At 32.0% G+C, this 218,946-nt stretch overlaps 5 protein-coding genes and 1 long non-coding RNA gene across 7 annotated transcripts; 4 read left to right on the top strand and 2 right to left on the bottom strand.

Moving 5' to 3' along the window:
• Positions 1–2,075: 2,075 nt before the first annotated feature.
• On the bottom strand, positions 2,076–24,748 carry LOC131851219 (invertebrate-type lysozyme 3-like). Its single transcript, XM_059201675.1, has 4 exons — positions 24,589–24,748; positions 6,336–6,536; positions 3,872–3,945; positions 2,076–2,323 (listed from the first exon to the last, which is right to left on the bottom strand). Exons 1-4 carry the CDS (start codon positions 24,653–24,655, stop codon positions 2,171–2,173), a joined length of 495 nt encoding a protein of 164 aa, XP_059057658.1. The 5' UTR covers positions 24,656–24,748; the 3' UTR covers positions 2,076–2,170.
• Positions 24,749–30,813: 6,065 nt separating this feature from the next.
• On the top strand, positions 30,814–37,788 carry LOC131851236 (PAT complex subunit CCDC47). Its single transcript, XM_059201702.1, has 11 exons — positions 30,814–30,943; positions 31,563–31,708; positions 32,277–32,368; positions 32,901–33,005; positions 33,517–33,691; positions 34,169–34,299; positions 34,869–35,027; positions 35,576–35,766; positions 36,170–36,323; positions 36,796–36,930; positions 37,656–37,788. Exons 2-11 carry the CDS (start codon positions 31,570–31,572, stop codon positions 37,758–37,760), a joined length of 1,386 nt encoding a protein of 461 aa, XP_059057685.1. The 5' UTR covers positions 30,814–30,943; positions 31,563–31,569; the 3' UTR covers positions 37,761–37,788.
• Positions 37,789–38,634: 846 nt separating this feature from the next.
• Positions 38,635–41,070, bottom strand: LOC131851277 (uncharacterized). The gene is made up of 2 exons (XM_059201755.1): positions 40,947–41,070; positions 38,635–40,862 (listed from the first exon to the last, which is right to left on the bottom strand). The coding sequence occupies exons 1-2, from the start codon at positions 40,971–40,973 to the stop codon at positions 40,389–40,391; spliced, it is 501 nt and encodes a 166-aa protein (XP_059057738.1). The 5' UTR covers positions 40,974–41,070; the 3' UTR covers positions 38,635–40,388.
• Positions 41,071–41,531: 461 nt separating this feature from the next.
• Positions 41,532–47,127, top strand: LOC131851217 (sperm flagellar protein 2-like). The gene is made up of 2 exons (XM_059201673.1): positions 41,532–44,836; positions 45,044–47,127. Exons 1-2 carry the CDS (start codon positions 41,532–41,534, stop codon positions 47,085–47,087), a joined length of 5,349 nt encoding a protein of 1,782 aa, XP_059057656.1. The 3' UTR covers positions 47,088–47,127.
• An 8,211-nt stretch (positions 47,128–55,338) lies between these two features.
• Positions 55,339–61,032, top strand: LOC131851321 (beta-1,4-N-acetylgalactosaminyltransferase bre-4-like). The gene is made up of 8 exons (XM_059201810.1): positions 55,339–55,359; positions 57,206–57,287; positions 58,269–58,395; positions 58,831–58,928; positions 59,361–59,544; positions 60,119–60,241; positions 60,449–60,544; positions 60,846–61,032. The coding sequence occupies exons 1-8, from the start codon at positions 55,339–55,341 to the stop codon at positions 61,030–61,032; spliced, it is 918 nt and encodes a 305-aa protein (XP_059057793.1).
• A 427-nt stretch (positions 61,033–61,459) lies between these two features.
• Positions 61,460–187,990, top strand: LOC131851301 (uncharacterized). Of its 2 annotated transcripts, XR_009357870.1 has the most exons (5): positions 61,460–61,747; positions 82,312–82,349; positions 103,481–103,547; positions 150,879–150,902; positions 187,926–187,990. It is a non-coding gene; the product is annotated as an uncharacterized LOC131851301 (long non-coding RNA). The 2 variants fall into 2 exon arrangements; XR_009357871.1 differs by lacking the exons at positions 82,312–82,349; positions 103,481–103,547.
• The last annotated feature ends 30,956 nt before the right edge of the window (positions 187,991–218,946 follow it).

The following is a 218,946-nucleotide window of genomic DNA, read 5'->3' as shown; positions in this document are numbered from 1 at the left end:
AATGACAATATACATAACTAAATGATGTACCAAGCAGATATCAAACCAAATGTTTATAGATAAATATTAACTATACGCACATGTAATTAAATCCACTAGTACTATACTCGTATAAGCAAGCTTCTAAAACGGAATGGAACAGATACATAATTTGTTTTTGTGTCTATAGAAAGTAGGTAGATTAATTAACCTATGACACTGATATTAGGTTTACAAAGATATTAATAAACAACTTCATAAATCTGTTTCAAGTCCACAGATCAGGAAAATACATAATTAGCATGATAAGGACTAGTGATACAATGACTATAACCGCATATGGTTTAATTTTTTAACATAATTAAGTTACGAGAAGTCAATGATACGACATGGTTTGGAACTGCAATTAAATAACATATGCAAAAATAAATTCAATTATTATTGACATTACTCGTATTATGACGATGATAACCCATGTGTTGCCATACCTAAGGACTAAGATGTCATGCTTCTTATGCTATATATATGTGTAGTTGCTGGACTCTACATCTATAGAGTGGGCAAATGAAGCGGGAGTCGCAATGCAATGATCTCCAATTCTGGCAATGACGCTCGTTGTACACCGTGTGGATTATTCAGAGGAAAAGAATACACAATACAAAATACACACCCTCGTCACCCCTCTCCATCTCCCCAGATGGTCTTTTGAAGATATTTCGACACGAGAAAAAGGAAAGACCGTTTTCTGCGTCGTTTATCTAATGTAAAAATAAACACGCACATATATATATATAAATGACAAGCAATGATGGTAAGTGGCAACTTTTGACTATTCGTTCGAACAGCATTATGGACATCACGCCATAATGTGATACTTCAGGCGTTGCCATCCTGAATATTTAAGGTGTCATGCCTCTTCCTTAATAGCTTACTTAATCCTGACTGCTGAGTGACATAGGCTTATATATATTATGTTATGTATACAAATATTTACAATACTCACAATGTTATGAGCACCCGGGGATACTGGAGTTAGTCACTGTGTGTGTACTTATAAGTTTTAAGTTTTTTAAGGGAGAAATCATTAACAAAATCTAAAATAATTTTATGAAGAATAACATTTAATTAAAAGCAACAAGCGAATTTCTACCTTGTTCATCTTTTAATGAGTCTTCTCTCAGAATAAGTTGTGGAATAAAAAAATAAAGTATTAAAATGTGCGAAGTTTAATAATTCTTGTATCAATATGTTTTACTTACCACACCTAAATCTGTAGCTAAAATAAAATATCATAAGTTTTTATATTTTGAAATAACTTATAACAAAATGAAGTACGAAGTCCAATTCAAAATAACCAGAAATTAATAATCTATTACTAATCAACCTTTAGATGTCTCTAAGTAGGATAGTCTAAAATTTAAACTAAGACGTTGCTTAACTAACGATGAGTACGGCGTTAGTGTCGTTTTTAATTAAACTTAACAGACTAGTTAGTACTTTCTTATAATTATTGTATATTAAGACAGCCTATGCCACACTGTATTAGGTTGACTGGAAAAGATTTCTTTTAGAGATAAGTCCTCATTTGTTAACTTTATTTCTAATTAACATGTCTAAAAATGTATTTAAGTGTAATAAAGAATATATAGTTAATATGAAGTATGGATGGTGGATGAGTATTATGAGTGATACCACCAGAAACAATATTCTCATTATCGTAATTAGATCGATAGAAGTTGTCGGATTGGGATTGCGATTTGCTATTGGAAGTAGTTATGTACATGGTAGTATATAGTATGATCCAGAACCCCTTTTATATTTTTTATAGGTTTGAAGACCTTTGCAACCAGTGGTATGCTAATTAGGCCTAAAAAAGTATTTATCAGGTATCGTAATATAAAACGTCTACACACGTCATTAAAATCACTAGGCAATATCGAAACAACGGTGAGGAACGCTAGAGATAGCTTCTTAAATTGCCGCGTGTGTAGAGAATTTGTAATAGTTTGCCTGCACGACTGATTGTACAGAACTGCTTCAATATTGCCTCTGATTTTAGTGTCGTGTGTAGATCATTTTAATAAATTAATCAACCGTAAAGTGTCGTGTAAAGACTTTATTTTCCTTAGTAGGTAAGTATTGCTTGTTGAAACTTAAATTATTGTCATTATTCTAATAGATTCCAGTCTTCTTAACCCTGCTGCTGTTGGGAAGCAACGATTGCCACGCACTGGTTGAAAGTGTTGACGTAATTGAAGGGTAGCTCTCCGCTGCACCCGTATCCTCCCTTTTTGTGTATAGCCATGTAATCGTAGCAGTTGATTTGACCGTCACCATTGCAGTCCTAGAAGAGAAATAACAATATTTATTTGCAATGTATTAAATAAATTGTAGTGACTTTACAGCTCCTCCCATATTATAAAGCTAAAGCTCAAGAGGTCAAGCTCTATCTTATAAAAGGTCTTCCTCTACTCAAGAAGAAGAGGTTTGTATCGAGCATTCATCGCGATTAATTCGAGTTAAATTTGCTACGATAAGCTAGTTAGCCTATCTTACCCTTGACCTGACTTAATGCTCATCTTACCAGTGTCTACTGACGTGAACATATACCGCCTCTTCAGACGGGTGCACCATTTCAAATTAATTAATTAAAAACCCGCGATTCATAAAAATAGAATAAATTCGTGGTTATTTTTACAGAGAAAGATTTCAGATAGCTATGACTTTACCTTAACTGGTCATCTGCTCGAGAACAATTTTGAAATCGTTTTTTTTCTGACTTAGTCTGTGTACTTTTTATCTATTTAATTCTTAATATTTACACCATTATTTTATTAATATATTGATATATAAAGATAATTTATTCAAGTTCATGTCGTTAAGGTCAAATTACGATATAGTCGGAATTTTAATGTTAAAATTATAGAAGAACAAAAACAATACAGATGAAATATTGCATATATGAATAATATAATAAACAAACTTGTATAATGATACATAGGTATGAGTATATTTAATGATTTCATTGCGAATGAAGTCAAACAGGAAGAGTGTTTGAATGGAACATTCTTAATCCGTGTTATTGCTTTACTATTGTAAAATAAAAATATTATAGACATATTTTTCTTAATTTACAAGTATTAGGTATTCATTCACAAGTATATGGTATAGCGGGACGAATATGAAGGTGATACCTTAAGTATGATACTTTAAGAAAATTCTACAGATACATATATATTTGACATAAAAATAATAATAACTGCCAATTAATACTAAATACAGGACATATTTATTATGTACATAATGTGGTACTGTAATTATTAGGCATCAGAATAAACTGAAATATAATACAATTAGAGATCAATTGAATGATGAGAGTTATTTTGACCTTGTGATTCTATGCTAATCTAGAGAATTCGTGAATGAGGTAGGCAATTAATGAAAAATATTTTGGTACAAAAAATGTAGGAAGCTATAGTAGGAAATATGATGAGTTATATAAGTATTTTTAATAAGCAACATTTGCCTTATCTATGTTACTTTTATCACAGATAATATAATATTACATACTTATATACACAGGACTAATCGTAATTGTCCCGGCGTCGGTTTCGTTGGTAGTAAATAGTCCCTATACCTTGTTATATCGTTTTCGAATAATCCTGAACAAAAGCCATGTAGAATACTCATGATACCGACTAGTCTCATGAAGAAATTAAATAAATAAATTTTAAAATTTCATTACAAATTGACCACGTGATCAGTTTGTAATAATGTTTTAAAAATTCTTTTCAATTTTATGTTTGACACTTCATAGGGAACTTTGTTTAGTTGATGAATATGATGTCCGGTTTTCGGCCGTGTATTATACAAAGTAGATATTTTTATTTACCTGTGCATATCTCTTCATGTAACCTTGCACCGTCTGTGCGGCGCAGTACGGGTCATTGGCGCAACTGGGGTACGCTGCAAACGAAGGTATTAAGTTCATTTATAGGTAACTCGATAATAATAAATAAAACAAGATAGGATCAACTGACTTTTCAATGTATTTAATATATTATTTACATTTGTTTGAGGCTTACATTGTATAAAGCTGTCTGCATTGATACCTGTGCCTAAACATTTATTTTTGGCGCCAAGCAGTTTTAAAAAACTGTATCTAATGTAAGCAAGCTTATATAATATTTGTCGCCATGTAAACATATATTTTTTCGAAATGGAGGAGATAAAGTCTTAGACATATTAACTGTAATGGATAATAAAAGCGATATTGTTCCCTAGACCAATAATCGTTCTTAGATTGTAGATATTCACCTGATTTTAGCGACAGGGGCAGCAATAATGATTACGATTTCACTACACATGGATGAACTAGGAAGCGATCTGGGCACTCCAAAATCGTCCCTGAACTATGACAATGTACAGGCTAAACTGACGGCCTACCTGGTGGTACTTATACATAAACAGCAATACAGACATCAAGTATTTATTCAATGTATACAACATTGCTTGATGTTGGATTGATAGGTATTGGCAATGATTGAATAATACCTTGAAAAGATGATATCATAATTAAAAAGATATTTGATATGTAATTTTATTGATATTAATATCTACAAATCCGGCTGAAGACCGGATTTAATAAACATGAATAAAACAATAATAGTGCGTAGTTTGGTAGTTTGGTTAATGTAGAGATTTATTTGCCGACATCAAAAACGGAGATTTTTGTTATTTTTAAATTTTCAGTTATGTATAGCATTAATTTGGTTACTTAATTGCAAACGCTTTTCATTTTATTGTTATAATCTTTACATAGTTTAAAACAAAGTTGCCGCCACTATCTGCACATTTCGATACGGATTTTAACGCGGTTTGCAGCAGTAGATATAGTGATTCAAGAGGAAGGTTTATATGCTATATTATATTATTATATCTATATTTATGTAGTATAAACCGACAAATTAAAATATTTGTAAAACAATAAGCGATCTCAATCTTACTACTTCTAACCTAGACCTATCGTGGTTTAATACACTGCTCTAAGTAACAGTTGTGCATGAGTGTGTGTTTTTGTGTGTATGTTTTGAATGCTTCTCAATAATATAATAATCAAAGGTATAATTAAATTAGTAGACGGTGAGGAAATCTCCCAGGGTCTTGAAGTTTAAAATGGAAATTATTTAAAATAATGAAAAGCTAAAGGAAGTAATTCTAATCTAGGTATAAGTTAATCAGGAAAGCGGCACCATACAAATATTGGGTCATATTGACTCATCTCAGATTAGTATCTTATACAACAGTCTCATGTAGGACGAAGCCGTTGACTGAACTAGTGTTATATGTATTTAGCTCTCTATTCAACTCTTGTTATTATTTGCTTGCCATTTGTCTTTCAACCTGAGGTCCGCCCAATGAATTATATAACAAGGAAATACAGAAGTTAATTATCTTTAAGGAAAATATAATTACTGGTTACTACATCGCTTTTATACAAATAGGTTAAATCATTTTATCTTAGTCGGCAAAGTTATCAATCATTTAATCCAATGAAATGCAAGTTATTTTTATATTTGCATAATTTTATACTTATTTGCATACTGTGGAGTTTATATGAGTAGATGCACGACAAGATTGCAGTCACGAACTTGTTTCCTTAAGTACTCAGGTCTTTCTATTAATGGGATCTAATATTTTTTTACACATTATATATTTTTTGTGACTGGAATAGCTAACAAGATTTATGTTTTAAAAGAAATTGGACGATTTACTTATTGAATTTAGGTTCATTTCTTTAATTCCGCTACAATCTTAAATATTCAGTGCGGAAACCTGATCACCACTACTGGAAGAGTTACGACCTTCTCTATTCATGATCAAATTTCGACTGTTATTGAAACTACACGCATATTGCGATTCGTGTTTCGCCTTTGAATGAGGTATCATTAGGCAATGAGAGTTCGGATATACCTTGGAAGCTTAGTGTTGACCAAACTGCTACTTTAACTAAATTCATGAATTTTATACCTTTTACACCTTGCTGTATCTAGGGACTACAGCTTACCTATAATAATACCCTGTACTTTTAATGATTCATAAATCCTTTTATTTTTATCTTTACAAGAAAAGTATGGATCTAAAAGGATATGACCCATTTTTTTATAGAGACATAGTTCACAGAGTATTAACAAAAAATTAAGAACGTTTTTATTTCTTAAAATACAAAGGGACCTTAGAGATTTCGTGATAAAATTACTAATGTCAGTGCAAACAAAATATCACATTTGAAGGAACTGAACTCCTTTTAATAACATAATAGTTTTTTAGTTAAGAATAACCAGTTGTAAACTAACCATTAGGATCATCAGGTGAGAGTCCATGGATTGTGGGCTTTCCAGCATCAGCCCAGTATGGCCACGTGATGTGGAACAGTCCGCAGTGATCACCCTCACATTGTGTCCCCTGCTGACACCCAGACACCGCCTGGCAGATACAGCCAAGACAAACTTCAGTCACTGGAGGAGCCAACGCAGCTTTGGCTTCGGGTAGTTCAGCTGGAAATTTAAATTAAAAATTGAATTTAAATTACAGAAGCACCGTCTAGACATTTCGTTTGCTCTATGTACGAGCAACTGTGCATTTATTAATAAATGATAATGGAATGGTGCTTACGATTTATGCTGGGGAGGTACCAGTGGAGGATGATAAGATGAGCATAAGGTCAGGTCTGCCTAGCCTAGCCTATCGTGGCAAATTTACCAGGAATTTATCACGATGGTTTCCAGGGGGAACCGTGTGGAGGTCAACCTGACATGGTACATCGCTAGCAATGAGATCATTAGTCCACATTCCTAATTATCTTCCCTCCTGAGCGACAGTGTATCCATAGAGTATATCCACAAATTAAGTCAAAGGAATTTCCTAATTTTTACAACAGGTAAGTTTCTTGTTCATTCTTAATCGCTAAATCTGAACACTGAATATTGTCGTAGAATACAAAAAATACGGTTTTAAAGTCATACTATTAATTTTAGTCGAACGATACGAATCAAAATAAATAAATTGCAACAAAGGAACTACACACTAATAAACCGTCATCTCATAATTTTGTATTCAAGGCTCATTGTGTCTAAATATTTATGTAAATGCCGCTAAATTGAGTATAATGCAATAAAAATCCCAAAGGGTCAAGGTACTTACTTACTTGCTATAGCTATTTAGTATAGTTTTTTTATAAATATGTATGTGTATGTGTAATATTATTTTCATAATATATACCTATAAATTATTGTATAATATAATAAATAACATACTATGTTGGTAGTATATGCAGTACATGCATTATTTAAATCGATAGAAATTGTAATATTTTGTCATAGCCAAGTCAACATAAGATATATTTTTAAATAATACGTTTGGAACCTTTGTATCAAAATTAATTTATACCAACTAAAAAACCAAGAACTATTTAAATTTGTCATATTATCCTATATTTATAGTTAGATACATGATTTTAAATGCCGACCGTCATATTGATCATTATTCGAATAGAGCATAAACGGTTTTTATTGTTTTCCAAATTTAAAATTAAAACATATCTATTAAACGGTTTTTTTTATGTAAATTAGAATGTCAAACAAGGCGACGATGACAGTACTGCGGGCTGTTGATGTACATATATAGGCGAAGGTCCGCTTACCATCAGGTGGAACTTCATGTTATCATGTGAAACTCGTTTTTATAATGTTAGGTAACTAATTAGTCACTTCGATATTCTATAACGGCAACATTATATTTATTGCAATATCCATCGATTAAGATATTAATGTGATAGGAAATCCCAGATCGTGATCTTCGACGTTCGGTCAGGGTTAAAAAACAAATGTCTAAGAAAAATTATTTAAACAATAAAGACCAGGCTAAAATAGCAACTAAGCTCTATATATTTATCACACTTCGACTCATGAAGTTACAAATAAGTTAAAAAAGAAAGCATATACGAATGTCAATTCTAAATTTAATGTTTTAATTGCACTTTTACAGTAAATTTAATAATGACGCCACGGATTGTTCGAGAGGAAGTGCAAAATTTATATAAAGTAAAATAAAATCGGTGTTTCATGCGTGACGTTCCAAATTTGAATTTTATAATTTTATTTTTAACTAGCTGTGTGTAGTTCACTGTAAAAGACATAGATGATCTATCCGTACTAATTAGGGCCTTGTTGCTTTTTAGTTAGGTTTCTATAGCTTTAATTATTATCCTGAGATACGACATGACTTTGTGCAGTGTGCAACAGAGTAAAAAGACCAATCTGAAGAGTATGTCGTCGAACAAGTCAGCTCCTTATAATGCGGAGTCTACTTATAGAGAGACTGGTTATGAACCGGATTTAAGTCTGAACTCTTGTATGTCAAAGACATGAATTGCTTGTGAATGCGTCAGTTATTACTAACTAAGCAATTTTATAGCGTCATGACTGTCATTCAGTATAGGAATACTCAAGCTTTTTTAATACTATCTTTATCTCCTAAAAGCATCGTGGCTTTATGTAGTTTTTAACCTTAACCTTAAAAGGTCTGGTCATCTGACCGTCACAAATAATGTTTACATTTCTAGGCAATTTATATTATTGACTGACTCTAAGGAAATACTAGTAACAAACAACAATGAATTTCAGAGACTTCGGTAAGTTCGTCTCCTGCTATTTTGGTTGGTAATATATCCAGTGAAATGTGCATATGAAATGGTGGATTCAGCACGACCTCTATAATTGATAATGCCTCTGATTACGTCATCAATCAGAGGTAACAGTAATAAAGATATTATTTTTAAAATTTTATTTATTTATCGTTTTCAAATCAAATAAAAATCATTTATTCATGTAGGACGTATCTATATTATTACAAAATATTAGCCGCTTATGGACATTTTTTTTTGTATTAATATTTTTTCCCTACCGTATAGTTGGGTATACAGATTACATTGTGTGTATTTACATTGTGCATTTATGTAGGTGTCTATGTCTAGCATTAAATGAAAATCCCGTGCATGAACTACTATGCATGCACATTTGTCATTCCAGTAATCGTTTTAATATCTAAGAAGATACAAGTAAATAATTTCTTTTAAATCTTCGAGCAAAGTCACTTAATAGACGCATTTTGCAATGTAGATGACAGATTTTGTTGGTAAAAAAGATGCAATATGTCCAATATCAAACAACTGCCATGAGGTAATGTAGTGTGGGCACACACTCACTTGCATAACTCCTTGAATTGTCAATGTGAGTCAGTGCTGAGTAAACATCGCATCTTGGACTTGACATATATTATCAAAGCAACGTAACATTCACTATACTTTGCATACACAACAAAGAAAAACTGCATAATGCTCAGTGCAATGAGTTCTGTCTGAAGTATTCTTAAGTAAACATATAATAATAAATACCAAAAATCTTATAAAGTTACTAGTATTAAAAAATTAAAAAAAACGCTTATAATGTTATTTATTTGTACCTATCCTGTGACGTCACCCGTATTTAATGCCTATGTATGTTACTCGTTAATAATACTTAGACATTCCAAACTTTAAAAAACAGTACAATAGATTAGTATCTATGACCCCGACCCACACTAGGCCTGGTTGTATGACGATCGTAGATAGCAAAGCAAAGAAAATGAAAAAATACGGTAAGGATTAATAATTTAATAAATTTAATGTAATAAAATATAATGTGTGAAATTTTCAAAATAATATCACAGACTGTGGCGTTCTCCACGTCTATGATACTCGCTTTTAAAGATTTTCCAAATCTTAAAAAATGTACAATAGACTAGTACCTATCTATGATCTCGATCCTACACTAGGCCTGGCTGGATGACAGGACGGTAGAAGTCGAAGTAAGAAGGATGCTGAGGCGATTAAAGAAGTGTTAGGTATATGTTTAACAGTATATAATAACAAATAAATATATAATAACAAATTATATTATTACTTATACTTATAGTATTACTTGAATTGAAACGAATGAAGCGGATTATTAATTTGAAAACAAGAAAATGTTTCATTAAATTAATTAAATATAGAAATAAGTACTTACAAGAATTTAGATATCTGGTAATAATTAAAATCATATTAATATTGTTATTAGTTATTTGTAAAAAAAATAGGTTAATTGCGTAAAAACTACGAAGCGACTATGAATCGAAAATTATATCCGTAGGTAGACTACGGAATGTATCAAATTTTATGGATTCGAGGTATTACCTAGTTGTTTTTTCTTTATTTTTTGTCGAGGTTGTTTATTGGAAGAACATTTAAACTTTAAATAAATATACCTGTTCACTATTCACAATAATACGCACGGCAACATTATCGCGATATCCAATGCCGTAAATAATAAAAAAAAAAAAAAAATAAAAAGATATTACGAGGGTGGGAGTTTTTTCGCCTTTGTCGTTGTCGAAAAAAGTGTTCTGATGATCGCTGTCGTAATTGTCGTAATTGTCGATATTTTATATAGATTTCTTAACTAAATTATTTTATATAGATTTCTTAACTAAATATTCTTAACGAAATAATAAAGGAACGCAAGTTGATACTGGAAAGCACCTATTGTCGGTTTTGGCGGTAAACAGGTAACCCGTTCAAAAGGTAAGTTCGGACAAGCCCGGAGTTCTGGGAAGCCTTGCTGAAACCGAACCGGCAATCCTCGCAGTACAAGGTGAGTGCCTTCCAAATTATCAATCTTGCTCAAATCCAATTGTCGTAAATACAGTCCACTAAAGACAGCTGAATTCAAAATTTTACGTTAGCTGTTTTCATAACATTTTTTGGTCCTTCGAGCCGGATAGTTTTGATAGGCGACATAATAATTATTGTTGTTAATTTGTTTTACACATTTTGTCGAGTAAAATAAATTATTATTGCGTTCGTTTTAATATAATTCAATAAAAGTCATTGTAATTGAAGGTAGATAATTTATTATAGTGTAACTTAACTTTTTTAATAATTTGAATTTTCGTGAGGCATAGACCAGCCACATACAGCCATATCGATTATATTAAATTTAAATCGATCGATTTTGTTTTCGTTGCGTATTATTGGGTAAAAATATCTAATTGTAAATTATTTCACGTAATTATCGTTTTATTGATTTTAATTAATTTTTTTATTAATTTGGAGTATTTATACCATGGCAACTAATAAAGACATTGAATCTGATACTGGTGATATAAACCGAATTTCTCGTGATTATGCGGTAATGAGATTGGAAATTATGGAGCAATCTGATTTGTTAGGGCTCTCTGAAGTAGATTTTAGGGATTTATCTAACGAATTTCACTCGTCGCAGCGAAAATTGTTGTTATCGTTGAACCGTTTAGAGCGTACCAATGAACTTGAAATTACAGTTAAGTTTGATACAAAGATGAAACAAATTAAACAAAGATTTGTAGAAATGAATTCTATAGATAAAAAATCTATTTCTAATATAAATGTTAATAACAATGAACCACAAGTTTCCGTAAAATTACCCAAAATCAATATAAAACCGTTTGATAGTAATTTGGATAATTGGATTTCCTTTATTCAATTATATAATTCGCTTATTCATAATAGGACGAATATATCAAATGTGGAGAAGTTACATTATTTATTGTCAAGTGTACAGGGTAAAGCTTACGATTTGATTAAGAATTATCCTCTCACTAATGAAAATTATCTAAATGCTTATGAAACTCTTTTGAAATATTATAACAGACAGCGACAAATAGCTACAGCTTATTATGAGAAGTTGCTACATTGTGAACCCATTAAATTTAAGACCAGTTCAGAACTTGAACGCATTTATCGTACATTTTCAGAAAATTTGGCTATTCTAGATAAATATAAATTGCCGGATAAGAATTTTATGTTGTTTCATTTGTTGTGGTCAAAATTGGATAAATCTACAAGGGAAGCATTCCAACTTGAACAGAATACAGAAGATGTTCACAGTATACCTAAGTTTGAACATCTACAAAATTTTATTGAAAAACACTATAGGGCTTTAGAGTTAAGTAGTGTTAATTCGTTGTCATTGGGTTCAAAGTTTAATCCGAATTTATACAAAGTTGGTAATCAATTAAAATTTAAGGCAAAATCATCTCTTTTAGTGTCTAATACAGCTTGTGTATTTTGTAAAGGACAGCATGTTCTGGCTAAATGTGAAAATTTTATAAGCTTGAGTGTTAAATCACGTTTCGATTTTGTTAAAGAAAATCGTTTATGTTTATTGTGTTTCTCGAATAATCACACCCTAAAACAGTGTCGTGCTACTTATCGTTGTGAAGCCTGTAATTATTCTCACCATACATTGTTGCATTTTGATAAACCTAAGCCTGAAGCTCCTGTTGTCGATGAAAAAGCCTCAAGTAGTACTGTTTTGACTTCAATAGCAAATATTAGTCATAGCAAAACAGTTTTATTCTCTACAGCTAAAGTTTTAATAAAGGATGGACAGGGTAATTATCAAACCGTTCGTGTGTTATTAGACTGCGCAAGTGCTTGTAATTTTATTTCGGAGTCCTGTGCCAAGAGGTTACAATTGCCTATAACTAAAACAAATCAGTCAATCAATGGTATTGGTCATTCTTTAGCAAAACCACTTGGATTATCTGTTTGTGAAATAAAGCCGACGAATTCCTTCTCATCAAGTGAACTTAAATTCAAAGCTTTGGTGTTGTCGTCAATTTGTGCCGATCAACCAAGTCAGCATATTAATGCCTCAAATTGGTACCATATAAAAAAATTGCCACTTGCTGACCCTGATTTCGATTGCCCAGGACCAATTGATATTTTATTGAACGCTAGTATTTTTGTATCATCTTTACTACCTGGTTTGAAAAGAGGTGTCGCAGGGCAGCCGTGTGCATTGCAGACGGTCTTCGGCTGGATTTTAATGGGTGAATGTAACGGCACTGATAGTTTTCACCATACACGTGGGGATTGTTTCCTTATAACAGATACTTCCCAATGTAATATATCGAATTTGTCATTAGATAATTGTATTAGAAGGTTTTGGGAGATGGAAAGTATCGCATCGTTACCAAAGATTTTATCTAGGGAAGACAATCGATGCGAGAAATATTTTGTTGAAAAGTCTTGTCGTAATCGGGAAGGTAGGTTTGTTGTTCCATTACCTTTTATCGATCCTAATAGCAAACCTATATTTTCTAATTCTCGAGATATAGCCCTGAAAAGGTTTTTGTCGTTGGAAAATAAATTAAAGAGAAATTGTGAGTTTCGCCAGCAATATAGTTCTTTCATGCAAGATTATAAAGATTGTGGGCATCTCTTGGAAGTGAAACCTCCATCTGAAAATCTTGGTAAGTTTTACTATATTCCCCACCATGGTATATTGCGGCCTGAATCCGTGACTACTCCTCTTCGTGTTGTATTTGACGCCAGCGCTAAGGATACTAATGGTATCTCCTTAAATGACACTCTTTTATCTGGTCCTAAGCTTCAGTTAAATATTACTGATTTATTGTTGCGTTTCCGTTGTCACGCTGTAGTGTTTACAGGTGACATTAAACAAATGTATCGTCAAATTTTGATTTCTGATGAGGATTCGGAGTATCAACGTGTGTTGTGGCGATCGTCTCCTGATGAGCCTATTCGTGACTATAAACTCCTTACAGTCACATATGGCGTATCTTCTGCTCCTTATCAAGCACTCCGCACTATTGCTCAAATCGCTGAGGATGCCGCTGCTGAGTTTCCAACGGGATCAGCTGTGCTTAGCCGTGATATTTATGTTGACGATGTTGTGTCAGGAGCTGATTCCATCGAAAAGTGTTTAGTCATAAGATCAGAACTAACTAAAATATTGTCGTTGAATGGGTTCCATTTACGAAAATGGACTTCTAACCACAAAGCTTTCTTGAATGATCTCGATTCATCTGATTTGTATTCAGAGGAATTTAAGAGCTTCGAAGAGACTTCGGATATCACACTTAAAATTTTAGGGCTTTTGTGGATACCAAATTTAGATTGTTTTACTTTTAGGGTTGCTGAATTTGAAGAAAGGCGGCTCACGAAACGTGTCATACTATCAGATATTGCGCGTATTTATGATCCGTTGGGTTTTCTCGGTCCTGTAACATTTTATGCTAAGTTTCTTATGCAATTACTCTGGACTTCAGGTGTTTCTTGGGACAGCGATGTACCCCTGGAAATAGCTAAGCAGTGGTCGAAATTTAAATCACAACTTTCGTCTTTGTCGTCTATTTCAATTACCCGTCGTATGATAGGTTCTTTCGTCTCCGTACAACTCCATGGATTCTGTGATGCTTCAGAACGTGGATATTGTGCTGTTATTTACTGTCGGTCTGTCGATACAAATGGTCATTATTCTGTTGAATTTTGTTGTGCAAAAACTAAGGTTGCACCACTTCGTAAATTATCGTTACCTCGACTGGAATTGCAAGCTGCAGTTTTGTTAGCAGATTTAATGAGTTCGGTGTTAAGTGCTTTAAAACCTCTGTGTGAAATAAAAGATATCGTTGCTTGGTCTGACTCTAGTGTTGCTTTGTCGTGGATAAAATCCTGCCCGTCCAGATGGCATACATTTGTTGCTAATAGAGTTAGTCACATTCAGGAACTTATCTCTCCTGATTGTTGGCGACATGTCAGTACCTATTTTAATCCTGCGGATGTCGGATCACGTGGCATTTATCCAGCTGAGCTAGCTAAGAATGGGAATTGGTGGAATGGACCTAAATGGCTTTCGGAACCAGACGAAAACTGGCCGGAGTCTACATTAATTCCATCTTCTGCTGATGTGCAAGCAGAGCAGAAGATTATGTGTCTTCATACTTCTTCTGAAGTCCATTTTATTGACTACTTAATAAATAAATTCTCGTCGTTATCAAAGTTGAAACGTGTATTGTCGTTTACTTTTCGATTCATTCATAATTCTCGTAAAAACAATTTTGATAAAATTTTTGTTGGTCCTTTATTGTCGTTAGAAATAAACAAATCTTTAATGTTTTTGATTAAACACGTGCAGTTACATACATTTTCTAAGGAAATTGATATGATTAGGAATGGTCGGTTAAATTCTCTTCCCAAAAACTTTCGTAAGTTGTCGCCATTTCTGGATGATGCTGGTTTCGTCAGGGTGGGCGGACGCTTGGCAAATGCTAAAGTAGATTATAGTATCAAACATCCCCTTCTATTACCTCGCAATCATCGTCTCACACAACTTATAATTGAAGATTGTCACCAGAGATTTATGCACCCTGGTGCACAGACTCTCCTTAATATTCTCGCGCAAAGTTTTTGGATTTTGTCGCCGAAGAGAGCGATTCGTTCTGTGATCGCTAATTGTGTAAATTGTTTTCGTGTTAAACCTCAACCAGCTCCAACTCCTCTTATGGGAAATCTGCCTACATATCGTGTTAATCAGATAAAACCCTTTTCGAACGTTGTGGTTGATTACGGGGGTCCTTTTGATATTGCATTAGGTCGGGGTCGTGGCGTAAAAACGTATAAAGGTTACATTTGTATTTTTATTTGTGCTGCCACAAAAGCTATCCACATCGAGTTGGCGTCGGAACTTTCTACTGAAGCCTTTTTAGCTGTGTTGAAGCGGTTTATCGCGCGAAGAGGTCGTTGTAGCCATATTGTGTCGGATCAGGGGAGAAATTTCGTTGGGGCTAGCAATTATCTTGACTCGGTTATGAAAAAGGTAACAGAAACTCAGGAAATTAAATTCTCGTTAAGCCCTCCTGGTAGTCCACACTTTAATGGGTTAGCAGAAGCGGGTATAAAATCGGTGAAAACTCATCTAGCTCGAGTTATTGGTCTTCAAAGATTAACCTTTGAAGTGTTCTATACAGTTTTAACACAAATAGAATCTATGTTGAATTCTCGACCTCTATCGCCTATTAGCTGTGACGCTAATGATCTGTCGGTTTTGACACCAGGTCACTTTCTGACATTAGAACCCTTGTCGTCCCTTCCAGAAGAGAATATTACTAATCAATCTATTAGCGTTCTCCAACGATGGAAGTTAGTTCAGAAAATGCATCAGGACTTTTGGCGCCGTTATCAACGTGAATATATTCATACGCTTAATCAAAGAGCTAAATGGAACAAAAATTACACTAATATAACTATTGGCACATTAGTACTAATCATAAATGAACAATCGAGTCCTTTAAAATGGACTATGGGTCGCATTGTCGCTCTACACCCAGGAATTGATGGTGTTTGTAGGGTAGTGACAGTTAAAACTGCGACTGGTCAATACAAACGACCAGTTGTTAAAATTTGTCCTTTACCTATGGCTAATTAAAATGTGTAATTCTTTTTTTTTGTTTGTTATTATTGTTTTTCTTTTCCCGCACTAGTTAGTTAAAATTAGTTTAAAAATATGTCAATCAATATTAGGATCCATAGTTTTTATTTTGTTGTCACATTTAATTTTTGTTTATGTCGCTTTAAATACGTTGCATTTAGGTGGGCGGAATGTTCACTATTCACAATAATACGCACGGCAACATTATCGCGATATCCAATGCCGTAAATAATAAAAAAAAAAAAAAAAAAAAAGAGATTACGAGGGTGTGGGAGTTTTTTCGCCTTTGTCGTTGTCGAAAAAAGTGTTCTGATGATCGCTGTCGTAATTGTCGTAATTGTCGATATTTTATATAGATTTCTTAACTAAATTATTTTATATAGATTTCTTAACTAAATATTCTTAACGAAATAATAAAGGAACGCAAGTTGATACTGGAAAGCACCTATTGTCGGTTTTGGCGGTAAACAGGTAACCCGTTCAAAAGGTAAGTTCGGACAAGCCCGGAGTTCTGGGAAGCCTTGCTGAAACCGAACCGGCAATCCTCGCAGTACAAGGTGAGTGCCTTCCAAATTATCAATCTTGCTCAAATCCAATTGTCGTAAATACAGTCCACTAAAGACAGCTGAATTCAAAATTTTACGTTAGCTGTTTTCATAACATTTTTTGGTCCTTCGAGCCGGATAGTTTTGATAGGCGACATAATAATTATTGTTGTTAATTTGTTTTACACATTTTGTCGAGTAAAATAAATTATTATTGCGTTCGTTTTAATATAATTCAATAAAAGTCATTGTAATTGAAGGTAGATAATTTATTATAGTGTAACTTAACTTTTTTTAATAATTTGAATTTTCGTGAGGCATAGACCAGCCACATACAGCCATATCGATTATATTAAATTTAAATCGATCGATTTTGTTTTCGTTGCGTATTATTGGGTAAAAATATCTAATTGTAAATTATTTCACGTAATTATCGTTTTATTGATTTTAATTAATTTTTTTATTAATTTGGAGTATTTATACCATGGCAACTAATAAAGACATTGAATCTGATACTGGTGATATAAACCGAATTTCTCGTGATTATGCGGTAATGAGATTGGAAATTATGGAGCAATCTGATTTGTTAGGGCTCTCTGAAGTAGATTTTAGGGATTTATCTAACGAATTTCACTCGTCGCAGCGAAAATTGTTGTTATCGTTGAACCGTTTAGAGCGTACCAATGAACTTGAAATTACAGTTAAGTTTGATACAAAGATGAAACAAATTAAACAAAGATTTGTAGAAATGAATTCTATAGATAAAAAATCTATTTCTAATATAAATGTTAATAACAATGAACCACAAGTTTCCGTAAAATTACCCAAAATCAATATAAAACCGTTTGATAGTAATTTGGATAATTGGATTTCCTTTATTCAATTATATAATTCGCTTATTCATAATAGGACGAATATATCAAATGTGGAGAAGTTACATTATTTATTGTCAAGTGTACAGGGTAAAGCTTACGATTTGATTAAGAATTATCCTCTCACTAATGAAAATTATCTAAATGCTTATGAAACTCTTTTGAAATATTATAACAGACAGCGACAAATAGCTACAGCTTATTATGAGAAGTTGCTACATTGTGAACCCATTAAATTTAAGACCAGTTCAGAACTTGAACGCATTTATCGTACATTTTCAGAAAATTTGGCTATTCTAGATAAATATAAATTGCCGGATAAGAATTTTATGTTGTTTCATTTGTTGTGGTCAAAATTGGATAAATCTACAAGGGAAGCATTCCAACTTGAACAGAATACAGAAGATGTTCACAGTATACCTAAGTTTGAACATCTACAAAATTTTATTGAAAAACACTATAGGGCTTTAGAGTTAAGTAGTGTTAATTCGTTGTCATTGGGTTCAAAGTTTAATCCGAATTTATACAAAGTTGGTAATCAATTAAAATTTAAGGCAAAATCATCTCTTTTAGTGTCTAATACAGCTTGTGTATTTTGTAAAGGACAGCATGTTCTGGCTAAATGTGAAAATTTTATAAGCTTGAGTGTTAAATCACGTTTCGATTTTGTTAAAGAAAATCGTTTATGTTTATTGTGTTTCTCGAATAATCACACCCTAAAACAGTGTCGTGCTACTTATCGTTGTGAAGCCTGTAATTATTCTCACCATACATTGTTGCATTTTGATAAACCTAAGCCTGAAGCTCCTGTTGTCGATGAAAAAGCCTCAAGTAGTACTGTTTTGACTTCAATAGCAAATATTAGTCATAGCAAAACAGTTTTATTCTCTACAGCTAAAGTTTTAATAAAGGATGGACAGGGTAATTATCAAACCGTTCGTGTGTTATTAGACTGCGCAAGTGCTTGTAATTTTATTTCGGAGTCCTGTGCCAAGAGGTTACAATTGCCTATAACTAAAACAAATCAGTCAATCAATGGTATTGGTCATTCTTTAGCAAAACCACTTGGATTATCTGTTTGTGAAATAAAGCCGACGAATTCCTTCTCATCAAGTGAACTTAAATTCAAAGCTTTGGTGTTGTCGTCAATTTGTGCCGATCAACCAAGTCAGCATATTAATGCCTCAAATTGGTACCATATAAAAAAATTGCCACTTGCTGACCCTGATTTCGATTGCCCAGGACCAATTGATATTTTATTGAACGCTAGTATTTTTGTATCATCTTTACTACCTGGTTTGAAAAGAGGTGTCGCAGGGCAGCCGTGTGCATTGCAGACGGTCTTCGGCTGGATTTTAATGGGTGAATGTAACGGCACTGATAGTTTTCACCATACACGTGGGGATTGTTTCCTTATAACAGATACTTCCCAATGTAATATATCGAATTTGTCATTAGATAATTGTATTAGAAGGTTTTGGGAGATGGAAAGTATCGCATCGTTACCAAAGATTTTATCTAGGGAAGACAATCGATGCGAGAAATATTTTGTTGAAAAGTCTTGTCGTAATCGGGAAGGTAGGTTTGTTGTTCCATTACCTTTTATCGATCCTAATAGCAAACCTATATTTTCTAATTCTCGAGATATAGCCCTGAAAAGGTTTTTGTCGTTGGAAAATAAATTAAAGAGAAATTGTGAGTTTCGCCAGCAATATAGTTCTTTCATGCAAGATTATAAAGATTGTGGGCATCTCTTGGAAGTGAAACCTCCATCTGAAAATCTTGGTAAGTTTTACTATATTCCCCACCATGGTATATTGCGGCCTGAATCCGTGACTACTCCTCTTCGTGTTGTATTTGACGCCAGCGCTAAGGATACTAATGGTATCTCCTTAAATGACACTCTTTTATCTGGTCCTAAGCTTCAGTTAAATATTACTGATTTATTGTTGCGTTTCCGTTGTCACGCTGTAGTGTTTACAGGTGACATTAAACAAATGTATCGTCAAATTTTGATTTCTGATGAGGATTCGGAGTATCAACGTGTGTTGTGGCGATCGTCTCCTGATGAGCCTATTCGTGACTATAAACTCCTTACAGTCACATATGGCGTATCTTCTGCTCCTTATCAAGCACTCCGCACTATTGCTCAAATCGCTGAGGATGCCGCTGCTGAGTTTCCAACGGGATCAGCTGTGCTTAGCCGTGATATTTATGTTGACGATGTTGTGTCAGGAGCTGATTCCATCGAAAAGTGTTTAGTCATAAGATCAGAACTAACTAAAATATTGTCGTTGAATGGGTTCCATTTACGAAAATGGACTTCTAACCACAAAGCTTTCTTGAATGATCTCGATTCATCTGATTTGTATTCAGAGGAATTTAAGAGCTTCGAAGAGACTTCGGATATCACACTTAAAATTTTAGGGCTTTTGTGGATACCAAATTTAGATTGTTTTACTTTTAGGGTTGCTGAATTTGAAGAAAGGCGGCTCACGAAACGTGTCATACTATCAGATATTGCGCGTATTTATGATCCGTTGGGTTTTCTCGGTCCTGTAACATTTTATGCTAAGTTTCTTATGCAATTACTCTGGACTTCAGGTGTTTCTTGGGACAGCGATGTACCCCTGGAAATAGCTAAGCAGTGGTCGAAATTTAAATCACAACTTTCGTCTTTGTCGTCTATTTCAATTACCCGTCGTATGATAGGTTCTTTCGTCTCCGTACAACTCCATGGATTCTGTGATGCTTCAGAACGTGGATATTGTGCTGTTATTTACTGTCGGTCTGTCGATACAAATGGTCATTATTCTGTTGAATTTTGTTGTGCAAAAACTAAGGTTGCACCACTTCGTAAATTATCGTTACCTCGACTGGAATTGCAAGCTGCAGTTTTGTTAGCAGATTTAATGAGTTCGGTGTTAAGTGCTTTAAAACCTCTGTGTGAAATAAAAGATATCGTTGCTTGGTCTGACTCTAGTGTTGCTTTGTCGTGGATAAAATCCTGCCCGTCCAGATGGCATACATTTGTTGCTAATAGAGTTAGTCACATTCAGGAACTTATCTCTCCTGATTGTTGGCGACATGTCAGTACCTATTTTAATCCTGCGGATGTCGGATCACGTGGCATTTATCCAGCTGAGCTAGCTAAGAATGGGAATTGGTGGAATGGACCTAAATGGCTTTCGGAACCAGACGAAAACTGGCCGGAGTCTACATTAATTCCATCTTCTGCTGATGTGCAAGCAGAGCAGAAGATTATGTGTCTTCATACTTCTTCTGAAGTCCATTTTATTGACTACTTAATAAATAAATTCTCGTCGTTATCAAAGTTGAAACGTGTATTGTCGTTTACTTTTCGATTCATTCATAATTCTCGTAAAAACAATTTTGATAAAATTTTTGTTGGTCCTTTATTGTCGTTAGAAATAAACAAATCTTTAATGTTTTTGATTAAACACGTGCAGTTACATACATTTTCTAAGGAAATTGATATGATTAGGAATGGTCGGTTAAATTCTCTTCCCAAAAACTTTCGTAAGTTGTCGCCATTTCTGGATGATGCTGGTTTCGTCAGGGTGGGCGGACGCTTGGCAAATGCTAAAGTAGATTATAGTATCAAACATCCCCTTCTATTACCTCGCAATCATCGTCTCACACAACTTATAATTGAAGATTGTCACCAGAGATTTATGCACCCTGGTGCACAGACTCTCCTTAATATTCTCGCGCAAAGTTTTTGGATTTTGTCGCCGAAGAGAGCGATTCGTTCTGTGATCGCTAATTGTGTAAATTGTTTTCGTGTTAAACCTCAACCAGCTCCAACTCCTCTTATGGGAAATCTGCCTACATATCGTGTTAATCAGATAAAACCCTTTTCGAACGTTGTGGTTGATTACGGGGGTCCTTTTGATATTGCATTAGGTCGGGGTCGTGGCGTAAAAACGTATAAAGGTTACATTTGTATTTTTATTTGTGCTGCCACAAAAGCTATCCACATCGAGTTGGCGTCGGAACTTTCTACTGAAGCCTTTTTAGCTGTGTTGAAGCGGTTTATCGCGCGAAGAGGTCGTTGTAGCCATATTGTGTCGGATCAGGGGAGAAATTTCGTTGGGGCTAGCAATTATCTTGACTCGGTTATGAAAAAGGTAACAGAAACTCAGGAAATTAAATTCTCGTTAAGCCCTCCTGGTAGTCCACACTTTAATGGGTTAGCAGAAGCGGGTATAAAATCGGTGAAAACTCATCTAGCTCGAGTTATTGGTCTTCAAAGATTAACCTTTGAAGTGTTCTATACAGTTTTAACACAAATAGAATCTATGTTGAATTCTCGACCTCTATCGCCTATTAGCTGTGACGCTAATGATCTGTCGGTTTTGACACCAGGTCACTTTCTGACATTAGAACCCTTGTCGTCCCTTCCAGAAGAGAATATTACTAATCAATCTATTAGCGTTCTCCAACGATGGAAGTTAGTTCAGAAAATGCATCAGGACTTTTGGCGCCGTTATCAACGTGAATATATTCATACGCTTAATCAAAGAGCTAAATGGAACAAAAATTACACTAATATAACTATTGGCACATTAGTACTAATCATAAATGAACAATCGAGTCCTTTAAAATGGACTATGGGTCGCATTGTCGCTCTACACCCAGGAATTGATGGTGTTTGTAGGGTAGTGACAGTTAAAACTGCGACTGGTCAATACAAACGACCAGTTGTTAAAATTTGTCCTTTACCTATGGCTAATTAAAATGTGTAATTCTTTTTTTTTTTGTTTATTATTATTGTTTTTCTTTTCCCGCACTATTTAGTTAAAATTAGTTTAAAAATATGTCAATCAATATTAGGATCCATAGTTTTTATTTTGTTGTCACATTTAATTTTTGTTTATGTCGCTTTAAATACGTTGCATTTAGGTGGGCGGAATGTTCACTATTCACAATAATACGCACGGCAACATTATCGCGATATCCAATGCCGTAAATAATAAAAAAAAAAAAAAAATAAAAAGAGATTACGAGGGTGGGAGTTTTTTCGCCTTTGTCGTTGTCGAAAAAAGTGTTCTGATGATCGCTGTCGTAATTGTCGTAATTGTCGATATTTTATATAGATTTCTTAACTAAATTATTTTATATAGATTTCTTAACTAAATATTCTTAACGAAATAATAAAGGAACGCAAGTTGATACTGGAAAGCACCTATTGTCGGTTTTGGCGGTAAACAGGTAACCCGTTCAAAAGGTAAGTTCGGACAAGCCCGGAGTTCTGGGAAGCCTTGCTGAAACCGAACCGGCAATCCTCGCAGTACAAGGTGAGTGCCTTCCAAATTATCAATCTTGCTCAAATCCAATTGTCGTAAATACAGTCCACTAAAGACAGCTGAATTCAAAATTTTACGTTAGCTGTTTTCATAACAATACCAATAAACAAAAATAATAATATTCATCGTGACTTCTTGATCAACCTATACCTAATTCTTTAGAAATTTAAGGAGAAAATAGAATAATTTGTAGATTGTTTAGGTAAAATAAAAAGAAGATGAAATAACAACAAAGAAATTATTTAAAATATATGTTAGGAGCGAGGTTCATTGATATAAGTACATAACAGTCTCTAACAATATCTTCTTGGAATCGTTTATTTCTCTGTTACGGAACATAGCAAAATATAAGGAAAAATATATAATTATCTAAAATGACATATAAAAAATTTAATGTTCAAAGAGTATCACCGAAGACAATGGCTGTAAAGGGCTAGAATCTTTGCCTATTTCAAAGAAGGGAAAATCCAAACTTAAAAAAAATATATACAAAAAGTACGAGATATTAAGTGACCAAACTGCCAGTAATAATATTAATTAGGCCAGTTTTACGCAATTATATGAGTAATTACTATCAACATGGAATTGAATTTTTAGCTAATTGAAAAACCGGCAGTAGTTTATGTTTCTGGTTATTAAATTCGCTTATGTATTTATTATTTTGTTACTTTTGTTGTTTTGATTATACCGCAAAGATTTTAGTTTGGATTGGTTAAAAAAACATGTAGTGTCTTATTATACGGTATATAGATACTTATAAAATGGAAAGGTATTCTTGAAATTCCTGATTTAACTATTGTTTTTTAAAGTGTAGAAAACATTTTGGCATTAAATTTATATTATTTAATAATAATAATAATAATCTCAGGACAATTCACACAGCGCCATCTAGACCCAAGTTAAGCTAGCTAAAGCTTGTGTTATGGGTCCTAGACAACTGATACAAATACATAGATATTTTTTTTTCCTAAATACATACATATTATACATAGAAAATACCCAGACCGATACAAACAATCATACTCATGAATACAAATGTTTGTGCCGTGCGAGGAATCGAACCCGCGACCATCGGTCGTAAAGCGGTATGCTAGACCGCTAGACCACCGAGGTCGTCAAATATTTAACAAACTACCTGCTTTAATCAATTAAATCCATGTAGGTTAAAAAATTAAAATTAACGTTTTTCAAATGTACATTTTTTATAGTAATTATTGTATGGTATCATTTTATAATGCCATTCTTTCCTATATTTGTTAGAACAAATATAGGAAAGAATAGATATCTAGAACTAATTTTAAATTTAATATCTAGAACTGTGATTGTTTGATTTATGTTGGTTTAGTATGGGATAAGCAAAGGGAACTGTTTATATACAATCAGGTGTAATAGTCACTCATATTTTTTAAAGAAATATTAATGATCACAAATTATTATTATAGGTATCTTTAAAAAATAAGTGTGAACATTAATTTTTAGAAAGACGAACTAATAAGAAAACAATACTAACAGACATCAGCTGCACAAACGCCGATTAGCATCATTATGGCACTAAACTTAATCACGGCTGACGCCATCGTGGCGGAAATTTAAAAATATAAATAAAAAAAAAAACTAATTTAAATGGACGACGTATGTTCGCGCGCAACCACAACCGACTGGCAATGAACATGGCCTTTGGAGACTTTATATGGACCAGATTGGACTGATTCACCATGTTCCGTGAAATTTTATCAGCTTTATTTTAGAGGTCCGATTACAATAATACAATATATAAATCTGAATTTTGGTATTTTTTCCTCATAAATAATTTTACTATGTAGGTATAATATACAAGGTTGTTAGATATAGTTCATACATGATGATGTTACAGCATCTTACAGCATAATAATGTTCATTTGAAAACATGTATACGTTATCTTAAGGCTGACCAGGTATATTAAGTATATTAACTGGCCAAGATAATGTATCTACGACTTTTTTTTCTTTCAAATACTTTTCCAAAGATTTTTGAAGATTTTAGACAATTTTGATAAATATGTACTATAGCTATGTATATATTTTTAATATCCCTATAATCTTCAAGCCGATTGCAATCATGTCAAACTCAGAATAACATATTTTAAAAGAATTAAATATAATTTTGTTGAATAGGTATATAATTTTGTTTTATACAAAACTAATTATGTTTGAAATAAAAATATTCAAAACTTTCAAACTCTCTACATTTGTCGGTAGACTACTATTTTCTTATAATTTAAAATGTTCTTTTATAAAAATCTAATTTATTTTTTCTATTTATTTATAACTGCGTTCTTCTAGATTTATTTTAATACATAGAAACATATTATTGCGGTTTAGCGCACTCAAGTAATTATCCTTACAATTTTTTCTGATCCGCTGTTAAAGTAATTAGTGTGCTATCCTTCCGTTTCTAATTTGCCGATTTCAGAAACAATAATCAGTACATAGAACGGATAATAAAATATTAGGCTCTAGTACCTATGTATATAAATTACATTATAAAATAAATTTAAAATAAAATTATATTATATTATAATTGTATAACAAAATAAGGATTTCGTTCATTTATCTATGTAGACGGTATGTAGCCGTGGCATGGCGAAGCCAGATAAAATATCTAATAATTTGGGGTATTAATAATTATTGACGAATTATATTAGTTTGTAATTTTGTTAAGTTATAATCAAATTTTTATGTTTACTTTGTTAGTAGAAGACAGTTTGGAACTTAAGTGCTATCGTAGTCTTCGATCTTTTATTCGATTGTCGATTTTATATTGAGTAGATTATATAATATGTTATGTTATATATCCTTTATTAATTTACTAATTGAGGCTCTAAGAAAGTAACAGAGAGGGTGGACTCACTGCCCCTTCTGCGTTATTTACCGTTTTGTCTCGATTATTGCTTCAAAATGTTATTATAAGCAGCAATTGTAATCGTTTATTATTTGAGATAAATAAAGATTATTATTATTTTTATGTTTCTTTTCTTTACTCTTTTTTATCTTAAGGTCAACCACACGGGCCTTAGCCAAATATGAGAGAGGTGGCGCAGGTGTATGTGAAGATGTTATTTTTGCGGAAGTCAGAAAATTTTTAGTAAGGCGGCAGGTATATTCAATATTGTATTATAATTATATAAATTAAATAAATATGCCATAATATCTAGACATCATCACATAGTAACTCGATAAGTTACGTAACCTAATACGTCAATAAATATTCAAACATTTTATATTGAATAAGTTTTATAAACAGCGTCGTTTGTAATGTTTAGTTTTTGCAATATTTATAATATAAGCTTTATTCATTAAGCGTGAATATAAAATGCCTCCGCCAAGTTCAAGATCTGTGGAACGGGTTTTGCAATTGTGTATTTATATTGAACTGAACCTATCAAGACCGGTGTATCTACGCCCACATGTAATACTCAGCCAGTTTTACAGTACTAACATGAGAAAATAGCACTTTACTATGTATATAGTAATACATATACAGCGCCTTAGTGGTAGCGGTTTAGAACACCGCCTTACCTCCGACAGTTTCGAGTTTGATTCCTCGCATGGTACAAACATTTGTATTCATGAGTATAATTGTTTGTATCGGTCTGGGTGTATGAATGAATTGTACGATTTGTATTGATATGTATAAAAGCGTGTAGGGATCACTGGAAGAGGATGTTACACCTACTGCGCCGACACTAAATAATGGGATAAAGGCCAGGCAATGTATCTATGTGTAACATGGCCCCGGTGGATAAGCGGTTTAGCACACCGCTTTACTTCCGATGGTCACTGGTTCACTTATATTCATGCGCTTGACTATAGGCACCTGATGTAAATACTTTTTTTTTATTGTAAATACATACATAATATTATATTGTTGTTTTTATAATATAGTATAGTCTACACTATTACTTTTGGCTAGATGGCGCTGTGTGAATTATTCACGGTTATTATTACATCATTAAAAAAATAATTAAGGGTAATACAATATCAAACTGTATAATAAAGATCTATTTGTATACTTTCTTGTTTTGTGACCACATCCGTACGATGGCGACTAGAAATTCATATTATGCAAGTTACCAAATTCTGTTGCACATCCGTAATATTAAATGGACCACCTACTAAATTAATTAATATAGTCATTAAATGTATTTAATAATAAAGAAACTAATTACGTAAACCATAGGTAGCTACGTATTGGGTAAATGGCCAAGCAAAGTAGGATAATGTATCTACTTATTTAATCACTTAATTTAGTTTCAATGATGAATAAAGCGATTAACAGCATCAAAGTAATTTGTGCTTCATTTGGTAATTTTATTAAATTGGAATGCCAATTGTTCTATACTATAACATCCATGTATTATATATAAAACTTATATTAGTTGTGTTCTCATTTACACAACCTACTCTTTTTCTTATATCTTCACCGTCTACCTAAAGGTTGCCTATTAGAGATTGCTTAGCGATAAGACCGCCTTTTGTACTCATCATTGTATATACTTATTTTTATATTAATTAATATTTTTCTGTAACTGGTCCAAAAAAGTATATAAGTAAAAAATAAAATATAATAAAAAAACTTCCTCTTGAATCACTTTATCGATTACTGAAAACTGCATTAAAACTGCGTAATTTAAAAGATATATAGAGAACAGACAGCGGCGGCGAAATTGTTTTATATTAATATAAAGATACTAGATCTATAACAAAGCAATATTTATATATATAAATTTACACGTTTTCAAAAATAAAAGTATCTACTATTCTACTACTGTAACACCAAATAGCATCTATTCATAACACAAAATGATCAAATAAACAGTTCCTTGGTTAAAAAAATAAATCAGTTAGAGTGATCAGAGACGGCCAGTCGCGACAGACTTTATTAATAAAAGATAGGTATCATAAATATTGAATAGCATACCAAATATTCTCGCGAGCTGAATTGAAAATTTATGACATATACCTACGCTGTGTAATCATTGTGTAATGTAATCATTTAAAATAATAATAATATTCTAGTTTACTTTACTGAAGGTTCTTCTCAACTATTGCAGTTTTTGTGCAAGTAGGTAATAAGATCCAGCATGAATAAATGCTTATTTTATTTATTTCATTACTAACTGTAAGTCATATCTAGTCCCAAATTAGGCAGAATTTTTACTGATTGTGTCATTATGACTAAACTACTGATACAATTATTTATATACTTTTTTTTTATATATTAGTTTACTATAAATGGTAAAAAAGGTGGACTTAATGTCATAAAATTCTCTCCTAGTCAACTTTAGCGTAGTGCAGAGATGTTCGATTGCGGCTTAGCAATTAAGATATTATTAACAAAAATACAGAATTATATACAATTGTATTATGTTATTACATATAGAAAACATCCAGTAATCATTGCCTTAAATGCAAAGGTTTGTATTGTGGGATCTAATCCGCGACAACCGTTTTGAATATAACTTAAAAAAAAAACTAATCATATTTACATGTTTACAATTTATTAAGTCCATTGTCATGAAATGAAGGTCTTTGATCGACAGTAACATAATGGGATTTAAATCCGATCTACAAAATGTCAGTGTCCTTATTATTCAGAACCCGACTCTACCGCTATATCTGAGGGTATGTGACATTTTACAACTGAATAATTTAGCGCTCAATATAAAACTTATAAAAAAACTTGTTACATATATAAGGTAGGTATACACTACTATAACCTGTTTCCAAAAAAGTTCATCAAAGTTGCCTACAACGATATAACGGAAATAATTAAGATAAATGAGAAAAGAACATACTTGTATTTGCAATTACAAAATATTTTATCTTCCACTTACATATGGGGATGATGGTTTAAAAAAGGTTACATTAATTCAAGTTAAACAATAGTTAGTACGATAATTTACACTAAAACTGACTCTATATACTATATTATACATATATTTTAGATCATACTTAAGTTTTCACCAACGTCTACCTAAGTTACCTACCTTTAGGAGTCCGGTAGTATGAAATTGGTTTTCACCATCCTCCTAAATCCTTAGGGGTATATTTTAGGAGTTCGATTTTTCACTCCTTAACTCTTAGGTGACAGTTATTTCGTGATTTCTAACCAAATCTTGCGTGTTAATAATTATTTCACGAAATGCAGAGTTCTGTGTGGGAATATTTAGAGTTTGGAAACAATGAAACGGCAGGCAGATTTGCTATTTTACCACAGATTGTTTAGAAGAGCACGAGTTTACCGTCCACGACAAAATAACTTTAATAAATAGGATGATATAGATTTCTTCATGAAGATGTTAGTGAGTAAACTGAATATTATTTAATGAAACTTTCTTAAAGAACATGCTTTATTCAATAAAATCTCCACATAATGTACCTACTATATGTTATGTCAAAACTAACTATATTATCGTTTCAGAAATAGCCAATAAATCAAGTTTTGTGCACATTGAGATTCTTTGCAACTGGCAATTTTTTATTAACTGTGGGTGATCTAGGTGTAATTAGCGTTGCTACAAGTCGCATTATAAAACGTGTTGCAAATGCAATAGTATCTCTCCAAACCGAAATCATACGTTTTCCAGAGTGTGAAGAAGATGATATCTACTGTAAAAGGACAGTTTTATAAATTAGCATGAGAAACAATTGGGAAACCAACGTAGTAGGTTGTGCATATGTACTCACATAAAAAAATAATCACCGGGTATCTACAGAAAACTTGTTTTAACATTGTACCTATGTGATGTTTCTTTACCTATGTTAATTGATTTTATTACTAAAACTAGGTGAAGATGTAAAGCTATTTCGAAATCGAAAATCGTACTTGTCAATAAATGAGCAAAGAATCAGCGATGCCAATTTATTGATACTGGATATAGTTGTCCGATGGCCAGGATCAACACACGATTCCACTATACGTGGATATCTATATCAGAATAGCGGACGGTATTGTCAATTTGAGAATGGTAAATATGGAGCGGCTTATCTATTGGTAGACAGTGATCATCCTTTGAAGGTAACGTAAAACACTATTGGCAATTTGGTAAATGTGTGGTGCTTATTTAAATATAAAAAAAGAGAAATTATAAATCGAATCTTTTTATTTACAATATTTAATGCTGCTTTGGTAACCTATAACGTTTCTGCAAATTTGAGGGGTCACCTGAAAAATCTAAATAAAATCAATTTCAGGTACCTATATTCTTGTGTAAATATGTCATGTCTTTTGAACCATAAAGGTATTATTATATTAAGGGTGTACTTGGAACATTCTTCTGAAAGTACAAGTTAATGTTTTTTTTAAGGCAAAAGGATTTGGCTTCTGTAGCCATCGTTTTCAGTAGTATTCTGGTATTATATTTCCTTCACATTATTATCTTTATACAATTCATATTTGTAGAAATATTAATTATAATGATAATATTTTCCTTATTGTTCAAGAAATTATGGATGAAGCGTGGGATATCCATGATAAGTTGTCAATAGTTGTCAAAGCACGAGAACTGTCAAATTATGTGTCATCTTAGAATTTGTCTTGTGACGCGTGTTGAAATGAAATCAAGAGAAATCAAGTTTTCATTTACAAATCATGGTTCCGAACAATTTGATTGGTTTAAGTAGAACTGTCAACCTTTTTGCCCAATCATAACCTTGTACGCATATTACAAAATTCCGTTCCCGTAAACAATTTACAATTCTGTCATTCTATGGATATGATGACTCGAAAGTCAGCAAATTGTTTTTAATAAAAGGAAAGATATTGTAATTAATAAGTGAATGAAGCAATTATTTATAGTTAATTATTTGTAAAATAAAACCAGGTAATGGGTTGTAATAAAATTTAAAGAACGTATAAACATTTGTGTGAAATCATTCTAAATTTAGTTCAATATTTTTCAGTGTCACATAATCTTCTTTGCTGTGAAAATAGGTCTACTTCAATATATTACAGAAAAATGTATTTAAGATACTGTAAATAAATATCAGTTAAACGTAATATCGGATACTATTATCATCACTATGTCGAGAAAAACCATAAGAATACTATATATTTTTCTATATCTAATATTTTCAATAAATACTTTGTAATTATTATAATTGACATAAATTTCATTAGTGATCATCAATATATTATTTTCTGTCTCTTGTTGTCTCTTGGTATACTTGAGGGAAATCATTGAAGCCATGTAAAATCCTTAAAATAACCTTGTAGGTATGATAAGATTACCTACTTAACTATTGTTTGCAGTAAAACTTTCAGTCTTCATTATTGTCAGTAATATATAATGAATTATGTATTTGCTTAACCTACTTATAGTTGAATGTTGTGTTTTATTATTAGTTACTATGTTGTGTTTTACTAGTTAGTATTAAACATAGTTTGGTGATTTACACAGTTTTCTTTATAATTCTGGTACTTATATATTAATATGTTTATAGAGCCAGCATGCGTCTTGTGCTGTTACCAGTGGCACTGCTTCTGTGTGGTGCATACACAATAAAAGCATATGAGGACAGTACATTGGAGGATGATGATTTCGCAGAATTTGAACAGTTTGATCCTGATGAAGACGGTCCATTGATAGGTAGAATATGTGACTCAATATATCTACTAATATTTTCTATAGAACAGTTCTAAAGATCTGTATTTAGGCTGTATATGTCAAGTGATCTATTTAACACAAAATATATATAACTTCCATGCTTGTGTTAGTAAAGTACAAATGGTTTTAATATACCTTAGACATATTTCATATTCTAACTACACCATCATATATTATTTAATTTGTGTTACTCATAGAGATACCTATTTTCTGTATATGTCAGTCCTACAATGTTATAACATTAACTCTTGACAGAGTCTTGAGAGACAGGTATGAAAGGATGTAGGTATGAAGGAATGACCCTTCATACCTACACCCTTTCATATCTGTCTCTGATTACAGTCCATTCCCCTCTTTTATTGTATTATTTATATAAATATATTGATACTGTAAAAGGTATATTGACATAAGGTGCCTCACCTTATGTCAATATGGTTTTCTAGTATATGTTAGTAGGATTCTCGACTATATCACAGATATAGTCAATGTGTGTTAGTCTATTGTAAGTGTAAGGTCAGTTGTATGTTACATTATTACTTATTTATAACAGATTTCCATGAAGTAGCCAAAGATGATATACTGCGTACACCCAAAGATAATTTTGTGCCAGATACTGATATAGAGGATGAAATACTGGTTGAGGTTTGTAGTACACATTTCATTTTCATGAGTATGTTATATATTACTAGTTACTCGTCTCGGCTTCGCACGGGGGTACATGTATGTATTATATATATAAACCTTTCTCTATATTCACTCTATCTATTAAAACACTTAGAAATCTAAAAAAAGTTTTAAGCATACATAGGGACAGACCGCGATAGTGACTTCATTTTATATTTGTAATGATGATTTAGTATACTAGTTATTTCCATAAACATTGCCTGCTTCATTAAATTTAAAGAAAGGGGCTATTATTATAAATATAACATTTTACCCTTGTTGCTTGTTAGTAATTGAGTTTTCTGTGTGAAATAATTTCTAATATTGGTGAAGTATGTTTGTAATTTATTTATTACAAACAAAAAATTAAAATTTTTAGGATAATAGAGATAATTGTCATTTATTATACTGAGTTAACATAAGTTTATTTGCATTATTTTTATTTTCATTAGTCAACAATTTAATATTATTGTCAATTATTTAATATTATTGGACTATTAATGAAAAACAGGATGAAGATAATGAATTTGAGCACTTCCAAGATCCAGAGGAGTTTGAAGGATTCCAGGACAATGTGCCACGAGCAGCTGAAGCGCCAAAGATTACAATTTCGAAGGTAAACTATCTAGTGTCATAGTATATGTTATTAAAACCTACCAATTTAATGTAGATTCACCCACTGTCACATTTAATTCAACCATACCCAGTGAAAGGGGCATGTCAAGTGTTGCGTTCACCATGACATCAATAACAGATTCACCTATGTTTTTACATGTCTGTAAAGACTAAGAGTGAAAACTAAATAATTAAGTGGATCTTAGATTTCAGTGCACTATTTCCTATTTTTGATTGATCGAGACCAAAATTTAGTGGAAGATAGAGCCTCCTTCGTTTACCATTAAAAAAAATCTGACCTTGAAGGTCGAGTTTTGAAGAACATACGCGCTCCGCTCAACATCTTAGCTGGTGTCTAAACAAAACACCTGTAACAAACCAAGTTTAAATAAAATTACTATCTAATGCATGTATCACTTTTGGAACAAATAAATTTAATTTAATATTTTTATGATCATCAATATACTAAAAACTAGTGAACTGGTTTTTAAAACTCTTTTTTTTTGTTGTAGGTTCCTATAGTAATGCGACCGCAATGGGACGCATACTGGTTGGAGGGCATTCTGTGTTGTGCGCTGGCGGCGTACGCACTTGCGTATGCGTTCGGACGCGCCAAGAACACATCTATTGCAGTCAACTTCTTGAAGTTGCATAAACCATTATTAGATGATAATTTTACATTAGTTGGTATGTATTTTATTAATTTTTTTTTTTATGTTACTGGCTAGGTAAACTTGCGCTGTTTGTTTCGTAGGACTGAGGACTGACAGACTACTAAGATGTCATGAATAAAGAAGCGTGACTTCTGATACAGATATTTTTTATACCTACTTCAGAAGTCAGGGATTTCATAAATTATTTGTACAAAATTTGTGAAGAAAATTATTTTTATTATATATTTTTTTTATAAAAAGCTATGATTGTGAGGGTGACAATAAATATCAAGGACACACTTAATTATTGTTATACAACATATATATGCTGTTCATATATATGTTATATGGGTGAAGGTCACCATTTATCAGGTGGGTCGTCAGTTATCTCAATTAAACAAAAAGATCCAGTATAAAAAAAAAATGTCCGAAAATTCATGTTATTGTCACAGTTATAGCTTGACATTGTATAAGCGTCGTCCAAGAGCTTTTTATATTCAACTTTTTTTAGGGGAGTCTGGCGCGGATGTTGTATCAGCGGAAGGTAGTGGGTGGCGACGGGAGGCAGAGCACTGTTTCACCATGTGGTGCAGCGGCCGCCTCTGCTGCGAAGGCATGCTACTAACACTCAAACTCATCAAGGTATCAATGACATGTGTATTGCTAACAAGCAACTACAAATAGTCAAGTAATCAAATTTGTAGCTGCTTTTTTGCGTATTATTATTTATTAGCTTACCCCGACGTCTGCACTAAATTTCGTGCCCATTTTTTCACGTCTTTCCAGATTATATTTAAAGATATAAAAAATAGCCTTCCTATTAAATATCGTTAAGACATTTGTCCTGATATAAGGTAACAAACAGACAGATACATTTACAACTCATTAGTTATAAATGCAAAAACGTGTCTGTCGGTTTTTTGTTTATTAGATGTAGGGCCATTGCTTAACTTTATATACTCGTAAGTTGTGAGTTAAATTCCCAAAAACATTTTATTATTACCAATTTTTTGTTATTATATCTGACTGAATCTCCAGTGATAGGAAATTATTATAAACTCAGTTTTAGAAACCGGTGTAGAATCACTATATTAAATGTGGATTTACAATTTCTCTGGTCTTATATTTATATACCTAATGTAAAAATAATAAAAATCAGATTAATTTGAATGTGATATAATAACTACAGTTTTAAAACAATATTTTGCCAGCGTCAAGATCTGGTGCACGTGGCACTAGGTGTGGTGAGACCCACGACAGACACGCTCCTTGTGAAGGTGGAACTCGGTAAAGACGACAGCGATCCCTTCGTACTTTGCGTGGCGCAGAAGAAGATTGCCAGCAAACTCGCCAAGGAGATGCAGGATCTGGTATGGACATATTTACTAACTTGCTGACCCGCGCAACTTCGTCTGCATCACACTTGCTTAATATATGTTGCGGGATATTAACGTAAGGTGGGATCACAGTGCGTAGTAGACAATATTTAGTTTGTCTTACTAGCCTTAATTAATTGCAAGTGTTACATTCAAGTAACTGTATACCGGACATTTATCTATGCTATGCTAGGCTATGTGATGTTCTGATATATAAACTATATTACTGTAAAGTTTCATCAAAATCCCTGTAGTAGGATTAATAGCCGTCTCATGACACATTTTTTTGTTTCTCTATTGTGTTTATTATCAATTTTTTTTTTGATCATGATATTAACTACTTCAGCCGCTATTTGATACGGCCAAAATTTTAATTGTTTAATGTGTTCCTCTGGAGAGGATGCTAAATTACGAAATAAATACATATATATTATATTTTATATACTTTAGTTAGTAGGGGCACTGCGTCTAGGTCAACCTGGAATAGTACATTGTTAGCAATAAGATCATTTATCCATTACAATCCGCTTTCCCCCCGACAGAGCGTGTTCTGCCCGGAGCGGCGGGCGGGCGACAAGCACGGGCTGCCGCCGTCGCTGGCCGTGCTGTCGGAGTGCGCGGAGGCGACCGGTGCGGTGCTCGACGCGCGCGTCACTGCGGCGCTCACGCAGTACGCCCGACATCTGCAGTTTATACACGTGTCCGACCGGTACGCCGGGCCCAAGCAGATCGAGTGAGTCTACCTACCCTCATCTTTACATAGTCAACGAAGTCACCGCTGCTATCTGTACGATCTTACACAGCGCCATATAGGCCCAAGTTAAGCTAACAAAAGCTTGTTTTATGGGTACTAGATAACTGATACAAACACAGAAATTTTTTTAACGTAATTTTCTATGTTTAATGTACATTAGACATAGAATACTCATGAATACAAATGTTTGTGCCGTGCGAGAAATCGAACCCTTCTTTTAAATTACACAACAGATTTTTGCAGTCTTAAGCAACCTTTTAAGTGCGATGCCCCACCTTAGCCTTTGTAAAAATCTCGTATTTAAATATCGATAAACGTATATACAAAACTGCCAGTGATTCTCACTGTAGGTCTAACAATTTTAAATGTGATTGTTATTCAGAGAGACGGCTGTGACGAAGCCCCCCGAGACGGAGCGCGTGATACTGGTGAGCCTGGCGCTCGGACCCGACGGCGGCGGCGACGAAGTCCGCCCCTTGTTACTACTCGTCTTCCATTTACTTGAGAAGATCAAGCGTTTGCGGTTGAGTAAAGAGGTTAGTTCTTCTCATACCAGTAAACAAACATACACATATCGTTACAACTATACTTATTTAGCAACAGTAAATAGATTTATATTTATTTTATCTAATTAGGAATTTTCCGGAGGTCCATTTCACTACTTAATGAATTTACATTATTTTAATTCTGCTACAATTTTTTAAGAATTAGAATTACTACCGTTACTTCTACTTGACTACCGTTACGACCTTCTCCAATCAAAACCGACCCTTATTGAGTCTACACTCTTATTGCAATACGTGTTTCGCGTCTGAACGAGGCTAGTCATTGAATAAAGTAATCCTACTAAACTTGGGAATCTAGTGTTGGCTGTTCAGCGACCAAACCGCGTCTCGATCAAACCGCGACGCGGTCGATAAATTAAAACACTATTAATGATAATAAATAATATTAGCTACTTGATTATCCACCGAATACCTCGCATCACTGAATTAAATAATTCCTCAGGCGCTAGCGAAGTGTGAGAAGCGACGGCAAAAGGTGGCCGAGGCGTGGCTGCGTGGTGCTCACGCCGCTCGCCAGGAGCAAGCCGCACAGAGACGAGAGGAAAAGAGAAAGCAGGAGAAGGAACGCATCCTAGCGGTCAGTATTATTAGCTACACATATGATACTTTTATATAATGTTACTAATATTATAAACGTGGAAGTTTGTGAGTGTGGATCGATGGATGTTTGTTACTCTTTCACACATTAAGTACTGAACTAAACTTAATGGATTCGAATGAAACCATGCACACGTGACAGCGCCAGAATGTTCAACTAATGTTACTAATATATCTTAATTTAATCAAATAAAAAACAACATAAATAAAAAAATACATAACAGACAGACTTAATCGTGAATACTTAGGTATTAAGTTACTCCATGTTGACATACTACAATAAGACTGACATAATAACTAAGATAATATTTACATTAGATGTTAAACACGTTATCAGTTATCATGTAAAACTATATTAGCGAATTACTTAAAAGATGCAATTTTTAGAGCAAATTATGTGTTTTTAATGTAATACAACAAATAACAATAAATAAATAAAGAATACTAGCTGTCTCAACAAACGTCGTTTGGCTATATAAATTAATATTGTAAATAAAAATAGGGATTGATGGTGGAAGGGTAAAAATTTTATTTTAAAAATTTAAATCAAATAATGACAATATTTTTATATATTCATTTGATATATCCATATCACTTAGGGGTATAAGAAATAAGATAAAATAACAATTAATATATGAATTTATTAAACTAATTTAACCTTAATTGTAATTATTAATGCTATAATATGTATTTATTATTTAACAGGAGGACGACCCTGAAAAACAACGTCGCTGGGAACTCAAGGAACAAAAGCGCGAGAAAAAACGCAAAACTCCTAAAATGAAGCAACTCAAAGTGAAAGCAATGTGACCACCTAGAGATTACTTCAGACATCAAATGCAATATTATTTACAATTAAGAACTAAAGCATTGTTCTTAATTTAATGGTGGATTTTTTAATTTATAAGTGTTACTCAAATAATATCAATAAATGTTTTTAAGTTATCTTTACTTTATTTTAGGTAATGTTAATTTTGAATTATTTCATATAGAAAGATGGCGCATTTACCTCAATTTGTATGAAATGTAAACACCTCAACAATAAACGCATGTGATGTTATACAAGCTATTTATTTATTAATGTTACACTCCCATATGTAAATACGATTATAAATGGATAGAATTGTTTATTTGATGAAATATGGTCTATACATAGTTTGTGTTAAGAAGTATCCGCAGTAATACAAAAAGTTAGTAAGATCAGTATGGCAGATTGTTGAGAAGACATAACACTGATTTATAGGAGGGTATGTCTAAATAATAACAAAAAACGTTACAGACGTTACTTATTAATTTATTATATTAGTTTGAATTTTTTAAATGCTATTGAGATATTTTTACTGTAAGGACCAGGTTAAAATAAATTTCTAACAAATTAATCACAACAAACTCAATTTTTTAAGTATGTGAACATACTTATCACTTTATCTCCCCCAATTGTTTCACTTTTCAATATTAGTTCACATAAATTTAATAGTTATAAATGGGCTATAATGGACTGGGCAGTGGGCTATACTACTACCTACTGTTTTTCCACATATGTATGTAGCTTCAAAAACAAGCTACTTATATCTTAGAAATAATGTCGGTCACGTGTATCATATTTGGTTCAACTCTTTTTTAGGAGTCGTAGATTTGGGGAATGAAAACAATTATATAGTATAAATCAAAGCAATATTTATTTCAAATATTTGTTATTAAAAAAGAAAAAAAATAACAAAATATGTTAACAAACATATGTATCTATGGCTAAGTCACAAAAGCGAAAATTAGATTGTGGAACACATTGCCCTTTTTTGAACTAAAATATTTACATGCATTTATTTCCAATAATGAGAATGACATGAGATCCTTCTACAGTCTTATTAATGTGTAAATTTTAATTATACAGGCTTAGTTATTAATAATACTTTATTTGATATACTCGAAAAAATTTGAATAAACTATGTTGAATTTACAAATATATTTTGAAGTGGGATGATTTAATACTTTAGTGTGACTTTTCTTGTTTACAAATAGTTAAAAATAGGTATATTAATGATAAAGAATAAATATTTTACATCACATTTTTATGTTGTAAAGATATCTTAACTTGGTGACATATTCCGATTTATTTTATGAATTTAAACAAATTTTAGAATAGGGCATGTTATATGGGTTATTAAAACTATTGTTTTTTTATTACATAACATGACAATAATTTTGACATCCATACAAAAATAATAATGTGTGTACATACAAATTGTTATTGACCATTTTTTGTGATTATATAATAAACTATTCTATTTTCTTACCTATTTAATCTATTTAGTTTTTTAAATTAACATAATAGTTGCTTCTGTTATGGTTATATTATATTTTAATAATTAGCAATAATTATAAAGTACAGGTATTTTAACATTGTTAAAGTACTGATTTATAATTTGAAAGGAAATACTACTATGTTATGTTCTAATAGGCAAAAGTGAATGTTTATGTTCAGAGATTTTGTACTTAATCACACTTAAACAGATGAATAGGTTCAAATTAAATATGATATCTAGAAAGATTATAGATTAAAACATGAAATATTTTTATAGTAATTCATACAGACAACAATGCAAGATATACACTAGTATTTAAAATATTACAAGCATATTTAGTAGATAATTTATATACATGTAAATATAGACTTGTACTAAAGTGCATCTGTGACTTAGACAAAAAAATATTTGTTCTCAACAAACACTTAGGTGGTATTCAGTTTAGGTAACTATAAAATAATAAACTGCTGCTTCAACAAACCATGACAAATATTAACAGAGACACAAAATAATTGGTGTCATATCCACAATTTGTACCCATTAAGAATTTTGAGCAATTTAAATATACTTAAATCTTTAATGACAATAGCTACACATAGAATACTTACTGCTAATGGGTGTCATACATGCAATATTATTAAATCACACAAGGAACTAGGGACATTAACAATCTACACTCTCCCCCTTACTAATGCATTTTATATTGCACTGTTTGTAAAGCCAGCAGTAAATAAAAATAATCTATTTTTCAAACATAACACACCATAATATTCAATTTATATTGAAATTCCTTCAGCATGTTACTACATGTCACCACTAGGAAGCACTTGCACACACATAAATAATATTTTAAATAAAATATTGACAATTATTCAATAATAATTAGCATATTATGACAACATACCAGCACACAGTTAAGTAAATAAATTATTTTAAATAAGATTGTGGGCACTCCTGTTACTGTTTTCAAAACTTTGTAAGGGGGCCCTCATCCACATGTACATACACTGAAAAATATATCACCAACATCCATTAAATCACTTCAATGCTACATCTACATTCTAACAGTCCATCACTTGGTGACGGCATCATCCATTGGTGTCACAACACTAGACTGGGTTGTGATGTGGCTATGTCATTCATCGACTTGAAGTTTCTGGATGCGAGTTGACACACACTCCATTTCTGGTGATGTCTCTGGACCAGCTTGGGGTTCTACAGACAAGTTGAGATTTTCTAGCGACTGGCAGCGCTTCGCGGGACTTTTGACGCACTCGTGATTACCGTATCCACTCGTGGACGGCTCCAGCAAACTGTTTCTGTGTTCGCATCCTGAGTCGTTTCCGTCGTTAACTATTGCGTCCGAGTTCTCACTCTTCGTTCTATGTCTGACGGGCAAAACATACGGACACAGTCTGTTTTTGTTCGTCGCTCTTTTCATACAATATCCTACGGTGACGTTGGACACATAGCGCGTGTTGAATCGCATCACTCCAAAATTTGCTTTTGACTCTCGTAAATAGTCTCGACGAGCCTCAGTTATTGCGCTTAACATACCTAGATCGTGCAATGCTTTATCCAAGTTGTCCAAGTTCATGTGGCGAGATTTCTAGACAACGTAATACAGTGATTATTAAACAAATACCAGTCAAGGTTATGCGACAATATATTTAGAATCAACAAAATTACTTACACTTTTTTCGAATTCATTGCATTTCATCCTGAAATAGATTTACGCGGACCGTATTAATAAACATACAATAAAAAATTGTGAAAAATAAACATTACAAAAATGTCATAATACTAAATGACAGCAGGCAACAACAAACGCAGTAATTTTTTTAAAGTTCTAGTACAGTGATAGACTGAGACTAGCACAGATAAATAATGATGTAATGTACTGCTTTTAACGCTCCGAGCGATTCAAAATTTCAATATCGCTTAGGAGTGGGCCTGAATATGATTGATCTAGTAATTATAATATTTTATAAAATATTATCAAGCAGTCACTTGTTAGAAGTATTTTAAAATATATACTAAAAATAATACAGTATTTATTTATTGTATTTTCAATATTTAATATACTTTTCCTTTACATTTATTCGAGTTTTCTAACTTTTTAACTTATTTCTAACATAAGACAAACATAATTTTCTAAAGCATTTAATAAAAGTAGGTTTTAAAGATTTATTAATTATAATACTAAAAAAAATATTTGTAAAATTTGACACTTTAGTTTTTAAATTACACACATTTAAATACGTAAATTAATTTAATTATGGCAGAAATATTGAAAGAATGGCTTACGGAACGTCTACAGAGGCCAATAAAATGGGAAGCTGAAGAGTTTGGTGACATGATGAAAAACGGGAATATTATAGCCAATGTTCTTCTCAGTTATAATGTCATCAATGAAGAAAAGTACTATTTGATAAGATCCAGTAATGCTGCCGAAGATCTTAAAAATAATTGGAAATATTTGACGGTTTGGTTAAAAGATTTGCAAGTTCAATTGAATGATGTCGATTTGAGTAATATTATGGAAGGAAGAGGATCGACTTTACTTCGTTTATTTTATCAAATTTTCCTTCATCTAGATAAAAAAGATCGTACTGATTTTATCAAAAACGAGAGAAAAATGGTATCCAGTTTAGTTCAAAAAAAGGGGAACAGGTTTAAAGTGGACAAAGTTAATGAACAAGAGGAATCTATTGTTGACGATCTTTCTAAACCTTTACTAGATGAGAAACAATTTATTGAGTGGCAAAGAAAGAAAACAGAACAAGTTAAAGATACATATGATTTTATGAGACAGAAATATTCTAAAATATTAAATAAAATCGAAGAATCGAAAACACCTTTGAAACCAGTAACTCAGAAATCCCAGAAAATAAAAAATAAAGAAAGAATAGAGATGGAAAAGTTTGCTTTGAAACATCCTTGCAAATTTGAAAATTATACATATGGACAATTACTAGATTTGGAAAAAAAGGCAATAGAAAGAAAAAAATCTCTTATAGATTCAGAGTGGGCGAAAAATTATATGGATAATCTTTACACCAGGATACACAAAAAGTCGGATTCAGAGGAATTTCAGAAACAAATGTGTAATGTAATCAGTGGATCACTATGGGATCTTTCAGTTGCTGAAGAAGAAATGAAGCTTGATACAGAATTAGCCAAAAAAGTTATGAAACTTTCACAGTTCGAGAAGCAAATGTGTACACAGCTTATGGAAACTAAACAGCAGGCCCGGAACCTAGTACAGAATAGAGTACAAGCAGAAAAAGAATTTGCTGATCAAAGGGAGCAACAATTTAACCAATATCTCGATAACATAAAGGAACAAATTTATTTAGAAGTTGTTGAAATAGACTTTGAGAAAAAAAGACAAAACATGCTTCATAAAAAATTATATGCTGAAAAAATTAAAAGAAAACGACAATTTTATTATAAAATATGCTATGACACGCTTTTATCGATTATTGATTATGCTACAAAATATGCGTATTTTCGAAAATTAATAGGAGATGAAATTCCGGATCACTTTATTCATGAATGGAAGACGTTGTATCATAAACAACAACCAATATTTGATATTCTCGATCCAATGGAGAATATTTTAAAAGAACCAGGTATTGATGAAGAACCAGCGATTAATCAAGAAGAAATAATAAAACTAGAGTTAAATAGACAAGACATTTTAAACGAAAATGAATTTAAAGAATACCATAATTTTTCATACCCTTGGACATTACATCTTTTAATACCTAATTATGATCCAGAGTCAGAAGAACGAAAATATGAATATCTCGGAACAAAAATTTTAGGTCACGTTGTTTATACGTTGCTAGAAATAAAGTATCCATATCCTCCTCCAAAGCCACCAGCCAATTTGCCAAAGTTTTCTGTTAAGGCATTATTGCGTGGTCTTCCAGATAGGTCAATAACTATTGCCATGCAAATATTGCTTAACTTACGAAGAATTCATGTAGTTCGACTGGAGTCTGCTATAAATTTTTGCTTAAGAAGATTTAAGATTGAAATGATTGGATGTGTTGATATAGATTTATCTTTTGATAAATTTATTCTTGCAGCTCAAGAAGAAGAAAATAAAGAGCTTCTTAGAATGATGAAAGTAGACGAGGACGTTGCTAGTAAAACTATCGACACCAACGTTAATGCAATTTCAGGCCCTTTACCTTTAAATACAAAGCAAACGCAAACTCCTAAATCTATACCAGAAGAAGACATTATTTTGTCTACTGCCGCAGATCTAGGGAAATATGCTTATGAAACATTGAATTTTGGTAATTCTTTAACTGACCATTTGTTAGCTGCCATGATAGTTGAGTATATAAAAGATCAGGAAAATATTACTGGTTTTGTTATTGTGAATTATCCAAATTCTTATCGACAGGCGCAGATATTAGAAGAGACTTTTTCTGGATGTGCTCCTCCTGATATAGGTGAGTTAGATGACACAGACGATATTTATTTAGAGGAGAACATTATTAAACACCGTAAAAAAGAGATAGATCCTTATAAGGAATTTAGAGCGTCTAAACTCGTGAATGATCCTCATAAGAAGAAAACTGATGTACCTTTTGATAGCTATTTTACTTGTTACATTAAGCTCCAAGAAGTAGAAGACATCCTTCAGGAGTTTGTTATATGGAATTTAACGGAAGACAATTCGGAACTAATAGATAGATTTTACGCTACATTAGGAATTAATTATAGTATGTACTACGAAGTTATAGAAAAAGATTTGTTAGCTCAAATATGCAAATACATTATCGGTGATTATATCATGCCATTAAAATCTTGTGATAAACTATTTGGTGAAAATGTTCTGAGTAGTCTTGATTTTCCATCATCAGATGATAAAAGAACAAAATCTAAGACTGTTAAACCTGAAATATCGAATGGAAAATATAAAGAAAGGATACGACGAGGATCTAGAACCAGCAAGATGTCGTTCAATAATGAGCTGGAAGTTGTTAAGGCACCGGACTCAAATGAAGATATACCAGATAAAACTACTATTCTGTTGGAAACTGCATCGGGTGACAATGAAAGTAAATCAATAACAAGCAATGAAGATTTAAAAGTTTTAGCTGGTGAAGAAAATTGGGTTTATGGTGAAATACCTATTGCAGAAATTATTGGTATAGCATTGGCAACTTGTTGGGAAGAAATTGAAAAAACTTACATTCGTGACATGCAGCAATTGTTTTTGGCTAAACGTTTGCAAATGAATTGTTTGATACCATATACTAGATTTATTAAAGATAAGATGGAACAAATAATATCATTACCCTCTCATAAGCAAGACCTAGTGAGTGATTTTCAAAAAGATTATAATGAATTTGAATCTGATTGGCGTGATATCGACGTAACTAAAAATGAATGGCATTGTCGTGTAAAGGAATTGCAAAATAAGTTATATCACATTTGTGATGAAAGAAAATTATATGCTCAACAGCAAAGACAGGTGCTTATTTCTGAAAATTGGGCCATGGAGGAACTCACTACTATGGTGAACACATTCATATCATGTATACAGACGGAATTAAATCGGTAATAAAATTAGTAATCAGTTATATGTTATATATTAGACTTCTAAATTGACATAATCATCTAATAGAATTAATAGTAACGAATATTTTACTAATCTCTCTGATAGTCTAGTACCTACATAATATATGTAACTCTACATACATACATATGTTTACATACGTTTGTTTTTACCCTGTCTCGTTATCTTTTCTTCTCGTATTGTTACAGATCTATCTTAACATTTCAAATATTGCATGATTTTTATTTTGCAATGATTAAACATATGCCTTCAAATGACAGACTTTGTTCCAAAGATTTGACAAAAATATTAAAGGAATCTGAAGAAACCTCTGGTAGTAGGAAAGGTGGAGAAGATAAACTGTATCGACAGCTAAAAGCAGCATTTCAAGACCTACAGTTGAAAAATACTAAGGTAGATTACAGTAATAATCCATTTAATTTCGTTATAGAGAACAATGTTAAGTATGCTTTGAAAGTCATTAAAGATACAAACGATGCATACCGTTCGTTGATAAGTAGAGAATATAGTGAAATTGCAAAAAACTCACCTCCTATAAAGAAAAAAGATGAAAATACGTCTGAAGAGATAATAAATTATGAGGAGATTTTTAAACAAAATGCATTAAAGTGCATAGAAGAATGGACAGTGGCTATAAATGGCGAGATGTTTCGTGTTAATTTACGTTTATTAGCACTTCAATATAAGTGCTACCAGGATATGAAGTTATTTAATGATCACATTTACAGGACATTTATGGACGTACAGAATGATATTAATATATATTACATAAATGAGATTAAAGCAGTCGATCGTTTAAGCAAATATTTACAGATGGCCGTAGAAAGAGGAAGAAAAATAACAGAAACACTTATTCTTGAATATGATGGCCTCACCATAGATCCAAACTTATTACAATTTGCGCCACCTGAACCCCCTACTGATAAAGGACAAATTGCTCAAGTTGTTCAAGATACAGATTTTAAAGTAGGTCAATTGGCTAGACTGCGTACACAATTCAAAATCGTTGCCCCCACTGGTATTATATTACAGCAAGCTTTTATATATTTATTACAAGATTTCATCTTCTTTGGGAAAGAATCATGTGAAGGTCCTCTATTTCCAGAAGCATGGAAGCGTTTGGATCCAGAACATGTTCCTAAATTGGTATATCTATTGTTTGGGGATACGACTTATGTGGATTGGAGAGAATTTCTTATTTATTGTTTGAACATAAGATTTCCGGTTTTAGGTGAATTATTGGAAGTGCGTGGAAACTTTCGATGCACCGACCTCGACTCTACTGAGCTCATATCTAGAGATGATTTTCTCATTGAAGAGCTTTGGTTCGAACAAGATTTTGATCCGAATGACAAATGTAGCCAACTAAGAAAAAATTTAACGAAACATTTCTTGTTTGAATTATTTGAAACGGCTCAAAATAAAATGAATTATTCTGCGTTTCTCTTAGCGTTTTGTAAAAGTATTGACCCTATAGAAGGATTTTCTACAGCTTTATCAATGGCTGTTGGGAAAAAGATATGTTTTAGATTAGTTGAATGTCAAGAAGTTATGTGCAATATGATTAAACTAAAAAAATATAAAGCTGAATGTTTAGCATGTGCTCTTAAGTGTACTGGTCAATTTCTAGACAAATTAATAACTAATGTAGTAAATACTTGTGAAGGTACTACAATTATAGAATTAGCGTATACAGAACCTTTCTCAATGTCTGACAAAAAGGGCAAAAAAGGAAGGAGCACAATATCAAAGGCCAAAACAATTGAGAGTACTCAGAGTGCCCGATTGCCAAAAACACAGAATATTTCTGCAAGTAAAAGTAAAACCACACAATCTGCGACAGATGTTAAGACTACATTTATTTGCAAGCCATGTGAAGAAGAAACGGAAACAGTACACGTGAAACTTCCAGAAAAAGAGGATGTAGAAGAAGAACACAAAAGTGAGCCACAAGTAGATCCAAATTTAGTGTACGCTGTTAATCAAGATGTTATATGGAATGTATTACAAATATGTCTCCCCTGGAACTTTGTATTACTCCCTGAAGAAAAGGTAACTCCTTACGTTCAACAAGTAAAGGCTGTAATGAAGTGCTTAGAGGTAGATACCGATAATGGGGATATTTATGTTTGTAAATTTGTAACTGATTCAAATGTGTGCAAGTTATTGCACAAAGTAAAAAAGTTTACAGTTCTTAATTTAACCGAAATAATGTGTAACGTTTTTTTGTAAATAATATCAATCTTCTTGCACATTATAATTTATTTTTACTCAAAATAATACTTAAATTATGATCATAGTTTAATTAGATCCTGGTTGCATAATTCACACGGTCACTCTATAAATTTTCAAACTATTTAGAACGTACGCAATAATTAATTGGCACAAGCCCATAGCTAGAAACACTCCTAAGGGTTAACTCTTAATTTTTTTCTTAGCCTTTTGAGTATAATATTATATTACATATAGACAACGTGACAAACAACTTTGTATTGTAATAAAAATTGTTGTTATTTTAATAAAAGAATATTTTTCTTTGGTATCTTTTTTGTATGCAGATATTATTGGATAAGAACATTATTCTCTTGTATTTGTTTATATCGTAAGGAACCTAAGTATACATAAATAGTAGTAATTAATTCAATAATCGCATCAATTAAGTCGCTGCGTGACTTGAAAAATAACGAACTTCATGGCGTTAGGTTATTAATTATTATTATTAATGTCTCAATGTTTCTTCACATTTTATACTTTACTATACATCTTTGAAAATTTTTAAATAGTCTGTGACGTTTATTTCCATTTTTTTTTAAATAAATGAATAAAATACTGATTATCTCATCCCGGATAGCAATCGGGCTGTGACGCAAGTTTTAAACAATTACATTTAAAATCCTAGTCATTTATTTATAATTTAACATAATACTTACGTACAAAATAAGAAAAACGAAATACAAAAGGCAATATTAACTCACTCTCGTGTTCATTCTCTTTTATTATAAATTCGTATGTTGGTGATACTGTTGGATTTTTAAAAATAGTGTCACGTAGTTTTGCTCGCAACACAGAGCGCTCAATGTAGTTCACGTTCTTCTGCGAACTACTTCTAGTTAACTTTCGTTCTTACGATCAAGATTCAGGGTGAAGTAACGTTGTATGCCAGCGATCCTCTGGGCTTATAAGTGATTTTGTATTTCAGTTACAAATATTGTTCTGTTTTTGCTTTTTTAGGCTTAAAGTGTCTCACTTCCGTATTAATTTAACAAAAATGTGTTCTCTTTATTGCAAAAGAGCTCTATAACAATCAGAGATAAACTGTAAATATTCGTCTGCGTGAGTATCTCAGACTCATCTATTCTTACCGCCAACCAGCTTGCTTTGTAACCTGCATTTCGGTTGTAGGGTGCAGATACAGAAGAGAGAGAGAGAAGTAACTAACATCTCTGCTCTGTAGGAGCAGATTAAGCAGTGAAATTCAGAAATCAAAAAAAGAGAATCATAATTTCTTACTCGTCTCGAATGGGAACGTAATTTAATATATATAGGCGACATCATACTAATAACACTTTATTTGCATAAAATAAAATAATAAGTTTGATATTTAATATGTATACATATAATATAGTAATAACCCTAGACAATTCACACTACGACATCCAATTCCAAGGTAAGCAGAGCTTGTGTTATGGGTACTAGCTGATATCAATATTTCGATACATTGTTTCTTTTAGAGTTAGAGAATGACTTGTTTTAAACATGTTAAAAAATCAAACAGTTAATCAAAAAGTTTGACTTATAATCTATTGATTGATAATGAATTTAAAGTACGTAAATACGTACCTACACAATATACTAATATAATATAGAACACCCAGACTGATACAATTATACTCATGAATACGACGTTTGTACGTGTACAAACGTTGTATTAGTATATTGTGTAGGTACGTATATACGAAACAATGTATCGAAATATTGATATTAGCTAGCATATTGGTATCGAATCCGCGACCATCGTAATTAAGGCGATAATAATATAAATTTATTTACTGTATTTTATCAAACGAATTAAAGAGCAGAGCTAGAACTGGGTAGTTCGCGAACTATGCAAGTCTAGTCACATGTATGGTACTGGATACTGATATAGCAACTTTATGTGTCGAGAAGTTTCTCGTGTTTGGATGCAGAAACCTCCGGTAAAAAATATGTATATTCAGACTCTATTGGTTATATTTAGTTTAGGTATATCTATGTGTTAAATTTGAGTCTCATTCGTGTGAACTATCTCTATGTCTATCGAAGACAATGAAATTTTATATTTGGTGTCTTAAATTTTTTTTGTGTTGTTGGAGTTGTTTTCACGTATAGGTAATATTTAGAGAAAAATTAATAAATAAATTCTTTTTTGTTTTGATTCACTAATCATAACATTAAATTTACTGAATAATAATATCTACATTTTTAAAAAACATCGTTTTAATTCATGAATGAATATATTTTGTTCAATATTCCTATTCTACTCGACAAAAAACAGACTTAATTTTAAGTCTGTTGTTTTTTCGAGTATTCAGATTATGAGTGTCTTTAAATTTTGGGAATAAGTACCTAAACTATTTAGGTATATGGATGAAATTAAGTAATTAGACAAGTCTTGTACATTCAGTCTTGAAATCGGAACATTTTAAACTGATTTTAAAAAATTTACCTATATTTTACATTTGCTGGAGTTTGATACATTTTTTTAAAACGTAGGTACACTGACTATTGTTCCACGTCGTTATTTACTATCGACATCCAATTCCATTGATATAAACTGTAATTTATTGTACTTACGTAAAGTAACGTAATGCCCTACTCCATTCCAGTGTAGTGCAGTGTTCTCGTTTTAACTCGTGATAAATGAATTCGTTAGCAGCTTTGCGAAGCGATTTTCATTACTGTCTACGATGAATGTCCTGATGATGAATTTAAATAGAATTGTTCCTAAAAAGCAATTAGAGCAGACAAAATGTTCTTGGTAGATTTGATAAATATTATTTTGGATGGAAATGGTGTGATGTCGTAAACCATTCATATACCCTTGCGCTAAGGGTGGTCAGCGGTGGTCCCCTGATGGGGGACCAACGGGGATGATAGAATGATGGTCTCGTCGGTCTAACTGTCCAAATTTTATAATTTCACGTAAAGCTTTTCTTTATAGCGATTGTTTTAATAATACCATTATTATGTGTTTGAATTGAATGTTTTTATTATAATATTACCTATAAACGTAGTACGTTTATCTTCTTGAAACTTACCTGAACATGTATATACATTACCTACCATACCTTACCTAGGAACTCACTTATAACCACCTAAATCTTATATAGTCTTTTGCCAGGCTAATTAATATCTCTTTGTAAAAATGAATTTAATACTTTATTGACGATTTGTTATGCAACAATTTAATATACATCACATTCCGGTAGTTCCGGTTCCGGGTTGGGGTTGGAACGGGCAACTACTACTCGAATTCAAACTACTCGAAAATAGAATGCAAATATTTGTATTTGTATTTCTGGCTGTTATTATTCTATGTATTGTTGTATTGGTTTTTAGATATTTATTAAAGAAAGACTGTTAAATTTATATTAATAAACTTCGTCTGAGTCTCATTAGATATGCATACAAGACTGACGGTACTGTACTAAAAGTACTGAGGTTTTCTATTCGAAAGAGGTCCTGAATTCAACCAACTAAACACACAAACTCCCAATTTATAATCTAATAAGTATGTAACAATCTCATGTCATAGTATTATCGAACTCCTCTTAAACGGCTTGACCGATTTTTATAAAATATTTGGTGTATATTTAAAAGGTTTGAGAAATAAATTGTAGTCTATTTGCAATTCATAACTCATACCTTCCAAATTTGCACATAAGGTTGGCCCTATACCCAAATAATAATTTCTACGATAATATAACGTTTGCCGGGTCAACTATATAATATAGATTTCTCTAAATGTACCGTATTCAGGAATTCCATTTGCCAATATCAATTTTCATTAGAGCACGCTCAATCCCTGAATGCAGGGTGCATTGAGGGATTGAGCAAGTGTGCATTGTAGATTGTCAGTGGAAAACCTGCAAATAGAATCGTTATATTCTCTGATGACGTCGGCGGAGTGATTCATCGCAACACAATTATGTGATTGCATAGCATTCAAATTACTTTTTAATTAAATCTTGAAAGTGCTTCTCCCTCTCGTATTTGCAATATCCGTTTCGCGTAGTCGTAGACACGTAGTATGCCATTCCAAATCTGGCTTTTATTTCATACAAGGTATACCTCGTGGCGTTGTTCGCGTGAATGCGTGAAGTAGTTATAAAAATTAATCGGTCTTCATAGGTAAATTTTTTGTTCATAATATTTATTTATAAACATTAAATTTAAAAAACATAAATTTGAGTATGAAGGTACAAAAGATCTTCTATTAATAAAATGTGCATAAGATGTCTTCTAATAACAACCTTTCGGAGAAGGAGAGAAGGCATAAAGTATTAATAGTTTAAGTACCAGTACCTACGATTACGTACACGTGGAATTACACATATTTTTCATTAAAATAATTAATGGTTCAGAAATAAAAATAGCCTAAGTTACTCTTTATAACATTAGTTAACTGTGAGTGTAAGTCTCGTTCAAATCGATCCAGCCGTTTCAGTGATTATCAAGAATAAATACAAAGACAAAAAGGTTTTAAATTAAATTTGTTTATGTACCGAATATGTATAAGCAATTACTGAAAAACTCTTAATATGAAATTACAAATAGACACTACATTTTTTTTTATTCATATAATATATAAATCTATTATATTATTAAATTTTATATATTATGATGTACTAATTTTTTTTATTGTCGCCCCAAATACGGTCGCTACCGTCGTCGCTGTGGTTTGTTATGCATAGTTAGTCATAAAAATAAAGTGACACATTGATTTATAGCTTACCTAAAATACCTTCGAGTCCGAAAAAAAATTTTCGGAATATTCTAATGCTGTTGGCCGCAGCTGGCCTTTACAGTTTCACCGGACCAATGCAGATGGCACTCCAAACCCCTCGTTTGAATTGGACCGGGGCGGGGATCTATCGCAGGCGACCTTCGAGTCTATATTTCTATTATATATGGGGATTATATTCTTTTTCCCTTATCTTATTTTATCCTGATATGATGATAATAAAATGGTGCATCTGCCTGTGCTAGCGGTATACGAGCGCACCAGTGAGATAATAGAGACCACATAAAGTCAAATCTGTGAGCTCGTTTTAACAAATTTACTAGGAATTTATCTGTGGTCTTCCTCCACGTCAGGTCGACACGACGTGGTAGATAACTAGGAAAATCACTAATAGGATCAATAACTGACAAAGGTCTGTAATCCCCATTACTAATAATCCCCTAATTGATATTTCAAATAAAGAATGTTATAATAAGTTTTATATGTGCACTACTAAAATATAATTAATTTTTAATCGAAAAGGTGTAAAAGGATTATGTCTCCAGGAGTATAGGTTCAGACAGAATAAACGTAGCAAATGAACTAGAATCCGTCCATTTCCTGAAGTCTCCGGATCCAAGACGATGAGGCTAATCCAGTAAATTAATTCCCGACTCAATTGAACAAGCGTCTCTGCTTGCGATAACTCTGTGACAACTGAATTGGTATTGTCTTGTCTCTATACATATATCTATTTATATGTAGGTAATGACGACATCGGTCTAGCAGTTTAGCATGCCAGCGCCGATTAACTTCAAATGGACGTAGGCTATTCCTCACGTACGCACATTGTTCGTGTAGCATTTTAACAGAGTGTTTTATTTTGTGGTAGTCGCAGATTCGATCTAAATGTAGAATAATTCATTTTATACATTATATTTTTTTATTTGCATCTACAATAATTTTTATCTGACAGAAAAAACAAAAGAAGCTGATGTCTATAGATACAGGGACGGTTGTATATTTAATATATAAAATTCTCATCTCACAGGTTTCGTGTTATACTTCTTCGAAACGGCTTGACCGACTTTGATGAAACTTTATATGTAGGTATATTCAGTAGACCTGAGAATAGGTTTATAAATAATTTTTATATCCCTAAGTGTTAGGGGAGGCTCACCCCAAAAAGTTTTTTTTACATTTTCCGACAAAAAAATATTTTTATATTTTTATGTGGTATTAAAAGACACACACACACTCGTGACCCATCCCGGCTTCGAACGGATACATTACAAATCTTTGAATTTCTCGGCTTGTTCTGTACTATAACAAACATGTATTATACATATAAACCTTCCTTTTGAATCACTCTATTGCTGACTGCATTAAAATCCTTTGCGTAGTTTAAAAGATACATAAGCGAACAGATATCAGCGTTAACTTCAATTTATACTATGTAAAGATATAATGCTTGTATTAGCACAGACAAGATAATATTACATAAAGAGTCTGTTGCACATGTTTTGGATTAGAAGAGGGTCGAACTTGGGAGCGATTGCCTTTTAAGTTTGTTTAGTAAACCACTATTCCACGACGTTGTCCGAAAATGTTAGTGTTTACTGTTATTAATAACGTCGACTGTAACCAAGCCAACATCCGATGCTTGTTTGTGACTTAACACAAGCAAAACTACAATAAAGTTTAACCAGAGTCCAGAATGTGATCACGTGTTGCAGTAAGTTTAAGTAATGAATAAAATAATGTACGCAATGTGTTTATTCATGCTTTTAAGGAAATTTACTATGGTTTGTTGGGCGAGGTGCTGTAATAGTAAGTTCAGTATAATTTATCTAATATGATTAAAAAAAATAAGAGTTTAATATTATCACAGATAATATTACATAGTACTACTTAATATAGAGGTTTTATTTAATATTTGTTAAATATTAGATAAAGCGGTCGCTTTATTTAATATTAGAATTAGAAGAATTAGAAAAGTTCAGTGGAAATAGTCGGTAGACTAGAATTGTGATGGAAATAATTGTAGAGATAATTACAAATTAACAAGCAGTTAGTAATACTTACTATATATACCTTCAGAAAATAGACTAATTTATAGAAATCTAGTTTTCAATGTATTTTTTCTGTATGTGCGTGTGTACCTCTGCCTGACTTACCAAGATTTGTAAGGTATGTTTCGGTTGAAGGGTAAGATATGGTAGTGAAATTACAAGGTATGGAGGCATGACACTTAGTCTTCTGGATTGACAACGCATGAAGTGATATATATAGATGACGATCACCATTTACCATCGGATGGCGCGTTGGTTTGTTTATATTTCAATTTCATACAAAGAATTTGTTCCAGAGCGAGATCGGCCGTCATCTTTGAACGACTGTCTGGATAAACGGGTCGACCGCAAAGTATTATGGCGTCGGTGGTTGTTTGTGCTTACACTTGCTCCAATATTGTACTGTATGTTCTTCATTAGCGCTTCTAATCAAGTGTTGCTTATTAAAAGAGTTCGGTTAGCTATTTTTATTTATTTATTTATTTATTTAGGAAGATTAACGGAGTAATTTTACATGTTACTTGTCATATCAAATTGTCCTATGCCAATTAATAATCTTCGCCAATAGTATTTTTGTTTATGTTTACTATAGATACACCGTTATGTAGATTATAGTGTCTTAATATTGCGTTCAGGACCATTTTATAGTTGCATTCTCCCCTCGAATGGATAGAAATAGAAGTAGAAATAATCTTTATTAAAAAACTTAACACAAGCACTTTTGAATAATCATATTTTTTTATTTTATCACTCATTCGGAACGCAGACTCATCACAAAAAGAACGTGTAAGAAACTTATGTATTGCTCTTTTGAATAAAAGTTACTTTAAACAAATATATGCACATTGACAAGTAAGATAGTATATGACATCTACTTGGAGTACTGAGTACTCTGTGAAATGATTTTTTCTAAAAACTGCTGTAGGTATTATAGAATTATTTAAGAAAGTACGTGTGTAATGACTCTACTGTTATTGGGGACAATATACAATGACCGTTTATCATCAAGCGGATAAATTTTGCTTTTTTTATATTAATATTTCAAATGTAGCTTGTGGCAATCACTACAACAATGCCTCTACTGTAGGAACACGCCGACCAATCCGGGGCGGTTTTGAGTATTTTACAAAATACAACAGCTGTCCATAAGAGGGCTTTTAACTCACACCATATAAATCCTGAGATTTTCATGTCCATATCTGGCGCCCAACGTAAGACACCCATCAGCTGAAATTACTTATAAACGAAAACGCTTATAAACGTTAAATTTTTACATTATAATTTTAATTTTCTCACTACCGTCCAGTTATGTATATAGATCCAATTGAAAAGAACTGATAAGAAACTAAATTGGATATTTTTTTTAAAAACCAGTTTGATTACAATGTATATGTCTAAAATTAAATGGAAATCCCGTGCATGAACAACTATGGCCATGCACGCTTGCTCAGTAAATACACACAGGATAAGAAATATACACAAACAGGAAACATAGACAAATACATACAGAATAAGAGGCATGATATGTTAGTGTTCTGGAATGTTAAGGCATGCATGGCGGGCGTCATATGATAAAGTAATGTCTGTGTTGCTTTTTATGTACGTATAAAAGCACAGATATATTTATAGGCGACTGTTACCTCATATCTGCATGGATGCCATCCAATTATCCTTATCCATCCACCATCCAAATAACAAAAAAATACGGCCTGTAAAAATACTATATATTGCTTTTAATTTATAAATATTATATATTCTACAGTCTAGTAGAGCAACAAGTGACAATCTCTACAGAATATGCTCCAGTAAATACATGTATGACAACGAAGGAAGTAAAACATACTAAAATACATGATGTAATTAAAATATCAAGAATTAAACAAAGTAGGTATCTTGTTTTGCAACAGCTTTCTATGTTGTTCTTACCTACACTTGTAATATTTCTGTCAACACTCGAGACTCTTTCATTAGTACCTATCCAGATAACATAGATTTAAGTTGAGTGTAAAGTTAGTCCACGTTACGACTCTACGCTAACACGTATTAGGTACTAATAAGCCATATAGCACACCATATAATATATATATAAATATATATGCAAGCCATATAATACTATTTTATCACTTGTGTACTGACTACCTAGATAGTCTAATAAAAATATAAATTATGTAGCGACACCTCATCGCATCATACACATACACAACGGTGAAATGGTGAGGTGATATCAGCGCGCAACAAAGCTAATTTTGGGTGGAATGGTTAATAGTTATGGGATATAGTGTCCTAATTGCAAACAATGTATCCTATAAGACCTCTACGGGGTTGCCCCAAAAATCAAGGGTGGTTAATTCTTGGTGTATTTGCCATTATTAGCTGTCCTTTCTACTTCATCCTCGTCGTAAAAAGTGATGACTTTTTACCATATCATTATCATCCCATAAAGAAACGACACTTTAACTTATATCTTGTGTTCCTCATGCGACCGTAGGACCACATAAATGACTAGTTTGAGTGTTTAGATTAGAATAACAAAAATAGTATTTTAAATTTATTATATATGCGGATGTCTGTCTGTACACACTGTTCAGGGAGACTATTGATATATGAGGTTAGATAGATGTAAGTTATCTTTTATCTCAAAATATAATCTAGAAGAGGTGAAATAGGGGACGAGTGTGTGTGCAGACGAAGTCCCAGATCAGAGGTGTCTATCTATTTATATAAGTATTACAGGTGTAGACTTTCATTTTCAAACAGTGTGCTGAAATTGATTGTAGACTGAAATGATTCTATCCTTTTTGGTAGGCTCACACAACTACACATACAGTGAGTCCATGGAATCTACCTATGTATAGGGAAGGGAGGATTTGTATTTAATTATACTTTATTATATTTTAGTTTCTATTTTAGTAATGTTAGATAATAAATAAATTATTATTATTGACTGTCACAGATCCCAAGGTGTTGCCGAGTAAGGGTCAGTAAACAAATATATATATAATATACCTATTGATATTTAATTTTCAGAACCTGTTAATGTCCATAAATTACCTGTTTGCATATTAAACAGAAGTCGACTTGGTAAGCAAATAACTTGTATATCTGTGGTCAAGTGCTTACTATCTGTATTGTATCTGTATCTGTACACATTGTGGAAATGTTATGGAGTTAAAGTTTGAAACACAGTTTGTAAACACAGTTGTGAACATTAAAGCTTTTTAAGAAAACACAAATACCTACAGTCACAACTGTTATGCCAGATAGGGCAGTCAGCATATATCATATTTTATACATAGGTAGGGTTGCCATCTTTAAGATTTGGAAACCAGGACAAGATTCCTGAAAACCCCGGAATACAGAACCCGGACATGTCAACAGGTTTTTTTAAACACAGTGTTATAAAAAACAATTAAAATATCACAAATAACCTTTTTATTTATTTTCAGATCTTGAATTTAAATGTAGTAATTTTTTATCATAATTTTAAATGACCTTAACAAAACAAAATCTTATTACAGTTTGTTACAAATTGTTTTAATAATCAGTTGGATTGTTTGTTCTTAAAATAAAAAACTAATTATTCATATACTTTAATATTAAACCTAAAAAAACACATTACCCCGGACGCTCCCCGGATGCCCTCTAAACTAGGATAAATGCTGAGAAAGGAGGATGCTAACCCTACTATAACTATGTAGCTTGTATGTCATATGTCCTATTGTCATGTCTCGGATTATTTTTATGTAATTCAATCCAAATTGGTAACTTGTCATGCTTAAGAGGAAACGCCACTATATATTCTATGTGTTTGTAGCCCAAAAATATCCTTCAATTCTAGTCCTTGGCGGGTCGGGTAGCGTACTCTGAAAAAGGGCGAGCACTGTAGATCTATATAGGACGTAGTGCTACAGGTCTAAGCACCTGATAATAGCCGAAACCCCCCAATAAAATAAAAACTGTTATTCGAGGTATCAACAGCTTTGTTATTATTTCATTATTTCAAGTTTATTGTTTTCTAATGAATTGTAATCTGTTTTTATGTTATTGTAAAATAGACATAACAATTACTAAACTTATAAAGAGTGTGTTTTTTAAGTTGATCGCAATAAAATTATCAACTATCAGTTTAAATAAAAAAATCATTATTATGGTGGAAAGATCATCTATTGAGAAAGCCTATAATGTATATATAATGTACGCTCGTAATGCTGTTTATGTAGGTAGCTTTAGAGGTGATGATTGGATGGCCTCTTATCAACAGATGGGCCGCCAACTTCTAAGCCATTCTTGATAAAAAAATAAATGTAGCGGTATTTTGATTGATTATTTAATTTTTACAAGTAGTTAATTTTATTTTAGGTCCAATCAAAATAAATGATAACGTCGGTAAAGTATTAACAGATATCAATAATGTCCCAAAGGGCGGATATTACATTCCTAAAGATTGTTATTCACGACATAAAGTTTCGATACTGGTTCCGTATAGGTAAGTAGACGTCTGTTGAGTTTTCACTGTTATTTACTGGACCAAATTCCAAAACAGACAGACAGTCAGTGACAGTCTTGGTTAAGACTATAATAGTTCAACATTATTCTGCGTCCAACTCTCTTCCTTTCCCGCGCATTTACACTGCATATTTATTACGTTGTTTTTTATTTTAATAAAATACTTTGTACTTATAATTTGTAATTAAGAAACAACAATACAAGTCAATAAGTAACTTACTAACGTTACTTACCTATTCTCTAAATGTGTACCAAATAATTTTAATTTAACTACACATTTTTACTTAGTATCTTGTAGATATGTCAATGTCAATATTATATGTAATACTTTACCTTACTTTTACTGTATTTTAATTATCAAGATGACCAAATTAACTATATTATTAATTATGATTATTAAAAAACTTTGATGTAGAGACCGAGAGGAGAATTTGGCTGCGTTTCTGTACAATATACATCCATTTCTAATGAACCAGAAGCTGGAGTACAGGATATTTGTTCTCGAACAAAGTGGTAATTCTGCCTATAGATTATATTATTAAGAATTAGACTAATATCCAAGGACAATTCACTCAGTCCAAGCTTTTGTTATGTGACTAATGGGTGTAACAACTGACAGAAAAACTTAAATACCTACTGCGACCAATACAGACATACTAATGATTGATTTTTTTATACCACGTAGGTGGCAAACACACGGCCCAACTGATGGTAAACGGTTACCGTAGCCTCTGGACCTGACTGGTCTGAAAGCTCCTCTGAAACCGCACTGTCCGAATTGTATGAAAGTCTTACCTGAACTGATCTAATATAAAGCGCAGACGGGTGCACCATTCCATTATCATCTACAAAAAAAAACTATAATTTAGCTAAAAGCTATTATTTTAAATTACAAACAGACACCTTAATTCTATACATTTGTATAAATTAATATTGTTTCCCAAGGAGTCGAACCCATTAATAAAGGTCGGTTGTTCAACGCGGGATTCATCGAGATGCAAAAGTTCGGTACCTTCAACTGTGTGGTGTTTCACGACGTGGATTTGCTGCCAACTGACTCCAGGATCCTGTACACCTGCCCGACCTTTCCGAGGCACATGTGTGCAAACATCGTCAACAAAACTGATATGTAAGAACAGGCTTATATGTACTAGGTACCACATTCAGACCAGACGGCTCATGCCAACGACGACGTTCGATTGGCTCGTTTTCAAAGAATGTAGCAACAATTACGCCAGTAGAAAGGCGTCATAAAATGTTAGGATTTCATTACAATACCCACTAAACTACCCAGTTAACTTCTTACCATATACAAATAAATGAATAAAAAATATATTTTATTATTTTAGCGAGACCAATGAACAGCGATATTCATCCGGTGAAGCTGTAAAGGTTAACTACGGCCACAGATAGCATAATATTGTTCGAGAATAAATAAAAAATAGTAGTTGACAGATTCCTACTGATTTAGGTTTTACAAACCATTATTAATAGGTCCCAAATCTTTACCAAAAAAGTAAAAAAAATAAAAAAAAAAGACTCCAACACGCTGATAACGCATAATGAATGTTTTGAAGGGAACTTAATTTTGGCGGGAAAAATAAATGACCTCTTATCTCACTTCAAACTTTTACTCTTTTCTAGAAAAGTGGTGTTACTTACAGATACATATATAATATTGTTAACTGTTGTTGAATTTTCAGTGATTTTACAAAATTTACATTCGGCGGTGTGACCTCAATGACAGTGGAGCAGTACAAAAAAGCAAATGGTCACTCTAATGTATATTGGGGATGGGGAGGCGAAGATAACGATATGTTCTGGAGGTAAGAACGTTCTGATAAAGTGAGTCGTTCGTTTCTTTGCCCAACATGCTGTGCCCTAGTTTTTTAATGCCATTCTGTGTAGGGAACTAATAGAAAATCATTTACCGATTAGTTCTTCTTCAGTTGGCGAAATTAAGAATCAAATTAACTATTCCTATAAATAATAATAATAATAACAATTGTGTGTAACATGTTTGTTTATTCCAGAATGCGACGTGCTGGTTTCCCAGTAGTGAGATACAACAAAGAAATTGCAAAGTTTAAAATGTTGCCGCATCCAAAGCAAGATCAAAATAAATACAGGTGAATACAGGGAGGTAATTATAATAGTTAATTAGTTGCTTCAACGGCTAGATACATTTACCTGAGAGCACGAACGATCGTTGGAGTATTGAAGTGTATACCTGATATCTACTACAATTAATAGCACAGTTCTATACTAGGTTTATATTAAATAAATTCAGAATATGTATTTGAGATAATTTCTGTTGTTATATTTTTTCACACACATATTATGTAATGTTTTATACGTGTTTCACAACATGTTTAATATTTCGTTTAATTATTAATATGGCACCTTTTGCATTGACTTTTTTTATTTCAGGTACGAACTTTTAAAAACATCGTGGTCAAGGCAAAAAGGCGATGGTTTGTGCAATGTGGAATACAAACTGCTCTCAATTGCACTGCATAATTTATATACTCACCTATTAATTAATGTAAATCCGTACAAAGAAAATATTACTGAATTGAATATAAAATGGAGTAAAAAGAAAGTAGAGGTAGTATAGATTTGTCATTTTTTTGTATTCTTCTTTGCTGTAATAATTATATGCGTATAACGGAACACAAACGTGTTCCAGTGTTATCTGAACTCGCTGGGAATATTTTACCCAAAATAAGGGTACTGTAAATTTGCAATATAACTCTTGTTATACATAAATTGTTAAATTTTTATATTAATTAATGATGCTAAACTTATTTAATAAATGTTGCTATAGGTAACTTTTAAATCCAATTAAATTAATTAATATACATCTAATGAGTTTTCCAGTTGTACTATTTTTTTCTTGCCACCAGATAATAATAAACATTGTAGGTACATCTATTCAAGTCTAATAATAAAAAATGTTTAATTTTTAGCCCTGTATAAATATCTAAATGTATCTGTCAAGTAAAATAGAATTGTATTCTGGCAATGTTCTCTGCTTCGATGAAATGAAACGTCACTCAGTTGAATAATGCGGTTTGCGGTAGATGGTAATCGTTACGTCTCTGTTTACCGCATTTGCTATTAAATATCGCACTTTCACTGCATTATTATTTGGATGGTGTAAAAAATTACATTAGAATATCCTAAATTTGTTAGCACGTGAACGTTTGTGTTGTCGAGACGTGAATGTTATAAATAATAAGTGCGGTTTTTCTGTATAGACTTTTTTTGCAAGAATTTCGTCCTGATTTTGACGCAACTTGTCCAAAATTGCCTGGAACTAGATCGTAAAGGTAAGTGAATAGTTTAAAATAGTTGGTAATCGTACAACGCGTATATATGTTTGGTTCCAGGTGTTCTAATTTTAGACAGCATAAACTTGAACCTGTATTGAAATTCCGCATCTATAACTGTTTTGTGCAAAACTGAGCCTTCTAGACTAGGTTTTAATAGATATACATAAATACTTCATTAATTAATTTAAAACTTGCCTGTATATTTGATTTGCTGCTTTATTTATTCTCTTTAATGTTTTTACTGTATAAACTGTTGTTTTTTTTATTGTTTTTCTCAATATTAATTACATTTTCATGTTTATATAATCATATACCAATTTAAATTGGGTCATCCTTCCAGATCCTTCATCTATATGACTCAATTTTATAAAAAATAAATTATAATATTAGGTAAACATTGCAATTGTTGATTAAACAGGTAGCATTCTAGTATATATACTGTCCTACAAACAATAAAAACAGTATAAAGTTATATAGGCAATAATAATGTTTTGTTTCTTTTGTAATCTGTGAGTATTATTTTAATTAGGTTTATTGAAGTAAATATTGTTTATTTTATGGAATTTAAGTATTCCATTTTTAAATTCTATCATAAAATGAAATAATATTAGTGTTTAAAAAACAGTTGAATTAGTAAGAAGTTACATAATAAAGCTAAACAATACTATATTTTTACATAACAAATATTAATCTTTATTTAATATTTTTTTTTTTAATCTAATACCATCCTATTGTAAGCAGTAGGTATGTAATATGCCACAGGTAACTTTATTTATAATATAATGTTCATTAATTATATTAATATCTACCATTTTACGTTACAAATGGCATATTAGTTTAGTAAAAAATTATCATAGTATTCCCCTTATCATACATGTCACTGATATACTTAGCAGCATTGAGGTTTACATGTTCTTAAATTGTTAGTATATTTGTATAGTTATTTACGTTTGTTAAACATTGAATGTTTATATCAAGGCTATAATAATGGTAAATTATAATTTGTAAATATTTTAAAGTTTATTTTCCTTTGAAATTAAACAAGACAACTATTTTTAATTTAGTTATTTCAAATTTTTGTGTCAAGTTGTTAGTATGGTAAAGACAATTTTTATTATATTACGAGTTAAGGTATATACCAGTGTCTGTCGTACAAAGGGTTTCTCTATTAGTCCCTCTATTATCAGTGTTTAATATTGATAGACACTACCAGTGCCAAAATGAGGTTTCCTTTGAACTTTATTTTATTATAATTCTGTAAATAACATCTTCATTGTTTTTACTTTCTTGCCTCTAAAAATATATTCCTCTATACAACTTAATAGAGTGTCTTTCTTCTATATCATCTATGCATTATTTATAGTCTATAGATATTATCACATATAGACAATGTTATTATGTCTTAATAACTGTTTAGATAAATATTCATATAAATTGGGAATATTTTTTTCTAATAAATAATAGTAGCAAATAAGAATGTGTCGGAAATTTTTACTTAAGATTAAAGCTTTAAAGTAGATTTCCAATAATTTAATTAGAGTTAATACAGTATGTTATTGAGACATGTATGTTTTCTTTATTATTTAAATTTATAAGGATATTGAACCAAGAACATATATTTAATAATAGTCAAGAAGCTTCGGAGTGTTTAGAAACAATCTCCATTTGTTGGATGCTGGCATTGTTATTGGTATTATAGTCCATATTATATGTATAATCATTACATAAAATACACAGATATATATATATAATAATAATAATAATATTATAATAATCTTTATTTACTGCTCACAAGGAAACTTACAATATTAAACAAAGTAACAAAAGTATGTATTTAATCTTACAAGCTATTCCTTGTGAGAGTCTGGAGTCTGAACTAAGTAATATATATACACACACACAAACGTTATATATTTTTTGCTTGTTACAATAACCATTTTAGTTATATTAGTTCTTTGTTGTAATAATCACTAATCTGTCTGTGACAAAGATTTAAAAGTTTAACCTACATAATTGTTTATGCGTAATATGTATTAACAACTGGCTGGATAAATATACGTCATTTATGTATGATATATCCTAATCATAATAATATTATAAATGCGAAAGTTAGTGAGCATGGATGTTTGTTACTCTTTCACGCAAAAACTACTGAACGGATTTTAATGAAATTTTACAGTCTATATTTTTTATTGAAATTTAATGCGGGTGAAATCGCGGGCATAGCTAGTAAAAATATAGTGATAAAACAAAAGTGTATAGATACGTTCTGTGCTAAGTACTAATGAAATAGTTCCATTAATATATTTCATTCTCAAGGCAGGTATCCCCACTACTGCTGATTAATGATAATGATTCATGTAGTGTAGACATATTTAGTTGACCCTCAGGAACCTCTAGGTCTGATTCAGAGCTCTAGTGTGATTGATTACGAAATTCCTAAGTGGTTTTTTTTATTCTTGACCCTATTTTGTTGGGGTCGCAGACTCTGATATTAGGGTCGACGCTATTTGTCATTAGGTAAAAATAAGTAGCTATATAAAATGTAGTTATAGAAAGAGAGGATTCTTAATTGGGACTAATGACCTAGTTGTTAGCAATGTAACATGCAAGGTCAATTTCTGGTAAATTCGCCACTATGGGCTAACTGACCTGTCTTCTTCTACTGTTGGCGCAGGCGAGTTCACCATTACGTAGTTATTAATCTAATAAAAATATACAGTAACATTTTTATGTAATACTAGCTGTCCCGGCAAACGTTGTTTTGCCATATAAATTGATAACGCTATAAAAAAATAGGGGTTGGGGATTGAAGGGTGAAAATTTAGGGTTATATTTAATTTTGCCCAAAAAATAAAACAATAATGTTAGGGGTGGACAACTCTTATCACTTAGGGGTATGAAAAATAAATAGTAGCCGATTTTCAGACCTACTGAATATGCATATAAAATTTCGTAAAAATCGGCCAAGCTGTTTCAGAGGAGTATGGTAACTAACATTGTGACACGAGAATTTTATATATAGGATTCTTTTAGATATAAGATATTATTTAAAAGATTCTTCAGTGACAACCACGTAATCCACATGATATGACTGACCGTAAAATGACCTTTGATTATAATAATATCTCAGCCAGTCCCTAACAGCGCATTTATTATGGGTAATATAATGTATGTAAATATGTACATACATAATATAGACAGAAAACACCCAGACCGATACAAACAATCATACTCATGAATACAAACGTTTGTACCATGCAAGGAATCGAATTGGCGACCATCGGAAGTAAGGCGGTGTGCTAAATCGCTTGATCACCGAGGCCGTCAATTATATAGTGCGGATAACGGATTGTGAATGACTGAAATTCTGATGATGATGACCACAAAGTTGTTTTTTTAAATCGTTTACGTTAATGATATGCAGAAAGTGACAGCAACATAGCTGGATGTTGCTGTTACGTTCTATCACATGCGGTACCGATGGATTCTCTCTCTTTAGCTATAGTTATTACTTCTCTAAGCTTTCCTTGTAGCGCCAAAATGACTGATCTTAATAATAATAATAATCTCAGGACAATTCACACAGTGCCATCTAGTCCCAAGTTAAGCTAATTAAAGCTTCTGTTTTGGTACTAGATAATTGATACAAATACATAGAATAATATGATAATATGATATAAATACATACATATTTTACATAGAAAATACCCAGACCATTCATGAGTATGATTGTTTGTATACAATCATACTCATGAATGTTTGTGTAGTGCGAGGAATCGAATCCACGACCATTGGCAGCAAGGCAGTGTGCTAAACCGCTAGAGCAGCGTGGCCGATCTTTAATGTTATGAATTAAAATTTCCACAAGAAACCCAATCTTCGATCGTGACAAAATTGTAGAAATAGGCACGGAAATATTTTATCGATTTCAGAAAGAACTATCAAAATCGGTTCGGATTAGTAAAATTATTATATTAGTAATAAGATAGATACAGTCGAATTTAGAACTTTATGTTTCTGTTTACGGTTAAAGTGTGGTGTGTTTGCGTTTAGTATAGAACATTGAGGTACCTTAGAGTTTAATTATCATGCACCCCAATTTTGTTAATGTATTCACATATGTAGATACTTTTGCTAATGTATGCTATTGCGTGCTATGCCGTGTATGTTCTCGATACATATGTACGTTACGTAGAACGTGTTACCTTTTAAGCCTAATACCCGTGTATAATAATACGTCTGTGGGGAGAATGGGTTTGTTGATAATGGCAACCCCATTGCTAAATTGCTATTTGGCAAGATGGGCTAACTAACTTGACATCATGTTTATTTCATCATATTCCACTGGTGCCCCGCAAGCGTAAATCGTTTGAGCAGGCGGGAGCATCATTTCATCATATTAATCATTTTATACATAGAAAACACTCAGAATTACAAATACTTACACGGTTCGAACATTTGTATTCATGAGTATGAGTGCGAGGAATCGAACCCGCGAACATCAGTGCTAAATTGCTAGACCACCAAGGGCGTCAAATATTATAAATGTGAACTTTAAAATTTGCACCAGACGGAATCGCACCTTAAGTTCTTTATTTTTTTTAAAACCATCAAATTGTGGTTGCGTTGTCATTAATTATATTTTTTCCTTTTCCAGTGTACCAGTGAACCCCTGACCTATCCCAACCGCACTTCCCGAGTTATCCCCTGAAACATAACGCCATAGCGACTATGGCGGGGTACAAACGAAAATTATTATCCGTCCTAATTTTTGTAGTAGCGTGCTTAGTGACTTGCAGCATGTATTTATATGCGTTCAGAAAGTATTATAGCAAGAACCAACTGTATATGTTGGGTAGTATATTTACTTATTAAATGTTTTTTCAATAATTAAATTAATGACTGATTTTGTGTGACCATTCTTTGAACTCATAAATTATAGTTCATCTAGAATATTCTAGAACATATATTTAAACGAGAGAATGCTTTTATTAATGGTCACAATTACCAAAAAATTATTAGAAAAAGGACTTAAAGGCTATATCCTATGGTGCAGTGCACATCTTTTTAAAAATGGCAATAATTTTACACTACAAAATGAGGCATAGTTTCATTAAAAATATAATATAAAAAGATATATAAGGCAAGAATAATAAGTGTAATAAAAAATAGGAAATTTTGTGTACAAAATCACTAAAAAATAAATTAAAAAAAACGAAAGGCAAGGGATCTCCACGACATACATATGTTACTGTTTTGGTCTGAAGCCAGTGCAATCTCTCATCTCCTGAAAAGTGACAGGGGCGTACCAGTTATATACACAGTGTTATTCACGTCTGTGCTTTTTTCAAATCATTTGTTACAGTATGTACGCAGAGCAAAATTCTAAACGAAAAGTTTTTATTAATATAATAATTGTATCACGTTTTGGTACTCGTTATTTATTTTCAATATATACATATGTAATTATAACTGGCATTACAGTCATTAATGTTTGTACGAAAATAAAAAAAAGCTATTGCTAAAAAAGCTAGTGTAATATACCTGTACAAGGCAACAAACTTACACATTTGTAGGGGTAAAATTACTTTTTCAAAGGAGTTTAATTGCTTGTTTTAATATAGGGATAAAAGTGATATATTATTTGATTTATGGAATAAAATCATAACCAAAAAATCAGCAATTAATTATTTTAAGGTTTGGTAAAATGTGATGTTTTTTTGTTATCGTGTTTCTGTGCAACACATGTATCTTCCCAGAAGGCACACTGGCTACTCTGTCGTTCTAGATTTTCTATAATGAATAATATTTGTCTACATTTTCCTTCTATCTTGATGGCAGACATTCAAACCACAGATAATTTACCTTGCTCCGTAAAGAAGAAAGTATACAGTCTATAGCTAGACTAAATAAATAAAGACTTATGAGGACCTACTGTACTATGCTAGCTGACATACCGAGATTTAATATTTAAGTTGCTATTATGTTGTTGACAAAAATTTACTGTAATGTTGCAATTATATTATCCTACACAAATTGTATTGTTTTGGATGAATAAATAAAAATAAAAATAAATATTATTTAAATCGTGGATCATACTAATGTATACTGTAATTTTATGTTCATGATTTGCTACAGAGCAAACATTACAATCGCGGGCGCCTTCGTAATACTTGAGTAAATGTTTACATAAAGTAAAATAGCTACATTGCTGAAACTGTATGAATGAATCGTGTTAGTTTCATTAGATGTATTATAATCAGGGGCCCACAAGGACATACCTTTCATTATTATGGTAATATATGTCTCTCTAAACAATAATGACAATAATGTCTATTGTTTCCTGTTGTATATACCAATGTGGTATGTAGCGGCTGCGACTAACGTGTAATGCCGCGACAAATCGCACATTAGTCGACGTTGTAATACTTTGTAAATAATGTCATTTTTGAAAACTCAATGTCAAATTTTCAAAACACTTCTGATTCTATTGTTTTAGAAAATTTTGTGGTATTAGTTACAGTTGGTGTTTAAATTTCGAATGCTGTCAGTGTACATTTTATGGTTATAGAATTAAAGGAAACATTTTAAAGTGTTTTACTTTATACTATTATATTATTATATAAAATAATTATGGAAATTGTAGATATAAAATATATTGGCCAATTCCTAGCCCTGTTTTTGTGGAAAATATTATAAAATATACTGCGAAATTAATTACTGACAGTTTTGATGAAAAATAAAATATTTGACATTAAATTTATTTGACGAGTAGTTTTTCATGACACGTGTATATTCACACAGAGACATGAATTTAGAAAATGAAAATATTAAGTTTTTGGAGATTTGATACCTGGCATTTAAATTATATTTTTACGTATATATTATATTAGGATATTAGAAAAATCTACAAATATACTCTTTGGTAAATATGGTTTGAAGTACCATTAGTGAAAGCATTCTGTTAATCAAACTAATCCTTTTAAAAAATTACTGCATTGTACCGGTTCGTGTGTAATGAATAGCTAACCTTGTGGAATTTTTTGCCAGAAACTATTAAACCATAGCAATCTTTAACGTTGAAATTAGTTTTTTTTGTTCGTATATTCGAAGCAATTTGTTAGGAAGAATAGATATGGGGTTGAGCCACAAATGTTATTTTAGAAAATGACTGGTACATGTTTGGCGCATAAAGAACATGATTTATTTTAAACTGTTTACTTTGTGGTTTGTGATTCCAATGATCTTATTTCGGTCGCCTCGTCGTCTGGCAAGTGTAGTACTTCAGAAGTAATACATAACTCTTGAAATGGGTACGTTAGTACTTTCGCATTTTTTCCAATTGTATATATACATATATACCTTGATTAAAAAAATATTTAATGACCTAACCCAATAAAAGCCAAATAAAAAAAGTTTCATAGATCTGGCTTCAAAAATGACGAATTTACCCAAAATCATTCATCCCCTATTTTATTTTACTCCCTTAAGGGTAATTCTTTACAAATTTTGAATGTCATATTCATTTATATTTAATCAACAGCGTCAAAAATAAGTTTCAAGCTTCTAGCTTCAAAAATTACTTTCATCCCCTATTTTATTTTACCCCCTTAAGGGTAACATTTTTATAAAATTTATGGCCTATTTATTTATATTCATTCAACAGCCTCAAAAATCAGTATCTAGCTTCAAAAATGACGAATTTAAATAAAAACTTTCATCCCCTATTTTATTTTACCCCTTAAGGGTAAGATTTTTACAAACTTAGTATGTCATATTTATATTTAATCAACAGCCTCGAAAATAAGCTGCAATAATAACGAATTTACATAAAAAAAATTATTAATTTATTTAACCCCCTTAAAGGTAACATTTTTAAAAACTATGTATGTCATATTTATTTATATTTAATTAGCAGCTTCAAAAATAAAAATAAATTCGCATTTTTGAAGCTAGAAATAGAGCATCTATTTCTAGCTTCAAAAAAGCTATTGCTAAAATTCTTCCATACAATCTTTCATCCCCAATTTCGACCCTTTTTTCACATTAAAATATAGCCTATGTCCTATCTCAGGGTCTAGACTATCTGTGTACCAAATTTCATTTAAATCGATTCAGTAGTTTTGGCGTAAAAGCGAGACAGACAGACAGACAGAGTTACTTTCGCATTTATAATATTAGTAAGGATTAGAGGTTGCATGTGTGGACCTCGCGAGGCTCGCGGGTTATTGAAGCTATTTTTTTTATTGATTAATGATTGAAACAGCGCCCGATGCTCAATGCATTTTTTTAAATTTTCCGATGATGACCTCGCCGGTCTAGCGGTAGTAGCACATTGTTTCACTATCGATGTTCGAATATTTTTCCTAACGGTTCAGTTCAGTCTACACAAATATGAAGAGAACTCAAGAAGAAACTTGATGGAGTTCTTTATTTTTAAAGATGTTTCCTTTTGTAAGAAAATGATACAACACTCCAATAAAAATTGTAAAATTATAAACGTGGAGATATCTGATATGACTTTATGAGTATTTGCTGTCTGTTGTGTGTACATTAATTAAGCCATCTTCATTGTTAAAAGTCACGAGTGGTCGCGTGATTATACCATACTTACCTGTAATAATGTCTTGGAAATATCTAAGTATATATACCTAAGGGTATTTAATGTTTGTGTTGAGGTAGGTACAGATACATTGACCTACTTATTTTTAATAACAATAATGTAAAGTTTTGTACATTTTATATTATTGGAAAAAATTGCAAACAGGCTGCCGACAGGTTTTTTTTCGGACTACTATAATGCTGTTGGCTGCAGCTGGTATTTACAGCTTCACCACGATAGGGGGCGAGTGCAGATGGCACTCCAAACCGGCGGAAGGACTTATGGAGCGGCTGAAGGCCAACTCCCGCCTGACAGATACGACTTTAGTCTGAGGTCCGCTAGAGATTCAACCTCAGCTGCAGTAGGAAGTAGAAACCATCGTCTATATACTATATGAACAGTAACACGGTAATCACGTTATCCTGTTAGTATGATGTCATAATATGATAGAGAATATAAATTAAAATACCTATAATGTTTTTAAGGGTCGGCTAGAATCGAATGGACGACTAAGTCGGGAAGATAAACTATTTAGTCCACGATGCTTTCAGTTACGTGTTATGTAACCAGTACAGTTTTGACGCATCCCTCCTAATTTTATTCACAACATAGTAATTATGTTAGCATCGGCCGGATCGTTTGACTCTACATAACTATTCAACAAACATTGTTTATGTTGTAATATACACCATATTACAACATGTTGGCTATAGGTGTGTTACAAAATATATACATAATATATACGTTATGAATAAATTAAAAAAGCGTTTTATATACTCTATAAACCGCGATGCTATAAAGTAGATAATAATTACTAACTCAATGAATTGTACTGATTATTGTTAAAAGTTAATAAAATTATAATCGGATTACCTACTTAAGTAAGGCAAGTTGGTCCGATTATTTAATTTTTTTTTTAATTAGCTTTAATTATATATCAATATAGTGACTATATATAGTCACTATATTGATATATAATTACTGCTAATTTAAGAGAAATGTGGCTTCGTTGATCTAGCAGTAGCACACCGTCTTATTTACAACGGTCGCGGGTTCGATTCCTTGAACAATAAACATTTGTATTTATGAATAAGATTGTGTGTATTAGTCTGGGAGTTTTCTACGAATATTATGTATGTAATAAAATAAAAATAAGTATTTCTATCAGTTGTCTAGTGCCCATAGCACAAGCTCTGCTTAGCTTGGGACTAGATAGCGCTGTGTAAATTGTACAGGATAATTATGATATCGAATGAAATTGCAGTAATATATTATACATAGATCTAAGACTGGAGATAACGCTTTAAAAATCATCCAAACTCTTTGAGAACCGATATTGCTTAAGGCCGTGTATTGACAATCGATCATATTGGACACCGCCCAAAAGGATAAACAACCCAAATTCTTAAATTTTGTTGACTATTTTATGATTGAAGTTTTTAGTTAGTTTTATGATTGAAGAAAATACAAGTTGCAGCTTTCAGAAAAACAGAATTGTAATATCTTAATACTGTCTAATTAAGATTCATTTCATAACTATAATGATAATAATAACTCAGGAAAATTCATACTAGTAGTCATATTATTATTAAATGACCAATACTGTATTTAGCATCCATAGATAAAGCTAAACGTAGTATGTTACCTACCTACCCATATGTTTTAATTTATGTGCATAACATTATATAGCGTGCTTATAATACTAGCTAAATGCAGTATAAGGCAAGTTGCGAATTCAAGTCTGTATTTAATGTTAATTAAACGAAATATAGGTAGTATAGTAATAGAACACCTATCAGAGGTATATTATTAAGAATGCTTAAATCAAAATTATTAACTCGATTGTGATTGTTTTTTTTGAGGGTTGATAATGGAATGGTGTCTTCACCTGCGCTAATGGTATACACTGTACACACAACGGTCAGGTTAGTTAGCCCATCGTGACAAATTCACCAGAAATTTAACATGATGGTTTCCAGGGGGAACCGCGTGGAGCCCAACTTGACATGGTACATTGCTAGCAATGTGGCTATTAATCCACATTACTAACTAATCATAAATTAAAAATTATACTCTAGATTTACCTGTTACGGTAAAAGTAATTAAGGCTTGGAAATTTCGAGATAATCTAATAAATGTAATTGTTACTTCACTTGTGTCATGTCTAGTCCCAAGCTAAGCAAAGTTTACGCTAGATACCGATAGAGAGGGACGTGTAGACTTTCTGAAAGTCAAGCTCACTAAAATTATGCGGTAATATAACGATTTTAAGGCTAACAAACTGATTCTTCGAATGTGTTTATAGTAACAATACTAAGTTATTTTAACGAAATTTACAACGCCCAATATTTCCTTTAGAACCCAACATTTCAGCGCGAACAAGCGATATTGCCGACGGAAAAATTTCATAAATCTGCTTATTTGGGGGCGCGTTTCGTATTTCGTGACATTGAATAAACACAGTCGAAATAGAATGTCAATCTGCTGTGTCAATACTGTAAAATTACTCGGAGCTCAAGTATGTATGAATTCCAATCTCGACTTTAATCGATACGGACTTGTACTTGACATAATCTTCTTTAAATTTCAACCTATTTAAAAATAACGAGCTTCTCAATATATCTTGTATTTTTTGCGTGTTGCGTACCGTCTAAGCAAATTCGTGATAATTTTGAAGATTCAGCTTCCAATAAACAGCAGTTATGTGCGAATTGGTGGTAGGTAGGCTGATTAAACTTGTTTTAATTACGATAAAATATATATTTTTTAGGCTATTGTCACGTGCTAAGACGTGTAACACTGCGACCTGTATTGTGCTCGCCCTTGTTCAAAGTACGCTTCCTAGACCCGTGAGGACAAGAATTGAAGGATATTCTTAGGAGCGATGGTTTTTATCATCTCAGGATAGATTATTACATATGGTAAGTATTGTATTTCCGCAAGGAGCCCCTTAAAGCAACACCCGGATCACAAGTCCTGGCAACTGCTCGAAATTTCCTTCTCAAACACACGATGGACCGGACACCCGCACGGTAAATGCTTGGAATGCTAAGAAGTTTCATCTCGTCTTATTAGTAATTTCTAATTATTGCTACGAATTTTCGAAAGAAAATATAAATTGTACTCCTAATTGCTCTTTTTAGTAGTGAAAGATTGCTTTTGTAACATAACCATTTTGTAATTTTAAAACATATTCGTATTTAATTAAATTCTAAAATAAACATTATATTCCGTGTCACATGTCCAGGAAGTATGTTTGAATCACAATTCCAAAATAAACTTATTTTTAATGTAGGTCAATTTAGTCAAGTTTTTATTCAGAAATTAAGGTAATAACCAATTAATATTAAATATTGATATTCAGTTTTCGCGAAGGGATTGCGTAACATACATAAAAACCTTTGAAACCACTCCCATTGACAAAATATAGAGAATAAAGAAAGGAAAGTACTCCACCGGCAAGACCATAAATAATATAGATAACTCATTCCGGTTGAAAAATTACCGTCATTAAGTTGTACAACATTGCTGTCATATTTCGGCCGAATTACTGACTTACTACAACTGTCTTCACGTATATTCTTTCATAGATCATTGTAATGTTCCACTGCCTTATATTAATACATAGACAGGGTTGCCAAACTTAAAATAATTCGCGTTCTATGAAGAAATGAAACATTTGATAAATTCTCGTATATGAGCTCAATTTAGCCTCGTACATCATAGTACTTTAACCTATTTTCATTGGTCAAAATACTAACATGTACGTCGAAAATGTGCCCGTATCAAAGGCCAAAAATATTTGTACCCGAATCCCTGTGCAGTTGATAGCCCTCTAATAGGTATGCGAGGCTCGACACGAAATTGTGCCCCATTTCCGTCGGCTGAGGTCATGATAATTACTATGCAGATGGTGTCTGATTATTTTTCTATTGAATTATTGATAACAGTGTCCAAATTCTGGTGCGTATTACGATTCCAATTCGGTGATAACTAATCCAAATAAACCTTATCGTAATTGGTATAAGTTTCACTTTTAGTGGTTACAGAAATGAATCGTATATTAATGTAATTTACTGATTTCTGTCTGCAGCTTTGTTCTTTTTGGAGCAATAGCATCTTAAGTTCTGCATCCTAAATGCTAAATATATACCTAATACCTTTGATCGATTATAGATCCTATTAAGTAGTGAAATCGTAACTGACAAACAAGTACTCTTTTGTATATACAATATTATTTTCCGTGCTTTCATATGCTTTGTCTCTACCTTCAGCTCAAATTTTATTATTGTCATCTGTTCAGCTATTTAGTCATGAAAAAATAACAAACAAACACACTTTCATGCACGCACTTATAATATTATTAAAATGGATTAGATATGATATTAAACAATATCCATTAATAGGTTTTACAATTAATCTTTCTTTTAGTACAACACTATTGTATGATTATTGTACATGTGTATTTTCTTTGGTAAACTATTAGTTATTTAATTTTTCCCTTAATTATTATAGAGAATTTTTTTACAAAATATATTAACAAGTAATTTAAAAACAATTGGTTTACGTAGTGATTTATTAAGTAAATTTAAATAAATATTTATATAAAGTAACAGATAAGCTTTTATATTTGTTATTTAAAGACATTCTTTAGGTATTAATCGAGTAAATAATTGTGTTTCATTTTTGCTATTATTTATCCGTAAGTACATAATCCATACTATAATAGAGAGGTAAAGTTTGTAAGTTTGGATGTTCGGAGTAATCTCCGGTAGTACTGATCCGATTTAGAAAATTCTTTTAGTGTTCGATAGCTCATTTATCAGGGAAGGCTATAGGCTATATACATCACGCTACGGCCAATAGGAGCGGTATTGCAATGAAAAATGTTGAAAAACAAGGGTAACTGACACAAATGAAGTTGCATAGGTCAGCTTGTATTATATAGAACGAAATTATATAACTCGATAAATAAATACTATAACTGTCAATACTCTGTCATTTAATTTTGAACTTTGCATCTATAGATTAGGTGCAATATTCAAATGATACGCAATGTTAATATTGAGACTGAAGTTACGAACCGATCGATGGGAGTAGTCAGCTGTGATTGACTGTGTATAATTACAATGCGATGGCAGACATCCCAAGATCTCCCCTTCTGAATTATTAATATTCTTTTTTTGACCTCATTTCTGCGTTTGGTTACATCTTTATTCTTCTTATAGTCAATCATTACAGAATCTAAGAGGCAGGCTTATTTCAATAAGCTTTTTTCCCGCTGTATCACAATTAGCTTTAAAACGCGGCTTGGCCCACCTTAATATTTATTTTGTAAATTGTTGGTTGATGGTCTATAAACTGTACCTATTTATTATTTGTAATAATAACCCTGCTAAGTTCAAGGAAAATCGATTGACGCAGTAAATAAGTTTCATATAATCACCTTTTCTCGCACTGCATCCCCCTATAATATTTTCGCTAGAAACAGAAGCCCATAACAATATCCAGTTATTTCTATATATCAAGATTCGTAACATTCGATTCAACTGTTTAGATTTTAAAGGAAAACAGTTTCTTTTGCTTTTATACTATCAGCACAGATAAGAGAATGTGCGTATAATCAAAATTAGGATTGTGAAACTAAAACGTATACAATAAGTATACTAATCTGAAAATGTTAGAAACGTAATACAGACAAATTAAAGTTATTACCCTCTTTTATACTTCGTAGTCGGCTAAAAAGTGTATTATGAGTATTGAACATTACCTAAGATTGGAATGAGAGTGAATACATTACCAAGGTCATAAAACATTTCCATCCGTTGTGATGGAAATGTTTGACCTTGTCTCGGCTTGGCTTCATTATATAATGTATCCAGCACTTTATTCGTTACCTACAGTCTAAATCCTCTGACACTGAACAAGAATTGTTGCAAGATTGAACGTGTAAGTGGTCTTTTATATTAAACTATCTACACACGACACTAGAATCAGGGGAAATATCGGAGCAATAGTGGTGAGGGTTTTTTTTCTTATAGATGATAATAAAATGGTCCATCCGCCTGCGCTAATGGTTCACGCTAGCGGGACACCAGTGGAGGATGATGAATTTATCACGATGATTTCCGGGGGAAGTCAACCTGATATGGTACATTGCTAGCAATGGGGTTATTAGTCCACATTACTACAACCCCGTTCCCTTCTAGTTGTGAGGGGAAAATCTACTAGCAGGCACACTTAAACGGCCTACATTAACATCAGGTGTAACATTGGACTAGGAAAGGGATAAAATGGATTAGCTGCACAATATTTAAAGTCGACCCCAAATACGCTACACACCCGGCGATCTAGGAAATGATTCAAGACAATCCCTACCGCTCTTACGATATTGTCTATGATTTCTTGGGTCGTGTGTAGAATGTTTTATTAAATACTAAGAAATTTGCCGTATTCAGTTCTCGTGTTGCGAATCAACCGTTTATTTATATCTACACAAAGCTATCCCCAAATTGGCCGGATGGATCTTTGAACGGCCAATAAACGAAAATATAATGGAGCCTCGTCAACTTTGGAAATGGTCTAACATAACAATGTACATAACAACAAATACCAATATTTTGTTTTGCAGAGAAAATAAATTATTATACTATTTGTACCTTGCTTTGTTTCTTGTGTATGTTTTATATTAAGCGCAAATTAGTTTGTATGATTGTACCTTACTTTAAGGAGAACAATTATAAGTTTACATTTCTTTTCAATTCATAAATATTATTTTAATTAACTATGAATATATATGTTTGCTGCGCTTTTAGGCAATATACAGGAAAAATAAAAATATGTTAAAAATATATCTGATTTTGCATAGTGGTGGAAACGAATACGCTTCTATTATATGAATATAGATTGAAACACGGGTACCGGATATCTTATGAATAATTAAAGAATATAAGTATGTTCATTCATTTGTGTATATTCAATACAAATGCTGCATTTTGTTAGTTTATTGTCAATTGAATAGTTTATTGTCATTAGAAGTTATTGTCAATATATATATATATATGTATAATACGTTTCAGTTATATCATTTAAATAAAGACTAATACGCGGTTGTTATTATGGTGAATTCGCCTTGATGGGCTAATTGGCCTGGCTTCAGGCTCAACATATCATTCACAGGTGCTCTCTCAATCAAGGAATATTATAATTAGACACTTGATTGGAGAACATAATTGCAATATTCTAAATTTTCTTTGGATTCTTTGCGGATTTGCTAAAATTTTCATTCAAAGTTGTCAATAGACAAAATTTATTAAGAGGAAAACGCAGAATCTAATTGAAGGTATTGTTAGAGAGAATTTGAACAGGATATCTTCATATAAGTATATACTATTAGTAGTCTTACCTTATTAAAATAATAATTTTGAACAATAAAATATTTTTTACCATTTTCTCTCTTCGCTACGGTACTGTTCGATCTCCAATTCGATTTGAATCCCATTTTGGTGATAGATTAAATAAATTGGCTATGCAAAAATGCATAATAATATTAAGTTTATTTGAATATAGATTATTTTTATTTTGGTACTCTTTGTAACATCACATTTGTATACAATATTTGTGTTTATTGCTGAAAGTGATATTATCAGAGCAAGGGTGACAGACTTAGTTGTCACCACGGAAATAAATATATCAACAATAGTAAGGAAAATACAATATGCTGTAAAATAAAGGCCATGTAGACTCTACAGCAGGGATGTTAGGAAACTCCGTAACCGTAATCGATATCCGATATAAAAAATATTCGTAACCGTAAGCTAATCCGAAATAAAAGGTTCGGAAATTATCGGATAGGGGCGGAGCCTAATTGAGACGCGTTATGTAACCATTTTATTAGCTATATGTATTTTACTTTTGAAATTCCTTAAAAAATAAATATCTGAAACAATTTCATATCCGTATCCGGTATAATTATCATTCCTATATCCGAAACCTATGTGTATCCGAAATTTCATGTCCATAACATCCCTGCTCTACAGTATATTTCATTTTAATTATACCATGTTATTGTTTATCAAGGTCGAAAAGTATAACGTCGTATAATTAATATGAAATTGAGTACATATTTAGAACTAATAGAAAAGGAATTAACATTCTTCAATATCTGAGTAATTTGGGGTAATTTAAAAATTTATTAGTCATCATTTTAGTGGTAAATAAATTAGTTATATTTTTTTATTTGACCAATGTGCTAGGACTGCTGTTGTATTAATTATTATTATTAATAATTGAAACGGCCTTTGTCTATAATTTTAGTGTTCTAAAAAAACAATTAATAAAATGACCACTAAATTTGAATGCTAATTTGAAACAGATGAAAGTATTATGCTTTTTTTTTATTAGTCATCCTGGTGAATTTGTCACGACGAAGCTGACCTAATCTCATATTCATCTTTTCATTTTCTGTTTCTCCACCAAGGTAAACCGTAAACGCAGGCGGAGTGTACCATTCTATTATCATCAATTAAAAAAAATATGCGTTATCATTCCTGAGGGCTAATCCATATATAAGAGGCATTCCATCATGCCTCTTATCCTGTAATTTCACTGCGTAATAGCACCCTAGAACCGATATAAGCTTACAAAGTTAACTGCTAGTATCCTAAATATTGAGTATCCCCGCAGACAACTTTGTACAAAGTCTCTTTGTACCTTTAATTTCTTTGAGTCTGAAAGTCTTAATGTCCTCTGGGAATACATAAAAATTAGATTAACCCTTAGCTTAACAGCGTATACCTACAAAGGAGCGATTCATAATTTCTGGTTAACCACGCTAATCTTTAGATAATACCATTAGAAAGATAACCACCCAACCACAAAGACTGTTTTCCGCCGACGGCAATATTCGTCCAATCTAATTTTTAATCGTAAACAAAACATCGATCCTGCACTAATTACTTGGTCGCTGTTTTAGGATTTATTTGTAATCGTTTATACATAGAATATCTAACTCTAGTAATGCCTGTAAATCCTATAACCCTGGACGCGATAAGCAGAAGTTGTGTTATGGGTATTAGACAACTGATATAAATATTTAAATACTTTTTTTTGTAAATACATACATAATATATATAGAAAACACCCAGACCGATACAAACATACTCATGAATACAAATGTACAATCCATTGCGAGGAATCGAACCCGCGACCATCAGAAGTAAAGCAGTGTGGTAAATACGCTGAACCACCGAAGGCAAATGCCATCCAGGAAATAATTAATATAATTTCTTTTTGAACAACAAAATCAATGTCACATAAAGATGGTTGTTTGCAGCAATTGTTATAAAACAAAAATACTTAGCTATTTCATTTATTAAAAAAATAAGAAAATCATTTGATCAAATTAATTTTTATTAACAACATGTATGAATATTTATCTGCTAGTAGTTGGACAGCATAAAATAAAACGTGTATGTCTACATACAGTCGTATTTTTTTCTGTTATACAATTATTTATACTTGTAGGTACAGACCCCACTTCATCTGCTTTTTATGAGAAAAGCAGCCTATGTGTGTGTTAGTATTCGTGAAGTTCTGTGTGTGTGTAGCCTTCGAAATTTATTCTATCTTCAGGTCTTTATTTAAGATGCGTTCAGACGTTTAGTATTAAGAAGATTATCAATATTAGTAAGAATATTATGCATCATAATTCTACAAAAAAATACCTAGCTATTTTTAACTACCGTTAACCGCGTTATCCGCAACTTGGTCTTGTGTTTTTTTTAATTAAAACTTCATAAAATAAATAGAGCGTACGTTACTCGTTATAAAATTGGCTTTCTGCATGTGAAAGCCGGTCCTGCTGTCACAAAGATTAGCAAAAACAAACAGACAGTATTTTTTTTATGTAAGTACCGTATATTCTTTTACATGCACAGTGAAAAGTTGTTAATTTAAAATTACAACAGACACTTCAATTTTATTTATTTGTATATATTATCTTGTGGCAACAATATCAAGAACAGGTAAATATTTGACAGTTGCTTCTGTCTGTATGTGTGGTCAGCCCTGGGGCGCTTGGACCGGCCGCTATCACTGTATCGGATGACAGTGGTAAACAGCCCAACCCTGATAAGGGTAGGTTTACTCTACGAATTACGAAGGGTTGATGGGACCGGTTTCCAGTAAAGTATCCCCCGTGTCCTATATCCTTAGATTTAGATAATACTGTAGTAATATCTTCGTTATTTATCTTGATATGCAGTATCTTGCTTCTTTATTTATCTTGATACGACATATTTTCTGTATCATTAGTTATTTGTAAAGTATGAATTCATTCAGTAATTTATAAAACTAATAAGAATAATAACCCTGGATGATTGGAGGGAAGGGGATTCAGGTTGATTCAATCAGGTTGACCTCCACGCCGAAACCATCATGTTAAATTCCTGACTGGGCTGACTGGCCTGACCTCGTACTCATCTTGTCTTCCTACATTGGCTGGTCCCGCCAGCATATATCGCTAACCGCTACACCACTGAAGTCGTGATTAAAATATTATTATTTGTCGATTTGAAAAGTCATTTCATTATTAGTAGAGATTTTGCCGCCATTGTCGCTAGCAAAGCAATTGCTTAAGTACAGCGACGTGTACCAAAAACGGCACGGAACACTGACTTTAATAATGCTGCCACTGGTAACCGCGATAATAATGGCTTCATCGTGGTACAAAAGAAGAGACGCACAAAAAGGCCAATCGGAACCACTCCGGCATTGCATCCACTGGGCCTAATGTCTTGTCGCGTGCTGCTACACCGATCACGGCATTGTACCTGTCTCGCCTACGCTACACTACCAAGGTGCAGGACATTGCGACTATATACGGACCAAGAGTAACCTGATATTAAGGGGACGCAGCTGGAGTCGAGTCACAACGCGATAGTGGCCCGAGTCCCCACCAACATGCTGCCCACATTCATGGAGGACCAGTGACTGAAGGGTGGTATATCGGCGCTACCGTGGCAGATTGCCGTCGCCAGGGCCGTGACCACAGATACGGTTTATATTTTATTATTATTACATATGTATGTTAGTCTATAAGGTATTTATAACATGGGCCATTAATAACTTTAAATAAATAAATTATTATAAATTACTTGTGAAGATCGCACATGCATTACAACTTACAACGTGTCTGTTTCCACAATCAATGCAATATATTACACTTATCAATTATGATGAACGACAGCCAAGATCATTAATTGTATATATGGATAGATAACATAAAACCAGCTGGCCGTTTCATAGACTATTTGATATATTGAATATGTTTATCGAAGTGGGCGTGAAACATTGTTTGTGTAACTGTTATTTAATATGTGATTGATTTTTAATTTACTGCTCAATAGTGATAAGTATAACCATTTATATTGTTTTTATGTACTTAGTACTTTTAATTATAGCTATTTTTAGGTTCAATCACTCAGAACTGACGGTAGATTTGATTATGAATAAAAATATTTTGAATTTTGGATTCCGTAAACACAGAACCGTAAAAATGAATATAACTTCGCTATCTGGCTAAAAAGGAATCGTTATTAGTCGAAAATAAAATGTATATTTATATTTTCTGTACTCTACTTTGTAGAGTACACTTTACGCGCTAATTCTAAAAGAAAAAAAGTAAAGCTTTTGGCGATTGTAATATAATCGATAGGGTTTACTCCTTTATATAGATCTAATAAAAAATATAACCAAGTCGAAATAATTTATAACAATGCACTTGTTGATGATTTTTTAAAAATATAAAATGTTTATTGTCTGTTACTTTGGTACCATACTAATTTATCATAGTTCATGTTCAGTATGTACGTTAATGTTTATTGGATTAAAGTCATTATCACTGAGATATTTCGTGTATTAATAACAAAATACTAAAATGTCTATTTTATTTCAGGTATGGGGATTAGACTGCTGACATCACAGACGCTGCATGTACGTAATTTCAAATTCAAAATCATATTCAGAAATAATTTATTTATATAGCACATTTTAGCCGCTCATCAAGTTTTTTGTATTATTATTTTTCTAACTACCTTTTATTGATTGATTTATTTAGTCATAGAAATAGTCTTTATTATTTGTGACTGGCTCTTCCGTCATACTCGTAAACGGGTGCTTCTTGTAGGGACTGTTAGTTATAAATAATAAAGATAATTAATAAAATTTAAAAGCATAAATATGCTGATGATTACTATATTGATCCTAAACGTAAGTTTTAATAATTGTATATTATTATAATGATATACAATTTCATTTGATATTCTTAATAGTCTAAGAATAATAAAGCCTTTTTTTATATGTTTGTGTATATGATTCATACGTGAATCACATAGATTCACTTAATCATGAAGTTAAGTTTATTAACACAAATTATTGTATACGACTTTCCTCAAATTTGCTTTTGGAAAATACGTCCCGTTGCAATCTAAAATAGAAAAACAAAACACATCACTTGCGTCAGAGTTATGAGAATTAATCTATAAACCTACTTATAATGGTTCACAAAACATATTTATACAAACGTTATTTTGTTTTAAGTGACGAGTAATGTCATTTTATCAAAAGTATATAATATAATATTTTTCATTTAATACAAATGAAAAATAAAACAGATTCATGTAGAATTTCGAATATAAAATGTTCTTTATTTTATTTAAAACTAAACGAGACAGGTGCCTTCTTGGCCAGTGTGACTTTTTTATTATACTATGTAGGTGACAAACAAGCATATGGCCCATCTGATGGGAAACGGTTATCGTAGCTTGTGCTCGCCTGACTTACGTCGTGGTCACGCAGTTTTTATTATTATAACAAGATATAAATAATACAATTTTATTCAACTGAGCAAGTAATCACTACGGTTTTGTCTATTAACTGTTTAAATTCCGTACCATAAAATATGCTTTGTCTACTATTACTACTAATCTTTGCGTATTGACACAAACCTAAATAATTTAAGTATATCTTAGAACTATAACTATAGTGTTCTTAGAAGAACAAAAAAGTAAAAAACTTGCATGTTTCATGATTTAAAATCTGATTAAACTGAAATGCTGAGATTGGAATCCTTAAAATTAGCGTTTGGGGAGATTGTGGAGAACTGTCGTGGGAAATCATTTTAGATGGGTTGCTGAATACAAAAACTGTTCGAGGAATTATCCATGATTGCTGTTGCCGTTTTTATTAAATATTAGTGGCGTAGCGTGTATTAATGCAATTAAATTATAGTAGCAGTATTCTACACCGCTGACCACGTGTCATACATGGATGTTAATACATCCATGTATGACACATGTAATCATGTGGTCAGCAGGTCAAAAATATTTAAAGCTAATTTTACAATAATTAAAATATATAAAAAAAGTTGTATGTTATTTTTTTCACTCTTTTGACTTTGAAACACGAAAGAAATACCACCATTCACCATTCCATTCGAATAGATACAATAAACATATCTCGCCGTTCCTTTACTACTACTTGTAATTTAAAACCGATCTTCAGCCTAATAGTACGTTAATAAATATTATATATTAATGAAATAGTTATAATGAAGACATAGTAAATACAAATAAAATTATTTTTACTTTATACATTTTTCTTTGCAGTACTATTATTTTTGATCATTTTAGTTTTCTAGTAAAACGGAACGCAATTGTACGCTGACAGACGTGAGTGACTGATTTCTGTATATTGTCTGTGGGGAATGTAGAATGAACTATTTAATGTGAACTAAGTCCTCTGTTAGATTTGGATTCATAATAATGTTAGGTTTATTCCTAGTATTAAGTTTAGGAATAGTTTAAACCTCGATCATTTAGATCACGTTTCGCCCGAGTTTTAACAGATTTTTTGTAATAAGACCGTTTATGTTTTATTATGTAGATGTAGTAAATATTTCATATGAGAAGTTTTTGTTCAGAGATGAGAGATCCGATAGCAAGGCGTTATGTCTTCATATTATTAGTCTATATTAGAATTCGGTACAGTTTCCTATACATATGGTGGGCCTTCTCAGGGAATGCGGATTGCGACTAAATTGGAATCGTGTCCCTTGATGGTATGCGCTCATAGCTTTCAGCCTCCAGCAACATTTTCTAATTTCGACTTCGTTAAATTCCTTACTAAAGGGACCTCGAATGGATTTATATTGATTATAATCAATTTAAAAGAAGTTAGCGTGTAAGTTGATAGCACTGTAGTGTAAGGGTTTAGGGACTTGAAACCCGAAGGTCTTGAGTCGAAGTCCGATGCCAAAATACTTTCTGTAGTGTTGTTACTAGGTTGGAAATTTATAATTCTAACTTTCACTGTTCTGGTCATAGACATATGTACTGATAACAAAATGGCTGCTTGGAGTTCGTTGCCTATTGCATATTGGATTGAAATATAACCAAATGAAATGAAATGTCGTCATTTGTTATTGTAGAGAGACTCTTTTTACATTGATATATTGTTTTTTTTTGTATTCTATAATCAAAAACATAAAATAATTTCTTTTATATATCACCTTACTGTCTCTACATAGCATAACATATTTATACAACATGTATAATAATAATAATAATATCCCTGAAACAATTCACACAGCGCCATCTAGTCCCAGCAAACAGAGCTTGTGTTATATGTGTGTGTTAGTAATGAATAAAATGCTTAGATTTTTTTGTAAATACATACATAATATACATAGAAAGCACTCGCAAAGCAGACCAATGCAAACTATCATACTCATGAATAGAAAGGTATGTCCATTCGAGAGATATGATGGTCCATTCGAGAGACGATCTGGTCAAGATCGCGGGAAGGCATTGGATGCGACCTCGTCGTCGATGGTCTTAATGATGATGATGATTTACCAAACCATTAGAACACCGAGGCGTCATATGAATACGTGTATGTATGTCAATTTTAGTGTTTCTTTTTCTTTACCTAATAAAGTAATCTATCTAATATTACAAAACGTGTCAGTCTGTCTGATTTTTACCTGTGAAAAAAGGGAAAACGTTCAAAATCATACTGTAGAGAAACAAATTGCTCTTATTTTTGTCATTAGTACACTCTTGCGAAAGCCGGTGTTCAGAGCTACAGGGGGGGGGGGGGTATAGTAATAAAATAATAAGTTTTAAATTCAGAAAAGCGAACTGTGGAAATTTCCTGGTGAGCAATCACTCCCAGCTTATTATTCACCAACGTTCTCTCTCGGCCTGCAGTTAATTAGCTGATTTGAAATTGAATTTCTCTTTGTAATTTACTAGTCTTGAATGACGTACCTATTAATCGTTTTGGGGTTATGCATTAACTTGATGGCCTCGGTGAATTAGTGGTTTACACACTGGTTTATATCTGATGGTCGTAGGTTCAATTTTCGTATTGTGGTATTGTGCCTGTCGGGGTGTTATCTATGTATATATATTTTAAGTACTCTTAATATTTTACGATCTGTTTTGCACTTGATAAAGCTGCTTGTTTGTTTTTATTATGTTTTTATTTTATATATATAATTATAAAAAAATAATATGTATAATTTATAATTTTCTATGTAAACGTTGTATTTGCATTTTTATTGCGACAACAATTTTCTTATTTGTTATGATTGTCGTTAATAAAAATAAATGAGAAAAGTTGGATTAACTTGTAACGGAAAGTCAAAAGGGAGGGTAACAAATTTCGTTGGGCATTGTTGCCGAAACTTTGACTGAATACGCAATTTTACTATGAATTTATAATTAAAAATTCCCAAGTCACGCATTGTTACAGACACAGTACATAATTTATTATATGAAATACCATAGTCCCCTTTTGGTATCGAGAGTATCGGGTCCTTGATTTGTACCAATGGTCGTCAGTTCAAATCTAACCGGAAATAAAAAAAATTGTGTGTCAATTAATATTTTTGACTGACTCTCCGGTGATGGTACCAGCGATAGAAATAAAGATAACTAACGGTTTACGCTGGTGGGACTCACAATGGTTTTAGGCGTGGAAGTCTACCTGATATGGTGCCTTGCTAGCAATGGCCTCATTCGTTCACGTTACTCACACTCTCCTTAACTCCAGTCCAGATCACGGTGAACACAACATTTGACATAATACCTAGGAACTTATTTTCATCTAATTCAATATAAAATAATAATTAAATAACATTGGACAATTTGTGTTATAGATACAACTCATATAAATAATTATATTTTTGTAAATACGACATAATATACATAAAAAACAGGCCGCTACAAACAATTACACTCATGAATACAAATTTTGCACCGTGCAAGGAATCAAAGCCGCGAAGGAAGTAAAGCGGTCGTCAAATATTCCTTCTCAATTATGTAACATCACCATTTCTTAGTTCTATTAAGTGTGAATAATAATGATAATAATCATTTACCTGAATACAGTTTAAACGATTAAACACTTCAACTCTGTAGCAATGAACTCGAAGTTATTAAGCAGAATTCGTTTTGCAATAAAAAGCAACGATCATAATATAATCTTATTGGATTACCTGCGCTTCGGAGGGAAGAAAGTATATTAGAGGCGGACGCTTGATTCAGAACGCTAGTCGGCGTACCACGCTAATTACTTTGTACAATCTCGTAAAGCTACTGAATTATCTATGAATTATTTATTTAATAATATAAGTTATACTATACAATCTTAAGGTAAAAGTTGAAGATTGTATAGTATATACAATCTTTTATCTTTACATAGTGTAGCGCGGTGGTTATCACCTGATCACTGTGGCATTATATATGATGAGGTGTCGCTACATAATTTATTGTGTATTCTAATATCTAGGTATTACTCCTGTATAAGGAGTAATAATTATACTATTTACTGTATATCAGTATGTTTATCTGGTCGTTTGCTACGTGGATTATTATGATGATGGATGACTGACTTTACACTGAACTTAAATCTATGTTTTTTGGTGAGGTACTAATGGAAGGGTCTCGAGTGTTGACAGAAATATTATAAGTGTAGGCACAATAGTATAAAACAAAGTCACCGTCGCTGTCCGTCGCAACGGATCTTCATGTAGTTTTCAGCAATACATAATGTGGTTCAAGAGGAAGATTTATATATGTAATACATGTATATTCTAAATCTGAAAAAGCGATATTTATTAATTAATTTCAAACCGTGAATTATTACTATAAAGTTAACATAAGAATGTTATCTATGTTTCCTTATATCCATTTTTCCATACTTATAATATTACAAATGTGAATGTGTCTGTCTGGTTTACTGTTAGATTATTACTTTTCAGGATTAAACGACTGAACGTATCACAATGTTTGGTGTAAAGATCAATTGCATTACGAGGACATACACAGACTAGCTTTTATCTAAACAAAGCAGATGAAGTCGCTGGTAACAGTTCGTGTTATTTTCACGACTAAACTGGAGAAAGGATCTCAATGAGTTGTGAAGACAGATTGTTATTTATCGCACATGTTATCTCTAAAAAACAGACTATGTTTGCAATATCATAGCTTAACGTACCTACCTATCTATTGCATGTATTGTATTTAGACTCTCGTTTGGATCGTTGTGGATGTAGCGCCGACACTACTAGAGCAGCCAGCCAAGCACCTCACCTCTCCTTCACAGGCTTCACGGAGCGACATCACCGTCCCGAGGATTTGTGTAGTTGTGTGGTCACTGCTACGCATTCTAGGTTCACGTGGGCGGCCGTTTCTTCAGCTTTAAAACCCCGACAAAGAGAATACCGACCAATACAATCCGTTATAATTTCAATAATTGAAATGAGTAACGCGTAATACAAATATGACCACTGAAACAAGATAATCTGTGAATAGCTATCCAATTCTCACTTACAGGCATAACCTACACACACATTCAGATAGTATTTATTTGTGTAATTGCACGCCATTTTCTCTGGCGTTCTGAGATCTCATTACCATACCATTTAGTGTAACGTCTCATTATACAGCGTAAAGTATTTGTACGTGTTACCAGAGTGAAGACGATTCTACCTTCCTGTGTAATCTACATCCTTTATTAACAAAAACAATTACTTGTAAAGCTATTTTACATTGGTATTATATGTTTGTACGTATATATGTTACTAGGTGTTATTCGCGATTTCATCTGCATAAAGTTTCACCCCTTATTTTACCTCTTTCCAGTATATATTTTGTACAAAATTTATTATATGTTCGTCAACGTAGTATCTATATTCAAGTCAAATATTTACACTACGAATCGCGTTTACTGTGAAATACGTAATAGCATTTATGTGTTGCTATTCCAGAGGACAAGATGTCATGCCTCTAATCCTGTAATATCACTTCCTAATCTGCATCCTACAACAGAAACTTATAAAAAAATCTATGAATTGTTTTAAGTATGCGTTAAATAGATAGCTTTTTAAACATTCATATTACGTTCGTAATAAGATTCAGGGCGCAGCTCATCTCATTTTTCCGACATTTTTATGCAAATCCTATAGCTATGCGGCTAATAACGAACCGAGAAACCTTCAAATGAAAATTCCGTAGTGCCTTTGGGAGTCCGTAGAATTAGAACGTATAGAAATAATATTTTATCTTACTTTTTTATGTAACTGGAATAGCAAGCAAACATACGACCAATCTGATGGTAAGTGATACTGGCGCCTATATACAGAACAGCACCACTTTTTAACATGGTTACAGTTTTGAAGGACGTAGACTAGTCTCAGTGTCTTATGTCAACCGACGATAATATATCTTAATCTTAATAATAATATTATAAACGTGAAAGTTTGTGAGTATGTTTGTTACTCATTCACGCAAAAAGTACTGAACGGATTTTAATGGAACTTTACAGTAAAATAGTTTATGCATCAGAATAATACATACGCTACATTTTTTATTGAAATTTAACGCGGGTGAAATTAATATGTGTAATAGCTAGTATATTAATATGTGAAGCAAAAACAAAAACTCTTGCGAAAATTGCGTGAACGGAGTAGTATGAAATTCCACTCACTTATAGTTTATATAGTAGAAAAGGAGTGCGGAATATTAATATCTTTTTAATTATGCATAAAAATACTTTTAATAAAAAAACATTATACGCACTACCATGTACTTAACACATACAAACATATATACTTTTTTTTTATGGCCTGTGCGACTGCCAGTGCCTGTGGTTATAAAAGTAGGTATATATACTCTTTGACAATAGAGCCTTAATAATGTCCAAACTTATAATTGAAATTAATTATGGTCGAATATCGACTAATAGGCGAGCACTAGTAATAATTAATACGACCATTGTATCGGTTTATTTCCTTTTTTAGTCTGGTTTTCATTGGTTTAATTCGTCTGCTTTAGTTTATATTTTAAAAGCAATATTACTTTCTATTTTCTAAATATATACGATCTTGAATATACAAATTTGCAAATGTATTTATGTATTTAATTTACAAATTCAATTCAAAACATAAGAACTGGAGCTTATTTGCGTAAATTGTGTAGGTTGTGACACGCGAGGGCTGTACTGGTGGATTGACTTGGTGGAGTTGCGACGTGGGCTTAATATTATTCACTCATTTTTATTTCTTGCTTCCTACACAATTTTGATGTAAGTATATATAATACTAGCTGTCTCGGCAAAAGTTATCTTGCCATATAAATTAATATCGCTATTAAAAAATAGGGTTGGTGATAGAAGGGTGAAAATTTAAAGCCGAATTATAGAAATAAATGCCCAAAAAATTTAAAATCAATGTTAGGGGTGGACAATACTTGTCACTTAGGGGTATGAAAAATAGATAGTAGTCTATTTTCAGACCTATTGAATATGCATATAAAATTTCAGGTGCTAAGACCTGTAACACTGCGACCTGCTTAGATCTATTGTGCTTGATCTTTTTCAAAGTTCGCTACCTAGATCCGTTAGGGACAAGAATTGAAGGATATTCATAGGACCGATAGTTTTTATATCCTCAGGATAGAGTGTTTACTTTCCAAAGGAGATATTTTGTTCAAGCATGAGTGGACAACCACATATGATGTGTCGTGGCGTTTCCTGTTCTACTTGGCAAAGTCTGCAGACCTACATTAATAAACATATTTCGATTTTGAATCCCTCTGAAACTGATCAATTTTTATGAAACTTTTGGTCTACATTTAGTATGTCTGGAAATGGGTCATTTTTGTACCAATAGGTGATAAGGGAAATGATAATCTAGAAATTTTCTTTACTGGAAGAAATTATACGGCAAAAGGTTATTTACCGGGTAAACTAGTACTCTTATATAAACTCTACTTAAACTCGTTGTATTTGTCTGGGTACTTTATAATGTAATTTCTTAACAGTGAACAACGGTTTATTCCGAGCACTCTATCATTATTTGTTGTCAGGATGCTAACTTTATAAATAAACTAATTAATTCTTAGAAAATAATATTTATTTACACTTTAAACATTGATAAAATTATGAATACAATACAACCATAATAACTGCATGATAGAATATTAGCTTATGTACGTACTATTTACAGTCTGTAATTTACAGAAGGGCTAGCGTAGAGGTAATCCCATCAAAAACATAAATATGAAATGATAGCCGAGTTTAATATTATGATATATGCCTTGATTGTTGACTTCTACGACAAAAGAGATGAGATCTAAATGGGTGCCAAGTGCAATGGTCTGTCTTGAAATGTATTTATAACAATATAAAATATCATTTCTTCTTATAACTTAGGATAATATACTGTAGCCTAAGGTCTAACTTGGCATATGCCAATTATTACTTTCGATTGCTAGTTACTACTAATATTAAAATAGGAACCGACAAGTAACATGTTTAGAACTTGCGAAGGCTACAGTATATTTCGTATATGAAAACTAGCCAAGTTAGACCTTAGGCTACAGTATATTATCCTAAAAGTGATTTGTGATTCTAAATTATGCTTAGCTTGGGACTATGGTATGGTGGTATGGTATGGTATGGTGTATAAATATTTTTCTTTTTATTATATATATTACATATCTCTGTTTGATGGGGGTAATAGACTTATCATTGCGGGTAATACTCACCAAACAATGACAGTATAAATGATGAATGATGAGGTTGGAGATTTTTTAAGCGGAAGACGAAAATTTGTGGACTATTCTACAAGTGTTTAGTATTATTATATTTTAATAAGTTTGCTTTTATAGAGTTCTTTATTAATACAAAGATTGTGCTATCGATGTATTATGTGTTAGGAGGTATAAGAATTTATTATTATTAGGAGCCAAATAGGTTCTATTGGGTTATAGAATTTGTGCCATGTTTTACAATGTGTCGCCTGTAGGTCTGTCGCCTATGTTCCAATTATGTCGCCGACAACATAAATGGTTACATAGATATAACTAAGTCAATTTAAGGCCGCCTAGTAGATAATCCGTCATTCTATATTGAGCCTGACTGCAGGGACTGATCGAGACCTTCCTTCGCAATCGGTTATCGTTTTCTCCGGATATATCGATGGTCCGTTGTCACTTCAATTTACTGTTATTTCGGTCACTTTTCTTAATTTTTATTTATTGTATTACAATCAAACCTGTGAGCAAAGGCAGTGCAAATATTTATTTCACGGAAACAGACTTATTTAAATTTAGATATTTATAATATTCTAATATATTAAAATATATAAGTATAAATATATAAGAATAATAATTGTGCAAAAAAATTTAGTCTATTCAGACAGGAAACGTTCAGTGAATTGACTTGCACTAAACTATATTTAATATGTAACCGTATATATGTTTGCCTTTGTCTTTTAGAAACATTAAGAAAAATACATCGTAGAAGTTTGGTAACAAACACCGCGAGAATGTATTATATTAGAAACAATATAAGCATTATCCAATGTCTTCAAAAGCCACAGAGAATATAAAAAAATATTGTTCATTCTAATGTATTATTCAAAATTGGAATATGTGGTTTGTTAACTTAATGGTTTTCTTTGACTGAGGGTTCGTCCCCAGTGCTCAATAAATAAGAAAATTGTCATAGTTCTGGCTACTGTTAAAATATAGAGTACTGAATTTACTCTTTTGAGATAAATAACGTATTGTCTTAGTAACGATAATTTTGTATTGGAATTTTCTATCGCGAAGTGTTTTTTTTTTTAATAAGCTATTGATGCGGAATATCATTATGAAGTTTCAGCCTATGCGAGGCGCATATACCTACAATGCGGCAGCGTTCAATCTACCGTACTACATTGCGGCTAAACGTTGATCCGCCATTACATAAAATGGCTCTATTTTTTTATACGCCGCGCGCCGTTCTAATATGCGGCAAACTTTAAAAGTTCTCAATATCGTCATAATAAGAACCTATATACTTCCATAACTCGGCATTTATTGTAATTAACACGCTAACTAAGCGGCTTGAATATATTTCTAAAGATTTTTTCTAATCCCAACTGGTTTCAAAGCTTTCCATATTCAATGAAGCAAATCAAGCAGAGTTTTCTATTTTTGTATGACTTACTCATAAAGGACAATTTCTATTAAGGATATGAGGCTTTGGATAACTTACTTAATATTGTTCCTTAATTAAAACCTATCAGACAGGGGAGGAGGAGAATGATAGTAAAGGGAGATAGAGTAGAATAGAATAGAATATCATTTATTACAATAAACTTACATTGAGCACTTTTGAATAGTCATCATTTATTTTATTTATTTACTGCTAATTTGGACAGCTGTCTCTTCACAAGAGTGCCCAATAATGTACCAATCTCTGATCGATCTCAACGCCATCCCATCGACCATTTCCTGTTGAATTCACCATAAACATAGCTACCTAACTAGCCTAAGTTATACGTCTAGGTATATATGCGGCAGCGCTGAAAGATGATAGTCTTACACCGATGCCATATATATACCACTAGCTCGGCCTGGCTTCGCACGGGTGTACATGTATTATATATGTGAAACTTCTTTTGAATCCCTCTATCTATTAAAAAAAAATCGCTGCAAAATGCTTTGCGTAGTTTTAAAGATTTAACCATACCTAGGGACGGACAGACAGTGACAGTGACTTCGTTTTATACTATGTAATAATAATGATTCGCACAAGCTTGTGCAGTATGCAATTATCATCTATAAAAAAAACTTATAAGATATATATTAGTATAGATTGTACGTACGAATATATGTATAAATAAATAAAATAAAAAGCCTTTTATTTCCTAAAATGACAAGAATATTACATGCACTTACTAACTATTTATAAACATATCATGTTATTGATCTTTTTACATATTCTATTTGTTATTTATTATATTATATTATTATTTTTATTATATTATTTTATCTACATTCAATATATTATTATTAGCATGCAATAACAATAAACATTTCATTTCTTTTATATTATATTTTTTTATTTAGGTATCCATTTAAGGATATAGGCCTCTTCCAACCTTTTCCACTTTTCTCTGTCTTTAGCCAGTCTCGTCCAAGTGGGCCCCGCTATGTCAATAATGTCATCGCTCCAGCGCTTTTTAGGTCTTCCGCGTGGTCTTGTTGTGTTTCGTGGGTACCAATATAACATTTTTTCGCTCCATCTCCCATCCGTTGTCCTTGCCAAGTGGCCTGCCCACCTCCATTTCAATCTACAGGCCAGCTCCGCAGCATCAATGATATTTGTAATTTTTCGTATATCTTTATTTCTTTTTCTATCTATAAGTTTCAGTCCTATCATGCTTCTCTCTGCAGCTCGTTGAAACACTTGAATCTTATTTATGATATCCTTTGTTAGTGCCCAACTTTGACATCCATACAACAATGTCGGGAGAATTACTGTGTCCATTGCTTTCTTTTTTAGCCTAATAGGTAACGTTGATTTAAAAATTTCTTTCAAGGACCAGTATTTACACCAAGCTTTTTTTTTGCTGCATTGTACTTTTGTGTTGAGCGGTGTTGCAAAAAACATGTTAATTCCTAGGTATGTATATTCATCGACATAATCAATACTTTGTGTCTCAATACTTATAGGAATTTTTTCGCTATTTGTCATTGCAAACGTCTTTGAAAAGTTCATTTTCAAACCACATTTCTGGCTTTCTTTATCTAGCGTCGTGAGCATGTGTTCGACGTCTTTATGCTTTTCAGAAATTAATACAATATCATCGGCAAAACGCAAATGATTCAAGTACTCTCCGTTAATTTTAACTCCCAAATTATCCCAATTCAGTTGTTTAAATATATATTCTAGTAATGCAATGAAAAGTTTAGGAGAAATAGGATCTCCCTGACGTACTCCTCTTTTTATGTCGAATGGTTTTCCTTCACGTTCTAGTTTTACTACAGCTGTACAGTTTTTATATATTGTTTTCAGTATTTCTATATACTTTTCATCTATTTCTTGTTCTTGCAATGCTTTCCAAAGCGGTTCATGTAAAATTGAATCGAAAGCTTTTGCATAATCCACGAATACAACATATAAATCTTTTCCATATTCCACGTATTTTTCTATTAGTTGAGTCAATGTAAAATTATGATCTGTTGTGGAATAACCAGCTCTAAATCCAGCTTGTTCCCTTGGTTGGTTTCTTTCCAATGACTTTGTTATTCTGTTTAGCAACAAAGTTGTGAAAATTTTGTAAATTACTTGTTGTAAGTTAATCGGTCTATAATTTTCTATATTATACGAATATATGTGAATTACATATAAATGTTTACATTCCTCAAAGTTTAGTAGATTTGAAGTTAATGGATTCCGAATCTACTTGGAGTTTGTCAAATAGATTGTGCTCATCACATTTTAATGAAATCGCTCCCAGGTGCGTCTAACTTCTAAACTACCCAAGTTTCACGATCCGCTCGACTTAGGCAGATTAAATTCAACCGCGAACACATCGAAAAAAGCTATTTAAGTGACATTAAACTTCGACAGTGGAGATGACGGCTTTCTATACATTAGGGGAGTCCATTTGATTCTGTCTTGCTTTAGTTGTGTCATTCAGAGTGGACTTGTATTACAGGAAAATATGACACAGTTTATAATATAGAATAGGAAACTAGGTTTTAGGGCGAACAAATTACATAAAGACATTAAAATTTGTCTCGAATTTATTTATTTATTCTATCAAGTAACAATACCAATTTTTTTGTGAGTATACATTAATTAAAATAAAACTAAGTGAGTTAAAATTAAGTCTATTAAAATCAGACTCTCGAATACATAAAAAGTCGCAAAAAATACAAATATATATGGTGTGACTGGAGTGGGAACTGTTACGGAGTGGGTCTAAGGATAGTTTTTAAAAAAACAATTATTTATATTTTAAGAAGGAAAGCGCGTCTTGGGTGGTGATTAGTAACAGACTGATCATTTCAATCCTTGTCTCTTAGACGAAAACCGCGAGTAATACGAAAGGAATGTATCAAAAGGGTTTTGTTTTATTAATACAATATATTGATGTGGAAAGCTAACATGGATCTTTCGGAAGCATTGTATGTACAGTGATTGTGAAACTGTAATAGAACACAACTTTTATTTTAATTAAAAATCAAATAATAGTGAAAATGTGTATTTTTTCCCGCAAACGCTCACAGCGAAGAAAAAAGTAACAAGAATAAGTCAACCTAGTAGTAAGTGACATATAAAAAAATAGACATCAAAATATATAGAGTTTATAAAAAGAATGGTAGAACAATAAGACCAGCAATGATATGGTATATCTTAGTGATATTATAATCGCGAATACATTGTGAGTATCAATGGATAGATGAATGGATGTTTGTTAATTTTCACGCAAATACTACTATGATAAAGCTTTACAGTAATATACCATATACATTAGAATTACATATATATTATTCACGACTGCCTATATTTTAAATATATTGTAAATATTGTAAAATTCTTGTGCTAAATGATCGTTTAATAAAATGTTTACAGTCTTTACAGAAATAATTGAAAAATGAAAGAATCATTCTCAAAGTTGTATAAAATTTCAATACATACAATGATGCATCATATTGAACATAATTGTTAATGCTGAACTAAAATGCAATTTATTTTTAAACAAAAAATAGAACAGTCGGTAAAATTTAATGGAACTTAATGGAACGTTTAATCGAATTTAAGGCTAAAAATAGTTTGATTTTTTATGATTTATGTTTGATCACGTGGATATTCCACAACTATATATATATATATATATATATAGGTAGATTCAATGATAACAGAAACGCTAACGTTATGACGCATGTTACATAGGATGAATAGGATTGTTATACTCCAACGGGGGTAAATATTTGGCAACTCGCAAAATATTTGTTCTAACACGAAAACGACTATTTTTATCGCTTATCCAGTAGTAACGAGTTCGATCTTATTCTGTACCACGTTATGATAACAAATAACTCAATTTATGACTAACTACGGAGAGAAGGTAATCAATTCATTTGTTTTTTTTTGTTGTACGGATTTTTATGTTACTTATGTTGTTTATACGATCACAATGGCAAATATGATGCTTATCTTCATTACATAGTATAAAATAAAGTCGCTGTCGCTGTCTGTCCCTATGTATGCTTAAATTTTTAAAACTACGCAACGCATTTTGAAGCGTTTTTTTTAATAGATACAGTGATTCTAGAGGAAGGTTTATATACATGTACACTCGGGCGAACCCAGGGCGAGTAGCTAGTTAGATTATAATAGCGTCATGAATTTTACAAAATATACTATAAGCATGCCGCTTTACTTCCGATGGTTACAGGTTCGATTCCTCGCACGGAGCAAACACTAGTATTTTATGTTTTTTTTGTATTTTGGTTTGAGTGTTGTCTATTTTTTGTGTGCATTTACAGAAATGTATTTCAGTATTTATTAGTCATCTAGTACCCATAATACATGATCTGGATGGCGCTTTGTGAATTGGCCTTGGGCTATTATCATATATTCCAACTCTTGTTAAGAAATTTTGTATATCAATAAAAAAGATTTACTAACAAGGTACTGGTTAGTGTTGCACTATTGGGGTATTATTTTTTAAGAACGCTAGTACTAATAGGGATTCTGTTTTATACTGTACCGGCTAATCAGAAATGTATTTTTTATTCTAAATTTGTATTTAAATTCATAGTTCTGTTATCGTACATTTTGTTTATACTTCAAAGTATTGACAATCGTTCCTAATATAGGTATATCTCCGTATTCTAAATCTTTTTCTGTACTTTATTCGTTACATACTTACATATACAAAAAAAAAACTACGTATCACTTATTAGGTACATATACTTACTGGAATTTATCACTAATAACATTCTCCACATACTAATTAATTACATTTAGCTTTCAATTAGTTTAACCTCCAGTTATGCTGCCTGCAAATTCTTGTGCACAGAGTATTTGACATGTAACCACAATATTGGATAATTTCAATTAGATTCCGTTAACATGAATATGTAATTTCGTATATATATATATATAGGCATTTCAGAATTGTAGCATGTAGGTGTTGACGGTCTCAGTGGTCTAGCGGTATAGCACACCGCCTTACTTTCGGTGGTCACGGGTTCAATTCCTCGCACGGCACAAATATTTGTATTCATGATTATGATTTTTCGTATCAATCTGGGTATTTTCTATGTATAATATGTATGTATTTACAAAAAAAATATATCTAAGTATTTGTATCAGTTATCTAGTACCTATTACACAAGCTTTACCTAGCTTAACTTGGGCCTAGATTGCACTGTGTGAATTGTCCTGAGATTATTATTATTGATGCACATGATGATGTGATGACGGCGGCGCTCTTTGCATATGTATAGATACTAATATATGAAGAGATAAAGTTTGTGCCGTTGAAGGGGGTAATCTTAAGATTTATTTAACCTGTTTTGTTCATTCTTTTGCCAATAGAAAGACACGTTATTAATGAGTGTCTTAGGCTATATAACTCTATGACCAATAGGAGCGGAGTTGCAATGAAGAATGTTGCAAAAACGGGAAAACGAAGTTGTCGGGTCAGCTAGCCTTATATACAGATGACGGTTGCTATTTACCTGGTTGTCACGCTGTTTGCCATTCAAGCTACTTAAAAAAAATGGGTGATAGATAAACTATTTTAATTACCAGATACACACGTGTGTTAACAATGAACATGCATTGTATACCGTATCGGTAACTGTAACCAGGTTTTTTTATAAGTGTTAGAGTTCACATCAATATTTTAGAAAACATCCGATATTTTAAAAAGATATTAAAAGAAGGTAGTTTGTATTTAGTACTAATAAAGTATCCAATGTAAATATTATTACAAATATTGTAAATAGCGCCATCTAGTATTTGTAGACCGACCCACACAGTCTCCGGTCTATAATACGGAGGTCGGTAGTTGAATAATCCTCTTTCGTTGGATGAGCCGTGACATTCAGTCGACGAGAGCAGAGCGTACCAGTTGTGTTTTGGATATAAAAGTGAATTGTAATAGAAATGGGTTTATCCCGGTCTTAGTTGGGCCTGGGGGGAACTACAAGTAGTGAAGGTGAGTGTTAATACATTCTAAAAGAGCTCTTTAAACCTACACCCGTGTCACTAGTCACGGGCGCTACTTGGGGTTTCTCTTCCGCTAGCCAGCTTCAAAGCCTAAGTCGTCATCATTTTCAATTAGTACTTCTTACATAAGTGACGATGAATTCGATCTCCAGTCTACACTAACTATACAGTTAGGAACTAAAAGAAACCAAAAACAAGATTCTACACTCTCGATCCTTAAACGCATTAAAAAAAACACATATGAAATGGCTTAAAGTCAAGAGTAGGCCTACTAAGGTAATGTAACGGTCTCTGCTGAGTCTACCTGTAAATCGGCGATACAATTTTTTTTCTAGTTATCTAACTCATATTAATAACTATTAAAGTTTTTAATGACAAATTATATAATTAGTATGAGAACAACCCGTAACGGTTTAGTTGTTTTAAATATACGGGTAACTATTTTTTGTATACTACGAAGTTGGCAAAGAAGCATACGGCCCATTCTGATGATAAATGGTTACCGTAGCTTATGGACGCTTGAGACACTAGGGGTGTCTCGTGCGGGTTGCCTACCTTTAAGAAATCTTAATATACCATTCTTTAAAAACCCCCACTCTGTAGTCTCTTGAGAAAACCTCGGCAGGAAGTTCATTCTACAGTCTAAGGGTACGCGGGAGGAATCTCCTCTGAAACCGTACTGTCCGAGACCACTTAGGTTCTAGCGTGTGTCTATTGTATTGCTATTTGTATAGATATTGTACCAATATTTTACTCTTTACTAGGATTTTATTTTTTATAATAGAATTGTGCTGTCTCATCAATCATTCACCGCATCAGTATAGAGTTTGTCAAAGGGATGTAATGCCTCTGACAGACACCAGTTGATGATGATTATAACGAAGGCGTCAGGAATTTAGGGTGAAAAGAATTATTTAATTAAACTATGTGTTTAATTAAATAATTCGCATAGCTGTATGAGTAATATACCAATTTATTTAAATCAATAAAACAACAAAACGAATAGAAATTTGTATACCATCTGTATACTAAAGAAATTTCCTCGTTGTTTGTCTTCAAGCGCAATATCTTCCTTCGCATCGTCTTTTGAATTCGGTACTTGGCCTGCAAAATGCATACGTAGCATTCTACGAGCATGTACTGCAGTTCTCCGCAAACAATGGATGAGAGGGCCGAGCCGAGTGGATGCGGCTCAAAGGGAGTGAGGAGGGGGGGGGGGGCAGGGAGATTGGGGCCATTCATCAACTCACCCCATTGGTGCACCCGCGATTTACGGTCCGAAAATTTTACGCCAGGATATTTTGTGGTCAACATTTTCACATCATATATATGTTTGTTCGCTTAATATTTTGCAGAATAATCAGTTCCTATTTAGCTGTTATTATGTGCCATACATTCAATTTTTAATTGAGTTTTATATTATACTAGTGACTCGCCCCTGCTTCGTCACTGTGTTTATGATTTTGTGAGTTTTGTGTATATTAACATAATAAATTATGTAATATTTATTAAATAAATATAGCCCGTCTTTCTGTGATAATTAATGTAAAAATAGATTCTAATTAGGTCCATAGCCACAAAATTTGCTTTCTTCTTAAAAAAATTTCGCAGTTTCTATTACTGAATAAAGTACATAAGTAAAACACAGATTAAGTTGTACAAACAGGTGTCAACCAAATGTTCTAATATTTATATCATAGGTAATTGTTATCTCATTAGAGTTTTCAAAAATCTAATGCTAGTACACATCCGCTAGGATGCTTCCACCGTAAAATAATTCTAAATTTCAGCTTTATAAATTAGCAATTTTACACAGATTTTTTTATATTACTGATTATCTAACGCACAACGATAGATAATCGGTATATCAAGCCTTTTTTCTGTTATGGGCTTTATAATTTTGCAAATAACAAAGTAGTAATCTATTTGTATACATTTTATTCTATCCTAATGAAAACTACTGAACTAATTATTATCAGTTTTGTTTCTCTTCTATTTCGGATAAAAACTTTTTACGTTCGTACTTGTATGTATATTATTTACATACTTATATCATAAATCTACAGTACCGAAGTCACAATGGCTGTGTAAGACGATATATTTTTACCTTTTCAGTGTTTCTTACGACCTCTATAAAGAAATCGAAGGATCGGTTTATGGTGTTTGGGAAATGTTTTGTGTGTATGTACTTGTATTGAGACTTCAATATTAAGGGATTGGTATAATAATAGAATGAAATTAACAATATGTATACTTAGTATTGAAACGAAATGAAATTTTATTGCAAGAAATGTGATGGTATATTTTAAGTTTTTTTAGGTCATTTCTGAAGTGCATCTGACAAAAAATTTACAATTTTAATATTATTGTGATAACATTATTATATGTATATTTTATAATTAAACAATAATTTGTATGGTCAATATCGGGAACCCAGATTATTAAACGAGCATATCAATTATTTTAATTTTGTAAGGACTCCTGAATACTATAGAAAAATAATAAATAGTAGTTATAATAGCTGGTATAGATAAAACAGAATAACAAATAGAGCGGCGTTATTTTCTCTTTTGCCTGAAACATGAATGAAAAATAAAGCAAAAATATATTTCACAGTACCATAGACAATTTTCTATGAACTAAATAAAATACACAACAGTCTTTTGAAAACGCAACGAACAAAATTTTCGTGTTTAATAAAAATAATTGTAGGTAAATACTACTATTACTGTATTTTTAGTTATTCTAAATTATAAATTAAAAAAATGTACTTTCAAAAAGAGATTTTATGTAGTTCGAATATATTTTGATTGTGCATATATGTATTACTACATATAGAGATTGATAACAAAATACATTCAATTTCAATGATTGTGTTTACAATGGCTTTACTACCGTAATTATGTCATATATTTATTGTGGTAGGACATTATTTATATTGTTAGCCGGGTCTTAACGTGAATAATTTTATGGTAAATAAAAGTATTCACCTCTCTCAACGTTTCGACTACGTTGCACGTACGTAACAAGCTGATTTAAACGAAATGTCGAGAAATCTTTATTTACCATTAAATTTTAGTTAACAATATAAATAATGTGTAATAGGATTGAATTGAAAAAATACAGAACATTAAAAGTTGTTTTAATTAAACAAAGCTCGTAATTACAACCCGAATCAATGTCATTTTATATACCTATAGGTTTCCGTTCTATAAATCATTTCATTAAATCTAAAAAACGTTGTTTACATGTTTTGCTATTGTATTATACTATTATGTTACACAAATGTAACCGACACCTCTGACCTTAGTTAAAATTGTTAATTATTTTATCTGAATTGACATCTAATTGTTTTGTTACATTGTCATGCTTGTGTGTTACAACTATTTATCATATATTCTATTGTTTAATTGGAATAATACCAGTCAATGACCGGTGTATATGAGAGTTTGGTTTTTCAGTCGCCAGATACCGTGACGTGTGTCACGGTATCTGCACGTCAGTATAATAAGACCTTAAGGCCTTCAACCTTTAATTTTAATGACCTTTATTGATTAGAATTAATAATTATATTAGTTAAGTGTGCAACGACATATAGGGATATCGTATGCCTCGTATGTAAAATATAATTATATAGAGCAATTCACACAGTTCTATCTAGTCCCAAGCTATCATCTATCAGCTATCATTGTAACACATAACATTGTAGGTAACACACTAGGTGTTAAACCGTTACACCACTGAGGTCGTTATTTCGACTAGTTCATCATCATTGTAATTAATTAAAGATCACAACGTACTGATTCACTATTTTCTTATATAGTACATCTAAAATCCGTATTCATCCTCCAATTCTATAGCAGGCTGACATAGCACCGGACCGAAAAAAGTAATGACCAATAAAGTAAGGAAAGGTCTGTTGCCGTTACTGTCTTAACTACCACCTTATCGACTAGAGTTAGCGACAGTATAGAATAGATGGGTAGTTCAAAGTAAATAATGGAAATTAAAGGTGAACTTTTTTGTGAAAAAAAAATATAACACAGTATAACACATACTGTGTTATATTTTTTTTTATCAATTCAATCTAATCTAATCAAAATGTCTTATTTCCTGTTGGTCTAATACACTCTATGGTATGTCAATTTCCCGTAAATTCGCAGTGCTTTACATAGAAGAACAGACCAGAAACTCAGCTCTTATTTTTTTTAAATGAGCTTGTAAATTATTACAGAAATACAGATTATTATTTAAATTCAATTAGGGAGAATATCGTGACCACCAACCAGCATGAGCTGTTACATTTTTCTCAAAAATAAATAATCTAATAAATATATATAATGTGAATAGACCAGTCCCTAGAAGCAACACCCGTTCACGAGTATGACGTAATTGAAATGTAATAGAAGTGGAAACCGTTTTCTTTTATGCCCATTATTAGGTCCATTTTCTGGTTAATCATTAATTGGTCTGTTCAAATTTAATCATATTTTCCTTATTGTTTTATTAATATTTACTTTATGTTTTTGTTTCAGGTAACTTTGCCAAGTCACGCATGTATAATAAGATTTTAATCGTCATTCATAAACGACAGATGTGGAGGTAAATATGAATTTGAATAGAATTTAAGATGAGACTTCTCGAATTCTCGGCGAAGGGCGTTGAAACGTATGAAGTTTGGACGCCAGCCTTAATTAAGTGTAACATAAATTTTGTATAAATTCATGATCTTGTTCATATAATGTTAGAAATGCACATTATTTTATAAAGGCAAGAGTTCAATTTCGTTTGTAATGTTGTTTAATTTAATAAATATGAACAGAAAAATGTTTGTTGTAATGGAAGTAAAAAATATTCGACCTATATTTAAAATTCTTTCAAGCTTATAATTAAATAACATGGTTGTTATTACATTTTCATAAAAAATAGAGATGTTTACAATGATGAAGTAATCTGTGGTAAACTAATCATTGCTAATCTGTAGATAAAATATCATTTATACGCTTCAGTTGTTTATTCGTCATTGAAAATCAAACATACTTACATAAACTAGGTCATTTTCTTATATACTTCAGTCATTTACCACACAGATGATATAAAAAACATCTTATGATAAACCAAACAAATTCACGATCGCATCAAAAACGTGTGTTTCAATTTTGTTATGTAATACTTTTTTTTAAACAAAAGCAATGTTTGGTAGCGTTACTGTCGGCTTAGTGCGCGTTTTAGTTTTGCCTTACTGTTTATAAACAAAACAGGTATATGGGTACGAAATCGTGAGATCACCTGGTTGTAAATATAGTTTGACGGCCTCGATAGTCTAGCGGTTTAGCACTCTGCTTTACTTGCAATAGTCGCGGGTTTGATTCCTCGCACGGTACTAGCATTTGTATTCATGAGTATGATAGTTTGTATCCGTCTGAGATTGTTCTATGTATATTATGTATGTATTTCCAAAAAAGTTGTATCTATGCACATCTGCCAGTTGTCTAGTACCCATAACACAGTTCTGCTTAGGTTGGGACTAGATGGCGCTCTGTGAATTGTTCTGAGATATGATTTTTATTATATATATAGTGCGCGCAATCGGCTTATCTACCTATGCACAGTACAGAATTGTCTTTTATTTTGCTGTCCTTTTGGGGTGGCGGAAGTGCTTCGTCAGTTGGGTGGACGGTAGTTTTCGGGTGTTCTCCTTACACCCTACTTAAAATTTACTCAATTGTTTTACTCCCAAGTAATATTGTTCTTCAAGCGTGTTTCTTCGTAAGAGGAAGATTTTTTTTTATAGACGATGATGAAAGGATGCCCGTCTGCGCTAACAGTTCTGGCGGCCAGTAGTTGAAAATGATGTCAGTTCAGGTAGCGCAATGAGGAACAGTTGGTTAGTTACCAGGATACTAGGACCACGTGGATATTGGCCTGACACAGAATTTTTTTAGCAATGGAACCAATAGTCCCTCTTTCTGGCATCTCCCTCACCATCTGGAGGAATAAGGTTAATAGTGGCCAAGCGGCTTGGTATGGGCTTTTATTTCGAGTTTAATATGTTTGTGTTCCGTTAGTTTAAATGTGTTATAAAAAATGATAATAACAAGCACATGGAAATAGACATAAACTACTACAGATGCACATCGCATATGCTGTGATGAATATAATTTAGTTTTGAATATAATTTAACTATTTGTAATATAGGTACTTCATAAGAATTGGTTTAATTTATTGATGTATTTGAGATAGTCCTATGAAGGATGAAGGTTAATCCAAACATTATTCCGAGAAACAGCGATAAGCTCGCCCCCCTGCCATGTTGCTCTTTTATATAGTCAACAAAACATGGGCATGTCAAGTGCGTTTATCATTACTTAGATAATTTACTATGTCTCTGACTACCTTATCTGCGATAACAGTCGTGTTGCATGTATGTATATGTTTGGACAGATGCCAAGATTTGGGCAAATTCGTGACGACTTAGCGGTAACTGTACGAACTTCGGGAAAACCAAACGAAGTTGCGGAAACTGACTAGTAAAGTTGTATTATTTAAAACCATTATCTTCCTCAACTCGTTATCTTACAAAAAGGACACCAGGGAGATGATTAAAAAAGTTAATTCGGGAATATTGGAAAAGTTGGGAACTTCTACAAAGCGGGGATCGAACATTCCTATTTTAAGGAACATTAGTTCAATAAATGTATAGAATAGCAAACTGACCGTTTTTTTATTTAATTTAAGTCAATTCAATAAATAAATACTTCAGTTTAAAAATGTAAACTAACAATAAAATTATTTAAAAGAACAACACTCAAGGTCCTCTCTCATTCTTCTTGTGATGAAATAGCTGAATGAAAAAATGTGATGATTCAAAAGTACTTCAATGTAAGTTTATATCAATAAATGGTTTTCTTTTCTATTATATTGGAATGTTAAACAAGCCGACGGCTCATCTGGTGGTACGGACTACGGACATCACATTATCATGAGACTCCTAGGGTGCCACTCATTCGTTGCCATTCCAGAGAACTAAGATATTATGCTTATCCTATAATGTTACGTTTTATTCCACATCCTACAATCGAAAGAAATGTTACAAAGTAAGCTATCACGCGTGTTATCCACTCATGTTAAAAGTCATCAAGTGTAACATATTGGCAATAATGCGACCAAGTTATTATTACTAGAATCAATTATGACATCTAGAAGGAATCACAGTGCTGTATTGTGAACCGAACTTATAATTTAGATAGATAGATAAATTCTTTATTCACCAAACAAACACGTAGAATACATGAGGTACAGGAAAATAAATTGTACAAATAAAAGAGATGGAGGTAGCTTTATGTGGCGCAAAGGTGAATAGGCAACCAACTCAGTATAAAGCTACAGATAAATTTGCAGCGCTGATATGTTGTTTCCCGTTTTTGTAAAATATAAAAAAATATTCAGTGTTACGGAACTTATATATGGTAAAGTGGTAAATTTTTAAATGTAAATCTAGAGTGAATATAAAAAAGCAAGCAACATTGAGCAGTGTTCAAAAACTAAAAAAGTTGGCTGTTATGTTTTATTCATGGAGAAGAAAATCCGGGAAAATACTTGAAAAATGTAGATTTTGAATTATAGTTGTTTGCTAATCGTTTTGTTGTAACATTTGGATATCACATGCTCAGTCTTTCTCCATGTAAGAGAAGTATTGCAGAAGTGATTCTTTTTTGAGCACAGATGAGTATCTGCGACTTTCAAAATTTTTGCTTTATTAACGAATCTATGTCAGTTAAAATACTGAACGATATTGTTGTAATTATACTTTAGAATTCGACCTCGACTTTGTAATGAAGCCACTTTAAATTTCACTTTAAAGAAAAAATATTTCTTTTAATTTAAAATAGGTATATAATCTGTTACCAATTAATTTTAATTGTAATATCGGGTCCTAACTCGCCTTTTCTTTATAATAATAATAATAACAAACTAAGGACAAATCACACAGCCCAAGTTAAGCAGAGCTTGTGTTATGGGAACAACTGATATAATTACACATTCTTTTTACAAATACATACATAATAGACTGAGAAAACACCAAGATCTACTACAATCATACTCATAAATATAAATGTTGGTACCGTGCAAGTAATCGAATCCGCGATCATCGGACGTGAAGCGGTGTGCTAAACCGCTAAACCACCGAGACTGTCTATTATGTCTGTTAACTATCAATTCGACAATATTCTTTTCTTTTCTTTGTATCTACAAGTATGTACTAATGAATAGTGTATACAATACATTATGTTTCTAGTCATTAGGCTTTAAAACATCATAAGTACTGACTGACCTTGGTACGTTAAAATACCAAGGTGAAGACCATAGGCCATTGTACGCGAAATTCATAAAAAATGCTTTGTAACTTCTGTTAGAAGTTCTTTGTTTGATATTTTTTTTATTAGCTTTAGCATTTATTATTATTTACTAGCTACTCGCCCCGGCTTCATACGGGTGTACGTATGTATTAAGTATATATAAACCTTCCCCTAGAATCACACTATCTATTAAAAAAAAACTCCAATATCCGTTGCGTAGTTTTAAAGATTTAAGCATACATAAGGACGGACGAATGGCGACAGCGACTTTATTTTATACAATGTAATGATTTATTCCAGACAACTAATAGCTCACTTTATATATATCTTATACAATAACATACGGAGAAAGTACCCCCACATGCTGGAACCTAAGTGGTCTCGGACAGTGCGGTTTCAGAGAATCTTCCTCCCGTTTACACTTAGTTTGTGGAATGAATTACCTGCCGAAGTTTCCTTGAGAGTCTCCAAAATGTGTTTTTCAAGAAAGGTATTCTTAAGGATCTGCAACGCGCACGTGACTCACCTACCGTGTTTGGTTGTTACAAGTGTCCATAGGCTATTATAACCATCATATGCTGGGGCCACACACGCTTTGTCATTCGATTTTAGGTGCGTCAACGTCGATGTTAGGTTACTATTGGTCGGTATGTAGTCGAGAATGTCTTCCTTGGTGGCGTAGTGTAGATGCGACACGTATATTGCCGTGGGCGATGTCGCAGTACGCAATATGAAGTTCGGCCCAGTAGTGCACCTACATATTATATTTTTACACATATTTTATTATATTATATACTATATTTTTTTATATTGGTTCTTTTTTGTCCCTTTCTTCTGTACCATAACGAAGACACCAACGTTATCGTTATTATGTTCGGCACACGATGGAGCCATCTTAGGTGCATCTTTGCGACATGCTGCTGTACTAGTGTAGATGTTCTAGCGGCGACACTAGCAAAATAATTAAGAGTCGAATTTATAACGGATTTTAAAAATTCTCTCAACCAAAGCAATATGTTTCACATATAGAAAGGAGCAGCATTAAGATCCATGCCAGAGATCGTTACAATAGTTGCATACGTGTGAAACCGGGGCGAGTCAGTAGTTCTTAATGTAATTAAATATGGCCTACGGTGAAAATTGTCAAAGGTATCGTAACCGACCTCAATATCGGTGGTATCCAACTGGAAAGTTTTAATTAGGTAGGTTCAAACTACTAACTGGTAATAAAGGATTTTAAGTGGATTATGGTAACGTTTGTTCGTGGGTTTAAGTTTATAATATTACACCCGGACTGGTTTTGATAACCTTACTTATATGTTATTAATTGCTAACTAAAACCCCCCATATACGTTAGTAGTTTTTTTAATTGACACATAGTTATTACCAAGCTTAACAGGACGGGGTGGGGCATTATTAGTAACGGGGGAACAAAAAAACGTTGCTTATGTATTACAGATTGTTTACGTATTATTACAATTCAAATAATATTTATGTAGATATTGTTAAATATATTATATGTATATAGCAATTATGTACATAAATTGCCAATGCTAAGTGCTATGAGTTTTTTTGTTCTTTGTTTATTAGAGGTTTACAACAAGATTCTGAGTTTGACTTATTTTTTTCCTTAGTTCTCTTTTTACGTAGAAACAAATGTTAGCTATTACACTATATACATAAATGAACATACGTAATTACAAACATTTTATGTTATAAGGAGGGGCCTTAAGCTTTTAAAAATATTCCTAATCGACTTAAGTTTTTGCTTAAGAGGCAATGGTCATATAAAATTGTAGAATTAAGAATACATGCATTTATTAAGTGTACTGTAGAAAAATGCATATTTGAAACTATTTTCATCTATAGATTATAAATGTATTTTTCAATGATGTTTTATATTTATTCACATATTTTAATAGGATGAAAGTTTATATTTCGTAATATCTCTTTTGATTTCTCATTCTGAAACCTAATACTAATACTTTTGAGTAAATAATAGTGTTAGTTTAGAGTAAAGAAGAAAATTACTTATTGCACTATCCCCGAACTTTTCTTTTATCCTTTCTCGTGACGAGATCTAGAGCCGTAAAAAGGAAATCCTCGACCTAACAATGGCAGGCAGCATAGTTTTAAAAGTTTCCAAAGTACTGAAAGCTTAATCTTCTAGAACAGATTTAATTTGTTTCACAACAAAAGAGTTAGTCTTTTTATTGCGTTAGAGAAATTGGAGTTGGCAAATACTGCCTCTGTGCGCTTCCTAAAATGAAATCCTACTTAACAAACGTGAAAGTTTGTAAAGACATGCTAACATGTAGCGTGTTTGTTAGTAATACACACTTAAAAGCCGGATGGATTTGAATGAATATAAAATTGATATACACGGTAATATTGACAGCCTCGGTGGTCTAGCGGTTAAGGCACACCACCTTACTGCCGATGGTTGCGGGTTCGATTTCTCGCACAGCAGAAACATTTGTATTTATAGAAAAAAAAAATAGTTTGATTGTTTGCATCGGACTGGGTAATTTATACGTATAATATGTATGTATTTAGGAAAAAAATATATCTACGTATTTGTATCAGTTATCTAGTACCCATAACACAAGCTTTACTAGCTAAACCTAGCTAGCTAGCATAACTTGGGTCTAGATGGCGCTGTGTAAATTGTCCTGAGATAGGTAGGTACATAGTAAATTAAATATTCGTGTAATACAAAAATGTCATGGTGGACAAACGGGTTTTTTTTTAATTATTATCCAAATCTGGAATATTCTTTGTTATTTTATTAAATAAGATTTCGTTAATCTGCTTATTGATGCGTACTATTTGTTTAGGCTTTGGACAAAGAGAAGTACGATATTGGACTTTCAGACATTGTACTCGGTATACGAGAAGTCACCCAGTGACAATTAAACACTCGTTTATTTAGGCATTGCAGAGAATTGTTGTTTATATTTAATACAAAAAAGTATAGTAAAATGCAATTATGGATTGTGTTATATTCAATACAATCCTTATTATAAACGTGAAAGTAACTCTGTCTGCCTCGTTTTCACGGCAAAACTACGGAACCGATTTTTTGAGGTAGTATAGACCCTGAGAAAGGACATAGCCTAGTTTTTAATGCGAAAAAAGGTTGTGTGCGGTTGATAGGGGAGATGAAAGTTTGTATGGAAGTATCGTCATTTTTAAAGTTAGAAGCTAGAAACTTATTTTTTTAGGCTGTTGGTTAAATATAAATAAATATGACATTAAAATTTTGCTTCGTTACCCTTAACTTTCATGTTACCTATATGAAAGTTTGTACTGAAATTCGTCATTTTTAAAGCTAGAACGACTAAACTTTTTTCTTTGGCTTTTTTGGGGTTAGATTATGGAATATTTTTGGTCATTATTCCACGCGTCAAAGTCACGGGCACAGCGAGTCAAATATTAGCTGTAGTACAAATACAAAAACACCGTCACGATTGTTATGATGAGGCATTTTCAACTGTCGATGTTGTGGTGAATGAAACAATTGAAATGTCGACATTTCGCAGGGAATGATGAATGAATGAACATACAACGAAGGGGGGAAATACCGTTACAGGGATTAATTTTTGGTTTGATATCGCTGTTTATTTCACCGGAGAGTCAGTTGTTGTTTAAAAACCCAGGGTGCAAAATTAGTGGGACCTAATATAGGTAGAGTATGAATTGAGTTTATCTTAAGAGTACGTTTATTGCGAGAATTTCTCAGTAGCTTTTTCATTCAATATGAAAACTACAATAAATGAGTACACGTTATCTATATATGGTGAAATCCAATGGTCCAAGCATTTGAGTGTGGAAGTATTTGTTTAATAGGTATATCATAATAATTTTAAAGAATATTTTAAAATTTATACTTATTAACAAAAATGCAAAAATCCGTTTAAGACGAAATTTTTAAAAAGTCCACGCTTTATGTTACTGTGATCGGGTTTTCTCTACTTGCCAAAAACGGTGTTGCCAGTCATTTAGTTCAGACCTTGCATTATATAAAGATTATTATTCTGTGCGTCCTCTAAGGTGCTTAGTTAATAGTTGCTTCGATCGTTAGACTTAAGTTCGACTTGTGGCATGATAATTACTCGATAAACGTTAATCGATATGCAACCTAACAGTTATACGTATAGTTCTGCGTAACTATGTATGAAGTTGTCTTTGAAAATGACAAACCCAATTTATGGCAAACTAGCTGATAACCGAGACGTTGTTTGCATAAAATTTTACAGTCTATTTCTTTCCTGTATACTAGCTTATAACCGGGATTTTGTTTGCATAAAATTTTACCATATCCACGACTTTGTTTGTAAAAATTTATACCGTCTATTTCTTTCCTTCCAGATTATTTTTTTGATGAAAAATATCTATGTTCAAAGACGTGAAAAGGTAATAGACAAAAGACTTACTTTCGCATCTAATATTATCATTTCATTTTATTTATTGACGTATTTTTACACCCAAAATTTCATATGAAAATTATATTTAATAGAGTAATTAAGGTATACAAAGGGCGGTCTTATCGCTCAAGCGATGTCTTCTTGACAACCTTCGGAAAGAGGGAAAGTAACAGGGAGTGCTAGAAAGCGCATGAATACAATAATAAAAAAATATAATGAATTACAAGTGACTAATAATAAATAATACACATTAAATACGAAGGATATATATAGAATTCGTTTACTTGAAAAATAACGACGTAATGATGTAGTAATGTCTGTTATATCGCTCATTAATATTTATGACTGTTTCAATTAAGAATGACCGAATAATGATTGGCCACTTCATATATTTGATGAACCAATTATGTATTGATTTAGTTAATAATAGGAAGCATATCAAAATATACTTAGGAACAGAACTGAAGCGGAGGTATCTGATGTACCTGATAAGTGAGAGGTATTGAGGGTTTTATGAGGAAAAATACGGAGATAAAAAAAAATGCTGTTGTGCATGTTTTTTTATAATCTTACATGTGAAATTCTCGTGTCACAATGTTAGTTACCATACTCCTTCCAAACGGTTTGATCAATTTTTATGAAATTTTGTATGCATATGCAGTAGGTCTGAGAATCGGTTACTATCTATTTTTCATACCCCTAAGTGGTAAGGGATATCCACCCCTAAATATATTTCTTTTATTTTTCGACATAATATTTTATTTTCATTTTATTATTATTTAGGATTCAAAAATACATAAAATCCTAAATTTTCACCCTTCTAGCATCAACCCTTATTTTTTAATAGTGATTTTAATTTATATGGCAAAACAACGTTTACCGGGACAGCTAGTATGTATATTAAATAGATTATAAAGTTCCTCAAAATCTTACTTCTTACCTCATATTATAAAATCGAAAGTTGGATGACGAAAAGTTGATGGATGGATGGATGTCTATTACTCTTTCACACAAAAACTACTGAATAGATTTGAATGAAACTTCATAATAATGGATAACACATAGGTTACAAATTAGGTGAAATCTCGGGCACAGCTAGTAAACAAATATATTTGATATTAAAGTTTGTACTTCACGACAGTAATTCAAGAGTAGTTAGAGGTATTGTCATTTCTCGAGGTTGTAGGGAAGGTGTAGTCGTTCACAAAATTCCAAATTATAATACCAGGTGGCGTAGTCACATGCACTGTCAACTCCGTCATGAAGTACCATGCCTTCATTTTGCAGATAATATTTCAATTCCATTTGACAAGGGGAAAGCCCACCACCATCTTTCAAATAAATATGCTATCGGTAATATCCGGTGACTTGGCAGAGATATAAATTGACAACGTTTTATTTTGTGTCTACTAGATTCGAACTTGTGATCTTGAGGTCTGTAAGTAGAGATAGTAAACCACTAGACCTGGACGCTTAGTTCTATATTATTAGATGAGACAACGTGTCATCTCAGTGTTTGTTTTTAATAAATAGTAAATTTACTGAAGATTAGTACAACATTAGTAAAACTAATCCAAATCGGTTATGCCATTCCTGAGATTAACGAGCACAGATATACAGACAAAATTTTTTACGATATTTGTTTTGAGCTCTGTTACGTTGATAAACTGCCCCAATAATAATTTGTCACTTATTTATTTCATATACAGATAGCGATCAGTTTCATTTTTATCATAGGTATATACCTGGATGATACTATACTCTATATTGTGTTGGTGAAGTACTGCTATTGATAAAGTATCAATAACGTAATTATTTTGACTGCGATATCTAATTAATTGCCCTTAATTAGGAAATCGCTTACAAAAATAACATTAAGAGGGAGAGTCTCTTAAACTGCTTACAAAAACAGCGGACCTTTTTTAAACAGGTCTTCGTGAACAGGACCACTAGTATTTTTAATTAATACATTAAGAAAAAATAGACTTGGTTTCGTTAATTTTGGAATTATTTGAAACACAGAAAATTTAGAATATTCTATTAAAACCGTCAAATTCAATAAAAGCAATATATTAGATCTTATTTATGACGCATGATATTCTATACATATCTCTATAATATACGTATAGAATATCATGTGTTAACATTTCTTTACCTCGGAAAAGCCGACTGACGAAACAGCTCAGTTAGTTTCATAAACCACCATAGGTCACCGTGCGAAAGAAGTCCTAAAACAACCCTTTACCAAACCAACGTGCTAATTGTAATCCAAAGCCTTCTCTTCTCAGAAGAATCTCACGTATGGACAAGATATACTTATCCCTACATGTGTGGATAACGAAGTTTTATTCATAGAGTTTGTTGTTCCAAGTTATTCTTCAACACAAGATTTACATCGTGTGTTGATGGGATAGAGTTTATTTTTGTTTGCTGTATTATTTCCGCATTGTGATTGTGGCTTATATACAACTGTATACAATTTCCATATTTTTTATAGAGGATTACTCAAAAAAATCCAATTTAAATCAATAAAACTCCGCGATAAAACAAAAGAATGGACAAAAATTCACTGAAAAAGCCTTTCCCTTTCATTTTAAACTTTCACCGAGGGTCCGTTCGTTACATTTTTCTTTTTCATTCCTTTCTACTTTAATTAACTTTACTAAAACTTGATAATGAGTACCCATAAATTAAACAAAACGTTATCTGTTTATTTCGGTGGATTAACGGAGGTTTGTCTAATCCGTCCGTTTAGCCTCTAATCTTTTACTCAGGGCTGGCTATCCATTACTTATCCAGGGTCGCTACCCGGTAACAATTTGTATGGATCTTTCAACGCTTTATCTTTACACCTCGTAATATATAACAGTGCGTATGTATGTGTATTTAGGGTGCAAATTGTATTGTTTATTGCAACTGTGTTTGGAGTATTCGAAAGTGGGCTTATTATGGTATACGGTGTTTTGACAACCCTGCTTTTAAAATCCGGTCATAATTTTATAATTATGGTTTGTTTTTTGTTTTGTTCGTATTAATAAAGAAATTTAATTAGGTAATATATTATTATAATTATTAATTAAAAAAATATTTATGCCTGTTGATTTACTATGTTATTTGTTTTCTTTTTTATGTTATGTTCTTTTGTTTTGTTCTTTTATTATGTTTTTAATTATAATACGGCTAACAGGAATAGGAAATAATATTTACGTAAATAGGTTAGGTATCGTCTGCTTCTGTACTGTATACTGGGTCCTATAAGGGATGTGCTTAGTGAAAGAAGTATGTTAGACCACGCTTGCGTAACTTTAATTAAAAAACAGTTTGTATGAAATTGTATAACCCCTTTCTACACGTCATTTTTACAAGTGTATTAATTTTCAAGATTCATTTTAAAGATTTTGTCTTCATTTGTCATTATGGAGTTTTACTAACCACGTTGGTATCAAGGGTAGACCGTGTAAAGGTAGACCTAATATAGTATCTACATCGTTTAATTATAACAATCCCCTCTCTCCCCCAGTATAGTAGTATTGTATGTAAATTTCTGCTTTATTCAGCGCAAAACTTATTTTAGTGTGTTCCATATTTCAATGTCACGTCATTCAAATGTGAAACAATATAATATAAGAAAATGGCGCCGAAATCTGACATTAAATTGTATTCGTAAATATTTTTTTATTAACAGAATTGTATAATTTGTAGATAACATACAAAGTAAGTTAATGTAAATACGGTCTTATCTGTAAAACGCAAGATCTGTACTTTCGCCTTTTAGAATATTTTCACAATTCCTGCTCGACATTTGCATTTCATACGGGCCCAATGGCGGGGCGGGGGCCGCTTATACGGGTGGCGATTTCTGCGATTGCCTTTACAGAAGTACCTATAGTCGTTTCCTCGGAAAATCGTATGTGTATTTCCACAGATAACTTGAAGATGATACTGTTTAGTAGCGGGATATCAGATCAAAGAAAATGTAAGATCGCTTATTTGGAAGGGCGTGCATTAGATAGTGAATATGTCTTGATATGGCAACATATGTTACTAGCGTTTCTTCTCAAACCGTAGTATTAGCTTCTTTTCTTTTAATCTGTGTCGGTATATGTGCATTTTTTAATGACAAGTCTCTGTCTCAATATTACTAATGATAATATAAATCAGTATTAATAAATATATCATGATAGGCAGCTTTCAATACAATACCTAAATAATCGCAATGATATAACATTGACCAAGGCAATTTATTCTTATGCAAAGAAATGAATTACTCAACGAAAATCATGAAAAATAAAATAAAACCTATATTTACTAACATCAAGAATTCGAAACGCCTTTTCACGCCTGAACTGATGAACTGATTTTAACGAAATTTCACATTAAAATAGATTGTATCACGAGGACGAACTTAGGCCATATTATATTGATGACCTCGGTGTTTTCGAGGTTTCGCACCGCCTTAATTACGTTGGTTGCGGGTTCGATTTCTCGCACGGTACAAACATTTGTATTCATGAGTATGATTGTTTGTATCAAGAGTTTTCTATGTATACATATTATATGTATTTACAAAAATATATGTCTATGCATTGTATTAGTTGTCTAGTAACACATATAACACACCATAACACATGCATAAGTAGCTTAGCATGGCACTGTGTTAATTGTCCTGAGATATATATAACAAAAAAGTCTGACGGCTTCAGCTAATAATCTATAAATTCTTAAACAAATGAAGATTTCAGATCTTAACATCAACAGCAACCTCGCTTTTAGAATCAATCAATATCAATCACAAACCAAGTCCTTTGTTGCCACTAACATACATTTCCGAAATGTATAACGTGATTTTCAAATTGAATCATCAATTAATTATCTCGCAATAACGGGTAATACATTGCATTTCATGTCAATTATTTAATTAGCTAAACACACTGTCGCTATCGACCCGCACAAATTTGATATAGGCATGGAAATACAAACCGCCTAGCGAAATCAATAGAATAGGCATACTGGCGTATATTAATTAACTAGCTTTACCCGTGAATTCGTCCGCATAGAATTAAAAAAAAAGTAATTAGTTTATTTAGTTTTTAAAATAAAAGTAGCCTAAGTTACTCCTTATTACATCAGATACTTGCTAATAAAAGTCCCGTTAAAATCGGTCCAGCCATTTCAGAGATTAGCCGGAACAAACAGACAGACAGACAAAAATTGTAAAAAATGTTATTTTGGTGAATGTACCGTATTTATATTGAGATATTAATTAATAACTTTTTATGTTGATTTATATTTCTGACACTTCGATAAAAGAAAGTCTTTTTATGTTGATTTATATATATATATATATATATATATATATATATATATATATATATATATATATATATATATATATATATATATATATATATATGTTAATACTTACCTATATTTTTCCTAAACATAGACAGTTCGTTTAATTATATACCTCACTCACACGCAGTCGCGCATCTCGTTCATGCATCGTCAACTACCGATATAATAAAAAATACGCGCGCGTTTTAATTTGCATAGCATTCTCCCTCACGCATACACATTCCAGATATGTCCTACCTTATCCATTTTCCTGAAAACTATGCAAGACCAAAAAGCAAATAAGAAGACTTCCGCCTAGTTAGTTAACCGGAAGCTCGTTTACCATACAAATTACGTTTAAAAAAGAAGTCAAAGAGAATGTTCGGTATACGTATCGAGATATAGGTATCTCTTCTGCCATGGATTTAAACATAGTCGTCATATTAAGTGTTGCGATTACACGTCGTCAGTTGATAATGCTAGATTATCAACTGACGACGTGTAATCGCAACACTTAATATGACCACTATGTTTAAATTACCCCATCTTAAATTACGTTAATGAAGGTATATATTTACTTCTATCATTGAGCTGAACGTGAAGCTCGGAGTGATAGCACTTCTTCGGCTCGGAATCGGCTTAACCGGGGCTTAAAGTGTTAATCGGTTACCTTACTGTTAACTATCGTGTGACGCACCATTAATTAAAAATGGTAAAGTCAATAATCATGTAACTTAACGTCGAGGCCAAAAAGTAATCTATGTTAATGATTGAACGTAGGCGGGAGTTTTGGAGCGAAAGTGTTTATATTATTATAAAAACAAATAAGAGATAGGTAATTGTGAATATTGTAGGCATTGAGGTGTTTCTCTCCCTGACTAACCGGCATTACGCCTAAGTCGTCAGGATACTAGTGATTTTAAAATTACAAAAAAAAATTTACGGTCAAGGTGGAGTTTTTAACTAAACGCGCTCTGCTCAACATGGGACCTGGTGTGAAACACTGGTAACAAACCTAGCTTATCCTGAATATTATATTGGTTTTGGTGTAAATTATTAATTGACCAGAGTGTTTGTGACAGCGTCAAAATTTTAGGAGCTTACAAAATGTAATCTACTGTGAATATTCCGTAATGTGTAAAAATGTACTCATCAATCATTTTACATGGTGTTTTCGTGTAGGTTCTTAATATCCATACTTCCATAAGGTTATCAGTCGATTGTGTCACTTATGGTCTACACAGAATAACAACGCTGTGATAGTAAGCCGTCACAACGTCGCTGACTGCAGTCCACTTTTGGACATAGGCCTCTCCCAAGGCACGCCACTGGGCACGATCTTCAGCCCTTCTCTTCCAGTTATTACTCTTGTGGGCCATATTCCAAATTAATAAAGTACATGTGTAATTTCGTGTCGTTTCATTGTAATTTTATAAATTTATATTATTAGTAATTGGTTGACAAATTCTTTCTTCCTTCATTTATTCATATTTGTATGAAGTACCTCCAAGTTGACAAACGCATAATTTGTTTGTTACCCTTCCAAGACCTAACAACTGAACGGTTCCTATTGAAATATGACGTGATATTAAATCGATTGTATGTGGGTTATCTTTTATCTCGAAGGAAAAAGCACTCAAAGTAGTTTGTAACTAAGCTAATATAATATATATTTGTACATAAGGTAACAAACATATATATATTTAATGTGTGTCTGTTTCTTTGTTATCTTTTTATGACTAAACAGATCTTATTGTTAAACGTGAAGATAAATTACATCAGAGGATATTACATCTTTATCCCAAAAAAACATAGGTGTCATGGTAATATCTACTTTAATATAAAACCTAGTTTAACATGTACTTTATACGTATATACGCAACTAGTGCCGCGTTCATATAAAGTTAAACATGGAAAGTTGTTTACTACTAGATCCGTCATTAACCTGTGGTTCAGCAATCTAGTAGACTGTTGTTTGAGTTTCAAACTCCACAACTGCTAAACTTAACGGTACAGTTTGCGAGCTGTCTATATAATTTACTTAGTTGTATGACCAGTTCGATGTTTGAATTATAATACTGTTGTATTTGTGTGTTTTGTTGTACTTGTTGATAGAATCATAGACAAGTTGCAAACAAAACTTCATATACGAATTTTTGAACAGTCAACAAAAATAATCTTAATATAATCACTTTTGAATAGGCATATTTTTTTATTCCACCACTCATTCGGAACGCAGCTTATCTCAAGTAGAATTGAGCAAGAACCTTATGTGGTGCTACTGAACAAGTAACAACAACAACTTGTTCTAAGTAAATACACATTAACAAGGATTAGATATGCGATAATCAATCTAGAAACCACTACGCACTTAATATTTACAAACTCAAATATATAAATATTTCATTATTATAATATTATATAGTATAATAATTGACGAAGTGTAAACTGTATGCTTGCATGTTTCTATTACAGATACAAAAGCAATTAACATGAAATTTATACAGAATAGGGTATTTAATATGAGTCCAAAAAGGTGGTGAAATAATATAATCAATATATAGCGTTTCCAAAATTAACACACGACTTTGCAAGCAGCAGGCACAACTAGTATTATAATAATGTACTCTAATATTTTTTATTTATACTTAACAAGAACTGATTAAAATATTCTCTTACTTAATGAAATAAGGTTTATAATTAAATAGAACGTGGTACGAAACATTTTCAATTTGGGATTTCCGCCCACATTTGTCGAGGTTTTATTCCACTGCTTGTTCTAATTTATTTATATATTTATATTATATCTGGGTCTCTTTTTATCTCGCAGAACTTATTTAATAACAGACACCGTTGCTACGTATTTCGTTATTCAGAGCAAATTTTCTCACACAACAAAGAAAACATGCGTGTAGGTAATAATTGAAAGCTCACATATATATCTATATTTATCAGTGAGTTTCATTCATTATTTCAGTTTCATTCTTGTGTAAATGATAAATGAAATTGTCACTCGACAACACAAAAATAATTCTTTGTATTGCTCCCGTGGGTTTCAGGACAATGGGTTTGGAAAAATGCGTAATTATACTCGTACGTAATGTAATGTTTTTGTTGTACAAAGTATTTTTTACGAGCACTAACCTAATTGGTAAAGGATAATATAATATTACCTAATTAATTTGTAGGGTGGACAATATATGTATGCTCTATACATATTGAGATATAAGTACTTTCATTACATTCATATTACTGTATAACCAAAAACGTGTCTGTTTATTTACCCATAACGCCATATGGGGAATGCCAGAGTCATGATCAATCATATTTGGCATTTCCATACTCATGTTATTAGGAAAAAAAAAATATTTAGTACTATTTATTTCCGGCCGAAATTGCAGACTAAGTACGACATAGTCTGCAATTTCAGCACAGGTAATATTTATATCTTATTTAAATATAATTTAGTGTTCGCATAAATAATCATACATTTTAAAATAGTAGTCTGATTCTCTACATGGTACTTATTTATTGTTAAATTTTTTATTTATTTCAGACACAAAGATTTCTTGCACAAAGTACTAGAATCTTTCTAGTACTTTGTGCAAGAAATAAAATTAGTTATTGTTTGTATGTAGAAACCACAATTGAGTTTTTACATACAAAGAATATAAGTACAAAATAAATATAAATACAACCCTATTAAATAGTGCACAGGTCATACTAACCGTAGCACTGTATTTATTCTGCTGTGATCACAGAATTTAGAAGTAGGCACTAGTCAAAGGCTTTGATTTGCCTCAAAACTGTATTCGTTAAATCTACTGGGAGAGGCTTATTTGGCGCTATTCAAAGTTTTCTAGCTTTACATATTTTTAGGAACTTTTCCACTTTCGTTTGTTCACGTAGTTGAGTGGTTACAGCGATGTGCTCTTTTTTATCTATTCAACCGACTGTTGAAAATGGGTTGTCAATTCAATGACATTTTGAATTTTGATTACGCGAAATTTCTTTACTACATTTAAATGAGTATTTTAGTAATTTAATTTGTTAAACAACCAGATCAGTTATGAATAAGTTTTCGTCATTACATCTGCACGGCAGAAGGAGACTGCCATATTAATTTAACGATAGACCAACGAATTGATTTCTATTCTATGTAAAAAAATGTAAAAAAAATTATGAAGGATTCAATGTTAGACTAACATTGAAAAACTGAACGTATTTGATTGAATTTTTATTTACAGATACAGATTTTGTTTGAATACAGATCATACGCTAGATGACCAAATATTTTTTACGTGAATTGATGTGAATCGCAATAAATTCCAAATTGACATTGAACAAATCAAAGCGGTTTATTTTTCAAATAGCAGAACCAAACGGAATATTTTATTTTCCTTCACATGATATGAAATTATAGACAACATTTTTTAAAATAAAATACTTGTAGTTTTTTTTGTTGTTTCTGTAACACAAATGTGAATAAATGAAAAATAACGCACCCTAGGAATGTAGGTGACATCCGAGATACAGTATAACTCTATACTAGTTCAGGTTGCACAATTACACTAATTGTTTGTGTATATTCACTGTTATGTACAACATAATTATGTAACACAACCTAGGATTACAATAAATTATTTATTTACTAACTGAGCCAGCGGTTTCACCCGCATGTAATTTATAGGGTACATCATCACGTTCATCTGATGTATAAGTTATATTGCTGTAAAGTTTCTTCAAAATGCATTCAGTAGTTTTTGCGTGAAAGAGTAACAAACATCCATCCATACTCGCAAACTTTCGCGTTTATAATATTAAAATAATGACATTAGTTTGTTATATTTTACATACAATTTTAAGTAGATAAATTAACGTAGATTTGTGTTTTACTCGTGAATACTTTTTACTTAGTACCTATAATTGAATAGGGTCCTTGTACTTACTCTAGAAGCCTTCTTGTCTTAAGGGCTTCTTCAGTGTTGGCTGCGAGTTAAGAGGACTCGGGTTTACCGTCTTACTTTATATGTGTATGGTTTAAAGCATTTTCTGAGCTTTTGTATATATATATCTAAATTTATTTATTTATTTATTTTCCCTTGTGTCATAATACATTTAAATGTAAATTTATTATGGTAGGTGATTAGATGGAATCTAATTATTAGACAATAAATAAGAAATTCTACAAATATAATCATACAATACATATATATCAGCATATACAAAATATCGAAAATGATCGGTTTGAAATATTTTTGTTGTATCTGCGATTGTGTCTGTATTATTCGGTCTAGATTTGTATCACAGTAATTATAATAATTAAGTAAAATTTGAAGAATATTTTTTCAATAGACATGTTCACGTTCAGTTTTATTTTGCATAAATTGTAAAAATCATGTAAAATCGAACAAAACATGTAAATTCGGAAATAAACCGGGAAGAGTATATATGTTTGTTAGCTTAGTAGAATGTACAGAGGGTTTTTGGTAATAAAAACAATTAACTAGTTGCCAGGAGGCGTATGTATTTCATAAAGGTTATGTTACGGAGGGTTGTTAGTAATCGAGACTGTTGACCCTAGCAATGTACTACGTTAAGTCGACCTTCACGCGGTCGCCCTTAGAAACCATTGTGTTTTCTTTAGCTTACATAAAATTATAATAGTTATTGCCATTTCCATTAAATTTTATTAACTAACATTATGTTGACATTACTTCATGCTCATTCAATGACTATCATCATTAAATCTCAATTCAATCACAGCATATACCGTTTACACAAGCAAGTCCATCATCCCTTTATCATCTATTCCGGATCGAAATTCATTAGTTAGCTTAGCTAGTTATACACGTATACAATAGATATATTATGAAGTAAAATCTTACATTATTCATACAGAAGATTAATCTGTAAATAATTCTAAATGCTTTATTTAGGTAACACAATTTTTACAAAATTATATACAACCTCCTTTTAAACATAAAAATAATTGCATATGGAATATATAATAATAATGCATTTATTAATTCATAATCATAGATACAATTCAATATCCTATCCTACAATATTAATATTAAGCTAAAGTGAACAACTCATTGTGGCAAATGGATTCGTGGTATGACAGATGTATTCTATAATCCTGCATCAAATATTTATGCCAATAGGTATTTATAAAATAAATTAATATAAAATTAATAATATATTAGTGAGGAACAGGATATAATATTTTATATGACTAGCTGGGCTTGCGGTTTCAACCACGTGAAATTTATAGCCTATGTGTTATTCTGATGTATAAGCTATATTACTGTAAAGTTTCATTAATAGCCGTTTAGTAGATTTATAAGAGGCAATTCATAAATTATTTAACAATTTTATTGAAGGTCCTGTACTTGTAACAGATCGTCACATTTGTGACACAGTCCCTTGCTTCTTAAAATAAAATAGTGAGTGTGTAATACTTACATATTACATTAGATTTTGAAATGCAATATCACGAAATTTACTCCTGCCTTTGTCGTACAAAGATACATTTTCTTGATCTGTTCCCTCCCTCTTAAATTGTTATTTATGGATGACACAGAATGTATTAAATAACTAACTGGGAATTGTAAGTAGTCCCGGAACTATCGTAAACAGTTATAAAACGGAACTGCACATTCGCTGGTAATAACCCATTGATGGCTGGGGACTTAGTTACCAACAACACTCACCACATCGCCATACGATGAAAGCGTATTGAGTTGGAAAATGATTAACATTTTCCAACGTTATACCGTACTTATAATTTTAACATTGATTCATTATAATGAATTAATGTTAAAATTGTAATTGCAAAGTTTTACGGACGGTTTATATTGGAAATCATATATTTTGAAAACTGACCAGTGAATATTCAGAATATGTTTATAGTTTTTTTAGTTATGGCTTAGTAGTTTTAGACCCTGGCTTACATTCAAAATATATTGAGTTCAGATCTGGTCGATACCAAAACTATGTAAACACCGATAACACATCAAAATTTAATTTTAGAAAGCTCGCCTTCTTCTCAAATATGCACAATAATGTGGGTATATCAAGTAATGCGTTCATCATGATCTGACAACTGAAAACGGCCATAACTACTACTATGACATCGGAAAATAGTACATTTTTCAGCCAACCAATCTAGAAGAGCCACACATAAGAATTTAAAAGTACCTTAATGTATTTTTTTATTTTTTGTATATGACTTTTTTGGCCTGTATTTATAAATACATCTGATTGTATTTTTAAAGTACCTAGTAAAGTAAACAAGGTTATAATAAAAATAAAATATTGGGTGGTTATAATTTAAATTATTTTTAAGCTTACTGGTAAAATAAGCCTTTATTCGATAAAAAAATCGAAATGAGAGTGGGATGAGATCGGCTTAATATACCGCGGAAATCACTTTTGCACAGATTAAGTGAATAGATTTCTTTTCATTATCTTCTTGATCATTATTTGGTATATTATAAAAACAGAATATTTATAGCACTGACGTATCTTTTTATTATCAATCTCTATCTATAAATATACATCAATAATTATTTTAAAAAATACTATCTATATATCTGTCGGTCTGTTACCTTTTCAAGATTTAATATTTATAGGACACATCTTTCACTCAGAGACAAGCAGACGGAAGTCGGGAAATAATAATACCTAAATAAAAAAAAAACATTGTGATAAAATATTTTTTTTGTAATACTACATTTTTTATACATTCTCGCCACAGCGATCAAATGTATTTTTAATACCTATAAATCCTGCTTCATTTAGTTTATCCTTTCAGATAGAGGCCCTTTCAGGAAATATCCCCCTTTCTATAAACATAAAGTGCCTGCTATAAGGGATGTTTATTTTATGTCACTCCTCGGTTCGGGCCCATATGAGCCCTGATATCGGCTTAATCATTACAAGGAGAGTGCTTAGGAAGTTGACCTCTTAATTAAGTGTAGTTTTAGGAGTCTCAGTTGTCCTGGGTTTTTAGCCGACTGCAGAAAGAGGAGTTCCTCAATTCGATATTATTTATTTCTTCGTGAAAGCTGAACGAAATACAATACTTTTGTTCAAATTTATGTTCTAATAAAATTCCCTATAATTAGAAAGAATGTCGAAAGAAGAGCTCCTCAATTTGATAATATTTATTTCTTCGTGAAAGCTGAACGAAATCTCAATACAACAGATTTGTTCAAATTTATGTTTTAATAAAATTCTGTTTTATTAAAAGGAAATAAATGTTTCCTGTTCATATGTTTGATCAAATATTTGTTGTAAATTTATTTGAATAGTTTTTGATTAGTTTATTCAAATCCATACTATCTGCATAACGAGGACGACCATCATTAATCTGAAAAAAAAAATATTAGAAGAGGGTGAAAGTTTACGTAAATGAAGTAGGGAGCAACAATTTCTACAAAGCATTACGGAATAATATATATTCCTAAGTTTAATAAATCATTCTCATTAGGGCTTGTGCCAGTTACCTTTATCTATTTCTATCTGTACCTTTATTATTTTGGTTTATTACAGTTTAAAATAAGTCAATTATATATTCTGACTATCACTCTGTCCTATAATGGAGAATAAAGTAGTTGAATTTTAATGCTTCACAAAATATCGTCCGCAAACTTTAACAACTTTATTTTATACGCTAGTAGACTCCGTCCACGAAAGTCTCACATTCGTACGTCTTTAAAAAATTTTTGTCTATGGTACAGGGAAATTTGAACAACTGGCCACAGTTTTATTTCAGAGTCGTGATTTTACCTTGGGATACTACTTAAAACTTAGTTTGTAATCGCAATAAACTAATATATTCTCTTGGAAAAATTGGCGATGATCTGCAATAGTACCTACATGGCTGTGAATTTACAAGTTATAATCTATTTTATTCGCTGATACTATAGTTGAATACTTTTAGAACAATCAGTCAAGTATATTATTTTTGCCACTGTAAATAAAGAACGAAAAACTCAAATCTTTCTTATTTTTTTGATTAGCTTAAATTAAAATCAATATCTTTATTTCTTTGACAGTGTGGTATATGGTTAGTTTGTATTTTAAATATTATAAATAACGTAATGAGAAAGATGTATGAGTAAGCCGATAATGTTTATTGGAATACAATATACTGCCCTTATAAAGGCATAAAAACAAGGCAAAGGTGATGAAATAACGAACTGAGAATTTTCTCCTTTTGACAGTTGGTAAGAAATTGATTCGCGCAATCACTTTCAGATTCACAAGTGCCGTACGTCAGTGAATGGTCGATAGAGTGCGCCGAATAACGAATTCACTCTACCCATAGCAGTTACCACTTAAAGAATACCCAGTTACATCGGACTTTTCCTTATTTTCTTTTCCTTCTAGCACTTGATTAGGGCTGGCGGATAGCGAATAAAAATGTTTACAGTATCGATATTTTTTTATTTTTATGTAACTTTATGACTTCGTTCTTGTTATGTAATACTTGTAAGTAATTTATCGTCTCTTATTATTCGTGAATTTAACGAATAATTAGATGATTGCTGAAATCGTAAAAAAATTGATACTCAATTGTATTGGACTTATCAAGTAACCTGAAACTTTCATTATCCTAAATACTTCTATTTACTACATTAAAAATAATACTTATCTGTTAATATGTCGTAATAGGTAATATAGGTAAGAAACAAAATTTTATGTTACAAAATATTTAAATTTAATATACCGCTTTTTTGTGTACTACATACACCCATATCCGAGAAAAAAAAACCATAAGTCATAAATTTGCCACATAACTACCTCACAGGTAACTGACCTATTGATCTATCCGTATTCGCTTGTATGCCCGTCGCCCCTCGGAAGCAACCCTAATGACCTTAATATGAAATGAGCCAAACAGATATCCAGCTACCATTAGTTTTATATTTAGTTCTATCCGAAAAAAAAAACTATTGTTCAATGAGGTTTCTGGTTACGAAATTTTGATCATAGAAGTTATTGGACTTAAGATTTTATATATTGTTCAATAATTAGGTATATATTTATATACATAATGAATGTGTATAGAATTATATATATTATGTATATATATCAATATATATACATAATGAGAATCTGTACTGAGAATCTCTGTTTCTTTCGAGTTTCTCTGATTCTCTCTGTTTTGAGAATATACATTACAATGGTAGAAATTGCCGTCATAGTTTGTTGTTATTTGTTAAATCTTTATTGAGATAAAGAGAGAATATTCTGTCTACGAATATTCATCAATTCTTTCATGAAATATATAAACACAAATCTTTAAAACTGTCTGTTAGTATGTCAGCGTCAGTGCTGTTATATAATAAAGTTAATTTATCTATCACACTGCTATATTTTAAAGATTACTATACATACTATTTACTTAATTTCGCCTGGTAGAAGGTCGTATCGAAGTCATTAATTGCTATTCTGAACGGCTAAGGTGTCCATCATAGCTCATTGTACGTTATGGTAATTTTGGAGAAAAACCTTAAAATTAATAGCGCTTACAATATTATCTGTTTGCTCTATGAATGAGTGCGTAGTGGTTTCTATATTGATTATCGGTTGCCTTTTACTTGTTATTGTGTAATTATTTATTTAAAATAACATTTATTCAAAAGATTCATTAATAACTATGTATTCAACTTACAAGTTTCTTGCTCATTCTTTTTGTGATGAGTCTGCGTTCCGAATGAGTAGTACAATAAAAAAAATACTATTCAAAAATGCCTGTAGTGAGTTTATTTGAATAAAGATTATTTCTTTTTCTATTTACCATAAAATTTCGCGAAACTCTTTGAGCTCTTTGGTCATTGAAACTGACCGAAACTGTTCCAATGAGTGGTGGAATAAAAAATGTGACTATTAAAAAAGTGCTTGTATTGAGTTTATTTGAATAAAGAATATTTTTACTTCTATTTCCCACAAAATTTCACGAAACTAAGCTCTTTGTTCATTGAAATTGAGGTACTAATGCAGACGACCAAAGTAATTCAACCTCGGCGATTGTTTTAAGTCAAATAAAAAAATAATAATTGTACCTCATTTAGCAGACTGTCGAACATTTTATGAGTATAAAAAGTTTTGTCGTCGGCCGTTGTCAGAACAGAGCCGTCCGAGCGTAACATGAAAACGGGGAAGGTAACATTATTCGGAAACATTTAGCGCACACGGAGAGGACCCTTCGTGATCACGCATTTTGGAGTTAAAATGTTAAAACATTTTATATTTTTGTGCAAAAATTATACATCACACCGCACCCTTCGTGATATTTACATACATATTCCTTGCCCAAGCAAGAATTTCAATGACTTATGCTTTTAATATTAGATTAAAGAATTATGTTTTACGATTCGCTGATTCTGACTTTAACATTGTTTCTCTCTGTGGTTTTTATCCGATTTCATAAAGGAGGTGCTTTATATGTGTATTCAATGTATTTATTCTTGTCAATAATTTAATTTTAATGGTTAAAAAAAAATCGAAACTTAGAATGTATGAAGATGAAACTTAATCCTCTTGTTGGTAAAAAGAATTAACTGTATAGAGAAGGAATCAGTGGATAAGATGGTAAACACTTATTATTTATTATAATGGTTTTCTTGGAATTATAATGAAATACAAAACAGTGACAACTATTATTTGGCTGCTTCAGCTAAGAACTAATACGAAACTGAACTAGTATAATAACTAATAATTAAAAATTTTAGAGTAAAAATGATTCGGTACATTTTGGGATTGTATCTTTACATAGTATAAAACGAAGTCGCTTCGGCTGTCTGTTCGCGTAAATCTTTTAAACTACTGATCAGATTTTAATGAAGTTTCTAGCAACAGATAGAGTGATTTAAGAGGAATCTTTTTATGTATAATACATAATCATGCGAAGCCGGGGCGGGTAGCTAGTATACAATACAATATAATCGAAACATAAATAATTTAACAGAAGTTAACTTTTTTTTTAATTAGACGAAAAATGTAAGTAGTATGGAAATCTGTGTGTTTACATTAGGATATATTTCAAGCTGAGGGTATGATCGTTTAAAAGGTGTTTGAGAGGGTAGGGTTGTGCTAACCGTTGTTTGCGTGTCGGTGAAATATGTCGACCAACATCTTTGGGTTTTCGAGTACGATTCCTGAAGGCAAACAGATATATTTACATGTTTATGACGTCTTTTAACATTTAGGGGCAGTATCGTTCTCTATCCTTAACACTTTTTCTTAAATCAAGGCTGCTCTTACTTAAATCAAACTACATAACATAAAAACTATTTTTTTTACTTTCCTTTAAAATCATTTAGAAGTTTTAACTTACTTTACTCTGAACGATCTGACGATAGATTTGACATATCATATATAGAGACTGTAGTATAGAGTAACATAGAGTATGTAATAGACCTACATGAATAAAGATATTGTGATTTGAAATGATTTGATTTGTAGACGATTCCGCCATTTTGGCTAATTTACCAACCTCAAAATTGGAGACTATTGCGTAGTTTCTTTTCCAATGTTGGAGTTGCTAAATTGGCCAAAATGGCGGACATGCAATGTTGGGAGTTGCTAAATTGGACAAAATGGCGGAATCGTCTATAAAACAAATCATTGGGGTGCGATAATGGGTTTGCAGAATTGTACTCGTACTAGTAAGAGAACTTAACTTTTCAGTGTCATTGAGTGATCGGATAATAGCAGTTTAACTTCTATCGATGATAGACATCTTTGATTGACTTATCGATCCCAAGTAAACAAGTCAATTCGAAGTTGGCATTACTTTACTATCAGACCCAACGTCGAATTACGTTATTAGGGGAGTTCCATTAACTACCCTCAGAGTTTTTTCGGGTCTCCCTCCTCGTCGTGAGACACGATGGAACCTCCCATTAAACTTAACTCTTGGTGACATTAATCTATTTTTTTAATGACAAATATTAGGTCTGTAATAACAAGAATCTGTTATGTAAGCTAATATGAATGACAAAGAATGAGTTTCCTGCCAGTTCTCAATTAAATCTGTATACTGAACTGGACGATAGGGAAAAAATATAATATCAAAAATTTTACGTCCATAAGCGGCTAAAATATCCTACATGAATAAATTATTTTTGAATTTTTAAACAGGAAAATATTCGTTTTTTTGTACCTAATTGTGTAATTGGAATGGCAAACACGCTTACCCTTGAATTTAATTGGTAACAGCATCCTCATATCTGAACAGAACCACGAACATCACGTTATCATGTAACGTGCGTTATATCACTCATCCGTTCCCTTAAGGATTAAGATATTATGCCTCCTATTATGTAATTGCACTGCCTATTCGTAGCCTACAGCTACAACACTTCTTACAAAGCAATCTGCCATGTTGCTGACATAGGTGAGACTGGGAATTTTACAAAGTCTATCACGGTGAAAATCTCCGTATTGGATAAACTAAAAAAAACTAATTACAAATGGTACATATGGTATGAGTAGCTAGAGCCCGTCTCTAGTTACTCATACCATATGGTACTAGTACAGTATACAAGGATATAAATATCTTCTAAAAAATATTATTATAGTTCAAATGAAATACAGTACTAATAGACATAAAAATATCTCAAATTGTCTCTATATTACTCCTCTCAAATAGGATGCGTTCAAAATTTTGCCCGATTAACCTCATCATAGTTTATATCGCACTATGTGTCATATACTCGTATCTTATCAGACGGATTATGCTATTTAAGTTAGTTTTGCATTTAATTACGCACCATGATGTGAATCTTTAACACACAAGTATGAACTGTGTTTAATTTTGTTATCTAAAGATATATAAAGTAAAATACATATGTGTATATGTCGTAAAACATTAACGAGAAATGGATACGGTTTTATTATTATATCTAAAATTTCCTGATAAAAGTTATGTGTTCAACATTAGATCAAGAAATTTGTGTGGGACTGAACACTAATTGGCCTGGGCGGCTCGGAGGAGGCTGGAAATAGCTTTCCTTAGAATCTTTAGAATGTACTTGTGTATATAATATTATTCAGCATTCGAGTCTTTGTTTATTTTTCTTTTTCTTTTATAATATGATAATGAAAAACAAGCATTTCGTGCATCTGATGGTAAATGGCTATTGTAGACTGTATATTGACACCTCTTAGTAAACCATATATTTACCTTTTGTAACTATTTATTTACGAAGTACTTAGTATTAAAATATATTAACTAATATGTATTTGAAAATACCCCATAATTTATTCTATGTTTATACACAAATTGTGTATAAACATGGATATTAAATTTAATATAAGAGAGAAAATGCATAACGAAATGTTCATGGACTCGGAGTCGTCCTATTTCTTTTATTACGTACGAAGACCGAAATGCATGGTGCGGAATGAAGATTAATAAAAATACAATTATTTTTCAAAACACTTTCAACACAAGCTTTCAACATTAATATTGGTTTGTGTTGCTTCATCTTCTACAACTCAGTGCTTCATGTGATCATGACCAAAATTGTATCTATAAAATAAAAAAGGAGATCTTGTTGCTTTATCATAGTCTAGTGACATTTATTATAGTCTAGTGAAATATTAAAAATAGATATCAAAAATACAATGTTTATAAAAAGGATGGTAGACAAGCTGCCAGCAACAGATACCTATTAGTACCTACCTATTAGTCGTCTTTATGCACTTAAGTAAAAATCTATTTAACAAGATGCTACTAAATGCTTGAAAAAGAATTTAATTTTTTTTAAGCCGAAAAGCCGGTATGGCTGATTGTAAATAACAATAATGGATTTTGAAAAAGGTGACAACTGTCAACTTTTGTAAAGTAAGATGTGGCAGCGAAATAGCAGGGTATGGAGTTAGTATACTTTAAACCTCAATAGTGGCGTGAGCAATGACGAATGGTATACAGGTGACACTCACCACATTCTCATCAGATAGGCTGTCAACATTTTATGTAATTCTAATTTTCACAAAAAATATATATATATTGTTGACAAAAATTGTCGACCGTCCGAAACTTGTGTCTACTCTGTATTATTAGACACTAAGCGACCCTTCTCTTTAGTGTGGTCATTTAGTAAATAAGCACGACCCTGATTTCAGCTAAGGATGCCTCCTATTTAAACCAATCGCCCTGACCCGTTTCCGAGAAGGTCCGATCATGGCGTTATCTGGGTATCGTTTTGCGGCTATTAATTATGAATATGTGACATTAAGCCTTAACCTTCGATAAGGATTATTTCTGCTTAATTGTAGAACAAGTACTGTTTATTATATGTAGGCAAAATACTGAACAACTGACCACTACGTCATAAGGCACACTTTAATACTTGCTTCGGCAGTACAGTAGAATGATACAGAGAAAATTAGCTCATGTTTTAGAAAACTATTATCTATTTCATTTACTCTCTATTTTATAAGTATAAAAATAATCAATCAATAATAATAATCAATTTATATATATAATAACGATATTCGGCACAGTTACAACAATATACAGTTAATATTATGTAAAAAGTTAAGTTAAAAGGAAAATCCATAGATTTATTAATATGTTATTTATTTGGTTCCAGGTACATTAATTACGTCCTAATTTTATTACAAACGAGAGAAGGGTAAGTTATAAAGCAATGTTTCACTAACACAATTCTTTAAAGCTTACATCCAATGCAAAATAAATCCAGTTATCGAGAAAATATTTTAAATGTTGACAAACACAATGTATTTATTTAATAAATTCAGTAGAATTGATCTGTCTCGATATGTTACAGAATTTTATATCTTTTAGGACAGATGTTTTTTTCAGTTAACTTATCTCATAAAATATACTATTTCATTTACTAAATATACTATTTAATTTAATTTATACCTTTTGGCCTACGTATATTGTATATGTTTACCATATGATGTGATAAACACTGTATGTTGTTTCCTATTTTTTTAACGGTTTACGTTGAAGGGGCTCCAGTGAAGGAGGCTAGGATGATCATGAGGTCAGATCAGTTAGCTACTTAGAAACCAGCGTGATAAATTCCTAGTGAACTATGGTTTCTGAGGGGAACCGCGAGGAGTTCTAACATGGTACACTGGTAGTTATTGGGTCATCGGTCCACATTACTAACAATTGCCTTCCTCTCTGTCGTTTCCCATTAGGGACTCAACTTTGGCACCATTTTCACAGAGCACAAGCTTGTAGGTGGCGCTAATAAAAGAAGTGTGTATTTACATAGGCTAAGATTGCCATTTAATAAATATGTTTTGTACCTGTCTTATTTCTTAGTAATTACAATAATTGAGTTATATTAAACCATAACTTTATTAATTTTATCAAAGGAAAATACTAGAAGTTGTAAAAGTAATCATACTTTTCTCAAGAACAGTTATAAAGAAAAATAATAACAGTAAAACTTTGGATTAAGAGAACACAATACTAGTTGATAGTTTGCGTTGAGTATTTTCTGTATAAAAAGATATAAACCAACTGCTATTATCACGTACCAGTCTTAAATCCTCGTGGGGCACTGCCTTAAAACTTTTTTCTGCAGTCTGTATCCCATAGTAGCAAACAGTTAACAGAAGTTTCTGTCATGTGTTCGTAATTTTTGTACTTACTGTATTGTTATTTCAATATGTCACATCTATATCTTGTCTTCTTTCGAAACTGAAGTGGCAATGGGCAGTGTATATAGCTCGTAGGACAGATGGCCGTTGGGGCAGTAAAGTCGAGTGGCGGCCGCGGACCGGAAGTCGCAACGTGGGAAGGCTTCCAGAAAGATAGACCGACGACCTGGGTAAGATTGCTGGAAAGCAGTGCAGTCGTGGAAATTTTTAGGGGTGACCTTTTTTCACCTGAGCTAAAGTTAGTCTTAGGACTAGTAGATAATTGATACAAATACATATATTTTTTTTACTGAGTACATACTATACTTAGAATCATATTATCATGTTATACATAGAAAACATCCAGACTGATACAAAAAACCATACTCATGTATACAAATGTTTATGCTGTGCGAGGAATCGAACCCGCGGAAGTAATGCGGAGTACTAAACCGCTAGACCACCGAGACCGTCAAAACTTTAGTAATAAAGAACAAAATATTGTATTTACTACAGACTAGTTGTAGTAATAACTAAAACAGTTCAGCTATTTATTTAGCTCAATTTTGTGAATACAATGAAAAAATTCTTTATTACTAAAGTTTGGTTATTTCTAGAGTAACTCAACTGATTTAGTTGATCATTTTTTCAGTATTCTTTTGCAAGCAGTAGTGTTTTACTTGATTGTTGAGATATGGTAGTGAAATTACATAGTACGAAGTTACATTCAAGTCGCGTGAAAGAAATATTTCAAAATACAAAATACAGCTAGTTTTAGATGCTCGATTCTAAGTAGTACTTGTCAAATTATCGTTGTCTGGAATCGAATAAAGGGGAAGAACGGTCATACAAAATGTATGTCAAAAATATTGAAACAATACTCAATATTTAAAATGCTTCTTTATTAAATAACAAGTTAGTGCCAGATGTCGCCGGCAGCGTTGCACCCTCATCTTACTCATAATTTAATAAAAACTTCTCTCAAAGTAAAAAAGTTAAGAGTACCTATTCTAATCAGTCTAAAGTTTCAGATCCGTATGATGAATAACGAAAACAACTTTGTAATAGTATATTATATATATATATATATATGTATAGTGACTTTCATAAACACAAATAATGATCTATGACCCTGAACATTTCAGACCGTCGTCTTAAAATTTAATTTAATCTTTAGAATACTCCATTCCAAGAATCCATTGGTCTGAGAATCATAAAACGGAAAAAAAACGATGACGCGTATTGTTTTAAAGTTTTGTTTTTAGCGTTGCAAGTAATTTTATTAAAGATCATATTTAAATGAGATGTTTTTTTAATGTATTATTATTAAATCACACATCAGCAAAGAATGGGTTGTTTTGTAGAAACGTTTGAAGAGAGTCTATATATTGGGTAAGTAATAAATAACTCTGGATATATCACACAATACCATCTAGTCGCAAGCCTATTAAATCCTATACTAAGAAAACAAAAGGTAAATAAACTATTACTACTACCACAGACAACGTCTTCTAATAAACAACTCATAGAAATACTTTTTTTTTGAGAATGTAGCTTATTACTTAATATTATTAAGAGAGAGCCGATTAATAAATGCGAAGATACTACACCTAATTTAAGAAATTCTTCCACTATTTGAAGTTACTTCATTGTAACCATCGTGACATAGTATAAAACAAAGTCGCTGTTGCTGTCTGTCTCTAGGTATGCTTAAATTTTTAAAACTACGCAACGGATTTGATGAGTTTTTTAATAGATAGCGTGATTCAAGAGGAAGGTTTATATATATAATACATGTACGCCCGTGTACATGTACAACCGGGCGAATAGCTAGTTCAATTATAAAAAAGTGACATAGGCAAGAATATATAGCATAGAAAATTTAAAGTTATGAGCACCCAAGCAAAGCTGGCGCGGACCGCTTATCTATAAAATTAGAGGCCCGCCCATAATTATAATAGAAAACTTCCCGAATCAACTAAAACACCCGTACGCGCAAATCAAATCTTTGTATTGTATAGGAATCGAACCCGCAACCATCGGAATGTACAGCCTATCAAACCGAACGCAATGTTTGAGTTGTTTCCATTTAGTGTTTGTATCAAACTTTGTAATACAAAGTGAGTGATGTCCCCACATCGCGTGAGTGACTGAAGTGCAAGTTTACACAGTTACCAGCCACTGAATTGTTAATCGACGGTACGTATAATACGAACCACTTACTCGTCAATTTGTTAGTAGTTTATTGACCTTATCTATAGTTTACGAATATTACTCTTATTATCTACGTCGGCGTAAATAATATATTACTTTCTCACACTAAACTATTGATGCTTTATTATGAATTATTCTATGTCGGTACGTAATGACTTTATAGCCGTAATTTACTTATATATGTATAATATATATATACTAACTAGTCCTTGCAAACGTTGTTTTGATATATAATTTAAAATCGCTATTAAAAAATAGGGGTTCATAGTAGAAGGGTGGAAAGTTGAGGGTTGTATGTATTTTTAATGCCACATTATAAACTAAATTGTATAAAAAAATAATATTAGGGGTGGATAACCCTTATCACTTAGGGGTATGAGAAATACGTAGTAGCCGATTCTCAGATCTACTGAATATGCATATAAAATTTCATAGAATTCGGTCAAAGCCGTTTGGAAGGAGTGTGGTAATTAATATTGTGATACAAGAATTTTATATATAAGATATACTTTTTACTGAGGTATATAGGTAGTAAGAAATCATTTGCGTAGGTAAAGTCTCATCAGTTCTATTATATTATACCTGTGTTTCGGTTGTAGGGTCAGATTAGCCAAAGAAATTACAAAATATGAGGCCTGACGTCTTAGTCCACCGGAATAGAAACTAATAATAACATTATGTCCGTGTTACTGTACAGGCTGTACATAAAAATAATACTTACAGACATATATATTTTGTTCTGCGAAAGTAGACGATTTTTTCTATTGAGAACTTTAGGTATTGCTATTCTGTGCTACGATCTGCGGAAATCTATAGTGCTGGCCCTTTTTCATAGTACGCTACCTAGACCCGTCACGGACAAGAATTGATATTCTTAGGAGCGATGGTTTTTATCTTCTCAGCATAGAGTGTATACTTTCCAAAGGAGATATTTCATTTATGTATGAGTGTAATCGATTACAAGGGGTGAAGATTGTGTTGCATAAAGAATCATCAAAATTGTACTATTGATGATGACGTCGCTTCATTTTGTTGCAATGTTTGAATTACATACATACAGTAAATATATGTATGTAGTTAAAATAAAAACCTCTTTTTGGGAGGTAACTGAAATATATATATATTTTTGCAGAATTTAAAAGTATTTAGTCAATGGCAATATTGACGGTTGAATGATTTCATCAAATTTTGATACTGTATGCATATAGGTAGATTTATTAATAATAAAATCGGTAAGTGACGTAAGGTTACCACACAACCTCTATAAATCTTCTGGGATATGTTTCCGTTTTATCTATTTCAGCCATGAAGTCTATATTTTGCCCTATTTCATCTAATTGCTAGTTGTGGTACATAACAGTTACGAAAAGTGAACTAGATTTCGCTGTCATCTATGACCAATTTTTAGATTGCGGTGCAAAGATGGTTTGCATTATATCTTAAGATATATAATATACATTTTGTAATTGGAGAGCATATTGTTATTACTGAAAATACCCATTTTAGTATTATCCTTTTATTTACTTATAGGGTCTAGATCTAGTATAGTTTACTAATGCTATGGCATTAGTACAGTACTAAATAGCCATGTAGAAAAAAAAATACCAAAATTGAAATTCTCATCACGCATTAAAATATAACTCACATCAGTACATATTTTAAGTAAAACATTTGCAAATCTCACGGGACAGGAGTTCAGGTGACTTTTGAAGCATTTTGGCTTTCAGATCAGAAAAGTTTTCCGAAGTATACCCATCTCATTTCCATAGTGACTTGCTAGCTTTTGTATATGTCTACGCTTGTTTTATTACACATTTTAAACTGGAGTTTATTTTCTATACTACTTAATATAACTTAGATCCTACTAACGTTATAAATGAAAGATTTTTCTTACTCTTTCACGCAAATAGTACACGAATTGAAATAAAAAGTTTCTTTCTTCATCGAAGGTTCCATTTCATACCTCTTCTGTATTATTTGATCACATAAGATTCTTTTTATCTGAAATCAAGCGGACAGCACGGCTAGTTATTTATTAATTTGATGCATACTGGCAGCTTGCCCAGCATTCTTTTCATTATAATTTATATTATTTTTATACCTCTTCTATATGAAGAAAAAGTTAACATTACAAATACATTTGGATACGTTTCGGCAACTTAAACTTTCATGACGTCATATCTAAGTATGAAGTCGTCTTCAACGTTAACACACGTTAATAAAGCACAAGAATTAATTGTCCAACTTTATTCTACACATTTCAAATTGTTGTTATACGTTGTTTTGTGTTGATTACAGTTCAAGAGCTGAGTTCTGTACACTTAGTAACATCTGCCTGAATTATAACAGTTTTGTGGAAACAAATTAAAACTTCACTGTATTATGAATAAGTACTTATCGCGGAACATTTCTCACGCGAATATTCCGGAAGTTCCTATAGGAATTATTGGGAAAAATATTTTCTTAATGTACTGAAGTTATACATGAAACCGCTTTATGATTTTTCGGATTTGTAGGCCAAAAAGCGACAGCTATATAACTATATGTCATAGCCTCGGTGGTCTAGTGGTTTAGCATAGCGCTTTACTTTTGTATTCATACTATATTTATTTTTTATTTAGTATCTTCTACTACTTCTATTAACTACTTTTTTAAAACATTACTTTCATTCCTGCGCGTTACATGCCGTCACCGGGCCATACTATTGTCAACTTCTATTATACCTATACCTCCTACTAGTACATGTAATACATACAGTATTCAAATCCAAGAATTGATCATGTCACAAAGTAGTCCGTCATTCCATGTAATGGTTGCGTTTAATGATAAAGACAATAAATGGATTTATTAGGAACAGGAACTGTCTCTCTCCCTTATCAGTCTAGGTATGCTCTTGATACCCTCGTGGTCGTCATAGTGTTAGGTCATAGGTCTAGGTTAGGTATAGGACATAGGTATCATAGGCCAATAGTTTCTGTTGCTCATCCTTTTAGTGCACTCTTAGAGAAGACCACCACCGCAGATTTGATCTGAATTGACTATATCATGACTCTATGTATGTTTATGTACCTTTCAGAAGGATATGGACCCTCGGACGAATGTCCGAAAACTCTCCATCTGAAAGGCTTAATTTTTTTACTGGTACTTGATTTCATTGAGAATTTCTCAATTATCTGTGTTTTTGTATACATTTTAGACAATTCAGAACCATTAGTGTTAGGCAATTACGATCGATTACAAGAATGTAATCATTTTTATTAATTTATTCTTTAATTTTGTACTTACTGGATGCAATTACTCAACCATGCGACCTTACCGACCTTAACCCCTAGGTATATTGTTTATTATACTTTATTAAGAAGTTAAAAAAAATGTTACCTATAAAGGGGTGCCTTTGATTTTAAATTCAAATCAGGTGGCTTTGCCCGACCCAAATTATCTTCAAAGGATACAACCGCCAGGTAACCCAGATATCGGAATAGTTAGTGCCCAGTTTTAACTGTGTGTTGCCAGGCGTCGTTTAATTTGGGATACAAAACTGCTTTGTTTACCACTCCGTTTACGAATAACGAGAAAAGTTAGTTTATACAACGCTGACTGAGTGATATTGAGTTTGAACCGACTTCCAAAACAGAGAGATGTTCAAATTGACTATTTTGAGTGGTGCACTATCACATGATATATCTTCTCTAATAACTCGCCCATTTTGTTTTATTCTTATTACGGTTATTTACAGAAGTAATTCAAAATATAATTTAATAGACTAAATTTATTGTTTCTTACTTTTTTATTAAGTATTTATATATAGTACCTAAGTATATAATTATTATTACAGTTTCACCAATTTAAGTTGTACTGTTTTGTCTATCTAATTTTTAAGTTTTCGGGCTTTCTTTTTTTGTTGTTATTAAATACATTGAAATTGTTAATACATATATTTAAATTAAACGTACATTCAAACAGGATAGATTGCGGTACACCGCATTCATCAAATTATATACTTTTGCTCCTTCCCAAACACTACCTGTCCATTCCCCAGGGATTTCCTGGGGCTTATATATTCCGATATTTAAGATATATATTCATGAGTTTTTTTAATATAATATGAGCGTGTGAAGGTACGGTTTTGTAGGTTTTATGTACATATGTGTACATATAGAAGCCGGGCTCTCTGATTTATTGTAGGAGCCGATAGACTTTAGGCAGGGAGTTAACGCTCGATTTCACTCAGTCATATGAAATAAAATGGGATTATATCGAGCCTTTTTATAAACGCAGCTTTTATGATGAAATTGGTGCCTGCAATCATATTGCGGATTGTCGAGGTTTGATGAAACTCGTATTGCTTTATATCTTTGTTCTTATGTATAGAAAAAAATAAAAATAGCCAAGAGTACCGTAAATTTCTAGTGAGTAGACTTTGTAAACAGTCGGCTGCCTTTATTTCCGCCGCCAAGCAGCTTGCTTTGTGCATTAGATAAATCAGTGAATTTATAGAATACTAACTCTCCCGGCAAACGTTGTTTTGCCATATAAATTAAAATCAAAAGTTACATATGGAAAAAGTATAAAACTTTAATATTGTTTCTATGAACCTTTTTAAGATTTTCCAGTATTTTCGGAAATTAAAGTGTACTTAAAAAGGAGTATGTAAGTGACTTCTTTGAATATTGCGTGTACATGCACATTCGTTACAAAAGTATTTATATATAATGTAATACGAGTATAAGTGTATTGTATTACGCTGTGACTTAAGTAGGTTTTCCATTGTCAGGAAATAATATACGCTGCAAAACTTTTACTTCCAATTTCGACTGAAATGTCAGTAGCGAATATTTACTAGTTTGCGAGCTCGGCTTAGATGTATGAACGTTGGTACGTTAAAAATCGCCAACTCACTGTTATCGGCGGTTCCTTGCTTTGTACTTACTTCGGGAAGCTCTTTGACAAATTGCCTTTTCCTTTCGGTTTTTCCCTGCGTTATTATTTAGTTCAAATTCAACCGAAATAAAAGCGGTATAATCCTCGTGACTGCCTTTTAAAATTACTTTTTCCCTTTATTCTCTGCGCCACCTATGGGTTATTATATAATTGTATGATAAATATATTTCTGTTCTTATTACTTTATTTTTAAGGTAATATTTTTTTAAACCAAGCTAATTAATAACAATAAATAATGGTATAAACTAAAATAAAATAATTATATTACCTAGTAAATGACTTTTATCTTAAATAATAACAAATACTCTAGTTTGCCACCTGCAGACTGAAGGACCGATGCTTGGGGAGCGTTGTAGAGTTTAAGTAAGTCTTCTAATGTACCATCACCTCATATGATGTATCTATCAGTCATACATCTGAACGGTAGCCCAACCGCATTGGAATTATTATTATTACCACTTGCACGACGTATATTATATGATTTGCCAGTTTGTCTAAGCGAGCATGTTGACAAAACATATGTAGTTTAAAAAAATAGACGGAGCTTCTAAAACGTTAGCTTTATAGAAATTACATTGTTATTTGCTCTATATAAACCGCTTTTAAAATCCTTTCGCATAGGGGCGCATTATTAACGGACTAGTGCATTTTCATAGGTGGGTTGTACCGACCAATCCTCCTATAATTCATGTAAAGCAGGCTTTTTAACTCCTAGATTATATTACAGGCACAGGTATATTAAAATCTTTGTCAACCTTCTTCATTACTTGTTACATTTTGTTTATCTGTAACTAATACATTGTATAATTATAGTTTATTTGATGAGATATAAGCTTCGTAATTTATTCGATATAGTATATACTACATGTATATTATGTTATCAGATTCTCTTAGCAATTGACTGTAATAGTATTTTTTTGCTTTGTTTATCCAAAAACACTACATTTATTTGTTTGTAAAGATTTCTAAATATCTACCTGTAATTTAGTTGTTTAAATAATAAAATTCTATTTCATATTAGCCAGTCGGTTATGTTGATGTATTTATTACACAGAGAAAATATATGAGGGTTTTCATAAAAATCCAAGCAAAGTTTCATCTTGAAAATGGCTACGTAGCTCACGTAATTTCTTTTAAAACTGCTCCAATGAATCTTTTGCGACGCAAACGTGTACCTACTGTGTATTTATTTTAACAAAAATGTTTTGTTTCTTAGCTTGATGGAAGAAAATGTAATATTGTTTTACAGGAAACAAAATAATTAAGTCACAAATTTATTTTGTTTATCAAATAATGTATAATATATTAATCTAATCTCAGGGTAGTCAGTGGGTTGATAATAATATTGAGTTGATAATGATCAATCGATGATTTCGAGCATTGCTAGTAGGGGAAGTTAGCTTATGAGACCACTTCTTTTTCCGGCATTAGAAAATACCCCGAGAAAAAAAAATGTGGCACTTATTTTATGCAATGTAACCTATAAGGTAAACTTCTTTGCAGTTACCTGTGGAAACCATCGTGATGAGTTCCTGGTGATCATTATTAACTAACTGACCTGATCTCATCCTCGACTAGTGCAACACCATTCTATGTATATTCATTCAAAAAAACTGTTTACGAATATGTAAATGTAACAATTACCAATAAAATATAACAGTAATATATTGACACTTTCTTTTCAAGTACCACTTCAATTAATATACAAAGTAAATGTAATTAAAAACAAAACAAATAAAACAACACTGAGTGCTATTTGAGACAACAATCATTTCCATTTCGCGGGCTTGTATTTTCACTTGAGTCAATTGAGTATCCATTTATATTTTTCCGCCAACCTAGATGTTTTTGCCTATGTACTTATATAGGTGATGATTTCCATATCGATGCAATTAAATGTCCATTTTTATTTTGTTACGACCAGGTTTTCTGTTTCATGGGCTTGCGTCTTCGTTTGAGTCAATTGACTGTCCATTTTCTTTGCTTACTTAATAGAAAAAATGTAATTTATATTCAAATGTTTTTGAAAAGTATTATGTGAAAATATATATAACTGTTATATACAACAATCCGTGTACAAATAAGAAACATTGATATATTCTATTCCGTTGTTTCAGTATGCATGAGTTGTACAAACTTGGATAGCTCAATATCGATAGAGAATTGCTTGTGTTCACTTTCTCAGGCAGGTGGAATACGTGATGTGATGTTAATATTACTCTCCAACATCTCGATACAAACGTATTACATGTGCAACTACTAATAATACAAATAATGTTATCTTGCCAAATCTTCTATCTTATATTTTAAAACAAACATTCTCTTATCAAATAAGAGAATGTTCGTTTTAAAATATAAGATACTTAGTAAATTAATAAATGTGACATTACGAAATATTTTGTACGAGTATATAGTTGACATTGTTACATAAGCTTAATTCGACTTTAAAATTATTGCGAATTTGTAATAGCCAAATTAAAATAATTTTCTCAGTAGTATTACAATGTTCTTACATCGGTTGATAGTACCTACAATATAATTGTTTTTAATATTGGCAGGTTTTTTACTGTAATTATATTAAATTTGAAAAAAACATATATTATATGTTATATACTAATGGTTACGATATTTTCAAATTTAGAATTAAATAATATTGAATAATAATAATAATACACACACGTACTTTATTCTTTATATTGTGTCACTGCATCCAAACTCTCAACAAAATAATAAATTTTTATTATATTAAAATACGGTATAATTACGAATAAAGCCTATTTGCATATTACACACTGATTTTTTGCGTGATTTTTTAAAGAGAGTCTATAATAGACTACGCCTTATAAAATAATAATTTCTAAACACTTTTTTAAAAATTACAAAAAAAACTTATAATCTCTTTATAATACATGTTGTATATTAGTAATTGGATATTGCAAATCAATTTCAATATACAAAATTACGAACAGTATAAAAGTTATAAATGATGAAATAAGAAGCTAAGTTGATTAAACGGCCGCCAAGCTGCGAAACCCTGAAAGTTACCCCATAAATCGTAATATCGACTCTCCTACCCAAAAAACCTACATCCACGATAATTCCATTGGGCTGAAATAAGCTGTTCATATTTATTGACACCTACGAAATAGACCGCCATGATTTATGTGGTCATATTGAGGAAAAACTATATAATATTAATATAAATACAATAATTAAGAAATATAAGTTCTATAAGTAATATAAGTGTACTACTCCGATTGAAAGTTCGTGGGTTCAAATCTGGTTGATAAACAACTTTGCGTCAATTAATATTTCTGGGCGGCTCTCCTGTGATAGAAACACCGATATCATGCTAAGTTATACGAAAAGGTGGCATTAGGTTCGTTCTTTACAATTTGGACGATTTTATATAAAACTGCACATTCGTGGTATAAAAAATCTAAACAGGGCTTGCGTTATGGCTACAGGTGTTAGAGAACAGATATAAATTCTTAAATACATTTTTTTTGTAAATACATACGTGCATTATATATATAGAAAACTCCCAGACCGATACAAACAATTTTATTTATCATTTCAAATCGAACCTGCGACCATCGGAAGTAAGATGTGCTAAACCGCTAAACCACCAAGGCTGTTAACTATACCAGTAAATATACAAGTAATTATATGGTATATTTGATTTATACAATAATAGGGTTACATACGAAATGGATGAAGTAATTCTTCATAACGGTGTAAATTGAACATATTTTCAACCTTTTGAAAGAGATTTTTTTATATTGATCGATGTACTTGAAAAGGTAATTGGGAAGGTGTACTTCTGTGTCCTTTGATGTCAAACTCAAGGCTTAATCATTGGTTTTGGGTTTAAAAGTGTTTGCTTTTCAGTTTAATTAATCCCCAATTCTAAATAGAGCTTTGTGATTGTTGATTGCATACTTTAAATTGGTCGGTGGTTGGAGTTAGTGACATTCAATTTACTTTAAAAAAAGTATACACTTCACTCGACTTTACCTATACCTTCTCGACTTTAACCCCCGATGGGGTAGGCAGAACTGTCTGTTGCGTTTATGTCTGATATGCCAACCTTTTGCTATGTATATTTCTTTGGATTTATTTGTTAACGGTGTTTTTAAAAGGGACAGTTTATAATATTGTATTGTTAACTTTAATGCTCTTATTAATCTAAACCAGCGCAATAACAGCTATATAACTGCTATGTACTTAGCAAGTAATAAAAAAAAAAGTTTTTATAAATACGGTGGAATCACAGGAAGATAATTCCACGGTTCGTTGAGAAGCTTGTTGAGTACACGATATATATTTTTTCTTTTTTACTTTTTGTGTGTATTTATATATTACACTAACTAATAAAGTCCAAACTTTTATACTGTATTCACTTAAGTATTTTCGGAGTTTGATCTAGATAAACTTCTTAACATTTTTATGAGTGATGTAATTTTTTTTTGTACTTAGAAAATATAATAATTATGAAATGTGAGTAATCAAGTGAGGTTTTCACCACAACGTTGACAATGCCTCTGACTATACTCATATGAGATTACAATTGTTATGGTATTTTTAATAGAGTCGCCGTGGTATATTCGGAGGTGAAACATTCTTCGTTTTTTAACTGATTATACGGCCTGCGCCACGGTTTACACTGACGGGTCACCGGTGGTGGATAATAACACAAACATGAGGTTAGGTCAGTTAGCCTACCGTAGCAAATTCACCAGGCACAACCACTATGGTTTCCAGGGGGAATCGCGTGGAGGTAAATCTGATATGTTACATTGTAATAAGGTCATCAGTCGACATTACTAATAATCCCCCTTTCCAACTTCACTCTTGATATTGCAAGTGTCACCATTTATTCACCGGTGGGTCGTATACTACTTTGAAAAAAACTAATCAGCAACGTTTCTAATACACATGGGAATGAAGTCGTGTATATTTATTATTATTACGGAACTAGGTAAAAATCGATACCACTATTTCGGACCACTCTGACCTCATTTTGGTTTACAATATTTATTGCAATAATTTATTAGTTTAATAGGCCATTAACGGCGGTTGTTTGTAATGAGGAATTATGCCTTATTGCTATAAAAGTACCAAGTTAGGTCGACTGTTATTCATCCTTTTTCTCGGACTAATCTCATTACATGTTGGCCGCGGCTGCAGATGGCACTTCAAACCTGCGGAAGGATTTATACAGCGGCTGAAGGCCAACTCCTGCTTGACGGATACGACTTTAGTCTGAGGCATCGGTAGTCGGGTTTTAGCCTCGATTCAGGCTGTGGTTTCTAATCATTGTTTTAAACCATAGTAGTTATCTCTTGCCATTTTTGTCAAGATGGGATTTACTGACGTCATGACCACATGATGATCATTCTCCACTCGGCTCCCAACAATGTATACCGATACTACAGGCAGCTCTACCATTCCATTATCAGCCTTAAAAAAATTACCACTATTAATTTTACAGTTATTCTGTTTAGTTAAAACGTTATACTTTATGCTTTTATTTGGTCCAGTTAATGATTTTTTATGTTTCCCATTTGACATTCCTGTTGAATGTCAAGATTACGGTTCGTAGGTGTTTATCGTCTCTATATGTATATTTTACGTCATTATTTAATGTCTCTAATGACCACATCTGCGATTATATCCGTGAAGGCATAAATAAATAACAGTTGCTTGCTTGAATTATAGTAATATCAAATTCATGAAGGCGTTATTTATTTATTAGACTTTTATAGTTCTTTCCCTTAGTTCCACAGATTATAATTTATCTGATTTATTAAAAAAAATAATCTAATATGCCTATTATTATGAGGGATGTCCATTAGATATCTAATATTTAGTAGTCACGCAGAAGCTGCTCTGAGTAATGGCAGCCAACAAAATTAGGGGTAACTCACCAATATTAATGGTACTTCGGATACTTGAGCAATATTTATATCTTCCTTTATAGGCTACATTTCAAAATTACTAACAATAACTACTAGGATGGACGTAGTAATTTGTAGTTTATGTTTTTATAACCATCTAAATGATCTTTTGGTATGTAAATAAAATTAAAAAAATGCAATATAAATGAAAATTGTTTATAATCATCTAAATAACATGTCATGCTCACTAAAATGTCCAGACATGTGGCGGCGTGATGGGCCGGGTCATTGGGCTCCCTAAAATATGGTGGCTGTGATGGCTGGCTCATATGTCATACTCGTGAACGAGTGCTGCTTGTAGGGCCTGGTCTGACTAATCACTACGACTGATTTAATCTTATTGTGTCTTTCATATTTGACCCTAATAAATTAGTGCTAGTTGGTAGATTGTATTCACATATTTCGACTTAAAAATGTAAAGTTACAACAATTATTTAAAAGAGCAACACGCAAATTTCTTGATCATTCTCCATGTGATGAGACAATTTTCGACGGTATAGTAAAATACGGATAACCATGACTATTCAAAAGTGCCTAAATTAAGTTTATTTGAATGAAGGATTTTCTAATCTATTCTATTCTAATCTTTTGGCTTATGAAATAAACAAATACAAAATATGAAGTGGCAAATTAACTGACGGCCAATCGTATTACATGTTATAACCATCGCTTATATACACGAGCAGCACCCAGCACTTCACGACATTATGTGATAGCCGTGGACTAAGATATAATGTCATGTAGGATATATCCTTATAATTTCACTCTTGAACCGAAACACAGCTGAGAAACCAAGCTGTTCGGTGACTGAAATACGATTAGGTGAGTAATGCCCACTCAAACAACTTTGTGTTACAAAGTCAACCACAGTAAAACGTAAAGTGTAATATATTGTAAAGACAATTTTTCTTATATATGTATAAAATTCTCGTGTCACAATGTTAGTTACCATACTCCTCCAAATCGGCTTGAATGATTTTTATGAAATTTTATATGTATATATGTATATTCAGTAGGTCTGAGAATCGGCCACTATCTATTTTTCATACTCCTAAGTGATAAGCTTTGTCCACCCCTAACATATTTTTATTTATTGGACAAAATTTTTATTAAAAAAAATAGTGAAATATATACAGAGTATATTCCTTAAACTCGTTTTGAAAATATAAACCCGTACAAAACATAAACAAAGTTGAGGCTTTATCTCTTTGTTTGGGAATCCTATAAAGTTACCTTCATATTTAATAATGCCCGTATTATCATCATTTGAAAGTAATATCTTTATGAGGTACCGTGCGCAGTGACACGGTGGACCATTGATCACGGCTTCATATTTTGTAAAAGATGGATTATCCGTCTGCTTTATTGTTGTACATCACAATAAGCGAGTAGTAGTCCTTTGTGTTGCGGGAAACTGGTCAAGCGCACGTTGGACTTAATTTCAGATACCGTATATGAAATCTTTCTGAACTTATAAAGCAGACAGATTACATTTTTTTATTTAATGGATAAATAAAAAATTAAGCGAATTAAAAAAAAGCCAGTATTTTATTAAAAAAAAAATATAGCTCTCTACAATTGTCTGGTTTTTAAACTGTCTAACTGGAAAAAAATGGTTATAATTTATATTGTTTGTATAATTCCATCTTTAGTTGTAATGTTTAATTAATGTCGATTTTAAATATATGTTGTTATGAATCTACTTTAAGACAATATTATTCAATTATAAATATTGTTTCTTATTGAAATGAAAGTATACATATGTCAATACATATTTATTAGGATTTTAAGAAGATTAGAAAAAATTAAGATGTTTGCATTAGGAACGTACGTAAACCATTATTCTCCATTTAAGATTATTTCTGTTTCAACAAAAAGAAAACATAAAGCAGTTTTCAAACGATAATGTGACCATTTTCATAGTAAATTATTAGAATTTATAGTGCTCTCAGTTCTAGAAAGGCAGTTATGAGTGATATACGAGGTAATTTCCTCTTGAAACGCATCTTAAAAGCTCCTATAACGCCTGGGTACACTTGAAAAACTTGGAATATCTTTGGGACCTGCCGATAATAGCTTGCTCTTGTCCATATTTCAGTTGCTACTATATAAATATTTTATATAAATTCATATTAAAAAAATGTATTTGTTCTTAGTCAATTTATTTTTCATTATTATTTGGAATGATAATGTTTTGATAGCGCGTTTGTTTTTTTTTTCGGTTAAGTCTTAGTGCGTTATCAGTTCAACCAATTGTCATTTGAGGGAGAGAAAGACAAAGGCCCTTGTTTATCTCAATCAATAAATTCCTATTGCGACGACAAAGTCACGACTAAAAACTAATTAATATATTGGTAGTACATTTAAGTTTTTGTTATATATTTTCCTTTTTGGATATTTTCATTTTATAGTAAATATTGTTTAAATTTAATAATTTATATTTTTTTCACAGTTATACTCTAAAAGTTATGGTATTCACGATAATATAATAAAATATAGCGATAAATCTACTTTTTTTCTAGTTCGTTAATTCATAACAAATATATGCACATAACAATACATGTCAACATAATATTGATAAAAAATAAATTTATCACTACAAAAAACAATTTTCAAATGGCTGTTGATTAAAAATTATACTAATATTAATACCAATTACTTAAGAAAGTTTAATATACTATGCTTCTTCTGAGAATGGACCGGAAATATCAAGTCTAATGTTATGACTACGGTGCCATAAACAGAACACACGTACACAAACATATCACCTACAGCTATATATATATATATATATATATATATATATATATATATACAGTATTCAGCTCCTAAGAATAAAATTATTTTTGTATCATCATTCTGTTTACTTTAAGATTGGTTTACTACTTAGACTTTAGGTTAGTTAGGTTTTACAGATATTCCGAATAGAAAATATGGATATAGGTTTAAAATGATTAAAAATATAAAATATAAACATGCCTACGAAACATAAACTTGCACTAGATCCAGCTGTTACAAAAATAATTGCCTTACGTTAAACAAAATAACGTTTGCATAAAATTGCGTAACCATTACTTTAATGTTTAATATGGGATATTATGCCACTTTCCGCCACCTCCTTCTGTTATATAACTATCTCGGAGAAGGAGCTCTCCGCCAGCCACGATCTCTCGATACTCACCAAACTCCGAACTACATTCGGCAATGAGAGATCGTTCCCCTCTATTCATTCGAAGACACGGCGGCCATCCATGAACGCTGGATACTCTTCCAACCTATGTTATGCCGTGTCCTCAACGCCTCCGCATTTGTGGCAAATGGTCGTTGGATCCTTCCTCGGCTATATGACAGAGGTACCGCCCGAAGCAACCATGCCCGGACAATATCTGTGTCATGCGGAACATCAGTGAGGGACGGACAGCCTCGACGGCCCTAAGGCCGGCAAAATTTATATCCCCTAACAAAATTAATTTTATATAATAATTTTTTAAACCTATTACAAATTGTTACATATACTCGATTCTGATGTTATTCGTGTAAAGTATGCGCCAACACTTCTAAAACTGTTATACGAACTGTTAATTGCTCTATGGTTATAAATTTCAAAGGATGACTTCTGCAAGTTATCTACGGAGATAATAGCTTACCTTGCTATTATTGCGTTATACTAAACACCTTTATTAATGCTGATAATTTGTATAACGGGGTTGCGCTGAGCTATTTAATTAATATAAATGGGCATACTGTACAGCCTCTGTAATTAATTTGATGTAATAATTTGTATATATTTTAATGTCTATAAAATGTCTATTATATAAAAAATAACAGGTGTAAAAAGTATAATAATTATTATGAGTATTACATTTGCTTATGTATTATTATGCTTTACATTTGAAACATTGATTAGACATGTTATACTTTTTATTATGCATAGGCAAGGGAAACAGCCTCATACAGCCATTAAACCTTTATTACAAAAAAACCATTATTGTTGCATTTTTATTCAAGATACATGGTATTATTATTGTAATTAAATTGTGTTTTTATTTACAGGTACTGAAAGGAGCTTGAAAAAAGGTATTAGTAATGTAATATGTAAAGTTAATAATCAGTTTACAATTAACTTCGTATAAGAGGAGCACAGATTTTAATTTTGATTTATTTTTTTATGTATATTATTCTATACCTTCTTTAATTCCGCGCCAATAATACTTCTCACTGTCTACTCAATCCTACAACATGACACCGAAGGATCAGCTTTTCAATAAAATCGAAATGTTCATTGTGAAATACTTATTGAGTAAAAGCTAAAGTAAATATTGCAAAGATTACTTTGGGAGACGACCGCATTCTATTGAATACACGTTATAAAAAATAGTAAGAAACTGGTTTAAAAAACTTACTAGTCGAGTTGCTTTTTAGTTCATTTCACTCATCTGTAGTAGCTAGGCGAACTGGACAATAGAGCTAGTGATTAAAAAATAAATTAACGTCCAAAAGTGGCAAAAACATTCTATAGGCAATATCGATTTTTGCTTTCAAATAATAAGGGTTTACGTCCACTACACTGGTAGGTGCAATACATTTATTACGTTGTATCAAATACATCTCTGAAATGTTTATTCATGGGGTTGCTTTTCAGAATATTTCGCTGACTACTTGCTAAGCAATTCAACCACACCGTTACAGTATCAAATGCTCTGCTGAATAGAATCGTTCCCTTTTAATAGAATCGCAAATCTGCTGTCAGACACTGCAACCACATAAAAAATACTGCTTTTATCCACCCTTCATTCCTGAGGCAATTGGCTCAAATAGTAATGGTCTAAGTTATTTTATATATTTTATAAGAAATATGTCCTTTTTTCTTTTTTACGATCCTAGATGTTATTGGATTATGTATTTAAGAACAATACTGCTATCACTTCTTGGCGGTTACTGGTTATTTCGTCATAAAATATATGAAATAACCATAATATGTAAATTTATAAATCGCACATGGATTAATGTTAAATCTGAATTAAGTAAGAACCAAACTTCATTGCTGAGGAAACTGGCTCAAATATTAAAGATACGTTATATGAAATATCTGCTCTCGTCGGTCATTTCAGAATGACGTTTATAGGTTACATAATATGTACATATTATGTTACATATAGACGTCATGCGTATACATGTATTTATAAATGCCACATTGGTTGCGCACGAAATCCTGAGTCTTTCTTCTTACTTCATTCTGTATTCTGTACACAAGTGAAATCACAGAATACAGAATTGAGTAAAAAGAAAGATTTTACAGCATAAGAAATTACTTAGGACACCACTATCGCTAACGCGCACAAATAATTCATTGTGCAAAGAGCACTTCTTGTAAGAAATACGATCCTTACACCCAGCCAAATCATGTGCGATTTAGAAATATATATATATAATTTCTAACATATAAACGTTATCATTATTACATAACAAATAACACCTAATGCCTTAACCCATACTATAAATAATTGTTCAGAATGCGATTTCACGTAAGGCAGCCGGCATACTGTGGTATTTGTCAATGTACCGAAAGAGGGGGGGGGGGGGGTTGTATGGGAGTTATTTTTCTGGATCTGAAGGCGTAACACCGTATGTGTTTAAGTACTTTGTGTAGTCTGTGGTAGTATTAATAGTTCTGCTTGTCAGTGTCTCTTTATAGGTATCTGTTAATATTGATCATCACTTTGCCCGCTATTTTCTTATCTAAAGTTAATACAAAATCAAAAAATATTCATGACAATGAAATTCTAACCGAGTTAAAGCATCATAAGCCAAAACAACTATTATCTGTATAAAATTTAATGAATTTTTTTACAAATGTATTGCTAAAGGTTTAACTTGAAATATAAGCTATATTTTACCACCGGAAAATATCTTGTTTCGCAGGGTTGGTTACTAGTTTAGAAAAATATTGTGGCATGTAGCAAATATAAAGAGGTCTCTTTTATGTTTGTAAAAAAAAGTGCCTGAATAATTCAGAGAACAGAAAAGAAATGGCCATTAAAAATATTAGTCAATCCAGCTCGATTTCTTTTTAATAATTCATATTTATGCAAACTCGACCTTTTCGCAGTAATAAGGTTTAGAGGCTGTATTCTCTGTAATGTTCCGTCGGATTTTAAAAAGACTTTATGAAATCCTGCCTTTTTTTTCTCTTTTTTATGGCTAATAATACAGTCAGTTTTTTGTGACTTTGGCATGTCACTTGGCTTGTTCAAATCCTTAAAATAATTTATGTTCTGTATTATCTAACAGCTATAATTAAAACATATTCTTCTTTTTCTTTGTCGATTCCTCGAGACTGATGGTGGTCTGGTCGTGACCGCCAGGAATGCTTCTTCCAACCAACACATATTAAAACATATTAAAATAATCGGTTTTTAAATTATGTGTATATATTGACAGACGACAGATAATAGACAATACGTAATATGTTACAATTGAGGATTATTAACTAGTAATAATATACATTCACGATTATTATCCCAGATGGTATAGTCAGAGGCATAATCTATATGTCGACGTCATTGTGAAAGTCTTAACACACTACATATAATTAACGTGGCAGGAAGTAAGCGTACTGCTATCTATCAGATTAATTAGGTTTGATATCGGTGTTTCCATCACTGGACAGTAAGCCGGATAATGAATAATAGTAATAAATAAAGACATTTTTTTTGGTTAGTCAGCTTCAAACCCACGACCTTTCGGCGAAACTCGGGGTAGCAACCACTAAGCCACGACGGTTTTAAGCAACAGCGTTACATAATAAAGTCGCGGATGATTCATGGAACCTAAGTTTAAAACTAGTTATAGAATAGAATAGAATAGAATAGAAAATCATTTATTCAAATAAACTTAATTTAAGCACTTTTGAATAGTCATAACAATTTGTTTTTTATCTACCACTCGTTCGGAAAGCTGTCTCATCACAAGAAGAACGAGCAAGAAACTTGTGTGTTGCTCTTTTAAATAATCCTTGTAAGTTTACATTTACAAGTCGAAACGTGTGAATACAAACTACCAACAAGCACTAATTTTTTGGGTCAAATATAATCATGCAATAAGATTAAATCAGTCGTAGTGATAAGAGCAGACCAGTCCCTACAAGCAGCACTCGTTCACGAGTATGACGGATGAGCCATCCATCACTGCGACCATATTTTAGGGAGCCCATTGACCCGGCCCACCACGCCGCCACACGTCTGGCCATTTTAGTGAGCATGACTGCTCATTCCAACGACCAAACAGACAAAAATTTTATGGTAGTTACAGTATTCGCACTTTACAAATGCCAATACAAAAGCCGCTACGCTATCATATATCAAGAAAGCAGTATGAAAATTAAAATTATAACGTTGTCCGCAAATAAACTTATTCTTGCTATATATTGCTATCATCTATAAATTCATCTATCTTATAATAGGCTTTTTTACATAACATTTGTTTAATATAAGATTTGAATTGCCTCTGTAAGATTTAGCGTAGACTCTGGCAGTTTATTATAGAATCTTACGCAATTACCATAAAATGAATTACTAACTTTGTGTAGACGGCATTTAGGTAAAATGACTTGTACAGTCTTTAAGTTTCTTGAAACTATCTAAGTTTTTCCTTGTATACATAATATTTTCATAAATGTACTGTGAGGCAACGGTGATTATTTAAATATTCCATTATGGTTTTCTCATGAAAACGTTTTGTTATGCTCCGCTAGCATATAAAATCGATTCCAAGCGGTAAACAGTATGAGTCGAACAACCGGAATCGTCTTTGAAAATTTATGCCCGATCACACTCCAATTGTGGTGCACTCACCCGACCACCCTGTCATACATAAACCATCGTACAGTCTTCTCAATAGCTGATATTCATAGCGTATTTCCTTCCAAGTAATGGTTCATTTGATACTTTATAAAGGTATATACCTGAGCCACCCACAGGACATTGATTGATTGATTAAGTAAATGTATATAAATTTATATATGAACTAGTTTTTGCCTGCGACTTCGTATAACATTTAAGATAATCTGGGTTATGTTCATCCTAGGGATACAATCTATCTTCATGTCATTTTCATGTAAAGCTATTGAGCCGTGAAAAGGTAACAAACAGACTCACACACTTTCGAAAATATAACACATATAATTTTTTATTTATAGATAGATTACATAAGAAATGATTTAAATAAATAGTTTACATTGTTTTCACATATACTTATATATAAGACAAATGAATCTTGTTACTTTTAGTTGGAAAGGAAACTAATATAGTAAAATAATTTTATAAAAAACATATGAGTGTATTAATGTAGATAACAAATATGCCAATAGAATTACCTATTTCAGAAAGATGTTGGCATGTCACATGTTGTGTTGTTTTTTTAATAGGTGATAATGGACTGGTGAACCTCGAGCTACCGGTTTACGCCGGTGGGACACCAGTAGAGGATGATAAGATGAACAAGAAGTCAGATCAGTTAGCCTATTTTGGCAAATGGCAATTTACCACGATGGTTTCCAGGGAAAACTGCGTGGAAGTCAACCGACATGGTACATAGCTTCCAATGGGGTCAACAGTTCACATTACTAACAATCAACTTCCCTAACATTAAATATATTATTAGCGATGGCCCAGTATATGTTACAAACCCTTACTAAGTATTTATGACAAGTATATCTTATTTCGATCAAGTATTTACTCCCGGGACAACTGGCGAAATGTCGACATTAATTCTGTAACAAACTTAAACTAGCTTTGATGTGGAATATGAGCGTAGGCAAGTATTAATTATTAATTTGCGAAGTTTTGCGGAGAAGTTAAACACTAGATGATACGGGCTTCATTATCTGCTTGTTCATTTTGGATGTCATCATAGTATATTTATTATGTTGCCATTAAGGAAAAATAAATGTATCGTAAGTGTCGTAGCTTAGTGGTTGTGGACTTAGAATCAACAAACGTTCTGAGTTAAGGTTCCAATTTTTTTGTGTCAATTTAACAATTCAATAAATCAATATTCATCGAAGCGATGGAGATAGGTATATGGAATTAATATTATATGTATAGTAATTGTGGTATTATATTTTAATTGAATATTATTAATTTATTATTTTTCTCCACAAATGAATGCACATATTTAACAATGCTATTAAATATTCATATAATAATAACAACAACAAACTTTATATTTTACGTCCGTCAGACTATCATTGTACATACCAATTTTGATTCAATCGCTCTAGTAGCTTGTTTATGATAAACTAATTAATGAACAATTGACATAGATAAAATGCTTGTTTTTATTAGCATTTATATTTTGTAAAAATGAATGCACTACACAGTTAAATTCACTTAACGTATGAAATCACCAACGCAACTAAATATTTCACTGTTCCATTTCATAAAGTGGGACACTGATCGTAAAAATCGTAATTTATACTTCATTTACAGTAGTAGCGAACAGACTGTCCCCATTGTCATTTGTGAGCAGAATATTCGCACTGTGAAATCACTGAAAATGAATAATTATTTCACCGGATAAAGAGCCATCATAAATTACGAATTCCATAATTTTTTGACCTCTCCTCCCATCCTTATAACATTTGTGATATTCCCTCCTCTCTAGTGTGCGTTATATATTGTACAATTGTGCACTAGTTGTTGGAAACTCTGACAAACCAAAAATAAAAACATTTTAACATTATATATCATAAATTTCAAATAGAGAATACTGGAGCGATCGGCATTTGTTTTGTATTATTTTTGTTTTTCTTCACACTATTTTACATCAAAATTGTATACGACCTATTTATTATTAGTACATTTATATACTTTATGTAATTACAAAATGGATGATGCTTAAGATGTGTGAAAGATGATATCTATAAAAGAAGAGTAAGCTCAGATATGACGGCTGACAGGGATTAGTGGAAGATGACATACTGCGATGATCCCAAATAATGGGATAAAAACAAGGCAATTGATGTTTTTTTTCGGACTACTCTAATTCTGTAGGCTGCAACTAACCTTTACAGCTTCGCCAGATGATAGGGGGCGTGTGCAGATGGCACTCCAAACCCGCGGAAGGACTTATGGAGCGGCTGAAGGCCAACTCGCGTCTGACGCATACGATTTTAGTCTAAGGGCACCGCTAGCAGTTCGAACCTCAGTTCAGGCCGTCGTAATTTCGGCCCTTGTTTAAATTAGAGGGGGGATCGATAGGTCCAACTGTCACCAATATTTTTTTTTTGACAATTCACACAGCGCCATCTAGACCCAAGTTAAGCTAGCTAAAGCTTGTGTTATGGGCACTAGATAACTGATATATATACATAGATTTATTTTTTTTGTAAATACACACATATTATACTTAGACCCGCGACCATCGGTCGTAAAGCGGTGTGTTAGACCGCTAGACCACCGAGGTCGTCATGTATATACTTGCATGGACATCAAGTCTTCGTGGACACCGGTGATGCATTGCCATTCTAAAGGACTTTAGATGTCAAGGCTCTATATCCTGTAATATCATATTAATATAAGTATAGAAGAGAATAAGAGTGGAAGAATAGAATTTTTTTTATTCAAATAAATTTACATTTAAGTAATTTTGCATAGTCATTACTTATATTTCTAATGTACCGCTCATTCGGAAAGCTGTCTCATCACAAGAAGAACGAGCTAGATATTTGCGTGTTTCTCTTGTAAATAATTTCGTTGTACGTAGAATGATGACATTCGCTTTTTTTTACTTTCCCGCCTTGTACCTACTAAATGACAGGCATGATACATGAAGATCGACATTTCTGAGAAGAATAATTGAGGCGTATCATTGCTACAATCAGAAATGGAGGTATCATACAATGTTGTAGTTCCCTCATGACCTCTAGTATTCCTGTCCGTCTGACAATTGCCTTGTTCCTTTACGATCATGTTGAACTTGACACTCCTGCCTTGTTAGTATTCTCAGTGAAGTATGAATATCAATCTATTTCTAGTATGTTTCTTCAAGACCATTCATCACAAAGTGTTATGACCTTGTGGTTAACCGATATCAACCCCCCATGGTCGTGAGTTAAATCCGATTGACATCAATAGAAACTATGTGTTAAAGATCCAGATAACAAAGCAAATTAATCCACCACTCTCACTCTGACTTACCCATTTAGGATTAATGTCGTGAAAGTGTACATAATATTATTATGAATCTTATGGCGGAACGAGCTGTAACCCGCGGTGTAGTCTGCACAGGTTTTGATATAAAATATCTCTATGTTAATGTAGCATATGTTTTAAATAAATTAAAAATTAAATTGACAATGTTGCATCCAAAAAAAAATTGTAATAAAGCATAAAATTATTGCAGATAGCATATACGTGACAATAAAAATGTTAATTACGCAACATAAAAATCATGAATGAAGCTTTATGAAATCACAAACGCTTCTATATCTTACAATGTAATCATTTGAAGTAGTAGCCAATAAGTGTATTATGTTAGACCTAAATAAACAGTTTTATATGAACCGAGACTAGAAATAATAGATTTTATTGTAGCATTTCATACATTGTTAACAACCACGGTAACGGCAACGTATCTTCCGATGACAAAGGTTTTTCGATTCTCACTTAAAATATTTTACAATATTTAGATTCCTGAGAATTAGTGTTTATATTCTGGATCCAACTAGTTCTTGGTCACTATGTTGAAAGCTTCTTAACAGTGGCCAGACTTCAATTGCAGAACGTACATTTATAGCTTTACTTCTCAGTTAATTAAACTTCTAAGTATACAATGTCTGTTGCAAACCAATAAACTAGAAAGAGTCGAGTACTTTCCAAAGGCAATGTAATGGTTTCAGCTGTACATTCATAGAAGCTGAAAACCCGAGTCTACGCTATTATAAAGTGGGTATTTTACGATTTTGTAGCTGAAAATACGGAGGATAATCTTTGAAACCACTGCACATATTCGAAAAGTCTTTCTACATTTGAATCATATATATGGCATGCTGTATATTATATGTACTGTACATATATATCTAAATGGTCTAGTATGTTTTTATTTAGCATTGTGGATCAGTAACTTTAACTACGACAAAGAGACACTTAGTTCAAATCTGGGTGACACTACTATTTAGTAATACTGTATGTGATACTGAAATTATAAATTCCAAAGTGTCTGTCTGTCTACTTGTTACAGTTGTACAAATAAACTGCTGAACAAATCCTAATGAAATTTGAGGTTAGAATAGATTGTGTCACAAGGAAGAATATTGATCCTTTATATAACAGTAATGGCCAATAAGCATGATAAGAAAAATTTGCTAAATGTACTCCTATGTACTTCCGCGGACAAATTTGTATAAAGTTTACCTCGTTATAAACTTGTTTTGAAGTCGGTTAAAACGCTATTTCAATTTTATGTGTGGATGATACTGTATTTCTAGGTATCACATTAGATTCCAAGTTGCAATGGGGTGCCCATATTACTAAATTAGCGAGTCGACTTAGTTCTGCCGCTTATGCGGTAAGAAGAATTAGACAATTAACAGACGTGGCAACAGCTAAACTTGTGTACTTTAGTTATTTCCATAGCATTATGTCGTATGGTATTTTGTTATGGGGCAAAGCAGCTGATATAAATACAATATTTATTTTACAAAAGAGGGCCATTCGCTCCATTTATAGCATGGGTTCCAGGGAGTCTTTGCGAGAGTGCTTTAAGGAATCAAATATCCTCAATTCTCAATATATTTATGAAAACATCATGTATGCCAGGAAGAATATAGACAGTTTCAAAAGAGTTAGTGATTGCACTAATAAAAGCTTACGTAACAATAACAAACTGATTTTACCTAAATGTCGTTTGGCTAAAGTTAGTAATTCGTTTTATGGCAATTGCGTAAGGTTTTACAATAAAATACCAGAGTTGGTTATAAATCTGCCAGAAAAAAGATTTAAATGTCAAATAAAACACTTCCTTTGCAAAAAAGCTTACTATAAAATTGAAGAATTCGTTAACGATAATAATGTTTTTGTAGAAAAATTTTAAATACATAGCACTGACAATATTATCTGATTACACTAATAATGAGTGCGTAGCGATTTCTATGTTGATTGTCGCATGCCTCTTACTTGTTACACTGTAATTATTTATATAAAAAAAACATCTATCAAAAAGAGCAACACACAAGTTTCTTGCTCATTCTTCTTGTGATGAATCTGCATTCCGAATGAGTGGTAGAATCAAAATATGACTATTCAAAAGTGCTTGTAATGAGTTTATTTGAATAAAGATTATTTCTATTTCTATTTCTATTTCTATGAACTGTCCAGTGGAGTGGTTTTTGAAATTGTAATCGAGTAGGCGTAGCGTTGAGGGTTGCCAAATTTACATTTGCCATTAAACAGATTCTAAATTCATGACACGCCCGTTTGAATGAAATCGTCAACGGATTACAATATTGAATTCGATCAATTCATTTAGATTATGGCTTCCTTTGTTTTATTAAGACGTTTTCTTCGATGGGGTCAGATGGTGTTCACTCGTTTTATAAATATATTTTTGCCATTACATTTGCTGACAGTTTTAAAGTTACGAGTGGGTAATATTGTGTATTTGTGAGTTATATTGTTGAGTTAACGCATACATAAAACATTTAACAATATATGTATTAATAATAATGTAATTTAAATTTATTGTAGTGTATGTTGACTTATTTTTAGTTTAATATACTGTAATCTTTTATACGTTGCGATATTTACGTCATTATTAGTTTTGCCATTTTACGTGTGTACAGGCGCGTGTGTGGCCCGAATTCAATTTTTTAAACTGCAAAACTGAAACATCCTGGTTTCAGTGGGTCAGAGACAAAACGTTAACCTTTTTAATTAAACTTATCAAATTCAAATTAGCTAACGATCATATACGCATAATCATATAGATTTTTATTATTGAAAGTTGGTAGAATAGGTAACCAACTTTTAGTGATTAAAAAACTAGCTAGGATTTTCTGATTTTATTTACACAACCGAGATCCTCATCTCACGAAATGCTCAAACAACGTGAAAAGCTAAAACGCAAACAGGATAACAGGCGAACTTATAATAGATATTGTTCCAACTACACCTTTTTCATATTCATATACGCACATACCACGTATCAATATGTCCAAATAATAAAAGTTGAAGAAAGACGACTTTTATAATATATTTTTATGGGATATCTTACCGTTCCAGGAAAAACTGACCTATGAAAATGCTCTGTAACGTTGAAATGAAATATTTTATGGCTATGTACTGCCATATTTTTTTTATTGAACAGGAAATAAACTGAAGCGTGTACTTCAAATACAGATGGGAGATGTTGATTATGATGAGGTATTAGTTCAATTTAATATTGACATGGGAGTAATTACAATTTTTAGTCCAACTTACATGCAATGTTTCCTAGATATTCACAGTATTGCTTTACAATACTTGTGTCACAAAAGGATCATCTAAAGCATTAATTGAATTAAAGATCAAGAGTTTATTTTTATAATTATACCGTTTTTCTGTGTATTTCATGTTTAAAGAAGATACAATAAAAATACCTATATAGTGTATAGTGATATAATTTTATTTTATTTTTGCAAAATAATTATTGAGACTTTACATTTTCCTTATAAAATGTATCTGACACAATTGTATAAATAGTTGTACAAAATTTTACTTTACCGCGTAAGCTACTTTGTCTATGATAAGTGCTATTAAAATTGTTTGGCGCGAATTCTAAATAAAAAAAAATCAATTTCGCGCCAATTCTTGATAGAATATTTCAATTTAGTGTAGAATAGTAAAATCGTTGCAGTGATTCCTTTCTTAAAATGCACAGCACAGAGCAATTAACACCATGTTTTATATTAGTTGGTTTAGAGAAATTTTATTATGGTCGGTACCCTTAAAGAACTTTTTTCACAATTTTATACTAAAATTATTTTGTACTAAATGACGCAACCCTGATGCACACATGCATATTAATTTGTGTAAAATGCAAATGTGTGTCTGTCTGTATGGAATTTTATTTGTATATACATTATATCACATATTTTATCTAAAAAAGCAGACGATATAGCGGTTAATAGTTATTTAAATATAAAACCAGTTCAAAACATCTACCTTTTTAAAGTTGATTAAAGAGTGTTATATATAACCATTTTGCTATCGGAATGCTTTAAACAATTATTCATCAAGCCCTTTGTCCGTTCGGGTGTATATATGTAGGTACTTTTTGTTTCAATAATAAAGTTCGCGGCCCTATCACTTAATCCCAAAAGGGTTGTCAAGGGTTGTCCAAAGTTACCCGTCGGTGGGTATGCCCAATCTGAATCGCAAATAAGTCCGTATTTACGCTCCCTCACTGAGTTATAAATGATGACTGTTAAGGAAATCCATGAGAAACTATTTACTTAATTATTAATAGTATATATTCAGCTAAAAATAATAAATCGATACGTTTAGCGACGAGTAGGTAGTATAGTATAGTAGGTAAACTCGTACATAAATAAGGGCTCCATATGTAATGTATTTCATTGGCAATAAACTTTTTATGTAATTCATTGGCAAATTAGAGAACAAAATAATACCTACAATTAGGAAAAATCATGGGATCTTGCGGGATGTTTATTTTTCCTAATTATGAAAATAAAAAAAGGTTAATTTCTTTAAAGAACATTTCGATTACAATATCACAGTGTATGTAACACAGGGATGATCTAGTAAGCAATAGCAATGCCAGTGTCAGGTAAAAATATATTATAATAATAATTATGCTTACAAATAATCTTACCGACCGCGTCTAATTTAATACAATATCTACATACATGAGTAGCACTATGGACATCACGTTATCATGTGATACCATTAATACGTTGCCATTCTGAAGGACTACGATGTCATGGTATGCCTTATATAGTGTAATTTCACTGCCTAATGCTTCAACTGAAACGCAGTTTACAAAACAAGCTGTTCGGCAGCTAAAACACATGAGACTGAGGTACAATACAAACACACCAATAGATTTTGCAAAAAGTTTGCTTTTTACAAAATCTTTTGGTGTATATTGCAGATGGTAACTGGTACATCCTGTTCTTTATAACTAACTACTCGCCCCGGCTTTGCACATGTGTACATGTATTATACATATAAACGACCCTCTTGAATCACTCTATCTATTAAAAAAACCTTTAAAGATTTAAGAATACATAGGGACAGATAGCGACAGCGACTTTGTTTTATACTATGTAATGATGATGATAACAATACATGTTCTAAATAAATTTTTTATTCGTAAATTACGAGTTCTCTTCTAAGGCTTCCAAAACTGGCTGACAGCTGTCAAACAAACAAAGAATTGTTAAGCTGAAGGCAGATCCAAAACTGACAGTCCAACATTAACTGTTGGTAAAGTTTCCAGTGAAAATAATGTACGCTGTTTTCGTAACGTAATTAAAGTTATATTAATAATTAATTTTAAATTTTTACTTAATTATAATTATAAACATCTATACCTATAATACTCAAAATATTGAATGACAAACTGGTTTTACTTTATAATTGTTTATAATTAGTTTATATATAACCTTAATAATATTTAATTAAAATAATTGTAAGGAGGAAAATATATATCCGTACTTAGTAATTAATATTTTATCTGACTTTGTGCGGTGATGGAGTAAAAACCACCATGATACCACCACTACCTAATAAAAAAGAGGTGTGATATATAAAAACATGTTTATAAATTTCTTTGTAAGTCACATCGTACTGTATGGACGGATTTTGATTTTGTTATTAAAAACGTGTTAATGTAATAACATTTGAAGACTAACCCATGTTCAAGGCACCTACGGGATTTTTTATATTTATGTTTTATCGCTGATGTCGAAAGTACTTTCTAGAAAAACAAAACACTTCAACCTAATAAAAGGAAAACTCGAAAAAGAATTCCATACAATATTACTTGTAATTGTGTTGTATAATATAGCATGGTAATTCAACATGAACACCATTAAAACCCATAGCTATTTAATAAAATACTTTACTGAAATAAATTACTTATTTAATCTTTTGAAGTCGTATTAATAAGTCTATATTCCACGTTAAACTTTAGCATATGCTAATTAAAAATAAGGCCGGTTTTCAACAAACATCGACTTTATAATTATATCACTTGCGATTCACTTAATATATGATTAGCTGTCTAAAGTATATATTTATTATAATATATAAATGATAATGAATTTATACTATCACTCTATATTAATATTTAAGAAAATGAAAAATATGAAAAATATACGAACGCACAGAAAACTCGTTAAATGAAATTTCATTGGCAAAGCTGAAAAATTGGATTACACCGTTCAATGATTCCACAATAAAATGGCTGTTTCAAATTTAGAACGCGACAGAATTTCCTTTCATCCAAGCTAATTGTGTTAAACGGCGTAAAAAAATCGCAGGCGAGTGCAATCAATGCGCTGGAGGGAATAAATTAATGCAATTCAGCAAAGGCATGAAATTTACAGAGACAACTCCTGTAGTTTTTTTTATATTTGCAAAAACAGAGCATTTATATGTGTTGACGCCACCTTTTATGTGGAATGACAAAAAATCTGTCGGCCCATTTGGTGATAATCGAAAACATTGTCTTGTCTATATAACTGAACAGCACTACATATGTTAAGTAACACCCGCGATACTACTCAATCGTTGCTATACCAGTGGACTAAGATGATATCTCTTATGCTGTAATTTTACTGTCTAATATAGATTAGGCAATGAAGTGTCGCTTCGCAACAAGCTGACATTAAACAAGGCTTGCATCCGTCCCATCATGACCTATGACTAAAACACAGACTACAGGTCATTCAAATAGCTAACTGCTCGTTCGCAGCGTAGATCTCCACCGCGATCTTAATCTGCCCTCCATCAAGCAGGTGTCATGAAGGAAGCTCTCGACACTAATGCAGCCAACATTTTAGAGTCTACCTCTTGAACCAAAAGAGATTCCATGTAATAACTTGTAATAGTTCTTAAAAGAAGAGTTTGTATAGAACACAGTTTTGTTCTAAGTAGCCATCTTGCGCATTCGAACAAAACCTTCAAAATCAATTTACAGGTATTTATTATACAAACAATTGCAAAGTATATATCTATCCATATATAATAATATTTTGAAAAAAATATGATATCACAGTTTCATATAAATGTTATTTTACTCCCAAGTGACGCAAGCTTGTTTAGAGCTAGCTGTCTGCTATAACATTTTTTACGCTTGATTAGTGTGATCTGGAATGTATTGATCGACCCGAATATCCGGTATAGTAGCATTTGTATTTCTGTACTAGCTGTTCTCGCGGTTTTACCTTCGTGAAATTTATAGTCTGTGGTATTCCGATGTATAGGCTATATTTTTGTAAAGTTTCATTTAAATCCATTTATCCATACTCATAAACTTTTACGTTGATAAAATAATAGGAAGTGTATTTTAACTCCATAGAAATAATATCTACGAAGTCATTGGGTATATTGCAGCCTGTTGTTACTTTGTTGCAAATGAAAAACATAAGCGCAGCACAGCAACAGTTTAAAACAGCTTCATTACATGTTACACGATTTTTTAATAAGGAATTTAATTAAAATATATGCAATAGCTTTCTATTGTTATTCTACAATATTGTAGCTATTCTGCATTAACAATATAAGGTATATTGTTTGTTTTTTTGTATAACCTCAAAATATACTATGACAATTTAAAAATTCAATCACTTTTAAAAAATATTCCGCTTGTGTTACAGGATATATTCAAATGCTTCGTGTTAAATCTATGAGAATAATAAAAATATACCATTGTAATAATTATTCATTAGTTATAATTGTATATAATTATCCATAATTCTACTGTCTACTTGTTATTTATTCGTCATGCGATCACGTAACTGGTCCCACGAGGGACATCGATCAGCCCCTACGGCGAGATTACATCGGCACCCACATCAATCTGATGTCAATTTGATGATTGTACGTCTTACACGTACCTACTTATCGGATGAACGGGTGTTCATAACGGAAAGGGGTCAAGAGGCAACACTTACATTAATAGCCCTGGACATAAAATATCACGCGTCTATCCCTAATTAAATAGACCGTGTATAGTCGGCATTAGAAATGCATAGCTAAAAGAACTGGCATGATAAAATCGCCATTTACATTCTAAATTTAAATATTAGAATTTTCAATTTTGTTTCTCAGAAAAAAAACATTTCGTAGGCTTCAATCATATACCATGCTCTTTGCCCGTCCGGATTGGTGAATTATAAAACAACAAACCCTAAATTACCCTGTTGTATAAAAAATATTGCGTATAATACGCACAAAAATAAAGTCTAATTGAGAACGTTATGCTTTTAGACGTCGGTTGAAAACGTATTTTCTCCTATGCCACAATAAAAAATAAAAATTTGTAAATAGAACATAAACTTTATCAAGAGATATATAATCCTAAACATTATTAAGTTTATGTACACTTTTTTCATAAGAGTTTTATCGTATTTTATAAAAATACATAAATATAAAATAAAAGAATTATAACGAAGTTTTGTATATACAGTAATACACACCTCAAATTTTGTTAAGCTTTATTCAGATAGATTCATAAAAAAAAATAGAGAAACATTGCATAAAGTTATAGATGTGTACAAGATACATCTGTGTCACTTATTTCTATCGCAAAGAAGGATTATAAAGTGTTCATCCCAATTGAAATTACTGAGTACAGACGCGTGTGAAAACTTTGGTTCCCAGGAATAGAAATGCATAAGAGTACAGGCGTTATGGCGAAATCTATATCGTGTTCTGTTGATGTTTATGTCAGACTAGTTGTACCCGTGGTTGTAGTTGTACTTCGTCCACGTGGAAATTATCTTAATTTTCTAAAAAAAATGATTTTTTCTGAAATTAAAGCAGCCAAAGTTACTCCTTATTACATCAGCTACCTGTCAAAGAAGAACCGACAAAATCGGTTAACCAACTTCAGAGATTAGGGGGAACAAACAGACCGACAGACAGACAGACAGACAGACAGACAAAAATGGTAAAAAATGTTATTATAGTGTATGCACCGTATTTATATTCATATGCATGAAGTAAAAAACGATTATTTCAATACGGTTATACAAACAGACACTCCAATTTTATTGATATGTATAGATGGATCGTTCGTATATTTGTCATGTCATGTCATGACATCACAAATAACTTTACATCACAATTGATGGACAGTGGAATCCGTCTCCTATTGATATATAGCTATACGGATATTAAATGATCATGTAACGCCCGTAGTATGCCCATATGTTGTCATTGCGAAGGATTAAGGTGCCTTTGCCCACACAGACAGCAGGGGCACCTAAGGCCTAGGCAACTTAGACACGTGCGTAAAGCCTGTAATTTTTGGGGCCCGAAAGTTAGGTTTTGTTTTTATAATTAATTTGTATATTTATTTAACAGTTGCCTTTAGCATTAATCCGCCACTGAATGACACCTGAATGACCCTCACCCCTAAATACCTACAAAATATCTATAGTGTAAAAAATATACATATTTAATACATAGTGCATATAAAATAATCATATATTCACCACTGTGTGTTATATACCTTTCGCGACACAACTTCGACTCAACTTTTTCAAACACACAGATTTACTCGTTGAAAAAAGCTTACAAAATTCGATGAGACGCCTTCGCACAAAACATACTAAGTACCCTGTTTTTCAAGTTATTTACAATCCATGTAACTTTATACCAGATTGTTATACAATATATTCCTTAGACGTAATTTATTTATTTAATAGGAAAACAATACAGTAATATATCTTACAGAACTAACAATTAAAATAAATATATACACATCGACATTGTTTTCGTAAGCCGATAAAATAGGTTGCCATAGACAACTATACTACATTCTTCAGACACTCCTTACATCACTTTAATTAGTAACTTCGTGTAGACACGGCTGTTCTATATAACCTATTTCTAAGGTAATATACCAACAGTTATAGTTAAGTATAGACATGTGTATGTGTGCATTGTCCATACAACAAAGCAGTTCTAATCCTCTCATCTACTGTAGTCGTTCTATGAAATTATTTTAGGTATAATTAAATTTTATGAGTCATTCGACCAAACTGTAAATTAAATTATTACATATAAAATATGTAACATTCCAATTACTACTCACTCCATTAAACCTAACATTTCAAATCTAATTTTGTAACTGTTACATTATAATTTATTCTAAGACATTTATGTCCGTTATGACCTTTGCATGTCAGCCAGCTGTAAACTGGGCGGTCTAACACGGCCAGGAAGCCCGCTAGACTGACAATCCAATTGCCCTATATACATTACTTATCACTGGCTTTAAATAGACAACTAGATTACAACACTTATAATGGATTTACTATAGCCATTAGTAAGAATGATTCTATTGAATCAATTTGATATATCTTAATTAATGCGTCATGGGCTAGAGATTTAATACATCTGATTGTGTCTACGATGATGGGAAAGGCAATAACAAATCAAAGTAATAGTAGGTCCTCCCATTTTGAATTAAAATATACTTCGGAAAATGGGGATATGTGCTTACTCTGATATAAATGACTATGATCTGATAATGTCCTTGACAACTCCGAGATGGGTTTTACAATTATTTTTAGTTATATAATAAATCCATAAATATGGCTACCACAACAATTCTTATCAATGTCATATTGAAAGATGCGTTGGTAAATTTTGAATCTTATATATTATTAAATAAGATTCAAAAATACAATTTACAATATCGAAAAGATAATACCTATACTTTTAAAAAGATATGAAAGAAGATCCATCTTAAATCGGTGTAATCATTTATGATTACATGGTTCTACTAATCGGTAATTATCTCCTTTTGTTTATGCACTTATAAATCCTCTTTTTAATGCTTAGAAATAAAAACTCATAATCTTAAAACCGTAGTCGCTTTAAAACACCTGACCCTCGCAAGTCGTGCTTATAAATCAAAGTATATAAATAAAGCGACGGAAACTTCACAATATTCCGGGACACGTTTAAAACAACAGGAAAAGATTTTTATTTCCCCTTTTGTAGCTGGGCGCTTGAAGTATTTGCTTCCGACATTCATTGTGCGAACGATGAATGCTAGTCTTTTTTGTAGAAAATAGAGGCTATATCTTCTGGACTATGACAACAAACACAGCCGATAAATATTACTGTCTGACATGCTTCACGAAAATTGGATTCTATTGCCTCAATCTGTCTCTTCTTTTCATTTGTTTAAGATAGAAAATGATTATAGACAGACAGGAAATATTATAGAGAGGACAGGAAATATTATAGAGAGGACAGGAAATATTAAAAAAAAAGAAGTTTTAATTTCCGCTTTGTGCTTCCTATATTACTTATTAATTTTTCTTTCCGTTACGTTCATTAACCCACACTGTGGCCTTCTTGAAATATATAATATCAACTCTAAATATGCCAGTCAACCACTAGTGCCCACATCCTTTAGTCTATGTTTAAGTATAAAAAATTCTTATATTTTTCCGACTGACTGAAAATGCCGAACATTTTCAGTTAGTCCAAAAAAATATGATTTTTACTAAAAAATACTATGATATGATAGGATATGTATTCCTTATTTATTACTAAGACAAAAGAAGTTAGCAGTACCTATTAAAAATTAGAGAGAAAACTCATAGATACAGGTGGCGAACGGTATTAAAACGTTCACAGTATCAATAAGTGGATTGCAGCCTAAATAGATAGAGTGCTTCAAACTATAACAGACAGGCCGAACACAAATATAATTTCCCTATAGACTTGAGCGCTTACTTACAAAATACCTAGTACGCTACTGTAGGATTAATAAAAGAAGATGCGACGCAATTAAACTACTCAGCATTTTGCATCAGCAGATATTAAAAATGGCCACGGAATTATATAAAGACCTAGAGTTTATGGAATTATAAACTCTATAGAAGTTACAGTATATGTCTTTACTTGTGATTTTCTCTTTCACTCATAATATATTTTTTAAACCTATTGGTATAAAACAAACTCACAAGTTTAAGTGAAACTTACCACTTCAATCAATTTGACAAGTCCGGTAAGCCGTTCTGAACCCAGCGCTCACAAACAGACAAAAATTGTATCCATCATTATCTTGCAGTCAGCAGCAGTTATTATTATATACAGACTATTGTTATAATTATCTCTTATACCACATGTTTCATATACAGACAGCGATCAGATACTTTTTATTATGTATATATAGTGTAGGATAGTTTTTATTCTAATTCACACAAGCCTCGCCGTCAAACTGTTGTCTAGAAAATTATTTGTAATAATGAACAGACTATTTAATTGATATTTGCGTCGATTTTACACCAAAATACATCTCAAAAATTGATTGATCTCAAAATTTATTTAATAAATAGCCAAACTTTTTAGTTACTACTACAACTAGTTTGTCCAATACTATATTTAGTAATAGGATACGTGTAATCAATATTTTAGAATTTATGAGTAATGTTTGGTGGTCACTATTTTGAACCTATTTTTCAGTGTAGAAAAGGAGGTTTTTGCAATTCCGCCTACGCTTCAAACTTGATATTTTGTGTGAACGACGTGTCCAATCCCCTCAACCTATCTCCATTCAACAGGGCTTTGAGTCAGCACTTCTCAGTACAAAATCCTAACCGGCGGCTTGCTACGAGACACGTTCCGAGTAAAATACTCGTATGTGCGTGTTAATGGAACCATAGCATCCTACTATCAAAGGCCTTTGATATACTAATATATGTTCGATGTATGGAAACCGACGTATTATAATTTAATCAACTTGCGTGACATCAAAGTATCTATTGTTCAAATTAAATTACTGATACAGTGAATGCTTATTCTAATATATGATAACAATATTTTACCTTATTATATATGAACAATAGGTTGAAAGTAAATAAAAATATCTTAATAATAATGTAGTGATAAGTAATTGTCATGTGATATTAATATTAAAGTATTGAAAATAAATTATAATAAGCTTTCACTCAGCGCAATCTAACATCTAATTAATCAGATATCTTATCTTATATACTTTAGTTATATAAGTATGGACTATAGATATATAGACAATGTAACTGAAAATTAAAAAGCAAGCCACCCGATCGAACACATCCTCAATATATCAAATGAAAGTATCTACATTCATGTAGGTCTGTTACAGACTTTTATGATATGTCAAAGCTATCAGAATGCTTTCAAGTAAGGGGAACTGACTTACCACTTTTTCTTATCAAATGAGTTTGTACACGATTATAAAAATACTGCTTCATTTTTTGATTCAATTAGAGAGTGACTACCAGGGTATGCTATTGTATTTTTGTCTCAAAAGGTACATTTATATTTAATTAGTAGCCTTTACCCGAACAGACTAGCTGCATCGAAGCCAGCCATGATTGCACTCAACCATATTAGAGGGAGCACACATTCATACGAGTATGCAGAGTCACTGATATTATATCAATTTATGACAATCGTGGTAATCTTCATGCGTGGCCATTCTGAGGAATAAGGAGTTAGTTACCTCTGTATCCTGTAATTCACCTACCATACATCAACGTAAATCTAGCGGAAAATGTCATTGCAACTGACTGCATTACATTACATTTATGACAACAATAGTGCACCGACTCATAACCTTAACCATACTCATATTCACAACATGAAATGAGTCATTGTAGGGCATTGAGCCCAGATAGCGGAGTGATTAACGCAAATGGAAGCATAAAAAAAGCAATATACGATTATTTATGGCATCTTTTTCTCATGGATATAAAAATATAACTTTTTCGGAAACTGCTCGTAATTTATTTGCTTGTATACTTTCATATATCTTAACATACTACGTATGTAACATATGCTACATTCATAAGTGTAATTATGTATGTAGTATATGTTACATATGTAGTATTTTACTAAAAATGATGAAATGCTTATTCTGCCTGCACTAACACCATATGCTAGGGGGAAGGGGAAAGTTAGTAATGTGGACTCATAACCCAATACTAGCAATGTACTATGTCAGGTGGTGTCACCTCCACGCGGTTCCCCCTGGAAATCATCGTGATAAATTCATGGCGAATTTACCACGTTGGGCTAACTGACCTGACCTCATGCTCATCTTGTCATCCTCCACTGGTGCCCCGCCAGCGTAAATGGTTAGCGCAGGCGGCTGCACCATTCCAATAGCATCCACAAAAAAAAACACCATATGCTTGGGGAGAAAGGAGATTCTTAGTATTGTCACAGATAATATAATATTACATAGTATTTGTGGACTAATAACCCCATTGCTAATAAATTACTATGACATCCACACAGTTCCTCTGGAATCTTTTTTGGTAAATTGACTGCAATATAAATATAATAACTGACCCGACTTCAGGCTCATTTTCAATCATTAAAGCTAAATCTATACTTACTACAAATTCGTATCTTTACATAGTATAAAATGAAGTAACTCCCGCTGTCTGTTAGCTTAGATCTTTTAAACGACGCCACGGATTTTAATGCCGTTTTTAGCAATAGATAGAGCAACTCAAGAGGAATGTTTATTTGCATGACACATGTACACTCGTGTAAAGCCGGGCGGGTAACTAGTAAGAAATAAATTCAAGTAAAAAGAAATGTTATCCAAATAAACCAGCCTTCATTAAAGTAAAGATAAGTTTAACTAGTTTCTTATCTGTAATAGTGGGATAGGCTGTGGAAAGAGCGAGCCTTTGTTACTATCGTGTGGGTGAAAATTAATTATAACTGAACATAAGAGCAAATATTTGATAGTCAACTTCAAAGCCCTGTTTACATTGTAATTAAATCGATTTCCCTTGGATGGCATGATTTCACAATGACTCGTTAATTCGGCTCACCCCCAATCAAGCAGTACTAGCAATTTTGAAACTAAACCTTTTGTGATTAATGTTTAATACAAACCGACCTTCAGGCGAAATCTGTTTTCAATTTGGAAAGTCTTCTCTTGATGTTCATTGCTTGTATTTGTAATACCTATTTTTAGATATATAATACCTAGTAGCTATTACCGCGGTTTTCCCCGCATGAAATTTATATCCTATATGTTATTCTGATGTATAAGCTATATTACTAGAGTAACAAAAATTAAAAATCCATATTCACAAACTTTGTCGTTTATAATATTATAAGAAATAAAAAAAAAAAAATTAATTGAATTACCTACTTATCAGAAATGGTGGTAATAGATACATAGTTTCTGATTAGCAATACATATATAAAATTTCTAATAAAAATTTAGGACATATTCGAAAGTTACGTATTATACCTAATTGAATGGATCTCATTATTTATAGTTTAATAATATTTGGATTAATAGTGGATTATTATATGATATATGAACGTTGACTTCATATTATTATAATATTAATTTACTTTGGTGGAGTATTGTGTGTCACAATACTCAACCAAATATATTATCACCATATTATTATCCTAATGTACTTTTATTATACAGTAACATCCAAAGCTGTACTATGTAGCAAGTAAATAAATAAATTATTATAAATATTCATTGAATGCATTGTTATTTTTTAATAAACACAAAATACAAGTGTTTCTATGTATCGATCTATATACTAATTAAATGTTCACGATTACACTGATATATCTTAAGAATAAGAAGATAAGTTATGTTACTAAGACGAACATATACTTCTTTTATAAAAAAAATCACACGATGACAGAAATAAACTAGTTTTTAATGAAATTAATTAAATAGTATTAAAAAATGTATATTTACTTCATTGTTAATTTTGATTTCCTAATTTAAAATACTATTTTCAGTTTGGAATTTAATTTATTCAACAAATAAGATATCAACATCGATCACATAGAAATAAAATGTAAATGTGGATATGAAAGCAATCTCAATATTCTAATAACATAAGTTGTTATTCTGTCTGTGTGTACGATACGAGATACAAATGGCTCGCACATGTGTCTCTGGTTGGTGCGAAGTTGCAATAGCCACAGCTGCGCATTTTAATATAACTTGTAGACAGAGAAATTGGCGAGCTCTACTTGGAACCGTATATTACTCCTGCTAAATTAAAATAAAACAAACAATATGTCATTGATTAAAGTAATAAAAATCTGGGCTATGAACTTATGAAATTATTTAAATTCAAATTCATTTATTTTATTCATAATATTAAAACGATTTTTTGTCACTATTGCAAGACAACGTTTTTGTATTTTTTTTTTCCTTAATGTTTTATTTAATGTAATAAAAAATAGTTATATCAATGCAAAATGATTGAAAGCACGATATATAACCATTCAATTATTTTTATTGAAAGAATATGTATCATACATAATAGTAACACAAATATTTGTGAAATTAGTATCTGAAACTAGAATCAACAGTTTCCATTTGTGTGTTGGTCATCATGTGTTTAGCATGTGGCCATTGTAATTTGTGAATAGTAAAGTTTATTATTTACTTTTGTTAAAATATGTCATTAGATACCAATTGATTACTGCGCTTAATAAAAGTCGTTAATCGTTCTAAATAAAACAGAGGGATTAGAATAATTATAATAAATTATATTTCACTCTTCCCCTCAAACCCTTACCATAGAGACCCAAACCTTCGCTTCGCTCATCGTTGCTGAACAAATTATGCCTTTACAAACAAGACCTTTATAGATCCTTACCATTCCCTCTGATACTATTAATAGATATAGAGATATGTGTAATACTCCTTAATCCCACACTCCTTAACTAATTATGTAAGTAGATTTATCACGTAATCTGTTGAATAAGCTGCATAATTCTGTAGCATAAGCAATATATATTACACAAACTATAAACAGTGGGTTAACATAAAATCTCGTTCTCGTAACAAAACATCGTTGACTACTATTGCCATTATCACTTTAACAATTTCAACGATATTTTGCCATTAAAACGACGTTATCCAATGAAACGGGGACAATAAAGTTACTGAAAACAAAAGCACGATAGATACAAAGTGGAACAAACTTTTCGCGTGGGCAGATTACAAAAGGCTGTCCTAACTTGTGTCGTCTCATCGAAACGACTTTTCATCGCTTTTATATTTCGTCGCTTTGTCGAACCAAATAAATTATGAACGGGACATATGTCAAAAGTCAAGGAAGACGTCTGATGGACGAACGAATCGTACCAGACACTATGTCGTATCAAAGTCGACGTCGACGAGTGCCTTTGTCGATGATTTAAGTTGTTAGTAGAGAAAATAGAACTTACAGTATATTTTTTATTATTCATGAAGACGGTATGGATTTAGAACAGAATAGTAATCGATATACGTAATATGTGACTGACGGCCTCGGTGGTCTAGCGGCGTAGCACACTACACCGATGGTTGCGGCTTCGATTTCTCGTACGATAAAAACATTTATATTCATGAGTATGTTTGTATTCGTCTGGGTGTTTGTATGAATTTATTAAATAAATATTTTGTATATAAAAAAAATATATGTTAGTCCGTAAGATAGCTAGATAGAATATACTTTATTTGCAACATACAGTAAAGAAGAAGCACAAACAATATAACAAAGGACACATGTATAGTTACAACAAGGCGGCCTTATTGCTAAAAGCAATCTTTTCAAGGCAACCTTAGAGAAACGGATTGAAATATCGAACAGTTAGGTAAAATAACATGAATAGGAGAAAACTAAAAAGTAATATATATATATAATGATGATGAAGGAAAATAATAATAAGTATTATATAAATTAAAATGTATGTACATAACAATAATCATATATTAAATTAGACACGAGATATATATAATAAGAGCCAATATAACAATATTGGCTCTTATTATATATAATTCATTTTGATACAAATTATTCAGTAATTTAAATTTACAATCGAATTTACTGTCTCAGATTCGATGTTATGGCCTTAGATCTGTAGGACCAGGATTATGAACCACTGCAGACTGTACGTACATACATATTTATATATATATAAACATCTGCAGTTGGAACAACTATGGGTCTCAAGTTGCTGTATTTTGGCGGAGTGCCAGACTACAATCAATACTTATAGGTCCTGCAGACAGGAAATACCAAACTAGGTTAATGTTACACTTAGTGATGACGTAATACGTGTCTTAATAATGAAATTATAATAAATAAGTAATGGCAGTTACTAAGGTTTTTTTAGCGCCTGGGATAACTAACTTAGTACTTTGACTCAGTGCTCCAGCGGTCCGGTTTAGCACATCGCTTTACTTCCGCTGATTGCGGTTTCAATTCCTCGCACGGTACAAACATGTGTATTCATAAGTATGATTGTTTGTTTTGGTCTGGGTGTTTTCTATGTATGTCACAAAAAATGTAAATAAGTGTCTAGTACCCATGACACAAGGTCTGCGACTAGATGGCGCTGTATGAAATGGCCAGAGGCATTATATTATTATTATTAGTGGTACTAATCTTACACTGGTCTCTCGCCAATGTATATCGTCAATTCGTCACCACAATTATCACAATTTATTAAGAGTCAAATGAAGTAGAATATATATATATATATATATATATATGAATGTATGTATGTTTATAATATATTTGGACGTAGTATATTATTACGTATATGTATAATCCTTAATCTATTTAATATAATTATATTTAATTTCTTAAAAACAAACCACCGTCGAGTATCACTGCACTCCCTAAGGTTGACTGATAGAGAATGCTATTAGCATTAAGCCCGCCTATTGTAAAACTTTATTGTACAAAATACAATAAAGTTTTAAATAAATAAAATAAAATAAATAAATACATAAAATTTATTTATTGTTTCCCTGTTTCATATTTATGTATGCGGGGGTACACGATGACGTAACGTTCGTGATGCTATTCATGTTTATATACGTTTGCTTAACATCTGGTAAGCTAAGGGCCCCTTAGCTTGTTTGCCCTTCCAGTTACATAAAAGAAAAACTTATTATTAACTATGACACACGTATCATAAAAAAAATGGTTTGTTTACAAAAAACTGTCTCCCGTGTGATTTATTTGCAACAATCTATATTGAATTTAGGAACCTTTCCTGTTTACTCTATATTTTACCAAATGAAGCTAAAACTATAGTCCTTTGTCAAATATTTACATGGGATAATGAGGAAGTCAACTCAAGCTATACTCAACCAAAAACATTATACCTACATTTTGGTATCAGCTGGCTGATTTTCAAAGACTGCCTAATCGAGATCAAGGAACAAGTTAACGGGACGATAAGTGACAACCGTCGTTTATATACATGGACTCTTTGTTGTTGTCTCGGAAATCACTTCATCATGTTTTTATAGCTAGTAATGGAATGTTGCAAAAATATGTCCAAAAATAAATAAATAATTGGCTTAGACCACGCTTGTCACTTGGGTGGGTACATGAAAAATAGTTTAGGTCTTATTCACAAACCACACACACAAAATTTTAGAAGTTACTTTTTTTTAAAGTAATTTTATTTTTTTAAATATTTTCATACATTTGTTTTATACATCTGTAACTAAATATATATTTTCTTTACTGTATGTATATGGCAAATAAAGTATATTCTGTCTACATTTTCCGGTTGTTCTGTTGTTATTTACCTTTCTGATCAAAACAACAATGTATTCCAGAGTTACGTCAAAAATAGGTGCGTCAACAGTAAACTACCTGGCCAGAGTATTGGAAACTTCCATTAACAATTCATAAACATCTGTTGCTTGAACTTTCCTGCGATAATTTATTGGTCAAACCTCAAGTTCTACGATAGGAAAATTGCTTTGTTCTGGTCGATATCATATTTTAATATATATTCCCATTTTTTTCTTCAACCTTTGTATAAACACCTTTTAAATAATAAGAACAATTTCTGTAGATATACCATACATTCTATTGTTATAATATACTAGCCATTGTCCGAAGATTTACATGCGTACTCTCATATTTTTAAAAGTAAAAATTGACATTTTTACAAACTACAAATTTACACTTTCTTCTTTTTTAACCAATTTAAATAAATTTGTTATACACTTAATCTACCCAAGATTAAGTGTATACCAAATTTATTTAAATAAATAGACAATGAGAAAGGACATAGGCTAATTTTTAATGCGAAAAAAGGATTGTAAGGGGTTGAAAGGTTGTATGGGAGTATCATCACATTTAAAGCCAGAACCTTGAAAGTTACTGAAACTTAGGCAGTTTACTAAATATATACAAACTTTGAATGTCAAATATGATATTCAAAGGGGGACATTGAAGGGGGTAAAGTGAAATAGGGTATGAAAGTTTGTATTGAAATTCAAATTTTTTTTAAAGCCTAAACGATGAAAACGCCTACGAATACTTTTTATAATTATTATTTAAATTTAAATGATTAATAATGCTATCCAAGGTCACTAGCTAGTAGTATATAAAACTTCATAATGATATAATAAAATACAGTGAATAAATGTTTTGAATATTTACTACCCAATAAATGAGTATACTTTAAATTATAGTCTTAAATAAATAATTGACGACTTTGTCGCCGTCACTTAAAGGAATTGGATCACTTCAAAATAGAACATCTAGATCGATGAAACTCCAATTAGTAAAAAACAAGGCAGTTACAGTGAACTGTTAGGAAGGTTATACATACATCATACATTTGTCATCATCATCATTTCACCCCGGAAGAAGCCCACTGCTGAACAAAGGCCTTCCCCAAAAATTTCCACGACGATTTGTCCTATGTTGCTCGCAACCAACGCTTTCCAGTAATCTTGACCAGATCGTCAGTAGGCCTTCCCACGTTGCGTCTTCCGGTCCGCGGTCCCCATTCGAGGACTTCTCTGCCCCAACGGCCATCTGTCCAACGAGCTATGTGCCCTGTCTATTGCCACTTCAGTTTCGCAATTCTTCGGGCTATGACTGTCACTCTGGTTCTTCTGCGGATATCCTCATAAGATAATAAGATAGAAAGGTTACACTCTGTCCCGAGGAGATAAAAACCGTGAGTTGAGCTTATTTATAAGGCCCGTAGTTAGCGACCATACTTTTGTATTAACCTAATATTTTAATTATTCAACTATTTATGAAAATAAACTAATTTAAAAATGTAACAATTCTTGTTAGTCTTTTTTAAATTTTGTTTTTCATTTACAAGTTAATAGCTGCGCTCAACAAGATTGGCATGACATGACTCCAACTTTGCATAATAATATTTCAAATATATATTTTTTTTTTATTATTTGTCCATTGTTACTAAATATAATAAAAGGTGGCATCCTTAGTGGTAATATAGCGTAGAGGTCTATTTCATTAGACCATTTTGTCATGCGTTACGAAAGTCACATGTTACCAATGGCGACTGGCCGGCTAATGTGACAGACAAGATAATGAAATGAACTAATGATTGTATTATGTTGTATCATATGATCATAACAATGTTGTACTAATTGAATAGAATTCTGATTAGGTTGTAATTCAATTTTTGTGTTTACTATTTCATAGAGTAAGCCAAATTTTTACTGTTCTGCCAAGTTTTGACTTTGATTACGTACTTTTTGTCGTTTAAATCAAAAACATATAGACAGATAGAAAGAGTTAGTAATCTTAAAATAATAATAATAATAATCTCAGGACAATTCACACAGCGCCATCTAGACCCAAGTTAAGCTAGCTAAAGCTTGTGTTATGGGTCCTAGACAACTGATACAAATACATAGATAATTTTTTTCGTAAATACATACATATTATACATAGAAAATACCCAGACCGATACAAACAATCATACTCATGTATTCAAATGTTTGTGCCGTGCGAGGAATCGAAACCGCGACCATCGGACGTAAAGCGGTGTGCGAGACCGCTAGACCACCGAGGTCGTCAAAATGTTGCAAAAATATTAATTTTCTATTGAAACATTTCTATTCCTTAGGATTTGTTAGACTACAACATTTTCATTAATTTATTGGATATACTTCACTTAAATATTTAGCTTTATTTTATTACGTAAGTGATATTTTTGAACTAATACTAAAATGGTCTCTTTAATTAACTCCTACATTATATCATAATGGCAACATATTGTATAATAACAAATAGTCCTTGTATTCTAAAGTGTACCCAATTCCCTTTACCTTTATACTATCTGGCCATGTAAGGATTTAAAATTGGTGCAGTAATTACACAATTAATTGTAGCTGGCAAGATCCGTTGTTCGGAGCGCGACACGAGCGGTAATTAAAGCGGGGAAACGTAACGATTTATGGCAACACCAGCCGATAAATTAACACAAACTGTCCATGACAACCTTTTCCAATACGAATAAGTATATAATAATCCTCATTGGTTTTATAATTGTTGGCGTAACAGAGATTTTGTATAAAATATTATTAATGATGTGATAATTTAATAATACAATTAATCTTTAATTCAAAAAGGGATACCAAAATATTATATTTCCATTGTTTACGTTTATCTAAAAAAAATCCTTAGTTACATAATAAATTGGCTCACAATGTTAGTAAAGTGGTTAAGAGAGGCTAAAGCTTATATATCACTTATGGTTAATACATCTTTCTGAGAACAAAACCTACAACATCCATTTCAACTCTGTGTGTAACTTAAAAGGTTTCGGCAAGTTCTACGTTGCCTATATATATATATATATATATATATATATGATACAGGCAATATATGTATATTAGCTAGCTAACCCCGCAAACCTTGTTTTACCATAGAAATTAAAATGGTCGGTGATAGAAGTGTGATAATTTAGGGTTGTATGTATTTTTTAAAGCCAACAAAATATGTTAGGGTTGGACAACCCTTTTCACTTAGGGGTTTGAAAAATATATAGTAGCTGATTCTTAGACTTACTGATGAATATGCATATAAATTTCATAATTTTATATGCATATTCATCAGTAAGTCTAAGAATCGGCATATGCATATATTATGCATATAATAAAAATCGGCCAAGCCATTTAGGAGTGTGGTACATTGTGTGAACGAGAATTTTATATACGTATATAAACTCGCCCTTGTCACTGCTGGTTACATTTGTTCTCTTTCTAGTGTGACTTTACTTATTAATTTTACACATAAAAAATCTTCAATTAGTTTAACCACCATATTGTAATACTTGTGCTAGATTTTGAAATTAATGTCACAAAATATCACCTCCCAATACTTTTCACATAAAGCCGCACTTTTGCAAGCACCTTAATGTGTGAATTTATTTATGAAGAAGTGGAAACACTGTGTACACAAAAACAGTTATTATAAAGGGAGTTTTTTAAGGAATGATAATAATTGAATGGTGCTCCCGCATGCGCTAACAGTTTACTCTGGCGGGGCATTAGTGAAGGACGATAAGATGAGTATGAGGCCGGGTCAGTTAGCTAATCGTGATAAATTCACCATGAATTTATCACGATGGTTTCCAGGGTGAACCACGTGGAGGTCAACCTGACATGGTACAATGCTGGCAATAAGGATATTAGTCCACAATAATTAAGAATCCCATCTTCTCCCCCGTAAACTCAGTTATTGTTCTGCCCGTAATTACAGTAACGCCGAATATTGGTAGACTACCCGAAACCGCCCGCTTTAGGCATGTTATATATTCTGTGCTTTAGGGCTTTATCTGCGGATTTGCCACATCCGCAGCAATTACTCAGGTTTCATGACAGCGATCTCGTTTCACTTAATAAATCTTTTCAACCCGACCCCATGTGCCCTTTTTTCACGGAACAAAAGATCATAAACTCCCACGACGCGTTTACCACTTCATTGCTTTTTTTGTTCCATTGTAATTATTACAGGAGAAAATCCGTATTGTAAATAAAAAAAACGTATAGCCGTTATTTTACTGATGCTATAAAAAACAGGACTGAAGTTTACATTACTGAATGTATTTTAAACTAACCATTCTACATAGCTTTATCAGTGCCTGTAATATTTCATTTCCGGAAGAGTCAGTTGTTTCAGCTTGGTAGCAGCTTGCTTTGTAAGCTGTGTTTTAGTTGAAGGATGAGGATAAGACAGAGAAAAAGGTGACTAACATGTGATGCCTCCGTAAGTATGAATGTCCGTCGAACAAATCTTAGTACTCCGGTTACCTATACCTATCTATACCTAGGTCTCTTCATGTGTAGAGACTAGCAGTGCCTCGCGTTTACACTCGCCCCCTTAACTGAAAACTAATGGCGGCACCATCATCCCCTGTCCACGTTTCATTGCATCAAGTACGCGCATTATTACGTCCTTTTCGTTTGGCATTCATTCTGATTTTTAACCATTTACTAAGCCCCTGTAGATTATAGCGTGACGTGTAACAAAATAATTTTTCACAAGAATTTCGATAGCGAATGCAAATTGGTATTTTTCTCACTGGTAGTTCAGAGATTTACCTGATCAAATGAAACAAAAATATCCATCGTAATGCAGATTATATAAATTGTAATACTATTCATGAGTAATAATAAGAAATTTAGCCCTAAATATACGTCTGTCCATACTATAGAATTATAAAATCGTGACGTAGTGAAAAATATCTGTTTGTATGTTAACGTTTTCATATATAATATACGTAAAAACGTTCCAGAATCAGAATATTCTTTTTACAGAATAAATTATTATCAGATCAAGTCGACAATAATTTATATATGTGACAATAATTAAGTTCTTTATATTAAATATAGTATAATATAAAGGACTATAGAACATAAAAATCAACCAAAAGGGGTAAATTAGTAATTGTTTCTTATTAAAAATATACAATCTACTATTGTTATTTAATTAATTAATAAAATAATAGGTAGCGTTATAATAATAATATTAATAATTCACACGTCATCTAGTCCCAATGTAAGCAGAGCTTATGTTATAAGTACTAGACAACTGATATAAACACTTTTTTGGTAAATACATACATAATACATAGAAAACATCCAGACCGTTACAAACAATCGTACTTATGAATACAAATATTTGTACCGTGCAAGGATTTGAACCCGCGACCATCGGAAATAAAGCGGTGTGCTAAACTACTGGACTACCGACGGCCTCATATAAACCCATCAATTGTTTTTGTCATTTAATTATTTTCAATAGACGCTACCTACAAATATACAGTATAGTACGCCTGGACGAAGTAACGACCACCGCTAGTTTGTGACATAATCCCTAGATTTTTCCAGAAATGAGGTTACTCGTAAATCGTACCACCAGATAAATAGATTTTCTTTACGAGATGACATCCAAAATCACACATAGGGCGCGGTTGTATCTGAAAACAGTTATTTCTTTTATAGGGTTGTTTAGTTTATATGAGCGTCATTTATGACTTGTCGTCAACTTGTCATTGTTTTCCAGCAGCGAAATTGATTAGAGAAAATGCAACTATAAACCGATGAGATAGAGAAGAAAATTGAATGTTATCTTGATACAAAACAATTGAAATTATGCTGTCATGTTAGTTGTAATTTCAATATGGTGTAATGTAAATGTAAACTAATGGCTTGGTACGGCTTCGCCCAGGTGATTATAACTTCTGAGTTCTGTATATATATTATATACATATATATATAAGCCGAGACTCTAGACCAAAGTAATTTTATGTTATGTACATTACTCTAAAATGTCGTTGTCTACAACGATCAAATAATTTAAAAAAATCTAAATCTGTGCAATACCTTTGATGTTTTCTTTAAAAAAAAATGTACTCTATATGAGGTTCTAGAAATATATACAAGTAGAAGACTTGACAAAGTTAATTGACAATAATATATATTTTATTGTTAATTAATCTCGGACTACTCTAAAGTTGTGGCCCACAAGTAGCTGGCCTTTACAGCTTCATCGAACGATAGGGGGCGAGTGCAGATGGCACTCCAAACCCCCGGAAGGACTTATGGAACGGCTTTTTTTAGGTTTTGAACCTCTGCTCAGGCCGTCGTAATATCGATCCCCGTTTGAATTGGACGGGGGATCGATCGGAGAGGGACAATAATATTTGTGTTATCAAGAATACATGTTATGATAAAAACGAAATTATTGCGCGTTTTAAATTGACACAGCGCAATCTAGTAAGTCTTACCGTAAACTATTACGGCCAAAGTTCTTAAACAAATTTATATTAGTTATTATTATTATTAGTACAGACTACATTACTGTTATATCATCTTTTATGTTTAACATGTTTATTCCTTTGTTACGTAAACATAGTCATTATGTTGAGATTTTAGCACGTTACGTAGTAATTAATATCGTTACTGAGTAAACATTGTCAGAGGCTTGTAATATTTCACTCAATCCTCTCCGAGAAACAAGTTGTGACAGACATGATCTCTGTCTCTCACATGATTTACGACAGAGTAATGTTTTGAATGTAACGCATTAGTTGCTATCAAAATCAATAAAAAGTAAAAGTGTAAACAATATCTAGCCGACTCCTAAAACGACAGATATTTGGATTGTAAATGGAAGATGAATTAAACCACATATAAAAAGTGGTAAATACATATATACACGGATATTAAAAATACATTCACAATTTACAGAAAAGTAAAATTTATATATATAAAATTCACGTATTAGGTGCCATACTTTTACTAAACGGTTAAATCAATTTTGATCAAATTTTATGTTTTTTTATGTGTTTTAGATGGAACAGAAATAGGTTGTAATCTATTTTTTTATTGTACATCTAGGATATAAAGGAGGCACGGCTTAAAAAAAAAATTTGGAAATATTTTTATTTTTTTATCATGTGGCATTAAAAATGTTCCTATAGGCAAGTTTATATAACAGTTTTAAACTCATTTAACCAAGATGACGCGTCTAAATATATAGTCTTAAAAATGTGTTTTCATTTTAATAAGTTTCTCTATTTTGAAGCAGGTTTATAAAATTACAATAGTGGTGTTTTGATATTATTAACTTTATTATTTTAAAAAATTAATACGTCCCGCTTTGACGTATTTATACGTTCTGCGGGACGTATAAATACGTCAAACGTCAAACTTTTGTGTACGTGTAGGACATATGTATACCTACATTTTTTAATTTCTGCTGCGCCCTGGAACCTGAAGCGGGTGGAATATTACATATCAAAAATATATACATTAATTTATATTGTGCTGACGTACGTGAGTGCTGACACGTCCTAGTGAGAGACAGTGCCCGTTATATGCTGCGTAATTAAAAAAGGAATTCCCCGGTTAACAGGTTAATATACTAATCATAATCATTACTTAGTTATATTCTAATTTTATGTTGTTTTGTAGTTTATATTGCCTGTTATTTGAAAGTCATACATAATTTATATTCGAATTATTTATTTTCCCTATATAAAATTCATATGGTTGCCTACGTGATCTGAGAGTATAAATATAACGTTGTTTATAGAACATCGGAATGTATTATTTAATTAGGAAATACAGACCTAATTAATAAGTAGAATTATTAAGTACGAAATTCCGGCGAGCTCGAGGCAGTTTCTCTGTTGAATTAGAATAAAGTTACTCATTCCATGAATACACTCCTCTGAAATACTAATAATAATATTACTCATCCTCAATCTTTTTTTGTAACATAACTAGGAGTATCGCGAGATTATGCTCCTAAATAAGGATAAAAGGTATCCTATTCAATACAGTAATTTCTCAACCTGGTGGTGGACTAAACATGTAAAAATAATAGATAATAATGTAACAGATAAATGTTAATACACATTTTAGAATGTAAATCTAAGAATATAAATTGTTAGTGAAATATCTATGAATTCCAATCACAATATTTCTAAATATGAATGTACAATACCTTCATTATAGGGGAGCCCTGTGTTATGGGAACGGGCAGTGAGTTCATTACATAAAATAATAAAAAAAACGTAAAATAAAAATACATAAGAAAAACAATAAGTAAGATAGTTTTAAATATGTAATTTTTTATGTTACTGGAATAGCAAGCTAGCTGATGGTCTACCTGATGGTAACTGGTCATCCACTAGACTGGTTGAGCAACCGTGGTCTACGAGGTTGTAATTTGTTTATACCCCTAAGTAACAAGGGTGACCAACTCGAAAAAAATATACTCCTAAAGTTTCACCTTTCTACCACCAACTCCTATTTTTATAGCAATATTACTTTATATGGCTAAACAATGTTTGCTAGGTCAACTAGTTAATATTACAAAATGCGAAAGTGCGTCTGTCAGTCAGTCTGTTTGTTACATATTTATGACTAAATAGCTGAATAGATCTTAGTAAAATTTTACGTGAAAATCGATTGTCTCATGAGGATGAACTTAGTCTGCTTATTTATAATAAAAAAAGGTAAAGCCGCGGGGACTAGCAAGTAGTGCATAAATCCCTTAAGTATGTACTCTTTAGTTTCATTATTTATTTAGCCAACATTGCTTATCGTACCTCGGGGCGCCCTACCTTAAACTACGCTATCCATCACGCAATTGCCTCCGTCAATTGCCGGACACGCTTCAACCCTAAGTTTTTGAAGCATACGTTTCCTCCTAAATGGATTCGCTCACTTCTTTAAATAAATACTAAAAACGAGTATCTAATGGTTGGTTACGAGGAAGGGGATTGTTAGTAATGGGAAATAGTAACTGCCAGTAAATAGGTCTCATTGCTGGCAGTGGACATTGTCAGGTCGAGCTTCACGCGGACTGGTCCCGGAATGGTCGTGGGTTCGATTCCTCATACGTCATAATCATTTATGTTCGTAATGATTGATTGTATCGGTCTGGGTGTTTTCTATGTACACATTTATAAAAAAAATATCCATATATACAAGCTCTACTTAGCTTGGGAGTAGATCGCGCTGTATACTGTTCTGAGATGTGATTATTCTCTTTAACAAAGTGAAAATTCTCTTAAACAAACTGACGACCAACGTAATGGTAACTGTAGCCTATATACACGATTCACGCATCACACAGCTCCTCATGTATCCACCAAATGACTTTGTACAAGTCTCAAGCTCTGGCAAAACTAAGGGTAAATTTACTTAACTAAACGCATTCTCTACAAAAAACCGTCTACCAATAAGTGTCAATACATAGAAGTTCTACAAAAAAAAGTAATTTACAAGTTTAGCATAAGGTACATCCATCTATGCAATATCCAATAGAACATGAAAGCGACATCTGAATGTACTAATACAATTTTCAGATTATTGCAAAAGTCGTTAACGAAATATAGCGGTACGCCGCGCCGTGCGGGGGGGCTTTTAGTTCAATTTTCCTTGATGGGTCGAGATGAGACGTCATTCCTCCCCATAAGTCACTCAATCTCTCAGGACTGGTTTATCTTTCTTAGTACCTATTTTCGTTAAGTATATTCTAAGTTTCATGACATTGTATTTGAAAATATTGTTAACAAGTTTAGTGTCAACTTTCCACTTAGCTCATTTTGACTAGTAGATAACCCGACTTCGCCCTGAGGCTTATAACTTCATGTAAGCTTTGTTAAGTTTTCCAATTTTTACGTATTCTTTTTTACGTAAGAACTTTCTAGAAGCCTTCTACCTCTGTCTTTAAGTTTTTATTTCCTTTTTTTGTTTATGTAACACAAATACGTTAATAAATAGAAAATAATTCATTATGGGAAGGTATGTGAACCTGAGATAAAGAATAATTCTATACTAGTTCAGATGGCATAATGATACCTATATGTTTAAATTTATTTTCACTGTTATGTACAAATTAACTATGTAACCTATGATTTCAATAAATTATTATTACTTATTACTTGCAAAGTATCATAATACAATATAAAATCGTATAAGTCGTACCTCTCACCTATCATGTATGTTATGAAAGTCGGCGACGTTTGACTGATGATACCTTTATTGTTACAGGCGGCTACTGATTGCGGTGACCGCTTAGCATCGGGCGGACCATATGTTCCTTGGCCATCTTTGTGGTAAGTTTAAAAAAAACAATTATGCATTCCAGACTCACCGCAACCCTTGTAAATGAAACTGGAATCATAATGTCATAAACTCATTTTGGTTTTCAATGTGATTAAAATAAATATTTTCAAAAAGGCTGATTCATGTACGAGAAGGCACAGAGAACCGAGAACGAAGCGAATTTTCGAGCCTTGATTAATATTACATTTTGCAGTGAAAATATTTAGAAATGGACTTATGTGACATATATGTATATGTGTGTTTTGATATCAGTAAAACAGTTTCTCTCAGCATCAACACGGTTACATGTCAGTCATGCATTGCCATTCTGATAAATAAAATATATAAATAATGCTTTATTTTACTCGTTAGGTACGTACGTCTTATTTTACTCTTCAAATAAAAAATTGCTTACAAAGCAAGCTACTTGACGGCTGAAATAGGTAAGATTGAGGTTCCCACGTAGATAGAGCTTTTTACAAAATCTACTGAGGATCAAATTTAAATTGGTAATAATATTAGAAGTAAGGTTTATTTTTAATAATAACTCTTAATTAAATATGGATACTTTAAATATGATTCAAGATGAAATAATGTATGTTAGTAGTAGTTATGTTATGTAGTACAATATAAATTTCTAAGCTTAAAATGCTTGTTAAAGTGACATTGATGTTACAGAAATCCATGCGCATAACCTTGCTGCCTATGCAATCCCGCGGCACTGTTGAACACACAGGTCCTCAATACCAGCACAACCAGTCCCCACGGGGCTCTGGTCACCTTACACACCACAGGAACACAGTGCTGTCGCAAGTACAACACTATTTGGCTGTGGTTTTCTGCTTGGTGGAGGTACTACGCCAGGTTCGGGCCGCCCCAAGTCGTATCCAAAATACATCAAGCTATGCCCTCCCTTCGAGAAATGTTATGTACATGTTATGAAGTAGGCGATGTTTGACTGATGATACCTTTATTATTACAGGCGGATACTGACTGCGGTGACCGCTTAGCATCGGGCGGACCATATGTTCCTTGGCCATCTTTGTGGTAAGTTTAAAAAAAAAAAAATTTTGCATTCCAGACTCATCGCAACCCTCCTATTATTTATGATCCCATGAATAACAAATCGCTTTTGAATAATTCAAGTTTGTCTTACCTCGGGTCCTGTCAACAGTATGATATTCTGAAATCAATTATTTATGAAATAAATATTTGAAAAGTGAAACATGCATATACATGGTATTTATATAAATGAGTTTATTTATAATAATACTAAACAACACAACTATACCGCCTGTAGTAGCTCATATCTATAATCAGTTAAGTCTGAGTATATAATAGAGAAAATCCGTAGAAAGAACTCAATAAGCTATTGTCTATTTTGTGCGCGTAGTGTACCGACTTACAATTATTGGGAAAATCCACCTCTTATTGCGCCTTTATAGTGCTACGTATTGGTCTGGCAAATAGAAGAATTCCTTCATAATCAAGCTTTATTATTTCTTCCTTTGTGGAACACACTCACAAAAATAACGTACCAAATAAACTCGAATATATACGCAGTGCCAATACCGAAACATACTCTAAACTAAGAGTGTTGTAGCCTAATGGTTTGCTATATCGACTAAAACCCCAAGGGTTGTGCGTTCGAACTTTAGCGACATAAAAAAACTTGAATGACAATTTATATTATTTTACTATTATAACTCTCCCTGTAATAAATACCAAGATTAATCCCACAAATGCGGAACACTCGCCCCCGTCTAAGAACATTGACAATACAGGATATCCAGCAATGTCAATAGCTAACAAACTAACTACCCTATTTACCGAAGCCGACTATGTAAAATGTAGTTCGCGTGTGTACCAGTCTCAGCTATTTCAGCCACCAAGAAACTCGTTTTGTAAGCTGTGTCCGTTGAAGAGCAGCAGAATAAAGCAGTGAAATAAAATAACAAGAGACGAGACGTCTTAGTTTAGCAGAATAGTAACGCATGAGTGGTATCACGAGTGTGACATCATAACGTGATGTCCGTATTGCTATTTATGTATATGGGCTTCAGTTATCACTGTTTGGTGAACTAAGTTTGTGTACCATTCTATCTATTTAAAAAAAAACAGTAATACCATTAGTAAAATTATATTACATCCTCTTAGGTATATCCAAATTAATCTTAAGAAAACGTTAGTGAATGCAAACAAGTAATTTCATTTCAAAGAAACTTCTTCAGATCCAATAACCCGTTTCTTTTGACGTTAAATGGATGAGCACCTTTGCATAGAGTAGTGCAAAATATTTGCTTACCACTTTGAGCTGCTTCGTGGGAAGGGAAAGGGTTGTAATTGGTTTTCGAGCGTTTTATAGATCGCTGTCGATTAAGTGCCGTATTTTAAAGATATTTTTCGGTTACTTATCCTTATTTAGAATATCGCAGATTTTAATCAAGGTGCGGTTGTTTGTTTTGGTAGTCACTTTTTGATATTCTTCAATAAATTAATAGACGAATTTATAGTTTTATTAAACATTAATTTTATTTATAATTTTTATTACTAAACAATTACTAGTTTCCATCAGGTGAGCCTAATCATGTCTCTGTCTGTGCATTCTCTCCTATTAGTCAATTGCTATGTGGTAAGTCGTAATTTTCTTGTGCTGAAGTCCAACATGCCAGTGTTTTTTCGTAATTCGTTATGTTTTCGCAGTTAGCGGAATAATACAAAATAGTGTAAATCCATTAAGTTTTTAAATTGACTTTCGCAAAATAACACCTAATTCAAACTGCATTTTCCTCGTGTATTATTTGTAAGTTGTTTATACATATATATTCAATATGTCTAATTAATAGGTTTTTAGATATATACAGTTCTGATAACACAAAACAATACACATATAATAATATAGAATTATGAATTGCAAGGAAAATGTAAGGAAGTGTGGACACATAAATCATAAACGTGTATTGTTATGACGGTTCCGTATGTAGTCGTTATATCATTATTAATAATGTTCAGGACTGAACCCTAATAAAGCTAAATCACCGCAGACGAATAGTGAATTGTAATGAATCGTTAAGATGTACGCTATAAATTGTTACGCTGTAAGTGGAGATGGGTCAACAAAGTGTGACATTATGTGACAAAGAAGGCAGAGTCGCAGAGTACTACATTTTGTGACGTCGCGAGTATACGTTTTATCGAAGGACTGTATATATCAGAGCATCTTCGCCTAGTGATTTTAAAAGTCGAGAATTCAAATCTGATAGACAAATACTAAATAAACTTTGTGTCACTTTTAACGTTTCGGTAAACTATTCTTGATAATGGAGATTAGTAGTCTCATTATTAGTCTGAACCTTGCAGTTCTTTCTTAAAACCAGTGATGAAATCCTGGTGATGTATAACTCAATTCACGTTGATGTTTAACTAAAATAATTCAAATTGACTCTGGTGACGGATACAATGATAATAAACCAAACTGAATCTATTCCAGTACTAGACTGGTTTCCTACCACGTTGGGTTCAAATACATCCAGGGAAAAATTATCATCATTCATCATCACAACTATTATCATCTATTTCACATTTGACAGCACCTACTGGCTTATCAATAGATATTGTCAAATAACAAAGGCGGGACCTGGCATAAAACAGTGATGATATTTTTTACCTATTTATTTTGTTTAGTGTACACGTATAAAGTAGCCGTAAAATACGATACAATGCTGAGTCCCCCGGTTGTTACATTGTTAAATGTATGGGATCATACATAGAATAAATTTATGGAGCTGTTGATGTACTTTTAATATCATTGAATGTATAGTTTACGATATCTTGTTCAGTTCAGTAACAACTTAGTAAGATATTGCATACATACATACATTGTAAGTATAACTATATTTACACTAAAGAAATTTATTTGATACTAGCTGTGTCCGCGATTTCGTACGCGTTGAAGAATATAACCTTGGTTAGCATTTTTAATTATTTAGGGTAATTATAAAATTACAAAGAAAAGTTTTATCGTTATAGCTTAAAACTTTACGAATTTCCATACAAATTTCCACCCCCTATTTTATTTTACCCCCCATAAGGGTATTTTTTTTGCATTTTGAATGTCATATTTATTTATATTTCATCAAAAGCCTAAAAAATAAGTTTCTAGCTGTCACAGTTCTAGCAACAAACTTTCATCTCCTTTTTCAACACATTATAGCCATTTCTTCGCATTAAACAGTAACCTGTGTCCTTTCTCAGGGTGTGGAGACTATCTATGTACCAAAATTCATTTAAATCGGTTCAGTAGTTTTGGCGCGAAAGCGAGACATACAGACAGATAGAGTTATTTTCGCAGTTTGTACAATTATAACAGTAATAGAATATATAACTGACAAGACGATCATCAAGTAAAATTACCCTAGTACCCAGCCCAAAAGTTTCCATAACGCTTGCAGAATTTCCACGCCGAATGACTAGGGAAATCCTTTGAGAATTTTATTTACTTTATATGTATATCTGTTAAGACTTATCACGGGCGTTTAAGGAGCGGTTTTTCAAATATCTTAATTAAAAATTGTGTAAATTCTATAAATAATTAACTAGTAGTTGAATAAATAATTAACTTGTTGTACACATTGCATAAACCACATAATTTCATTTACTGTGGTAACGTTATTTATAATTATTTTAATTTAATCCACTCGTAACCAGGACGTTTGTGACAGAGGTAAAATATCGGGGGCTCATGAATAATATTATAATTATATTCCTGTTTACATTATGTAGGTAATATAATTATATAAACAGTAGGTATATATATGTAAAACTTCTGTAAACATTTACACGTGTCGTAGCTACCAATAATTAAGTCACATACCTGAACTTCTTACAAGTGACAATAATTGTATCTATATAATGTCTTGTTGATTGCGTAAAAAAATAAAATAAAACCAGTTCAGTAGTTTATCCGTAAAAGAGTAACTAACATCCATCCATACTCACAAACTTTCGTGTTTATAATGTTAATTCATAGATTACCTACTGAACGAATTGTAAAGAAAGTTTACAGTAGCTTATATATCAGAATAATATATAGGCTATATTTTTTAAAGATATTATATAAATTGGGCAATATATAATGATAAAGGTCATCTAAGTGTGATGCAGACGAAGTTACGCGGGTCAGGTAAGATATAATATTTAAAAATATATATATAAAACATCTGTAAACATTTACGCATGCCGTGGCTACCGGTGATAAAGTCACTGATGTGTGACTTTCAAGTGATAATAAGAAAACTTCTTGCAAGTGATAATAATTGTAACTTCATAGTGTATATATTGTTGATCACTCAAGTAAATAATATAAACTATATTTCATTGTAGACAAGTCTGAAAAAAGTTAATTACATTTTGTTAATCAGAATTGCGGAATGGAAAATTCTTGTGTGAACAGTTCAATTTATAGTTAATGTGACCAGACGTCCCGTAATGAACGGGACAGTCCCTTTTTATAATTACGAGTCCCGGTGTCCCCGAAACGGACTCTGGGACGCAAAATTGTCCCGTTTTCGGTAACGGTGCGAAATTTTGGGTAGACGAGCCGGTTGTTAGTTGTTGGTAATTAAGGTGAGTATAAAAAAAATGTGCCAAGAGTGTCATTCTTACTTAAATACTTCTTAAAAAGTCAAATTTGTTCCTCCCATAACAAAACATTTTATTTTTATCAGATAAATATAAACTATCTATGAATAAACAAAATGTTTAATTATATTTATCGGATATATTTCTTAATTGATAACTTTTTTTGAATAGATAATTTTAAAAAAGAGTTTTTTTCATTGGCTGTCTGTTAATTGTGTCCCGTTTTGAGTCGAAGAATAAATGGTCACATTATTTATAGTATACCACTATACATATGTACGTATATAGTTAGTATTCGCACGAGTCCACGATAATCCGGGACACACCTGGTACACTGGACCGATGCCAAATCCAATCTAGACTCAGATGTAATACCCGTACTGAATAGTGCATTCGCTAACTGACAATAGCGGCAGTATCGGTATCGGTATTATTCCACTCATCCAGTCTAATATAAATAATACACTTACATGAGCTGTATTTACTTTATTATTTTCAATAATTAATTAGCTTAATTAAGAATATTAGTTAAAAATTTAAAAAATATATATTATCTTGGCGCAATTGGTAAAATTGCGGTTTATCACACTGTTATAGGTACTTCCAAAGATCACGGGTTCGATTCCTCGGGTACAATTTTTTGTATACAAATAATTATTTGTATCGATCTGGGTGTTTCTATTTATAATAATATGTATGTACTTAAAAAACTGTATTTATATCAATAGTCTAGTATCCATTGAACAATATCTGCTTAGTTTGGAACGAGATGGCGCTGTGTAAATTGTCCAGGTTTATTATTATTTATACCATTTTATTATTACTGTATACAAGTATATATTTTCTAATTATAAGAAAAATCAATCGTACCTTAATGAGTTTTTCATTTTATTGACAGGGTTTCTGATTAAATCTTGAGTAAAATCTGGAAAAGTAGTTATAAATTATCTTTAAAAAAATAAGTATGTGTAGACATGACTAATGACTACAATTTTAAGAGCAAGTGTTTGGTGAGAATCATAAATTACAATTCTACCAGAAATAATTAGTTGAGAATAAACGTAATGGTACCTATAACTTGAGAAGTTCTCTAATTAAAATTATCTACAGGGATTCACTGTTTATTCAATAAATTATTGCTATTCCAAGACCCGAAGCTAACAAATCGAAATAAATCATTTACGAAGATTATACTAAGCTTGAATGCCTCTTAAACTTTCGAGGATACGACTAATTGAATTATTAGAAAAATACAATTGAGTTAAAAAGAATACAAATTTATTTGTGTGTCACTATTTATGTACCATATTTACTGAATTTTATTCATCTATTACTTGTAATAAAATCTTAATATCTGCGAAAACTATCTGTTTGTCTCATAAATGTTATAGTTTGACATAAAACTGCTATAGTCTGTATATCGTGCAATCTAGTGACGATACCTGCTGGCACATGTCGACTTTGACATCTCTGTTACACCAGTCAACTCGTGACCACGGCTAATGCAACCTAATCGAACCTCGAGCGAGCTGGTTAATAATACAAAACGATTACGAACATTTGCACATAATGCCCATGATATGTGTATAAAATATTCTATATACCTTATGTATATAGAACAGAAGAATCGTACATCTGTACTGTATAATTACACTGTGAACCTCATCCCTTCAACTAAATCAGCGTACAAAGTGAACTGCTTAGCGGCTAAAATAGATGAGACTGTGTTACCCACGCAGACGACTCTTTACCAAGTCTATCTCGGTAAATCACTTCATGTTTAATTATTACACAATTCACAAGCAAGGTAATAATTAGCATAGTCATTAATTACATGTACAGTACAATCGTCTCCCCTAATATATGTACGGCCATCAACTGCTTAACATAATGTCCCAAATGTCAGCGATCATGTTTGTAGTGGTTACATGACAGATGACTGTAATATTTCGTTTTCACCGAATTTAAATAATAGAGTGTATCATGCAGCAGGTGAGAGCTGACATTTTGAAACTTTACCACTAAATAACTACTTTTATGCTACTACGAAATCGGCTTTCACGCGGGAAAGAGAATACATGTAAAAGTGCACAAAGAGAATGAGAAATAGCACGCGCGTACTTCAATTCCGCCTGCTTTAGCACCTTTTTGTAATAATTAATTATTATTATTTCATAATGGCGGACACCTGACTGACAAAGACGTAATTATAGAATTATTGGTAATTTATAATTTATAAACGAGTTTTTGGAAACGAACATGTGTTGAAAAATAATTAAATATTAAAAGGAAGTGTGAATTACTTGAAACATTCGCACAATCACACGCGAAAGAATGAACACAAAATACGCAAACAATTGCGCGATTATGATCGCGTATAAAAGAACGTCGTGTCAATAGTCTAGTATAATTTTATTAATTTAGTATGAATTGTTATAATATTGAGAGCAAAGTAAAAAACATTTACTAGAAGTGTTTGTTATTGTCATTAAGTACATATTTACGTCACGCATAAAGACGCCACCTACGCATCTCATTATATTAAGTAACCGAAACCGTAGAAACTGAATAAGAAACCATCATATGAATGGGACGATCAATATTGTACAAAGAGACGTCTAGAGTTCCCTTCCTTAAATAAACAAGTAAATGAGGAACAACTCGAAATGTTATACCGCAATTCAACGTTCGTTTAAGGCCGCTCATACATTACGATTCGTCGAACAACTAGTGCCGACAAGTCCCATTTCGATTCGATTGGCGATTTAGATGCTACAATCCGCTCTCTTTGAAAATACGCCAATCGAACTAGAGTGGGCACGATCGTCCTAGCGATTCCGATGTGTGAGGTCTTTATACCATTTATACAAGGGGTTGGATCCGTTAGTAACGGGATCTATGTGACACCATTGTTAGCTGTATACTTTGTTAGGTAGACAGTAAATTCCCTGGAAACTGGCGTGATACAGTTATAGTGAATTCACCACAATGTGTGACCGGACTTCATCTTTCACTAGGTTACCATTACCGTTAGCTCAGGCGGATGAACTATTCCATTATCGTGTATACTAAATATAGAGGGAAGTGTATTGTCTAAGCACAGATTGCCTGTCACAAGGTAAACTGAAGTAGGAAGACTTAAGCCGACAAATCAGGCCGATAATCTGTTAATCGTGTCGTGCCTAGAAAAGGGTCTAATACTTCTATCCAACATTCGTTTAATTCCACATCTCAGAGTCGGTTTTGTCTAGTCACAAACGCTACAATAAGGAGCAATTAATGTTTTTTTCGGACTACTCTAATGGCCGCAGCTGGCCTTTACAGCTTTTCCTGACGATAGTGGACGAGGGATGGTACACCAAACCCGCGTAAGGTTTTATGGAGCGATTGAAAGCCAGCTCCCGCCTACGTAGACGAGTTTAGTCTGAGGGCACCGCTGGGGGTTCGAATCTCGGGGGATCGATCGGATGTATCACTCATACCTAAGACACAATTTTTTTTTAAATTTTGAATGTACTATATGATTTGATATTAGTGAGCGTTGTTCTTTTTTTAAAACCCTCAACTACACCATGATCCACCTTAAAGATTTTGCTAAGGGACCGGGCGCGGGCGTAATCCGTCACTGGCACATCTCGTTTACATATCATATGTATATACTATGCATCTACCATGTATGTGACATTATACGCAATCCCACAGGAGTTTGAAGCGACGTGGCTTAATTAGATTAGCACAAGCGACGCCGCGGGGAAAGTTATCAGCCGACGCAATTGTCGGTAACTGCTTTGTGCGGATATCTGTGTACATATATGTTATGTTTATCTGTCACATTACAAATGTAGTGTAATGAATGCCATTGCAAGTACCAGGCTTTGAACGTACAAAATTATGTTACATGTCGATAGATATACTATAATATAAGTTTATATTATGTTAGTAGTACTTAATAAGAGTATACATCCTACTTTTTAAAGTAGAGTAGAAAATTAATAATTATACTTACCCCCGATATACCACAATCAGCCATCTAGTTCCAAGATAAGCAGAGCTTGTGTTATGGCTACTAGACAATATTTTGTCTAGTAGCCATATTTATATATTTATAGATATTTTTTTTAATTGCATACTTAATATACATAGAAAACACCCACCGATACAAATAATTGTACAAATGAATATAAATGTTTGTACCTACTGCGCGAGGAATCAAACCGGCGACCATATATGGATACTTTTTATGTACTACGATAGTGGTAATATATAATATAGAAATAGAAATAATCTTTAAAGACACTTAATATAAGCAATTTTGAATAGTCATATTTCTTTTATTCTACCACTCATTCTGAACGCAGACTCATCTTAAGAAGAATAAGCAAGATACTCGCGGGTCTATATATAGGAAATAATACGAAGTAAAACAGATGAATCCCTCCAGTATAATATTAAGTTACATTACATAAAGTTTACAAAGTAATTTTAAACTTTTATAAAAATGAATCAAAACAGTTCTCCTCAGTTAAAAGGGATTTTTTTTTATCGAAACTTGGTCACGTTTTCGTGAAACTTGGAGATGAATATTTTGTATCATTGTTAATAAATGAAGAACATAGCGAGTTTGCCTCCTACTCAATTTTTTATGCTGGAATTTTGGGGTCCGTAGCTCAATAATTAAAAACCTGCTAGTATTCCTGTATTAACTGTTTGTATTGTTATATTAAAGAAATGATGATCACATGGCCATTAAATTTCGTATTATTTCGAAATGACATATGTTCTACATATATTCTAAATGACGTTTAGAAAAAAAACTATATAACAATGCTTTTTGTAAGTATCATGACCAAATCCTTGATCTAGCTCAATATGACAATTATCTCTCATTACAAGTACTTAAATAAATTGTTACTATATAGAAAATATAAATTAATTTTCACCAATTGCTTGTCCCAAAAGAATTTACATCGGCATATTACTCATATATATATACCTCTCTCAGGGAGGGAGGTACATGTAAGAGGTATCTACGGACATGTATGTATGTCCGTTGATACTCTCCACCTACAAGGGTATTTTAATTAGTGAATATTAAATAATCATTTTGAATAAAAAAAAAATAGTATCATAAAATTAGATTATAAATAGCTTTATTACCTATAATCTAATATTTATATGATACTATACATTTTAGTCGAAATTATTACATGATATTGAAGTCGCAACAAGTGAGACTACCAAAAATATCCTTACAATATATATAGTATACTCAGATCACTCAGAAACGAGTTCCTGTCAAATATGTTTTAGGTCTTTAACATGCCAGGCATATAGCATATATTTATATTTATATAGTTGGAGACACTTGCGTCGTCTGTGAGTATTAGACAGTGAGTTACGTAATATTACACCTGTACATCTACAGCAGAGAAACTTAATTACTCCTTTGTTTTCGATTCCACATTATTAATTTAACTTGAATAGTGGTGTGAAGGATCGCTTACATGACATGGGAATCACAATTTAATTCGAGTGGGGTTCCCGCGCCTTATTGGGGCATGTCGTCTCTGTTTAACTGATGGAAATGTCATGTTTGAATGTTTGAGGTTCAGACACGGAATATATTTTAGTAAATTGTTGCTAATTAAATCATTTCCAAAACATTATTTGTTATAGATCCTAATATTTACATATTTGTTAGGTTTCAGGGCTGTCATATATGCGTATACATTTATTAGCTTTGAAAACTAACAAATTGTATATGTAAAAAAATTTAGAAACATCGCTCGTGCCCTTTCGGAGGATTTCAATAACAAATACTGTGATACCAGATATTTATAAATGTACTAACTGTATCCGCGTATTTCATCCGCATATTTATAGCCTATGTGTTAATCTGATGTATAAGTTATATTTTTCTAAAGTTTTATTAAAATCCTTTCAGTACTTTTTGCGTGAAAAAGTAACAAACTATATATATCCATCAGCCCACACTCACAAACTTCCGCGTTTATAATATTAGTAAGATAAATATTAGATTATCTTATCCTTCATTTTTTTTTTGTCTATTTAATATCTTACTTTAGCCGTTGTACCTATTTGTAGAACTGTAAATGTAGAAAGACTATTATAATAGCCAGCCAAGCTCCTCCCAGATGCATAGCAAAATTCTAGTGTTAGTGTTGAGTGTTGGTGCTAGAGTTTCATATATATATATATTTTTTTTTCATTTATTTAGGTCAACAAACAGTTACACATTATACATATGACTTATGGCTATTTACTAATAAATTTTAACAAATGTGTCACCCACTACGTTAACCACTGATTACTATAATTATACAATACTGCCTAAGGCATGTTACAGAGATTATGTTACTTATTAATTAACTACCATTACCAACTCTTATTTTATATTATATTTTATATTGACAATACAAAGAAAACTAAAAATTTTATAATGAATACACTGCAGAGTACAATATTACAAATAATTATTATGTTAGTTACGAAAGATGATATTTACGCCTCAGTTCATTAGTTATTTGGTTTTTGAAAGAAGAGAGTTTACAGGAGAATAAATCTATTTCACTAAAGTCACAATTATAGCTGTTAGATATTCGATTAAGTGGTATGCGCTTACCAGAATTATATATAATATGTACTTAAAGAAATGGTCGCCAAATTATGCCACCTCGAACTATCTTATTGAAGCTGCTTTATTCACTCACTAAATTACACTAATAAGAGTAATAGTAAAATCCCTTTTTTTAGAAAAAATATACATATTATAAATTTAATTCCCGACTACAATTAGAAGTTGTAACAGTTGGTAAACGCGAACAAATCTCGGCTAATTGAAATGAATTGACCCATAAACTATAAACTCGTTACTGCTGAGCGCAATGCTACAAGAAAATGTATGTTTAATACCCATTATTTAATAATTAAGGAATGTTAAAATATTGTATAATACTAGACTTCTTTTAATAATTCGAAATTATCATCAACTATATAGTACTACAATTAAAATGATCTATAATATATGAGTATTTTTAATACGAGAAAAACTTTTAGAGACGTCAAAACACATTTGATTATTTTACACTCACCGGATTTATTACAAGTTCATCCCGATAGTTAATTATTTTTACACATAATTGTAATGGCAATCAATGTTACCTGATGGTAAGTGGTAACCGTCGCCTATGTACATAAACAGCACCATGGACGTCATGTTATCATGTGACATCCGTGATACCACTCATCCAGATTCATTCCATTTTACTTCTAATCTCATTCTATAACCGAAACGTTATGGTGATTTAATAGGTACATATAAAAAAAAATAAGTAATATTTTTCTATATTTTATTGTCAAATTTAACACTCTAATAGTAGTTCTTATCCCGTCTCGTCTTTCTTATTTTAATAGTAGTGTACCCGCGACATCGTCCGCGTGGAATTATACATTATTTTTCTAAAATAAAAGTAGCCTAAGTTACTACTTATTACATTAGCTACCTGCCAAAAAAAGTCCCGTTAAAATCGGTCCAGCCATTTCAAAGATTAGCCGGAACAAACAAACAGACAGACAACAATTAAAAAAAGATTTTATTTTGGTGTATGTATCATATTTATATTAGTAGGTATAGATGATTGGAATGTTTTTTTCTGAAATTGAAATAGTATTAACATTGTATGTATTATGAATTTTACATAATTTTCAAATCCTTATGTCTCTGTTTTTTATAAGTATTTATAAACCCAACCAGTTTTAATTGAGAATTGCGTTATCCACAAAGTTAGTTAAATTATGTTTTTTCATTACAGTAATCTCCTTCACAATCTTTCTACTGGCAACGGCACTAAAAATTGCCCACTGCTGAGTTTACAACTTTATTCGTGTTACCTACAAAAGCCAAAGTTAGACAAAACGCCATTTAAAAGTTAGTTTTTTTTCTGGCTTCGCTTCTCACCGGTCTGTAAATCTCACCCCGAACAATTAAACTTTTTATTCGCGATAACTCAATTTAAATAAGGGATTTATATTAGACACGGGCAATGGCTGAATGTTAAAAGGTTTATTTAATTTTCAGTTATAATTGACTAAACGTCTCAATTCTAAGCCAAGTAAAATAATTCATAGTAAGTAATTTATTTGATCTTCATAATCAAAACCTAATTAAGAATATTAAGTACAATTAATTTCATATTTATATCAACAATGAAGAGTAGGTATGAAGAGAACCAAACGACTACGAACATACTTGTCGTGCCGCAAAACCTTGGCAATCCCATCACTATGCATAATGCATTGTTATCAGTGTAGCCAACAAAGTTTGAGCAAAACTTTGTTGGCAATACCAGCTAACTAAACATACAAAAACCACCAAACTTTTGAACGAATTAACAACCCACTAGAATAATTGCTGAATGATATTATACATTCTTTAACATTCTTATTTTTAATAAAAATATTATACTAACGATAATTGTTATTATTTGTGGTAATTATATTTGATTATTAATAACACCATAACATTATGAATAGTCTTATAATCTCTGCATAATTGACTCTTAAGTTGCAAGTATAGAACAATAAACAGTAGATTTCAAATATTGCGTAGTCTGATTTAGATTCAGGAAAGCGCGAGAAACCACTTTAGGTGCACAGACGACGCGCTACGTCCTCACTCAAATAATGGCGTCATGATAACATGTCCTGACATAACATACGACGTGACTTTATACATTTACACTGTATATAATATACAAATACTTGATATCACGTACTAATACAGAATTCTGTGGAGCGCGCAAACCCACCCACGTTATTGTAACGAATCTAACCCCTTTGCATGTATTCCTCCGTTTATCGACATTATTTACCCACGACACCTATTATCCTTACATCGTATGATATTAAAATAAGTAAACTATGTTCATTTACTATTTAATGAAAATTATGTTTCGCATTAGTAGCACAATTTACGATATCTTTACTCTTTTTGCAGCTATATTAAAGTATCATTTTAATATGATTACATGCCACGAGTAATAGTCTTTGCGTGAGCAAGTGATCATTTGTATTCGATTTAACCGCTAACTAATTCTGAAAGCGAAGATAGTCTAAGTGCATCTATATTGGATATGTTGGGCGAAGCTATTTGATAAGCAGATCCTTGGTACGCTGTACCAAGTAGCCGTCTTTTATAGCAAGCAAGGGTTGCAGAAATAATCACAATATCCCGCCCTACCGCACTAACAGATCCGCCTCTAAAGTTTTGTTGGGAGAGATCTCTTTTTAAAGACAACTTACCTTGGGCTTTAAAATAAAATTGACTTAATTTTCATTAATGTTGCACTAATAAATAACGCAGTCTCATGAGACAATATTTTTTACGCACTATTCTAACGTAGCTGCCCTATATAAGGCATTTTAATATTTTTAGCTTGAAAATATGGACGAGTGCAGAGGGCAAACAGCAAAAGGACTTGCTGTATCATGAGGATAAGTACGATAGTTACTAATTGGGCAAAATATAAACTTACGCCTGTCAATTCATTGATCACTCAACATTACAAGATTACTGAAAAAAAAAAACTATTAATATTCCATTCATTCGATAGGTACATAAAAAAGAGTACATTTAATTAATACTGTAATGCATAAAATATCCATGTAAAATAAAACTGCCACGAATTGTCAATTTAAATTGCGGTAAAACCAAGACAGTTTCATTAACACGACAACAAAAGGAAAGGTCGTCGCCAAGCAATATCTTCCTTTATTACAGGTATACAAGCAACTAGCTTCGGGCCCGAAGTATCGTAAATCAGGACCCAAATCAACAAAGATCGGTGAGATTCGACAAACACTACCAACAATAGGTTTGTGTGTGAATTTCCGATAATCTACAATGCTCGATAAAGCTTTGTGCCAAATGAAAATTGTGTATATAAGTTGATGATCAATATTTGGAACTGTCAATTACTATATAATTTAAATAATATTGTAAATTATATTTTACTTCACGAAATTCGCTTATACTAGTTACGTATGAAGACGTAATTTTCACGTGAAATATAAAAAAATTAAATTTAATCAATCAAATGGAAATCTTAGTAATTAAGATATAGTTAAAAAACTATTTGGGGTTGAAACACGCATGCGAAGTTTATATTATTTCTATTGTTTATTACGAAACTGAAGTATTTATAAAAGGTCGTTAGTCATGACATTAATCTGAAAAGGTTAATACCCATAATTAACTGGCAATTCTGTCACAATAACTTCCATCGTGTTACGTTTTTGTCTAAAATGCTTTAATCTTGGGACAAATTCCCACTGCAGACAAGTCGGATTAGTACAAATCCTTCGGCTTGACAGCCTTGATTGACCTTTTCCAGGGCCATATAAGACTCTTACAGATGCCAACGATAAAAGGCCTGCCATTTTCTGGAAAATATAAACCATCCATCCCATTTTCAAAAGTTGCGCTCTGCACAAAATATATTTTCATTAGGTTACGATGAATAAAAAATCAACATGAATTATCAGCATGATTACACGGTACGACTTGTCTCGTTCTGTGGGATTAAGGTACTTCGGTTGAATTTAAACGTATCTTTGAGAGCTTACCAACTGCGTTCCGAAAGTCTCGTTTCGCGCTTTCTCTAATTACTCTAATTGATGCTGTCAAGGCGAAGTTGTAAATGACTTTCAGATGTACTAAGAGAACGTTGTTGCAGAAAATGCGTAGAAACTTTGTTTATATCGTATTAGAAAATAAATATGTATGTACTAATAAAGATAGCTCCTTCGATATATATACTAACGAAAGACCAGAAACTGAATTAGTATAAACGAAATAAAGAGAATATTGGAAGTAAATCAAGTTGTAAGAGTTATGAGTGAAAGTCAATAGATACAAAAGAAGTAGATTAAAAAATATGATTAGATGGCTGAAAGTAAATCAAATTAGTAAGTAGTAGCATGTTTTACTGATCTAAAATAATCGAATAAGACTCGTTAAAAACCTAAGAGTGAAACATGAAGCTACTAGGTATATCTGACATCAGCAGCTCCATTTACGTCTGCAAACATTAATGGCTACTATCGAGCCCAATAAATTTTGACCCTGCAGGACAATAAAAAACCGTAACGTTTGTAGACACGCGATAAAGCTGTAGGGCGGCCCTTCTCTAATTAGATTGGCCCTGATTTTTTATAAAATAATTTCAAGGCGTGCGTGGGGATGTATTTTGTATTTGAGGAAAATGGAGAGCAGTCTTAAAGTCAATGTAAATTATTATTGTCTCGTGTTGTTCTAATGGGCCTATTATTTTTACGCGTTCCTAATGAAGTGGGTATATTTAAGTCGTCCATTTCCCATATGAAACACGTCAAAATTTAACACGTCAAATCTATTTTCTTTGTTACTGCGACGCCTAATAGAACATAATTAATCGAATACATGGAATTTTCATCTAGGCTTGAACAAATAAAGTCGTAATCTTACAATTTATATATTTAACCTACTACAACATTTAAAACTTTGGTAATTGTCTGATCAGTGAATGTATTACAATTAGTTACTTTTACATTACATTTGAATCGAAAATTCTGAATATCCAGATTGCTAAATAAAGATGGCCATAACCGAAAACAGTTGATGGTCAGTTGGATGTCAATGACTTCAGAGGCCGTAGATTTGTTCTTATTTTATATTCTTTTTAACCAGAGGCAAAAAAATTGATCGTACACATAGTGTTTATTGTATTTATTAATCTAATGTGTTACCTATGTAGGTAACACGAAATATACACTAAAATACAGGCCGTGACCGACAAACTGGTCTGGTATAATCGCCGTGTTGCTCTATCCACTCCCATATTTCCGATAATTAGCACCGGAAGTGATAACAGATATCTTTACACGGAATTATGCAAATCAATGAAGTCATTCATTACTATTGCTTACTTTTTGCCAATTTTTCCATGTAACAAATTGCTGGCTTATTTTAGTTTGTTAAAAATGAACTAAATTGTAATAGTTGAATTATCAATAATTATTATAGACTAGCTAACAATCATCTGCATCACACATACTTAATATTTATATTTCGCCCAATTTGCACAATGTCTTTTTAAAATATTGCCTCTGTATTGTTCTGATATGTAAGATTACAGTTAAGTTTCAGCAAAATCCGTTCAGCAATTTTTGCGATAAAAAGCAACAAACATCCATCCACACTCACAAACTTTCGCGTTTATAATGGTAGTAAAAATCTACAAGCTAAATTAAAGTGCTGTTCCATAAACATTGATGTGTTAATAATTTTCATTCGAATAAATTTAATACGAGTAGTTTTTTAATGTTCACTCAAGTCATTTTCTTTATTTTAGTACCGGAAATTTGGAAGGCAAACTGAGCTCAACAATGAGCAGGAAAATTACAAAATGATTACAAAAAATTACTGTAATTACAGTGGTATTGCAATATCCCGTCCAGGTTTACCAGGTTGTTAACCATAAAACTCTTAGCTGCGTACGAAAAGTAATAAATATTGGAAAATCTCGTATACTCAGTGAAAGTGGTATCGGACAAGCGCGGTTTCAGAGAAGCTTCCTCCCGCTTACACTTAGATTGTGAAATGAACTACCTGCCGAGGTTTTCTCGAGAGAATACAGTATGGGGTTTTTCAAGAATATTCAGGTTTCTTTAGGGTCGCCAACACGCACGTGACACCCCGGTTTTTCAGGTGTCCATAGGCTATAGTAACCAATTTCCATAGGATGGACTGTATGCTTGTTTGCCACCGACATAGTCTAAAAAAACTAGCTCTATAATTACTAGCTGTCACTCTTGTACGTCATTGTATTTTAACTGACTTTCGTAGCTAAAAATCTTATACTAACTTGTACCAGGATGAAAATCTCCTCGCACTAAATGCCAAATATTTTTCTTATTTGTACAAAAATCCTTACAGTACAGTTGGCGTCCCTGGCCCCGTCTCAAAGCGTCCTACCACCCAGCGTGAAGTGATCATTCATAAGATCGTGCTAGACATTTATCTTTGCTGTGTCAAATTATATTAAGCATATGACTCTTTTATTGCTATAGTAATATGTCATTGATGTCATTCCTTGTCTTGAGAATAAAATTAAATATATTCTGTTACACTAAATTCTCTTGTCGCGGTGTTTGTTACCAAACTCCTCCAAAACTGCTTTACCGATTTTAGCTCTGAGAATCGGCCGATATCTATTTTTCATACCCTTAAAAAATTGTAAATATTAATAATAAATAATAAATTTGTCCCACAATGTTGTTTTAGTTAATTTTAATTATAATTCGTCTTTAAAAATACATACAACCCTACATTTTCACCCTTCTATCGTTACCCCGTATTCTTAAAAGCGATATCTTACTAATATTATAAATGCAAAAGTTTGTGAGTATGGATAGATGTTTGTTTCTCTTTCACGCAAAAACTACTGAACGGATTTTGAAAAAACATTACAGTAACATAGCTTATACATCAAAAATGAATTATTTTTGTGATGTATTCAACCTTTCTGCTATATATATTGTCGAATGATGTGGATTTGGCTTCGATACTGCCCGATAAAAGGTTGTCGTCAAAGTCAGAAGGACGTCCCGCCCTTAGTTCGTCTTACTAGTCATATCTCCAGAAGAAAATCAAATCAATTTCTAATTGCCCGATCAGTTATCAATCCTTCACCATACATTTTGCATACTTTATTGGCTGTCTCCGTTATCGGAAGTTATTATGATTCGACCTATTTAATTGAACATGAGTATTCATAGTTTTATTAATTATCATCGGATATTATCAGATACCTTGGGTGTATAGTTTTGTAATCTTCTTTTATCTATTTTGCTTTTATAATCAGTATAATCTCACGTACCACAAAGCAGAGCTAATTTATTAGTTAAGCTTTTAGTAAAGTAAAAATCTATATTACGGTAATAAACATTTTTACTATACTAATTTTAATAAACTATAAAATACGATGCGTGGTTCTGCATTACATTGTTTACCACAACACCAATTTTTGACGATACGACCTATTTGGTTGTTGTGGTCGTTACCTCAACATATGCCCGTCGTTGTGAGTAATTTTTAAATATAATAAATATAAATTATGGACATGACTACTATACCATACATTTTCAATTCATTAAAATTTATTTGAAACTTCTAGTGCATAACATTACATTCTACAAAGTCGCCTTACCTTTACATCGTTTCAAATTAAAGAAAACCTTTTTTATTATTTTGTTGTCAATAAGAGATCTAATTGTTGATCACCATAAATATAATCGTAAAAAGTCATCCAAAAATGTTAATTGTGGAGCTTTAGCTTGGATAAATAAATATAGAAAAAAATAGATTCTTTTTTACACAGCACTTATGTTTATGAACAACATATTATTAGCTCTTAATAACTAATATATTAAATATAAAATTATATTGTCTATAAGAACAATACAAAAGGGTTCACTCAAATTTAAGAACACTGTTTTTTTAATTACATAATTTATACACCAAAATATTTCAATAAATTATAAAATCTCGAGTCTTGTATATCTAATTTTATTCTGTTCATTAGCCGAACAAACTTTCCTGTAGTCATTTGCGAGATATTCGCTTCAAGTAGCTTTCTACCTAATTTTAAAGACGGGAGAGAAATTTAATAATATTAATTATTTTAACACAATAATATCAAAAATGTTAAAGTGAGGTTTTGGTTATTTCTTTATGAAGGAAATTACACTGTCGATATACACTGGTGTGGATCCAATGGAGGCTGATACGGTGAACGGGAGGATCAAGTCATATCAGGGAATTCTAATTATATTACATTAGCTACTCGCCCCGGCTTCACCCGGGTGTACATGTATTATATGTATAATCCTTCCTCTTGAATCACTCTATCTATTAATAAAAAACCGCTTCAAAATCAGTTGCGTAGTTTTAAAGATTTAAGCAGATTGGGACTGACAGTGACAGCGACTTATTTTATACTATGTAATAATAATGATATCGACTACTTATAAACAGAAGCATGTACATACTGATGGTATGTAGACGAAAATATACATGTTCTGAATTCCATCAATGTTTCATTTATCCTGCGTTTTAGCCGAACACATAGGTATATATAAACGTATGTGGATACAGACATTCAAATGTGCCGACTTTTCCAAGTTTTCGTGCCAGCCATCCACTGTCTGCCAAATTCAATAACGATCGTTAAGATGCGACGAAGTATTGTTAACCAGTGAACTCCTCTTAACTCCAGTACTATCTTTGTAAAGGCTGAATACGAGTATTCACACCAAGTGTTGGCTTAGTACATACTCCCTTTATTTAATAAGATTACATATCGTCGGTTAAATAGAAAAATGTCAGTATTCAAAATGTACATTTTTGTTTGTCTTGTAGACCAGCATTTAAAATTTTTAAATTTATTTATATTATTTTTTCCTTTAAAGTTTTAAATTTACACAAAAGTATTATATATAATTTTAAAAGTATTTAGATAATGATTAAGACGGCGTGGTTATAATTTAATTGACTTGTATAATGGGATGCAATTCTAGCTTCTAATTTTGAAAAATGTCATTTTTCTATTAATCGACGATATTATAGATCACAATATCTTAAAACTGCGCACTAGACCTTTCAGCCGCGATTTTTAAGTTAACAAGTATTAACTCAAACTCAAAATAATTTATTCAAATATGACCTTTAGGCCTCTTGTGCACGTCATATGTTTTTGTCACTATCCCTACCGTCTAGTTCGGCTACTTCATTTTAATAAAAGTGGTAAGAATCTTAAAGGATACATTTTTATTTTATTTTTATTTTTTGTTTCGGTTTACATCCATATTATGTTAGTAAACAACTTATAAATTATGTTAGTAAATTTTAATATATAGAGATATTCAATTAATTATTTCTTTAAATGTTACATAGCGTTTAAGTAGTAAATATATCGAACATATTTAAAATATATAATGCCTTGTCTAAGGGATTGCAAAGTCGTCAACTAAATATGTTTATTACGGAGTAGGTTTTATTCAATAAATCGTAATGGTAAATTTCTTAAAAAAATTGTTTTTTAAACGCTGGCCAAATTTCTTTTGGTGGTTTCTCTTGGTGGTCGCTATACAATTAAACTTGTATTCTTCTATATTCGAAACACTATCTGTATTCTAAATTTAAATAGTTTTATTATTAGCTGTGCCCGCGGTTTCACCTGCGTTAAATTTCAATATAAAATATAGCCATGCATAAGCTATATTACTGTAAAGTTTGATTAAAATCCATTCAGTAGTTTTTGCGTGAAAGAATAACAAACATCCATACTTACAAACTTTCGCGTTTATAATATTAATAATATCTTAAGATATATCTTAGTAAAAATGAATCAACCAAACAGGAGTAAGTATGGATGGCCCACTCCATTGAAATCTCTCTAGTAAGGATCTTTATTATGAATATTGGCATGGAAGTTCATAAAATCAGATCAGAATCTATTGGGAAATCATTTCGGACTACACGCGCATTACAATGCATTATTAAGTATCGTTCGCAATAGAATAACAAATTGCAGGAAACGAGTGTTCGGTCCCGTTGAAAATATTTTATCCTTTAATCAATTTTATTGTTTAGATAAAGCCGGCTTCGTGCAACTTCGCAGCGTTAAGTTTTTCAAATCTTTATTGTTTGTGCCCTTTGTGAGATGAAATCTTAAGAAAAGTTTTTGATGGCACAAACTCAGTTTCGTATTTTTTTTTCTAACGTTCCACGGTTATTGTTTGTGGTCCTCGCGACTGTGTAAAATGGCCAATTATGAATTCGTGAAGTTTTCGGGTTTATTTTTTTTTTGTATAAGAAGCAAGACTAAATTTATGTCACTTATCTTTTTTTAAAGTTTTTTTATTTATTACCAGCTCTTTCCCGCGATTTCGTACGCGTGAAGTTTGTCTAAAATAATAGTAGCCTAAGTTACTGCTTAAAACATTATTTAACTGCGAGATCACTCATCGAATCATTCCAGCTGTTTCAGAGATTGGCAAGAATAAACAGACTGACAGACAAATGAATAATATATTTTTGTTGTAATTATCATATACATTTAGTACAAAGATGTTAATTTGAAATTACAAACAGACACTTCAATTTTACTTCTTATATAATGACTTAATAATTAATGTCTATTAAAACTTTTCATGTAAATGGCGGAGATTATTAAATGCAATTAATCAATTTTACGACTAAAATACTATAGTATTGTACTCCATTTGTATTTGTATTATATATTGTACTCTGCATTTCTATCCTACCTCTGATGAGATTTACATAAAATATATTTGAAAAAGTTCAGAAAAAAACATACAAACAGAATACATGTGTACATACATATTATCTGTATTGCTCGGCTATCGAACTTGAGACTATCGAAAGTTTAGGCAGTGTTTGAAACAGTTAGGTACTAAGTTTGTCAAATTCATGGATTCATCACTTTCATTAATGTATGAGAAAATTTAATTTTAAATTACAAAGTTGTTAACGACTAAAATTATTCTAATTAGAAAGGTGAAGTTCGGTTCAATTAATGTGTCCATATTATACGCACATACGCCTAAGTATTTTATATATACGGAGTCGTAACAGAAATATATACAAAATATGTTTGTACATTTTAGCTTCTCGCTGAAAACGATATATTGTACTCATTAGAATTGAGCTGCCTGGAAATACATTTTTTGTCCCACATATATTACTTAAATACATTTGTCAAAACTTATATAATGTATACACAACAATCATACACCTGTTAGCTAACATTTGGTTGACAGCCTCGGTGGTCTAGTGGTGTAGCATAGCGCTTTACGATCCGAAAGTCGTGGGTTCGATTCCTCGCACGATACAAACATTTGTATTCATGAGTATGATTGTTTGTATCTGATCTAGGTGTTTTCTATGTATAATATGTATTTATTTACAAAAAATGTATCCATGTATTTATATCAGTTGTCTAGTACCCATAACACAAGCTCTGCTTAACTTGGGCTAGATGGCGCTGTGTGAATTGTCCTGAGACATTATTTATTATTCTACAGGGATCGAACCCACAACCATAGGACGGTGAGCCGGTGTGTTAAACAGCTATGTTGATGACGGTTATCTTAAATAGAGTATTCAAAGGCATTGTTTATTCCGGTTGTCCTGGTGAACGTAACATTTGACATGCTCACATCTGTTATATTTGAATCCTTCTTAGCAAGAGGCAAATCGCTGTTTCTCGAAATTGGTTTGTTATCTATGTTTTCATCACCGTAGAGTTAGACAGAAGTATAAATTAGACGAAGTTGAAATATGTAATAATTTGTCTACGAAATTGCTATACTCTTTAAACAGAATCCATGTTTGTATTGTTAATTTAGTATATGTAAATGTATTGTTAAATGTATGTGTGTGCAATTATAAATAAAAATATAGATGTTATTTGGTGTTGTTCAGAACTAAACTCATGACCTCACGGTAAACCACTACAGTACGACTCTTTCTAGAATAAGAATACAAATAGAATTTCATAACTGTAAAATTAGGGTGGGAAATATGATATTTTTGTAGCATGCTATGCGGATTACAGAAAACGTCGGATTATGAAACTCGTATGCAAAGCCGCAAACGGCGAGCGAGCACGAACTTTATCTGCGAGTTACTCTGTGCAAATGAACACAGAGCAAATAGTGGATTTGTGCTTTGTTCTAAGCAAAGACCTAGATTTTGTCTTTGTTCTCGATGAAAGCAGTCCTTTGTTTGCTAGTATGTAAACTAAATTTAAAATAAAGAAGATAAATATATCTTTCCCCTTGCACTAACTTCGCGTGGGTTTAATTGTACCGATCTATATTATTATTTTAATATAATACAACCCAGTTAAGACTAAGTTATCTATGAATGAAATAATTCTAAAATGTTTTACAATAAAATAAATAAAAAAATCTAACAAATCCAGAAAATTACTATTACTTATAAAGGTTTTATCTAAGCTTACATTATAAGAACTCCCTACTAATGGTTACCTTGTAATTATTATAAAGTGTCAATTAGTTGCTGTACCTACTTATAGCCAATACTATATACTATACTAGCTACTCGCCCTGTTTTCGCACGGGTGTACATGTATTATTATATTTAAAAAACCTCTACAATCACTATCTATTAAAAAAACGGTTTAAGCATACGTAGGGACAGCTATTTTATTTTATACTATGTAATGATGATGAGCAGCTATACTGCTTGTTGAGATTTATGGTAGCTTACGTCTTTTTAATTGAACATTGTGTTTTAAAATTGATGTCTCTACTAATAACCGGAACACATTATTTACAATTATAGTAGTAATAACATTGATGAGGTAATCAATGTACTGGTAATATAATGGGTATACTAGTAATTACTTTTAAATATTATTTCTTTCGGAGATCTTACATTAAGGCAACGTAGTTTTATCTACGTTAGTTACGAATATATTTGCATATTATATTTATTTGTTTATGGAAATACAAATTTATTTTTAACAATTAATTCGACGTTAGAAGCAACAAAAGGTGGAAAAATAACTTGAGTGACAGTTAAGTACGAGTAAGTATACAATTTAATGTTATTGTTATTTACCTTGTGTCATTATTATTAGGCGGCTGATTTTTTTATTTTGGGTAAGATGTTCAGAAAATATTTTCAATATTTGTTGGATTTATAATTACTATATCTATACTGTATTTAGATTAGGTATAAATACTTTTTTGATTTTTCACTAATCAGATTTAGGTTTCATAGTTTTCGAAAGAACTTTTCAAAGACTGTATTTGTACGGATTGTATATTTCCGCATTTTCATTTTAAATTAATTAATGAAACGCTTATCTATTTTCATTCACTAAAAATATTTTTAGGAGTTATAAACGTTCGTTTTAACTATGGCAGTAAAACCCCTGGTTTTGCCTACATCAGGCGGTTTATACTGCATTTGATGAATTTTTGTAACATTTAAGGTAATGAGTCGTAACCGCTTGCAACTGACACATCTCACAAACCATGCTCACTATATAAACGAGCTTCAAACCGGCCATCTTTAAAAAAATATGTTTAGTCAATACAATTATTGACTTTCGAGTTATGGAAAAAGTTTATTTTTGTATAAACTTCGCATTGACTTACATATAGAAACGGTTTATTTCAAAGGTTGGTAATTTTATGAATTTCTAAAATGTTTGCTTGCTTGTAATATATAAACTCAAGCATAATATAGTGGGACATGATAATATAATATCTCACTGATTTTATACATTACTGGCGCCTAGTCCAGGCTTCGCAAGGATCCATTACAAACCTGTGAAAATCTCGGCTTACATGTTTGTATTGTACACATAAAGCTTCCCTCTGGAATTAGTGTATCTATTGCTGAAAATTCCATAAATATCCGTTGCGTTATTTAAAAATATAAGCGAATAGACAACGGCGGCGTCTTTATTTTATACTCTGTAAAGATTTTACCTAACATATGTTGCCTTCTTTTTCTGTAGACTTCAGCTTTCAGATGTTTGATATCTGTTTTGTTATAACATACTATGTGTAAACAAAATTGGACTTGAAAAAACAGTAAGGTTTTTTTTGTTAATGGAGAGGTAAACAAGCTGACAGCCTACCTAATGGTAAGGAGAAACCATCGCCTATATACATAAAGAGCACTACGGATATCAAGATATCATGCCTGCGATACCACTCATGCGTTGTCATTTCAGAAGACTAAGATTTAGCCTTTTATCCTCTAACTATATACTGTGCCTTGTATATCAGCTCGCTATACATCTTACAGAGAAAGGTCCTTGAAATTAATTTAGGTACTTTAGGTCCGTGACAAATAATAGAATAAATTTTTACCTACAGTAAAAGGAACAGTGGAAAGTACTGAAATGAAAAATGTCTTCCCTCAAATTAATAAAGAGGGTAATCCCTTTTCACCGCCCACGAAGATTACATAAGGTCACGCTTATCTCAGATTTTCACTATAAAAAAAGTTTATGAGTCATAAAATGGACGCCAGTTTTGTCATCGTGACCTTTCGTATGATAGGTCGATATTTGATTAATCAGTTACTTTAATAGCCACTCAAATCAATCATTTATTTAGCACATTCTCTGAAAGCATTGCGCGAGACTTATTTTCTACTCTGATATTATAAATAGTGAGTGCATTTTGTTATGGAGAAAAATTTACTTACACAACCACTGGACTGCAGATACAGTATTTCAGACATAGGCTTTATATTATGTTAATATATACAAAAATAACTAAGGTATTTGAATCTTATTTAAGCAGGGGTGGATTAAATTATTTTTAATTAACTTAATGTATTTCTTTATTTATTAAAACTTCAATGCACAAATACACAAATAAAGGGTCACGTGGCGGACAATAAATTCGAATTTTCTTCAAGTCAACTATATGCCGCAATGAGATACATATACAGTATCTCAAAGTACCGTTCTATCGTGACCAGAACCACGGACTTGCATACCGAAAGAATACATAAAAAAATAAAATATTTAAGCATGTAAATAAATAGAGTCAGGTTATTATTAGTACACTTTTTCATATTACAGAGCATTACAGAGTCATAAAACAAACATTACCTACTTATTATGATTTGTTCTTTTAAGAGAACTGGGAATGGATTCTCTTTAGAAGTTTTGACATTTGGCTAATATATTTTCTTTATTGAGCAATATGAAACGACTGTTTTCATAAAAGTTTTGAATTTTACTGTAATGTATATGTGTAATATATTAGTAGGTATAGTATATTTGTTACTAATGGCTTGCTACCTGGCTAATGGCCACATTATCGACAATGTTTGCAAAACTTAGTCATAAATTCCTGGTGAAATCATCAGGATAGGCCTAACCTGACTTCATCCTTATTCAATCTCTTATTCCATTGATGTCTTACATGCCAATACTTCTCTAAGTCTAAGATGTATCATCCATCATAAATATAGTATGTTTATATTACATATATTTTACTTGTATTTCTCAGCGATACTCTCGTGGTATATAGTCGATAGTATAGCTATCTAAATTAATTATTATTTTTATCAATGGATGAGAATTGACTGATATACCCGCGCTAATGGTATACTCTTGCGGGGCGGGGCATTAGTGGAGGATGATAGATTGTTATTGAAGTCATTAGGAATTAACCACAATGGTTTACAGGATCATGTGGAGGTCGATCTAATAGTAATATATCAGTTGAGTTTCTTGCGTGTGCTTCACAAGTGATTTTGTTGGATGGTTGAATTGTGGGGTTAAAAAACTACAACTAACAAAAAATTTGGTTATCAGAAATGGCAAAAAATGTACTTGATGAATAAATTATTTAAATTTTGACCTTAATAATTTAATACACTTGCCAATTGATGAACTATAATTGTATATCTAAGTGAGAAATGTTATATCACAAATGTTGAAATCAACAGCTGCAAAGATTACCGTTATTTTAAATTCATAATGAATCTGCTTGTTATAAAAATCCAATGTTTTCTTTATAATCCAAGGTTTTGTCCTAAGTACGCAGAATCCTTTGTTTAATCTTCCATCTCTAGAAAATAAAATCTCTTTATGTTTACACTAATCAAATATTCGGCGAGGAATGGGAATTTTTGAATTAATTCGCTTGGTGCAATTTCAAATTTAGACATTTCAAACAGAGGTTGGTTCCACATTTGTGGTAATACTATGGTTCATATATAATATGTTACATTATTGGTACATACAATTCAATGAGTTCTAATCGACATATGCATGGTAAATGTATTTATAGCGGTTCGTAAGAAGCAACAGTGCATTGCAATTTAAATTAATAATTGAACCTTACCTTGTTGCAATGTACTATTTACTTACTGTACTATTTACTTGTATTGAACTTTCAGGCCTTACTCGGTATGTGTTCATTGCTTTGTACCCGTTACAGTTTTGTATCCCATTTCTTCAAAAATCTTACTGAGACGATCAATTGAATAGGAAATTCTATGCGGAGCCTATGGATTACATTGTCCTATAAAAATAGCTGTATCTGCGGTTTTACACGTAACTTACTAAGCTCGCATTTTAAGTTCAGTCCGGAAGAATCGTGCCAACACATTTATTCGCCAACTGGCGTTTTTTCAAAGAGGCGGAATGTAGCAACGTATACGATCTGACTCTAAGTTTATACATTATAATAGATTATAGTAGTACATCATTACATAGTATAAAACTAAGTCGCTGTCGCTGTCTGTCCGTCCCTATGTATGCTTAAATCGTTAAAACTACGCAACGGATTTTGGAGCGGTATTTTTAATACATAGTGATTCAAGCATGTTTCTATATATAATACATTTACACCCGAACACCCGTGCGAAGCCGGGATAAGTAGCTAGTAGTAGATATAAAAGTAAGTGCAAAATAGAATATATATGTATAAATTATTTTACTTACCGTAACTGAAATCATTGTTTATTTTGCAATATTCTTTTGTAAAAGTCTACGTACTACATTTGTCACCAATTATGCGGGCCTTGCCACCTTATTTCGGCTATTCTCCGAAATTATTACTTGGAGAAGTCTTAGGTAGCCAACATAAAAAATATGCCCCAGGGCGGTAATAAAAAGTCGCTAAGCGTTGGCGGCTTGTTACAAAAACATGACACGTACTATCTTTGGTATAAATGAAATATTATTTTAAACTAGCTGTTCCCGCGACTTCATCCGCGTGGAATTTAACTTATTTTTTCTAAAATTAAAGTAGCCTAAGTTACTCCCTATTACATCAACTACTTGCCAATAAAAGTCCCGTCAAAATCGGTCCAGCCATTTCAGAGATTAGCCGGAACAAACAGACCGACAGACAGACAAAAATTGTAAAAAATGTTATTTTGGTGTATGTTACCGTATTTATATTCTTATGCATGTAGTAAATTATTTCAATATTACAAACACACACTCCAATTTCATTTATATGTATAGACTAGCTTCGAAATTTCTCGACTATTTTTAGCAGATGAATATTATGCTTGAAGATGTAAATAATTAATTTAGATCTATTGTATGTATATTGTTAGTTAGGAATATGTTTTGAGCCAATAGAAATTAATAATAGGATTGTATCCAACTCTTTATTAATGTATAGTAATGGGATAAAGGCAAGGCAATGATGATATTAATGTAGTAATCGGATCTTAATACGAATAATTTTATAGTAAACTAGCTAACCCGACAAACATTGTTCTGCCATATAAATTCAAGTAATATTAGTATTTTCCATTAATTTAGCCGATTTTGTTACTTTATGCAAAGTCTACGTTATATGATACCTATAGAAAAGAAGTAGGTACACAATGTTAAGGAGTGTATGAATCGATCATCTTTATTATCACCCATTCATCTTTTAAATTGTTGTTAGAAATATGTATTATATTAGCTGTTTCGGCAAACGTAGTCGTGCTATTTAAATTAATATCATGGTTAGTGGTAAAAGGGTGAAAATTTAGGGTATTTTTTATAATTCGGCCTTAAAAATACAAACATTTTTTTAAGAACGAGTCATAAAAAAATGTAAATAAAAAAATTCTTCCTATTCCTTTTTCGAGATATCTGTATTTATTGTTAATATTTTATATAATTAATTACTCATTCTGAATTTTATTTTATGCATGCTAATGGCGCATCACAAGTGCTATGTAAAAATTTGAATAACTATTTACTGAGTTTCCATGCAAATAAATAATTCAATCATTAATTAATTAGCTCTCCGAAATAGAAAAACTTATATGATACGTGAGATCAAGTTATAACGGGATGTACGTAGTGCTGTCCATATATCTATATAGGCGACGGTTACCATTTACCAGCAGCTGTGCCGTTAGCGTTTGCCAGTCATTATGATTAAATAAAAGAAAAATCTTCTGAAATCTCAAAGATGTATAAAAAAATATACTTTTTGAGTATTCAAACGATCCAACTAACCACAGTGAGATCTCAGTCAGCGCTAAACTTGCCACCTACAGAAATTAGTCCACTTATCTCCGCTTGCCAAGTTCGTGTTCACGTCAACAGTTATGGAGAGTTGTTGAGTGGAAATTCAAAGTGAAGCACAGAATATGTGGCGGATTAATAGACAATGGTGTCTTTAAATCAATATCAAGCATATCTGCGCAATTAAATTGATAATTGGA

This window comes from Achroia grisella, unplaced genomic scaffold (genome assembly GCF_030625045.1).
Source record: "Achroia grisella isolate CSIRO2021 unplaced genomic scaffold, CSIRO_AGI_Agris_v1 utg782, whole genome shotgun sequence".
Lineage (NCBI taxonomy): Eukaryota > Metazoa > Arthropoda > Insecta > Lepidoptera > Pyralidae > Achroia > Achroia grisella.
The sequence above is the reverse complement of the archived record's forward strand: the minus strand, read 5'-3'. Positions and strand labels throughout refer to the sequence as shown.

Bases quoted from the DNA above. Each gene is read 5' to 3' on its own strand.
- LOC131851217 (XM_059201673.1), top strand. From the start codon at position 41,532: ATGGCAGAAATATTGAAAGAATGGCTTACGGAACGTCTACAGAGGCCA. The intron at 44,837-45,043 runs GTAATAAAATTA...GTATTGTTACAG, and splicing joins ATACAGACGGAATTAAATCG to ATCTATCTTAACATTTCAAA.
- LOC131851236 (XM_059201702.1), top strand. From the start codon at position 31,570: ATGCGTCTTGTGCTGTTACCAGTGGCACTGCTTCTGTGTGGTGCATAC. The intron at 33,692-34,168 runs GTATGTATTTTA...AACTTTTTTTAG, and splicing joins TGATAATTTTACATTAGTTG to GGGAGTCTGGCGCGGATGTT. The intron at 34,300-34,868 runs GTATCAATGACA...ATATTTTGCCAG, and splicing joins TAACACTCAAACTCATCAAG to CGTCAAGATCTGGTGCACGT.
- LOC131851219 (XM_059201675.1), bottom strand. From the start codon at position 24,655: ATGGCGTCAGCCGTGATTAAGTTTAGTGCCATAATGATGCTAATCGGC. The intron at 6,537-24,588 runs GTTAGTATTGTT...TTAAATTTCCAG, and splicing joins CGTTTGTGCAGCTGATGTCT to CTGAACTACCCGAAGCCAAA. The intron at 3,946-6,335 runs GTTAGTTTACAA...CTTCGTTTGCAG, and splicing joins CTCACCTGATGATCCTAATG to CGTACCCCAGTTGCGCCAAT.
- LOC131851321 (XM_059201810.1), top strand. From the start codon at position 55,339: ATGGCCATGCACGCTTGCTCA. The intron at 59,545-60,118 runs GTAAGAACAGGC...TTGAATTTTCAG, and splicing joins ATCGTCAACAAAACTGATAT to TGATTTTACAAAATTTACAT. The intron at 60,545-60,845 runs GTGAATACAGGG...TTTTTATTTCAG, and splicing joins CAAGATCAAAATAAATACAG to GTACGAACTTTTAAAAACAT.
- LOC131851277 (XM_059201755.1), bottom strand. From the start codon at position 40,973: ATGAAATGCAATGAATTCGAAAAAAGT. The intron at 40,863-40,946 runs GTAAGTAATTTT...TACGTTGTCTAG, and splicing joins GCAATGAATTCGAAAAAAGT to AAATCTCGCCACATGAACTT.